Source organism: Musca domestica, unplaced genomic scaffold, assembly GCF_030504385.1.
Source record: "Musca domestica strain aabys unplaced genomic scaffold, Musca_domestica.polishedcontigs.V.1.1 30, whole genome shotgun sequence".
Taxonomy (NCBI): domain Eukaryota; kingdom Metazoa; phylum Arthropoda; class Insecta; order Diptera; family Muscidae; genus Musca; species Musca domestica.
Window position 1 is genome coordinate 8,959,548 of NW_026712300.1, and position 266,571 is coordinate 9,226,118.

General features: G+C 34.8%; 2 protein-coding genes and 1 long non-coding RNA gene across 11 annotated transcripts; 1 reads left to right on the plus strand and 2 right to left on the minus strand.

Annotated features, from left to right (window-relative positions):
• Positions 1-114,893: 114,893 nt before the first annotated feature.
• Positions 114,894-121,868, minus strand: LOC131803510 (uncharacterized). 2 transcript variants are annotated; one of them, XR_009342621.1, is made up of 4 exons: positions 120,821-121,868; positions 119,876-120,197; positions 119,622-119,726; positions 114,894-115,412 (listed from the first exon to the last, which is right to left on the minus strand). XR_009342621.1 is itself a non-coding variant. In XM_059124860.1 (2 exons), the coding sequence occupies exon 1, from the start codon at positions 117,683-117,685 to the stop codon at positions 116,690-116,692; it is 996 nt and encodes a 331-aa protein (XP_058980843.1). In that variant the 5' UTR covers positions 117,686-118,127; the 3' UTR covers positions 114,894-115,412; positions 116,252-116,689. The 2 variants fall into 2 exon arrangements, 1 of the variants encoding a protein (XP_058980843.1); XM_059124860.1 differs by lacking the exons at positions 119,622-119,726; positions 119,876-120,197; positions 120,821-121,868 and adding an exon at positions 116,252-118,127.
• Positions 121,869-126,989: 5,121 nt separating this feature from the next.
• LOC131803465 (uncharacterized) lies at positions 126,990-243,430 on the minus strand. Of its 8 annotated transcripts, none has more exons than XR_009342604.1 (5): positions 242,752-243,422; positions 132,572-132,716; positions 131,625-131,946; positions 131,370-131,474; positions 126,990-127,165 (listed from the first exon to the last, which is right to left on the minus strand). XR_009342604.1 is itself a non-coding variant. In XM_059124826.1 (2 exons), the coding sequence occupies exon 1, from the start codon at positions 130,785-130,787 to the stop codon at positions 129,582-129,584; it is 1,206 nt and encodes a 401-aa protein (XP_058980809.1). In that variant the 5' UTR covers positions 130,788-131,356; the 3' UTR covers positions 126,990-127,165; positions 128,005-129,581. The 8 variants fall into 8 exon arrangements, 1 of the variants encoding a protein (XP_058980809.1); XR_009342601.1 differs by having other exon boundaries at positions 132,572-132,727; positions 242,752-243,418; XR_009342605.1 differs by lacking the exon at positions 242,752-243,422 and adding an exon at positions 148,042-148,366.
• LOC131803466 (uncharacterized) lies at positions 145,999-146,669 on the plus strand. The gene is made up of 2 exons (XR_009342608.1): positions 145,999-146,300; positions 146,354-146,669. It is a non-coding gene; the product is annotated as an uncharacterized LOC131803466 (long non-coding RNA).
• Positions 243,431-266,571: the final 23,141 nt, after the last annotated feature.

A 266,571-nucleotide genomic window follows, 5' to 3' on the forward strand; every position in this document is an offset into this window, starting at 1 on the left:
AATACATAATACAGTTAACAGTCTATCTCGATGTTTCAATACAAAGGGGATCATATTTACAAAGCGTCGATTGAGTTGACTTCATACGATTTTTGTAAATATATCCTGTCTTCTAAAAATATTTAAATGCAACAACAATTGGGAAAATAAATAACGTTCCTTTTAAATTTTTCTCTTAACATAAACACTCCAATCTTTATTCTCTAATTGATACTGAAAAGATAATATAGATAGTGCAGCTGAAGAGATAATAAAGCGGAAAATATTAGACAATCACATCCTATTAGGAAACAGCTAGAGGTAAAATATGGCTTACAACTTTTAATGGTTCTGTAATGATGGTTCAACCGCATTTGTTGGGGACCTAACAAAATAATTTCATCTACATTTTTTATAACTTGTTGATAATATGTGCCACAATTGTCACAAGTGAGGGTTGTCTCAAGGAAACCCAAACAAAAAATTTGGCAATTCTCAAAATCTAAAATATACGGAATGCAGCTGTAACATAAGGGGTATGGGCTATACGAAGACGTGAACCTGCACATACAATTTTCTGTCATAGGCTGTAGTATCCATTACGAACTTCAAATACTAAGTTTGAAATAATTCCGGTGAATAATGTCGCCGTTATATGGGGGCTATACGAAGACGTGGACCTGCACAGACAATTTTCTCTCACAGGGTATTGTTTCAAAATCTAAATACCAAATTTGAAACAATTCCGATGAATATTGTAGCAAAAATCATCAAAATACCGAATTTCGGTAGGTATGGTTATGTGGGGGCTGTATATCGTTATGTGTGGGGCATTTTCAATTCCTAAAGACCTGCTGACATAATATACATTTGAGTAAAATTTTATCGATCTATTTCAATTCGTTCGGAAGCTAGAGTGATTTCCACAGATGGATAGACGGACGTACATCGCCCCCCCCCAGGTCCTATTAATGCTATTCGGGACTACGGAGGGTCCAAAACAACCGATCTCTCTGACAACGATTTTTTTTCAAATTTAATACCTCTCAATCAAGTAAAATTTTTCTTTTAAAATAAATACGCCTAACAATGGGAGAGTGGTAATTGTCTCTCAATCAAGGAAAAGATTGATTCGAATCTACATTTCAAAAGTTGAAAGAAATCTTGCCTCCGAAGATGTCTTACTATTATAATCTGACTTCAACAAGACATTTGATCTAACAGCAGCATTCTGGCATACTTACGGTGATTGGTACTGTGCAAGCCTATATAATGATACCCACGACAAAGAATTTTCATCTAATGAATTCAAATTACAATAATTTGGGCTTTAAAAAATTAATTTATGATCATTATGAATAAACTGGAACATTGTTACAAATCACCAGTCTCGGATAAAACCCCAAATGCTAAAATCAAATATTCGTTAGCAGCTTGTGTTAGTCAACTAGGTGGAGCAATAAACGGCTAGGGAATAAACTAACCCCCAATATTCTGAGAAAAAATGAAGAAGCTTTGAGAAAAACAGTTCTTATAAGGACAAGCCAGAATACGTGAAGCATGATCAACATTGAAAATAGAGTGATGCGGTCTCGCAACAGTTTTAAGGAATTGATTAGTGTAAGTGTATAGTTGAGCTTAAATAAAGTGCTGTAATGACACCAACTAAAAACCAAGCCACATAAGTGTATACAAATATCCTCCACAGAATCTTAAATCCGATATGCTTTGAAAAGTTTAACACGAGTTTTCACATGAGTTACAAGCGGAATGACAAAGTTAATATACACTCTATAGTATGGTTGAGGGTATAAAAAGACAGTACAATCTATAGTTTGGACAAAAAAACGAGGGAGGAGATTATGTTAATCGATAAGGTGTTCCATAAAATGACGATCTAGCTGTTTTCGACAAAGTCCTTACGTCATGATCATGAAGACAAAGATATAGAAGAGAGTGCATGGAAAATACATATTTTTACAGTGCATAACTTTGCTTAAAAATTAACAATTCTTTTTTAAATTTGGCAGTATTACAATCCAAACTAATTAGCTTACATTGAAAAATATAAATCACATTAGACAATGTTTCGTATATTATTATTAATTGCTGTATAGAATCCCCCAAATATTTTTTTCTGTTTAAACATTGATTCCACTATTATTATTTTGACGTTTCAAAAACAGTTGATTACATGTTTGTAATTAATGTTGTAAATGCTACGATTATAAAAGATACTTTATACATTTGGTGGGAATCAATCTAAATGGTTTTGTTCGGGAAATAGGCACACGTGCGAGATAATTAAAAAAAATAAAATAAGGAAGAAGTTTCGTTGTCTTTCGACCATCACTGATTTTAGTTTAGTTGTAGTCGATTTTATCTGCTACGACATAATTCTTAAATATTCTGATCTGTGTATGTATTAAACTTTGTTGCTAGTATTCTCTTTGCCCTAATAAGGGCCTTATAACTCAATAACTTAAAAGTCTCTTTCCCCTTTCTGGAGATTATATTCAATAAAGTATTGAATAATTCCAAAGGTCATTTCCAATCCATCTACTAGTGTGGTAAATGATACACAGTTAAATGCAACAGTTGCTCTAATGAGGATCGATCGCTTTCTAGCCAGCCAATTGTTGTTAGGCTTCGCAATACTGTATTTTTACTTCGACTACACCCGAATACTGCAACTAATGCTATTCGTGACTACGAAGAGTAAAAAGTAACAGATCTCTCTTCTTAGTGTATAGCGGATTTGGACAAATTACCCCGTTGTATTCGATGCTTTATGACATATGATTTATACCAAGTAAATTTTATACTAAATAATACGGAACGCCTCATAGGTTTAATTTTCTCATCTTCATTTAACCATGAATAAAGGAACACTCTGTTCAAACTTACCATTGTTAAAACTTCACTTAGTAGACTTAACATTATGTGGTGCATTAACGGGTGTTTCTAAATTTTATGAATAGCTCAATTTCGCCTTAAAATCGAGATGTAGAAAGATTGGTGGACCAAGTCCCTGTCTGGTTTACAAATGCATTAAGTCGTTTATGTAATGCTGAAAGAAGCCTTTTTTTATTTTTCAAGAAATCTTACGGTGTCTAAAAATATTCAAAATATCCCATGGAAAAATATTGATATTAATAGTAAAATTCCAAATGTTTTTCTCTTTATTTTTTCAAATGAGACATAATCGTTTACACGATCCTAAGACCTTCATCAAATTTAGTATGGTTGAGGGTATATAACACAATACCTTCTATAATTTGGACAAAAAAAAACAAATCGATGTTCCACAAATGACGATTCTAGCTGTATTCGACAAAGTCCTTTCATCATGATCATGAAGGCAAAGATATATGAGAGTGTGCATGGACAAAAATATATTTTTTTACAGTGCATGACTTTGCTATAAAATTAGCAATTTGCATTAAAATTTTGACAGTTTTAGCATTCAAACTTCTTCACTTACATGGAGAAATATAAATTGCTGTATAGAATCCCCCATAATATTTTTTCGGTTTAAACATTTATTCAACAAATATTATTTTACGTAACAGAAACCGTTAATTCCATGTTTGTAATTAATGATGTAAATGTCATGATTTACAAAGATATTTTATACATTTGGTGCCAGATAAATAAAAAAAGAAAATACGGAAGAAGTTTCGTTGTCTTTCGATGATAAATGATGTTAGTTTACGACTACAAACATTTAATTTAATTCTGGAAGTAGTACATCTAAAGTTTTAGACTCAGTGGGAATATTGTTTGTAACATATCTTCTTATTAAAGGACAGCTGTATGAATTTCTCAAATGTTCAGATACCGGGCAATCGGTCTGTTTTAAATTAAATAACACATTTTTTATTCTGGCGTTTCTCTCACACAACAATAACTGTTTCGTTTTATATTAAAATATAATATCTTATATTATACTATTCCCACCACGGATTATTTTCATCTAAATCCCAAAATGACTGTCCTTCAGTTTTGGTACACAATCATCTTTATAGCTTCATTCCTTGTGAGTAAATGATTTTCATTCCTTATGGGTGTTTGATTTCTAAAGAATTCCTCTACTATTGGCATCACCAAACTATAAAAACGCCTCCAATTGAAGAGCCTTCATCATTGGATATACATTAAATTCTGGATCATCCCATTCTTCATCATTTTCCAGCATTTGATTTGATCCCCACCTTTTTTGATGCCATATTCTTCGCGCTTGTTCTTTCCGCGACTGAATAACTTTCTACAATAATATTTACTTTTATATCCTATAGATGCCAACATTAAAATTTCCATTGAGAAAAATAAAACAAACATTTCATTTAAAATATTAATTTGTTTTTCTTGAAATATATTTTTGTTGTATTTATTAAGCCAAATATGAGTAATAAAAGAAATTCGATTTTTTTGCTTCAATTCTAATTTCTAACTCTCTCGCCTCCCATTGTTGATTTTGATATCGTATATTCACCGCACTCGCACCACCGCATTCCTTGACGTCTTCTTCCCGTAGTGCTAGGAACCTAAATGACAGGTAAAGTATAGCATTATCCAGTTTAAGCACTATTATTTCACCATATTTGGTTTGGGTCCTATATGCTCCACTGATAACACAATCCCTGTTTTCATCTATCTCATTTTCATCTATCTTCCTTCACACTATTTTCTTCAACAACATTGCCCTCCTTTTTGTATGAGCAATTTAGTTTTTGCTTCACCCCACACACTCCTACCAATTGAAGAACACAATGTATTTTTTTTTTTTGTATATTTATTTTTGTCGAATTCATTGAAAGTTTCTCTTAGGTCTTTATAATGTTCATTATTTTGTACAATGTAATTTAAATGTAAAACAGTCTTATTAATGTAATCCTCAAAATCGTACAAAAATATTGTTTTGATGTGAGCGTAATATTATTGATGATGTAGCCACTGCTCGTTCATTTACATACTTTTTTCGTGGTGAAATGTTAATGCGTCACCTTCTATATCCACATAGAATATATTAATTTCCACAAATTCTGAAAAAATTTTTTTGGTTAAATGCGAAATAAGTTTTTAATCTACGTCTACGATTTCTTAAAACTGAGCATATTTCACAAAATTTACTCCGCTTTAAATATCAATATACTGTTTAAATATAAAATCTTTTCGACTAAAGAATACATAATATAGTTTAAAGTCTATCCTGAAAATATTTTCAAGAACATTTTTTATAACTTGTTGATAATATGTTCCAAAATTCTCACAGATGGTATGATAACAAGTGAGGGTTGGCTCAAGAAAACCCAAACAACGAATTTGGCAATTCTCAAAAATAATAAAATCCGTTAAAAATACTCCTAAAATCTTAAATATACCGAATTCAGCTGAAACATTAGGGTCTATATGACGACATGGACCTGCATAGGTAACTTCTGTCATAAGCCATTACAATATTAAAATACGAAACTTAAAAAAATCGGTAAATAATGTACGTAAAATCAACAAAGTACCGAATATCGGGAGGTACCCTTATATGGTGGCAATACGAAGACGTGGGCCTGCACAGACAATTTTCGGTCTTAGGCTTTAGTATCCATTACGAACTTCAAATACCAAAATTGAAACAATTCCGTTGAATAGTGTCGCTAAAATCAACAACGTACCGAATATCGGGAGGTACCGTTATATGGGGAATGTATGAAGACGTGGACCTGAAGCACCCATTACGAACATCAAATACCAAATATGAAACAATTCCGATAAATATTGTAGCAAAAATCATCAAAATACCGAACAACGTTAGGTAACGTTATATATAGGCTATACCAAAACGTGGAACTATATGGCCCATTTTAATACCAAAAGTCCTGCAGACATAATATACATTTGAGTAAAATTTGATCGATCTACTTCAATATGTTCGGAAGCTAGAGTGATTTCCACAAGCGGGTAGACGGACGGACAACGCTAAATCGACATATAATTTTGTGCTGATCAAGAATATATATACTTTGTGGAGTCTAAAATTTATATTTCGGGGTGTTACAAACGGGATGATAAACTTATTGCAGACATAATATACATTTGAGTAAAATTTGATAGATCTAGTTCAATATGTTCGGAAGCTAGAGTGATTTCCACAAGCGGATAGACGGACGGACATCGCTAAATCGACATATAATTTTGTGCTGATTAAGAATATATATACTTTGTGGAGTCTAAAATTTATATTTCGGGGTGACGGGATGACAAACTTAATATACCCTCCATACTATGGTAGAGGCTATAAAAACAACAACTCGAAACATATTTCTTTCTAAGGACGCAATTGTTCATACTCAACAACAACAATGCCATGCCTTAATATGGGCAACAGCATATGTGTAAATGCGCCGAATTTGCGCTCCGATAAAAAAGAAGAAATAAATAAAAAAAAAGTTTTAGATTTTCGTTCAAATAAAAGCAGTTGCTTTATTGATAAAAAATTAATAATGAGGAAAAAAAGAGAAAATGGGAAAACAGATTACCTGTGTTTCGATGATCGAAACGAAGATTAATAATGCCGAAACACGCACGGCTAGTAAATGACTTGATCTCAAATGGATCAGCGAAGTCGATCCCAGTTGTTGTGAACGCCCGCGTTTGGATAATTAAATGTACCTCTATACCGCGAATGGATCTGGCGAATGAATATTAAAACATACGTCATTGTGCGCAGTCCCTTTTGAAATGAGGAATAGATTTCTCGAATAAACCAATCCCCTTTTTTTCTAAGCCATTGAGGCCCTTGCTACCAAAGAGAGCTCACTGCTAAATCTGCAGGCGATAAACCACAACTTCCCGGGTCTGCTGGATTATCCTCCGACTTAAAGCTACGAATGTAATCCAAGTGGAAGGAGTTTTTCTTAGCCACGACAACACAATAGTGGAATCCGCCCAACAATAAACTTGACGAAATTCTAAATCGATCTCTTTGACAATGGCTAGTTTCCTCAAACGACCAAACTTTAGCATCAACCAAATGCTCTGGAGGAAAACAATCCAAAATGAATTTATCATTGGCCATCCATTTCCTCAATTCAATCTTAGCCGAACAAAGTGCACCGATTAACTAGCCCCTAGCAATAAAAGGGGTCTTCAGGTCATGTGTTCAGGGAAAAACGTCATCTACGTACATAGATGATCGCAATATTTTGGCTACGAGCGGATATTCAGACTCAGTCTCGTCAGCGAGTTGTAGAATCGTCCGGATTGCTGAATAAGGCGCACAATTAAGGCATGGGTTTGGTTGGCGAGTCCCGATAAAGAATTCTTTGAATCGGTGTATGTTTAGGGTCTACACATATTTGTCTATACATCTGAGTAATATCTGAATTGAACACGAACCTATACACTCGCCAACGAAGTAATGAAAATACTAGGTGGAGTTGCAGAGAGAGTCTTACATATAACATATCGTTCAGACTAATACCGGTCGATGTTTTATTGGAGGCATTAAAAACAACTAGCAATTTTGTAGTTTGTTTTTCCAGATTAATTATTACAGGTTGGAATGGTTGTTGGCTTCATGTGGCCATGTTCCAAATACTCGATCAAATCCTTATCATATATAGCTTTCACATCGGGTTTTTTAGATAACGACGATTCATTACGAAAACATTGTTTGAAGACGCTTGGGCGAGATTCTGCGGAGTACTAAGAGGGCGAGAAGAATTCGTATTAGTCATATGACTTCGAAGTTTTTAACATTAGACTTTGTGGGCTGATCATTTCCTCTCATACCATGTCGACACATGAGTGTCTGAATTCGTTCCGACAAAAAGCTATCTAGGTCTTTCCACAACGAAATAGAGGATTTGTCTTTAATACTCTGCTCCCATAAGATTTGTGTAATTTTAGGGAACCTTAGCAAACAGATAAAGGATCCCACTTATCCGTTCGAACGTCGTAAATTGACATTGACAAACAAACAGCCGTTAATAACACGCTGAATTTCTTTGAGGCCCGAACAGTCTCAGTTTCAAGTACCGGTAGAGAAAACAATGTCTTGAACTGACTATGAATCAACAAACGAGGATTATCGTAAGTAGATTCCGACGCGTCCTAAGCTAGGCCAAAACTGCGGTTAGTTAAGGGGAATTTAGCAACAATTTCACGAGCCCATTCTCGCTCAATCGGGAATTATTAATATAAACCGTTGCGCGCCACACTCCATATATAAGTCGTGAACAACCATATATTTTTCATCGACCACCACAATGTCTTCAGCAGTAGTATCCTCAGCAGTTGATAAATAGTCAAGACATTTTCAAAGAGGAATTTCTAAATCGATCCATTTTTTATTCAACTCCGTACTTTTTACTTCTAAAATGAAAACATCTAAATCTTCTTCTTTTGCGCCTTTAAGTTTAGCACAAAACTTGACCATATTATCCGATGCTCTAGTGAACTTATTAAGAAGATTTGGAGCCATGATGCTGCGACTAATATAAATTCACACGAAACCCAAATAAACTAAAGAAAATATCCAAAAATGCTTTTGAAATAACAAAAAATTGAAAAAAAAAAAAAAAAATATTCCAAAGAACGAAACGATAAATCCTTTTAAGCCTTGCAATAAGATAACAGATCTGCCAAAGAAGTTCAAAAAATCCAACAATTCGATTAGAGAAGAGTAAAAATCTGCATACAATTGAAATCAACCAGGAAAAATTTCAAAAAAAAAAATCCGAAAATTCGATTGGAAAATTGAAAAAGTCAGTCAATAATTACAAAGAAATATTCCAAAAAGTTTGAAAATTCGATAAGAAAATAGAACAGTCAAACAAATAATTCCGAAACACCAGCAAAAAATTCAAAAAAAAACAAAAATTTAGGAAACACGAAAAAGGACCTCCAAATTAGACGAAACGTTTCTATAACTTGCTCAAACATTTTATTCCGCTTAAAAAAAACGACAAAAATCCACAAATATATTTATTAGAACCAAAAAAATTTATTTTATTTTATTTTTTTATATTTAAAACAATATTATATAAACAAGTAATAATCACAAGAATATTTAATAAAATATTTAGAAATAATTATTTTTGCAACTTTTTTTATCAAAAACGGCAAAAAATTATTATTTTTATGTCGAAATTCAATAAAAGTAATAATTTTCACAAACCCAACAAAAATGCTATAAATGCGGACTGTAGAGTACACGACAACTTATAATTTCCAAAATTACCTTTGAATGTAATTACACACACGACCCAATTCAATTAGCAAAAAATATTTTTCTTTGTTACCAACATGTTGACTAGTCGCTATCGACCAATGTGTTGACTAGCACTATCGACCAACCCGATACACGCAAACAAAAGAAAACCGAAAAGTAACGATTTAAAAAGCTGCCCATCCGAACTTTGAATACCCTCCAACATTTGGAACGAATTTGGAAATTTTCAAAAAATAAAATCCTTAAAAATTCTGTTCAAATTATAAAAGTACCGAATATAGTCGTACTGATATATGGGGCCTATACGAAGACCTAGAGCAGCATAGTTCAATGATGAAAATAAGTAGTAGGCAGTTTTCTAACGAGTATGCAAAATTAAAAACACAATGAAAGTATATTGACAACAAGAATCTTTCTTGCGTAAACAATATGACTAGCTAAACAAAGTGCACCGGGGTCATTCAATCCTGAGGAACAACACAAGTGCGAAGAATGAACTAATCGAGAATTAACAAAACTATGGAAAGGGTAACATTACCGCACATACAAACAACAATCAATATCTTGAGGAAAACACAAGTGTCAGGAATGAGGGTTAGACACACATTAAACCAAAATGAAAACATCTAAATCTTCTTCTTTCACGCTTTTAAGTTTAGCACAAAACTTGACCATATTATCCGATACTCTAGTGAAATTATTAAGAGGATTTAGAGGCATGATATAAATTCACACGAAACCTAAATAAAATATCCAAAAATGCTTTCTAAATAACAAAAAATTTGAAAAAGTGAATTTTCCAAAGAACGAAACGATAAATCCCTTTAAGTCTTGCAATAAGATAACTTTCTTTACAAAAAATCCGATTAGAAAATCGAACAGATCTGCCACAGAAGTTCAAAAAATGCAAAAATTCGATTAGGAAACTGGAAAATTCTGCAAACAATTGAAATCAACCAGGAAAAATTTAAAAAAAATCCGAAAATTCGATTAGAAAATTGAAAAAGTCAGCCAAATAATTACATAATGACATAGAAAAATTCAAAAAAGTTCGATAATTCGACAAGAAAATAGAAAAGTCAAACAAATAATTCCGAAAAACCAGCAAAAAATTCTAAAAAAATCTAAATTAGATGAAAATTTTCTAAAACTTGCGCAACAAAGTTAATTTCCCTTTAAAAAAGCGACAAAAGTCCACAAATATATATATTATAACCAAAAAAAATTACGAAATATTTAAAATAATATTATATAAACAAGGTAATAATTGCAAAAATATTTGATAAAATATCTAGAAATAAATATTTTTGCAACTATTTTTATTAAAAACAGCAAAAAATTATTATTTTTATGTCGAAGTTCAATAAAAATAATAGTTTTTACAAACCGAATAAAAATGCTATAAACGAAAGTAAAGTAAAGTAATTACACACACGACCCAAAAATTTTTTTTCTTTGTGTTGACTAGTCACTATCGACCAACCCGATACACGCAAACAAAAGAAAACCGAAAAGAAAAAATATCAATTTCGAAAATATGCATGTGAGGCGCATGTGTGCATGATGTGTGATGACGAGACGATTGACCGCTCAACGTAAATATAACACACGCGTATGTATGTAAATATAATTATGTATTATTGAACAGCGAAATAGAAGGAATATTGCAAGCAATGATTTTAGCAATTTGGTGTTTTTTTTTTTTCTTATTGTTATGCATTTTACACAGCGGTAACTGAAAAAGAATAATAAATATTTTAATATTGTTTATTAAATAGAATTTCTATTAATAAAATTATCCAAATTTAACACAAATAGGTAATTAAATTTTATTAATAGTTTTACCAGTGTTTACAAATAGAAAAAATTCAATTTTTAAACAAATTTCCACCACTTATTCCACAGTTTATTTTTTTGCAATAAATATCTATTTTCACTTGTTTTTACTGTTCAATAATAACTTCTTAAGCCGAAAAAAATATATGTTATAAAACAAAAGGAATACGCGGTGCGTTGTAAAGCGGCCGTTTGTTGTTGTAAAATGAAATTAATTTTTGAACTTTGGACACTTTTGATTTTTGTTATTAATATTTTTTTCTGTCTTCGAAACAAGAGCTCACAAAATTAAAAACACTACACCTACCAGATGTTTGTTTATGTTTATAGATGATGATTATCATGGTAATGAGGTAGATTATGATGTTGTTGATGGCTGCGAAAATAAAAAACGAAATCAAATTAGCAAAGTTTTCCAAAGGCTCGCGTCCGGTTCGAATGGACCAAAATGTAAAAATGTGCCGAAATTGCGCTCCGATAAATAAAAAGAATAAATAAATAAAAACAAAAAGTTTTAGATTTTCATTCAAATAAAAGCAGTCGCTTTATTGATACATAATTAATATTAGGAAATAAAGAGAAGACGGAAAAAGATATTTCCTGTGTTACGATGATCGAAACGAAGATTAATAATGCCGAAAGGTGGCGTCGTGCGCAATCCAATACTCGTTAGAAAACAGGTAGTTGACATTTCAATGATGTAACAATAAGTAGTAGGCAGTTTTGTAACTAGTATGCAACATTAAACACAATGAAAGTATATTGACAACAAGAAGGAGAGACAATGCAACTTAATAAAATTAATCTTTCTTGAATAAACAATATGACTAGCTAAACAAAGTGCACCGGGGTCATTCAATCCTGAGAAACAAACACAAGTACGAAGAATGAACTAAACGAGAATTAACAAAACTATGGAAAGGGTAACATTACCGCACATACAAACAACAATCAATATCTTGAGGAAAAAAGCAAGTGTCAGGAATGAGGGTTAGACATCACACAGGCAGACAACAATCAATGCAAAATAGGAGACTAAACAATGGAAAGGGTGACACACTTCGCCAGTCAAAATCAGTAAAAATCAAACCAAATTTATGATGGCAATAAAACTTCAAGTACATGGTTTCCTGGGAGGATATTTGTTGCATCTTATAGCCAATGCTATTTTTGACTACGAAGGGTCCGAAATAACCGGTCTCTCTGATAACGATTTTTTATTCAAATTTGATACCTCCAATCAAGTAAAATTTTTCTTTTAAAATAAATATGCATAACAATGGGAGAATGGTAATCGCATCTCAATCAATGAAAATATTGATTTGAGTGTTAGATTTTAATTCAAATAAAAGCAGTAGCTTTATTGATACATAATTAATATTGGGAAATAAAGAGAAAACGGAAAAACAGATTACCTGTGTTACTATGATCGAAACGAAGAATAATAATGACGAAAGGTGGCGTCGGGCGCAAACCAATACTCGTTAGAAAACTGCTAGTTGACACTTCAATGATGTAACAATAAGTAGTAAGCAGTTTTCTAACGAGTATGCAAAATCAAACACAATGAAAGCATATTGACAACAAGAAGGAGAGACAATGCAACTTAATTAAATTAATCTTTCTTGCGTAAACAATATGACTAGCTAAACAAAGTGCACCGGGGTCATTCAATCCTGAGGATCAACACAAGTGCGAAGAATGAACTAAACGAAAATTAACAAAACTATGGAAAGGTAATATTACCCCACATACAAACAACAATCAATATCTTAAGGAAAAACACAAGTGTCAGGAATGAGGGTTAGACACACATTTAACTCAAATGAACACACACATGATTACACAGGCATACAACAATCAATGCAAAATAGGAGACTAAACAATGGAAAGGATGACACACTTCGCCAGTCAAAATCAATAAAAATCAAACCTAATTTATGATGGCAATAAAACTTCAAGTACACGGTTTCCTGGGAGGATATTTGTTGCATCTTATAAAAGGAAGTCTAGGGTTGTGAAAATTTTATAACCAATGCTGTTTTTGACTACGAAGGGTCCGAAATAACCGATCTCTCTTACGACGATTTTTTATTCAAATTTAAAACCTCTCAATCAAGTAAAATTTTTCTTTGAAAATAAATATGCATAACATGGAATGGTAATCGCATCTCAATCAAGGAAAATATTGATTTGAATCAACATTTCAAAGAAATTCTTGCCTGACTTCAACAAATCATTTGATTTAACAACAGCATTTCGGCATACGTACGAGGATTAGTACTGTCGCACGGTTGCAAGCCTATAACAATGATCTCCAGGACATAGAATAGTGCGACTAATGAATCCAAATAACAATCATTTTAGCTTAAAAATTAAGGAATGATCTTTATGAATAAACTGGAACATTTCTATGAAGCAATACATTCTATAGTTTGGACGAAAAGGCAATACATTCTATAGTTTGGACAAAAACGAGAGAGGAGATTATATTAATCGATAAGATGTTCCATAAAATGACGATCTAGCTGTTTTCGGCAAAGTCCTTACATCTTGACAAAGTTATAAGAGGTGCATGAACAAAAACATATTTTTTACAGTGCATAGCATTACTTTAAAATTAACAATTTATTTTTAAAATTTGTCAGTATTAGCATCCAAACTAATTCGCTTACATGGAAAAATAAAAATCACTTAAGACAGTGTTTCGGATATTATTATTAAATGCTGTATAGAATTCGTTCCGACAAAAAGCTACCTAGGTTTTTCCACACCGAAATAGAGGATGTATATTTTATACTCTACTCCCATAAGGTTTGCCTAATTTTAGGAAGCCTTTCAAAACAGATGGAATGGTTGTTGGCTTCATGTGGCCATGTTCCAAATACTCGATCAAAACTTTATCATACATAGCACATCGGGGGTTTAGATGACAACGATTCATTACGAATAAATAGTTTGAGGGCGCTTGGGCGAGATTCTCCCAAATTTATGTCTTCGCCGATCTCAGATCGCAAAGGTAGTGTCACCACATTTCGAACACCGATGCTGACTAACACATTTTTTTACGTCATGTTCCTTACACAAGCAATTCGCACATAACTTACGACGTTTCACAATAGAAAACCTAGCCGAGGGGGACATATTTTAGAATCAAGGGCATTGAGATAGCAAGTGGGAGAGTTGGGGACAAAGGTGGGAAGAATTCGTATTAGTCATACGACTTCGAAGTTTTTAACATTAGACTTTGTGGGCTGATCATTTCCTCTCATACCATGTCGACACATGAGTGTCTGAATTCGTTCCGACAAAAAGCTATCTAGGCCTTTCCACAACGAAATAGAGGATTTATCTTTAATACTCTGCTCCCATAAGGTTTGTGTAATTTTAGGGAACCTTTGCAAACAGATAAAGATTAAAAACGGATCCCAATTATACGTACGAACGTCGTAAATGGACATTGACAAACAAACAGCCGTTAATAACACGCTGAATTTCTTTGAGGCCCGAACAGTCTCAGTTTCAAGTAGCGGTAGGGAAAATAATGTCTTGAACTGACTATGAATCAACAAACGAGGATTATCGTAAGTAGATTCCAACGCGTCCTAAGCTAGGCCAAAACTGCGGTTAGTTAAGGGGAATTTAGCAACAACTTCACGAGCTCTCCCACTAGTTTTTCGCGTTAAGTGACAAAGACGCCCATCGGGAATTATTAATATAAACCGTTGCGCGCCACACTCCATATATAAGTCGTGAACAACCATATATTTTTCATCGACCACCACAATGTCTTCAGCAGTAGTATCCTCAGCAGTTGATAAATAGTCAAGACATTTTCAAAAAGGAATTTCTAAATCGATCCATTTTTTATTCAACTCCGTACTTTTTACTTCTAAAATGAAAACATCTAAATCTTCTTCTTTTGCGCCTTTAAGTTTAGCACAAAACTTGACCATATTATCCGATGCTCTAGTGAACTTATTAAGAGGATTTGGAGCCATGATGCTGCGACTAATATAAATTCACACGAAACCCAAATAAACTAAAGAAAATATCCAAAAATGCTTCTGAAATAACAAAAAAATGAAAAAAAAAATATTCCAAAGAACGAAACGATAAATCCTTTTAAGTCTTGCAATAAGATAACAGATCTGCCAAAGAAATTCAAAAAATCCAAAAAATCGATTAGAGAAGTGTAAAAATCTGCATACAATTGAAATCAACCAGGAAAAATTTCAAAAAAAAAAAAAAAATCCGAAAATTCGATTGGAAAATTGAAAAAGTCAGCCAATAATTACAAAGAAATATTCAAAAAAGTTTGAAAATTCGACAAGAAAATAGAACAGTCAAACAAATAATTCCGAAACACCAGCAAAAAATTAAAAAAAAAAAAAACAAAAATTTAGGAAACACGAAAAAGGACCACCAAATTAGACGAAAAGTTTCTATAACTTGCTCAAAAAATTTAATTCCGCTTTAAAAAAGCGACAAAAATCCACAAATATATTTATTAGAACCAAAAAAAATTATTTTATTTTATTTTTTTATATTTAAAACAATATTATATAAACAAGTAATAATCACAAAAATATTTAGAAATAATTATTTTTGCATCTTTTTTTATCAAAAACGGCAAAAAATTATTATTTTTATGTCGAAATTCAATAAAAGTAATAATTTTCACAAACCGAACAAAAATGCTATAAATGCGGACTGTGGAGTACACGACAACTTATAATTTCCAAAATTACCTTTGAATGTAATTACACACACGACCCAATTCAATTAGCAAAAATTATTTTTCTTTGTTACCAACATGTTGACTAGTCGCTATCGACCAATGTGTTGACTAGCACTATCGACAAACCCCATACACACAAACAAAAGAAAACCGAAAAGTAACGATTTAAAAAGCGGCCCGGCCGAACTTTGAATACCCTCCAACATTTGGAACGAATTTGAAAATTTTCAAGAAATAAAATCCTTAAAAATTCTGTTCAAATTTTAAAAGTACCGAATATAGTCGTTATATTGGGGTCTATACGACGTGGACCTACATAGGCATTGTTTGCCATTAGCCATTGCCACTTTCAAATTCGAAACTTGAAATAAACGGTGAATAATATAGCTAAAATCATCAAAATATCGTATATAGGGATTTATTGTTATATCGGAGCTGTGCGAAGACCTGGGCCAGTATAGACAATTTCCTGTCACAGGCTATAGCATCCATTACTAACGTCAAATACGACGCCAACGAAGTAATAAAAATACTAGGTGGAGTTGCAGAGAGAGTCTTACATATAACATATCGTTCAGACTAATACCGGTCGATGTTTTATTGGAGGCATTAAAAACAACTCGCAATTTTGTAGTTTGTTTTTCAAGATTAATTATTACAGGTTGGAATGGTTGTTGGCTTCATGTGGCCATGTTCCAAATACTCGATAAAATCCTTATCATACATAGCTTTCACATCGGGTTTTTTAGATAACGACGATTCATTACGAAAACATTGTTTGAAGACGCTTGGGCGAGATTCTGCGGAGTACTAAGAGGGCGAGAAGAATTCGTATTAGTCATATGACTTCGAAGTTTTTAACATTAGACTTTGTGGGCTGATCATTTCCTCTCATACCATGTCGACACATGAGTGTCTGAATTCGTTCCGACAAAAAGCTATCTAGGTCTTTCCACAACGAAATAGAGGATTTGTCTTTAATACTCTGCTCCCATAAGATTTGTATAATTTTAGGGAACCTTAGCAAACAGATAAAGGATCCCACTTATACGTTCGAACGTCGTAAATGGACATTGACAAACAAACGGCCGTTAATAACACGCTGAATTTCCTTGAGGCCCGAACAGTCTCAGTTTCAAGTACCGGTAGAGAAAACAATGTCTTGAACTGACTATGAATCAACAAACGAGAATTATCGTAGGTAGATTCCAACGCGTCCTAAGCTAGGCCAAAACTGCGGTTAGTTAAGGGGAATTTAGCAACAATTTCACGAGCTTCCCCACTAGTTTTTCGCGTTAAGTGACAAAGACGCATGGAGACGCATGATTTAAAGAAACCACTAAAGTAAACAAAAGATCTCAATGACGATTTTCGAGATCGCCAGAATTTATGCTCAATTTTATTAATGAGCGCGCCACACTCCATATGTAAGTCGTGAACTACCTCATATTTTCCATCGACCACCACAATGTCTTCAGCAGTAGTATCCTCAGCAGTTGATAAATAGTCAAAATATTATCAAAAAGGAATTTCTATCCGATACTCTAGTGAAATTATTAAGAGGATTTAGAGCGATGATGATGCGAATAATATAAATTCACACGAAACCCAAATAAACAAAAGAAAATATCCAAAAATGCTTTTGAAATAACAAAAAATTTAAAAGAGTGAATTTTCCAAAGAACGAAACGATAAATCCTTTTAAGTCTTGCAATAAGATAACTTTCTTTACAAAAAATCCGAAAATTCGATTGGAAAATCGAACAGATATGCCAAAGAAGTTCAAAAAATCCAAAAATTCGATTAGAAAACTGGAAAATTCTGCAAACAATTGAAATCAACCAGGAAAAATTTCAAAAAAAAAATTCCGAAAATTCGATTAGAAAATTGAAAAAGTCAGCCAAATAATTACATAATTAAAAGAAAGAAAAATTCAAAAAAGTTGGAAAATTCGACCAGAAAATAGAAAAGTCAAACAAATAATTCCGCAAAACCAGCAAAAAATTCTAAAAAAAATCGAAATTAGTCGAAAAGTTTATAAAATGTGCGCAACAAAGTTAATTTCCCTTTAAAAAAGTGACAAAAGTATTGTTTAACTTCAATTTAATTTAATTTCTTTAAAAATGCAACCCTCTGCTCTTTTTCTTCAATTTGTCAAATACCATTTTATTCAACTTTGAACTTTCGTTCAAAGTTAGTGATGACAAATTGTAACGAGCAAAGATGATCAATTCGCGCCTCTCTTGTGACATCTAGGCTTGCTCGCTACTTTTTAACTTACTCGTTTTTCGGATTTTCGTCCAACAACATCTACACAACACCCATTGTTAAAAAAGGTAAATAATATTAGTTCTTCGACTAATATTCAAAAAAACCGCCAATTTTTATAATTAAAAATTCTAATATCTTGTGTTTTATTTCCTTTTTTATTCATTTTCGCTGCTCCGCAACATTTTTGGTCTCTTCGAGCCGAGATACATGCTTCCAGCAACAAAAAAAAAAAAACTAATCTGCTTCTTCTTTCCCTTTTTAAAAAAGGTTTGACTTCGTCAAAAAACAGCAGTTACCAGTGCCTACCATCCTATACTCGCAGCCTATCCATTAATTTATTTACATATATTCATCACTACATCACTAAAAAGGTACGTTCCGTCTATTTAGTAAGCATAAACCGCGAGTGTTTCGTTCTGAAATAAAAATAATATTACAAAAACAACGAACAAAGTGCTTAACTACGTTTTTACAAGTGTCCGTCCGTTGGTAATTCGTTTTGTATAATTTCCAACAGTGCCCGTTTCTCATTGTGTGTAATATTCTCTTCAAGAATATTACACTCATAATACATTTACATACTTTCGCTCTTCTTTACGATATACGCCTAAACTGTCGAAAGTGTGGTGCAAATAAAAAAACAGTGATCCGTGATTTTCATTGTTGTTGTGATTTGTGCTTTTTTGTTTATTACCACAAAACAGAAAAGAAATAACAACAACAACAATACGATCACATATTAGAGCTGTATGCTTGTGGTTGAGTGACTTTGCAATAGGTAGTCAGTAACCACCCACACAGTGTAATAGGTCCGTTCGCTCAAAAAAGTGAAAATTGTTTATTAGGTCTGTTCGAGTCGAAATTATAAAATATTTTACTTCACAAAATTTTCAATTTTCTTAAACGTTTGAACTATACTGTTGGAAATTAACTGTGTTGCGGAGCAGTGTAAATAAAATAAAAAGGGAAATAAAACAGAAGTAATTAATATTTTTGAAATTGAAAAATTGGCGGTTTTATTGATGACTTATATTAGTCGGAAAACTGATATATAATTTACCTTTGTTGTACAATGGTGTTGCAGAGATGTTTATTGGACGAAGATCCGTGAAACAAGTAAAAAGAAAAAGCAACGAGAAAGCCAAGATGTCTCAAGAGCCGCGTAAATTGACAGATAATACTCGTTAGAATTTGCCATCGCTAACTTTGAACGAAAGTTCAAAGTTGAATAAAATGGTATGGTGGCAAATAATTAGAAATAATGACGAGTTGCATTTTAGGTTTATAATTTAATTGTAAATTAAACATTACCGCCGCCCTTGAAACATCTAGGTATGTTACAACAATTATGCTTATATCTATAGGTTTAAAACTACAAATAAATAGAAGGTGTAACCGTCAATTTTTTGAGCATTTTTTTTTTATTCAATTGTTTTTTTTTTCATTTTTTCAAAAAACATGTGATGGTCGATGAACCATCCAGGCAATAGAAGATTGCCTTCAACAAATTTTAGACCATTGGTCTCGATCTAGGCCGATCATCTCGGGCAACTTCACAGTGGGCAACGACCGGAAACCATCCAACCAAAGATAGTAAGTTGAGCCCAAGGGAACCCTGGGCTCGAATGAGTTTGTGATTTTATCACCTTCGGGTACACATCTGGACCAAGAATTAGTGCGATGTGAGCGGACTTGTAGAATTCGGGCTCTGCTAGTTGCATCCCAGCATAGTGGTCCTTTATTAGGTCTGGAGCAGATTGCCCAGGAGTGACCACATGTCTCAAGGGCATGCCTAGTGCGGAAAGCAGCTGCGTCTGGTCGTGAAAAGACTGTAAAGTCAGTTGGCAGAACAAATCCTGGCCAACGTTTAAGGAGCTGAGCTGGAGTTTACTAGTCAGCGTGGAGCAAATTCGACTATGTCCAGCACAAGGATCCAATAGCGCTCGAACTGGTACTTTTCGGTCCGGAAGAACAATTTGTACCACCATTGTTGGCCCCAGAGTCACAATGGGCTGTATGGACTGAACTATCGGACGGACGGCGCCCGAAGGGGCGGACAATATCGGATGAGAGTGGACAGACGGACGTTTAGCAGAGGTCTTTCTTTTAGCGGACGAAATAGAATTGGACGAGGGCGACGAATGTAGCGAACGAGCCGTATAGCCTCTACTACCCGAAGGGCGGACTTTTTCATGTAGCATTTGGTTGGAGTGCGGAAGTGTGTAGTGGTTTCTGTCACACTTCTTGCATCGTCGTGGACTGAAACAGTCTCTTAGAATGTGGGACCGAGTCCAACAATTCGAACAGAAATTATTCTGGACCACAAATCGAATCTTTTTCTCACAAGGAAGCTTGTGAAAATCAGGACAATCTTTTAAGAAATGCCTCTGCATGCACATTAGGCATTTTGGACCCTGATGACGATTAGGTCCTGCCACTGGTCGATTACCACAAGGAATTGTGGCCGTATTGCTTGTTGTTTTTTCATCATTGGCGTGTGCAAGCTTCCGATGGGGAGACGCCGTAGGGATGGTCCATGTTGAAGCAGAACGCGCCCGTGCAAACTCCCGATGAGGAGAGGCGGGTCCTACTTCTACATTATTGGGCAGAAGTATCGGAAGGATGTCAACCGCCATTTGGGACGAAAATCCCGGATTGGTCACAACAGTTGCCGTGCAATTCTCCTGATGGGGAGAGACAACCGATGCGGTGCTGGGGATAGCCACAGTTGCTGTGCTATTCTCCCGATGAGGAGAAGCAACCATCTTCTTGTCAGCCGATGAGCTGGTTTGGCAGGCTTGAAGACCCGGAGCAGACTCCTGATTAGGAGCTTCGATAATATCTTTAAAAGCCGAGTTTTGTGATCCTAAGGGAGCCACATTGTTGTCTTCAAACTCTCTCTCTCTCTTCATCCGACATTGGGATGTTGTCATCCACAATTGGGAGGGAAGCGGCCATCTTACTCAAGTTTTCCATATCTGCGAAAAAATGGAGATGGCGCAGTGAAGAGAGAACAACTATCTATTCTTGGTCGGTCAGAATGACAAGCTTAACTACGGGTCGTTTTACAATACCGTTTTCCGTCTTCACGTCCGCGACTCTAACATGACCGTCGATTCCCGGATAGACTTTTACGACGCGACCGAGTTTCCACGAAGCGGGAGGTTCGTGTTGTTCATGTCGAAGAACTACTAAATCATCCGTTTGAATATCGCGTTGCGGAAATTTCCACTTATAGCGATGGTGGAGGCTCTTTAAATATTCATCTTTCCACCGAAGGCAGAATTGTTGAGAGAGCGCTTTAAGTTTTCGATACCGGTTCACGATATCCAAAGGATATTCGTTTATGATGGGCTCTGGGGGAGCAAGGATTGGAGACCCGACAAGAAAATGTCCAGGCGTAAGCGCCACCGTATCATCAAGACTATCATTCATAGGACAGAGAGGACGAGAATTTAAACAAGCTTCTATTCTTGTTAGTATTGTTGAAAATTCTTCAAATGTAAATTTTAGATGTTTAGCCATTTTGCGAAAGTGATTTTTGAAGCTTTTAACAGCAGCTTCCCAGAGTCCACCCATATGTGGAGCTCCAGCTGGAATAAACTTCCATGCAAGTTCTTGGTATTGAAACTTGGATCGGAGCTTATCACGAATTGCATTTAATGTCAGTTTAAATTCTCGTTCTAACTCTCGAGATGCAGCAACGAAATTGGTTCCATTATCCGAGAAGATAGTCTTGGGACATCCACGGCGTGAAATAAACCTATAAAAGGCTGCTAAAAATGTTTCCGTGGATAAATCGGAAGATGGTTCTAAATGAATTGCTTTCGTAGAAAAGCACACAAAAACGCAAACATAACCTTTTGTAATTTTGCAGTATCTTCCTGTAAAGGATTTGATATCAAATAGTCCAGCGAAATCGATACCTGTAGTAGAGAAAGGTCTGGACAAAATAGTTCTCTCCGGAGGAATAGATGCCATGATTTGTGTACATGTGCGTTTTTTCGCTAAAATGCATATTTTACAATGTCTTATTGTTTTTCGAATCAACGAAGTAGCACGAGGAATCCAATATTCCAGACGAAGAATGCGAAGCATTAATTGGTTTCCTTCGTGCATAGACTCTATGTGAATTTGTTCCAACAAAAGCTTTGCGAACCTACTATGGTATGGTAACAAAATTGGATGACGTTCAGAAGTGGAAAGAGTTGGACACTGTGCAAGGCGTCCATTTAAGCGCATTACCCCTGTTTCATCCAGAAATGGATTTAAGGATAAGATTGAACTCTTTGAATTGATTGGCTTTTTATGTAGTAACGCATAGTATTCCTCAGAATAAAATGATTTTTGAGCTAAAGCAGCCAGACGGAATTTGACTGCTTGGATTTCAGAATAAGTGGGGGTGGAACCTTCAAACTGATATTTGCCACGCTGAGCAGAATGGGTATTATAGAAAAACCTTAGAATACATGCAATGCCGCGGAGCGTCGTAGCTATGGAAGAGAATCGGTTTAAGATATCTTCATAGTTTTGTATAAAAGTTACATGACTTTTAACTGGGCGAAGTTCGACAACAGTATCAAGCGAAACGTTTTGAATATTCCAATTTGAACTATCAAGACCTAGCCATTGTGGCCCATGCCACCAAATTTGTGATGAAGCCAACTCCGAAGGAGAAAGCCCCCGACTGCCTAAGTCTGCAGGATTGTCCTCAGACCGAACGTGGAACCACTTATTTTGCCCAACATTCTCCTGAATACGACAGACCCTATTTGCTACGAAAGTAGACCATTTTGATGGCGTTTTTTAAAGCCAAGAAAGCACAATTGTTGAATCTGTCCAGCAATAAATTTTGTTAAAAGAAATATCAATCTCGTTTAGAATGCCTTTTAGAAGTTCGGATGCCAGCACTGCACCGCATAATTCTAAACGAGGTAAAGAAATATATTTGAGAGGAGCTACTTTTGTTTTGCATGAGAGCCGATTTGTGAAGATGGTGCCATTTGAATCTATAACACGAATGTAAGCTACCCCCGCGTATGCCTTTTCTGAGGCATCAGAAAAGACATGAAGTTCGTCTTGGGAATTCGGAGAATATTGGACCCAACGAGGAATAGAAATCGAATTGACGTCAAGATATGATTCAACGAATTTCCGCCATTCACGTTCCGTCGAAGACGGAAGCGAATAATCCCACCCAATGTTGTCGAGCCAAATACGTTGCATGATTATTTTTGCGACCACTATAACTGGTCCTAGCCATCCAACTGGATCAAATAATTTAGCGATAGTTGACAAAACTTCCCGTTTGGACCGATGTTCCAGCGCGTTTACACTGAAATAAAAATGGTCCAGCTGTGCATTCCAACGAATACCCAGCGGTTTTGAACTGCTAGCCTCTACGAAAGTTAGAAGCTGAGCGTCGTAAAGATGATCTGAAGGAAGTGGTTGTAAAATACTGCGATCATTGGCTGTCCATTTAAGGATATGTGCAGCTAATGGAAATTCATTTTCTGTGTCATCGGCCAATTGTAGTAAAGTCCGAATGGCAAGATATGGAGCACAATTTACTCCGAATGTTACTGTTTGAAGTCCAAAGTCTTGAACCGGCTTGTTGGGAGAATCCCAAAAAAACAATTCTTTGGAGGGGGGTCTGAGCAGGATCTACTCTAATTTGTCGGTACACTTGTGTTATGTCGCAGTTAAAAACAAATTTGAAAAGTTTCCATCTTAGAATAAGGAGGACTAAATCCAACTGAAGAGTTGGGCCGACATAAAGAATATCATTTAGACTATTCCCATTAGAAGTCTTGTTTGATGCATTGAAAACCACACGCAATTTAGTTGTTTGTTTATCCGGATTAATAACCGGATGGTGAGGAAGGTAGCAAACCGTAGAGCTTGCTGACGAAGTCGAAACCAGTCTCATGTGGTCTAATTCTAAATATTCCGGGACAACCCCATCGTAAATGGTTTTAATTTGTGGTTTTCTAATGAGGGAAGCCTCATTACGGAAAAATTGACGTAAACAGTTGGTCCTGGAATGACCAAGCTGACCTGAGAATTCTGGTATAATGGGAAGTTTGACAATATATCTGCCATCTGAGTCCCGACGCGTTGTACTTTTGTAATTTTCCTCACAAAACTTGTCCGAAGGAGACAGAATTGCGCGCTTTGGAGGTTCTTCCAATTCCCAGAATCGAAGAAGTGTCTTGTTAAGATTATCTTCGGAATAATTTAATGTGGTAGTTAATACCGTTATGTTGGAAGAGGGAATTGGACCAGTAATGATCCAGCCAAAAACAGTATTTTGAGCCATTAATGACCCTAAAATGTTGGATTGAATTCCTCGAAGAAGAATTCTAGGATATAAATCAGCGCCTAGGAGTAGATCAACTGATCTAGATTCATAGAAATATCTATCAGCCAAACGAATATTTGGCAAACGGGAAATTAAGTCACCACCAAGTGAAAAAGATGGTAAATTGCCAGAAATAGCGGGAACCACTAATGCTGACAATTCCATGAATATTGATGTATCGATAGGAGAACCTATACATAACGAACACAATTTGCTTGATGTAGTGGATAAGGTTTGGTTAATGCCAGAAATAGTAGCTTGTGTCGACGTAGTAGAAATACCAAGACAACGTTGTAAAGTTTCAGTAATGAAGGAAGCTTCAGAAGCTGGGTCAATTAAGGCACGAGCAGGGTATGTTACACCTTGATGAATTAAATGAACCATGGCTGTACCTAATATAACATTTTTGTTGTGCGAAATATGATACACTTGCCTATTGGCAGAGTGCGATACACCTGACGAAGTCGAGGGAAGATTTGGATTCGCATTGCTAGATTGGGAAGAAGGTTGGTTTGAAATCGACCTCGGAGAAGTCGTTGATGAACGGGAACTGCAGAATTGGACATCGCACGATGTAAAAGAGTGTGATGTCGCTTGTTGCATTTGCCGCAGTTATGTTTACTTACACATTTTTTGACCTCATGATCAATCGTAAGACAATTAATACAACAATTGAACCGTTTGAGTACTGAAAAGCGACCTTCTACTGATAATTTGTTGAATTCTGGACACAAACGCAAAGGATGAACAGATTTCGGACAAAGAACGCAAACTCTACCTGAAGGATCATGAGAAGAATTAATAGAAGGAGCTGTCTTTGTAAAATGAGCTCGCCCCTTCTTTTCAGATTTTCTAAAGGAATCTATGCCACGAATATCTCGAAGGCACGTAAGGGTTTGAATCCGTTCCGTAAGGAAATGATCCAAATCCTTCCAAGATGACAATGCCGATTTGTTTTTGACCGTTCCCACAATGAGACGGTGTTTTTAGGTAATCTTTGTATGCATAAAAAGACTAATATGGGATCCTAATCGTTCGTAGAAACGTCGTAGATCGCCATAGCCGATATGCATCCATTGATTGCCCGCTGAAGATTTTTTAAACCCGAAGATGACTCATTGTCAAGAACTGGAAGATCAAAAAGTAATTTAAGTTGATTGTTAACCAATATACGGACATTATCATATGCCTCCTTCAATGCTTGCCACGCTAAATCAAAACTTCTATGCGTCAAAGGGAACTTTGAAATAACATCTTTTGCTTCACCACTAGTTTTTTTCAGCAAGTAACATAGTTTTCCAACGTTACTAAGGCGGCTGTTGTTGATATAAACCCCCGAAAAAAGATCCCTGAATGTAGGCCACGAAAGAAAATCACCATTAAAAACATCAATATCGCAAGGCGGAAGATTTAAACTATGCATAACATTGTCATTTGAAGCGAAAACTTCAAATGACCTTCCCGTTTGGTGTGAAACACCAGACAACGAGAGAATATTATCAGGATGGTTGGAATCTCTTCTAGGAGTACTAGAAAATTTAGAATTCAAATTCGATGGAGGATTTGTCTGGGATAATTGATCCGAGTTCGAACTAACCGATTGAATTGAAGAAGAATTGGAGGGCTTTTGCGAAGGACGAAGCTGATCCAATTTTCTATTGGTTGATGCAATTATGTTGACATATGCCTTAAATGCAGCATTATATTTACTTTGTGCTGATTCGAGGTCCGTTTCTTGGTTCTCGCCAGCAAGTTTGATAGACGTAAGGCATTTGTCATATGTATCTTTATCCCAAAGCGACTTAGCTTCAGAAGATTGAACTTCAAGAATGTAAATGTCTGAATCTTCATCTCGAAGCGCATTGAAGCTGCTTTCGAATTGAATGATAGCATCAGTTGATATGATAAAATAATCAAGAGTAGTAAGCGACATTTTGAATAATAAGAAAAGTTTACTGGATGGAAATCAAGTAAAACAGAAACAAAATGTTTGTAATTTTTGTAGAAAATTTCTAAATTCAGGAAAATTATTTTATTTGTTAGCGAATACTAACAAATGCAACACCAAAACAAAGTATTTTACTTTTTAAGCGAAGCTTTAAAAAGAAAACAATTGATATAAATGAGAAAAAATATAAAATACTCTTTCTCGATGTAGTGAAAGTCGTATATATTTTCACTGTGTATCGAATAATACACGTTGTTTTGTTTATATGTATCGAATAATACACGAGAAAATTATTTCCGAAAAGAAATAATTTAAAAAACCAAGAATGAATGACCAAAATTCGCAAAAAATCTGTAAATTTTTGATTTTTTCTTGAATTTATGACCAAATGTAGGGTGCACGAACTGTAAAATGCACGCTACAATTCAAAATCGCAATCAAGAATTAATAAAAAACAGAAATAAATGTCTAAAATATTCAAAAAATTAAATAAAATATCGTTTTAATATATATAATAACGAATATTAGTAGGATTATATGCAAAACGACCGAATGTAGGGTGAATTCAATAACGATATAACTAATTTCCAACAGAGCCGTTAAAACTTTTAAGAAAAATTAAAAGTTTTGAAAAAAAATATTTTTTAATTTTGGCCCGAACAGACCTAATAAACAGTTTTCACTTTTTGCAATGAACACACCTATTACACGGTGTGGTGGCTACTGACTACCTAACACAAGTCAGTCAACCACAAGCATACATCACTGATATGTGATCGTATTGTTGTTGTTATATTAACCACTAGTATGTTGTTATTGTAATTTGAATTCTCTTTTGTGTTGAAAAACACAAAGGCAACAATCACAACAACAATGTAAATCACAGATCACTGGTTCCTTTTTTTATTCAAAAAGGTTTGACATCGTCAACACAACCAACCAAAATCATCAACTCTCGCCAATCATCTCATCATTGCACCACACTTTTTATTTCTTTTTACGCGTATATCGTAAATAAGAGCGAATATGTGTAAATGTGTTATGAGTGTAATATTCTTGAAGAGCATTATTACACACAATGAGAAACCGGCACTGTTGGAAATTACGACAAAACGAATTACCGACGGACGGACACTTAAGCAAACGAAACGAACGACCGTAGTTAAGCGCTGTATTTGTTTTTGTATTGAATTAAATATTTTTTTGAGACTATTTTTAAACGAACACTCGCGTATGCTCACTAAAATGACGGTACGTACCTTTTAGTGATGAGTGGATGAATTTATTTAAATAAATGATGATGAGATGATTGGCGAGAGTTGATGATTTTGGTTGGTTGTGTTGACGATGTCAAACCTTTTTGAATAAAAAAAGGAACCAGATTAATTTTGTTGTTGCTGGAAAGCCCGTATCTCGGTTCGAAGTGACCAAAATGTTGCGGAGCAGTGTAAATAAAATAAAAAGGGAAATAAAACACAAGTAATTAATATTTTTGAAATTAAAAAATTGGCGGTTTTATTGATGATTTATATTAGTCGAAAAACTAATATATAATTTACCTTTGTTGTACAATGGTGTTGCAGAGATGTTTATTGGACGAAGATCCGTGAAACAAGTAAAATGAAAAAGCAACGAGAAAGTCAAGATGTCTCAAGAGCCGCGTAAATTGACAGATAATACTCGTTAGAATTTGCCATCGCTAACTTTGAACGAAAGTTCAAAGTTGAATAAAATGGTATGATGGCAAATAATTAGAAATAATGACGAGTTGCATTTTAGGTTTTTAATTAAAATGTAAATTAAACAAACTGTTTCTGTATAAGATACACCCTATTTTCGGTCGTTTCGATATTTAATAATAATTTTCGATATTATTATATATTATTAATAAATATCTTTAATATTTTTAGTTTTTTAAATATTTCATTAAATTTTGTTCTTCTTTTCGGAAAAAAATTTATTATTTTGAACTGTAGCGTGCATCTTACAGTCCGTGCACCCTACAGTCAGTAATAAATATTAAACAAAATTACTTTTTTATTGACTTTTTTGCAATTTTTTGCGATTTGTTTTGGATTTAAATTATTTCTTTTCGGGAATAATTTTGTTGTGTATATTTCGATACACAAATCAAATTCTCTGTTTTTTTCGATACACTGAGGAAAAAATCGTGTAGTTTTCTACACCTAACGAAACAAAGTTTGTCAAATTTGCAAATACTTCAATTTTTTGGTATTTTTTTTAATACTCATAAAAACAAGAGTGTATTATTCAATACACAGTGAAAATCTTTTCGATTTTCATTACCGAGAAAATTTATTTACATTTTCTCATCACTTTTTTTTTAATTTAAAAAAAGAGTTTTTTTATCTAGTTGGGTGTTGTATTTGTTAGCATTCACTAACAGATAAAAGCATTTTCGTGCTGTTTCAATATAAATTTGAACAATTTCACTCAATTTTCGCTGAGTTTTAACAATTTTAAGTTTGTTTACACTGATATTTTCAGATTTGCGATTTTTAAATTCGTTTCTTGTTCTCTTTGGCCAAATTCATAGAGCTTTCTAATTCACAATGCCACTATCTCCACTTGATTTCTTTATCAGAGCAACTGATGCTCTGGTAAAATTTGAAGCCAACTTTACTTCTCTTCGAGAGGAAGAGTTGGACATATATTCCCTTGATGTCCAGGCCGCTGAGGCAAGGGAATTGTGGAGTAAAGTGAAGGAAATGTTTGACCAAGGTCTTACATATCTCCAAACTTCTGTAGATGCTGAAAGCGAAGACATCACATCTGCAGAAAGTAAATATGATATTGCGTATAGGGCATACGTAAACGTAAATCTTGCGTTCTCTGTCCTAAATTGGTTCATCCATTGCGTTTTTGTCCAGAGTTCAAAAAATTATTCATAGAAGGTCGTTTTTCAGTGCTCAAACGCTTCAATTGTTGTCTGAACTGTCTGACGGTTGGTCATGAAGTTAAAAAATGTGTAAGTAAACACAATTGTGGGAAATGCAATAAGCGACATCACACACTTTTACATCGTGAGATGTCAAATCACGCAAATTCTACACTAGCAGCGACTCCGTCGCCAACATCTTCTAACCAATCCATCAATGCGAATCCAAATATTCCCTCGACTTCGTCAGGTATATCCCACTCTGTCAATCGGCAAGTGTATCATATTTCGCAAAACAAAAATGTTGTTTTGGGTACTGCAATGGTGAATCTAATTCACCAAGGCATCACATACCCTGCTCGTGCCCTAATCGACCCAGCTTCTGAAGCGTCTTTCATCACTGAAAATTTGCAACGTCGGCTTGGTATTTCTACTACGTCGACCCAAGCTACGATTTTTGGCGTTAATCAAAGTGTTTCCACTACATCCAGAAAATTGTGCTCATTATGCACAGGTTCTCCTATCAACTCATCAATTTTCTTTGAAATCCCAGCTCTAGTGATTCCCGCTATTTCTGGTAATTTACCCTCCATTTCAATAGTTGGTGACATAATTTCCCGTTTGCCAAATATTCGTTTGGCAGATAGAAACTTCTGCGGTTCAACACCAGTTGACCTTCTACTAGGCGCTGATTTATATCCTAGAATCCTTTTACAGGGAATTCAATCGAACATCTTTGGTTCTTTAATGGCACAGAGAACTGTTTTCGGCTGGATCATTACTGGTCCCATTCCCAATTCTACAATTACGGTTTTAACAACCACTATCAACTTTCCGGAAGGAGATCTTAACAAGACTCTTCTTCGATTCTGGGAATTGGAAGAACCTCCAAAACGCGCTATATTGTCTCCTTCGGACAAATTCTGTGAGGAACATTTCAAAAAGACGACTCGACGGGACTCAGAAGGCAGATATATTGTCACACTTCCTATGATTCCTGAATTCGCAGGCCAACTTGGTCATTCTAGGACCAATTGCTTACGACAATTCTTTCGAAATGAGGCTTCCCTCATTAGAAAACCACAAATTAAAACCATTTACGATGGGGTGGCCCCGGAATATTTAGAATAGAGACTTGTTTCGACTTCGTCAGCAAGCTCTACGGTTTGCTACCTTCCTCACCATCCGGTTATTAATCCGGATAAACAAACAACAAAATTGCGAGTGGTTTTCAATGCCTCGAACAAGACTTCCAACGGGAATAGTCTTAACGATATTCTCTATGTCGGCCCAACACTTCAGTTGGACTAGTCCTTCTTATTCAAAGATGGAGACTTTTCCAATTTGTATTCAACTGCGACATAACGCAAATGTACAGGCAAATTCGGGTCGATTCTGCTCATACGCCTCTCCAACGAATTTTATTTCGGGATTCTCCCAACAAACCGGTTCAAGACTTTGAACTTCAAACGGTAACCTTCGGAGTAAATTGTGCTCCTTATCTTGCGATTCGGACTTTACTTCAATTGGCCGATGATACAGAAAATGAATTTCCGCTAGCTGCACATATTCTTCGGAAGTGCATGTACGTAGATGACGTCTTGGCCGGTTATCACAATTTGGAGACAGCGCAAAAATCAAGAGACCAACTCATTGGTGCTCTTTCTTCCGCCAAGTTTAAACTTCGTAAATGGACAGCCAATAATCGAGAAATTTTAGATTGTCTTCCCTTAGATCAATTATATGATGCTAAGCTTCTCACTTTCGTGGAAGCTAGTAGTTCAAAACCGCTGGGCATTCGCTGGAATGCACAGTTGGACCATTTCTATTTCAGTGTAAACCCGCTGGAACACCGGTCCAAATATACTAAACGGGAAGTATTGTCAACCATCGCCAAGCTCTTCGATCCAGTAGGATGGTTAGGACGAGTAATTGTTGTAGCAAAAATCATCATGCAGCGTATTTGGCTAGACAACATTGGTTGGGACGATTCACTTCCGTCTTCGACAGAACGCGAATGGGAAAACTTTGTGATGTCCTATCAGGTTGTTAATTCCATATCCATTCCTCGTTGGGTCCAATATTCACCTCTTTGTCATGTCGAACTTCATGTCTTTTCCGATGCCTCGGAAAAGGCATACGCGGGGGTAGCGTACATTCGTGTCGTTGTTTCAAATGGGAAAATTTTCACCAATTTCCAAAGATGTCCAAAGACTATCTTCTCGGACAACGGCACTAACTTCGTTGGTGCATCTCGAGAGTTAGAACGGGAGTTTAAGCAAGCATTAAATGAAATTCGGGATAAACTCCGATCAAAGTTTCCTATCAAGAGCTTTCATGGAGATTTAACCCAGCTGGAGCTCCACATATGGGTGGACTTTGGGAAGCTGCGGTTAAAAGCTTTAAAATTCATTTTAGGAAAATGGCTAAAAATTTCAAATATACGTTTAAAGAATTTTCTACATTGCTCACAAGAATTGAGGCGTGCTTAAATTCTCGTCCACTCTGTCCCATGACAGATAGTCTTGATTCTACGGTAGCCCTTACACCTGGGCATTTCCTATTGGATCTCCGATCCTCGCTCCTCCGGAGCCCATAATAAATGAATCTCCATTGGATATCGTTAATCGATATAGAAAATTAAAAGCGCTCTCACAACAATTCTGCCTTCGATGGAAAGAAGAATACTTAAAGAGCCTCCACCATCGTTATAAGTGGAAATTTCCGCAACGCGATATTCGACCGTATGATTTAGTTGTCCTTCGACAGGAACATTTACCTCCCACAGCGTGGAAATTAGGTCGCGTTGTCCAAGTTTATCCGGGAATTGACGGTCACGTTCGCGTCGCTGATATTAAAACGGAAACCGGTATCGTAAGACGACCTGTAGTTAAGCTGTTCATTTTGACCGACGAAGATTAAAATGTTCACCTCTCTCCCATGCCATCACTTTTTTTACAGATGGAAAATTTGAGTCAGATGGCCGCTTCCCTTCCTTACTACGATGAGGACATCCCAATGTCGGATGAAGAGAGAGGTGTTGAGGATGCCATTATACCCTTGGGCTCCCAGGACTCCGATATACGCGGGGTCAGGCTCCTCTTCGGGAACCTGCAACGGCACTACCAGCCAACTCACCCGGCTCTACGGTCGATCAAACAGCCTCTGCTTCTCCTCTACGGGAGAATTGCACTGCAGAGTCTGCGCCAAATCAGGGATTTTCGTCCCAACCAGCAGGAGTTACCCCTCAGGTGCTCCTAGCCTCAACCAGTGGCCTTTCGACCACAGGCGCAGACACCGCTGCTCCTCTACGGGAGATTGCACCAGCGAGGTCTGCATCTCCTCAAGGCTCTGCCTGGACCGTTGGCACGGCGTCTCCTCTACGGAAGCTTGCACTCGTCGTCCACGAACTTTCAACGACAGATGTGGCTACCAACGGCGGAGTGGTTGCTCCTCTACGGGAGACTAAAACCACCACTTCGCCCGAAACTCCTCAAGGCAAATGCACAGTGGCCAGATCCATTCGACAACAGGGACCTAAATGTGTTTTGTGCACACAGAGGCACGTCCTTCGGGAATGTCCCGAATTTCTTAAATTGACCTGCGAAAAAAGGATTCGATTTGTGGTTCAGGAGCATTTCTGCTCCAATTGTTTAGGCAGGTCACATACCCTCCGAAAATGTTTGATTCCACATCGTTGTCAGAAGTGTAAAGGCGACCACCATCACCTCGGCAAAAAGCCCCTATCCAAGGGAAATGTCCGACCTTCGGGTAAAAAAGATTCCACGTCTCGTCCATCCACCTCGTCGCATATACCCACTTCGAAAAAGTCCGTTCCAAGGAAGTCCTCTAAACCGAGATTGTCCGCTCCTCCTTGTCCAGTCTCGTCCAAGCCGTCGAGATTTGTTGTTCCGACTATACAGTCCATTCAGCCCATTGTTACGCTGGGGCCGACAATGGTGGTTAATATTATCCTTCCGGATAGAAAAGTACCAGTCAGAGTGCTGTTGGACCCCTGTGCTGGACATAGCCGTATGTGCTCAACGTTGGCTAGTAAGCTTCATCTCAATTCTCTAAACGTTGGCCAAGAGCTTGATTGCCAACTTACTTTGCAATCATTTCATGATTCGTCCCAACTTCTGCGCGTTTCCGCCAGAAGTATGTCCTTGAGGCATGTGGTCACGCCGTCGCAATCAGCCCCCGACTATTGCAAGGACCATTATGCCGGGATCTAATTGGCAGATCCCGAATTCCAGGGTTCCCCTGGACTCAATTAACCATTTTTGGTTGGGTGATATCGGGTCCTTGTCCACTGTAGGATCGCCAGAGATGATCAGCCAACATTTGTACCTATGGTCAAGCTGATTTTTGGAGGCAATCTTCTATTGTCTCGATGGTTATACGACCATCAATTGTTTTTTGAAAAAATTAAAAAAAAAAAATAAATAATAATATATATATATATATATATATATATATATATATATATATATATATATATATATATATATATATATATATATATATATATATATATATATATATATATATAACGGGGGTGTTACCGTTATATGGGGCTATATGATAACTTGGACCTACATGGCCCATTTTCTGCTTTATGCTGCAGCATCTATTACGAGCTTCAAATACCAAATTTGGAAAGATTGCCTTAAATAATGTCGCTAAAAACATCAAAATACCGAATATGGGGGGTACCATTATATGGGGGCTATACGAAGACGTGGACCTGCTCAGATAATTTTCTGTCTTATCCTGTAGTATCCATTACGAAATTTAAATGCCAAATTTGAAACAATTCCGGTGAATAATATCGCGAAAATCATCAAAATACCGAATATCAGGAGGTACCGTTATATGGCGCTATTTGATAGCTTGGACCTACATGGCCCATTTATTTAACCTACTGGCAAAATATACATGTCTGCAAAAATTTAGCCTTCTATCTCAATATGGTCGAAAGATAGCGTGATTACAACAGACAGACAGACAGACGGACATGGCTAAATTGTCTTAGAATTTTACGCTGATCAAGAATATATATACTTTGTTGGGTCTGACATGAGTATTTCGAGGAGTTACAAACGGAATGACAAAATTAATATACCCTCCACAGTATGGTGGAGGGAATAAAAATATCAATTTCGAAAATATGCATGTGAAGCGCATGTGTGTATGATGTGTGATGACGAGACGAGACGATTGACCACTCAACGTAAATATGATACACGCGTATGTATGTAAATATAATTATGCATTATAGAACAGCGAAATAGAAGGAATATTGCAAGCAATGATTATAGCTATTGTGTGGTGTTTTTTCTCTCTCTTATTGTTATGCACTTTTACACAATGGTAACTGAAAAAGAATAATAATAAAAATAATACAATAAATAATAATATTTTAATATTGTTTATTAAATAGAATTTCTATTAATAAAACTATCCAAATTTAACACAAATAGGTAATTAAATTTTATTAATAAATTTACCACTGTTTACAAATAGAAAAAAATCACTTTTTAAACAAATTTCCACCACTTATTCCACAGATTAATTTTTGCAATAAATATCTATATTCACTGTTCAATAATAACTACCTGTTCCGAAATAAATATATGTGATGAAACAAAAGGAATACGCGGTGCGTTGTAAAGCGGCCGTTTGTTGTAAAACGAAATTAATTTTTGAACTTTGGACACTTTCGATTTTTGTTATTATTATTTTTTTCCGTTTTCGAAACGAGAGGTCACAAAATTAAAAACACTTCACCTACCTGATGCTTTGTTTACGTTTATAGATTATGATTATGATGTTGTTGATGGCTGCGAAAATAATAAACGAAATCAAATTAGCAACAATTTCCAAAGGCTCGCGTCCGGTTCGAATGGACCAAAATTTAAAAATGTGCCGAAATTGCGCTCCGATAAATAAAGAGAATAAATAAATAAAGACAAAAAGTTTTAGATTTTCATTCAAATAAAAGTCGCTTTATTGATACATAATTTATATTTTTCCCAATATTAATTATGTATCAATAAAGTGACTGCTTTTATTTGAATGAAAATCTAAAACTTTTTGTTTTTATTTAGGGAAAACGGAAAACCGATTACCTGTGTTACCATGATCGAAACGAAGATTAATAATGCCGAAAGGTGGCGTCGGGCGCAAACCAATTCTCGTTAGAAAACTGCTAGTTGACACTTCAATGATGTAACAATATGTAGTAGGCAGTTTTCTAACGAGTGTGCAAAATCAAACACAATGAAAGTATATTGACAACAAGAAGGAAAGACAATGTAACTTAATTAAATTAATCTTTCTTGCGAAAACAATATGACTAGCTAAACAAAGTGCACCGGGTCATTCAATCCTGAGGAACAACACAAGTGCGAAGAATGAACTAAACGAGACGTAACAAAACTATGGAAAGGGTATCATTACCGCACATACAAACAACAATCAATATCTTGAGGAAAAACACAAGTGTCAGGAATGAGGGTTAGACACACATTAAACTTAAATGAACGCACACACATGATCACACAGGCAGACAACAATCAATACAAAATAGGAGACTAAACAATGGAAAGGGTGACATACTTCGCCAGTCAAAATCAATAAATATCAAACCTAATTTATGATGGCAATTAAACTTCAAGTACCTGGGAGGATATTTGTTGCATCTTGTAAAAGGAAGTCTAAGGTTGTAAAAATTTTATAGCCAATGCTATTTTTGACTACGAAGGGTCCAAAATAGCCGATCTCTGACAACGATATTTTTTATTCAAATTTAATACCTCGCAATCAAGTAAAATTTTTCTTTTAAAATAAATACGCATAACAATGGGAGAATGGGAATCGCATCTCAATCAAGGAAAATATTGACTCGAATCAACATTTCAAAGAAATTCTTGCCTGACTTCAACAAATCATTTGATTTAACAACAGCATTTCGGCATACGTACGAGGATTAGTACTATCGCACGGTTGCAGGCCTATAATAATGATCTCCAGGACATAGAATAGTGCGACTAATGAATCCAAATTACAATCATTTGGGCTTAAACAAATTAAGGAATGATCTTAATGAATAAACTGGAACATTTTTATGAGGCAATACATTCTATAGTTTGGACAAAAACGAGGGAGGAGATTATATTATTCGATAAGATGTTCCATAAAATGACGATCGAGCTGTTTTCGGCAAAGTCCTTACATCATGATCGTGAAGACAAAGTTATATAAGACGGTGCATGAACAAAAACATATTTTTTACAGTGCATAACATTACTTTAAAATTAGCATTTTATGAGTTTTGCCTTGTTAAGGCGAAGATCATATGTTTTTATGATTTATGTGTTTGTTTTCTCTTTCGAGACGAGCTTAATGATCTGAAATTTGCAGTGAAAAGGAAGCCAGATAGACACTATCACACACTCACCACTATGCGACGCGTTTCGCCGTTGGTTAAGCGGCTCATCAGGCATATTTGGTGTGGATGATGGCTTACAAGGGTCGTTCTCTGGAAAGTAGTATATATTTCCAACTTATTGCAAATTAGCATATGCGAATTATACACTAGAAACTCTCCAGGTTCGACTCAAGTTCTATTGGAAGATCTTTTTCACAGCATAGTTTTGTTTTTGTAGTGATGGATTTTTTTGTCCACAACAACTACATTGCTTCCAATGCATACACTTGTTTTAGTGCTGCTTTAGGAAGACGGGTTAATGGCTCTGAACGTAGAGACGGCAAGTTCTAGTTGGCTGCACACCGAGGTCCGCGGTTCAAATCCCACAGCCAGGCTCGGCTGAGTTTTTGAGTTTTGCCTTGTTAAGGCGAAGATCATATGTTTTTATGATTTATGTGTTTGTTTTCTCTTTCGAGACGAGCTTAATGATCTGAAATTTGCAGTGAAAAGGAAGCCAGATAGACACTATCACACACTCACCACTATGCGACGCGTTGCGCCGTTGGTTAAGCGGCTAATCAGGCATATTTGGTGTGGATGATGGCTTACAAGGGCCGTTCTCTGGAAAGTAGTATATATTTCGAACTTATTGCAAATTAGCATATGCGAATTATACACTAGAAACTCTCCAGGTTCGACTCAAGTTCTATTGGCAGATCTTTTTCACAGCAAAGTTTTGTTTTTGTAGTGATGGATTTTTTTGTACACAACAACTACATTGCTTCCAATGCATACACTTGTCTTAGTGCTGCTTTAGGAAGACGGGTTAATGGCTCTGAACGTAGAGACGGCAAGTTCTAGTTGGCTGCACACCGAGGTCCGCGGTTCAAATCCCACAGCCAGGCTCGGCTGAATTTTTGAGTTTTGCCTTGTTAAGGCGAAGATCATATGTTTTTATGATTTATGTGTTTGTTTTCTCTTTCGAGACGAGCTTAATGATCTGAAATTTGCAGTGAAAAAGATCAATCAATCCTTGATTGATGTGAAAAAGATCAATCAAGGAAAATATTGACTCGAATCAACATTTCAAAGAAATTCTTGCCTGACTTCAACAAATCATTTGATTTAACAACAGCATTTCGGCATACGTACGAGGATTAGTACTATCGCACGGTTGCAGGCCTATAACAATGATCTCCAGGACATAGAATAGTGCGACTAATGAATCCAAATTACAATCATTTGGGCTTAAACTAATTAAGGAATGATCTTAATGAACAAACTGGAACATTTTTATGAGGCAATACATTCTATAGTTTGGACAAAAACGAGGGAGGAGATTATATTATTCGATAAGATGTTCCATAAAATGACGATCGAGCTGTTTTCGGCAAAGTCCTTACATCATGATCGTGAAGACAAAGTTATATAAGACGGTGCATGAACAAAAACATATTTTTTACAGTGCATAACATTACTTTAAAATTAGCATTTTATGAGTTTTGCCTTGTTAAGGCGAAGATCATATGTTTTTATGATTTATGTGTTTGTTTTCTCTTTCGAGACGAGCTTAATGATCTGAAATTTGCAGTGAAAAGGAAGCCAGATAGACACTATCACACACTCACCACTATGCGACGCGTTGCGCCGTTGGTTAAGCGGCTAATCAGGCATATTTGGTGTGGATGATGGCTTACAAGGGCCGTTCTCTGGAAAGTAGTATATATTTCCAACTTATTGCAAATTAGCATATGCGAATTATACACTAGAAACTCTCCAGATTCGACTCAAGTTCTATTGGAAGATCTTTTTCACAGCATAGTTTTGTTTTTGTAGTGATGGATTTTTTTGTCCACAACAACTACATTGCTTCCAATGCATACACTTGTTTTAGTGCTGCTTTAGGAAGACGGGTTAATGGCTCTGAACGTAGAGACGGCAACTTCTAGTTGGCTGCACACCGAGGTCCGCGGTTCAAATTCCACAGCCAGGCTCGGCTGAGTTTTTGAGTTTTGCCTTGTTAAGGCGAAGATCATATGTTTTTATGATTTATGTGTTTGTTTTCTCTTTCGAGACGAGCTTAATGATCTAAAATTTGCAGTGAAAAGGAAGCCAGCCTCAAAAATTCAGCCGAGCCTGGCTGTGGGATTTGAGCCGCGGACCTCGCGGACGTTCAGAGCCATTAACCCGTCTTCCTAAAGCAGCATTAAAACAAGTGTATGCATTGGAAGCAATGTAGTTGTTGTGGACAAAAAATCCATCACTACAAAAACAAAACTTTGCTGTGAAAAAGATCTGCCAATAGAACTTGAGTCGAACCTGGAGAGTTTCTAGTGTATAATTCGCATATGCTAATTTGCAATAAGTTCGAAATATATACTACTTTCCAGAGAACGGCCCTTGTAAGCCATCATCCACACCAAATATGCCTGATGAGCCGCTTAACCAACGGCGAAACGCGTCGCATAGTGGTGAGTGTGTGATAGTGTCTATCTGGCTTCCTTTTCACTGCAAATTTCAGATCATTAAGCTCGTCTCGAAAGAGAAAACAAACACATAAATCATTAGCATTTTATTTTTAAAATTTGTCAGTATTAGCATCCAAACTAATTCGCTTACATGGAAAAATATAAATCACTTAAAACAATGTTTCGGATATTATTATTAATTGCTGTATAGAATTCGCTCCGACTAAAAGCTACCTAGGTCTTTCCACAACGAAATAGAGGATTTATCTTTTATACTCTATTCCCATAAGGTTTGTCTAATTTTAGGGAGCCTTTGCAAACAGATGGCTTCGAGTGGCCATGTTCCAAATACTCGATCAAAACCTTATCATACATAGCTTTCACATATTTTCCCAAATTTAAGTCTTCACCGATCTCAGATCGCAAAGGTAGTGTCACCACATTTCGAACACCGATGCTGACTAATACCATTTTTTACGCCATGTCCTTTACACAAGCAATTCGCACATAACCTACGACGTTCAACAATAGAAAACCTAGCCGAGCGGGAAATATTTTTGAATCAAGGACATTCAGATAGCCAGTGGGAGAGTTGGGGACACAGGCGAGAAGAATTCGTATTAGTCATACGACTTCGAAGTTTTTTAACATTAGACTTTGTGGGCTGATCATTTCCTCTCATACCATGTAGACACATGAGTGTCTGAATTCGTTCCGACAAAAAGCTATCTAGGTCTTTCCGCAACGAAATAGAGGATTTATCTTTAATACTCTGCTTCCATAAGGTTTGTTTAATTTTAGGGAAACTTTGCAAACAGATGAAGATTAAAAACGGATCCCAATTATCCGTACGAACGTCGTAAATGGATATTGACAAACAAACAGCCAGTAATACCACGCTGGATTTTTTTGAGGCCCGAACAGTCTCAGTTTCAAGTACCGGTAGAGAAAACAATGTCTTAAACTGACTATGAATCAACAAACGAGGATTATCGTAAGTAGATTCCAACGCGTCCTAAGCTAGGACATAACTGCGGTTAGTTAAGGGGAATTTAGCAACTATTTCAAGAGCTTCCCCACTAGTTTTTCGCGTTAAGTGACAAAGACGCCCATTCTCACTCAGGCCAGGAGAGAAAATCACCTTCGAAGACATCCGTATCGCATGGAGGCAACGCAAGATTGTGGACTATATCGAAATTCGGCAGATCAATAGCAAAAATCGAGCTATCCCTAAGATTCCCAATAGCAGTGTGGGTAGACGAATTCATTTTATTTAAAAGAGAATCTCTGCCCTGGGCTTCCTTTGAAATTCCTGACGGGGTCTGGTCACCCTTAGGAATATCAGGGGGATCTTGATTAAACGAAACCACTAAACTAAAAAAAAATCTCAATGACGATTTTCGAGATCGCCAGAATTTATGCTAAATTTTATTAATGTAAGTCGTGAACAACCTCATATTTTCCATCGACCACCACAATGTCTTCAGCAGTAGTATCCTCAGCAGTTGATAAATAGTCAAGACATTTTCAAAAAGAAATTTCTAAATCGACCCATTTTTTACTCAACTCCGTAATTTTTACTTCTAAAATGAAAACATCTAAATCTTCTTCTTTCGCGCCTTAAGTTTAGCACAAAACTTGACCATATTATCCGATACTCTAGTGAAATTATTAAGAGGATTTAGAGCCATGATGATGCGAATAATATGAATTCACACGAAACCCAAATAAACCAATGAAAATATCCAAAAATGTTTTTTTAATAACAAAAAATTTGAAAAAGTGAATTTTCCAAAGAACGAAACGATAAATCCTTTTAAGTCTTGCAATAAGATAACTTTCTTTACAAAAAATCCGGAAATTCGTTTAGAAAATCGAACAGATCTGCCAAAGAAGTTCAAAAAATACAAAAATTCGATTAGAAAACTGGAAAATTCTGCAAACAATTGAAATCAACCAGGAAAAATTTAAACAAATTCCGAAAATTCGATTAGAAAATTGAAAAGTCAGCCAAATAATTACATAATGACATAGAAAAATTCAAAAAAGTTCGATAATTCGACAAGAAAATAGAAAAGTCAAACAAATAATTCCGAAAAACCAGCAAAAATTCCAAAAAAAAAAAAAATAAATAAATAAATCGAAAATTTTAAGAAACCCGAAAAAGACCACCAAATCGGACAAAAAGTTTCTAGAACTTGCGCAACAAATTTAATTTCCCTTTAAAAAAGCGACAAAAATCCACACATATATATATTAGAACCGAAATAATTAAAATAATATTAAATAAACAAGGTAATAATTGCAAATATATACGATAAAATATTTAGAAATAATTATTTTTGCAACTACGAAAAATTATTATTTTTATGTCGAAATTCAATAAAAATAATAATATTTACAAACCGAATAAAAATGCTATAAATGCGGGCTACACGATAAATTAAAATGTCCAAAATTACCTTTGAAAGTAATTACACACACGACCCAATTCAATTAGCAACAAATATTTTTCTTTGTTACCAACGTGTTGACTAGTCGCTATCGACCAACGTGTTGACTAGTCACTGTCGGCCAACCCGATACACGCAAACAAAAGAAAACCGAAAAGTAAAAATATCAATTTCGAAAGTATGCATGTGAGGCGCATGTGTGTATGATGTGCGATGACGAGACGAGACGATTGACCGCTCAACGTAAATATGACACACTCGTATGTATGTAAATATAATTATGTATTATTGAACAGCGAAATAGAAGGAATATTGCAAGCAATGATGTTAGCAATTTGGAGGGTATATTAAGTTCGTCATTCCGTTTGTAACTCATCGAAATAATCATTTTAGACCCAACAAAGTATATATATTCTTGATCAGCGTAAAATTCTAAGACGATTTAGCACTGTCCGTCCGTCTGTCCGTCTGTTGTAATCACGCTACAGTCTAAACAAATTAAGATAGGAAGTTAAAATTTTGCACAGATCTCTCTTTTGTCTGCAGGCAGGTCAAGTTCGAAGATGGGCTATATCGGTCCACGATATCGTATAGCCCCTATATAACGGTACCCCCGATATTCGGTATTTTGATGATTTTACCCACATTTTTCAACGGAATTATCTGAAAATCCACACAAGGAGTTCCTTGTGGGTACTTTATACCTCGGCAGAGAATTGTCCATATAGGTCCACGATATCGTATAGCCCCCATGTAACGGTACCCCCCGATATTCGGTATTTTGATGATTTTACCCACATTTTTTCTACGGAATTGTCTGAAAATCCACACAAGGAGTTCCTTGTGGGTACTTTATACCTCGGCAGAGAATTGTCCATATAGGTCCACGATATCGTATAGCCCCCATATAACGGTACCCCCGATATTTGGTATTTTGATGATTTTAGCCACATTTTTCAACGGCATTGTCTGAAAATCCACACAAGGAGTTCCTTGTGGGTACTTTATACCTCGGCAGAGAATTGTCCATATAGGTCTACGATATCGTATAGCCCCCATATAACGGTACCCCCGATATTTGGTATTTTGATGATTTTAGCCACATTTTTCAATGGAATTATCTGAAATTCCACAAAAGGAGTCCCTTGTGGGCATTTTACCTCCTCTAAAAGAATTGTCTATATAGGTCCACGATATCGTATATCCCCCATATAACTGTATCCCCCGATATTCGGTATTTTGATGATGTTAGCCACGCTTTTCAATGGAATTGTCTTAAAATCAACACAAGTAGTTCCTTGTGAGTACTTCACCCCCTGAGAGAGAATTGTCTATACAGGTCCACGATATCGTATATCCCCCATGTAACGGTACCCCCGATATTCGGTATTTTGATGTTTTTAGCCATACTTTTCAACGGAATGATCACAAAGGGTTCTTTTTACACAAGGGGTTCTTTGTGAGCACTTTACCCCCCGACAGAGAATTCTCTATATAGGTTAACGATAACGTATAGCTCCCATATAACGGTACCCCGCGATATTCGGTATTTTGATGATTTTAGCCATATTTTCCAATCGTATTGTCTGAAATCCACACACGGAGTTCCTTGTGAGTATTTTACACGCAGACATAGATTTGTCTTTATAGGTCCACAATATCGTATATCCCCCCATATATCGGCACCTTCCTATATTAGATATTTTGAAAATTTTAAAACATTTTTTATTGGATTTTATTTTTTTGAAAATTTTCTAATTCGTTCCAAATGGTGGAGGGTATTCAAAGTTCGGCCCGGCCGAACTTACTGCTTTTTTACTTGTTTTTTTCTCTCTTATTGTTACGCACTTTTACACAGTGGTAACCGAAAAAGAATAATGAATATTTTAATATTGTTTATTTTAACACAAATAGGTAATTAAATTTTATTAGTAATTTTACCACTGTTAACAAATAGAAAAAATGCAATTTTTAAACAAATTTCCACCACTTATTCCACAGTTTATTTTTTTGCAATAAATATCTATTTTCACTTGTTTTCGCTGTTCAATAATAACTTCTTGAACCGAAAAAAATATATGTGACGAAACAAAAGGAATACGCGGTGCATTGTAAAGCGGCCGTTTGTTGTTGTAAAATGAAATTAATTTTTGAACTATGGACACTTTTGATTTTTGTTATTATTTTTTGTTTTTGCTCATTTCGAAACGCGAGCTCAAAAATTTAAAACACTGCACCTACCTGATGCTTTGTTTGTGTTTATAGATGATGATTATGATGTTAATGAGGATGATTATGATGTTGTTGATGGCTGGAGCAAAATGTAAAAATGTGCCGAAATTGCGCTCCGTTAAATAAAAAGAATAAAAAACAAAAAGTTTTAGATTTTCATTAAAATGAAAGCAGTCGCTTTATTGATACATAATTAATATTAGTTCCCAATATTAATTATGTATCAATAAAGCGACAGCTTTTATTTGAACGAAAATCTAAAACTTTTTGTTTTTATTTAGGGAAATCGGAAAAACAGATTACCTGTGTTACGATGATCGAAACGAAGATTAATAATGCCGAAAGGTGGCGTCGGGCGCAAACCAATACTCGTTAGAAAACTGCTAGTTGACACTTCAATGATGTAACAATAAGTAGAAGGCAGTTTTCTAACGAGTATGCAAAATCAAACACAATGAAAGTATATTGACAACAAGAAGGAAAGACAATGCAACTTAATTAAATTAATCTTTCTTGCGAAAATAATATGACTAGCTAAACAAAGTGCACCGGGGTCATTCAATCCTGAGGAACAACACATGTGCGAAGAATGAACTAAACGAGAATTAACAAAACTATGGAAAGTGTAACATTACCGCACATACAAACAACAATCAATATCTTAAGGAAAAACACAAGTGTCAGGAATGAGGGTTAGACACACATTTAACTTAAATGAACACACACATGATTACACAGGCAGACAACAATCAATTCAAAATAGGAGACTAAACAATGGAAAGGGTGACACACTTCACCAGTCAAAATCAATAAAAATCAAACCTAATTTATGATGGCAATAAAACTTCAAGTACATGGTTTCCTGGGAGGATATTTGTTGCATTTTGTAAAAGGAAGTCTAAGGTTGTAAAAATTTTATAGCCAATGCTATTTTCGACTGCGAAGGGTTCAAAATAACCGGTCTCTCTGACAACGATTTTTTTATTCAAATTTAATACCTCTCAATGAAGTAAAATTTTTCTTTTAAAATAAATATGCATAACAATGGAAGAATGGTAATCGCATCTTAATCAAGGAAAATATTGATTCGAATCAACATTTCAAAGAAATTCTAGCCTGACTTCAACAATTATTTGATTTAACAACAGCATTTCGGCATACGTACGAGGATTAGTACTGTCGCCCATAACAATGATCTCCAAGACATAGAATTTTGCGACTAATGAATCAAAATTACAATCATTTGGGCTTAAAAAATTAAGGAATGATCTTTATGAATAAACTGGAACATTTTTACAAATCACCAGTCTCGGATAAAACCCCAAACGCTAAAATCAAACGTTCGTTAGATCGTTGATTAGGTTAGGTGTATAACAGAGCATAAAAAATGTGCTGTAATGACACCAACTTAAAACCAAACCACAAAAATTTATACAATTATCCACCACAGGATCTAATATCCGATATGCATTGAAAAACTTAATATGAGTTTTTCTATGAATTACATCGGAATGACAAAGTTAATATGAACTAATATGGTTGAGGGTATAAAAAGGCAATACATTCTATAGTTTGGACAAAAACGTAAATATTAATCGATAAGATGTTCCATAAAACGACGATCTAGCTGTTTTCGACTAAGTCTTACATCATGATCATAAGACGGTGCACGAACAAAAACATGTGTTAATTAAATGTTTCCTCTACGGCTAACCTCCTTTCTGGAGATTATGTTCAATAAAGTATCGAATACTGTTGAGGTAAATGATACACATTTAAATCCAACAGTTTCTCTAAGTGAGGACTTTGATGAATCGCTTTCTAGATAGCTTATTGTTGTAATGCTTCGCAAAACTGTATTTTTATTTCGACAACACCCGAATACTTCAACTGATGCTATTCGTCAGTACGTTACGATAAATTCCAAATTTAACTAGAGCCACGAGTTTAACAGAGAAAATAACATAGCTATGTTAGCTTAACAGAGCTACATAAAAATTGTTTTTTCCTTAATATTTTTGATTTTTAATTACTTATCGTATAAAAACGCTAACAAAATGCATTATATAATCATAATTAAATTACATTCCAAAGATTGTAAGGCAACATACACCCATTAACTCGTAGCACATTACTATGTGCCACGACAAGTTTACACAAAACTGCGCTTTCCAGGACAATTCTGCCGGCACAATATGGGTACCTACAGAAAGCATATGAGGTCTATTATCCATTGGCATTAAGAAAATTATGGGAAGGTCCGGCCAGTTCCGAGGAATTTGGTCATTTCTGGATAACTCCATTGGCAAATATGCCTTCCAGGACAATTCTGCCGGTACAATATGGATACCTACGGAAAGCTTATGAAGTCTACTATCCATTGTTATTAACAAAATTATAGGAAGGTCCGGCCAGTTCCGAGGTATATGGTCATTTCTGGAGGTATCCTTGGAACGGGATAACTCCATTGGCCAATATGCCTCCAGGACAATTCTGCCGGCACAATATGGGTACCTACGGAAAGCTTATGAAGTCTACTATCCATTGCTATTAACAAAATCATAGGAAGGTCCGCCCAGTTCCGAGGTATATGGTCATTTCTGGAGGTATCCTTGGAACGGGATAACTCCATTGGCCAATATGCCTTCCAGGACAATTCTGCCGGTACAATATGGATATCTACGGAAAGCTTTTGAAGCGTACTACTCATTGTCATGTTAAGCAGTGTAAGAGGGCGTGAGAGATTTCAAAGTATTTGGCCATGTCTTTTAATTTTTCTTTTAAAAAGAGTAGTTCCAATACAAAATGTAAATTCAGTTAGATTTTGTCCGAAAAATTGCTGTCAGCAAAGTGAGTTACTGCCAAACCCGTACGACGGTTAGGCTTCGACATCACACACACACACAGATTCTAAGGTATTTGGGCATTTCGGACGGATTTTTTTAAAAAGTATAAATTCAATACAAAATGTACGTACAGTCAGTTAGATTTTGACGGAACATTTAGGTCATTAGAGAAAAGTGATGCAAACAGCATTAAAAAGAATTAAATGCCTCTGTCCCGACCCGGAATCGAAGGCGGGCCGCAATAAATAAGGAAAGCAACCAATGCTGCTAAACAGTTACGCTACGGCGGGATTTGCACGCTCGGTGACTTAATGTCTACAACTATACAATTTAATGGATTCTCTGATGCGAGTTGTAAACATATATACATACATATTCAAACTTTGTTGAAATACCTAAAACAATATAATTTACAGTAACTGAGTATTTGTTAATGAAAAAATTAAAAGGTTTATTGTGGGCAATCTAACAAATCGCTCAAAATTCACATAAAATATCAACAATGTTTTAAAAAAACCAGGTCAGAAAAAAGTTCACGTCGTCTCCGGGATTCGAACCCGAACCACCAGATCCGAAAACACACCGCTTAGCCCACCGCGCTACTTACTGTGGTGAAAAGGGAGTGACAAATGTATGTTCTGAACTACATTATCAACAATCCATTGAAGATTCTCCTCTCACAATTGCAAATATTATGCAAACCTCTTAGAATCAGGAAAAACACATTTTTTTTTGCAAATAAGTTTATACATCTGACTCTTTCTCTTTGTTGGGACGTTAAGATAGATCAATGCAGAAAAGCTGTTATATAACTAACTTAAATGGAAATCGTGGTGAAAATGTAAGTTTTTCAACACTATCTATAAAAAACGTATTTGTTGATCTTAATAGACTATTGAAATAACTTCAAATTTGAACAGTGGTTAATAACATCAACGGAGAAGTTACTTCGTTTCAAAGCTCCATTGAGTGAAACATTAGGTCTGTCTGGCTTTTTTGACATATTATTTATAAAAAAGGCAGTAAGAATTATTATATGATAATAAAAAACAAAACGATTACTTACGTAAGAGTGTTTTAAAAATAGCTTTTAAAAGTTAATTTCAATAATTGCTTTCAATTTCTTTTTTAGTGAAGTAGAGCTAATATATAAAGAATAGTGTTGTGCATTCGTAATTTAAAAAATAATTGTTTAAAAACGTAAATTGCAGTGGAACCCATTTCACCAATATATTTTGAAGTGATAACACATTTTAAGGCATTGTATTATAAAACTATTTTATTAGATTACAAGCTACAATTACAAAATATATATCTACATCTAAAAAAAAAAAAATATATATATATATATATATATATATATATATATATATATATATATATATATATATATATATATATATATATTATATATATATATATATATATATATATATATATATATATATATATATATATATATATATATATATATATATATATATATATATATATAATAATATTATTAAATAATGCGTCCTTGATTGTACCTCAGTATGCAATGGGTTTTGAATTGTTATTAAATCTTTATTTATTATTATATTTTCTATATGTTGACAGACATATACCCCACAATTTACGGAATCTTCAAGTGTTTGTTGCCTGTGCTGTACTATGAGCGGTCTATATTGTTGTTGACTGGTGGCATTCACAAATGTAGTAATAAATGAATTCACGATATATGCGTTTTCCCGTAATGGGTTTACATACGAAAATGTATATATATATATATATATATATATATATTATATATATATATATATATATATATATATATATATATATATATATATACATATATATATATATATATATATATATATATATATATATATATATAAATAATATTATTAAATAATGCGTCCTTGATTGTACCTCAGTATGCAATGGGGTTTTGAATTGTTATTAAATCTTTATTTATTATTATATTTTCTATATGTTGACAGACATATACCCCACAATTTACGGAATCTTCAAGTGTTTGTTGCCTGTGCTGTACTATGAGCGGTCTATATTGTTGTTGACTGGTGGCATTCACAAATGTAGTAATAAATGAATTCACGATATATGCGTTTTCCCGTAATGGGTTTACATACGAAAATGTTTTTTGCTCTTCTTTTTTAATAAAGTGAAATGCCCAGGTTCGAAAACCGGTATGAATATATATTTAAATTTTTTTAGAACAAACTTAAGTTTCTCATCCAAATGTTTTTGCATAAAAATGCTTGCCTCTTCTTCACAAGTAAAACTGTAGCATAGTTTGTCCGAATGGGATATTAGGATTTCTACGTATATGTCTATGATATTCTCGTATAATTGGAAATTTTCAATTAGGTGCTTATACTCATGGAGATCTATTGTGGGTGGCAATCGACGTTTGACATTAATTTGTTTTCGTAGATTTTTGAACCTCAACACCACGTACCTTTTTGTGCAATCGTCACTTTTAAGACGAGCCAAAGCCGATACCTTTTGCATATAGATATCTTTTTTCAGATTTTGATTAGTTTTTTTCTGCGAAGCGTTGTCATTATCTTTTTTCGGATTGCAGATCTGTACATGTTTTTGTCACGATCATATCTTTGGTCACAGATTTTTTAGACCTTTTTGGTGAATGCCCCCATTTTTCTTCGCACATTTTTACTTTTTTATACACCGGTTCGTCAGATTTATTTTGATCTTGTTCTAAGACCTGTTCCGCTTCTATTAATCTTGCCTCAACGAAAGTTCTCGAGATTCTAACATACTCCGTAGGCCTTAGATTCCTATTAAAATTCAATGTAATATTTTTATTTAGATTGAAATAAGACTCTACAGAGCTGTTAGAAACTCGAGTGTTTTTCTTGTCGATAAAAGCACCCATTATATTGGACCATTAGGGAAGGTACGGAAAATATTTTTTTATTAAAATACCTACAAAAACTTCGGAAAAATATTCATTTTCAATTCCCTTATAGTTATAATCTACATTTATTTTTTCGAAAATATTCATTGAGTCCTTGTAAAAGGGGCTCTTTTTATACGCTGAATTAAGCGAAGGATCGTCTCCTAACATGGCTTCATACATGGATTTTGCTTCCAATTGCATCTCAAACTGTGAATCGAGTTTGATGTCTAAAACGATTCCGCTGTCAAATTTCTTTAAAAATTCCATAGACTTTTCTACATATTCTGTTCTTTTTGGATTTGATAAAACAATTAGAAAATGTTCGACCCAGTGCAGGAAAGTATTGTATGTGCTTATATTCAAGCATTTCCAAACTTGCAACTTTATAAATTTGCATATATCCGTAGACTTGAATACGGATTTGAGATCTTTTTCACACATTCGAATAAAGTGCGCGCAACAAATTTGTAAAATTACAATTTTTTGTTTTTCATTGTTTGTACAACAATGATAAAATTGCGTTATATAACTTTCTAAAGTGCTGCTATTTACTGCCTTAGTGACTGCATTCATCAGTACAATGCTCCAGTCTGTACAAATGCGCTTCGCAATTGGCCACCGAATGCCCTCAACGTTGCAAAATGTTTCAATAGCCAAAAGAAAATTTGTCACGTTATTGGCGTAGTAACTCGTTAAAAAAAGCTTCGGAGACTGGTAGAATTGCGCCTTGTTCCTCTTGTTCGCTATAGAAACGAACTACCAATGTATATAAAAATACTCTTTTTGAGTTTGGGTCATATTTTTTACAACACTACCAGTGCTGTCAAAGAATAGAGTGTCATGACTCATATTTAAAGTTAAATTTTTATTCATATGATTCCAGTTCTTATCTGCGTACATTTTACACAAATCAATGTATGTGTCTGCATCCCTATCTAATGCGCATCTCCTCATGCTTAATTTTCCTCGCAACATTTCTGGATGGAACATCCTGATCATTGCCTAAGACCCTCAATTCTTTTGACTGCTCAACAAGTTTCTTATCCCTAAAGCTTGCGGGCTTAATATGTTTTATTTCCAGTTTCGCTATCTTTCTTCTAATTGCCCGTATTTGGTGGCGTTTTTAATTCCTCTGGGACGAAATACTTCAGAAGAAGTACTATACGCATATACTGACATCTTATTTGATTGTAAAAATACACGAAATTTGTAGCTACCACAACCATACTCATAGAATTTTCACCTCGCATATAGAATTAAAATATTTTCTTTCTTTTAAATTTATGAGAACAAAAATTAATTTGACATATATTATTCACATATTCAAATTTTACTATAATAATGTCTTCAAACATTTTCAACGGAAATGAAACCGTTTTTTTATATTTTTAAAAAATACATCTTCTTCTTCGCTAAATATGATATTGACATCTTGTTTTATATAAACATTCCGAACTTTTTTTTATCTTCATTGCTGGTACAAACTTTACATATTTATTTGGTTTTTTGCTCATTCTAATTTTGTTCTTGTTTACAATCATATATATATGGAAAATATAATAATAAATAAAGATTTAATAACAATTGAAAACCCCATTGCATACTGAGGTACCATCAAGGACGCATTATTTAATAATTCAGATGACATGCCTAACGTTTGCTTTCACTGCGGAATGGACCACTACCATATATATGTATATATATATATATATATATATATATATATATATATATATATATATATATATATATATATATATATATATATATATATATATATATATATATATATATATATATATATATATATATATATATATATATATATATATATATATATATATATATCTACAAATAAGCAAAGGCTACAGTCCTGCGGGGCCGACCATGTTATACCCTACAACACTTCAATATGTTAGAAGCTCCCTTATGCCCAAATCCATTTTGGAAGGTTTTGCTTTTGAATTTATGTCACGGAGCACTGCCCAGATATTACACTTAGCATTTTGACCTGGGACATTTTCCCAATATTTACACACTCCGTCGTGGTGTTCGTTTTTGTGGTCATCCAAAATGCCAGAATTCTACCCTGTGCCTAACTATGTTCTCAGGCGTGTAGATTGGCTTCAATTGTGCCATCAGGACATTTTTTCTGTTTCTGGTTCATTGGAACCACTAAATATTTTTCAATCATCTCCAAAAGCAAGACGCCCATCTGTATCTCTAACTTTAGACTCATGTATATGATTTGCTTATCTACGATATTTGGCAATATTCGTCAACGAAATCAGCATAAACAAGTAAGCAAAGGCTATAGTCGTGCGGGGCCGACCATGAGATACCCTACAACACTACAATATGTTAGAAGCCCCCTTATGTCCGAATCTCTTTTGGAATATTTCGCTTTTGAAATTATGTCATGGAGCACTGCCCAGATATTACCCTTAGCGTTTTGACCAGGCATATTTGCCTAATATTTATGCACTCCATCGTACTGTTGTTTGTTATGGTCCATTTTACAGCTACATATACCAATGGTTATCCAAAATGCTAGAATTCTTCCCTGTACTTAACTCTCTTCAATTGTGTGAGCAGGAAATTTGTTCTGTTTTTTATTTTTTTTTATTTGAACTCCTAAATATTTTGCGATCAACTCCAAAAAAAAGAGGCTGTATATACCAAATTTAAACTCATCTATATGATTTGCTTGTCTACGATATTTGGCTTTATTCATCAACGAAATCAGCATAAAAAAGCCAGAAGTTCACATTTTGTATATTACGGATATCGCGTGTAAGTAATGTTGGTATGTCCTGAACTCCAACTTCATGCGAGATTTCCCTTGGATCCAATTTGTTAATTTTTTAACGGCTGCAAAATAAGGAAAAAAATTAGTTGTTGGTCCATTTCAACCTCTAAATATATTACGGACATCTTTGAAAACAATATTCCTAGCCATTCTGAGCCTAACCCTACCCTCTTTCGTGAGGATAATTGCAATCTGTATATAATAGCCCCAACCTGTGTTATAAAATGAGAAAAATATTACAAAATATACACTTCAATATTTTAAGTCAAAATGAAAAAATCGCATACGATAAAAAATATGAAAAAGTAAAAAAGCTGTAAGTTAGGCCGGGTCGAACTTTTAATACCCTCCACCATTTGGTACAAATTTGACAATTTCCAAAAAAAAGTGGACCTGCATAGGCAACTTTTGCCATAAGTTATTACAATATTTAAATGAGAAACTTGAAGAAAAATCTGTTTATAATGTAGCTCAAATCATCAAAACACCGAATATACGGGGTACCGTTATATGGGGGCTATATGAAGACGTGGACCTGCACAGACAATTTTCTGGCATGGGCTGAAGTATCCATTACGAACTTCACATGCGAAATTTGAAACAATCCCGGTAAATAATGTCGCTAAAATCATCAAAATACCAAATATCGGGGGTACGGTATATGGGGGCTATACGAAGATGTGGACCTACATGGCCCATTTTCTGTTTTATGCTGCAGCATCTATTACGAACTTCAAATGCCAACTTTGAAACGATTCCGGTAAATAATGTCGCTAAAATCATCAAAATACCGAATATCGGGGGTATGGTATATGGGGGCTATACGAAGATGTGGACCTACATGGCCCATTTTCTGTTTTATGCTGCAGTATCTATTACGAACTTCACAGACCAAATTTGGAACGATTCCGTTAAATAATGTCGCTAAAATCATCAAAATACCGAATATCGGGGGGTACCGTTATATGGGGGCTACACGAAGACGTGGACCTACACAGATTATTTTCTATCTTAGGCTGTAGTATCTATTACGAACTTCAAATGCCAATTTGAAACAATTCCGGTGAATAATGTCGCTAAAATCATCAAAATACCGAATATCGCGTATACCGTTATATGGGGGCTATATGATAACTACAGGGCCCATTTACTTAACATGCCTACTGGCAAAATATACATGTGTGCAAAATTTTAGCCTTCTATCTCAATTTGTTCGAAAGATAGCGTGATTACAACAGACAGACAGAAAGACGGACATTGCTAAATCGTCTTAGAATTTTACGCTGATCAAGAATATATATACTTTGTTGGATCTAACATGAGTATTTCGAGGATTTACAGATGGAATGACAAAATTAATATACCCTCCATAGTATGGTGGATTGTATAAAAAATAAAAAATGTCATAAAATACTACAAAATCTATATTAACATAAACGCGGCATTGATGCATGCATATCTAAATTTTTATGAAAAGCTCAATTTGGCCTTAAAAACGAAATGTAAAAAGATTGGTGGATCAAGGACCTGTCTGGTTTACACATGCAATACGTAATGCTAAAAGAACGCTTTTTAAATCTTCAAGGAATCTAACGGTGTTGTAAATTATTCAAAATATTCCATGGCAATATATTGACATTAACGTAAAATTCCACATGTTTTTCTCAGCATTTTTTTCCAAATAAGACATATTTTTTAGACGATCTTAAGAACAATGTCAAATTTATAAGCTACAAAAGGGATTTCAAAAATGTCCCTCCAGCATAAAACTCGGTAGTAGAGTCTTCTGACAATCTTGAAATTGTAATTTTATTTGCCGACTTTCTTCAGTCATGACACATCTATTTCTCCTTGCGATATTCATACAACAAAATTAAATCACTTTTGCTGAAGATGTCTTAACGAGTTTAAGGACATTACGATCCTAACTTGTCCCAGGCTCTGACGGTGTTTTAAACAACATTTTAAAATCTGTGCTAGAGAACTATACCAACTTTTGACAAAAATATTTAATGTTTACATGAATATAGCTGTTTTCCAAGCTTTTGGGGATCGAGTTTGGATATTTTTTACATAAATCGGGCAAAAGAATTTTCATTGATATTTATGGATGTGATGCTAAGCTAGCACCATTCCTAAACTTTTCGAAATTTTATTTTCAGGGCGGTAAAATAAAGCCCTTATTTTTGATGCGGCAATAAAACGAAACCTTTTCCGGAAATAAAGTTCCAAACAAAGCATATTACGTGGGTCTTAATTGGAACGGTTTAAGACAACATTAGCGTTTCTCGGGAATAAAAACCCTCTTTTATTAAATGTGCGGAATATCTTTGCTTTATCTTATCTAGGGTGGCAACAGAAGGTGCACCGAAAAATTTTAGTCGATTTGCAAGTACAAGGAGCCCCCCAATTCGACAATGTCAGCACACTTTTAGGCATGACTTGTCATTACAGATGCTTCATCAGAGACACTGCTTTAATGGCAAAACCTCTGACTTAAATTTTAAAAGAGGAGAATAATAAGTGCCTCTCAATTAAGGAAAACAAGGAAGAGATTGAGTCGAATTAACATTTCGAAAGTTGAAGTAAATTCTTACCTCCGAAGATGTCTTACTATTGTACTAGGCATACGGACCAGGAGCAGTATTGTCCCAGGGTGGTAAGCCCATAACAATGATCTCTAGGACATACAATTTTGGGACTAATTAATCCGAATTAGAATCATTGGGACTTAAAGAAAATTGAGGAATGATCTTTACGAACAAACTGGAACATATTTACAAATCAGCAAAATATAGTAATTAGGTCTCGCAATAGTTTTAAGGAATTGATTAGGTTAGGTAGATAACAGAGCCTTAATGAAGTGGTTTAATGACACCAAAACCAAAACACATAAATCTATAAAATTATCCTCCACAGGAGCTAAAACCTGTTGTGATTTGTAAAGTTTAACATGAGTTTTTCAATGGGTTGCAAACGGGATGGCAGAGATAATAAACACTCTATAGCATGGTGGATGGTATAAAAAAGCAAAACAAATTATAATTTAGACCAACAAACTAGAGAGACAGAGTCGATTTGTTCTAATACCCTGTTCACACAGAAGTTGCGTTTCCATAGACAAATATTGTAGACAAGGAAAACAAGTATATAATCCCATTGATCTGTGGGAACGTTACAGGAGTACATTGATAAAATGCACCTATTAATTCTCCGCCAGATCTCTTTAAGACAAATGCAGTTTCTTTTACAAGAATAAGAAGACTGCACAACGACTATAGTTCATGATGAACCAATATTCGAATATTGTGGTATTCATTATTTTATGATTTTCAGGAGACAACGAATACACAGTTAGTTAAAGGAAACTGTGAAACGATTTTCCTAGCTTGTCCAGCACTTTTATTCAGCAAATAGAGCAGTCATTTAATATCACTTAACCGAGTATTATTTATGTGTGTACCGCTAAAGAAGTTGGGAAAGCAAGGCCAAGAAGAAAAATCTACCCCAAAATCATTAACATCAAAAGAGACTGAACCGATTGGTCATTCATCCACATTTTTATTAAATTTTTTTGTTATGCGCCAATTTCGTGGACATTGTACTGGACTGGATGTTAAAAGAAGCAGTAAATATATTCTTTTTTAACATTTTCCAAATTTTCTAAGTTTAAAGATTGCCATAGTTGCATCAAATTCTATCAGAGGTTTTAAATGAAAGTTTTTAGTAGAAAAATAAAAAATATCAATTTAATTTTTATTTATTTAACTGGACAAACTATATATATGGGGGGCAAACCAAATGCAACAAATAGAAAAATTATTACACAACAGGGGTTTGGAATTAAATATAAAAAGCAGAACCATGCTTTGTTAATAAACAGTAAATGGGGCCAACATGAAGTAAGGCGTCGCTGGCACTATTCGCCAGTCGTTGAATTCGGTCGATATTGAAAATTTCAACGATGTTAATCATTTACATGTAATTAGGCGTTAAGCCAATAATTTGCATTACAAATTAAACAGTTAATATAATCGCTGATGAGAATCAGCGTTAAATCTGATCGATCTTAAGAGTTCTACTATCGCGCTGATACAGCTCTGCTATGATCGGGAACCCGATTTCACATAAGAAAACAATGTACTCCGTTGATGGTATACCGACATTTCAATATGGATGAGTTTCCTAAGGACTTTAGATACGAACGGTTTTATAACAATGTTTAGAAAATCGATGTTTCATTTCTGGACTGTAACAACTTTTGAGTGTTGAGAGTTGAAGTAGGTGGGTAAAATAAGATAGCGGAAATGGAAGTAAAAAACGCACTAAATTTGGGTCAAAAAAAATAGCAAAAATACCTGAAAACACTTAAATCAATTTGAATAATTAAAAATGTTTATAAACAAGTTATAAAAGCATTCATTTCGGCCGGGCCAAACTTTTAATACTCTCCACCTAAGGCCAAAGAAACATTAGAACCCATTGTGTCTCACAAATTCCAATGTTTAGACATATTCGTGGAAAAATGTCGCAAAATCATCAAAATATTGATGACCAACAAATACCAATTTTTATACATATTCGTGGCAAAAATGGGGCAAAAATCATCAAAGTACCGAATATGTGGAGGTACCGTTATATGGGAGCTATACCACACCGTGGACCTATACATACAATGTTTCGCCACCGCAGACAGAACTCATTATGACCAATAAATATAAATTTTTAGATAAATTCGTGAAAAAATGTGACAAACACCATCAAAATACCGCATATCGGGAGTTACCGTTATATGGGGGCTATACCAAATCGTAGATCTTTACATGCAATGTTTTGCCACCGGAGCTAGAACCCATTATGACCACCAAGTACCAATTTTTAGACAAATCCGTGGAAAAATGTGGCAAAAATCATCAAAATACCGAATATGTGGAGGTACCGTTATATGGGAGCTATACCAAACCGCGGACCTATACAAACAATGTTTCGCCACCGCAGCTAGAAACCATTATGTTCAACAAATACCAATTTTTGGATAAATCCGTGAGAAAATGTGACAAAAATCATCAAAATACCGCATATCGGGAGGTACCGTTGTATTGGGGCTATACCAAATCGTACACCCATACATGCAATGGTTATGGGGCCTATATTATATGCTATACTTATTCTGCTAAATTTTGACGCTCTACGTCAAATAATGTGATAATGTCGTGATTTCAACAGACAGACGGAGATCATTACATCGGCTTAGAATTTTATGCTGATTATGAATATATAAACATACTTTATGGGGTCTTCGACGAATATTTAAGGATATTGCAAACGGAATGACAAAGTTAATATACCCTCCTTTCCAAGATGGAGGGTATGGTATAACAATAACAATAGTGAGGAAAAAAAACAATAACATAATCAGCATAAAATTCTAAGTCGATTTAACGATGTCCGTCTGTCTGTCTGTTGAAATCACGATACAGCCTACATTATTTTACGTAGAGCGCCAAAATTTAGCAGAGCAATTTGTATTTTGTCTAGGATGGTTGATATTGAACCCGATATTCGGCATTTTAATGGTTCTTGCCACATTTCTTCTAATGTTTCTGTTTTTAGGCTTGCCTTTTTTGCCTGTTTAAATTATAAGATATATATTTTTTGTTTCAGTTTGAGTTCTGTCTTTTATTTAGATTTTTGGGGTAGTGCAATTTAGTTTAAGTAGTATTATTTTGTATAATTTATATTTGGGTTTTAATTCACAAAGTTTTATTTTAATAGATTTTAAGTTTTAAATTAAATAGTTTTAATTCATTAGTTTGTAAATTTCAGCATATAAGTTATATAGTTTCACAATTTATTTTTCACTTTTTAATATTAACAATGTTCTTGGTTTTTTTGTAGTGTTGATTAAATGTTCACTGTTTTTTTGTAAAATTACAAGATTATTAGGTTTTGTTTTGTTCACTAACACTTGTCACACGGGCGGGAACTTGTCTTCGCGATGGTAATTACATGAGAACTAATTATTGTCCAATTTGCATCGTCACATCAAACCTGTTTTGGCTGTTGACGATGCTTAGTTATTGAAATTCAGCATTGGAATTTACCGGTGGCTGCATAAATGTATGTGTGTATGTGTATGTGTTTACATTATTTACATCATTTCGTTATGATGCCATTTATGCGGCCGCCGGTAAATATCCAGCCAACAGTGTTGGACAAAATTATAGCAATTTTATGAACATTTTCTGGGCCCCGAATGACAAGTGTAAGTATTAATTTCTAATATACCATAAGGATCCTCGGTTGTCAGTTCCTCGGCATGTTCTTGATTGGCCCAGCAAACACGTAGCCCAGTTCTGTGTTGTTGGCCAGGACATCTCCAATTCCAGCTGCTGTACACCCATCTTTCCTTATGGCGGAGTACGTGTCCGCTCCCAGTTCCACATCGATCGGACTATTTCCTCTGGGATCCGGGTCAGCAAGAGCATAGTTCGTAAAACATCTCGTGGGGTCTTCTAATATCGGGTCTGAGTAAATCCGTCTGGGGAGGTCTTCAATTATTAAAGCATTTACCTTCAGACTCCAATCAGAGTTTGTGCGGCGGGGCGAAACGGTGGAGGTGGTGAATCGCTCCCCTTTGTAGCTCCGCGACTGCAGACCCAAGCGACGGAACGCGGCATACGAAATCTTAGACATCGTCGCCGATTGGCTAATAATGGCTCGCAGCATACTAAACCCCTCCATGCCCTCGGCCGTTATGCGTACCATCGCTGTTGGTACAAAAACCAAATCCCATGCGAAGGCTGGGGTGGTGACGGATTCTATGTTGAGGGATACGTCGTCCAATTGAGACGCCCCGTGCAAAAGTGTATGGTACCGGTCGTTGCATCTCCGGCAACCAGTTAAAGACGGGCAGTCGGGGGCCAAATGACTTCTCGCCAGGCAATTTCGGCAATACCCCCGACGCTCCACGGTCTCATACCGCTGGAAGGGCGTCTGTCTGCGGAACCTCTCACAGGCACTGAGGGCATGGTCATCTTGGCAGAGCCCACATGAATATTGCCAGTAGCTTGGTCTTTCTTGGCGTTGGCGGGGTCTTGCATCGGATCGACTTCGTTGACGTCTTTCAGGGGATGTGGAACTGGGACGATGGATTGGCCGTATGGGTCGATTGGCGCTTCTTGCTGTGGGACGGGCAGGTGAATCTGGGCTACGGTTGCGATCGTCCAGACGGTAGTCCTGGTTGGGCAAGTAAGCGGCCATATCTGAAAAGAAATTAAGGCGAGTACTAAATTCTTTTTTGAGTGAGAATCCGACTGGTCAGTCGGAAAACAATTTGACAATTTTTGTAATGGGTCTGCTAATGTTGCCACTTGATGTCCGTATGTCTACAACCCTTGTATTTTGATCACTACCTGGATACGTTTTTTCGATACGACCTAACTTCCATTCATGCGGAGCCAATCTATCATCTTTTACGACAACTAAATCTCTTTCTTTGATATTCTCTTTTTCATATTTCCATTTAGTTCTTCTGTGAAGTTCGTGAAGATATTCTAACTTCCATCTGTTACAAAAATATTGCGAAATAACTTTAAGTTTTTTCCAACGATTGACTAAGCTTAAATCTGTATCTGAAATGTCTGGTTCAGCTGGGGTAAGAATAGGTGTTCCTATTAAGAAATGACCAGGTGTCAACGGGGAAAGGTCGTTTGGGTCGTCGCTAGCAGGACTTAAGGGTCGTGAGTTGAGACAGCCTTCAATTCCTGATAAAATTGTTGTAAATTCTTCAAAGGTAAAATTCATTTTTGGGATACTTTTTCTCAAATGAATTTTAAATGATTTGACGCCAGCTTCTCACAAGCCGCCCATGTGCGGAGCACCAGGAGGAATAAATTTCCAAGTAAGATTTTGAGTGAAATTATTTTGAATTGTGCTATTTTGAATACTTTTCATGAAAGCTAATCTATCTCGCTTTAATAGATCAACCGCTCCTACAAAATTGGTTCCGTTGTCGGAAAATATACAAGACAGACAACCTCGCCGACTTATGAATCTGGAGAAAGCGGCGAGAAAGGCATATGTAGATAAATCGCTAGCTGGTTCTAAATGTATAGCCTTGGTGGCGAAGCAGACGAACAGGCAAACATAGCCTTTTGTAATAAAGCAAGCCCTTCCTGAATAACTTTTAATGTTAAAGGGTCCTGCAAAATCTACCCCTGTGTTTGTAAAGGGTCGAGAAAGAAAAGTGCGTTCGGGTGGTAGCGAAGCCATTATTTGAGTTTGGGTTTGTTTTTTTGTGAATTAAGCAGATTCGACATTTTCGTATGGTTTGTTTGATAAGCGACTTGAGTCCAAATATCCAGAATTCGGACCTTAATAACGGGTCATTAATTGATTACCCCCGTGTAAAGTAACCTTATGAGTGAATTCGACTAATAATTTGCTAAGTTTTGCGCCATGTGGTAATATTATTGGGTGACGTTCGCTATAGGTAAGGGCTGACGATTGTACCAATCGGCCATTTGCTCTAATAATACCCTTTGAGTCTGTAAACGGGTTGAGTGTCAACAGAGGACTTGAAGGAGAAATTTGAGTCTTTTTCATAAGTGAGTTGTATTCGTCTGCATATACGAATTTCTGGGTACGAATTATGCAAGATCGTTTTCCATCTTGGATTTCATCTGAAGTAAGGTCTTTTGATGAGGCGCGAAGGTGTTGCCTATTTGTTCCAGTATTTTTCCAGAGTCTTAGGGCATATGCGTATGATCGATAAATTTTAGATAAAGAGGAGAAATTTTTTAAAGGGTCTTCCTTTTCCGCGAAAAGGGTCATGACTTTTGCCGTTTTGGCTTCCAAATTTGTGTCATTTGGGATTTCATATGATGGCCAACGGTCTTTTGGCATTCTGAGCCATTGAGGACCCTGCCACCAGAGATCACTAGTCTTTAGCTCTGCAGGCGAACATCCACGGCTCGCAATATCAGCTGGATTATTTTCCGAATCAACATGTCTCCAATTTTTTTGTCCAACATTATCAGCAATTTCCGAGACTCTATTTCCAACAAATGTGTTGCAATGACAAGGAGTATTTTTTAACCATGCTAAGACGATGGTAGGGTCTGTCCAAAATTGTGTCGAATATTTTGATATTTGTAGACTATTTACAATGGATTTAGCTAATTTTGATAGTAATACTGCCCCCATAACTCGAGTCTGGGTATTGATAATTTTTTAATTGGAGCGACACGAGTCTTTGCTGCTAGCAAGAATGTATGTGTGGTATGGTCAGTATTTTCCACCCGAATATAAAGAGTGGCTCCATAAGCGCTTTCTGATGCGTCACAAAATCCATGAATCTCTTCTTCTAGCGTGTATTGAATCCATCGAGGAACTCTGAGATATTCAATATCTTTGCTATTTTTGACAAAATTGTTCCAGTTCATTTGTGTTATTGGCTTTAATTGATCATCCCAGGCAATTTTGTCTAGCCAGATTTGTTGCATTATTAACTTCGCTACTTCGACCACCGGTGCCAGCCATCCACATGGGTCAAACAATTTGGCTATCGTTGATAAAACTTCTCGTTTTGAAGATACATTTTTATTTTCCATTGAGGGTCGTGTGAAAGAAAAATAATCGCCTGAGATATTCCATCGAATTCCAAGGGTCTTAGTTGAAGCATCTTCGGAAATATCTAGCCAATTGAGTGGTAGCAAATGTTCATGTGGAATATCTTGTATTATTTTGCGATCATTTGATGCCCATTTCATTAGTGTAAAACCGGCAGAGTCTAAAGCGGCAGTTAATTCCTTTCGGGCTTTTATTGATTCATCTTCAGTGTGACCGCCAGCTAATACATCATCAACATACAAATTGTTCAAAATTATATTTGCGGCTCTAGGGTATGATTCTTTTACATCTTCTGCTAGTTTAAGAAGAGTTCTCAATGCTAAATATGGTGCGCAGTTAACTCCAAATGTAACTGTTAGCAGCTCATAATCTTCTACTAGGTTTTCCGGAGACTTTCTAAAGAGAATTTTTTGATATTTTGTTTGATTCGAATCCAAAAGTATTTGGCGATACATCTTTGTAATATCGGCGTTAAAAGCATACTTAAAAAATCTCCATTTTAGAATTTGTAGTACCAAATCTTGTTGTAAAATGGGTCCCGGAAACAATATGTCATTGAGACTTGTTTTGTTTGATGATGGGCAAGAAGCATTGAAGACGACTATTAACTTTGTCGTTAATCGATCTGGCTTAATTACTGCATGATGTGGTAGATAATAATTTGGCATTTTATTGATTGCATTCGGATTGACTTTCCACATATGACCAAGTTCTAAGTATTCAAGTATTGAAGCATCATATTGTTCTTTGATCTCTGGTGTTTTCATAAGTTTTTTCTCCATTCTGTAGAATTGAGCTAGGGCGATGTTTCGGGAATTCCCCAATTCTTCGCATTTTTTGAATGGGAGAGTCACCACATATCTTCCATCCTTGTTCCGTATTGTTGTTTCAATGAAGTTTTGTTCACAAAATTGGTCTTCTTCTGACCGTAAAACTTTTTTAGGGGTCTCTTCCAGCTCCCAAAAACGTGTAAGTACTTTCTCTATTGAAGTTGTATTTAGAAGTGATATTTGTTTTCGTTGAAGGATGCTTCCTGGTATGGGTCCTCCAACTAACCATCCTGATTTGGTTTTTTGTGTTAAAGTTGATCCAAATGTTTTCATTGGAGTTCCAATTGTGAATATTAATGGTCCTATGTCCATCAGCCAGTTCTAATGCTGTTACATCTCGAAGTTGTGATTCATCTAAGTTTTGTGGTGGTAGATTTGAAGGTAAGTTCTTTAAAACTGGAGCCCAGACTTCCAGTTCCAAGCTAGGGTCGTATTTGGATCTCATAGTGAACAAGCAAGATTTCGTGGAAGTCTCAGAAACAAATTGACTTAAGCCAGTGACATGAACTAAGTTGTTCCGTGTAGGTAACTTCAAAAAGTTTTTCATCTTTTCCGAAATAAAGGTGGATTGTGATCCAGAGTCTATTAGAGCTCGGGCATCGTAAAGTTGTCCTTTGGTTTCAATTTGTACTATTGCTGTGAAGAGTAGTGTTCCTCCAGATTGTCGCTCACAAATTTGCTTATCTTGGAGGGTCAAAGTAGTAATAGTAGTTTGTTCTAGGTTTGAAGTGGACTGTATTTGATTTGTAAGAGCAGCAGCACTAGTACTAGGTCGTGCTTCCACTCGAGCTAGGTATGAGTTGGTTGTTTGGGTTTCCGTTCCCTTGTTTAACAAAGTATTGTGTTTCATAGTACAAATACGGCAGCCAAAGCGACTTTTGCAATCCTTTACTCCGTGATTTGATGACAAGCAATTGTAGCATAAGTGTGAAGTTTTCACGATGTGAATTCTGTCATTCACACTCTTTTTCAAAAATTCGCTGCAATCTCTTATGAAATGATTTGATTTGCAGACTTGATAAGTTTGAGTATTTTTCGGCTTATTTTGTTGAGGCAATATTGCATTAGTAGGTCTTCCTCCAAAGTTGTTTGTATTTTTTGAGACATTTGTTTGAAATGTTTTCAAAAGTCTAGGCGTGTGATTGCTATTTGGTTTTTGTTGAGCAAATTTCGATGTAGAGGGCTTTATATTTCCAACTGATTCCAAAGTTATGAATTTGTTTGTTAAGAAAGCGTCAAACTGTTTCCATTTTGGAATTTGTTTGCAATCGCTTAATGAGTTCTCGAATTCTTCTAAAAAGCCTCTAGGTAATTTTGTTGAACAAATGTATATTAAAATCGGATCCCATCCTTTAACATCGAGATCAAGCATCCCCAGTATCTGAATGCTGCTATTAACAGTGCGTTGTAGTTTTTGTATAGTGTGACTTGATTCAGTAGAAACTCCAGGTAGATTAAAAAGTGTCTTGATTTCTTCATTAATTTGCATCCGTTTATTCTCGTAACGATCTGTTAGATTTTTCCATGCTAATGTAAATCCGTCATTAGTTAGTGGGACATGTGAAATAATTTCTCTAGCTTCTCCTGCTGTCTTTTGCGTTAAATGGAATAATTTTTCGACATTGCTTAATTTTGAGTTATTTATATAAATTGCTGAAAATAGATCTCTGAAGGTAGGCCATTCCCTATAACCACCTTTAAATGTGTCTGTATCGCATGGAGGTAGCCGCGATACGTTAGTAAAATCCATTTCCCTTCCTTGTTGTGACATCTCTGACTCTCTTTTCATTTTTTCTTGTGTCTTTTCATCCAAAAGGTTTTGAATTTGTCCATTTATTGAACTCAGCGCTTTCTTGTACGACCCCATGGTATCCATATAGTGCTTCCTCAGTTTATTTTTTATCGATCGGCTTTCCTTCCTCTTCTGGAACATAATCCCGGCAGTCTATGTATGCTCTTTTGACCTGGTCCCATGCAGAGTCCAACTCCATTCGTGTTGTTTCCAATGAATGTACCGTGTCATCAGGTTTGGTTATTGAAAAAATTGAAATATAATCCAGAAGATCGTTGACGCAATTTGTAAATTTATCGCTTAAAGTTTTATCCATTTTGAAAGCTGAGCGTTAACCTTTACGAAATTTTTGTTTTGTTACAAAAAGAAAAGTTGCCCAACGAAAAGGACTAACTTGGTTTAGAATTTAAACTTTTATCCACATTTTTATTTTTAAAATGAGGATAAGTTTCTCTCTCCAATTTTTGTCGACGAAAACGATCTTATCTTATTGGTTTGAGTCAAATAATATTTCGTTTCCTTTCAAGAATTTCAAATTTTTTGAAAAATTTCAAAAATTTGCTTTTTATTTGTCGCCGGACTGATTTGATTAAAAATGTTTGTTGGGTTGCCAGAAGGAGTCAACTTTTAGCCAAAATGAGCAAAAAGGAAAATAAAATCTTTTAAAGTCCACTTACAGGAGGATTTTATTTTTGCAAATCGACAAATAATCAAAGGTTTTAAAACAAAAGTGTGTAAACGAGAATTGCAAAGGCAGAAATTACCAGAGATGTTCTGCTGCCATAAACTATTTTTTCCAAAAAAAAAACGAGAGTCTAGATTGATAGTCAAAGAGAAGTTTTATGTTCCAAAAAGTTTCAGAAAATCCAAAAAAAAAAAAAATTTCAACGAAAGAAAAAAGGTGTGTTGGGTTGTCGAACAAAAGTTTCAAAATTTTTACTTAAAATCGCTTAATATCCTATGACAGGAGGATTTTATTTTATAAAAGCCAATAACTTTGATTATTGCTGTGAAAATTTGTCTGATTCAACAAATTTTCTAAATTCGCCAAATTTTTCGATAAAATTTGCAACGAGAATTAGAGAAAATTATGTATGTATAAATCCAAATATTTCAGCAGAAATATTTCAAACGAATAATTTGGGTCAAAAATCCAAAAATTTGAGCAAAAATATTTGATTTGGGTCAAGGTCCAAATATTTCAGCAGAAAATTTTATGTCCCAGCTTAATATTTCAAAAGAAAATAATTTGGGTCAAAATCCAAATATTTTCAGCAAAGAATTCAAGAAAGTGTAAAAAAATGTCAATGAAGAAATTTTTTTCCCAAAAAGTAGTCTTGTTATGTGTCACAAAATCAAAAGACATATACCAGCAAAATATTTCTGCGAAAAATGCAAGAAATTAATTTTGGGTCACAGCTCCTTTAAGCTCCTTAGAGCAATAGATATTGTGCTAAATGGGAAAAAGGTTAAAATTAGCATAAAAATAAAAATTGTAAATATATGGGATCGATTTTATGTCTGTCCACCAGACTCCGATATAAAATTTGTTCTCCAAATTTTCAAAAAAATTTGTAGTTTAAGTTTCAAATGTATGTCTGTCCACCAGACGCTTGCTTGTTTGCCAATTTTTTCTCCAAGAATTTCAAAAAAATTTAGGTTATTTTTCGTCTGTCCACCAGACGCTTGCTTGATTTCCAAATTTTTAACAAAAATTCTAGGTTATTTTTCGTCGGTCCACCAGACACTATTTTTTTTAACAGGTTTTATTTACTGGTTTATGTATTCGGGTGACGCCAAATTTTTCCAAAAAATATGGCGACTATATATTGCAAGTGACGCTTTGTTTCCAAAAAATTGCATATAGTTTTTGCAATATGGCGTTTATATGTTTGCCAAGTTTAGTGACGCCAATTTTCCAAAATTAAAAGCTTATGTATTTGTGTCAATATGTCGCTAATGTATTCACCTGAACTCCACGTTCAGAAAATTCCAAAATTTTTAGTATATATATATTTGTATATGGCTGAAAATTCCCGCTATTTTCGAAAAAATATGTGTCTGTCTGTTTTTTCTCGGGTCAAAAGCCAAATGTCCGTCCACAAAAATGGCTCCAAATGGAAAATTTTCCTTCACAGTGTCTGAGTGGGCAACTAGCAGCTTTGAATATGGGTCAAAGTGTTATTGCAAATTATGGGAATATGCGGGTCAATGCAAATATTGAAGATTTGCCTGCTCCCGAAATGGCCTTTTGTGTCAAGAAAGAAATTTCAACGAGTACTCACTTTGGGTTTTTTCCGGGTCTCGATGTTGTACCTTGTTTGTTGTTGTTGTGCTGCGTGTGTCCGTCCTACTGCTGGCTCCAAAATTCTCCGTGTTGTGGTTGTTTTTGTGTCACTGTAAATTGTCTCTTGGATATCACTATTTAACGTCTCTTCTGTAACACTGTGTATTGTCTTTTTTTTTTTTTTTTTGTATAAAAAACTTTTTCAACTTTTTATTAATTTTTTAAATTTTATATTTTTTAAAATTGAAGAAAAAACTTAATTTTTCTAAAACTTTAAAAATTTTATTTTTTTGTAGCACTGTGTAACTTCACTTTTTGTTGCATTGTGTACTGTCTATTTTTTTGTAAATTTTTGTAATTTTTTTTCCAATTTTTTTTTTCAATACTTTTTTAACTTTGCACTTATTTTTGAACCCCACTGTATTTTTTTTTTCTATTTCACTGTTCTTGTGTCTGTCCGTCCACTCACAAATTGTTCTTTGTTGTTTTTAATAATTTAAAAAACTTTCACTTTTTTATCCGGCACTGAAGGATCAAATGTTTTTAGGCTTACCTTTTTTGCCTGTTTAAATTATAAGAGATAAATTTTTTGTTTCAGTTTTAGTTCAGTCTTTTATTTAGATTTTTGGGGTAGTGCAATTTAGTTTAAGTAGTATTATTTTGTATAATTTAAATTTGGGTTTTAATTCACAAAGTTTTATTTTAATAGATGTTAAGTTTTAAATTAAATAGTTTTAATTCATTAGTTTGTAAGTTTTAGCATATAAGTTATATAGTTTCACAATTTATTTTTCACTTTTTAATATTAACAATGTTCTTGGTTTTTTTTGTAGTGTTGATTAAATGTTCACTGTTTTTTTTTTTTTTTTTTTTTTTTTTTTGTAAAATTACAAGATTATTAGGTTTTGTTTTGTTCACTAACACTTGTCACACGGGGGGGAACTTGTCTTCGCGACGGTAATTACATGAGAACTAATTATTGTCCAATTTGCATCATCACATCAAACCTGTTTTGGCTGTTGACGATGCTTAGTTATTGAAATTCAGCATTGGAATTTACCGGTGGCTGCATAAATGTATGTGTATGTGTTTACATTATTTACATCATTTCGTTATGATGCCATTTATGCGGCCGCCGGTAAATATCCAACCAACAGTGTTGGGCAAAATTATAGCAATTTTATGAACAGTTTCCTTTACCCTAAAGTGGGGGGTATTAAAAGTTTGACCCGGCCGAACTTAATGTTTTTTACTTGTTTTTTTCTCACGATGTCGACGACAAACGTAAAAAGTGTATGTAAACTTTTAGGGATAAATGAAAGCGATGATATGTTAATATTAGAAGAAATCAAAACAGCATATCTTCGATGTTTGTAAATAATGCGCGAATGTATTAAAATAAATAAATAAGCAATGGTGGAATAAGTATTTAGTTTAATAAGATTATTTAGCAAAATTAACGACTATAACTGGACTGTACACTGAATATTGTTGAAGAACACACGCGTTAAGGCAAATGTAGCCGACGGTGGGAACAAACTTATAAAACTTATAGTTTCTAGAAAGGAAATATGCCAAAATAACAACACTCGCGGTTTACTCAATTTAATGAGATGATTTGGTGATGTTGACGACTAGATGATCTGACTGATGAGGTGTTGGCGGAATTGTGGTGTGGATGTTGTTTCGTTTATAATAGGAAAAAGCAACTATCATCGTTATCGTGATACCGGGACAAATTAACCCAAAAATAAAAGAAATTTAAAAAGGGATTGTGCAGTTTTGGTGAATAGAATTTTCATTGGTATAATTGATAACTTTCTAAGAAACGAGACTTTGCCTTTGCGCAAGCGTAAACAACAATGACGACCGAAACAATGGAAAGTGCCTTTAAGCATCAGAACTAAACGAATATGGTTTTTAATAGAAAGAGCAGAACAAATCGTAAACTTTTCGCAACAACTCGCACTAGACGAATGTGACTCCTAAAAAAGAGGCAGAGAAGACTTCCCAATTGAGATCTAGCGAGAGGCCAACTAATGTTATTAATTGAAATACTGGGGAAGATGGGAAAATGTATCAAACATATTCTTCGTAAAAAATATCAAATTATAAATACAATAAAGCTGTTTCAATAGTATTGGAAAGTCTTAACTTTGTAAAAAATTTGTGCTAGTACTCTATTTTTGCACTAATTGTAGTCCTAATAACTTAAGAAGTTTAAATTCTCCTACTGCTGCTAACTTACCTCCTGGGGATTATATTCAATAAAGTATCGAATCACATCCAAATTTTTCGGCATCGGATCAACATTATTTGATGATTATTTATTTATTTATTTAAGTTTGTCATTCCTCGAAATATACATTTTAGACCTCACAAAGTATATATATTCTTGATCAGCATAAAATTCTATGTCGATATAGATATGTCCGTCTGTCTGCGGGAATCATTCTGGCTTCCGAATGAATTGAAGTAGATTGATAAAATTTAACTAAATGTATACTATGTCTGCAGGACAGGGTTTTAAAACAAAAGTATGTAAATGAGAATTGCAAAGGCAGAAATTACCAGAGATGTTCTGCTGCCATAAACTATTTTTTCCAAAAAAAAAAAAGCGAGAGTCTAGATTGATAGTCAAAGAGAAGTTTTATGTTCCAAAAAGTTTCAGAAAATCTAAAAAAAAAAAATTTCAACGAAAGAAAAAAGGTGTGTTGGGTTGTCGAACAAAAGTTTCAAAATTTTTACTTAAAATCGCTTAATATCCTATGACAGGAGGATTTTATTTTATAAAAGCCAATAACTTTGATTATTGCTGTGAAAATTTGTCTGATTCAACAAATTTTCTAAATTCGCCAAATTTTTCGATAAAATTTGCAACGAGAATTAGAGAAAATTATGTATGTATAAATCCAAATATTTCAGCAGAAATATTTCAAACAAATAATTTGGGTCAAAAATCCAAAAATTTGAGCAAAAATTTCCAAAAAATTTGATTTGGGTCAAGGTCCAAATATTTCAGCAGAAAATTTTATGTCCGAGCTTAATATTTCAAAAGAAAATAATTTGGGTCAAAATCCAAATATTTTCAGCAAAGAATTCAAGAAAGTGTAAAAAAATGTCAATGAAGAAATTTTTTCCCAAAAAGTTGTCGTGTTATGTGTCACAAAATCAAAAGAAATATACCAGCAAAATATTTCTGCGAAAAATGCAAGAAATTAATTTTGGGTCACAGAAAAATTTTTAAGCTCCTTAGAGCAATAGATATTGTGCTAAATGGGAAAAAAGGTTAAAATTAGCATAAAAATAAAAATTGTAAATATATGGGATCGATTTTATGTCTGTCCACCAGACTCCGATATAAAATTTGTTCTCCAAATTTTCAAAAAAATTTGTAGTTTAAGTTTCAAATGTATGTCTGTCCAGAATTATGGGAATATGCGGGTCAATGCAAATATTGAAGATTTGCCTGCTCCCGAAATGGCCTTTTGTGTCAAGAAAGAAATTTCAACGAGTACTCACTTTGGGTTTTTTCCGGGTCTCGATGTTGTACCTTGTTTGTTGTTGTTGTGCTGCGTGTGTCCGTCCTACTGCTGGATCCAAAATTCTCCGTGTTGTGGTTGTTTTTGTGTCACTGTAAATTGTCTCTTGGATATCACTATTTAACGTCTCTTCTGTAACACTGTGTATTGTATTTTTTTTTTTGTATAAAAAACTTTTTCAAATTTTTATTAATTTTTTAAATTTTATATTTTTTAAAATTGAAGAAAAAACTTATTTTTTCTAAAATTTTAAAAATTTTATTTTTTTTGTAGCACTGTGTAACTTCACTTTTTGTTGCATTGTGTACTGTCTATTTTTTTGTAAATTTTTGTAATTTTTTTTCAATTTTTTTTTTTCAATACTTTTTTAACTTTGCACTTATTTTTGAACCCCACTGTATTTTTTTTTTTCTATTTCACTGTTCTTGTGTCTGTCCGTCCACTCACAAATTGTTCTTTGTTGTTTTTAATAATTTAAAAAACTTTCACTTTTTTATCCGGCACTGAAGGATCAAATGCTTTTAGGCTTACCTTTTTTGCCTGTTTAAATTATAAGAGATAAATTTTTTGTTTCAGTTTTAGTTCAGTAGATTAGATTTTTGGGGTAGTGCAATTTAGTTTAAGTAGTATTATTTTGTATAATTTAAATTTGGGTTTTAATTCACAAAGTTTTATTTTAATAGATGTTAAGTTTTAAATTAAATAGTTTTAATTCATTAGTTTGTAAGTTTTAGCATATAAGTTATATAGTTTCACAATTTATTTTTCACTTTTTAATATTAACAATGTTCTTGGTTTTTTTTGTAGTGTTGATTAAATGTTCACTGTTTTTTTGTAAAATTACAAGATTATTAGGTTTTGTTTTGTTCACTAACACTTGTCACACGGGGGGAACTTGTCTTCGCGACGGTAATTACATGAGAACTAATTATTGTCCAATTTGCATCATCACATCAAACCTGTTTTGGCTGTTGACGATGCTTAGTTATTGAAATTCAGCATTGGAATTTACCGGTGGCTGCATAAATGTATGTGTGTATGTGTATGTGTTTACATTATTTACATCATTTCGTTATGATGCCATTTATGCGGCCGCCGGTAAATATCCAACCAACAGTGTTGGGCAAAATTATAGCAATTTTATGAACAGTTTCCTTTACCCTAAAGTGGAGGGTATTAAAAGTTTGACCCGGCCGAACTTAATGTTTTTTACTTGTTTTTTTCTCACGATGTCGACGACAAACGTAAAAAGTGTATGTAAACTTTTAGGGATAAATGAAAGCGATGATATGTTAATATTAGAAGAAATCAAAACAGCATATCTTCGATGTTTGTAAATAATGCGCGAATGTATTAAAATAAATAAATAAGCAATGGTGGAATAAGTATTTAGTTTAATAAGATTATTTAGCAAAATTAACGACTATAACTGGACTGTACACTGAATATTGTTGAAGAACACACGCGTTATGGCAAATGTAGCCGACGGTGGGAACAAACTTATAAAACTTATAGTTTCTAGAAAGGAAATATGCCAAAATAACAACACTCGCGGTTTACTCAATTTAATGAGATGATTTGGTGATGTTGACGACTAGATGATTTGACTGATGAGGTGTTGGCGGAATTGTGGTGTGGATGTTGTTTCGTTTATAATAGGAAAAAGCAACTATCATCGTTATCGTGATACCGGGACAAATTAACCCAAAAATAAAAGAAATTTAAAAAGGGATTGTGCAGTTTTGGTAAATAGAATTTTCATTGGTATAATTGATAACTTTCTAAGAAACGAGACTTTGCCTTTGCGCAAGCGTAAACAACAATGACGACCGAAACAATGGAAAGTACCTCTAAGCATCAGAACTAAACGAATATGGTTTTTAATAGAAAGAGCAGAACAAATCGTAAACTTTTCGGAACAACTCGCACTAGACGAATGTGACTCCTAAAAAAGAGGCAGAGAAGACTTCCCAATTGAGATCTAGCGAGAGGCCAACTAATGTTATTAATTGAAATACTGGGGAAGATGGGAAAATGTATCAAACATATTCTTCGTAAAAAAATATCAAATTATAAATACAATAAAGCTGTTTCAATAGTATTGGAAAGTCTTAACTTTGTAAAAAATTTGTGCTAGTACTCTATTTTTGCACTAATTGTAGTCCTAATAACTTAAGAAGTTTAAATTCTCCTATTGCTGCTAACTTACCTCCTGGGGATTATATTCAATAGAGTATCGAATCACATCCAAATTTTTCGGCATCGGATCAACATTATTTGATGATTATTTATTTATTTATTTAAGTTTGTCATTCCTCGAAATATACATTTTAGACCTCACAAAGTATATTTATTCTTGATCAGCATAAAATTCTATGTCGATATAGATATGTCCGTCTGTCTGCGGGAATCATTCTGGCTTCCGAATGAATTGAAGTAGATTGATAAAATTTAACTAAATGTATACTATGTCTGCAGGACTTTTGGTATTGAAAATGGGCCATGTAGGTCCACGTTTTGGTATAGGCCCCACCTAACGATATTTTGATGATTTTAGCGACAATATTCACCGGATTTGTTTCGAATTTGGTATTTGAAGTTCGTAAAGGATACTACAACTTAAGACAGAAAACTGTCTGTGCAGGTCCACGTCTTCGTATGGCCCCCGTATAACCCGATTTTAGCGACATTATTCACCGGAATGGTTTCGAATTTGGTATTTGAAGTTCGTAATGGATACTACAACTTAAGACAGTAAATTGCCTGTGCAGGTCCACGCCTTCGTATAGCCCTTATAACTGTACCTCTCGATATTCGCGAATTTGATTACTTTAGCTACATTATTAACCGTGTTTTTTCTAAAATTCGTATTTGAATATTGTAATGGCTTATCCCAAAAGTTACCTATGCAGTTCCATGTCCCTAATATTGACCCTAATATAATGGGCACATTCGGTATTTCTACAATTTTAACAGAATTAATGTTAGGTTGTTTCACAAATATAACCAAGTATCAAGAACAAGTGCTGATCAGAGATCAACGACAAAGCAAGCAGCAAAGCAAAGCAATGTTGTCGTTTTGCACTTATTGTGGCCCTGAGAACTTAATAAGTTTAAATTTTCCTACTGCTATTTATGTCACTTCTGGGGATTATATTCAATAAAGTATCGAATCAATTCAAAACTTTTCTGCATAAACTCATCATCATTATTTGCAAAGGTTATTACCAATCCACCTACTATTGTGGTAAATGATACACATTTAAATCCCATAGTTGTTCTAAATGAGTTGCTACGCTTAGAAGAATTTTGTTTTTACCCAGAATACTTCAACTGGTGCTATTCGTGATTACGAAGTGTCCAAAATAACCGATCTCTCTGACAACGATTGTATTCAAATTTAATACCTGTCAATCAATTAAAATTTTAAAAACAAAAATGTCCCTAACAAATTGTTCATCACTATTTCCAGACCAAGGCCCTGCCTGTCTTACCCCTGCATTCAGCCGTTTACGTAATTCTACAACTAGACTATTTGAAATCTTCAAGGAATGTAATGCAAAAAATAGATATTATTCGTAAAACTGCAAATGTTAGTCTCAGCATTTATTCCAAAAGAGACTTAATTTCTACACAATCCTAAGAATTTCTTTAAATTTGTAAACTACTAAATTAAATTTCAGAAATTTCCCTCCAGCATGAAGCTCGGTAGTAAAAATAATTTAGACAATATTGAAATATCAAAATAAATGAAGTTACTAATACCGAATGTAAGGTGCTTTAGCTGAGAATCAGTCAATAGAAATAGCATATCCACTAGACGTTAAATGCAACAAAAATCTCGAAATTATTTTTAATTACAAATTATTAAAACAAATTGCACTTTTTTACTAGTAGACCCACTGTCAATGCGAGGGACAACAATGAATACAGCACAAAAAAAAACAAAAGCATCGTCGGCATGGCGATCAACGCATGTAAGTAGTTATCCACTGCTGGTATATTTTAAATTGAAACCAGAAAAAAGCAACAATGTAGAATATTAGAGTTGTTATTGTTTTTTTCTCACTCTTGGCTAACGATGTCGACAACAAACGTAAGGAGTGTATGTAAGCCTTTAGGGATAAATGAAAGCTATGATATGTGAACATTAGAAGAAATCAAAGTAGCATGTATTCAATGTTTGTAAATAATGTGCGAGTGTATTAAAAAGATAAATAAACAATAGTGGGACAATTATTCAGTTTAACACGATTATTTAGCAAAATTAACGACTATAACTGGACTGTACACTGAATATTACTGAAGAACACACGCGTTAAGGCAACTGTAGGCGACCAGTACGCGACGTTGGGATTAAACTTATAAAACCTTATGGTTTGTAGAAAAGAAAAATGTCAAAATAACAACACTCGCGGTATGCTGAATTTAATGGCATGATTTGATGATGTTGATGACTAGATGATTTGAATGATGGGGTGTTGGTGGAATGTTGATGTGGATGTTTTTTCATTTGTAATAGGAAAAAGCAACTATTAGGAAAACTGCAACAACTTCGGTATGTGATCCGTTTTGAATGGCTTTCAACATTTTCGTGATACGGGGACAAATAAAACCAAAAAGGAAAGAAAATAAAAACAGGGATTATGTAGATTTGGTTAATAGTTTTCAAAAGTATATTTGATAAGTTTCTAACAAAGGAGGCTTTACCTTTGCGTGTCATATCAACGAACGAGCGGAACAAAGTCGTGATAAACAATGACGACCGAAACAATGGAAAGTGCCCTTATGCATCCGAACTATACGAATATGACTTTTAGGAGAAAGAGCAGAAAAAATAGTAGACATTCCTCAGCAACTCGCTCTAGACGAATGTTACTCCTAAAGAAGAGGTAGCGACTATAGTTTATGATGAACCAATATTCGAATATTGTGGTATTCATTATTCAATAATTTCCAGGCGACAGCCAATCCACAGTTAGTTAGAGGAAACTGCGAAACGATTTTCCGAGCTTGTCCAGCAGTTTTATTCAGACACGACAGCATAAGAAGAAATATTATTTTGCCGTTTTAAGTGATTTAAAACAAAAAGAAAATTAGAAAACGAGTTTTGCAACAAGCATCCAAATTAGAAGCCAAAGAAACGAGGTGACATTGCAAAACTACCCGTGCCCGGACCCAGGGTTTGTTAATAAAGAGTAAATCCGGTTGGTAAACTCGCGGTATGCTCATATAATAAGATGATGTTGATGACTATATGAATTTTCATAGATATTTATGGATGTGATGCTAAGTTAGCACCATACCTATACTTTTCGAAATTTTATTTTCAGGGCGGTAAAATAAAGCCCTTTTTTTGATGCGGCAATAAAACGAAACCTTTTCCGGAAATTAAAAGTTCCAAACAAAGCATATTACGTGGGTCTTAATTAAAACGGTTTAAGACAACATTAGCGTTTCTCGGGAATAAAAACCCTCTTTTATTAAATGTGCGGAATATCTTTGCTTTATCTTATCTAGGGTGGCAACAGAAGGTGCACAGAAAAAGTTGAGTCGATTTGCAAGTACAAGGAGCCCCCCAATTCGACAATGTCAGCACACTTTTAGGCATGACTTGTTATTACACATGCTCCATCAGAGACACTGCTTTAATGGCAAAACCTCTGACTGAAATTTTAAAAGAGGAGAATAATAAGTGTCTCTCAATTAAGGAAAACAAGGAAGAGATTGAGTCGAATTAACATTTCGAAAGTTGAAGTAAATTCTTACCTCCGAAGATGTCTTACTATTGTACTAGGCATACGGACCAGGAGCAGTATTGTCCCAGGGTGGTAAGCCTATAACAATGATCTCTAGGACATACAATTTTGGGACTAATTAATCCGAATTAGAATCATTGGGACTTAAAGAAAATTGAGGAATGATCTTTACGAACAAACTGGAACATATTTACAAATCAGCAAAATATAGTAATTAGGTCTCGCAATAGTTTTAAGGGATTGATTAGGTTAGGTAGATAACAGAGCCTTAATGAAGTGGTGTAATGACACCAAAACCAAAACACATAAATTTATAAAATTATCCTCCACAGGAGCTAAAACCTGTTGTGATTTGTAAAGTTTAACATGAGTTTTTTAATTGGTTGCAAACGGGATGGCAGAGATAATAAACACTCTATAGCATGGTGGATAGTATAAAAAAGCAAAACAAATTATAATTTGGACCAACAAACTAGAGAGACAGAGTCGATTTTTTCTAATACCCTGTTCACACAGAAGTTGCGTTTCCATAGACAAATATTGTACGCAAAGAAGACAAGTATATAATCCCATTGATCTGTGGGAACGTTACAGGAGTACATTGATAAAATGCAACTATTAATTCTCCGCCAGATCTCTTTTAGACAAAATGCTGGACTGGATGTTAAAAGAAACAGTAAATATATTCTTTTGTAACATTTTCCAAATTTTCTAAGTTTTAAGATTGCCATAGTTGCATCAAATTCTATCAGAGGTTTTAAATGAAAGTTTTTAGAAGGGAAGTAGAAAAATAAAAAAATATCAATTTAATTTTTATTTATTTAACTGGACAAACTATATATATGGGGGGCAAACCAAATGCAACAAATAGAAAAATTATTACACAACAGGGGTTTGGAATTAAATATAAAAAGCAGAACCATGCTTTGTTAATAAACAGTAAATGGGGCCAACATGAAGTAAGGCGTCGCTGGCACTATTCGCCAGTCGTTGAATTCGGTCGATATTGAAAATTTCAACGATGTTAATCATTTACATGTAATTAGGCGTTAAGCCAATAATTTGCATTACAAATTAAACAGTTAATATAATCGCTGATGAGAATCAGCGTTAAATCTGATCGATCTTAAGAGTTCTACTATCGCGCTGATACAGCTCTGCTATGATCGGGAACCCGATTTCACATAAGAAAACAATGTACTCCGTTGATGGTATACCGACATTTCAATATGGATGAGTTTCCTAAGGACTTTAGATACGAACGGTTTTATAACAATGTTTAGAAAATCGATGTTTCATTTCTGGACTGTAACAACTTTTGAGTGTTGAGAGTTGAAGTAGGTGGGTAAAATAAGATAGCGGAAATGGAAGTAAAAAACGCACTAAATTTGGGTCAAAAAAAATAGTAAAAATACCTGAAAACACTTAAATCAATTTGAATAATTAAAAATGTTTATAAACAGGTTATAAAAGCATTCATTTCGGCCGGGCCAAACTTTTAATACTATCCACCTAAGGCCAAAGAAACATTAGAACCCATTGTGTCTCACAAATTCCAATGTTTAGACATATTCGTGGAAAAATGTCGCAAAATCATCAAAATATTGAATATCGGTAATACAATATTTCGGCAACGAAGCCAGAACACATTGGGACACAAAAATACTAGTTTTTAGACAAATCGGCAAAGAAATGTGGCAAAACTCATCAAAATACCGAATATTTGGAGGTACCGTTATATAGGGACTATACCAATCCGTGGACCTTTACATGCATTGTTTTGCCACCGGAGCTAGAACCCATTATGACCAACAAATACCAATTTTTATACATATTCGTGGAAAAAATGGGGCAAAAATCATCAAAGTACCGAATATGTGGAGGTACCGTTATATGGGAGCTATACCACACCGTGGACCTATACATACAATGTTTCGCCACCGCAGCCAGAAATCATTATGACCAATAAATATAAATTTCTAGATAAATTCGTAAAAAAATGTGACAAACACTGTTCACCTTTATTTTAAGGAAATTATTATACTTTTTAATTATAAAATTAATTTATTTATAATTTTTAAATATTGTTATTTTTTATGGACGGCGAGAAGAAAGACGCGTATCGTTGGCGGTATAATTCACAACAATGACTTTATTATTATTCTTTCTCATTATCCTATTCTTCTACATCTAACTTAATTGTAAATTTACATACTATTTAAATACAAAATTTTACAACTAAGGAATTCATATTATTAATTAATTCAAATTCAAAAATAAATAAAATAAAAAGTCCTAAAAAAAAAAAATAAATTGAAATAACAATTACAATTAACAAAATTTAATTTGAATCAATAAAACTGCTCCAACATTCTGCCCTCATTGAATGGCTGCAGGACATCAACAAATCGGGATTGGAGCGAGCTTCCTTATTGGCCTCTTAAATGTGCCCGTCCTTGTTCTTACTTCCGCCACCCTGACCTTTCCGTCTTGGCCCTCGGTGACGTTGACGATTCGGCCGGTTACCCACTCTTGAGGTGGCAGATCCCTCAGCTCTCTGCTGGCTCCCACGAAATTCGTCGCGTTGTCGCAGTATATCCTCTTGGGGAGCCCACGCCTCGCGGCAAACCCTTTAAAAGAAAGAATAAAAGCATCAGAAGATAAATCAGATACTAATTCTAAGTGAACCGCTTTGGATGTGAAGCAAACGAAGACGGCTATATACATTTTGGTAGGTGGTCTTCCGCGAATTTTTAAAGTTATATTTACGGGACCACAGAAGTCTAGGCCTATTATTAAAAATGGACGTAAAGCTCTCACTCTATCAGTGGGAATATTGCCCATTATTTGGGTCATCAGCTTTGGCTTGTAGCGAAAACAATGAATACAATTCCGAACTATTCGATTACATTCTTCTCTGGCATTGATAAGCCAAATTTGCTCTCGAGACAATGCAACTAAGACTTTTGTACTAGCATGGCAATTATTAAAATGTAAATTATTTAAATATATTGACAAAAAATGATGTTTTTTAGGAAGTAAAAGTGGAAACTTTGTATCATGGGGCAATTGTGCATTTAACAGTCTTCCACCTACTCTAAGCAGAGAAAATGTCCGCTTACATTCAGTAAAATCGTGGATAAATGGTGTCAACTTCTGGATATTGGATTTTAAGCATATTGACCTTTTTTATTTGAGAAATCTCTTCTGAGAAACTCTCTTTTTGAACTGCCTCTACTAATTTAAGAAAAGACCAATTCAATTCTTGAGCTGTAAGACAGATAGATTTGGATATTTTTCGTTTCTTAGCTCGATCGACAAACCGGAAAACATATGAAACCACTCTGAGAAGTTTTTTATATGAAGAATGGTCATTTATTAATTTTAAAAGAGTGTTCCCATAACATTCCTTATCTGTCTTACTATTTAAGGTCAGTAATACTTTGGATTTTCTTGTTTCCAATAATTTTTCCTCCTCAGTCAACTCGAAATGCTTGTTGACTGGCCATTTAGACATATCGTCTAACAAAAAATTGGGTCCTTCAAACCATATCGATGATATAATTTCATCTACACTGCATCCTCTCGACACAATGTCGGCTGGATTCTGTTTAGTTGGCACATGACGCCAAATACATTTTTCTGACCATTCTTGAATTTCTGCGACTCGATTTGAGACAAATGTGGCCAGAGAAGAAGGATGGGTTTTTAACCAGTATAGTGTAATTTCAGAATCAGACCAAAAGTATATTTTTTCAACATCAAAGTTCATCATTGGTTTAATTCGTAACCACATATTTACCATGAGATGTGCTGCTGAGAGCTCCAACCTCGGAAGAGATATAGTTTTGAGGGGAGCTACTTTAGATTTAGCTGTTAGCAGCCTGCAAGATACTCCATTAGAGTCCTCCGAACGAATATAGAAACAACATCCATAGGCACGCATCGATGCATCTGAGAACCCATGAATTTGAATTCTAGATGAAATATTGGTGTTAACGAATCTTGGGATTTTAATCGTATCCAACTTCGAAAGATTGAATTTGAAATCTTCCCAGACTGAACTCAAACGCATGGGAATCGATTCATCCCAGTCTAATTTATTAATCCAAAGTTCTTGCAATAACATTTTGGCTTTGGTTATTATTGGACACAAAAGGCCGAGGGGATCAAACAAACGTGAAGATATTGACAAAATGTGTCTTTTAGTAGCTTTCAGATCTTGGAAGCCTCCCTCTATGTAAAATTTGAAAACATCATTTCTTGGAGCCCAATGAATTCCCAATGCCCTTGCAGTCTCGGAATCCGAGTGTAACAACTTTTCACCACAAGTTGTCTCATTAAAATCTGGATGATTAGAAAACCATTTTGTGAGATTTAATCCCGCTGAACTGAGAATATTAGTGACTTCATCTCGAATTGTGAGAAGACTATTCAAATCAGCAGAACCAGTCAACAAATCATCCACATAGAAGTCGTTGCTTATAACTTTGGCACCAATAGGCCAAGTCTCTTTGGACAAATCGCTCAAATGGTTTAAGCAACGAATTTCTAGAAATTGAGCGGACGAAGTACCATAAGTGACCGTATTCAATCTGAAAATTTGCAGCGGATCATTTTCGTTTTGTCTCCAAAGGATCAAATGAAAATCTCTATCTTTTGCTTCGATTAAAACTTGACGATACATTTTCTCAATATCTGCAGTAATTACGTATTTGTGTAAGCGGAATCGAAGTAACGTTGAGTACAACACTTCTTGAATAGTTGGACCTACCATCAAGAAATCATTGAGTGAAACATGTGAAGATGTTTTACTCGATGCATCAAACACGACGCGATGTTTCGTAGTTGTACTTTGAGGTCGGAAAACACATTGATGAGGAATGAAATAATGTGGGTTATTAGGAATTTTATTGTTCGTTTCTTCCATGTGACCTAAGTCAAGATACTCTTTCATGAAATAATTATACATTCCTTTAGATGTGTCGTCATGAGAAAGTTTTCTTTCCAATGCCAGAAACCGCCTTTTGGCTGTTTCAAATGACGAACCCAAAAGTTTCACATCTTCTTTAAAAGGTAAAGACACTTGAAAGCGTCCTGACGATAAACGTCGAACATATTTTTGGAAATGTTCCTCACATTTTTGATGTTCCTCAGACCAAATTTTTGCACTATTATTTGGAATTTCTTCTAACTCCCAGAATTTCTTTACAATTGCATCAATAGTTTCTTCAGTGTCTATGGCAACATTCAAGTGACATACACCTGAATTTGACCCCTTTGACTCATCGTATTTGCCAACTACGATCCAGCCAAGAGAAGTTTTTTGCAGAACCGGATAACTTGGATTCGATTTGATTTGGCCTACACAAAGAAGTTCGAAGAAAACTTCAGCACCAAGTAATAAATCCACTTTACGAGGTTCATTGAAATTAGGGTCTGCCAGCTCTATATTTTTAGGAATATTCCAATTAGCAGTGGAAATTCTCTGATCAGGTTGAAGACGATGAATAGTTGACCGAAGCGCTAGACGTAGAAGGCTGCTCTTGATCAGAAGCGTATCGATGCAGTAAGAAATGGTGTGATCCACCGCATACTCTACACTTCACTCCTGAATTGCATTTGGCAACAGTATGGCCTTTTTTGAGGCAATTGATGCAAGCAGGGACATCTTTAATGAATTCAAATCTTTGCAGAACTGGTACAGCAGTGAAGGAAGTACAATTATTTATATTATGCTGAAAAGATCTACAGAACACGCACTTTTCAGAAGATGGTTTATGTTTAGAAACTGAAAGTAACGTTTTAAAGTTCCGAATACAAGTAGTCAATTACTCACGAAGTGTTTGGCACTAGTAGAAGCTAATCAAAACAAAGAAAATGAAGTGAAAAAAGGCAAAATTAAACAAATAAATTTAATAAAATAAAAAATATATGTAAATTTGCCGAATTGTAATATTTGTTTACAATTAGTTTCACTCGCGAATGTATAATAAAATTTGTTTTCGCGGATAAGTGTGGTTAGGATTCACACAAATTATGTCCAACGCTGTTACCTGTGAATCAGAATCACTCTCCTGATTGTTGTGTTTGCTCCTGCATAGACGGCAATCGCAGCGACGGGGCATCTGGATTTGATGACAGCAGCAGGTTTTTTGATGGGGAGTGTTTATTTTATTTATTTAATTTAATTGTTTTTTAATATTGTCTTCTTCTTCTTCCTTGTAGTATTTTAACAAGGCTGTTTTGCACAAAATTAACAAAACACACCGACACTTTATATTCCCGGTTTATGTTTAGAAACTGAAAGTGACGTTTTAAAGTTCCGAATACAAGTAGTCAATTACTCACGAAGTGTTTGGCACTAGTAGAAGCTAATCAAAACAAAGAAAATGAAGTGAAAAAAGGCAAAATTAAACAAATAAATTTAATAAAATAAAAAATATATGTAAATTTGCCGAATTGTAATATTTGTTTACAATTAGTTTCACTCGCGAATGTATAATAAAATTTGTTTTCGCGGATAAGTGTGGTGCTATGAATATACAATAACAACAAGTGAAATGGCTGACAAAGCAAAATCGGAATAAGAAAAGGCAAACTTAATTTATATGTAATAATTAAGTTTGAGTTATCTTGCCGCGAAATCAAGCCAAAACGATTCACAAAATATATATAAATTGAAATATCAAGCGTATATGGATAATTTGTGTGAATTTTGATAAAATAAAATTTGTTTAACAAATTCTCTAACACTGAGTAATTTACAGGTTAGGATTCACACAAATTATGTCCAACGCTGTTACCTGTGAATCAGAATCACTCTCCTGATTGTTGTGTTTGCTCCTGCATAGACGGCAATCGCAGCGACGGGGCATCTGGATTTGATGACAGCAGCAGGTTTTTTGATGGGGAGTGTATATTTTATTTATTTAATTTAATTATTTTTTAATATTGTCTTCTTCTTCTTCCTTGTAGTATTTTAACAAGGCTGTTTTGCACAAAATTAACAAAACACACCGACACTTTATATTCCCGGGTTTCGGCACCAAAATGTTCACCTTTATTTTAAGGAAATTATTATACATTTTAATTATAAAATTAATTTATTTATAATTTTTAAATATTGTTATTTTTTATGGACGGCGAGAAGAAAGACGCGTATCGTTGGCGGTATAATTCACAACAATGACTTTATTATTATTCTTTCTCATTATCCTATTCTTCTACATCTAACTTAATTGTAAATTTACATACTATTTAAAAACTAATTTTTACAACAAAGGAATTCATATTATTAATTAATGCAAATTCAAAAATTAATAAAATAAATAATCATAAAAAAACAAATAAATTGAAATAACAATTACAATTAACAAAATTGAATTTGAATCAATAAAACTGCTCCAACAAACACCATCAAAATACCGCATATCGGGAGTTACCGTTATATGGGGGCTATACCAAATCGTAGATCTTTACATGCAATGTTTTGCCACCGGAGCTAGAACCCATTATGACCACCAAATACCAATTTTTAGACAAATCCGTTGAAAAAATGTGGCAAAAATCATCAAAATACCGAATATGTGGAGGTACTGTTATATGGGAGCTATACCAAACCGCGGACCTATGCAAACAATGTTTCGCCACCGCAGCTACAAACCATTATGTTCAACAAATACCAATTTTTGGATAAATCCGTGAGAAAATGTGACAAAAACCATCAAAATACCGCATATCGGGAGGTACCGTTGTATTGGGGCTATACCAAATCGTACACCCATAAATGCAATTTTTATGGGGCCTATATTATATGCTATGCCTATTCTGCTAAATTTTGACGCTCTACGTCAAATAACGGACATCATTACATCGACTTAGAATTTTATGCTGATTATGAATATATATACATACTTTATGGGGTCTTCGACGAATATTTAAGGATATTGCAAACGGAATGACAAAGTTAATATGCCCTGCTTTCCAAGATGGAGGGTATAACAATAACAATAGTGAGGAAAAAAAACAATAACATAATCAGCATAAAATTCTAAGTCGATTTAACGATGTCCGTCTGTCTGTCTATTGAAATCACGATACAGAATACATTATTTTACGTAGAGCGCCAAAATTTAGCATAGCAATTTGTATTTTGTCTAGGATGGTTGATATTGAACCCGATATTCGGCATTTGAATGGTTCTTGCCACATTTCTTCTAATGTTTCCTTTACCCTAAAGTGGAGGGTATTAAAAGTTTGACCCTGCCGAACTTAATGTTTTTTACTTGTTTTTTTTTTCTCACGATGTCGACGACAAACGTAAAAAGTGTATGTAAACCTTTAGGGATAAATGAAAGCGATGATATGTAAATATTAGAAGAAATCAAAACAGCATATCTTCGATGTTTGTAAATAATGCTCGAAAGTATTAAAATCAATAAATAAGCAACGGTGGAATAAGTATTTAGTTTAATACGATTATTTAGCAAAATTAACGACTATAACTGGACTGTACACTGAATATTGTTGAAGAACACACGCGTTAAGGCAATTGTAGCCGACGGTGGGAACAAACTTATAAAACTTATAGTTTTTAGAAAGGAAATATGCCAAAATAACAACACTCGCGGTATACTCAATTTAATGAGATGATTTGGTGATGTTGACGACTAGATGATTTGACTGATGAGGTGTTGGCGGAATGGTGGTGTGGATGTTGTTTCGTTTATAATAGGAAAAAGCAACTATCATCGTTATCGTGATACCGGAACAAACTAACCCAAAAATAAAAGATAATTAAAAAAGGGATTGTGCAGTTTTGGTAAATATAATTTTCATTGGTATAATTGATAACTTTCTAAGAAACGAGACTTTGCCTTTGCGCAAGCGTAAACAACAATGACGACCGAAACAATGGAAAGTGCCTCTAAGCATCAGAACTAAACGAATATGGTTTTTAATAGAAAGAGCAGAACCAATCGTAAACTTTTCGCAACAACTCGCACTAGACGAATGTGACTCCTAAAAAAGAGGCAGAGAAGATTTCCCAATTGAGATCTAGCGAGAGGCCAACTAATGTTATTAATTGAAATACTGGGGAAGATGGGAAAATGTATCGTGAAAAATATCAAATTATTAATACAATAAAGCTGTTTCAATACTATTGGAAAGTCTTAATTTTGTAAAAAATTTGTGCTAGTACTCTATTTTTGCACTAATTGTAGTCCTAATAACTTAAGAAGTTTAAATTCTCCTACTGCTGCTAACTTGCCTCCTGGGGATTATATTCAATAAAGTATCGAATTACATCCAAATTTTTCGGCGTCGGATGTTAGTTCTCGCACTAAACTGAATACAAACTCATCAACATTATTTGATGATTATTTATTTATTTATTTGAATAGCCCCCATATAAAGATACCTACCTAAATTCGGTTTTAGCTTATTTTAGCAACATTATTCACCGGATTTGTTTCGAATTTGGTATTTGAAGTTCGTAAAAGATACTACAACTTAAGACAGAAAACTGTCTGTGCAGGTCCACGTCTTCGTATGGCCCCCGTATAACCCGAGTTTAGCGACATTATTCACCGGAATGGTTTCGAATTTGGTATTTGAAGTTCGTAATGGATACTACAACTTAAGACAGAAAATTGCCTGTGCAGGCCCACGCCTTCGTATGGCCCTTATAACTGTACCTCTCGATATTCGCGAATTTGATTACTTTAGCTTAACTGTGTTTTTTTTCTAATTTTCGTATTTGAATATTGTAATGGCTTATCACAAAAGTTACCTATGCAGGTCCATGTCCCTAATATTGACACTAATATTATGGGCTCATTCGGTATTTCTAGAACTTTTTCAGAATTAACGGATTTTATTGTTTTCGGTCCAGGCCAGAATAAGAAGGAATATTCTCTCTTCTTTTGTTAGGTTGTTTCACAAATATAACCAAGTACCAAGAACAAGTGCTGATCAGAGATCAACGACAAAGCAAGCAGTGATGGTGGATCATCAAGCAATGTTGTCGTTTTGCACTAATTGTGGCCCTGAGAACTTAATAAGTTTAAATTTTCCTACTGCTATTTATGTCACTTCTGGGGATTATATTCAATAAAGTATCGAATCAATTCCAAACTTTTCTGCATAAACTCATCATCATTATTTGCAAAGGTTATTACCAATCCACCTACTATTGTGGTAAATGATACACATTTAAATCCCATAGTTGTTCTAAATGAGTTGCTACGCTTAGAAGAATTTTGTTTTTACCTCCGCTACACCAGAATACTTCAACTGGTGATATTCGTGACTACGAAGTGTCCAAAATAACCGATCTCTCTGGCAACGATTGTATTCAAATTTAATACCTGTCAATCAATTAAAATTTTAAAAACAAAAATGTCCCTAACAAATTGTTCATCACTATTTCCAGACCAAGGTCCTGCCTGGCTTACGCCTCCATTAAGCCGTTTACGTAATTCTACAACTTAACTATTTGAAGTCTTCAAGGAATGTAATGCAAAAAATAGATATTATTCGTAAAACTGCAAATGTTATTCTCAGCATTTATTCCAAAAGAGACTTAACTTCTACACAATCCTAAGAATTTCTTTAAATTTGTAAACTACTAAATTAAATTTCAGAAACTTCCCTCCAGCATGAAGCTCGGTAGTAAGAATAATTTAGACAATATTGAAATATCAAAATAAATGAAGTTACTAATACCGACTGTAAGGTGCTTTAGCTGAGAAACAGTCAATAGAAATAGCATATCCACTAGACGTTAAATGCAACAAACATCTCGAAATTATTTTTAATTACAAATTATTAAAACAAATTTCACTTTTTTACTAGTAGACCCACTGTCAATGCGAGGGACAACAATGAATACAGCACAAAAAAAAAAAAACAAAGGCACGTCGGCATGGCGATCAACGCATGAAAGTAGTTATCTACTGCTGGTATATTTTAAATTGAAACCAAAAAAAGCACACAAAGTAGAATATTAGAGTTGTTATTGTTTTTTTCTCATTCTTGGTTAACGATGTCGACAACAAACGTAAGGAGTGTATGTAAGCCTTTAGGGATAAATGAAAGCTATGATATGTGAACATTAGAAGAAATCAAAGTAGCATGTATTCGATGTTTGTAAATAATGCGCGAGTGTATTAAAAAGATAAATAAACAATAGTGGGACAATTATTCAGTTTAACACGATTATTTAGCAAAATTAAGAAAATAAAGAAAATAAAAACAGGGATTGTTTAACTCAGGGGAGTGGAGGAGGGGCAGACAGCGGCAACAACAACGAGAACTCCCCAGAGTTATTATGTGATGGTGAGAGGTGCGGGTGATTCGCGTGTGTGGTGATGGTGAAAAGAAGAAATTGCAAAGAAATGAAACAAAAGATTATTAATGATAAGTCTATATGGATTTCATCCTTTATTTGTGTATTTCTCTTTTCTATAACAACAAAATTACCTTAAGTAATTTGGGGTGGCGTCCGAGGCCTGGTTAGTATAACCGTGGTACGAGGAGTTAGAGCGCGAGAAGTGTACACTTCAACAACTAAACGACAAGTGAACGCTGAGGTTCTTGCAATCGCAGATGATCGCCGAGGATCATTGCCGATTACTACTACTACATCTACAATTATTTCCAATGAGAGCAGAGTCTCGTATGTATCACAGTGAGCTAACCAACAACAACCACCGCCCGGTGGCATCTGCGCTCTACGGTCTCCGCCGAGGGAAGTATGCCGAAGATATGCCCGTTGTGTCAATCAGCATCCGTGATTGACTGGACTCGGGAAGTTGAAGGCCAACTTAAACATTGCCGCCCACCTTGATACATTTCAATGTATTAACAAAAGCAAGTGGATATCAGTGATATCCCAACAATTAAATTTTAGCTGTAATAGAGTATAGGAAAGAACGTAGATTCAGATTCCTTGTGAGCGATAGTGCTTTGCAAATTAGCAATTTTTTATAATCATAGCGATGTGTTTTGTACTCAGGCGAAATAAGGTAGATTTCAATTTACAATTTCAATACTCAGCGCAAGTGATTATTTCAACGAATTTCGATACGATTGGTCGATATCAATTTTTGGTGCGAGATTAGGTGGGAGGAACCGAACCTGTGAGAATATACCCGAAAATAGACTTTTGGGCCAGCAACGAATCTAAAATGATTTTGGGTGGTTCAGCTTCTAGAATCCGAGGATACAGATCAGCGCCAAGTAGCAAGTCTATGGGGCTGTTATCAAAAGAATCCGCTAATTCTAAATTAGAAACCCGAGTTTTGAAGTTAGACATGGGTGGAGGCAAGAATAAGTTCCCTTTGACCTTACGTAAAACTACTGCCGATGTTTCAACAACTCTCGACGTGTTTTTAGGAGACGATAACTTTAGAGAACAAACCTCTCTTGGTGTAGTAGATTTAGATTTGCTATTCTCAGAGCGAGTCGAAATACCAAGTGAATTCTTAAGTCTTTTTGTTACAACTGAAACTTTAGAGGAGGGGTCAATAATTGCACGAGCAGAATATGATTTGTTATTATGGACAATGTTGACGACAGCTGTTCCTAAAAGCACATTCTTATCTGTAACGGTATTAGGAGACATAGAATCTAAAGATCTATTCTTTGCAAATGGTGGGTGCGGTTCAGAGGTCTTGGAGACTCGACTTTTGACCTTCATAAAAGCCGAAGGGGATTCCAAAGATGGTGATTTGACAAATTTACTAATTTTTGGCCGATGGAGAAGACTGTGATGCCTTTGCTTGCACAAATTGCAAAAATGTTTACTATTACAATTTTTAACAGCATGACAGGTAGATAAACAATTAATACAACGACTATTCTTTTTTACTATAGAAAATTTTTCCTCAAACGAAAGTTTGACAAAACGAGGGCAGAGACGTAGTATATGACTTTTGTTAGTACAGATGGGACAAGAGGTGTTCGACTTTGAATTATTAGACTGAGATCTCGGCTTACATTTTGATTGTGGTGTCAATAACAATCTGTTAGCGGTGCGAGATGTATCAACATGATCAGATATCAACGATTTTGGAGGAGGAACACTTTTTGGCAACAAAGACTCTGACAACGAGTTAGGAGAAGTGTCAAGATTTGACAACAACTTTTCTGTGGGCGGATTTCTACGTATACTCTGAATACATTGCAGAGTTTGTATTCTTTCTGTGAGGAAAGAATTTAAGTCGTTCCAAGAAGACAAAGACGACTTGCTTTTAACACTTTGTTCCCACAGACGTAAAGTTAGTTCTGGCAACCGATGCAAACAAATATACACGACAATAGGATCCCAATGATCCGTGATCACGTCAAAGACGGTCATTGCAGCTAGGCAACTATGAATGCCGCGTTGGATAGTTTTCAGACCGACAACACTTTCCTTATCTAAAGAGGGGAGATTGAACAAATTCTTTAGGTGGCTGTTCACAAGAATACGCTTGTTGTCATAAGCATCCAACAATGTTTTCCACGCTAAAGGGAAACTACGGCTGGTGAGCGGAAATCTCGAAACAATTTCCCTAGCTTCGCCGGTGGTCTTCTGCATAAGATGACAGAGACGTTCAATATCTGAAAGACGCGAGTTATTGACAAATAGGGTGGTAAAAAGATCCCAAAACGTAGGCCAAGATACAAAATCGCCAGCAAAGACTTCGATATTAATAGGTTGCAAAGGAAGACTATGTTTATCGAAGGGAGGATTCAAACAACTATTAGTGGCGAGAGATTCTGGGGAAGCATTAACGATTGGATCAGTAGACTGCACAGCAACCGAGTGGACTGAATTGTCCGAAAGAACCCCAGATGATGGCGTAGGCGTATTAAAAGGTACTCTAGGTGAGATTGGACTACTAGAATGTAGAAGAGTCGGTGTAATTGGAGAATCTAAAGACACAAGCGAATTTTCAGAAACGGACGATTTTAGCCGATCTAGATGCCGATGGACGGTGGTCAAATACCAATGGTATGCAATAAAGGAATTATTGTAGTTGTCCTCAACAACATCAAATTTATCAAGCTGTGAGATTCATTCAACTGTTCGAATGATTCAACTGATTTGAGAACAAGACTAGCAGCTCTAACAAACCGAGTTACTGGAGTTATCGACATTATTTAACCAATTTATCTAAAAATCCTCTGAGACTCTGTTATAGGACAATACAATCAATAGGGAGGTTGAGATTCTAAAACGAACAAGTAATTTGTGGCAATAAATAATAGGAATTGTTAAGAAGTACAGCCAAATTAAGTTATTTCTCCAAAATTTTATGATTAAGGTGAGAAATATTTTGTGGTATATGTCGAATGTAGGGCGTATTCTTCCAAAAAAAATACCCAAACCCTACGGAAACTCACAAACAGTACAACAAATTATCAATTAATTGCCCAACAATTGAGAAATAGTCACAAAAAACGAACAGTTTAAACTAGTAGGTGCTTTAAGAATATGTGCAAAGAATGCCAAATGTAGGATGAATCTGTCTAAAAATTCCAAAAACCCTACTGCCAATTATTAATCTTTCAAAAAATTATCGAAAATTAATTTCTTCAACCAATTACAAACATTCACAATTTATGCTGTTTTACCCCACTGTGCCGTAACCAACAACGGATATCGCACAAAGAGGAATAAAACACAAGCGACGTCGGCAGAGAAATGACTATGCGTAAGCAGCTACGCACCCACACAACAAGCGACGCCACAAACGATCCAACAGTGTTGGGAATAGACCCAACCCCATAGACGATGATATCGATATGGACCTTATCGATCTCGATAATTAAAACTATCGATGAGGTTACATCGTCAAGGAGTTTTGGTTGGCACTCTTCTTCTTGAAGTTTAAAAAAGTGGATCGCCAGATCAAACAAAATTGTGAATTTTTATAAATAAAAAAGTTGACCGACAAAGTCATTTTAACTTTGAAGTAAAAATTATTAAAGTGCTTTTTCTTTTGTGCAGACAACAAACGTAAGTATCGCCAGAATACTTTTGTGTTTGTTGTAGGTTGCTAAATAATATTGTTGTTCGTCTTTGTGCAACAATAAATTTCGGCTCAAAATCTACTCAGTAGAATTTGAACCACAACAAGTCCATACGACGGTATTGGAACTTGTACATGGTCCTTCGAGTCCAAAAAATAAAGAATCGGCTTATATGCCAAAAATATTTTCCAAAAAAGCACTAATTTTAATTTAAAATTAATTTGAAAGTAGTAAGAAGTGTTGTTGTGTTTTCATCTGTGTTCGAATGTGGCGGCTTTTGTGTTGTTTGTCGTAGACACACATACATACAACAAAATCAGCACTGCCATTTCCAAAAGAAATTGTTTGTGTGAAGTTAGAAGAAAAAGAGATATTTGTTTGTATTCATTGTTTATTAACACTATCAAAAACACATACACTAACACCATTATCGGCATTTATTTCATTTTGTTTTGTGTTACATTTGTCGCATTCGTCATTTGTGCCATTTGTAATAAACAATCTTTTTGACATATGTTTATTGTGCCAGATCGATCCGTCTGTTGTGCTTACCATATCGACTATCGATCAGCTGCTGGGTTAGAAAAGTTGTGCATTTACTCGCTAACGTAACGCAAGTTTCTGGCGTAACGTATAAAACTTTGCATAAATTATTGAATCAATAAAATATAATAATACACATAAATAATTTTGAATAAAAATAAATAATAAGATAATAAAAGTTAAAAAAAATAATAATAATAATAATAATTAAATAAACAAATCATAAAAAATATATTAAAAACATTTTTTCAATAAGTTTAAAAACAAATTAAACTTTTGCTGAGAAAAATAATATTATACGGCAAATCAAAAACATTTACGGAAATAATTTAATTTTATTTATTAAAAATAAATAAAGTGATAGTTATAATTTGTTTGTATAATAAATAATAATAATAATAATAAAAAAATAATAAAAAAATAATAATAAAAAAAAGTAAATAAAATATAATAAATAACAATAAATAAACCTCATATAAATATAAAAAATAAATAGAAAAACGAAATGGATTCAACAATTTGTGCTAAGTTTGAATACGAAACCGACAGCCTTATGAATATGTGCATTCAATTGGAGAATACTCCCGACGAACTATTTTCGGAGTCTTTAATAGAAACCAAACTAGAATCCATTGATGAAGATTGGCACAATGCACGCAGTGCATTTGAATGTGCATATTTAGCAGAGATAGAGGAAGAAGAAGAAAAGGCTTATAAATTAGAAGCCAGAAAAATATCTGAGTCCCTCAGGGACAAATACCAAACTACAAAAGCTAAATTATTAGAGATTTTGAAGAAAAGAAAACAAAATCAAAATAATACCGCTAGAGGCGATGTTTCAAATCCGTCACTGTTTTACAGCTCAGCTGTGTATCTTCCGGGTACAACCTTTGACGTGTCGGAAATTTGTATTAAAGTGCCACCTTGTGACAGTCAAGACTTCTACGGAAGTCATGAACAATGGCCAACTTTTAGAGACATGTTTACGGCCATATATGGAAGTCATCCCAGACTCACACCTGCGCAAAAACTCTATCATTTGCGTAACAAAACAAAGGGTGAGGCTGGTAGAATTGTTGATCGGTACCCGTTATCTGATCAGAATTTTTCTTTGGCATGGGAAGCATTATCAGTGCGATACGAAAATGTGAGGGTACTGGTAGATAATCAATTAAAGATTTTATTCAATCTTTCGGCAGCAAAGACTGAATCTAGCAGAGATATAAAAAGAATTCAATCAACAGTTAGCGACTGTCTAGCTATATTAAAAGCACATAAGGTGCAAGTAGATCAATGGGATCCTATTTTGATATATTTGTGTTCAACTAAGCTTCCGGTTGAAACTCTGACTCTTTGGGAACAATCGCTCGAATCACATTCAGAGCTACCCAAATGGTCACAAATGGAAGATTTTCTAAAAAACAGACATAGAGTCCTAGAGAGAATAGACAGTCTAAGAAATATAGCAGCTTCAACTGCCTTTAATGATGAATTTCAAGCGCATCAAAATGCGCAATCGACACAATCGAATAGATGTGTCATGTGTAATAGAAATCATATTTTGAAGAGTTGTTCAAGATTTAATAGTATGAGTGAGAATTTGCAAGACAAAAAAGATTGTGTAACAACTGTCTTATATATGGACACATTTCTCAGGAATGCGTTAGTGTGCATAGGTGTATGTTTTGCAAAAAGAAACACCACACTAAACTGCATTTACCAAATAACGTTCAAGAGAGATCTACACGGCCAAGATTGGTCGCAAGAGAAAGTCAAAACACTTATCGTTCTGAAAATGGACGCCAAACAAATGCTTTAGTTACCACAGAGAATATTGTAGAAGAAATTGCCATGTTCGTCCAATTCTGTAGCTCAAACTTCTAATGTGGAAACACATGTGTCAGTAAGTCATGATGACGTTATGCTGCCTACAGCTCTAGTAAAAGTGAAATATTCTGGGGAAATATTTACGGTTAGAGCTCTCATTGACTCAGCTTCGAAACGAACATTCGTTACTCAAAAAATAATTAAACGAATTGGCATATTAACTGAAAAAGCTAGTTTCAAGATTAGTGGACTGAGTGGAACAGTCGTGGCTAATTCAAATAAAAAATGTGTTCTGACGCTGTGTTCAGAAATAAATGAAACTGAATTTGAAGCAGAAGCATTAGTTGTGCAAAATTTGACAAGTTTATTGCCGACGCAGACTATTAAAATTTCAGATTTGGGAAGTATTGAAGTTAGCAGATCCAGGATTTATGATTTCTGCTCAAATTGATATGCTTATAGGTAGCGACGTTATCCCATGTATAATCCTAGAGGGAGTTAAAAAGAACATATTGGGCAACATAATAGCCCAAAATTCGATATACGGTTGGTATATCTATGGGCCAACATCAGCCAATGAAATTTGTTTAGCGTCTATAGAAATAAAAAATAATTCTGAAGATGACGTTAGTCAATTATTGAGAAAGTTTTGGGAAAAGAAGAAATAAGAGAAGTGTCCATTTCCACGAAATCAGACGAATATTGCGAGAAATTTTACGCCAACACGACATACCGTCGATCAGATGGAAGATTCGTTGTAAAATTACCTTTCAAAGAAGAATTTCCTCAAAAAATGTACCTAAATTCGTCCAGATTCAAAGCAAAGAAACAATATGAACATATGGAAGTAAAGTTAAGCAAGAATGTAGACCTCGAGGAGTCATATAATGAAGTATTAAATGAATATTTGTCATTGAGTCATATGAAACCCACAGAATCAAGAGAAATATGTACTGGTGGGAAATATTTTTCATATTATTTACCGCATCATGCAGTCTTTAGGCCAGAAAGTTCTAGTACTAAAGTGAGAGTGGTGTTTAATGGATCGAGTAAGACAAAAAGCTCTTATTCTTTAAACGATGTTTTACATACAGGGCCAATATTACAAAATGATTTAGTGTCTGTAATTTTGAATTGGCGCCTGTATAAGTATGTGTTTAACGGTGACATTGAGAAAATGTACCGACAGATATGTGTTCATGATTCTGATCGGCAATACCAGAGAATTTTATTTAGAAAAGAAGGTCAGAGTGATATTAAAGATTATGAATTGTGTACTATTACCTTTGGTATAAACTGTGCACCTTATTTGGCGATTCGCACATTGTTGCAATTGGCAGAAGAGTCAAGAGATAAATGCCCAATTGCATCGAAAATAATTAAAAATGAGATATATGTTGATGATGTATTGACTGGAGGCCATACTCTTGCCTCAGCTTTGGAGGCGGAAAAACAATTAATTTGTGTTTTGAATTCGGCTGGATTTCCGTTAAAGAAGATAACGGCAAATCATCCGACCCTTCTTTCTAATGTCCGATCAGAAGATTTGTTAAATGAAGAATTTTTAAGAATTATAGATATGAGTTCAACAAAGACATTAGGTATTCGTTGGAATGCCTTAACTGACTCATTTTCTTATAGTATGAAGTCACTAGAGGTGACTACCCCGATAACTAAAAGGAAAATCTTGTCAACCATTTCGAAATTATTTGACCCAGCAGGGTGGTTAACGCCTTTAATTATACAGGCAAACATTTTGTTGCAAGACCTTTGGTTAGAAGGTGTTAATTGGGATGAAAGAGTAAGTTCATCCACGTATACTAAATGGAAAACATTTTTGGATCAATTTTCAAGTGTTGATTCTATTCAAATACCAAGATGGATTAATTATTGCCTAGAGGGCAATATACAATTTCATGGATTTTGTGACGCTTCTGAGAAAGCGTATTGTGCCGCAGTATACGTTCGAATGGACACAGAATCAAAGTCATCAGTAAACTTGTTAATAGCGAAAAGTAAAGTTGCTCCATTAAAAAGTGTAAGCTTGCCAAGATTAGAGCTTTGTGGTGCCGTATTGCTCTCATCTTTAATGAAGTATGTTGTCTCCAAATTAGATGTGAAAAATTATTCTGTCCACATGTGGACAGATTCAACAATTGTATTGGCATGGTTGCAAAAACATCCATCCACATGGAATACTTATGTTGCAAATAGAACCGCAACTATATTCAAAAATATCGAAAATGCAACTTGGAGACATGTTTCTTCGAAATGCAATCCTGCAGACCTTGGAACAAGAGGTTGTTATTCTGTAGAGTTAAGTAAATGTTCGCTATGGTGGAATGGCCCAATGTGGTTTTTAAGTCCTGGTAATAATTGGCCAGAATCTATTATGGTATCAAAAGTCGTATGTATGTATATTTGTATGTTTTTCGACAAAAGCCATACATCTGGAAGCGTGTTCGTCACTATCCACAGAAGCGTTTCTTGCAACATTTACACGATTCATAGGTAGAAGAGGTTTGCCTAGATGTTTAATGTCAGATAATGGAACCAATTTTGTGGGTGCCAGTCATGTTCTCTCGAGGGAATATCATGAATTTATAACAAAATCCTCCAAAGAAATTTCAGAGAAGTATATTGTAAATGGCTTCGAATGGAAGTTTATTCCACCTAGCGCTCCACACATTGGCGGATTATGGGAAGCAGGAGTTAAAAGTTTTAAGACACATTTCAAAAAGGTAATGTCTGAAAGAAAGTTCAATTTTGAGGAATTTGCCACTGTTTTAGTGAGAATAGAGAGTGTATTAAACTCTAGGCCTTTAACACCATTGTCAGAGGATCCGGAAGATTTAGAGGCTTTAACTCCAGCACATTTCCTAAGAGGTGGACAATTATTATTCGCTCCGGAAATGCCTATTGACTATTTATCGTTAATAAATCGTTGAGAAAAAATAAAAGCCCTACATCATACCTTTACTAAGAGATGGAAAACAGAATATATCCAGGAACTCCATAAAAGATACAAATGGCAATATCCTAAACGAAATATTCAAGAGAATGACTTGGTACTAGTAAAAGATGAACTGCTACCTCCGAATGACTGGAAAATGGGACGTGTGGTAAAAGTGCATGAAGGGCACGATCAACACGTAAGAGTAGTTGATCTAAAACAGGTATCATATCTCGTCCTATTGTGAAGTTATGTGTACTCCCAGTCAGTGGTTGTCAGTAGAATGTAATATATGTGTATGCGTGCCCCAATCATGGTTAAATATCTAACAGACAATGCATCTAATCTAACAGACAATGGCACCCTTTTTTCTCTTGGATATTTTTTCTTTCAATATATTTCTTGCAGTTACATAATAATGAATATGAGCCAAGGTGAAGTCTGTCAGGTTTGCTACGGTATTCATCACCTGAGGAACTGTCCCGCTTTTCAAGTGATGACGGTGGAGCAAAGAGAGAGTGTGGTATTGGCCCGCAGATACTGCAAGAACTGCCTCGGACGGAACCAAGTAGCGAGATTTTGTTCCTGGCCAGGGACATGTCGTATGTGTGGTTCTCGGCACAATACGATGCTAAATAATATTGTTGTTCGTCTTTGTGCAACAATAAATTTCGGCTCAAAATCTACTCAGTAGAATTTGAACCACAACATGTCCATACGACGGTATTGGAACTTGTACAAACATTGAGTGTTGGAGATCAAAATATTTTGTTGTTATTTTACTAAAAATCAAACCGACGCTTAAAAGGGGGCGCGGAATGATGTGGTAGTGTTGTTGTAATATTTGGTAATGCAAATTCTCAAGTGAGAGTAGATCAACGTAGAGAAATAAATGAGGAAGAATTACAACAACAGCGAATTAGACTTTGTTAGTGAGGACGACAAAATAACCAAACGGCGAATAGACGGACTGTCAAGTGTGTTGTTTTTGCAAAAATGAGAATGGGGAATAACAACACCGAGTATGTTTGGTTGGCGAGAATTAGAAAAGAAAAAACAGTACAAAGCACAAAATATGTTTATATGATCAACGCAACGTAGGGTGATCAGTACAACGAATAAATTAATGCACAACAAGAGTGGACTGTATGTAAGTATAGGCAAGAACACACGCGAAGGGTGATTGAAGATCGACCAGTGCTGTTACTTGGACAAAATTTAAAACTCGTATACACTAACAACCACGGGTAGCTCACTTGAACAAGAATCTGAATTTACGTACCTGATTGTTAGTTGGTGATCATGATGATGAGAGATGATCCAAGTAATCTCCATGCAACAGGCTTCTATCCGGCTCGATGCGACCAAATGTTTAACTCAGGGGAGTGGAGGAGGAGCAGACAGCGGCAACAACAACGAGAACTTTTTTTTTGCTAGTATCCTATTTTTGCACTAATTGCAGCACTGATAACTTAATAAATTTAACTTCTCCTAGTGGTGGTAACTTGACTTCTGGGGATTATATTCAATACAGTATCGAATCACATCCAAATTTTTCTGCATTGGACACTAGTTCTCGTACTAAAGTGAATACAAACTCATCAACATTATTTGCAAAGGTAATTTCCAATCCCCCTATAATTCTTGTAAATGATACGCATTTAACTCTAACAGTTGTTCTAAATGAGTTGCTACGCTTTGAAAAGCATTATTTTTACCTCGTCTACACCAGAATACTTCAACTGATGCTATTCGTAACTACGAAGTGTTCCAAATAACAGATCTCTCTGACAACGATTGTATTCAAATTTAATACCTCTCAATCAAGTAAAATTAAAAAAATGTCCCTAACAAACTGTTCATCACTATTGCCAGACCAAAGCCCTACCTGGCTTACGCCGGCATTAAGCCGTTTACGTAACTCTAAAAGTACACGTTTTGAAATCTTCAAGGAATGTAACAGTGCAGTAAATTATTCAAAGTATCCCATGGCAAAAATAGATTTTATTCGTAAAACTGCAAATGTTATTCTCAGCATTTATTCCAAAAGAGACTTAATTTTTAAACAATCATAAGAATTTCCTTAAATTTGTAAACTATTATAAATGAAGTCACTAATACCGACGGTGAGGTGCTTTAGTCGAGCAACAGACAACCGAAATAGCATAACGACTAGACGTTAAATGCAAATCTCGAAATTATTTTCAATTGTAAATTATTAAAACTAATTTCACTTTTTTACTAGTAGACCCACTGTTAATGCGTGTGACAACAAGGTATACCGCACAAAAAAAAAAAAACAAAGGCATCGTCGGCATGGCGATCAACGCATGTAAGTAGTTATCTACTGTTGGTATATTTTAAATTGCAACCACAAAAAAGCACACGATGTAGAATATTAGAGTTGTTACTGTTTTCTCTCACGCTTGACTGACCATGTCAACAACAAACGTAAGGAGTGTATATAAGCCTTTTGGGATAAATGAAAGCTATGATATGTGAACATTAGAAGAAATCAAAGTAGTATATCTTCGATGTCTGTAAACAACGCGCGAATGTATTGAGAAAATAAATAACCAATAGTGGGATAATTATTCAGTTTAACACGATTATTTAGCAAAATTAACGACTATAACTGGACTGTACACTGAATATTACTGAAGAACACACGCGTTAAGGCAACTGTAGGCGACCAGTACGCGTCGTTGGGAACAAACTTATAAAACCTTATGGTTTGTAGAAAAGAAAAATGCCAAAATAACAACACTCGCGGAATGCTGAATTTAATCACATGATTTGATGATGTTGATGACTAGATGATTTGACTGATGGGTGTTGGTGGAATGTTGGTGTGGATGTTTTTTCATTTGTAATAGGAAAAAGCAATACTATTAGGAAAACTACAACAACTTCGGTATGTGATCCGTCTCGAATGGCTTTCAACGTTTTCGTGATACGGGGACAAATAAACCCAAAAAGTAAAGGAAATAAAAACAGGAATTATGTAGTTATGGTTAATAGTTTTCAAAAGTATATTTGATAAGTTTCTAACAAAGGAGGCTTTACCTTTGCGTGTGATATCAACGAACGAGCGGAACAAAGTCGTGATAAACAATGACGACCGAAACAATGGAAATGCCCTTATGCATCCGAACTATACGAATATGACTTTAGGAAAAAAATAGTAGACATTCCTCAACAACTCGCTCTAGACGAATGTTACTCCTAAAGAAGAGGCAGCGACCATAATTTATTATGAGCCAATATTCGAATATTGTGGTATTTATTATTTTATGATTTCCAGGCTACAGCGAATACACAGTTAGTTAGAGGAAACTGTGAAACGATTTTCCTAGCTTGTCCAGCAGTTTTATTCAGCAAATAGAGCAATCGTTTAATATTACTTAACCGAGTATTATTTATGTGTGTGCCGCTAAAGAATTCCCGACTTCAAGAAGAAAAATCTCCCCCAAAATCATCAACATCAAAAGAGGCTGAGCCGATTGGTCATTCATCTGCTCGTGGTCATTGTACTGAACTGGATGTTAAAAGAAACAAAGTTAATATATTCTTTTGTAACATTTTCCAAATTTTCTAAGTTTTAAGATTGCCATAGTTGTTTAACTTGCTCTTCCTTTTTTCTTACCTTATGCACCAAATTCTATCAGAGCGTCAGAGGTTTTAAATGAATGTTTTTAGAGGGGAAAATAGAAAAATAAATAAAATATCAATTTAATTTTTATTTATTTAACTGGCCAAAATTGCCGCCTATGGGGTATTTTAGTTCTTAACAGATCGAAAACTACAATCAATAGTGTAATACACTATGGTACTTATTATATTTTAACTTTAATAATAATAATATTCATAACCCTATACCAAGGAAGAAAACTAACCAAAGTTACCGAGCAACGTAGTGTAGCTATTCAACCTAAACGGACACGACAGAATAAGAAGAAATATTATTTTATCGTTTTAAGTGAATTAAAACAAAAAGAAAATTAGAAAACGAGTTTTGCAACAAACATCCAAATTTGAAGCCAACGATTGGCGGGAAACGAAACAAGGGGGAAGAGGTGACATTGCAACTCGACCTTTATACCTAACAAAGTACGCCAAACTAAGAATTAAAAACGAAGATGACTGAAGAATGTTTTGTAGCGGCAGCGTTGGCACCATTTTTAATGTTAGACCCACAATTCGAGTGACAACGAGGAATTCCGCATAAAACAAAATGAAACACAAGCAGCATCGGCAAAGCCATCAACGCACATAAGTAGTTGATATATTTTAAATTGCAACCACAAATAAGTGCACGATGTAGAATATTAGAGTTGTTATTGTTTTTTTTCTCACTCTTGGCTGACGATGTCGATAAAAAATAAACAATATTGGGATAATTAATTAGTTTAACACGATTATTTAACAAAATTAACGACTGTTACTGGACACAACCTATCTCACGGCAACGGGTTCTACGACACCGGATTAAGCCGAAACAAAAACACTCCAATTTCTTTTGGTCCGTGCCGGCATTGAGGAAACCCCCGGACCACGGTTCTGTATGGTTTGCCAAAATATCATCTACCACAGATCAGTCTCGGTGCGATGTAATGGATGCGGAATATGGGTACATTTTAGGAATTGTTCCGGTTTAACCCGGTTGCGAAACTATAGCGACTATGTTGCATCGTGCTGTACCAACATAGTTCCTAGTGAGTCCACGAACTTGTCGTCGACACCGCAGTACCTATGTTGCTGTTGTAATTCCGGGCAGTGCGTCATTCTTGCAATTCAATTGCAACGGACACCGAGGTAACTTAATCAATTTTGGATTTTATGATACGGAGGAATATTAAGATCGCAGCGGTGCAGGAAACCAAGTTCAATGAAAATTGTAGCTTACAACGTTGCAATGGTTACAACGTATTGAGGAAAGATCGCAACAGAAGTGAAGGTGGGGGATTAGCGTTCCGGTTACACCATTCTGTTCAATACAGGCCTTTTTCGCTTGAGGTAGTCTCTAGTGACCCATTCATGGAATGAATGGGGGTAGCAGTCAGGTGTGGAACAGCCGCGATAGAGGTGCTTAATGTGTATATACAGCCGGTTAATATCCGTGAACCGCGTTACTTGCGTAATATAAGCCCACTTTTGGAACGTAATAACCGCCTGTTACTAGTGGATTTCAATGCCCACTATGAGTTGTGACATTCTGCCCTGGGTAATGATCGGAGAGGATCAGCGTTGGTAGAACAGATTGACTACTCCGCATTTTGCACGGTAAACGAGGATGCCCCACCCGAATAAGAGGGGAGTATCACAGTGCGCCTGGTCTGATAAATGGCGTGACTTGGCAACCCGTCATTTCTCTTGGCTCAGCCCATTTACCGATAATCGTCTCCATTTTCAGATTGCCCGATTTCATAACTTCTAAACGCCATACTTTCTTCAACCATGGGAAAGCCCACTGGCCTCAGTTTAGAGAGTTCAACAACCTTGGCTTCAGAGTACTACCCAACCCTCCTGATGTTCGGGTAGCAGAAAGGTTTTTTCGGGACATCATCAAAGCTGCAGCCGCTAACGTAACGTAACGTTAAAGTCACTCTCAAAGCCTGTGAAAAAGAATGATAGGACAGCAGTCACATTTAACGAAGTAACGGGGACTGATCCGGAGTAGTGCGTTGGCCATTTTAAGCGCCAATTATCGAGCACAGCGAAAGTGATAGGGCGAGGCGAAGAGTACTACGTATAAGATCTCTTCCCTCCGAGGATGTACTTCCACAGTTTACGATGGATGATGTTGCGAATGTGATCCCGAATGCTAAGTCTTCTAAAACGCTGGGCCCGGACGAGCCGAACCAAAGTCTATAACTTGTCGTTAGCCACCCACATAGTTCCTGAAGGATACCAGCAAAGGCGAATCATACAGGACAATTTCGCTTGTAGCAAAGACTCTCGAGGCCTTACTTCTCCCCAGTATTAGAGGAAGATATTCAGTTGCTAACCATGAACACGGTGTGCATCCACTACATAGTTCCACAACAGCATTGCATGCCATATCCACACATATCAGTCGAGGATTCAACCAGAACAGGTCATGCCATAGAACAGTAGTGGTGGCTCTAGATCTATCAAAGGTCTTTGATAAGTTCAACCATGCCACGCTGTTCAAGGACGCCAAAAATACTACCTTCCGGCCAAGTCTGAAACATTGGGGTCACATTAGATAGCATGTTCAAGTCTCTGCCCAAGCCACAGCTATCTGCGGTAAACTGAAAAGTAGAGACAATGTCCTCAAGCAGCACTTGGGGTGCAGATAAGAAGACCTTGTTGACCGCTTATAAAGTGATAGGTCGGTCAGTGGTTAGCTATGCGGCTCCAGTGTGGTCTGCGAATACAAGTGCCACGAAGTGGCAAATTATTCAGACCTGACAGGATGCAGCCCTGAGAACTGCAAAAGGGTTTATGTTTTCATGACCCCAGTGGACCATTCACATGAGGAAACGAAGGTTCTTCGCTTACGTCAGCATAATCATTTGCTTTCGTTGCAGTACCTGCTTGGTGGTGTTATCGTGGGAGTCATCCTAACTACCATATGGTGGACAGAACCCCCCACCCAGACGTGTCAGCAAGGACCTGCATGATCTAGAGAGAGACGTCCAGCGATATAAGAGAGAGGCCCTAGATCATGAAGCCTATAAAGCGGGTCTGAATAGCATTCATACTGATGCAGTCGCAGATGCGTTCAGGATGGTGCCGCTGTCTCAATTCATATTGGGCACGAATTGACGAAGATGTGCGGAACGCCTGCCCAGCGTGCGACACAGGCCCGCACAATACGCTACACCTAATTAATTGTCCAGCCAAGCCTACCCAACTCCGTCCAGAGGATCTTTGGCTACTTTCCATAAAGGCAGCAGAATTCTTTAACCTGGACTTCAAGGAAGAATCAGATTAATTTAGTAAATAAACAGTGACTAATGAGGTGTTGGTGCAATGTTGGTACGAATGTTTTTTTTTTCGTTTATAATAGCAACATGTAAACTTTAAATACCCTCCATAAAATAAATATAAAATCCGTTAAAAATTCTTTTAAAATCTTAAAAATACCGAATGTAGCCGTTATATTAGGGTCTATACGACGTGAAAAAATCATCAAAATACCGAATATCGGGAGGTACCGTTATATGGGGGCTTTTCCAAATACCAACGGTCCTGCAGATATAATATACATTTCAGTAAAATTGTATCAACCTACTTCATTTCATTCGGAAGCTAGATTAATTTCCACAGACGGACAGACACCGCTAAATCGACACAGAATTTTATGCTGATCAAGGATATATATACTTTGTAGGGTCTAAAATGCATATTTCGAGCTTTTACAAACCGAATGACAAACTTAACATACCCTCCATACCATGGTGGAAGGTATAAAAAGCAACTATTAGGAAAACTACGACAACTTCGGTAAATGATCAGTCTCGAATGGCGTAAAACATTGCCGTGATACCGGAACAGGAAAATAAAGAAAATAAAAACAAGGATTATGTAATTCTGTTTAATAGAATTTTCAATGGTATATTTGATAAGTTTCTAAGAAACGACTAACGAGCGGAAGAAGGTCGTGAGCAACAATGACGACCCAAACAATGGAAAGTGCCTCTATGCATCCGAAATAAACGGATATCACTTTAAGGAGAAAGAGCAGAACAAATCGTAAACATGCCCCAGCAACTCGCACCATAGACAAATAAAGGTATAGACTAAAAAGTTGTCTCATCTGTTATCTTCGAAAAAAGTGCTTCAATAGATGTCGTACATGCTGTAAGAGAGGTTCAGTAGACTCACTCAATTCTCTCAAAATACAAAATATTGAATATTATTATGATTCATTATTATTTATCAATTAAAAACGAACAGTCCAAAATAACCGATCTCTCTGACAACGATTGTATTCCAATTTAATAACTCTCAATCAAGTAAATTTTTTCTTTAAAAAATGTGCCTAACCAACTGTTCATCACTATTGTCATAACAAGGCCCAAGGACACATCTATTGCTCTTTGTGAAATTAATACATCTAAAATAAATCACTTAAGGGTTTTAAGGACTTTACGCTCCTCATTTATCCCTGGCCATACTATATTTTAAAATCTGTGCTATAGAACTATTCTAACATTTGACAAAAAAAATATTTAATGTCTCCTTGAATATAGCTGTTTTCCAAGCTTTTGAAGATCGAGTTTCGTTATTCCAATTCATAAATTGGACAAAAAAGATTTCATAGACATTTAAGTATGTGATGCTACTTAAAATAAAATCTTTTCCTAAAACTAAAAAGTCCACTTTTTGAGGAAACTGCGAAACGATTCACCGTGCTTGTCCAGCAGTTTTATCCACCAAATAGAGCATTCGTTTGACTTCACTTAACCGAGTATTATTTATATATGTGCCGCTAAAGAATTCGGGAAACTAAGGCCAAGAAGAAAAATCCCCCCCCCCAAAAACATCAACATCAATTGGGGGCAATGTCATATTTTGAACGATATCACAGCCGGAAGAATTATTTGTCACATTCTTTTCCTGTGCTTCCGGACTAAAAGAGGCTGAGCCGATTGGTCATTCATCCACATTTTTATTAACATTTTTTGTTACGCACAAATTTTTTTATAATTTTTCTCTTTATTGTGATCATTGTACTGGACTAAATGTTAAAAGAAACATAGTAAATATACTGCAAAATGCAGATATTCTTTTGTAACTTTTCCGAATTTTCTAAGTTTTATGATTGTTTTTTAACTTGCTCTTCCTTTCCTCTAACCTACTAATATCGAAATCACCAACTTTTATTGCACCAAATTCTATCAGAGCGTCAGAAGTTTCTTATCGAAAACGACAATCAAAAGTGTAATACACTACAGTACTTATTATATTTTAAATTTAATAAGAATAATATTTATAAACCTACACCAAGGAATAAAATTAATCAAAGTGGACGAACAACGTAGTGTAGGTATTCAACCTAAACGGAGAGGACAGAAATATTATTCCTTCGTTTGTTATATTGTTTCACTGATCAAACAAAGAATAAAAACTGCAAGTGCTGATCAGAGAAGCAGTAATGGTGGATGATCAAACAATTTTGTTTTTGTCGTATATATATGTATATATGTATATATATATATATATATATATATATATATACATATATATATATTTATATATATATATATATATATATATATATATATATATATATATATATATATATATACTATGATATACTACTAATGTGTTACAACATTAATTTGTGTTTTTGGTACAGGGTTGGGTTAAGTACCATCAGTGGAAAAGAATTCTGATTTGTCCAGTTGTATCTTAATATTGCCTGAACGTAATTTACCGAGTACTTTTCTCAAGTGTTGTATGTTCTCGTCTAAGGAAGTTGCATATATAACTATGTCATGTAAATGTACAAGGCAGACTGTCCCGATGAAGTCAGTTAATACATTGTCCATTACCCTTTGGAAAGCGAATATAACATTTTTTAATCCAAAAGGCATCCTTACGAATTCATAGTGACCTCTATCGGTACAAAATGCTGTTTTACCAATATATTTTGGGTGCTTTTAGATCTGGTGAAAAGCGCTAGCTAAATCTAAAGTTGTGAAGTAGAGACATCTCCCCAATTTATCTAATATGTCAGTTATATTTGGTATGGGATATATATCAGAAACAGTTTTCCCGTTTAATTTGCGATAATCTAGAACTAGTCTTCATTTCTGTATATTGCTCGAATCCAACTTTTTGGGAACGATCCATATAGGAGCACTCCATGGTGAAAAGTTTGTCCTAATTATACCTTGTTGCAACATTTTATCAATTTGTTTGCTTATTTCTTTTTGTGTATGTAAAGGTCCATGTATGATTTGGTAAAAATGGGTTTGTCATCAGTTGTCTTTATTTGGTGTTTAATTTGATTCGAGAATGTCAATTGTTCCCCCTTCTTGAAAAACACAGTTTTTGCAAACTTCCAGCAAGCTTGCTTTTCCTCTTTATTAAGATGAACGGTCAGTATCGAATCTAACATGTCATGATTAACATTAACTTCGATGTAATTCTGGTCGTTGTATGTTGTCGTGTTTATTGGGTGTTCAATGTATGCAATTTTATCATGTTCAGAAGTATTAACTATTTCCACAAGGCTGTACCACTTTTTAGAATGATACAGTCCCTCCGAAACAAAGAGGTCAGAACCCAAAAAAGTCCTTGGGAGAAAAAAATTACCATTTTGTGTGTCTACTGGAACATTGATAACCACTCTGGAAAAACCTGGAATAATTAATTTCTCAGAAGTGAAATTGGGTTTGAGATGAATAGGTATGATGGCTTGACTTGTTACTAGAGTTTTATTACCTAGGTCTATTTTAGCTTTGAGAAAATCTAATATGTCCAATCCTATCAGTCCATCGAAATAGTTGTGAAATTTGAAACAAAAAATTCTGCATTTCCTTTTTGTTTCATTTCCGTAAATAAGGGTAGTTTAATTTTTTTGTCCAATGAGTGTTTAGTTAAAATTTTTGTGATTGTAATTGGTTTGCAAGTCATACACTCTTCATAATTTACAAACTCTGGATTTATAAATAATGACGATGCTTGAGTATCTGTTAAAAGTTTCAGGGGTCTTCCAAATGGGGAGGATATGTTAATATAGGGTAATGTGTGTCCATGTTTGTTAATGTCTATATATCCCATTGGTATGGGTAGGCATTCATATGAAAAATTTCATTATCAACTATTTTCGTATTCCGTTTCAATATCATTATTTTGTTGGTCTGTTGGATCGTAGATGTCATTATCATCATTTCGGTAATAAGTATAGTTTTGTTCGAAGTCATTGTCATGTGTTTGTCTGTGGTAGTATTCGTCCAGATCATTAAGGTAAGCTTGAGACACATTGACGTTGTTTAGGTACGATGTCTGTCTCGTTTGTGTAGTCATAGGTTTTCTTAAATGAGTATAGCTAGAACCATGGTACAATAAAAAGGTAAGGTAGAGCTCCCAGCTGATTACAATTTTGTTCTAAGTGTGCCCGACTTCTGTCTATTTTGTGTATGTATTTGTTGTTTTGCAAAATAAATACAAATTATTTTCAAAATCAATGATTGGAAGAAATGTAAATTACGGGGCTCGCATTAATAATATTAAGCGGATTTGCCATGGAATTGAAACATTGAACACTTAGGATCATATTCTTGAGAGAACATGCAGGCATTTTGTTCACTTTTCGCGCTATTTGACTCATTTTACAAATTAACAAAAAATATCAAATAAATGAAAAAAACTTGTTGTCCATAATTTTGAATAATTCTGACTGGTGGCGGGCATAGCCTCAGGGCTGTATTTCTGTAGTTTCATGAAGCTGCTCTACCTCCTTATTGAACCATGGCTAGAACTAACTTGCAATGGTTCTGGTGGTGGTAAGGGTTTGGTTTTAAACTGTTGCTGCCTGAAGTGGTTGAATTTGCTCTGTCCGGACCCATTGTGAGAAAAAGGTATTTTCATAAGTTCATATTTGGTTGGTAATTACGAGCAGGGGCATTATTCCGCGTATTCTATCTATACCCTGGTTGGTGATATGGTGACGGAGGCATATAAAGAATGCATCTAAGCACATTTTAGCGTTATAATCGCGCCTCGAGCTTATGAAATGTTGATATAATATTATTGATTGCTGCCTGTAGCTCAATAATTGAACCGTAAAGCTCTTGTACAGTCTGATTATTTTGTCGTAAACTATGGAGTTCACGCACAAGGGAGGTTTCACTCCTTTTATCGGAATATTTAAGTATTACTCGCCTTAATTACCTCCCAAATTAAATTTAAATTAAGTACTTCATTAGCTTCCCGCACTATTTTGTTTCTGATGGCTCTAAGCACCACTGTTGCTTGGTTAGAACCATCGATATTCGCTAATATTCTTCAAAACATTTTATATACAATAATTTAGTTGCCGTGGATTTCCATTAAATGTTGATAAATATTTTACGGCGTCTGGAATTTTCAACGCTTCGTATGTTTAAGGGAGGATTGTGATGGTTGTTTAGATTGAATTATCTGAGGGGCACTAATGTCGTTAACGGTAGTCATTTCTTGGTGTTCCGGCATTGCAATTAAATATCGAATAGGATATGGTCTTGGTCTAAGTCTTCGCATTCAATATAATTATCCATTTTATTGGTTAAGCAGAGGCTAATAATTGAAATATTTCTTTACTTATCTCTGTTTTATATTTTATAAAGTACTACAATGATGATAAATATAATAATTTTCTTAAAGTAATTACCCTAGTATTATTGTTATTATAAGTAATTTCATTTGCTGCTTGCCAAGGTTTTTATATCTACTTCTTTCCTTTGATGAGGCCAGTATAAGTTGCTTGTAGATATGGACTGCTTCAGGACTGTTCTGGTTCTTCACTTGTAGTTGTTGTTTGTTTTTGTTGTTTAGATATTGTTTTTATACCCTCCACCATACTATGGAGGGTATATTAACTTTGTCATTCCGTTTGTAACTCCTCGAAATACTCATATCAGACCCAACAAAGTATATATATTCTTGATCAGCGTAAAATTCTAAGTCGATTTAGCGATGTCCGTCTGTCTGTCTGTCTGTCCGTCTGTCTGTCTGTCTGTCCGTCTGTCTGTTGTAATCACTCTATCTTTCGAATGAATAGAGATATGTGGCTAAAATTTTGCACACATGTTTATTTTTCCAGTAGGCAGGTTAAGTTCGTAAGTCCATGTAGGTCCACGTTTTCATATAGCCCCCATATAACGGTACCTCCCTATTTTCGGTATTTTGATGATTTTAGCGAAATTATTCACGGGAATTGTTTCAAATTTGGTATTTGAAGTTCAAAATGGATACTACACCCTAAGACAGAAAATTGTCTGTGCAGGTCCACGTCTTCATATAGCCCCCATATAACGGTACCTCCCTATATTCGGTATTTTGATGATTTTAGCGACATTATTCACCGGAATTGTTTTAAAATTGGTATTTGAAGTTCGTTATGGGAACTACAGTCTGTGACAGAAAATTGTCTGTGCGGGTCCAGGTCTTCGTATAGCCCCCATATAACGGTACCTCCCTATATTCGGTATTTTGATGATTTTAGCTACATTATTCACCGTTTATTTCAAGTTTCGAATTTGAATATGGTAATGGCTTATGACAAACAATGACTATGTATGTCCACGTCGTATAGACCCCAAAATAACGGCTATATTCAGTATTTTTAATATTTTAACAGAATTTTTTAAGGATTTTATTTTTTGAAAATTTCCAAATTCGTTGCAAATGGTGGAGGGTATTAAAAGTTCGGCCCGGCCGAACTTACTGCTTTTTAACTTGTTTTAGTTCGTTTTTGTTACGATTGTTGTCAATGTTTTTAACTTTTTAGTTGTTATTCTTTAGTTGATTTTCCTTCTTTGATCTTCTTGCACTGTATTGTTATTTGTTATTGTTCTTTTTGTTGTCTTTTTTTAATCTAATCCGAAAAACATAAAAATTTCAAGACAGCGTATTTTTCAAATATGAAGGATATGGGTTTGACCTAAAAGGATCGTTGATATATATATATATATATATATATATATATATATATATATATATATATATATATATATATATATATATATATATATATATATATATATATATATATATATATATATATATATATATATATATATATATATATATATATATATATGTCAGATGCTTTGTTTGGGGACAGCAATTTTTTTAACTTTTGAACCCATTTTTAGTATAATTAGGGCCTTCCTCAGCTACATTTAATAATTATTAGGTAATTTTCCCGAAAACTTTTGATTTCCAACATATTTTTTACATAACGACTACTTTGAGGTCATCGTATATATTTTGTAGCTCCTTTCAGACACTGTCCCCAAAATGCACACGGCGTATATTTATATATATATATATATATATATATATATATATATATATATATATATATATATATATATATATATATATGTCAAATGCTTTGTTTGGGGACAGCAATTTTTTTTAACTTTTGAACCCATTTTTAGTATAATTAGGGCCTTCCTCAGCTACATTTAATAATTATTAGGTAATTTTCCCGAAAACTTTTGATTTGCAACATATTTTTTACATAACGACTACTTTGAGGTCATCGTATATATTTTGTAGCTCCTTTCAGACACTGTCCCCAAAATGCACACGGCGTATATTTTGTTGTGGGTTGCCACCACGTTGTCAAATATATTCAACACAACTTAACGCCGTTGCATGATAACCGGACGTCCTTTGGGAAAACTGCAAATATAAAATGAGCACATACACATATATTCCTAAAAAAACTGAGTTTAAAACATTTTTTTATCTTAAAAAAGTTCGCTTCAGGAAAAAATTTTTTCAGGAGTTCAAAAATTTCGCTTGAGAGCAACATCTTCTTATAAAATTGAAGTTTGAGGACAAAATATACATAAACAAGTTAAAAAGCATCAGTCGGGTTTGCCGACATATTAATACCCTCAGCCTAAGTCTACATTATTAAAATATGTTAAGACTTGTGTTCTGTGGTTTTTCAATATATCGAACCATTATAGAGGGAAATCCAGAAGATCAATATTGTTCATTTCGCATGTGACCTAATATAAAGGAATTCCAACATTTAATATGTTAAATATGGAAAATGTTGAACTTTTGTGGGGAAGGAAGAAATAGCAGACAGCTGTCTCTAAGAAAATTGTAGACTTCTTTCGCATGCGAGTTATATATATTCAGAATGTTCATACTTTATGAGGGAAGTACCAGAAGGAGTAAGCAGACGTTTTGCATTTAATGAGACTCAGAAGGAGTGGGCTCAGATATATTGAAACATAATATGTTTGAAGAGCATCGCTGACTCGTTGCGCATGTTTAAGAGGTTATATTTATTAAATATTTTGAACTTATGTGAGGAAGGTACTAGAAAGAGTAGTCCCCTATTTTCGATATTCCCATCAGGTATTTTGTGTAAATGTATAGAAAAAAATCGTATTATTATATATTATTCAAAATGTTTGCCTTTGTGGGGGAGGTACCAGAAGGAGTGGTCTGCTATATTCCATTTTTACACAAGATGTTACAATGGTAAAACTATTTGTATGTGCGAAGTTTGAAAATAATCGGATGATTAAATTTTGATCATTTTTTGTGGAGGGGAGGTGCTTACCAAAAGAAGTGGTTCGCCATAGTCCACTAGATTTTATAATGGTAAAAATATTGGTATGTGTGATATTTGATGAAAATGAAAATTAGTTATTCCAAATTTTGACCCTTTGTGGGGGAGGTACCAGAAGGAGTGACTCGCTATACTCCATCTTTACACCAGATAAATATATGGTACAAATATTGATACGTGTGAAATTTGATGAGAATCCGATGTATAGTTTGCATTCTATGAGCGTTAGTTATTCCAAACTTTGACCCTTGTGGGGGAGGTACAAAAGGAGTGGAGAAGGAGTGCTCCGCTATAATATTTACCCCAGACTTTGTAATCGGAAAAAAATTGGTATGTGTGAAATTTGATGAGAATCCGATGTATATTTCGCATTTTTGAACGTCTTAGTTATTCCAAATTTTGACCCTTTGTGGGGGAGGTACTAGAAGGAGTGGCTCGCGGTACTCCATCTTTATACCAGACTTTGTAATGGTAAAAATATTGATATGTGTGAAATTTGATCAGAAAAATGACTAATATAACGACCATAAGCAAAAAAGTTAAAATACTCATAAAAAGCGGTCCCGTTAAAGGATCAAATACTAAAATATGGACCTACGTCCATAATATTTTAATGACATTTTTGTTGACTCCTTAGTAAGTCGAAAAGCGTTGGTTAACACTTGAAAATACTTAAAATAGGGAGGTATCTTAAATTGGGAGCTTTACAAAAATCAAGGCCTATATGAACAATTTTTTCTAGAGATGTTTATTGTCCTCTAAAAACCTAGGATGTATATTTACTTGTTACTAGGACAGCAAAATGTAGCAAAAACTTCTAAATATATAAAATAGGGCGATACCTAAAATGGGGGCCAATTCAATTATGGACCTAAGTCCATACTTTTTAACGGAAGCGTGTTTAGTCCATTGGGAACCCTAATGGTCAAAATAGAACAGTTTTCGTTGACATATGAATCAAAAATCCTAAAAATCGGGCAGTATCATTGTGTGGGGTCAAAATAGAACTGTTTTCATCGAAAAATGAAGCTAAAATCTCTAAAATACTGAAAATAGGGCAGTATTGTTGTGTGGAGGATATGTCAAAACGTGGACCGATATTGGGCATTTTCAAACTTAAACTAAGTTTGAACAAAAAACTACCGTGCACCAAATTCGGGCCAGATCGGGCAGACACACGGACGGACATGGCTAAATCGAATCCAAATTGCCTGAAACGGATTTCGTCTTAGCATATGTGGTGTCTAAAACCATTATTTCGAGTAGGCACATTCTCATCGTATCAGGGTTTATACGATATACCTTCTGTAGGCAAAATGATGACCTAGACTTATCTGTAGTTTAGTGAAAGAGTTGCAATGGTAGAAATTGGTGTCCTGATCACAGGAAAGGCTACCCGGGTATTTGACACAAAAGTTCGGGTTAAAAAACCAGTTTTCCGGAACTGATTACTACAATATGGGTATCGTTGGAAAGCTTATGAAAATAACTTTCGAACAAGAAGTAAAATGTGGCTAAAGGTCGACCACCTGAAAAAAGGGTGTTGGGTATAAAAATCAAGTTTGAAGACAACATATTCTTTAAAAATCGATATTTCAGGAAAACATATTCCTCAAATATCCACTCCACTTTAAATGTCAAATTACAGCCCATTCTGTGGTTAAATGTGCTCACAGACTGTAAGATACTTAAGTTTTTTTGGGACTAATAGATTGCAAAATGCAAATTGCAAAATGCAAATATGCACACACACACTGGAAAATACTTTGAAACAATGGTTCAAGTTTTTGGCGCGCTTTCTGGGGTCTATGGCAAATTTTGGACCTATGTCCACAAGTTTTGACTGGAATGTTGTAGACTCATGAAACCTTAACTATTTAACTTACCCATGTCGAATTGTGCTCCCCCCCAAATGTAAAAATTAGCATTTCTAACTTCGTCGCTTTTTAAGACGTATGGGGGGCTACACCAAAATTTGGACATATGTTGCTAAGTAGACCCCTTAAATGCAAAATTAGAGTCCACGCGACAATAATAAACAGGCATGTAGACCCAAGAAACCTTGAATTTCAAATAACAGACAATCTTCTTTAATTAGAAGGCTACTAATACTTTGTTCTTCTGCAAAAAATACGACTTACGTTTTCCTCTATATAATACGATTAAACTTTTTCTTCTGTATATAATATGACTTTTGTTGTCGTCTTCTGTAATGAAGACTGTCTACGTTTTTTCTTCGTTATAGAAGGGGCCTAAGTAAAAATTTTCTAACCTGCCTTGATTTTAGTGTCTACTTTCATATCGTTATGACAAACATCTCCGCCAATGATGTTTTACTCCCTGTCCTTTGATTTACTATGTTTTCTGTGGTAGAAAAATATTAAGCATGAAAATTAGGATCCAAAAAATCATTTTTCTGAAGAACTTAGGAATTACTGTCAATTCAATGTTCTTCAACCTTCTCATGAAATTATTATTAGGATAATAATTTAGGATTAGGATAATCAAATGAATTTTGATTCGCGTGTAGAAAAGTAGTGTAGGTTATCAGTAGACAACGGAATTTTATTTTTATTATGAATTAGGCTCAAGTTTTGGGACGGAGCATTTTTTGATTCTAAGTAAATTGTTATAGAAACTGATTGTACAGTAAGAAATTCCAAACTTTTATATATTTTTTGCTGGGAAAAATACTTAAAAAATCAACACTTAAAGGTAACAAAATAAAAGTTCTCAAATATACAGTAGACTCTCACAATTTCTAATGATGGATTTTGCTCTATTTATCAGTTCCTGAATAATGAAATATGTGAAAATCAACTGTATATATTGTAATTGTCAGTTGTTCATATAAACACTATGTTTATTGCAAACATAAATTTAAACAAATTAATTTAATTTAAAAGAAACGTGTAAAATTTATATGATGATTTATATAAAGTGTTTTCTTTCGATATTATTAAATATTTTATATATTTATAATACAGTTAGAATTATAGTGCAATTTTATTACACTCTTAATTTTAAATAAACATTTGAAGTTTTTATATTCGTGTATATAAATAAAGCGGTTTGTATTAAATTATATGACTTATTTTTTTATATAAGTATACATTTATAATTATATTATAATGTATATAAATTATTACAAGATTTAGTGCACATTGTGCATATATTAATTTAACAGCATTGCATTGTAAAATAACTACCCGAAAAGGGTTGTAATGAATGAAAAATTTCATCATTAATATCTTTATTAAAATCATTAATATCATCATTAATATCAACCTTAATTTTTTTGCCTTTTTTCCTTTTGCTGTCTATAAACGTTTTTACTTGTGCTGGGGTTCTGCAGCATAGCACTTCATTTTCAGACACGACCCTCATGCACTCCTTGAGAGATGGCAACTTTTCCATTGAAAAAATATCCCCAAATTCAGCAGTCAAAGCTTCTTGCTCATCGATTGTCCACCGGCATTTTTTTGTTTTTCCGCAAGAAGTATCTGTAAAAATTACACAATAATCATTTCATAAGCCTAAAACAGATGTAACAAATATCCTATTTAATAATGTCAAATGAAAATGAATGCGAACAAAACATTAAAGTCGTTTAAGAATATAACAGTTTTATCTTTCTTCATTAGCATTCATTTTTTTCGGCATAGCACAGTGAAAAATTGCACACGAAAAACCTGACCAAAACCAAATGCAATATAAATTATGCAAACAAATATGTACTCCAAATTTATTTTTGATTAGAAAATCTAATATATTATATATTGGAAACAACAAACCGATTTAAAATATAATAGAAAAAATAGTTTGTATTGGCTATGTTCCAGAACCTGCAAGAATCTACTAGTTTTGCAATTTTTTCCGATATCGTAAAGAGGAAATCGGTTATCGTAGTAAAAACTTTAACATTCCTGCATTTCTGGAACAGACCAATTATTATTGCATTTGTGATTAATCTGTAAAATGTCAAATCGGCCATGATATCAAATCTTTACTGGATTTTAAATAAGGCAATTTGGGGAGTTTGAAAGTGCCGGTAGCATAATCTAAAAAAATATTTGTACTGTTTAAATAATTTTGTGAGTGGACCAAAAAGGCCACATTAATACTCAGTAGGAGGGTTAAGTGAAATGAAATATAAAATCAGGAATACAAAAAAAATTAAAGCTAGATCATAATGCATTTGATTTTGGTCATGGTTTTCGGTAAATTAACCACTGTGTATTTTGAAACATAAGTCTACGCAAGCTTAGTTATAGTTTCTACTCAATATACTTACTATCAAGTTTCTTATTGTAGGTACTACTAGTCTTCCTATTATACTTACTACCAATTTTCTTTTTTACCAAATTTGCGCCATATGTAATATTGTCTGATTCATCAGATGTTGACTCAGATTCGGAAGTTATGTTTCCACGAAGATTATCAAAACTATTATTTTCGGAGTTTTCCTCATTCCTACAACCAGCAGCTGACAGCAAAATCTTCGACACTGTAGTGATTTCCGCCATTGGTACCGATACTCTATAAATACTTTTGTGTATATCCTTATGGTGACCAAGAAAATTTGCTAGCTTATCCACACAGTGGACCAAAAAGGCCACATTAATACTCAGTAGGAGGGTTAAGTGAAATGAAATATAAAATCAGGAATACAAAAAAAATTAAAGCTAGATCATAATGCATTTGATTTTGGTCATGGTTTTCGGTAAATTAACCACTGTGTATTTTGAAACATAAGTCTACGCAAGCTTAGTTATAGTTTCTACTCAATATACTTACTATCAAGTTTCTTATTGTAGGTACTACTAGTCTTCCTATTATACTTACTACCAATTTTCTTTTTTACCAAATTTGCGCCATATGTAATATTGTCTGATTCATCAGATGATGACTCAGATTCGGAAGTTATGTTTCCACGAAGATTATCAAAACTATTATTTTCGGAGTTTTCCTCATTCCTACAACCAGCAGCTGACAGCAAAATCTTCGACACTGTAGTGATTTCCGCCATTGGTACCGATACTCTATAAATACTTTTGTGTATATCCTTATGGTGACCAAGAAAATTTGCTAGCTTATCCACTGTGGCTTCTTCAACGTTTAGCAAAGCTGTATACGTTGCTATATGCTTCCTTAATTTAGTTCCTCTTAATGTGTGAGGAATAGTAGCCCCACACTCTAAGGCAAACTTGCGTAATAACGGGCAAGCTCTTATATATTTTTTTGATATTCCTGATGATCCGGGAGCCGCGAAAATATAGTGATTTGATTTCGGGATTCCGGCACTATTGCGATGCTTTAATATAAGGTCAACTGCCTTTCTACTTAAAGGATCCGGCAATATGCTGACAGTACGTCCTAATTTGCCTCTTAGGGTAATTCTTACATACTGTTTAGCGAATTCAAAAGATTGGTTAGAAATATTATCAAGAAATCCAGCTTCTATATTGTCAGTAATAGTTTCCTTCTTATTGTAGTTTTCAATAGTTATTCTCTCGATCTCACCGGCTCGTCGTCGATTGAACACTTGTAGACATATTAGAGTAGTATCAAAGATAAATTGTTTAGTTAATGTAGCTATAGAATATACCATTTTGGTTCTTAGAAAATCATAAAGTTGTTTGATATCTTTTTTGTTTGGCAAATCTTCCTTCTTAGATCTTTTTTTGTTTTCTCTATCTTCAATAGCTGTTTTATTTATTTGAGTGGGAGTCTCTTCAACCCACAATGAAACAAAATTGTCCAGAAGGTCTTTCATATCAATATTTTGATTTTTTATGAACTCATTCTTTTGTATGTTCCCACGAACCTGATAAGTTGGTGGCAACTGCTGGAGTAGAAAACCCCCGACCAAACTCCCACTTTGCAGTTTTGCGTAATGCTTCAATTGTCATATCAAACTAATGTGGCTTAAAAATTTCCTTCAACTCCTTTATTTCAGGATGTAATTTTATGCACTCAATTTTGAATCGACCCAAGAGTCTCATGTTCGCTCGGATTTGATCATGGTGGTGAATATCAGGTAACTTTTCGGATAACCTGTTGCCGTATCTAATTATTAGTTCGTCGTACCGAATGGCCTTCGTAATTTCATCGTTTCGTAGAACGGGAAAAATCGCTGTTTTGATTTCTGTGTTTGCCAATTCGTGTACGTATTGAGTGATTTTCCTACCTTCAATGAAATTGTTCCGTTTATTTTTTTATTAGAGCATTTACTAATATGAGTTCTTGCCGAAGTGATGCTATAATACCCTTTACAGTGGACGCAGCATACGTAGTGGTCTGCTTTATGGTATGCTTCTGATTGTTGTCGTCTTGTAACGATGAGTGAACCTGTATTTTTATCATGAGCGGTATTATGTATAAAATCTCCTTTTTTTCGGAGCTTATCAAATATTTCTCTGCGTTTTCGGTTTCCTTTTGGTAAGGCCATTGCCATTTTAACCATATTCTCCTTTTTGTGCCTCAAACAAAAGTGTCGAGCAATCTTACATTGTAAGGTTTTGCAAAACACACAGAAATGTTGCTTTGATTTTTGCTTCGAAAATGGTACTGTCAAAACATCGACTTTTACTGGTTTAGGTATAACCTCTATGAAGGAGCTCACATTTGTGCTATTGTTGTTGTTGCTAGAATCGGGGGGTAGAAACTCTGACGTAGAGTTTCCTGGCAAAGTTTCGATTGTAGAATTTATTGTGCTTATATCCGTAAAACCTACACAGTCACTGGTTTCTTGTGGTTCAATTGCCGTTGAGTTTTTGAAGTGGAATTGATCTGTAGTCCGCATTTCAGGGGACTTTCTATTAGATATTGCTCTCCATGACGATTCTTCTAATCTGTCCAATGACAATAGCGGCGACCTAATTCCGCTAGTTGATCCTGTTTCCTGTAGTTTTTGTGGGTTTTTTACGGATGTGTAACCAGAAACGTTGTGTATTACCATACCATTTGAGTCAGGTGGTAGACAATCGGACGAAAAGTCTTCTGATTGAGTTTCAATTGTAGAATTTATTTTGCTTGCATCCGTGGTATACAAAGTATTATTGGTTACTTTGGGTTCAATTGCGGTCGAGTTTTTTATACAGCTAGGGTTAATATTCTGCATTTTTATATATCCTATTCTATATATTTCTATTAGATATAGTGCACAAAGACGATTCTTTTAATATGTCAGCTGATGACAATGGCTGCGACTTTTTTATTCGTTGTTCATTTCGTGGGGTTTCTTCAGATAACCCCAAAGAATTAATTGCTACAGTTTCCCAAACTTCGTTTTCTGGTTCATCAGTTGTTGACCTCTCCCATTCAGTGCATATTTCCACAGTAAAACCTTGAATATATGCTTTAGATGGACAATTTAAGTCCATTGATTTTTCTAATAGCTCTGTTGATGAACAAATTTCTGATGGATCTGAATTATTTTTTGATTTTTCTTCCGATTTACTATTTTTGATGTCCGGCGGTAAAATTGCATTTTCTTTTATTTGCTTTTGTTTAAAAAGTTGTAATTTGTCATCTACAAAAATATACCATGTTAAAACTTTCCCCAAATATATATTTCTATATTTGAAATCAAATTTGATTCCAAAAAAACAATGCTAGGACTAATTAATAACTGCATCATCACCATGATTTTTCAATAAATAGTAATTATATCTATTATAAAAATTATATAGCTATTTTTGTTAACTTACCGCTAGTCGAAATTAAATTAGCTGCATATTTTCCGCCTTTACATTTCACCACACACGTACCTCCTTGGATTTGTGTTATAGATTTGGAATTTACGACACAAAATTCTGAATCGTCATATGTGATCAAGGAGAATTTAAATAATATATAATAAAAAATATTTAGTGTCAATTATTTTTGATAGATATTTTTAGTTTTATTTTTAAAACGTTTCTTCTCCCATAAACTTATGGTTTTTTGGGCTAAGTATGCTTACCGGGATAAATCAAATTGTCCTCTTGATATAGTTTCAAAAGATGAAAAATCTGTCGTATTATTCTCTTCCGAATCCGATGCGTTATTTTCACCATGTATAGTGACTGAAGACATAGGCTCTTAATCTGATCTGTTTGATCCTAGTGGAGGTAGATTTTTTATATACTCTTTCATGTATAACATTGTCGACGGTAAAATATTTTGATAAGCACGACCACGGCTCGCAGGAATTCTTGGTGCTATTTGTGTTCCTTGATTCTCCGCGTTTATTGTCCCCATTAAATTCTCACTTTGTTTCTTCTCTTCAAGATTTTCTTTATTATCTATGAAAATTAATGTATTAATATTTTAGTCCTGGTAACGTTCTAATATAAAATCTAACTCTATTGTATTCTACGGAACTCTACAAACTCCGACGGATATAATCTTGAGTTTTACTTAATTCGGTTAGTAAGTAAAACATTTTCCTTTGACGCTTTTTAGACTTTTACAGTCATATTGTTTCTTGTGTTTAATTATGAAAAAAATGGCGCCTGTGATGCTTTAAGTTTATTTTTATTTATTTTTTGGACAAAGTAGCACGATCTAAATGATCGTTTTTCTATTTTGTGACCAAATTTGTTCCAGAAATTTCACAAATATTTTTGGAAATAAAATTCGAGCAATATTTATAAAATTCCGACGCGGGTTTGAAAATTATATTATTTCTTATTCACCTGCTGTGATTTTTTTCTTAAAATCATTTTTGCATATTTTAGCAATAATTTTTCATACCCTTTGCATGCTGACAAGGACATGCGATGAAAAAAAGTTATTATCATGATTTCACAATATATAGGCATGTCATGGAAACTAATGTGTCGCATAGACACATAATTTATACTCTTATTTAAAAAACGGTTTAATTATTTGAATATGTTTTGTATATTAAATTGTATTAACTTACCGTCAGCTTTAATGAAATTTGCGGAGTACGAACAGCCTTTATACTTTACAATACAATTGTCGGAATTGTGATGCTTCACGTCTTTTGTTTTGACAACATAGAAGTCACCGTCATTGTCAAACTTTACTAGGGAAAACATGTTGAACTAAAAAAAAACTTTCAACGAAATTTTAAAAAATTAACTAATAAAATAAAAGTGTTAAGTTTTGTTTTATAGAGAGGGTTATTTTACATCTATTGAAGAATACGTAAAATTAAAGTCAAAAAAATTTGGGACTAATAATTATTATAGATGCATTTTCAAATACGCGTCTTCAATCTTTTCTTCCTTTACAAAAAATAATTTAACGATAAAATATGCTAAGCAGAGCTTAAACATACTCTGTGTTTCTTGCACGAATTCGATCGGAAAGCGAAACTGGAGCAATCGCTCTCACTTTTTGATCGCTTCCTCGAGCGAGTAATAATCGCTCACAAGCATTACTCTGAATTAAGCAAAAATAAAAAAATTCCGATTTGAATTCATTTTCACCCAATATGGCTAAGTCCATATACTTTTGGGTCCACTGTTGTCCCATTTGGAGGTGTGAGATTTCTGAATTCGCCATCAAAAATTGGATTAGACCACCCAATCTATTATTCCCTAAATATATTCCAACGTCAGAAAAAAATGCGATTTGTAGTCACCCAATATGGCTAAGTCCATATACTTTCGGATTTTCAACACCACTCCTTCATTTACTATTAAATTATACCTTATATAGTACTTTTCCAACAGTAATGGTACCCTTTTTTCAAAACATTTCCATATATCCATCTAACACAACATTTCGATTTGCATCTCTACCATATTCAGTACTTTTGCAACTCTTATGATATTCCTTTTCCAAAAGATCTCTACCTTTCCACCCTAACACTAAATTACGAATTTCCACTTCTACTCATTATATTTACGTTCGAATTGTACATTATTAAGTACTTTTTTGTCAATTATAGTACTCGTTTTTTAAAACATCTCCATATATCCACCCATCTTCTCTACTCAACAATTATATCCTATTTAGAAGTATTCCAACACTTATTGCTCTCGTTTTCCAAAACTTCTTTATATAACTATAGAGAGCTTACCATTATTGATTCTCATACCAAATTCGACGATTCTAGATCCATTCATTCATAACATACGAATAGTAACATTTAAAGTACATATTAGAAGTTTTCGCACCCTTTTGGTACAAATTTCCCAAAACGATTTGTCACATCTATCCTACACACCATCGGTGACGCTGAATCCAAATTGCAGAGCTGTAGCTCTTCTCGGTTCCTTTTCGTACCCTTCCAAACGTCAAAAAATCCAGCCTTAGCACTCACCTACAGCCCAACATCAACCCGGACGGAGCCGACTATCTGACACCCTACACCACTGCTGTTATGTGCACAAAATTGCATTGGGTTTTTATAGCCTTCACTCGACCATATGTGTCAAATTTCATGCCTTTTGGGCTAATATTGCACATTTGGTGCACAATGCATCAAACCTCGGATGAAGTTATATATGGGAGCAATATCTGAATCAGATCCGATTTTCACCAAATTTCATAGAGTTAATTCTTGGTGTACACTGACTACATGTGCTAAAGTTCATCCCCTTTGGACTGATATTGCACAGGCTGAGCACAATAAACCAAAAATCGGATCAAGATATATGTGGGAGCTATATCTAAATCACATCCGATTTTCACCAAATCCCACAGAGTTAATTCTTGGTGTACATCGGCTACATTTGCCAAATTTCATCCCATTTGGGGTATTATTGCACAGGTTGTGCACAATAAACCAAAAATCGGATGAAGATATATATGGGAGCTATATCTAAATCTGATCCAAACCAAACAAACATTGTTTGCAAAATTACATCTCAATCGGATAATAAATACGACCTGCATTTTGTTCACAAGAATACATGGACGGACATGCATAAATCGATTAAAAAAATGATTCCATGAATATCTTCAAAAGTAACCATGGGTCTATCTCGCTTATTTCTCTCTGTTACAAACAAATTCACAAATACATAATACCCTTACCACTATGTGGTGTAGGGTATAAACACATTCTATTAAAATTTCGGTTTTAACACTTAGGTAGAAAAGGAAACTTGTTGAACTAAATTTTAATAACAGCAGCATTTGGGGTAGTTTGGACCAGGAAAGGCTGAATTTATTTACACAAAACAAGTAAATAAGCAGCTAAGTTCGGCCGGGCCGAACTTTAAATACCCTCCATCATTTAGAAAGAATTTGAAATTTTAAAAAATCCGTCGAAAAATAAAGCTAAAATGAAAAAATACTGAATATCGGGAGATACCGTTATATGGGGGCTAAGCGAAGATGTGGACCTGCATAGATAGGTTGTAGTACCCATTGCGAATATTAAATGCGAAATTTGAAACTATTCCGGTGAAAAATGTCGCTAAAATCACCAAAATACCGAACATCGGGAGGTACCGTTCTGTGTGGGCTATCCGAACATGTGGACCTACATAGGCAATTTTCTGTCATAGGTTGTAGTACCCATTGCGAAAATTAAATATGAAATTTGAAACAATTCCGGTGAAAAATGTCGCTAAAATCATCAAAATACCGAATATCGGGAGGTACCGTTATATGGGGGCTATACGAAGACGTCGACCTATATGGCCCCTTTTCAATACCAAAAGTCCTGCACACATTATATACATTTCGTTCGGTAGCTAGAGTGATTTTCACAGACGGACAGACGGACGGGTCTAAAATGTATATTTCGAGGTGTTACAAACGGAATGAAAAATTTAATATACCCTCCATACTATGTATGGTGGAGGGTATAAAAATACTGAATATCGGGAGATACCGTTATATGGGGGCTAAGCGAAGATGTGGACCTGCATAGATATTTTTCTGTCATAGGTTGTAGTAGCCATTGCGAATATTAAATGCGAAATTTGAAACAATTCTGGCGAAAAATGTCGCTGAAATCATCAAAATACCGAATATCGGGAGGTACCGTTATATGGGGGCTATCCGAAGATGTGGACCTACATAGGCCATTTTCTGTCATAGGTTGTAGTACCCATTGCGAAAATTAAATACGAAATTTGAAACCATTCCGGTGAAAAATGTCGCTAAAATCATCAAAATACCGAATACCGATGAGAATCCGATGTATATTTCGCATTTTTGAACGTCTTAGTTATTCCAAATTTTGACCCTTTGTGGGGGAGGTACTAGAAGGAGTGGCTCGCGGTACTCCATCTTTATACCAGACTTTGTAATGGTAAAAATATTGATATGTGTGAAATTTGATCAGAAAAATGACTAATATAACGACCATAAGCAAAAAAGTTAAAATACTCATAAAAAGCGGTCCCGTTAAAGGATCAAATACTAAAATATGGACCTACGTCCATAATATTTTAATGACATTTTTGTTGACTCCTTAGTAAGTCGAAAAGCGTTGGTTAACACTTGAAAATACTTAAAATAGGGAGGTATCTTAAATTGGGAGCTTTACAAAAATCAAGGCCTATATGAACAATTTTTTCTAGAGATGTTTATTGTCCTCTAAAAACCTAGGATGTATATTTACTTGTTACTAGGACAGCAAAATGTAGCAAAAACTTCTAAATATATAAAATAGGGCGATACCTAAAATGGGGGCCAATTCAATTATGGACCTAAGTCCATACTTTTTAACGGAAGCGTGTTTAGTCCATTGGGAACCCTAATGGTCAAAATAGAACAGTTTTCGTTGACATATGAATCAAAAATCCTAAAAATCGGGCAGTATCATTGTGTGGGGTCAAAATAGAACTGTTTTCATCGAAAAATGAAGCTAAAATCTCTAAAATACTGAAAATAGGGCAGTATTGTTGTGTGGAGGATATGTCAAAACGTGGACCGATATTGGGCATTTTCAAACTTAAACTAAGTTTGAACAAAAAACTACCGTGCACCAAATTCGGGCCAGATCGGGCAGACACACGGACGGACATGGCTAAATCGAATCCAAATTGCCTGAAACGGATTTCGTCTTAGCATATGTGGTGTCTAAAACCATTATTTCGAGTAGGCACATTCTCATCGTATCAGGGTTTATACGATATACCTTCTGTAGGCAAAATGATGACCTAGACTTATCTGTAGTTTAGTGAAAGAGTTGCAATGGTAGAAATTGGTGTCCTGATCACAGGAAAGGCTACCCGGGTATTTGACACAAAAGTTCGGGTTAAAAAACCAGTTTTCCGGAACTGATTACTTCAATATGGGTATCGTTGGAAAGCTTATGAAAATAACTTTCGAACAAGAAGTAAAATGTGGCTAAAGGTCGACCACCTGAAAAAAGGGTGTTGGGTATAAAAATCAAGTTTGAAGACAACATATTCTTTAAAAATCGATATTTCAGGAAAACATATTCCTCAAATATCCACTCCACTTTAAATGTCAAATTACAGCCCTGTGGTTAAATGTGCTCACAGACTGTAAGATACTTAAGTTTTTTTGGGACTAATAGATTGCAAAATGCAAATTGCAAAATGCAAATATGCACACACACACTGGAAAATACTTTGAAACAATGGTTCAAGTTTTTGGCGCGCTTTCTGGGGTCTATGGCAAATTTTGGACCTATGTCCACAAGTTTTGACTGGAATGTTGTAGACTCATGAAACCTTAACTATTTAACTTACCCATGTCGAATTGTGCTCCCCCCCAAATGTAAAAATTAGCATTTCTAACTTCGTCGCTTTTTAAGACGTATGGGGGGCTACACCAAAATTTGGACATATGTTGCTAAGTAGACCCCTTAAATGCAAAATTAGAGTCCACGCGACAATAATAAACAGGCATGTAGACCCAAGAAACCTTGAATTTCAAATAACAGACAATCTTCTTTAATTAGAAGGCTACTAATACTTTGTTCTTCTGCAAAAAATACGACTTACGTTTTCCTCTCTATATAATACGATTAAACTTTTTCTTCTGTATATAATATGACTTTTGTTGTCGTCTTCTGTAATGAAGACTGTCTACGTTTTTTCTTCGTTATAGAAGGGGCCTAAGTAAAAATTTTCTAACCTGCCTTGATTTTAGTGTCTACTTTCATATCGTTATGACAAACATCTCCGCCAATGATGTTTTACTCCCTGTCCTTTGATTTACTATGTTTTCTGTGGTAGAAAAATATTAAGCATGAAAATTAGGATCCAAAAAATCATTTTTCTGAAGAACTTAGGAATTACTGTCAATTCAATGTTCTTCAACCTTCTCATGAAATTATTATTAGGATAATAATTTAGGATTAGGATAATCAAATGAATTTTGATTCGCGTGTAGAAAAGTAGTGTAGGTTATCAGTAGACAACGGAATTTTATTTTTATTATGAATTAGGCTCAAGTTTTGGGACGGAGCATTTTTTGATTCTAAGTAAATTGTTATAGAAACTGATTGTACAGTAAGAAATTCCAAACTTTTATATATTTTTTGCTGGGAAAAATACTTAAAAAATCAACACTTAAAGGTAACAAAATAAAAGTTCTCAAATATACAGTAGACTCTCACAATTTCTAATGATGGATTTTGCTCTATTTATCAGTTCCTGAATAATGAAATATGTGAAAATCAACTGTATATATTGTAATTGTCAGTTGTTCATATAAACACTATGTTTATTGCAAACATAAATTTAAACAAATTAATTTAATTTAAAAGAAACGTGTAAAATTTATATGATGATTTATATAAAGTGTTTTCTTTCGATATTATTAAATATTTTATATATTTATAATACAGTTAGAATTATAGTGCAATTTTATTACACTCTTAATTTTAAATAAACATTTGAAGTTTTTATATTCGTGTATATAAATAAAGCGGTTTGTATTAAATTATATGACTTATTTTTTTATATAAGTATACATTTATAATTATATTATAATGTATATAAATTATTACAAGATTTAGTGCACATTGTGCATATATTAATTTAACAGCATTGCATTGTAAAATAACTACCCGAAAAGGGTTGTAATGAATGAAAAATTTCATCATTAATATCTTTATTAAAATCATTAATATCATCATTAATATCAACCTTAATTTTTTTGCCTTTTTTCCTTTTGCTGTCTATAAACGTTTTTACTTGTGCTGGGGTTCTGCAGCATAGCACTTCATTTTCAGACACGACCCTCATGCACTCCTTGAGAGATGGCAACTTTTCCATTGAAAAAATATCCCCAAATTCAGCAGTCAAAGCTTCTTGCTCATCGATTGTCCACCGGCATTTTTTTGTTTTTCCGCAAGAAGTATCTGTAAAAATTACACAATAATCATTTCATAAGCCTAAAACAGATGTAACAAATATCCTATTTAATAATGTCAAATGAAAATGAATGCGAACAAAACATTAAAGTCGTTTAAGAATATAACAGTTTTATCTTTCTTCATTAGCATTCATTTTTTTCGGCATAGCACAGTGAAAAATTGCACACGAAAAACCTGACCAAAACCAAATGCAATATAAATTATGCAAACAAATATGTACTCCAAATTTATTTTTGATTAGAAAATCTAATATATTATATATTGGAAACAACAAACCGATTTAAAATATAATAGAAAAAATAGTTTGTATTGGCTATGTTCCAGAACCTGCAAGAATCTACTAGTTTTGCAATTTTTTCCGATATCGTAAAGAGGAAATCGGTTATCGTAGTAAAAACTTTAACATTCCTGCATTTCTGGAACAGACCAATTATTATTGCATTTGTGATTAATCTGTAAAATGTCAAATCGGCCATGATATCAAATCTTTACTGGATTTTAAATAAGGCAATTTGGGGAGTTTGAAAGTGCCGGTAGCATAATCTAAAAAAATATTTGTACTGTTTAAATAATTTTGTGAGTGGACCAAAAAGGCCACATTAATACTCAGTAGGAGGGTTAAGTGAAATGAAATATAAAATCAGGAATACAAAAAAAATTAAAGCTAGATCATAATGCATTTGATTTTGGTCATGGTTTTCGGTAAATTAACCACTGTGTATTTTGAAACATAAGTCTACGCAAGCTTAGTTATAGTTTCTACTCAATATACTTACTATCAAGTTTCTTATTGTAGGTACTACTAGTCTTCCTATTATACTTACTACCAATTTTCTTTTTTACCAAATTTGCGCCATATGTAATATTGTCTGATTCATCAGATGATGACTCAGATTCGGAAGTTATGTTTCCACGAAGATTATCAAAACTATTATTTTCGGAGTTTTCCTCATTCCTACAACCAGCAGCTGACAGCAAAATCTTCGACACTGTAGTGATTTCCGCCATTGGTACCGATACTCTATAAATACTTTTGTGTATATCCTTATGGTGACCAAGAAAATTTGCTAGCTTATCCACACAGTGGACCAAAAAGGCCACATTAATACTCAGTAGGAGGGTTAAGTGAAATGAAATATAAAATCAGGAATACAAAAAAAAATTAAAGCTAGATCATAATGCATTTGATTTTGGTCATGGTTTTCGGTAAATTAACCACTGTGTATTTTGAAACATAAGTCTACGCAAGCTTAGTTATAGTTTCTACTCAATATACTTACTATCAAGTTTCTTATTGTAGGTACTACTAGTCTTCCTATTATACTTACTACCAATTTTCTTTTTTACCAAATTTGCGCCATATGTAATATTGTCTGATTCATCAGATGATGACTCAGATTCGGAAGTTATGTTTCCACGAAGATTATCAAAACTATTATTTTCGGAGTTTTCCTCATTCCTACAACCAGCAGCTGACAGCAAAATCTTCGACACTGTAGTGATTTCCGCCATTGGTACCGATACTCTATAAATACTTTTGTGTATATCCTTATGGTGACCAAGAAAATTTGCTAGCTTATCCACTGTGGCTTCTTCAACGTTTAGCAAAGCTGTATACGTTGCTATATGCTTCCTTAATTTAGTTCCTCTTAATGTGTGAGGAATAGTAGCCCCACACTCTAAGGCAAACTTGCGTAATAACGGGCAAGCTCTTATATATTTTTTTGATATTCCTGATGATCCGGGAGCCGCGAAAATATAGTGATTTGATTTCGGGATTCCGGCACTATTGCGATGCTTTAATATAAGGTCAACTGCCTTTCTACTTAAAGGATCCAGCAATATGCTGACACTACGTCCTAATTTGCCTCTTAGGGTAATTCTTACATACTGTTTAGCGAATTCAAAAGATTGGTTAGAAATATTATCAAGAAATCCAGCTTCTATATTGTCAGTAATAGTTTCCTTCTTATTGTAGTTTTCAATAGTTATTCTCTCGATCTCACCGGCTCGTCGTCGATTGAACACTTGTAGACATATTAGAGTAGTATCAAAGATAAATTGTTTAGTTAATGTAGCTATAGAATATACCATTTTGGTTCTTAGAAAATCATAAAGTTGTTTGATATCTTTTTTGTTTGGCAAATCTTCCTTCTTAGATCTTTTTTTGTTTTCTCTATCTTCAATAGCTGTTTTATTTATTTGAGTGGGAGTCTCTTCAACCCACAATGAAACAAAATTGTCCAGAAGGTCTTTCATATCAATATTTTGATTTTTTATGAACTCATTCTTTTGTATGTTCCCACGAACCTGATAAGTTGGTGGCAACTGCTGGAGTAGAAAACCCCCGACCAAACTCCCACTTTGCAGTTTTGCGTAATGCTTCAATTGTCATATCAAACTAATGTGGCTTAAAAATTTCCTTCAACTCCTTTATTTCAGGATGTAATTTTATGCACTCAATTTTGAATCGACCCAAGAGTCTCATGTTCGCTCGGATTTGATCATGGTGGTGAATATCAGGTAACTTTTCGGATAACCTGTTGCCGTATCTAATTATTAGTTCGTCGTACCGAATGGCCTTCGTAATTTCATCGTTTCGTAGAACGGGAAAAATCGCTGTTTTGATTTCTGTGTTTGCCAATTCGTGTACGTATTGAGTGATTTTCCTACCTTCAATGAAATTGTTCCGTTTATTTTTTTTATTAGAGCATTTACTAATATGAGTTCTTGCCGAAGTGATGCTATAATACCCTTTACAGTGGACGCAGCATACGTAGTGGTCTGCTTTATGGTATGCTTCTGATTGTTGTCGTCTTGTAACGATAAGTGAACCTGTATTTTTATCATGAGCGGTATTATGTATAAAATCTCCTTTTTTTCGGAGCTTATCAAATATTTCTCTGCGTTTTCGGTTTCCTTTTGGTAAGGCCATTGCCATTTTAACCATATTCTCCTTTTTGTGCCTCAAACAAAAGTGTCGAGCAATCTTACATTGTAAGGTTTTGCAAAACACACAGAAATGTTGCTTTGATTTTTGCTTCGAAAATGGTACTGTCAAAACATCGACTTTTACTGGTTTAGGTATAACCTCTATGAAGGAGCTCACATTTGTGCTATTGTTGTTGTTGCTAGAATCGGGGGGTAGAAACTCTGACGTAGAGTTTCCTGGCAAAGTTTCGATTGTAGAATTTATTGTGCTTATATCCGTAAAACCTACACAGTCACTGGTTTCTTGTGGTTCAATTGCCGTTGAGTTTTTGAAGTGGAATTGATCTGTAGTCCGCATTTCAGGGGACTTTCTATTAGATATTGCTCTCCATGACGATTCTTCTAATCTGTCCAATGACAATAGCGGCGACCTAATTCCGCTAGTTGATCCTGTTTCCTGTAGTTTTTGTGGGTTTTTTACGGATGTGTAACCAGAAACGTTGTGTATTACCATACCATTTGAGTCAGGTGGTAGACAATCGGACGAAAAGTCTTCTGATTGAGTTTCAATTGTAGAATTTATTTTGCTTGCATCCGTGGTATACAAAGTATTATTGGTTACTTTGGGTTCAATTGCGGTCGAGTTTTTTATACAGCTAGGGTTAATATTCTGCATTTTTATATATCCTATTCTATATATTTCTATTAGATATAGTGCACAAAGACGATTCTTTTAATATGTCAGCTGATGACAATGGCTGCGACTTTTTTATTCGTTGTTCATTTCGTGGGGTTTCTTCAGATAACCCCAAAGAATTAATTGCTACAGTTTCCCAAACTTCGTTTTCTGGTTTGTTGACCTCTCCCATTCAGTGCATATTTCCACAGTAAAACCTTGAATATATGCTTTAGATGGACAATTTAAGTCCATTGATTTTTCTAATAGCTCTGTTGATGAACAAATTTCTGATGGATCTGAATTATTTTTTGATTTTTCTTCCGATTTACTATTTTTGATGTCCGGCGGTAAAATTGCATTTTCTTTTATTTGCTTTTGTTTAAAAAGTTGTAATTTGTCATCTACAAAAATATACCATGTTAAAACTTTCCCCAAATATATATTTCTATATTTGAAATCAAATTTGATTCCAAAAAAACAATGCTAGGACTAATTAATAACTGCATCATCACCATGATTTTTCAATAAATAGTAATTATATCTATTATAAAAATTATATAGCTATTTTTGTTAACTTACCGCTAGTCGAAATTAAATTAGCTGCATATTTTCCGCCTTTACATTTCACCACACACGTACCTCCTTGGATTTGTGTTATAGATTTGGAATTTACGACACAAAATTCTGAATCGTCATATGTGATCAAGGAGAATTTAAATAATATATAATAAAAAAATATTTAGTGTCAATTATTTTTGATAGATATTTTTAGTTTTATTTTTAAAACGTTTCTTCTCCCATAAACTTATGGTTTTTTGGGCTAAGTATGCTTACCGGGATAAATCAAATTGTCCTCTTGATATAGTTTCAAAAGATGAAAAATCTGTCGTATTATTCTCTTCCGAATCCGATGCGTTATTTTCACCATGTATAGTGACTGAAGACATAGGCTCTTAATCTGATCTGTTTGATCCTAGTGGAGGTAGATTTTTTATATACTCTTTCATGTATAACATTGTCGACGGTAAAATATTTTGATAAGCACGACCACGGCTCGCAGGAATTCTTGGTGCTATTTGTGTTCCTTGATTCTCCGCGTTTATTGTCCCCATTAAATTCTCACTTTGTTTCTTCTCTTCAAGATTTTCTTTATTATCTATGAAAATTAATGTATTAATATTTTAGTCCTGGTAACGTTCTAATATAAAATCTAACTCTATTGTATTCTACGGAACTCTACAAAACTCCGACGGATATAATCTTGAGTTTTACTTAATTCGGTTAGTAAGTAAAACATTTTCCTTTGACGCTTTTTAGACTTTTACAGTCATATTGTTTCTTGTGTTTAATTATGAAAAAAATGGCGCCTGTGATGCTTTAAGTTTATTTTTATTTATTTTTTGGACAAAGTAGCACGATCTAAATGATCGTTTTTCTATTTTGTGACCAAATTTGTTCCAGAAATTTCACAAATATTTTTGGAAATAAAATTCGAGCAATATTTATAAAATTCCGACGCGGGTTTGAAAATTATATTATTTCTTATTCACCTGCTGTGATTTTTTTCTTAAAAATCATTTTTGCATATTTTAGCAATAATTTTTCATACCCTTTGCATGCTGACAAGGACATGCGATGAAAAAAAGTTATTATCATGATTTCACAATATATAGGCATGTCATGGAAACTAATGTGTCGCATAGACACATAATTTATACTCTTATTTAAAAAACGGTTTAATTATTTGAATATGTTTTGTATATTAAATTGTATTAACTTACCGTCAGCTTTAATGAAATTTGCGGAGTACGAACAGCCTTTATACTTTACAATACAATTGTCGGAATTGTGATGCTTCACGTCTTTTGTTTTGACAACATAGAAGTCACCGTCATTGTCAAACTTTACTAGGGAAAACATGTTGAACTAAAAAAAAACTTTCAACGAAATTTTAAAAAATTAACTAATAAAATAAAAGTGTTAAGTTTTGTTTTATAGAGAGGGTTATTTTACATCTATTGAAGAATACGTAAAATTAAAGTCAAAAAAATTTGGGACTAATAATTATTATAGATGCATTTTCAAATACGCGTCTTCAATCTTTTCTTCCTTTACAAAAAATAATTTAACGATAAAATATGCTAAGCAGAGCTTAAACATACTCTGTGTTTCTTGCACGAATTCGATCGGAAAGCGAAACTGGAGCAATCGCTCTCACTTTTTGATCGCTTCCTCGAGCGAGTAATAATCGCTCACAAGCATTACTCTGAATTAAGCAAAAATAAAAAAATTCCGATTTGAATTCATTTTCACCCAATATGGCTAAGTCCATATACTTTTGGGTCCACTGTTGTCCCATTTGGAGGTGTGAGATTTCTGAATTCGCCATCAAAAATTGGATTAGACCACCCAATCTATTATTCCCTAAATATATTCCAACGTCAGAAAAAAATGCGATTTGTAGTCACCCAATATGGCTAAGTCCATATACTTTCGGATTTTCAACACCACTCCTTCATTTACTATTAAATTATACCTTATATAGTACTTTTCCAACAGTAATGGTACCCTTTTTTCAAAACATTTCCATATATCCATCTAACACAACATTTCGATTTGCATCTCTACCATATTCAGTACTTTTGCAACTCTTATGATATTCCTTTTCCAAAAGATCTCTACCTTTCCACCCTAACACTAAATTACGAATTTCCACTTCTACTCATTATATTTACGTTCGAATTGTACATTATTAAGTACTTTTTTGTCAATTATAGTACTCGTTTTTTAAAACATCTCCATATATCCACCCACCTTTCTCTACTCAACAATTATATCCTATTTAGAAGTATTCCAACACTTATTGCTCTCGTTTTCCAAAACTTCTTTATATAACTATAGAGAGCTTACCATTATTGATTCTCATACCAAATTCGACGATTCTAGATCCATTCATTCATAACATACGAATAGTAACATTTAAAGTACATATTAGAAGTTTTCGCACCCTTTTGGTACAAATTTCCCAAAACGATTTGTCACATCTATCCTACACACCATCGGTGACGCTGAATCCAAATTGCAGAGCTGTAGCTCTTCTCGGTTCCTTTTCGTACCCTTCCAAACGTCAAAAAATCCAGCCTTAGCACTCACCTACAGCCCAACATCAACCCGGACGGAGCCGACTATCTGACACCCTACACCACTGCTGTTATGTGCACAAAATTGCATTGGGTTTTTATAGCCTTCACTCGACCATATGTGTCAAATTTCATGCCTTTTGGGCTAATATTGCACATTTGGTGCACAATGCATCAAACCTCGGATGAAGTTATATATGGGAGCAATATCTGAATCAGATCCGATTTTCACCAAATTTCATAGAGTTAATTCTTGGTGTACACTGACTACATGTGCTAAAGTTCATCCCCTTTGGACTGATATTGCACAGGCTGAGCACAATAAACCAAAAATCGGATCAAGATATATGTGGGAGCTATATCTAAATCACATCCGATTTTCACCAAATCCCACAGAGTTAATTCTTGGTGTACATCGGCTACATTTGCCAAATTTCATCCCATTTGGGGTATTATTGCACAGGTTGTGCACAATAAACCAAAAATCGGATGAAGATATATATGGGAGCTATATCTAAATCTGATCCAAACCAAACAAACATTGTTTGCAAAATTACATCTCAATCGGATAATAAATACGACCTGCATTTTGTTCACAAGAATACATGGACGGACATGCATAAATCGATTAAAAAAATGATTCCATGAATATCTTCAAAAGTAACCATGGGTCTATCTCGCTTATTTCTCTCTGTTACAAACAAATTCACAAATACATAATACCCTTACCACTATGTGGTGTAGGGTATAAACACATTCTATTAAAATTTCGGTTTTAACACTTAGGTAGAAAAGGAAACTTGTTGAACTAAATTTTAATAACAGCAGCATTTGGGGTAGTTTGGACCAGGAAAGGCTGAATTTATTTACACAAAACAAGTAAATAAGAAGCTAAGTTCGGCCGGGCCGAACTTTAAATACCCTCCATCATTTAGAAAGAATTTGAAATTTTAAAAAATCCGTCGAAAAATAAAGCTAAAATGAAAAAATACTGAATATCGGGAGATACCGTTATATGGGGGCTAAGCGAAGATGTGGACCTGCATAGATAGGTTGTAGTACCCATTGCGAATATTAAATGCGAAATTTGAAACTATTCCGGTGAAAAATGTCGCTAAAATCACCAAAATACCGAACATCGGGAGGTACCGTTCTGTGTGGGCTATCCGAACATGTGGACCTACATAGGCAATTTTCTGTCATAGGTTGTAGTACCCATTGCGAAAATTAAATATGAAATTTGAAACAATTCCGGTGAAAAATGTCGCTAAAATCATCAAAATACCGAATATCGGGAGGTACCGTTATATGGGGGCTATACGAAGACGTCGACCTATATGGCCCCTTTTCAATACCAAAAGTCCTGCACACATTATATACATTTCGTTCGGTAGCTAGAGTGATTTTCACAGACGGACAGACGGACGGGTCTAAAATGTATATTTCGAGGTGTTACAAACGGAATGAAAAATTTAATATACCCTCCATACTATGTATGGTGGAGGGTATAAAAATACTGAATATCGGGAGATACCGTTATATGGGGGCTAAGCGAAGATGTGGACCTGCATAGATATTTTTCTGTCATAGGTTGTAGTAGCCATTGCGAATATTAAATGCGAAATTTGAAACAATTCTGGCGAAAAATGTCGCTGAAATCATCAAAATACCGAATATCGGGAGGTACCGTTATATGGGGGCTATCCGAAGATGTGGACCTACATAGGCCATTTTCTGTCATAGGTTGTAGTACCCATTGCGAAAATTAAATACGAAATTTGAAACCATTCCGGTGAAAAATGTCGCTAAAATCATCAAAATACCGAATATCGGGAGGTACCGTTATATAGGGGCTATCCGAAGATGTGGATCTGCGTAGATATTTTACTGGCATAGGTTGTAGTACCCATTGCGAATATTAAATGCGAAATTTGAAACAATTCCGGAGAAAAATGTCACTAAAATCATCAAAATACCGAATATCGGGAGGTACCGTTATATGGGGGCTATACGAAGACGTCGACCTATATGGCCCCTTTTCAATACCAAAAGTCCTGCACACATTATATACATCTGAGCAAAATTTCATCAACCTATGTCATTTCGTTCGGAAGCTAGAGTGATTTCCACAGACGGACGGACATCGATAAATCGACATAGAATTTTACGCTGATCAAGAATATATATACTTTGTGAGGTCTAAAATGTATATTTCGAGGTGTTACAAACGGAATGAAAAACTTAATATACCCTCCTTACTATGTTTGTTGGATGGTATAATAATGCATATATAAGTGCATGGACTCCCGCAAACACAAAGACATAAAAGAGACTTATGAGCAGGGCACCCGGTTTGTGATATTCTGGTCAGGAATTTAAATAAAGATTTTTTGGGTGTTAGACAGGTGGGTTTCCACTATTCAAGTGTAGCTCCAAACAATTTACATTTATTTTTGTCCTATATGGGGTCGCAACTTTTCAGCCGATGTACTCTATTTTCAACCAAAATTATTGGTCACCGAAAGTATATGGGAAATAACCATATGCATTTTTAAGAACAACACAACAGTTTTTTGTTTCTTTTAAGAACAATAATGCAAAATTTTTTATCACGGTTTTATAACATAATTTGGATGTTATTGATAAATTGGTCAAAACACACATTAATACGCAAAAAGCAAAAAAGTTTGTACTCTAATCATGAATTTCAATAAACTATTGAAGACAAGCAGCATATGGGCACTCGTCATTTCCATGATTTTCTTCTTTTGATCCAACGATTTCAGGTACTCCAAGCGAAGTGTTTCTTAAATTCCGCACAATTGTAGGTAGTTTTTAAAACATGAAAAAATCTGCAAACGTAAAATGTTTAATAATTGCAAACGATGATCTACGAACATGTACTTATACTTTCCATTGAATTTTGATGAACTGAGCTTCCTGGCATTTGCTTTCATTTTACTACTCAGGTAAGCAAAATTTTCATTGTGAGAAACACTGCAAATGGTCAATATTTTCCAAACATTATCCATTTACGTTGATTTTGTTCTAATGTTAAAATAAAATTATTGTATAGGGAACACGAAATTGATTTTGTTCTTTGTTTTGCTATTTAATTCGATTTTGAGTAACAGGGATATGTAAATATATTTTCGACATAATGTAGCACGACCAATGACATCAACGATCACCGTTTGTATGTTTGATGCAGGGCCGCGGTTACATAATGTTGTGTCGAAAGTCGATACAATCTCAAAATCGATAAATCGAATCGATAAATAGCAAAAGAAGAGAACAAAATCAATTTATTGCTCCCTATACAATAATTTTATTTGAAAGGGCGCGAAGTAATAAACAAAACATTGGAACAAAATATACGTAAATGGATAACGTTTGAAAAATATTGACCATTTACAGTGTTTTTCACAATGAAAATCTTGCTTACCTGAGGAGTAAAATAAAATCAAATTCCAGGAGGCCCAGTTCATCGAAATTCAAATGGAAAGTTTAAGTGCATGTTCGTAGATCATCGTTTGCAAATATTAAACATTTTTCAGGTTTTTTATGTTTGTTAAAAACTACCTACACCTTGTGCGGAATTTAAGGAACACTTCGCTTGGTGTACCTGAAAGCATTGAATCAAAGAAAGAAGAAAATCATGGAAATGACGAGTGCACATATGCTGATTGTCTTCAAGAGTTCATTGAATTGAATTCTTTAAAAACATTAGGTGCAAATTCATGATTTCTGTACAAACTTTTGTGTTTTTGGCGCATTAATGTGTGTTTTGATCAATTTTTCAATAACATCCAAATTATGTTTTAAAAACAGTAATAATATTTTATGAATATTTATTAGTAAAATAAAACCAAAAATTTTTGTGTTGATTTTAAAAATGTATGTGGTTATTTCATCTATTCTTACGGTGACCAACATTTTTGGTTGAAAATAGAGTACATTTAGACATCGACTGAAAAGTTGTGACCCCATGTAGGACAAAAATAAATGTAAATTATTTGGAATAGTGGAAAGCCTACCTGTCTGGCACGGATTTAAATTCCTGACCAGAATATCACAAACCTCTCTCTATGAGGTTTTGAATGTCGCGTCGTACGAACTCCGCGATAAGAGTCGGCCTATATATGGATCGTGTGCACTGATCATAAGAGTGCATGCACTTATATGTGCATTATTTTGTTTGATTGAATTTAGCCTTGCCTGGTTCCAATTACCCCAAATGCTGATGTTATTAAAACTTAGTTCAACAAGTTTCCTTTTCTGCCTAAGTGTTAAAATCGAAACTTTAATAGAAAGTGTTTTTATACCCTCCGCCATACTATGGAGGGTATATTAAGTTTGTCATTCCGTTTGTAACTCCTCGAAATTCTCATGTTAGACCCCACAAAGTATTGGATCAGCGTAAAATTCTAAGTCGATTTATCGATGTCCGTCTGTCTGTCTGTTGTAATTACGCTATCATTCGAACGAAATGAGATAGAAGGCTAAAATTTTGCACACATGTTTATTTTGTCAGTAGGCATGTTAAGTTCGTAAATGGGCCATGTCGGCCCACGTTTTCGTATAGCTCCCATATAACTGTACCTTCCAATATTCGGTATTTCGATGATTTAAGCTACATATTAACCGGAACTGTTCCAAATTTCGTATATGAAGTTCGGAATAGGTTCTACAGCATATGACACAAAATTGCACATTCAGGTCCACGGCTTCGTATAGCACCCATATAACGGTACATTCCGATATTCGGTATTTTGATGATTTTAGCGACATTATTAACCGGAACTGTTCCAAATTTCGTGTTTGAAGTTCGAAATGGGTATTACAGCCTATGATAGAAAATTGCCTATGCTGGTCCCCGTTTCCGTATAGCCCCCTTACATCGGTACCTCCCGAATTTCGGTATTTTGAAGGTTTCTGCCACAATCAACATTGATAAACATAGTGGTTAAGGGTATAAATAGTTCGGCACGGCCGAAATTACTACTTACTGTCTTAACGATTTTCTTCATTTAAAAACTCACCTGCGCTTCTATGACTTTAAACAAATCAACATAGTGGACAACGAGAACCATCAATAAAAAAGAGGACACATAAAGTACGTTAATAAAATATGGAACGCAAATCAAAAAAAGTACTGTTCACTATAATAGAGTAAACTTATGATGCAAGTAGGCTTTAATAATCCAAAATGTTTAATAAAAAAGATACATAACTATTTGTCAATAATAAAAACGCTAACACTGCAATAAATGACCTTCACCACATAGTGTTAGTTTGTGACTTCGGAGAAGATACATAGGACTGTCCTTAAATGTCAGACTGTCTTTAAATACCAGAATTGCAGGCTAAATTTTGAGTTTTTTTCTAAAATGTTCAAGCTGTCCCCCCTCTTCAACATTAACCGCCTGGGCCGCCCTTGTGTATAGAACTAAAATCATTTCAATCCAATGAATTGTATTAATTTTCAAATCTTTTAATAATCAATTTATGAAAATAAAAAGTCCGAACACCAAAAATTGAAACAAAATCTAATTATTTTGAATTGAAGGAGCGCCAGACATTATTTAATCACACACGCACACAAAGGGTTCATCGACAGCAGCAGTTTGGCAGTAAATGTATGGGCCGCTTACAAAGCATACAAATATTGAAAACAAAAAAAAAAACATGACAAAAAAGGGTTAATCATGGCAAATGATTCATAAACACTATCTATTACCCCACCTTGAATATTCATCTACCAATGATTTCAGGTACTCCAAGCGAAGTGTTTCTTAAATTCCGCACAATTGTAGGTAGTTTTTAAAACATGAAAAAATCTGCAAACGTAAAATGTTTAATAATTGCAAACGATGATCTACGAACATGTACTTATACTTTCCATTGAATTTTGATGAACTGAGCTTCCTGGCATTTGATTTCATTTTACTACTCAGGTAAGCAAGATTTTCATTGTGAGAAACACTGCAAATGGTCAATATTTTCCAAACATTATCCATTTACGTTGATTTTGTTCTAATGTTAAAATAAAATTATTGTATAGGGAAAACGAAATTGATTTTGTTCTTTGTTTTGCTATTTAATTCGATTTTGAGTAACAGGGATATGTAAATATATTTTCGACATAATGTAGCACGACCAATGACATCAACGATCACCGTTTGTATGTTTGATGCAGGGCCGCGGTTACATAATGTTGTGTCGAAAGTCGATACAATCTCAAAATCGATAAATCGAATCGATAAATAGCAAAAGAAGAGAACAAAATCAATTTATTGCTCCCTATACAATAATTTTATTTGAAAGGGCGCGAAGTAATAAACAAAACATTGGAACAAAATATACGTAAATGGATAACGTTTGAAAAATATTGACCATTTACAGTGTTTTTCACAATGAAAATCTTACTTACCTGAGGAGTAAAATAAAATCAAATTCCAGGAGGCCCAGTTCATCGAAATTCAAATGGAAAGTTTAAGTGCATGTTCGTAGATCATCGTTTGCAAATATTAAACATTTTTCTTTTGCAGGTTTTTTATGTTTGTTAAAAACTACCTACACCTTGTGCGGAATCTAAGGAACACTTCGCTTGGTGTACCTGAAAGCATTGAATCAAAGAAAAAAGAAAATCATGGAAATGACGAGTGCACATATGCTGATTGTCTTCAAGAGTTCATTGAATTGAATTCTTTAAAGACATTAGGTGCAAATTCATGATTTCTGTACAAACTTTTGTGTTTTTGGCGCATTAATGTGTGTTTTGATCAATTTTTCAATAACATCCAAATTATGTTTTAAAAACAGTAATAATATTTTATGAATATTTATTAGTAAAATAAAACCAAAAATTTTTGTGTTGATTTTAAAAATGTATATGGTTATTTCATCTATTCTTACGGTGACCAACATTTTTGGTTGAAAATAGAGTACATTTAGACATCGATTGAAAAGTTGTGACCCCATGTAGGACAAAAATAAATGTAAATTATTTGGAATAGTGGAAAGCCTACCTGTCTGGCACGGATTTAAATTCCTGACCAGAATATCACAAACCTCTCTCTATGAGGTTTTGAATGTCGCGCCGTACGAACTCCGCGATAAGAGTCGGCCTATATATGGATCGTGTGCACTGATCATAAGAGTGCATGCACTTATATGTGCATTATTTTGTTTGATTGAATTTAGCCTTTCCTGGTCCCAATTACCCCAAATGCTGATGTTATTAAAACTTAGTTCAACAAGTTTCCTTTTCTGCCTAAGTGTTAAAATCGAAACTTCAATAGAAAGTGTTTTTATACCCTCCGCCATACTATGGAGGGTATATTAAGTTTGTCATTCCGTTTGTAACTCCTCGAAATTCTCATGTTAGACCCCACAAAGTATTGGATCAGCGTAAAATTCTAAGTCGATTTATCGATGTCCGTCTGTCTGTCTGTTGTAATTACGCTATCATTCGAACGAAATGAGATAGAAGGCTAAAATTTTGCACACATGTTTATTTTGTCAGTAGGCATGTTAAGTTCGTAAATGCGCCATGTCGGCCCACGTTTTCGTATAGCTCCCATATAACTGTACCTTCCAATATTCGGTATTTCGATGATTTAAGCTACATATTAACCGGAACTGTTCCAAATTTCGTATATGAAGTTCGGAATAGGTTCTACAGCATATGACACAAAATTGCACATTCAGGTCCACGGCTTCGTATAGCACCCATATAACGGTACATTCCGATATTCGGTATTTTGATGATTTTAGCGACATTATTAACCGGAACTGTTCCAAATTTCGTGTTTGAAGTTCGAAATGGGTATTACAGCCTATGATAGAAAATTGCCTATGCTGGTCCCCGTTTCCGTATAGCCCCCTTACATCGGTACCTCCCGAATTTCGGTATTTTGAAGGTTTCTGCCACAATCAACATTGATAAACATAGTGGTTAAGGGTATAAATAGTTCGGCACGGCCGAAATTACTACTTACTGTCTTAACGATTTTCTTCATTTAAAAACTCACCTGCGCTTCTATGACTTTAAACAAATCAACATAGTGGACAACGAGAACCATCAATAAAAAAGAGGACACATAAAGTACGTTAATAAAATATGGAACGCAAATCAAAAAAAGTACTGTTCACTATAATAGAGTAAACTTATGATGCAAGTAGGCTTTAATAATCCAAAATGTTTAATAAAAAAAGATACATAACTATTTGTCAATAATAAAAACGCTAACACTGCAATAAATGAAAAATTTTACCTATTTTTATCGTGTCATGTGATGTGTGCCGCTTTATATCTACTTAAACTATTTATACCCTTCACCACATAGTGTTAGTTTGTGACTTCGGAGAAGATACATAGGACTGTCCTTAAATGTCAGACTGTCTTTAAATACCAGAATTGCAGGCTAAATTTTGAGTTTTTTTCTAAAATGTTCAAGCTGTCCCCCCTCTTCAACATTAACCGCCTGGGCCGCCCTTGTGTATAGAACTAAAATCATTTCAATCCAATGAATTGTATTAATTTTCAAATCTTTTAATAATCAATTTATGAAAATAAAAAGTCCGAACACCAAAAATTGAAACAAAATCTAATTATTTTGAATTGAAGGAGCGCCAGACATTATTTAATCACACACGCACACAAAGGGTTCATCGACAGCAGCAGTTTGGCAGTAAATGTATGGGCCGCTTACAAAGCATACAAATATTGAAAACAAAAAAAAACATGACAAAAAAGGGTTAATCATGGCAAATGATTCATAAACACTATCTATTACCCCACCTTGAATATTCATCTACCAATGATTTCAGGTACTCCAAGCGAAGTGTTTCTTAAATTCCGCACAATTGTAGGTAGTTTTTAAAACATGAAAAAATCTGCAAACGTAAAATGTTTAATAATTGCAAACGATGATCTACGAACATGTACTTATACTTTCCATTGAATTTTGATGAACTGAGCTTCCTGGCATTTGATTTCATTTTACTACTCAGGTAAGCAAGATTTTCATTGTGAGAAACACTGCAAATGGTCAATATTTTCCAAACATTATCCATTTACGTTGATTTTGTTCTAATGTTAAAATAAAATTATTGTATAGGGAAAACGAAATTGATTTTGTTCTTTGTTTTGCTATTTAATTCGATTTTGAGTAACAGGGATATGTAAATATATTTTCGACATAATGTAGCACGACCAATGACATCAACGATCACCGTTTGTATGTTTGATGCAGGGCCGCGGTTACATAATGTTGTGTCGAAAGTCGATACAATCTCAAAATCGATAAATCGAATCGATAAATAGCAAAAGAAGAGAACAAAATCAATTTATTGCTCCCTATACAATAATTTTATTTGAAAGGGCGCGAAGTAATAAACAAAACATTGGAACAAAATATACGTAAATGGATAACGTTTGAAAAATATTGACCATTTACAGTGTTTTTCACAATGAAAATCTTACTTACCTGAGGAGTAAAATAAAATCAAATTCCAGGAGGCCCAGTTCATCGAAATTCAAATGGAAAGTTTAAGTGCATGTTCGTAGATCATCGTTTGCAAATATTAAACATTTTTCTTTTGCAGGTTTTTTATGTTTGTTAAAAACTACCTACACCTTGTGCGGAATCTAAGGAACACTTCGCTTGGTGTACCTGAAAGCATTGAATCAAAGAAAAAAGAAAATCATGGAAATGACGAGTGCACATATGCTGATTGTCTTCAAGAGTTCATTGAATTGAATTCTTTAAAGACATTAGGTGCAAATTCATGATTTCTGTACAAACTTTTGTGTTTTTGGCGCATTAATGTGTGTTTTGATCAATTTTTCAATAACATCCAAATTATGTTTTAAAAACAGTAATAATATTTTATGAATATTTATTAGTAAAATAAAACCAAAAATTTTTGTGTTGATTTTAAAAATGTATATGGTTATTTCATCTATTCTTACGGTGACCAACATTTTTGGTTGAAAATAGAGTACATTTAGACATCGATTGAAAAGTTGTGACCCCATGTAGGACAAAAATAAATGTAAATTATTTGGAATAGTGGAAAGCCTACCTGTCTGGCACGGATTTAAATTCCTGACCAGAATATCACAAACCTCTCTCTATGAGGTTTTGAATGTCGCGCCGTACGAACTCCGCGATAAGAGTCGGCCTATATATGGATCGTGTGCACTGATCATAAGAGTGCATGCACTTATATGTGCATTATTTTGTTTGATTGAATTTAGCCTTTCCTGGTCCCAATTACCCCAAATGCTGATGTTATTAAAACTTAGTTCAACAAGTTTCCTTTTCTGCCTAAGTGTTAAAATCGAAACTTCAATAGAAAGTGTTTTTATACCCTCCGCCATACTATGGAGGGTATATTAAGTTTGTCATTCCGTTTGTAACTCCTCGAAATTCTCATGTTAGACCCCACAAAGTATTGGATCAGCGTAAAATTCTAAGTCGATTTATCGATGTCCGTCTGTCTGTCTGTTGTAATTACGCTATCATTCGAACGAAATGAGATAGAAGGCTAAAATTTTGCACACATGTTTATTTTGTCAGTAGGCATGTTAAGTTCGTAAATGCGCCATGTCGGCCCACGTTTTCGTATAGCTCCCATATAACTGTACCTTCCAATATTCGGTATTTCGATGATTTAAGCTACATATTAACCGGAACTGTTCAAATTTCGTATATGAAGTTCGGAATAGGTTCTACAGCATATGACACAAAATTGCACATTCAGGTCCACGGCTTCGTATAGCACCCATATAACGGTACATTCCGATATTCGGTATTTTGATGATTTTAGCGACATTATTAACCGGAACTGTTCCAAATTTCGTGTTTGAAGTTCGAAATGGGTATTACAGCCTATGATAGAAAATTGCCTATGCTGGTCCCCGTTTCCGTATAGCCCCCATACATCGGTACCTCCCGAATTTCGGTATTTTGAAGGTTTCTGCCACAATCAACATTGATAAACATAGTGGTTAAGGGTATAAATAGTTCGGCACGGCCGAAATTACTACTTACTGTCTTAACGATTTTCTTCATTTAAAAACTCACCTGCGCTTCTATGACTTTAAACAAATCAACATAGTGGACAACGAGAACCATCAATAAAAAGAGGACACATAAAGTACGTTAATAAAATATGGAACGCAAATCAAAAAAAGTACTGTTCACTATAATAGAGTAAACTTATGATGCAAGTAGGCTTTAATAATCCAAAATGTTTAATAAAAAAAGATACATAACTATTTTTCAATAATAAAAACGCTAACACTGCAATAAATGAAAAATTTTACCTATTTTCATCGTGTCATGTGATGTGTGCCGCTTTATATCTACTTAAACTATTTATACCCTTCACCACATAGTGTTAGTTTGTGACTTCGGAGAAGATACATAGGACTGTCCTTAAATGTCAGACTGTCTTTAAATACCAGAATTGCAGGCTACATTTTGAGTTTTTTTTCTAAAATTTTCAAGCTGTCCCCCCTCTTCAACATTAACCGCCTGGGCCGCCCTTGTGTATAGAACTAAAATCATTTCAATCCAATGAATTGTATTAATTTTCAAATCTTTTAATAATCAATTTATGAAAATAAAAAGTCCGAACACCAAAAATTGAAACAAACTCTAATTATTTTGAATTGAAGGAGCGCCAGACATTATTTAATCACACACGAACACAAAGGGTTCATCGACAGCAGCAGTTTGGCAGTAAATGTATGGGCCGCTTACAAAGCATACAAATATTGAAAACAAAAAAAAAACATGACAAAAAAGGGTTAATCATGGCAAATGATTCATAAACACTCACACACTTTTCATTACAATTTTTATCAATTGTCCATCCAGGCATGTATTTTCCCTTTACACAGCAGGTAAGGAAGGTTTGCACGCTGAAATAAATTTTTAGATCAACAATATTTCATAATAATTATCTATTACCTCACAATATTTTATTTACATTGCGCTCTCTTCTTTCAAGTGTATTGTTCGGAAAACTAAAAATTGATTTTGATGAATTGATCATGTAACATCGGCTCTGTTGTCCAACAAAGAATAGCGCTTATCGCTGTCGATAATCGACTTGAATATCCCTAAACGCGAATAAAGTAACAAAAGCAATGATCGAAATAAAATTTTAGTTCCCTGAACAATACTTTCGAAAAAGGAGAACGCAAAGTAAACAAAATATTGTACGTGAATAGTTAAAGTGAGTTAGCGGATAATTATTAGAAAATATTGTTGATCAAAAATGTATTTCAACGCGTAAACCTTCCTAAACTACTGGGTGAAGGGAAATATCTGCATAGATGGATATAAAAAGTGTATGTTAATGTTTATAAATTGTTTGCATTGAATTCCCTTTTTCTTTTGCCAGATTTTTTGGTTTTTTTTAAATTTGTCATGCGGCTCATACATTTTACTGCCAAACTGCTGCTGCCGCTGAACATTTCGTGTGCGTGTATGATTAAATAATGTCTAGCGCTTCTTCAATCCAAAAATAATTAGATTTTGTTGGAAATGTTGATGTTCGGAATTTTTTCCAAACATAAAATTTGAAAATAAATACAATTCATTGGATTGGAGGGAATTCAGTTTTATAAATTGTTTTGATCTCTATCCTGCTTGAAAACTCACACATTAGTCATGTTTATGTTGGAGAATTTTCAAATAAATAATCATAAAGGAGGTTATTCTGAGGATTTTGGCTTATCTCTATTTTAGTAAAAACTCTAGAATTTTTTTGCAATGGTTGAAATTGTTGTCCTGATCACAGGAAAGTACTTTTTTCGTGGGAAACGGTTGGGCTTTCCAAAACCGATAACTACAATATGGGTATCGTTGGAAAGCTTATTTTAAACAAGTAGTAACATGGCGGTATTACTTCTATCGCTTTAGGAGACATTTCCAAAATACCTGTTTTCAAAATCGGTTTTTTGTAAAACACTACCCATTATGGGGTTTCGCAATATTGGTACCAAATTAAATCGTACCTTTTGACCTTTCCAAAATGGTATAACATAAAAATATGGCCAAAGGTCGGCCAACTTAAAAATGTAATGAATATAGATATACTTTGGATCCCGTAGCCTGTTTTGAAAATACCCCAGAGGAGAAAATCTCAAGTCACGGCCGAAGGCCTGCCACGTAAAAAGATATTGAATAGGACTGTTTCTGTCGAAAAATGAAGCTGAAATCTTTAAAATACCAACAATCGGGTGGTATTGTTGTGTGGGGGATATATCAAAGAGTGGACCGATATAAGCCATTTTCGAACTAAAACTAAGTTTGGTCAAAAAACTACTGTGAGCCGAATTTGGGCCAGATCTGGGGCTCCGTTTGAGAGTTGTCGAGCTCACCAGCCAGCCAGACAGACGGACGGACATTGCTAAAGCGACCCCAAATTGTCTGAAACGGGTTTACTCTTAACACGTGTGGGGTCTAACACTATTATTTCGAATTGGCAAATTTTCATCGTATGAGGGGATAAAAACCAAAAGAGTTAAATGTCTCTTGGGAGCTCCAGCTTTGATCGGGCTGAAATTTTTGCCATAGTTAGACCTCAGCTTCCTGACCACAACGACATACATATTTTCGAGGGGAAGTCCATACTTCCCGAGAAATGGGCCGTGACTTTTCGGAAAATCACCATTATTACTGCTATAACAATATCCGTATCATTTTAAAGCTCACGAAGAGTACTTTATAATGCGGACAATATAGAAGAGTTAATAATGGTGATATATATCAAAAAGTCAGGACACATATCTCGGGAAGTATGGACTTCCCCCAGAAATATCAATATCGTTGTGATCAGGAAGCCAAGGACTTACTATGGTAAAAATATCAGCCTGATCCGAGAGGAGCCCATTATGAACCCAAAGGTACTATTGTAGGAAATTTCCTAAAAGTCAAGACCCATATCCCGGGAAGTATAGACTTCCCCCGGGAAACCTATATATTGTGGTGATCATGGTCCCGGAGACTACCCCACCTCCAATCTTACTCCATCTTTTATAATAAATAATTTGTTTCTTATGCTTAATTAACTGTGCAGTTACTTACATTTTAATACTTCTTCAGCAGACGCACCGATTTCTTTAAAACCTCCTGGTTTTTCTTCTTTTTATAAGAGAGGGAAGACACACTTGCTCTTCAAAACGTCTTTTTTTAATTCTGCAGCAACTTTATTTTAAAATTTTTCTTTTATTTTTATAATTGGAAATTGCGCTATAAACTGTAAAAACCACTCCGATTTATTTCACACAGTAACAACGAATGACGCGCTTTTGAAAAACTTGCATAATATGGCGTCACGCAACATTAAACTACAACACTGTTGCCTATGAAAAATATCAACAGAGATGTATTTTTCATGCCGAAACCTTCGGTCCAAAATCGACTCGATTTAAAGAAATCATGATATAAGACCCAATGTTTTCTCCTTTAACAGAAGGAACCAAGTAAAATGAATCTCATGTCAACTTTGAAAAGATAAAAATCTTAAGATATGTGAAAATCTAACAACATTAAAAAAATTTAAAGATGTATGCATATTTCCTGTGTGGATCTATAAATATTTTGTAGCTTTGTTCCAGTACTGCAAGAAGTTACTAATTTTTTTATTTTTCTCGATAACATAAAGGATTGTATCTTAGTAAAAAATTTTAGATTCTTGCAAACAAAAATTAAGAGAGAATGAACTAGGTGACTATGAATTACATATAGCGTCGTATGAATGGGTTTATTCGTGTACCCGCTTTACTTTTTTTGTTCTATGAGTTCGTAAAATCGAGTCGATTTTGCTCCGCAAGTATAAACGCGCCTAATTTACTTTCTTTTGTTTCTGGATTTTTACGCAAATTTCAGCAAATTGACAACATAAGAAAATAGTGTATACTAAAGACGTGCACAGTTCCATCTTAACATACCTGTTTCTGTGCGATAACAGAATTGAGTATGTACAGTTAAATACATTCGTGTTTCTGTTATAAGTTGATAATGTTATTCTCTTTAACTGAATGGTGGTGAGTAGATAAAAAGAGAATGAGAGCAACATATCTGTTTGCCTCTGATTTATTCAAATAGATCAAACAGTTACTGGTGGGAATACCATAAGTACTTATGGTATTATGTCGAACATTTGTAAAGAAATGTATTGCAAAGCAAACAAAGACAGGCAGAGATATTTGTTCTGTTTTGAATGCAATTTGCGTGCAAATAAAAAAATACATATGTAATAGTTTTATGTTGTGCAACAACACCTTTTATTAATTCATATAAATAACATTAATCAAAAACAAATAATTCAGTTCTTTGAAAATAAACAATAAGGTAAAAAATAATGCTTATAATAAAATAATTAATATATTAAAAGTGTTTAATTTGAGTAAAATTATAAACTTCAGGTAACAAAAATAATTCAGTCTTTTCATATATAACATATAACATAAAACATAAAAAACAAAAATGCAATCCGTATGATGTGAAAATGTAAATTTTAGTTTTCGAATTAAAATTCAAACAAGTATGTTATTATTCTTTAGAATTAATATTAACAAATAAAATTTCATTAAACGACTTTTTATTAGCTCCTAGTTTTGATCTTTTATCCGTTATTAATGTTCGCGCAATCGAGAATATTCTCTCTGACGGTGCACTAGATGCCGGTATTGCAAATATCCGGCAGCACAGTTTATATAATAATGGGAACTCGTTCTTTCTATCGTTCCACCATTTCAAAACATTAAAATCATTTTCAAGACCCACTACTGTGTTTTTATATTTAGTTATTTCATTTTCAATAATGAATTGATTAGAAGTAGCACGTTGTATGGGTTGCACATACTTTTCAAATAGAGAATATATTTTCGATGAGTTTGGTTCAATATCTGCAATATCATTTATTACTTCATTTGCGAAAGGAAGCAACAAAGATTTGCACTTGCTAATTATTTCATCTTGCTCTTCATTACTAAACTGTGTAAGCTTATTTGCCGGTGGAAATAAAAATATAGCTAACTTATGATAAATTGTTATGTTTTTGTCTACTAAGGATGTTAAAGTGTCATAAATATCTTTTTTAAACTGTGTAATAAAAGTGGGTTCTTCATTACTAGAGGCACTGACTATTGCTTTTAAATTATTAACGTGAGGGTGAACTAAATGTAGGGTAACATAGGAACTACCCTCAAGAGCTTGCGAGGCTTCCATGAATGGCTGTAAAATTGATATTATTTGGTCCAGATTATATTCTTTTATAATACAATATTTCTCAGAAAGATTTTTCTCGTAAAGAATTTTTTGAATATTAGCAAAATTAGTTTTAATTGATAGTAATGTCAAATAAACAGTGTTCCACCTTGTTGGTGTATAGCTTTTTAATGAAGTATTTAAATCACAATTCAAACCTGATTTTTTAAAAAATTTGACTAGTTTAGATGACATTGTAACAATTTCATCTATTTGTGGAGATGTTTTATGCATTTTTCTATTGTGTTGTGAAGCAGGTGGTTGATGCAATGAATATTTTCATGTTCTTTTAATGCCGCTTTTATATTGCTTCCTCTATCGGTAACTATAACTGTTCTGTCATTTAAGGAACAATCAAACTCAGCAAGCAAATTATCCAACTTACGTTTTATATTGGTGCCTATATAAAGGAAATAACGGACATCTTTAGTAATAAAACTTATAAAATTTTTCTCTACTATTTTCAACGAATTTTCAAATTACCAATAACTTACCCGTGTTTAGAATACCTTTCATTGACTTTACTCCAAGCAGCTTACTTTTATAATCTCCATCCACAATAAAATGGACCGTTAATGCGAGGTAAGTAGTAGTTTTCTGACCATAGGTCACACGTAAGAGCATATCCAACGTTTCTTATTGCCGAAATATCACATTTAAGCTTCGCAAAGTGCGTAGCATAACTATTTTCAACGTTTCTATATAATGTTGTTGGATGAGGAAGTAAAGAATCAACATTAAGATTGGCACCAAACTTACTTCCGAGGGATAACAACATTTTTGAGTAGGATTTTAACCCCCTGTCCTTTACTAATGAGTAAGGTCGAATATCTCCGACTACCCATTCTGTCATAATTTCTGTGCAGGCTTTTTTAGCGTCGTTGTTGGGCTCAATTAATTGACTATCTTTTTCATTTTGCAGTATAGAATAACATTTATGTTTGTTTAAGTTCGATAGGGAATTTTTATTATATTTATATACATTATTACAGGATTTGCAGACAACAAAATTTTCTATTTCAATATCATTTTCATTTTTTATAATGCTAAAACAGTCCCATACTTTGCTTCGTCCTCTTTTGTCACTTATTTTGTATTCATCTGACACAATTTTTTCTTTTATATCCAAATTATTCATTTTAAATATTGTTTTCACGTTAATATAGTTTTATTTAATTCGCACGTGCCAATCTTAATGCACTTGATTTGCCGCTTGTCTAACTTGATCTTCCACCACCAACATTGTTCGTATTCTCAAATATTTGTTGTACTCTCAAATATTTGTTGTACAACAAATATTTGTGAATACAAACAAATAAATCTAAGCAAAACGAAAAATAACTGTTTGGAACTGTTTCTCTTTTGAAGGGTGGAGTGAGTGTGTTTAAGCAGAGCATAACTGAACTGTTAAACTCATTCTCTCATGTATACCAGTAACAGCTGATAAGTATTTGGTGTATTTGTTTTTGCAATACTTTCAGCTATACCTTTGCACGCCTTTAGTGTATACTTTCATTTTCAGGCATACCAAATACTTTAAATCATAAATAAAATGAAATCGTTTGGTATGCAAATATAATAGTCCATTTATATTGAAGTTCTTTATCAGGACATTATCGGGTTTTATTTTCTTAATTTGATCAAAATCAGCCAGATTTGTCATACAAAATGAATCTTTACTTATTTTAAAACCGGGACAAATCCTCAAATGCAACACTGTTTTTTAAACATAAATCTGAACACTTCCAAAAAATCAAAAAGTAACACTTCATATGAGTCAACGTTATATTTTGCATTTTGAGTTATCACAAAGAAAATACTAATTTTGCAGTAATAGTACGTTAACACTAACTGGGTCAAGGTTAAACTTGTCACATCATTTGCATACACGTCAAATAAACCGACATGAAGAAAGTTAAACTGCAAAACCTCATGTGAAAAAATAAGCAAAATAAAGGAAATAAAGTAGCAATGATTCCTACAGAAATCAAGTTTAATTGAAATTGCTTTTTTTAAATATTAAATACAAATAATGCGTATTCAAATGTTGAGATATGCTCTGTCTTAAAACTACAGGGTAGTAGACCGTATTGTAGACCTATTTTTGCCGATAACATAAAGAAAAAAATGTTATTTTCAGATTCTGGAACATATCAAAAATTTAAGGATTTGTTGCTTAAACATCATAAACGTTTATCTAAATTCTGCGATATTTGTACGGGATTTTTTAAAATCTAGTAGAGATTTTATTCCTTATAACTGAGCTATAAATCCTAAAAAAGATCCAAAGTTTGGTTTTGTCTTCCGCAAAAAGAAATACAACACTGTTGACACTTTTGCATGCAGTGTTGTAAAACCTTTAGCATATTTTGATGTCATAAGTGACAACAGTGTTGTATTTCCAGCAATTGCAAGTCCAAATCTACATTAGTTTATCGGTGAGAGAGTTTATAGTACGTTTACAACTGACTGGGTTAAGCCACTGAATTAAGGTTTAAAAAATAAACCCAATTGACAATTGGAGTAAAAAAACTTGTTTGAGTTATTAGTCTAATCTTCACAAATTTTCCACAGTCGCACTTTGGTTGGCTTTCGCTTTGTTTTTTTTGATTAAATTAGTCCGAAGCTTATTCCGTAATATTTAAACGACTACACTCAATATGTATATTTCATAAATTTCATGTGATTTTTCTGTGATTATTGCAAAAACAAAATAAAACTAGTAAGCAAAGGATACAGTCGGGCGGGGCCGACCGTATAATACCCTACAACACTATAATAAGCCATACAGTTTATATAGGAATGATACTCGAACGCATTCTTCAAGATAGAGTGATAAATAATTTTTCGTGTAGTATGGCTTTAATCTATTTTTTTATATCCAATTTAAAAATTGATGTTGGACTCAAATGCTGCTCGTTTCGAATTATCCTATATCTAGAAAATGGCAAAAGTAAAACATTATTGTTCTTTTTAACCGAAACCATGTGGACATGCTGATTTTCGTAGCATTTAACCCATATTTACCCCCTCTGTATCTCCAAATATAGACTCTTCTACATGATTTACTTTTCTTTCAACGAAATCTGCATAAAAATGCCAGAAGTTCGTCTTTTGTATATTTGTAATTCCGCCTGGAAGTTATTTTCAGGATTTCGGTAAAATGAAAATGTTCGTATTTTTCGCACAAAAATAGTCGTCCATTCTACCCGCTGTCCTGAACTCTAACCTGATGCGATATTTCGTGTTCTTTGGTCTCTTATTGTGCCCTTTTTAACGGCTGCAAAATCAGCAAAATTTTTAGTTGCTGGTCCATTTCAGCCACTAAATATATTGCGGAAATCTTCAATAACAATAGGCCTAATATTTTTGAGCCTAACCCTACCCTCGTGAAAATTTTCGTGAAGATCGGACGATAATTGCAATCTGTATATTATAATCCCAATCTGTGTTGTAAGGTAAAAAAAATATTAGTAAATGTATATTCAATATTCGTGAAGATCGGACGATAATTACAATCTGTATATTATAATCCCAACCTGTGTTGCAAGGTAAAAAAATAGTAGAAAAAGTATACTTCAATATTGTAAGTCAAAATGAGAAAATCACATGCGATAAAAAATATGAAAAAAATAAAAAACATCACAAAATATTACAAAATGCATATTATCGTCATTATTGACATCTTTTTATGCGAAACAAAAAAAAAACATTCTGAATTGACAAGATTTGTCAAAATCTGTCCAGCCATTCTTGAGATATAAGCGCTCAAACTAATTTCCATTTTATATATAAATTCTACATATTTCGCTATATATACCTGATATCATTACTATCAACATCTATGTAACGGTCAGAATTGACCTTCTCGTCTATTTGTGATTTTGCCGGGACTAAAAATATTCGCGGTTTATTGAAAAATTTGATTTTTTCAACACAAAATTCGGGGTCTATTTTACCCGCTAAATATTATCCGATGTCCACCAAAATTAAAAGACTTCTGGCCAATGCTAAGCTCTAGCCCCATGCTACATTTCGCTTGGTCTATAATAGCGACCTGTATAGCCACTTCAAAATCAGACATTTTCTCAGTATTTGGTCCATTTCAACCCCTAAACATGTGGCGATCATCTCCAAAAGCTTCCATTCTGACCCTAACCTCACCTTCGTGCAAAATTTCGTGAGGATCGGACCATAATTGCAACCTGTAGCGTGAATACAAATTAATATGGACAGACGGACATACATAGCTAGATCGACTCAGCTCGGCGAGCTAGGAAGATCCATATAACCCATAGTGTTGTAGGGTATAAATATGCAGCATTCTGTTACAGATTTTATGTTTTCTTTGTCAGAATTGAAATAATTTTCCATTAATTTGCCAACGTTCGTGTTAGGATGTTTATGCGTTAAAGAAAACATGCAGGCAGTCCAAAGTTGTCACTTCCAGTAATAGCGAACGGCGTCAAATATTGTAGAAAATTGGTTGAAACTCGGCAATCCTACCGGAGTAAACATACATTTTTTTGTCAATAAAATGAATATATATAATGTTTGCAGGCTAAACATTAAAATTTTTTTTTTTTTTTAGAATGAGAAATAGTTAAAATACCATAGGAGCATAAAAAATACATTTGTATATTTTGTGTCCCCAAAGAGATCATGTCACCAAAGAGTTCACAGCATATAAAAAAATTTGGGGACTGCCCCCAATATGGCCAACTGTCCTCATATATATATATATATATGGAAATATATATATATATATATACATATATATATTCTATATATATATATATAGAAATATGTATATATATATATACATATATATATACATATATAAATATATATATATATATATATATATACATATATATATATATATATATATATATATATATATATATATATATATATATATATATATATATATATATATATATATATATATATATATATATATATATATATATATATATATATATATATATATATATATATATATATATATATATATATATATATATATATATATATATATATATATATATATATAATATTATATATATATATATATATATAAATAGATTGGGGGCAGTCCCCAAATTTTTCTATATGCTGTGAACTCTTTGGGGACACAAAATATATAAATATATTTTGTATTCATTAAAATTAATACCAGAGGAAGAATAGACTGGTAGAGTCTTAGTTACGTTGTTACATACTGCGGTTATGTTAAGCACCAAGTAATTTGGTTCTGGATATATTATGTCCGAAGTTAATCCTATATCTCTAAGGTGAAATGGAACCATTTCTTTCCTAAATAGAATTGATTTCAGACAATCTTTATTACTTTCGTATTGAGTTTCATAGTTGCAGTAACATTTTTGTTCTATTCGTTTGCATCGGTTATCGAAAAGATAAAGGTTAGCATTGTTTATTAAAGCGTATTCGCCAGTTATTATTTCTAAGTTGTTATTTATGCGGGTTTTCATTATGTGTAATAATTTAAAGAGTTCATTACAAATTATAGGAATTTTTATGTCAAATATTATGTTTGTGTCGTTATAATATGATGTCAGTTGCAGTAATTCATACATATGTTCTTGGTATGTAATGTGCGTTGCATTGTTAAGTATGTTGTGTATTTCATTCAGTTAGTCAGTAGTTAATATTAATTTTGGGACGGTGTTAAGCCTCACTAATACTACTGATTCTGCAATATCATTAAATGGTCAGTAAGTATATCTATGTTAAAACTGATTTGAAGTTAATTTTGCATTAGGATTATTGCATTAACCGAGTGGCTTATGGAATTTCTTGTCTGATTTTGAATCATCATTATAGAACGTTCTATTAGGTTTTGTTTTTCATTTATGTTATTGGTAATGTTTTCGAATCTAGTTATCACTTTGTTATTTAACATCAATTGGTGTTTTAGCGTTGGTTTTATTTGTATAAATTGTCAATGTTTTTATTTAGTTCTTCTGCATCTTTGTAGTCCATATTTCCCGTTATGAATTTGATTGCTGATCCTAAGGCGTTAAGAAATCCTCGTTTTTTCCTATAAATTGGGGTCAACATATCCAATTTGGCTGAGAGGCTATTCAGTTTCAGTTTCGTAGTTCTATGTTGTGATGTTGTAAATCTTTTCTCCTCTATTCGGACCAATGTTTACTTTATAGTGTTAATACTGTCGTTATATGTTTTAAGGTTAATAACATGGATTAGATGTTGAAAGTCTGTGATTAATTTAGCGTCAACTAGTGTTAGTGGTATAAGTCCCTGAGTCTGCGTTATGTTTGTTATTGTGACGTCGGATTGTACACGTACGAACCTAAAAGACAAATAGAAGTCAGTTTATGTAAGACGATTTCTTTTCATTTTGGCTTCATGTAGTTTTTGGTCATTTGACGTTATCAGCGTCACTTTTTTGTTTTCTTTGACTATCCTCTTTGAGAAGCGAGGGGTTATTTTGTTCCTCCCTGATTCCCTTCTCTATATGCGTTTAGTTTTTCTATACGTTTGTCAGTGCCCATGGATAATTTATCTTTATCTAATTTATCTTCAGAGTTATAGCTTAATGTCTTCTCGAAGAGTTCAAATGGGGTTACTTTTGTAGCACTATGGATAACCCATAGATAATTTATCTTTAATAACATTGTGTAAGTCATTTTGAAATTCTTGGAGTCTACTTAAATAGTCGTATTCAGAGTTATAGCTTAATGTCTTCTCAAAGAGTGCGTTGTTATAGCTAAAAATGATTTCTGATAGTATTTCGTCGTAATACTTTTCGTAAACTATTCTGTAGGTTTTGGTAATGGTTGAATTTAATCTTTCTACGGGAGAGTTTCCTGCACTTTGATGAAATTATGTATAATGCAAGGTTATCTGATGCATTTTAGAAAAATCTCTTATAATGGATGCATTAAATTCAGCGCCCTGATCCCAAACAATTTTCTTGGGTATGCCGTGTAGGCTTATGAAATGTTTGAAACTTTTCAGAATTGATAGACTATTCTCAGAGTCTAAAGAGTAAGCGGCTGCAAATCTACATAATTTGTCCATGATGGTAGGTATATTACGCTTGTTTATACAATAGATGTCCGTGTGAATAATATCCAATGGTTTTTCGTGAATTCCAGGTTCTTTAAATTTGGGTATAGGTGGTTTCCTGTCATATTTTAAAGTTTGCCATGAATGACAATGATTAATACAATATTGTATTTTGTTTTTCATGAAAGGGAAGTAGTATTCTCGTTTTAAGTGTGCATATGTTTCTTGCCATTGATGAGCAAGACAAAATTATTAGTGAATACAATATGAACCATGATCATAGAGGTAGATTATGGTTCATATTGTATTCATTAATAATTTTGTCTTGCTCATCAATGGTTCTAATGTCTTGATGAATATGCATGCACCGTACTAACTTAAATAGTTTGCTGTTTGCAAAGACTTTATTTGGTGCTATATAAATTTGGAAAAGGTTAGTCAATGTCTGTTCGTCGAATTTTTCTATACGTCTTGCGTATTTTATTTCTAAATATTGTTTCTAAATTATTGGTTCCTTGGTTTGGGATATTTTCAACTGAATTAGTGCTTACATCGACATGTTCTTTTACAGATAGATTGTCTAGTTTAATACGACTTAGTGCGTCTTCGTTAGTATTTAATTTTCCTTTTTTGTAGATAATTTTATAGTAATTTCGGATTCTGTTCTTTTAGACCCATGATCCATGAGTCCTATGGTCGGTAATTATTATAAATTTCCTTCCAAAAAGGTATGGCCTGAAATATTTTGTCGCCCATACGATAGCAAGTAATTCTTTTTCTATAATTTATTTCGCTATTCGGTAATGTACGACTTGCGTTATATATAGGCTTGTCACTACCTATTGGTCCATGGGAAAGTATTGCTCCTAAAGCAAAGTCGCTAGCGTCGGTATTTAAAATAAATGGTTTTGAAAAGTCAGGATATTGGAGCAGTGGGTCGTTTATTAAAAGATTTTTATAAGTAGCAAATGTATTCAAATATCTCTTATTTAATATTATTTTTCTCCCTTTCTTAAGACATTCTGTGAGAGGTTTCGTTAATTGCGAGAAATCTTGAATAAATTTCCTATAATAACCGAGTAGTCCTAAAAATGATTTTATTTGTTTTTGTGTTTTTGGTACAGGGAAAGCTTTTGTGGCATCAATTTTATCAGGGTTGGGTTAAGTACTATCAGTGGAAAAGAACATTCTTTCTTTACGAATTCTGATTTGTCCATTTGTATCTTAATATTGGCTGAACGTAATTTACCGAGTACTTTTTTCACGTGTTGTATGTTCTCCTCTAAGGAAGTTGCATATATATGTCATGTAATATGTATATATGTCTAAGTGTGCCCGACTTCTGCCAATTTGGTGTATGTATTTGTTGTTTTGAAAAATAAATACAAAATATTTTCAAAATCAATGATTAGAAGAAATGTAGATTACGGGGCTCGCATTAATAATATTAAGCGGATTTGCCATGGAATTGAAAGATTGAACACTTAGGATCATATTCTTAAGAGAACATCCAGGCATTTTGTTCACTTTTCGCGCTATTTGACTCATTTTACAAATTAACAAAAAAAATATCAAATAAATGAAAAAAACTTGTTGTCCATAATTTTGAATAATTCTGACGGGAGGCGGGCATTTCCTCAGGGCTGTATTTCTGTAGTTTCATGAAGCTGCTCTACCTCCTTATTGTACCATGTCTAACTAACTTGCAATGGTTCTGGTGGTGGTAAGGGTTTGGTTGTAAACTGTTGCTGCCGTAAGTGGTTGAATTTGCTCTGTCCGGACCCATTGTGAGAAAAAGGTATTTTCATTAGGTGCCTGAGGTACCTTTTGTGAAAATGCATTAGTTGTTGGAGTATATTCATTTCTTCCCTGAGTATTAACGGTATTTTGAATCTATTTATATTGTTCTATGCGTAAGGGTGAATTTGTCCGTGTGTAAATCTATGTGTGTTATTCATATTTGGTTGGTAGTTACGAGCAGGGGCATTAATTGAACCGTAAAATTCTTGTACAGTCTGATTATTTTGTCGTAAACTATGGAATTCACGTACAAGGGAGGTTTCAGTCCTTTTATCCGAATATTTAAGTATTAGACTCGCCTTAATTACCTCCCAAATTAAATTTAAATTAAGTACTTCATTAGCTTCCCGCACTATATTGTTTCTTATGGCTCTAAGCACCACTGTTGCTTGGTTAAAACCATCGATATTCGCTAATATTCTTAAAAAAAGTTTATATACAATAATTTAGTTGCCGTGGATTTTCATTAAATGTTGATAAATATTTTACGGCGTCTGGAATTTTCAACGCTTCGTATGCTTAAGGGAGGATTGTGATGGTTGTTGAGATTGAAGTGTCTGAGGGGCACTAATGTCGTTAACGGTAGTCATTTCTTGGTGTTCCGGTATTGCAATTAAATATCGAATAGGATATGGTCTTGGTCTAAGTCTTCGCATTCAATATAATTATCCATTTTATTGGTTAAGCAGAGTCTAATAATTGAAATATTTCTTTACTTATCTCTATTTTATATTTTATAAAGTACTACAATGATGATAAATATAATAATTTTCTTAAAGTAATTACCCTAGTATTATTGTTATTATAAGTAATTTCATTGCTGCTTTCCAAGGTTTTTATATCTACTTCTTTTCTTTGATGAGGCCCGTATAAGTTGTTTATAGAAATGGACTGCTTCAGGACTGTTCTGGTTCTTCACTTGTAGTTGTTGTTTTTTTAATTCGTTTTTGTTACGATTGTTGTCAATGTTTTTAACTTTTTAGTTGTTATTCTTTAGTTGATTTTCCTTCTTTGATCTTCTTGCACTGTATTGTTATTTGTTTTTGTTATTGTTCTTTTTGTTGTCTTTTTTAGTCTAATCCTAAAAACATAAAAATTTGAAGACAGCGTATTTTTCAAATATAAAGGATGGGGGTTTGACCGTAAAAATATAACGAATGTTTCCTTTTACGCGATAAAAGAGAAATTCCTTCTCTTTGGACCGTATTATTTGCTGATATTCCCTCAACGATTTTCCTTAAATATTTATTCCAACCAAAAAGATATTCATCCTCTCCGGATGGTAATTTTTTGATGGATTTTTTGATAGTCCGTCAACTATATATATATATATATAATTATATATATATATATATATATATATATATATATATATATATATATATATATATATATATATATATATATATATATATATATATATATAATTATATAATTATATATATAATTATATATGTATATGTCTGTATATATAATTATATATACATATATAAAATTATATATACATATATAATATGAATAAAACACATAGATTTACACACGGACAAATTCACCCTTACGCATAGAACAATATAAATAGATTCAAAATACCGTTAATACTCAGGGAAGAAATGAATATACTCCAACAACTAATGCATTTTCACAAAAGGTACCTCAGGCACCTAATGAAAATACCTTTTTCTCACAATGGGTCCGGACAGAGCAAATTCAACCACTTCCGGCAGCAACAGTTTACAACCAAACCCTTACCACCACCAGAACCATTGCAAGTTAGTTCTAGCCATGGTACAATAAGGAGGTAGAGCAGCTTCATGAAACTACAGAAATACAGCCCTGAGGCTATGCCCACCTCCTGTCAGAATTATTCAAAATTATGGACAACAAGTTTTTTTCATTTATTTGATATTTTTTTGTTAATTTGTAAAATGAGTCAAATAGCGCGAAAAGTGAACAAAATGCCTGGATTTTCTCTTAAGAATATGATCCTAAGTGTTCAATCTTTCAATTCCATGGCAAATCCGCTTAATATTATTAATGCGAGCCCCGTAATCTACATTTCTTCTAATCATTGATTTTGAAAATATTTTGTATTTATTTTTCAAAACAACAAATACATACACCAAATTGGCAGAAGTCGGGCACACTTAGACATATATACATATTACATGACATATATATGCAACTTCCTTAGAGGAGAACATACAACACGTGAAAAAAGTACTCGGTAAATTACGTTCAGCCAATATTAAGATACAAATGGACAAATCAGAATTCGTAAAGTAAGAATGTTCTTTTCCACTGATGGTACTTAACCCAACCCTGATAAAATTGATGCCACAAAAGCTTTCCCTGTACCAAAAACACAAAAACAAATAAAATCATTTTTAGGACTACTCGGTTATTATAGGAAATTTATTCAAGATTTCTCGCAATTAACGAAACCTCTCACAGAATGTCTTAAGAAAGGGAGAAAAATAATATTAAATAAGAGATATTTGAATACATTTGCTACTTATAAAAATCTTTTAATAAACGACCCACTGCTCCAATATCCTGACTTTTCAAAACCATTTATTTTAAATACCGACGCTAGCGACTTTGCTTTAGGAGCAATACTTTCCCATGGACCAATAGGTAGTGACAAGCCTATATATAACGCAAGTCGTACATTACCGAATAGCGAAATAAATTATAGAAAAAGAATTGCGTACTATCGTACGGGCGACAAAATATTTCAGGCCATACCTTTTTGGAAGGAAATTTATAATAATTACCGACCATAGGACTCATGGATCCTGGGTTTAAAAGAACGAAATCCGAAATTACTATAAAATTATCTACAAACCAAACCATGGTACACAAGGAACCAATAACTTTAGAAACAATATTTAAAAATAAAATACGCAAGACGTATAGAAAAATTCGACGAACAGACATTGACTAACCTTTTCCAAAATTATATAGCACCAAATAAAGTCTTTGCAAACAGCAAACTATTTAAGTTAGTACGGTGCATGCATATTCATCAAGACATTAGAACCATTGACGAGCAAGACAAAATTATTAATGAATACAATATGAACCATAATCTACCTCTATGATCATGGTTCATATTGTATTCACTAATAATTTTGTCTTGCTCATCAATGGCAAGAAACATATGCACACTTAAAACGAGAATACTACTTCCCTTTCATGAAAAACAAAATACAATATTGTATTAATCATTGTCATTCATGGCAAACTTTAAAATATGACAGGAAACCACCTATACCCAAATTTAAAGAACCTGGAATTCACGAAAAACCATTGGATATTATTCACACGGACATCTATTGTATAAACAAGCGTAATATACTTACCATCATGGACAAATTATGTAGATTTGCAGCCGCTTACTCTTTAGACTCTGAAAATAGTCTATCAATTCTGAAAAGTTTCAAACATTTCATAAGCCTACACGGCATACCCAAGAAAATTGTTTGGGATCAGGGCGCTGAATTTAATGCATCCATTATAAGAGATTTTTCTAAAATGCATCAGATAACCTTGCATTATACATAATTTCATCAAAGTGCAGGAAACTCTCCCGTAGAAAGATTACATTCAACCATTACCAAAACCTACAGAATAGTTTACGAAAAGTATTACGACGAAATACTATCAGAAATCATTTTTAGCTATAACAACGCACTCTTTGAGAAGACATTAAGCTATAACTCTGAATACGACTATTTAAATAGACTCCAAGAATTTCAAAATGACTTACACAATGTTATTAAAGATAAATTATCTATGGGTTATCCATAGTACTACAAAATTAATCCCATTTGACCTCTTTGAGAAGACATTAAGCTATAACTCTGAATACGAATTTCAAAATGACTTACACAATGTTATTAAAGATAAATTATCCATGGGTTATCCATAGTGCTACAAAATTAACCCCATTTGAACTCTTCGAGAAGACATTAAGCTATAACTCTGAATACGACTATTTAAATACACTCCAAGAATTTCAAAATGACTTACACAAAGTTATTAAAGATAAATTATCCATGGGCACTGATAAACGTATAGAGAAACTAAACGCATATAGAGAAGGGAATCGGAGAGGAACAAAATGACCCCTCGCTTCTCAAAGAGGATAGTCACAGAAAACAAAAAAGTTACGCTGATAACGTCAAATGACCAAAAACTACATGAAGCCAAAATGAACAGATAACGTCTTACATAAACTGACTTCTATTTGTCTTTTAGGTTCGTACGTGTACAATCCGACGTCACAATAACAAACATAACGCAGACTCAGGGACTTATACCCTTATAAAACAATTTCTTATTCCGCATTTGGTAAAATTAGTTCTGTAATCATAATTTTATCAATAATATTTGTAATAAGAGAATCCATAAAATTAATCTACTCCATAACCCACAACAATAATGAAGTTCTGGCTACAAATGATCCGAAGCCCCTTTAGCCCCCACTTTATTTTGGAGAGGGAAGAGTTACCTAAAGCCACCAATAAAGAACATTGTTATTAAGATCATTATTACCAACTACAATATTAACATCATTATTATTAAGTTCATTATTCCCAACTTCAATATTAGCATCATTATTATGGAGTTCGTTATTTTCAACCACAACGTCATTTATTAATAACATCATTATTACTTACAACATTTTCATAAACACTTAAGAGCTAAAATCAATATCGTTATTATTTCATCAGCAATAATTTTCCACTTCAACATCACAACAACAACATTAGTAATAAAACTGTAACGGAAATGAGAGAACCCAAAAAGAAATGTTCACTTTTACTGTTTACAATACATATTTTTAGCTTAAGTATTTTTCTTGATAGCTCTAGATTTTGTGTTTCTTTGTTCTTTGCCAGAATCAATAATTATAAAACCACTCAAATATAAGAATTTTTTGAATAAATAATCAGTTTGGCGTTTGGCATCTTTATTTTCGGTTATGCGGCTATAAAATTGGCAGTGGACAAATCCAACACTGCCTCTAAATAGCTTTGGCCGAGAAGCAAACGAATACACAAACATATCCTTTTGCAATTTTGGAAGCCCGACCCGAAAACGATTTTAACTCCAAAGGACCAGCGAAGTCCACACCAGTTGTAGTAAATGCCCTACCGCTAATTGTTCTTTACGATGGAAGAGCAGCCATAATTTTACTACAATGTTTCTTTTTATCTAAAATACATACCCTACAATGACGAATGATAGAGCGAATAAAATTTTTTACTCTGGGAATCCAATATTCCATTCTTAAGGTATGAAGCATCAACCGTGTTCCTCCGTGAACACTCTTGACGTGAACCACGTGAACACCATTTCAACGAGCATTTGGTTATATGGAACTAAATGACTCGAGTGTGACACGGGTTTTTTATCCATCAAATCCTTATACCTTAGCGAAGTGGACCTTTTGAGTGATGACTATCAAACGTAAGCGAACCTCATTAAATTCCGAAGTTGTAATCTTTTTCTGAGAGTAATAATATTTACCTCGAAGCGAGAATGTGTTTGACACAAAAATCTAAACATGAAAGCGACAGCCCGAATACCATTAACAAATGACGAATATCTCTCCAAAATATCTGTAAAGGTTGACGGTACTTGACGGATATATACTACCCCCGTGTATGGCTTAATCGAGGCATCAGAAAATACGTGTAGCTCCGCCGAACATTGGGGGGTATATTGGACCCAACGAGGAATTTGTAATCGATTGACTTCATGGTAGGATTCAACAAATTTACGCCACTCCGTATAAGTAGTTTCTACATGGGGGTCGTCCCAACCGTTTTGATCTAACCAGACCTTTTGCATAATGATTTTTGCCGTGACAATAACTGGCCCTAGCCAGCCAACAGGATCAAACAACTTGCTAAGCTATTGCCGAAAGCACTTCCCTTTCTTTATAACTCGACTTTTTCTCTATAGGCTTGACATCACAATAAAACGAACCTAACTTAGCATTCCACCTTATACCAAGAAGTTTAGAACTACCAGCTGCTACAAATGACAACAATTGCGCATCTACTGGGGTTTCTGGGGGAAACAGTTCAAAATATTTTTATCACTTCGCCGAAGACAGTGCCAAAATAAGTTGGTTCCTAACAGTCACCGCGGTCTCAAGGTCATGGGCTCCTGCCAATACATTATTTACATACATTGATTTCCGCAATATGTGCGCAGCTAGAGGCAACTCCTTTTCTGTTCCGTCCGCGAGTTGGAAAAGAGTTCTAATAGCTAAGTAGGGAGCACAGTTCAATCCGAAAGTCACGGTTTGCAATTAAAACTTTTGAATTAGCTTCGTTGGCGAGTCCTTATAGATAATTTTTTGAAGAGGAGTGTACCGAGTGTCTACTCGTATCTGCCGATACATTTGGGTAATGTCCGAGTTAAACACGAATTCGAATACTCGCCAACAAAGTATCAGAAGAACAAGATCGAGTTGTAAAGTGGGTCCAACATGTAAAATCTCGTTTAAACTATTCCCATTAGATGTTTTATTTAAAGTGTTTAATTTAGAATTGCATTAAAATTAGTTTTTTTGACTCTTGGTTTGGTCCTTAATTAGTCTTTAAAATATACGCACTACGGTTTAATGCAACTATTGCTAGCGCATTTGACATTTTAACTACTAATTAGTTGTCACTTGTTTTACGCCTCCTTTAGTCATCGAGTGGTAATGTAATTCGGACAGACAACACCCGCAATATCGTTTGCAAAGCACATATCGTTGTGCATAGAAAGGCATATTGTTGCCACAGGTAATATCGTTACCACCATCCAAACTAGTAATAAATAGTTACATATATTAGGAAAACCCCTTGTGTTTTATTTCTTTTTATATTTCCACCCTACGGTCCACTGCTCGACGCATTCGGCGTATTACTCCCATCGGTGGAGCCCCTCTGAGCTAAACATTTGATATAATCGAACCGGATATTCCAACCCTCTTGAACGCATTTGGAACCCAAAATATACAGTCCATTAATCCTGCATTATAAGGTACGTATAGTGCAGTTTTTTAAAGTGAGCTCGCGTTAGTCAATTGCCGCGACAATAACAAACAATCGGTTTGTTTAGGTACAAAGGTCGTTTTACAACGTCACCTCTTTCCTTCTTGTTTTGTTTCTCGCCAATCGTTGGCTTCTAATTCGGATGCTTGCAATCGGCAGCATCACAATCAAAACAAAACTCTAAAATTAAATTGGAATTTAATCGTTGTATCTCCTCCATGTCGACTGATAACGTAACCCACAGATCAATTGGATCCGAAACTTGTTTTTCTTTGCCTACAACGTTAACCTAAAGAAACTCAACTGCTGTGAGAACGAGGTGTCCAAAAACAAATCGACTCTGTCTTCATGGAAAGATTTATAAACTTTTCATTCAGAAAGAGTAACACGCTTGTGTGTTTCGAAAATTAAAGCGACAAATCGATTCCTGTGCGTAATTCAAATTCGTTTAACACCCTTTCAGTTGGAAAAACGTGTTCTCTTTGTAGTGAGAAAATCCATCGACTTCATATGTGTTCAAAATTTAAGAATTTATCCCCCGCAAATAGATTTGCATTCGTAAAGCGCAACGACCATTGCATAAATTGTTTAGTGAAGAGACATAAAGTAGTAAATTGTACTAGTCGGAATAGTTGTTTGAAATGTGGTCAACGTCATCACACGTTATTACATCGCGGGACATTAAAACTGAATAGTTCGACTCCGGTTCTGACTCCCAAGGCTTCGTGAAGCTCACCAAAATCGTTGTTGTCAGCTTCAGCCCCCGTTTTTCGTCCGTCGAAATCGGTTGGAGGCCAAAATAATAAAAAAAGGAGATGGATCGCGAATCTCTTACTGCAGAATCATCTGCGTTTCCATTCCCTACATTTTGTTTGAACAAAAAGCTCACACTGCACTATGCATCCTGTACCTACTATTGGAATTAAATTAGAGTAAGTTTAATTGTGTTGAAACATGCTTTGATGTTTCAAGGGGGTCGGCATGTTTAATTTAGAATTGCATTAAAAATTAGGTTTTATTGACCCCTGGTTTGGTCCTTAATTAGTGTTTAAAATGGACGCACTACGGTTAATTGCAACTATTGCTAGAGCATTTGACATTTTAACTACTAATTAGTTGTCACTTGTTTTACGCCTCCTTTAGACATTGAGTAGTATTTCGCTGTCATTCGGACAGACAACACCCGCAATATCGTTTGTAAAGCACATATCGTTGTGCATAGAAAGACATATTATTGCCACAGGTAATATCGTAAGCACCAACCAAACTAGTAATAAATAGTTACATATATTAAGAAAACCCCTTGTGTATTATTTCTTTTTATATTTCCACCCTACGGTCCACTGCTCGACGCATTCGGCGCATTACTCCTATCGGTGGAGCCCCTCTGAGCTAAACATAAAACATTAAAGACAACACGAAGTTTAATTGTCTGCTTTTCGGGGTTAATTACCGGATGATAAGGCAAATAACAAGAGAGGCTGACAGCAGAAACTGACTTCATTTGATCGAGTTCTAAATATTCAGTCAGAACTTAATCATACGTAATTTTAACTTCCGGTTTTTTTTCGAAAGAGATGCTACATTGTAAATTAACTGCTGAAGGACATTACCCCGAGATTTCCCTATATACCTATCTGCATTTAAGTCAGTTCATATGGGCAAGGTTACCATGTATCTATCGTCAGATAATCGATGGGTAGTTCTGACATAATTTTCCTCACAAAGACGATCAGAGGGGGAAAGCGTTTTCCGATTAGGAAGCTCTTCCAACTCCCAGAACCGGAGCAAAGCTTTGTTCAAATAATCCTATTCTTCAACATTTATCGTGGTAGCAAATGTTTAAATTACCGACGACGGAATCGGCCCAGTGACAAGCCGTAAACAGTATTCTGTGCTAACAATGGAACATTTTAGGATATATATCGTCAACAAGCAGCAGATCGACGGGAAAAATTGAATTAACGTCCGCGAAACGAATGTTGGGTATGTGCGACCTAAAATCGGACGACATGGCGAGCATTAGTTTCCAACGAGTCCGATGAATAACAAGGACTTCCAATCGAACAAACTTTGCGTGAATTTGCCAATATTGGACAATTAACGCCCGATTCTGTAGCCGCTCAGATAAAAAGGACGATTCAGAAGCGGGGTCTATTAAAGCCCTAGCTGGGTAAGAAATACCACACCATCGCGGTTTCTAAAAACGATGTCGATGTTGAAGGAACTGATGAATCGAACAAAGAAATTTGAGGACGACTTCCGACATTATTACTATTTCTATTAAGAGAGATTGGTGCCGAAGAATGCACAGATAATTTTCTGTCATGGACTGTAGTAACCGTAACGAACTTCAAATACCAAATTTGAAACAATTCCGGTGAATTATTTCGCCAAATTTATCAAAATGCCGAATATCGGGAGATACCGTTATATAAGGGCTTTATGAAAACGTGGACCTACATGGCCCATTTACGAACTTAACCAGGAAAAATAAACATGGGTGCAAAATTTTAGCCTTCTGTCTCAATTCGTTTGAAAGATGGCGTGATTACAACAGACAGATCGTCTAAGAATTTTACGCTGATCAAGATATATATATATAAATATATATATAAGTTAACGTAAGTTAACGTACGCTAATAATTATTAACTTTAATTATTTAGCCCTACCTCGTATTAATAACACGCGCAGACATTTCGCGCATCATATTTCATGACGCCACCAACTAGTCGTTGAAATGCTGATGCGCTTATTAGTGGTGCGGGTATTCGACCAGTAAATATTGATGTTTGCTGGAAGAATGCAAAGTAAGCATTCTCTTACACTTCTGTCAAACTATATTAAGCCACAAAATGAAATAAAAAATCAGATTGTTTTTACACGTCAACATAAGTGGACATCAATCCCAAAAAATCGTTGTTTTAATAATTCAAAATATCATATATATATATATATATATATATATATATATATATATATATATATATATATATATATATGACAAACAATTGTTTTAAATAAAAGCTGTTAGGTGTACCTCACTTATTAGCCAGTATAGTAATATTCTATTTGGTAACCCTGCGGCTATTATGAACATTTATTGTAGTGTGTCACCATCACATTATGTTGCCATGCATTTTGATATTCAGTATTTTGGTTTATTGAGTTGGTCAGTGCCACAACGAGTTCATTGCTTTATGCTTACTCATATGTTGGGCGACAGTTTAGAGTTTCCAATTGGAAACTCAAATACTATTGTAATGAATCAGAGTTCGGCCAATGGGAATGAAGAATATCCCAATAGTAAATTTGATTGAGTGAAATTCCAAAATATGAATATGAATGAAAATATGAAATGCATGACAACATATGTAAAAACATCACATACACACATACAAATATACTTCATTGTAAAATAGTTTTGTAAGAACTCTTTTCTGATTGGTTAACAGAAAAGAGTATTGAGTGATATCTAGATTTAAGAATTTTTGTTAGAATTAAGAATTTTATTATAAATACGAAAAGGCAAAATAAAGAAGGGCAGACTTGTGCTGACAACCATCAAGCTTGCTCTATTAGCAAAGCCAACAAAACATAAAGTCTCAATTTATTACATGGCGATCCTGCCAAATCTTGCTCTTTAGTCAGCAAGTATCCTGCGTTCCATCCGCAGTTCCTGCGTTCTATCCGCAGTTGAAAAAAAAAAAAAAAAAAAAAAAAAAAAAAAAAATTTTTTATTTTTTTTGAAGACACTGCCATACTGTCCGGGCAGTCCGATCCAAGCCGTGGATCGTGGATTTGAAAACACTTAATGTCGGGACCGCAGCCACTAACCATAGATGAATACAGGAAGAGAAACAGACTGATTAGGACAGAGGATGAAATAAAGATCCCGAAGGTGAGCAGACCAAGGACGAGAGGAGGCTACACGTGGAGACTAAAAAAAGAAAGAGCTCTCCTGATACGGGAGATAAATGCTGATCCGCCACCTCCCTGGGAACGTGCTTCCAGGCTCTGGGCACGCATCGATGAGATAGATTTCCTCTTAAGGAACTATCTCAGCACCAGAAATCAGAAGAATAAATAAAACGCTGCATCAATTTGCAGACGTTAGGACCAGTAAGCGCGTTGCGCTCGTGGTCAACAGACTATAATTTAAAAAAAAAAAAAAAAAAAAAACCCAATAACAAAAAAAAATATAATATGACTTCATTAAAAATTAAATAAAATATTATGAGTTTATGAAAACAAAAATATATTTTGATAATCATGGGAAGTACCCAAACAAAAATAAGCGAGGTGATACAGGCTACGGCCAATGCACCAACAGCCGTTAGTATTAGCATTGAGGTACTAATATTAGTTTGCATTATAATAACCTTGGTGGTTATTGTTAAGTACTTAAAAAAATATGTAAAGAAGCAAGCACGTAAGCAACAAGCTCGAGTAAGCGCGTTGCAATAATTTCAAAAAAAAAATGATTAATATTGTAAAATAGTAATAGCAATAAGTCCACTCACACATCACTGATTTGGTACCATGGATAAGGTTTTACAATCGTTAGAAATTTTGTTGTCGAATGCTAAAAAATCATTAGGCAAGCCTTATACGAGGGAAACAATAGAGAAAAAAAATTAGAAATTGTGAACCTACAGACGGATTTCAACGAGTTAGTAGAAAAGGAAAAATTGGGAGACTCAGTTAAATATAAGACAAGATTTAGCGAGTTAAAAGCAGAAGTTTTAAGTTTGTTGTTAGAACACTCCGAGTTAACTCAACAGGTTAAAGAAAAGGATACATTAAAACAAGAAAACAAAATGGAGACTAATGATTTAAAGACTATCGTTGCTCTAGTACCGGTTTTTACAGGCAAAAAAGAAGACTTGGAAAGTTTCACTGCTAACCTAGAGTTAGTATACGAAACAATTCCTAATGACAAGAAAGAATTCTTCTTTAAATATGTTTTTTGCTCAAGGTTAGATAGTCGGGTCCAGAATAGAATTAAACAGAAAGGAATACCAAAGAATATTAATGATTTAATATCTGCCTTGAAGACGGCCTATAAGCCCGTAAAGTCATCCAATGCTGTTTTGAATGAGTTGTCCGGTTTAACTCAAAGAAACAACAATTTGCAAGGTTTCGCTAATAAAATAGAAAGTCTTGTTTCTGAGCTCAACGAGATTCAAATTTCTGATTTAGGTGAGCAATGTAGGGATGCAATAATAGCTACTAATAACCTGACAGCATTCAATACGTTCTTGAATGGACTTCAGGATCAACAGATTGTTTCAACTATTGAGGCTAGTCGTGTATCGACATTTGCCGATGCTTTGCGAATTGCAGAAAGATACGTATCTCGTACAAAACAGAGAGATGTGATGTACCATAATGCACAAGCTATTAGGGATAATAAACATGGTAAAAAGAAATATTACAATAACGGCAATAATAATAACAAACGATACAACTACAATAACGGTAACAATAACGATAATAATGGCTACAACCGAAATAAAGGGTATAAAAACAACAAAAATTATAACAAGAATGGACGTAATAACAACAATAATAATAAGAATTGGAGGAATAATAATAATAATGGCAACAAGTACAGAAACAACAAAAACTACAATAGTAGGGATTATAATGTAAACCAGGTACAAGATCAGGGAAACTTTCAAGTTCCGGAGACCCTAAGACCTTCGTCTTCGGAGAACACACAATAAAAAACAGAGACATCTTCAGTATATCATCTAACCTCAAAAATTACGTGAGATTGAATATAATAGATGTAGATTATCCACTCACTTTCTTGATAGATACAGGTGCAGATATTTCTTTATGTAAGGAAAAATTTTTGTACCGATATGAGGAAAATCCAGATGAATACTGCAATCTAACAGGCATTTCGAGAGAAGTTATTAAATCTTTTGGGTCAACTAAAGTTAAAATAGATATAAATGGTATGGTTATTGAACATAGTATCCAGCTAGTATCAAATGATATTCCACTTAGTACAGATGGGATTTTAGGTAGAGATTTTCTATCAAAGTATAAATGTAATGTTGATTATGACAGGTATATCCTAACCTTTAATTTAAATAGTGAAAGCATCACAATTCCTATACATGATAGTTCTTTCAAAATTAATCAGGTAGTTGTGCCAAAGAGGAGTGAAATCATTCTACCTTTTACCATCAATTTGGTAGAAGACGCAGTAGTATTAAATAGGGAAATTACGAAAGGTGTGTTTTTAGCTAACTCTATAATTCCGAAAAATGGAAATAAGCATATCAAATTACTGAACGTTACTGACCAAGACATGACGATAGATCATATGAAATTAGAAACAGTTCCTTTGAGCAATTATGATATACTTACAGTCAACCATTGTTACTTACACGGTAGTTATACTGACGAACGTTTTGAGAGGTTAATAAACAAAATTAATTTGGATGATTTAAGCGAAAGTCATAAGAAAGAAATTGTAACTATATTGAAGAAATATCAGTCGACATTCCATCTTGAAGATGAAGATATAACGACGAACAATTTTTATAAGCAGAAAATTAACCTAGAAGACAAAAGTCCTGTTTATGTAAAGAATTATAGATTACCACAAGCGCATAAAGAAGAAATAAATGCCCAAGTACAAGATCTTTTGAAGAGTAGAGTAATTGAACCGTCAGTTAGTCCTTATAATGCACCATTGCTATTAGTTCCAAAGAAAGGGCAAACAGATTTGAAGAAATGGAGATTAGTTGTTGATTTTAGGAAACTTAATGATATGATTGTTAATGACAAGTTTCCATTAACTCGTTTGGACGATATTTTGGATAGATTAGGTAGAGCGAAATATTTTTCAACGTTAGATATGACTAGTTCTTTTCATCAGATTGAACTTGATTGTAAATCGAGGCCACTAACAGCATTTTCAACACCTAATGGTCATTATCAATATACAAGATTACCCTTTGGTCTCAAAATATCATCTAACAGTTTTCAACGCATGTTGACTATAGCTTTATCTGGTTTAGAGTCTGAAGCATTTCTTTATGTTGATGACATAATAGTTTTTGGATGTAGTTTCAAACACCACAATGAGAATCTCATTAAGGTACTTGATAGGCTGAATAGATACAATTTGAAACTAAACCCTAATAAGTGTTGCTTTCTGAAATCAGAAGTAGTTTATTTAGGTCACTTGATAACGCCTAATGGAATTAGACCAGATCCTTCAAAATATGACGCGATAACAAAATATCCGGTTCCGAAGAACGCGGATGATGTTAGAAGATTCGTTGCATTTTGTAATTACTATAGACGTTTCATTAAAAATTTTGCAGAAATAACTACATGTTTGAATTCATTATCTAAGAAAAATACTAAATTTGAATGGACTGAAGAATGTCAAAAAGCATTTGAGACACTTAAAAATAAGTTGATAACACCACCAATTTTACAGTATCCAGATTTCGATAAACCTTTTATTTTAACTACTGATGCTTCTGATTTCGCTTTGGGTGCAATACTATCGCAAGGTGAGATAGGAAACGATAGACCAATAACTTATGCGAGTCGTTCTTTGGACAAGCATGAGAAAAATAAGCCGGTTATTGAAAAGGAATTATTAGGTATACATTGGGGAATTCAATTTTTCCATCCCTATCTTTACGGTAGGAAATTTATAGTGGTTACAGATCATCGTCCACTAGTCTCATTGTTTTCTCATAAGAATCCAAGTTCCAAATTGACAAGAATTAGATTAGAACTATCAGACTATGATTTTGAAATTGTGTATAAAAAAGGAATTAATAATACTAATGCTGATGCACTTTCACGTATAAAAATAGACTCCGATTTATTAAAAACAATGATACCTCAGAATATTGATGAAAAAATTAAGAAATCGCTGGTGATAACACGAGGAATGAAAAATAAATTGCGCAATATTATAAATAAAGAAAATGAGATGACATATCCTGATGAGCCTGATCAACTCAAAGTATTGGAATGTACATCCATTAAAGATATAAAGCTGGCTAAAAAATTAAAATTTATAATTAATGAGTCGACAAAAGAATTCACTTTTCTTGATAATCATTCTGTGAACGAATTGGCCATAAGATGTAGCGATAATCCTTATTATCTAGATAATATTTTGGAGAAACTATCATCTGAGTTAAGCAGATTGAGTATTAAGAATTTCGCACTTAGTAAAAGTGACGAAATATTTGAAATAATAACCCATGGGAAATTTAAAGAAAAAATGAATAAATATTTGAAAAATAGTGACGTCAGAATTCTTTTATATGAAAATCCTCGAAAAATCTTTAATGAAAAAGAAAAATATGAATTGATAAAATTATATCATGATACACCATGCGGAGGTCATTTTGGAGTAAGAAAAACATTATTAAAACTTAAACAAAAATATATATGGAAAAATATGTGCAAAATGGTAAAGAAATACGTATCTTCATGCGATTTGTGCCAAAGAAATAAACAGATTAGACATACCAAAGAACCATTAATGAAAACTGATACGCCATTAAGCAGTTTTGATACAGTGGTAATTGACACTGTAGGACCGTTGAGACCCTCAGATAATTATAGATATATTTTAACTATGCAATGTGAATTAACGAAATATATAATAGCAGTACCAATGCAGACAAAAGAAGCTAAATCAATAGCTAGAAGTTTAAATGAACATTTAATATTAAAGTACGGAATATTTAAGACTCTAAAATCTGACAGAGGCTCAGAATTTGTTAATGAACTGATGGATGAGATGTGTAAACTGTTGAATATTGAACAGAAATTTTCCACACCTTACCATCATGAGACAGTAGGTTCAGTAGAAAGAAATCATAGAGTCCTAAATGAATATTTTCTTACTTTTGTTAATAATGATAATTGGAGTGAATGGATACCGTATTATGCTTTTGCATACAACATAACGCCACATGTTGACACAGGGTATTCACCATTTGAATTAATTTTCGGAAAATTACCAACAATGCCAGGCGAAAAAGTAATGAATAATGAACAAACATATGATACAGAAAATTATGCTAAGGAAATGAAGCTTAGGTTAAGAATTTCATTAAAGAATGCTAGGAATATAATTGAACAGACTAAAATTAAGAGAAGTTTAAATTCATTAAGTAATACAAATATAATAGATATTAAAATAGGAGATTTAGTTTTAGTTAAAAAGGAGAATAGAAGAAAAAATGAATCACCTTATCATGGTCCATATGAAGTAATCAATATTGAAAATTTAAATGTAACTATAAGAATTAATAACAAAGAGAAAATATTTCATAAGAATTTGTTAAAGAAATATCAAAACTAATCTTAAGCCAAAATATTTTTAAACAAAACACTTAATATGTATGAATGTAACAAAAAAAATATTTTATTATCAGATACAAAAAAAAAAAAAGGAACAAAGAAAAAATACTTAGCCCACTTAAGATCATATTCAATGAAAATAATTATGTAACTACTTATAAAAAAAAAGGAGAAAAAGAAACAAAAATTATGTGTTATTTGAAACCTGAACAATTTGTCTAAATGTACACAATTTGTTTATGCACACAAAAAAAAATTGTATACATTTCTTTTAAGGGTGAGGGTGTAGTGTGTCACCATCACATTATGTTGCCATGCATTTTGATATTCAGTATTTTGTTTTATTGAGTTGGTCAGTGCCACAACGAGTTCATTGCTTTCATTGTTTCTTTGTTTTTCAGAGCGCTGCTCATATGAAGTTCATTGCTTTATGCTTACTCATATGTTGGGCGACAGTTTAGAGTTTCCAATTGGAAACTCAAATACTATTGTAATGAATCAGAGTTCGGCCAATGGGAATGAAGAATATCCCAATAGTAAATTTGATTGAGTGAAATTCCAAAATATGAATATGAATGAAAATATGAAATGCATGACAACATATGTAAAAACATCACATACACACATACAAATATACTTCATTGTAAAATAGTTTTGTAAGAACTCTTTTCTGATTGGTTAACAGAAAAGAGTATTGAGTGATATCTAGATTTAAGAATTTTTGTTAGAATTAAGAATTTTATTATAAATACGAAAAGGCAAAATAAAGAAGGGCAGACTTGTGCTGACAACCATCAAGCTTGCTCTATTAGCAAAGCCAACAAAACATAAAGTCTCAATTTATTACATTATTTAGCAACTCTAGAATTTACACCAAAAAAGTCTCCGTACAGTGTGTGTTTTTTTGGTAAAATAAAGGTCCTTTAAATATTGAAAAACAGGTTTAAATAGAAATGAAAGCAAAAATAAACAAATGTCTATGGACACTAAAAAAATTATCATTAACTTGAAAAAATATGGTGAAAGTTTAGCCGAAATCGCGAAAGTTGTTAGAAGACCTTGCTCGTCTGTTCAATATGTTATTTAACAGTTCGAAAAAACAATTGCAAATAAACCAAGATCGGGTCGCCCAAGGAAGATTGACCAACGTTTGGAGTACGAACAGTGAACAAAAATCCTAAAGTTAGTGCATGTGTTATTGCTGGAAATCTAAAATCTTCTGATGGAATAACTGTTGACCCACAAACGGTCAGAAATTGTCTTCACAGAAATGGTTATCATGATCGAGTGAGCCGCAGGAAGCCGTATGTTAAAAAAGCGAATATGGAAAAGAAATTGGCGTACGCTTTGGACCACATTGATAAGGACCTTTCGTTTTGGGATCAAGTTATTTTTAGCGATTAAAGTGAATGTAATCTTTTTGGATCAGATGGACGGAAAATGGTTTGGAAGAAGCATAATACGGAAATGGATCCTAAAAATTTGACTCCAACGATAAAGCATGGAGGCGGAATGTAATGGTATGGGGTTGTATGGCATCGGCTGGTGTTGGAAATCTAGTGTTCATTGAAAATACAATGGACAAACTAAAACATTTGAATATTCAAAAAAAAATCTTAGAGAAAGTGCATATAAATTGGGTATGGCGTGTTTATACTATTTCCAACGGGATAACAACCCTAAACAGACCTCTCGTGTGGATAAAGAATGGCTTCTTTATAATGTTCCAAGACTACTAAATCATCCGGCCCAATCTCCAGATCTCAACCCAATAGAGCACTTATGGGATCACTTAGAAAAAAAAGTCCGGCTACACACTATTACCAACCAAAATCAATGAAAAGCTGTAATAAGAGAGGAGTGGGAAAAGATAGACCAACAAACTACAACTAAGCTTCTTCATTCCATGAAAAATAGATTAAATTAAGTTATTATTAATAAAGGTAGACCAGCAAAATACTGAAATAACATTAACATCAACAAACACTTAATAAGCCCAAATTTTCAATAATAATTTTTGGGCAGCTGTTGTATGTTCTTTCCCTTAAATGAAATGACTTTTTGATTCATATATATATATATATATATATATATATATATATATATATATATATATATATATATATATATATATATATATATATATATATATATATATATATTTATATATATATATATATATATATATATATATATATATATGAAAAATAGATTAAATTAAGTTATTATTAATAAAGGTAGACCAAAAAATACTGAAATAACATTAACATCAGCAAACACTTAATAAGCCCAAATTTTCAATAATAATTTTTGGGCAGCTGTTGTATGTTCTTTCCCTTAAATGAAATGACTTTTTGATTCATATATATATATATATATATATATATATATATATATATATATATATATATATATATATATATATATATATATATATATATATATATATATATATATATATATATATATATATATATATATATGTTATTTCAGTATTTTTTGGTCTACCTTTATTAATAATAACTTAATTTAATCTATTTTTCATATATATATATATATATATATATATATATATATATATATATATATATATATATACATATGAATCAAAAAGTCATTTCATTTAAGGGAAAGAACATACAACAGCTGCCCAAAAATTATTATTGAAAATTTGGGCTTATTAAGTGTTTGTTGATGTTAATGTTATTTCAGTATTTTGCTGGTCTACCTTTATTAATAATAACTTAATTTAATCTATTTTTCATGGAATGAAGAAGCTTAGTTGTAGTTTGTTGGTCTATCTTTTCCCACTCCTCTCTTATTACAGCTTTTCATTGATTTTGGTTGGTAATAGTGTGTAACCGGACTTTTTTTTTTCTAAGTGATCCCATAAGTGCTCTATTGGGTTGAGATCTGGAGATTGGGCCGGATGATTTAGTAGTCTTGCAACATTATAAAGAAGTCATTCTTTATCCACACGAGAGGTCTGTTTAGGGTTGTTATCCCGTTGGAAATAGTATAAACACGCCATACCCAATTTATATGCACTTTCTCTAAGATTTTTTTAGAATATTCAAATGTTTTAGTTTGTCCATTGTATTTTCAATGAACACTAGATTTCCAACACCAGCCGATGCCATACAACCCCATACCATTACATTCCGCCTCCATGCTTTATCGTTGGGGTCAAATTTTTAGGATCCATTTCCGTATTATGCTTCTTCCAAACCATTTTCCGTCCATCTGATCCAAAAAGATTACATTCACTTTAATCGCTAAAAATAACTTGATCCCAAAACGAAAGGTCCTTATCAATGTGGTCCAAAGCGTACGCCAATTTCTTTTCCATATTCGCTTTTTTAACATACGGCTTCCTGCGGCTCACTCGATCATGATAACCATTTCTGTGAAGACAATTTCTGACCGTTTGTGGGTCAACAGTTATTCCATCAGAAGATTTTAGATTTCCAGCAATAACACATGCACTAACTTTAGGATTTTTGTTCACTGTTCGTACTCCAAACGTTGGTCAATCTTCCTTGGGCGACCCGATCTTGGTTTATTTGCAATTGTTTTTGTTTTTTCGAACTGTTGAATAACATATTGAACAGACGAGCGAGGTCTTCTAACAACTTTCGCGATTTCGGCTAAACTTTCACCATATTTTTTCAAGTTAATGATAATTTTTTTAGTGTCCATAGACATTTGTTTATTTTTGCTTTCATTTCTATTTAAACCTGTTTTTCAATATTTAAAGGACCTTTATTTTACAAAAAAACACACACTGTACGGAGACTTTTTTGGTGTAAATTCTAGAGTTGCTAAATAAATGTTCATAATAGCCGCAGGGTTACCAAATAGAATATTATTATACTGGCTAATAAGTGAGGTACACCTAACAGCTTTTATTGAAAACAATTGTTTGTCATATATATATATATATATATATATATATATATATATATATATATATATATATATATATATATATATATATATGATATTTTGAATTATTAAAACAACGATTTTTTGGGATTGATGTCCACTTATGTGGACGTGTAAAAACAATCTGATTTATTAAACATCAATATTTACTGGTCGAATGCCCGCACCACTAATAAGCGCATCAGCATTTCAACGACTAGTTGGTGGCGTGATGAAATATGATGCGCGAAATGTCTGCGCGTGTTATTAATACGAGGTAGGGCTAAATAATTAAAGTTAATAATTATTAGCGTACGTTAACTTACGTTAACTTATATATATATTTATATATATATATCTTGATCAGCGTAAAATTCTTAGACGATCTGTCTGTTGTAATCACGCCATCTTTCAAACGAATTGAGACAGAAGGCTAAAATTTTGCACCCATGTTTATTTTTCCTGGTTAAGTTCGTAAATGGGCCATGTAGGTCCACGTTTTCATAAAGCCCTTATATAACGGTATCTCCCGATATTCGGCATTTTGATAAATTTGGCGATATAATTCACCGGAATTGTTTCAAATTTGGTATTTGAAGTTCGTTACGGTTACTACAGTCCATGACAGAAAATTATCTGTGCAGGTCCTCGTCTAGCCCCCATATGACAGTACCTCCCAATACTCGGTATTTTGATGATTTTAGCGACATCATTAAACGGTATTGTTTAAAATTTGGTATTCGAAGTTCATAATGGATAATACAGCCTAAGACAGAAAATTTTCTGTGCAGGTCCACGTCTTCGTTTAGCCCCCATATAACGGTACTTCCCTATATTATTTTTTTTAAATTACGTATTTAGAGTTCGTAATGGGAACTACTGTCTGTGACAGGAAATTGTCTATATAATCATTTTCTTTTTGAATGAGATTCTCTATCGTTAAGCGTTGTCCCCTATGTGTGAATTGTCTGAGAAATGGTCACGAGATTAGAAATTTTATTAGCAAGCATAGGTGTTCTAAATGTTGTAGAACACATCACCCATTGTTGCACAGAACTGATTCTTCGGCACCAATCTCTCTTAATAGAAATAGTAATAATGTCGGAAGTCGTCCTCAAATTTCTTTGTTCGATTCATCAGTTCCTTCAACATCGACATCGTTTTTAGAAACCACGATGGTGTGGTATTTCTTACCCAGCTAGGGCTTTAATAGATCCCGCTTCTGAATCGTCCTTTTTATCTGAGCGGCTACAGAATCGGGCGTTAATTGTCCAATATTGGCAAATTCACGCAAAGTTTGTTCGATTAAAATTGGAAGTCCTTGTTATTCATCGGTCTCGTTGGAAACTAATGCTTTAGTATTGCAACTTATTTCTGGAAATTTACCTTCGTTCACCATGTCGTCCGATTTTAGGTCGCACATACCCAACATTCGTTTCGCGGACGTTAATTCAATTTTTTCCCGTCGATCTGCTGCTTGTTGACGATATATATCCTAAAATCTTCCATTGTTAGCACAGAATACTGTTTACGGCTTGTCACTGGGCCGATTCCGTCGTCGGTAATTTAAACATTTGCTACCACGATAAATGTTGAAGAATAGGATTATTTGAACAAAGCTTTGCTCCGGTTCTGGGAGTTGGAAGAGCTTCCTAATCGGAAAACGCTTTCCCCCTCTGATCGTCTTTGTGAGGAAAATTATGTCAGAACTACCCATCGATTATCTGACGATAGATACATGGTAACCTTGCCCATATGAACTGACTTAAATGCAGATAGGTATATAGGGAAATCTCGGGGTAATGTCCTTAAGCAGTTAATTTAGAATGAAGCATCTCTTTCGAAAAAAAAACCGGAAGTTAAAATTACGTATGATTAAGTTCTGACTGAATATTTAGAACTCGATCAAATGAAGTCAGTTTCTGCTGTCAGCCTCTCTTGTTATTTGCCTTATCATCCGGTAATTAACCCCGAAAAGCAGACAATTAAACTTCGTGTTGTCTTTAATGTTTTATGTTTAGCTCAGAGGGGCTCCACCGATGGGAGTAATGCGCCGAATGCGTCGAGCAGTGGACCGTAGGGTGGAAATATAAAAAGAAATAATACACAAGGGGTTTTCTTAATATATGTAACTATTTATTACTAGTTTGGTTGGTGCTTACGATATTACCTGTGGCAACAATATGTCTTTCTATGCACAACGATATGTGCTTTACAAACGATATTGCGGGTGTTGTCTGTCCGAATGACAGCGAAATACTACTCGATGTCTAAAGGAGGCGTAAAACAAGTGACAACTAATTAGTAGTTAAAATGTCAAATGCTCTAGCAATAGTTGCAATTAACCGTAGTGCGTCCATTTTAAACACTAATTAAGGACCAAACCAGGGGTCAGTAAAAACTAATTTTTAATGCAATTCTAAATTAAACATGCCGACCCCCTTGAAACATCAAAGCATGTTTCAACACAATTAAACTTACTCTAATTTAATTCCAATAGTAGGTACAGGATGCATAGTGCAGTGTGAGCTTTTTGTTCAAATAAAATGTAGGGAATGGAAACGCAGATGATTCTGCAGTAAGAGATTCGCGATCCATCTCCTTTTTTTATTGTTTTGGCCTCCAACCGATTTCGACGGACGAAAAACGGGGGCTGAAGCTGACAACAACGATTTTGGTGAGCTTGACGAAGCCTTGGGAGTCAGAACCGGAATCGAACTATTCGGTTTTAATGTCCCGCGATGTAATAACGTGTGATGACGTTGACCACATTTCAAACAACTATTCCGACTAGTACAATTTACTACTTTATGTCTCTTCACTAAACAATTTATGCAATGGTCGTTGCGCTTTAAGAATGCAAATCTATTTGCGGGGGATAAATTCTTAAATTTTGAACACATATGAAGCCCATGGATTTTCTCACTACAAAGAGAACACGTTTTTCCAACTGAAAGGGTGTCAAACGAATTTGAATTACGCACAGGAATCGATTTGTCGCTTTAATTTTCGAAACACACAAGCGTGTTACTCTTTCTGAATGAAAAGTTTCTAAATCTTTCCATGAAGACAGAGTCGATTTGTTTTTGGACACCTCGTTCTCACAGCAGTTGAGTTTCTTTAGGTTAACGTTGTAGTCAAAGAAAAACAAGTTTCGGATCCCATTGATCTGTGGGTTACGTTATCAGTCGACATGGAGGAGATACAACGATTAAATTCCAAATCTAATGTATTTCAAACCACAGATTGTTTCCTGCGAAACGATTTCTCTTGCATCAGCAGCAGTCTTTTGCAGCAAGTAATACAGGCGCTGCACATAGGCATAAGTAGGCTAAAAAGAAAAATCTCCCTCAAAAATATCAATAACAATAGGGGGCAGTGCCAGAAGAATTATTTGCGGCCATATTATCCAGCGATTCAGGAGCCAAAAATAATTGAGCCGATTGCTCTTGATTTTTATTCGCAATTTTAATCGAATTTCTTGGTACGCAACGATATTTTGTAATTGTTCTAATAATTATTGACATTGTACTTGAGTAAATATTGAAAGAAACTTTATAGTTATTTTCCGCCAAATGCAGATATTCCTTAATGACATTTTCCAATTTACTAAGTTTCGCAACGATTTATTTACCGATTGCCTTTTTTTCCTGCTTCCTCTTCATTTCCTCTAGCATATTAATATCTAAATCGTCATTTGTTATTGCCCCGAGTTGTGCACCAAATTCTATCAGAGCGTCTGAGTCTCTTATGAAATTTTGTAGAGGAGCGAAGGCTATAATTATAGCAAGAAGCACCGAACCAATTTGGGGAAAAGTAGAAAAATAAATTAAATAATAATTTTAATTTTATTTATTTAATTATTCATTTTAATTTTAGAGTTTTGTTTTGATTATGATGCTGCCGATTGCAAGCATCCGAATTAGAAGCCAACGATTGGCGAGAAACAAAACAAGAGGGAAAGAGGTGACGTTGAGTAAATATTGAAAGAAACTTTATAGTTATTTTCCGCCAAATGCAGATATTCCTTAATGACATATTCCAATTTACTAAGTTTCGCAACGATTTATTTACCGATTGCCTTTTTTTCCTGCTTCCTCTTCATTTCCTCTAGCATATTAATATCTAAATCGTCATTTGTTATTGCCCCGAGTTGTGCACCAAATTCTATCAGAGCGTCTGAGTCTCTTATGAAATTTTGTAGAGGAGCGAAGGCTATAATTATAGCAAGAAGCACCGAACCAATTTGGGGAAAAGTAGAAAAATAAATTAAATAAAAATTTTAATTTTATTTATTTAATTATTCATTTTAATTTTAGAGTTTTGTTTTGATTATGATGCTGCCGATTGCAAGCATCCGAATTAGAAGCCAACGATTGGCGAGAAACAAAACAAGAGGGAAAGAGGTGACGTTGTATATATATATATATATATATGATATTTTGAATTATTAAAACAACGATTTTTTGGGATTGATGTCCACTTATGTGGACGTGTAAAAACAATCTGATTTATTAAACATCAATATTTACTGGTCGAATGCCCGCACCACTAATAAGCGCATCAGCATTTCAACGACTAGTTGGTGGCGTGATGAAATATTATGCGCGAAATGTCTGCGCGTGTTATTAATACGAGGTAGGGCTAAATAATTAAAGTTAATAATTATTAGCGTACGTTAACTTACGTTAACTTATATATATATTTATATATATATATCTTGATCAGCGTAAAATTCTTAGACGATCTGTCTGTTGTAATCACGCCATCTTTCAAACGAATTGAGACAGAAGGCTAAAATTTTGCACCCATGTTTATTTTTCCTGGTTAAGTTCGTAAATGGGCCATGTAGGTCCACATTTTCATAAAGCCCTTATATAACGGTATCTCCCGATATTTGGCATTTTGATAAATTTGGCGAAATAATTCACCGGAATTGTTTCAAATTTGGTATTTGAAGTTCGTTACGGTTACTACAGTCCATGACAGAAAATTATCTGTGCAGGACCTCGTCTAGCCCCCATATGACAGTACCTCCCAATACTCGGTATTTTGATGATTTTAGCGACATCATTAAACGGTATTGTTTAAAATTTGGTATTCGAAGTTCATAATGGATAATACAGCCTAAGACAGAAAATTTTCTGTGCAGGTCCACGTCTTCGTTTAGCCCCCATATAACGGTACTTCCCTACATTATTTTTTTTTAAATTACGTATTTAGAGTTCGTAATGGGAACTACTGTCTGTGACAGGAAATTGTCTATATAATCATTTTCTTTTTGAATGAGATTCTCTATCGTTAAGCGTTGTCCCCTATGTGTGAATTGTCTGAGAAATGGTCACGAGATTAGAAATTTTATTAGCAAACATAGGTGTTCTAAATGTTGTAGAACACATCACCCATTGTTGCACAGAACTGATTCTTCGGCACCAATCTCTCTTAATAGAAATAGTAATAATGTCGGAAGTCGTCCTCAAATTTCTTTGTTCGATTCATCAGTTCCTTCAACATCGACATCGTTTTTAGAAACCACGATGGTGTGGTATTTCTTACCCAGCTAGGGCTTTAATAGATCCCGCTTCTGAATCGTCCTTTTTATCTGAGCGGCTACAGAATCGGGCGTTAATTGTCCAATATTGGCAAATTCACGCAAAGTTTGTTCGATTAAAATTGGAAGTCCTTGTTATTCATCGGTCTCGTTGGAAACTAATGCTTTAGTATTGCAACTTATTTCTGGAAATTTACCTTCTTTCACCATGTCGTCCGATTTTAGGTCGCACATACCCAACATTCGTTTCGCGGACGTTAATTCAATTTTTTCCCGTCGATCTGCTGCTTGTTGACGATATATATCCTAAAATCTTCCATTGTTAGCACAGAATACTGTTTACGGCTTGTCACTGGGCCGATTCCGTCGTCGGTAATTTAAACATTTGCTACCACGATAAATGTTGAAGAATAGGATTATTTGAACAAAGCTTTGCTCCGGTTCTGGGAGTTGGAAGAGCTTCCTAATCGGAAAACGCTTTCCCCCTCTGATCGTCTTTGTGAGGAAAATTATGTCAGAACTACCCATCGATTATCTGACGATAGATACATGGTAACCTTGCCCATATGAACTGACTTAAATGCAGATAGGTATATAGGGAAATCTCGGGGTAATGTCCTTAAGCAGTTAATTTAGAATGAAGCATCTCTTTCGAAAAAAAAACCGGAAGTTAAAATTACGTATGATTAAGTTCTGACTGAATATTTAGAACTCGATCAAATGAAGTCAGTTTCTGCTGTCAGCCTCTCTTGTTATTTGCCTTATCATCCGGTAATTAACCCCGAAAAGCAGACAATTAAACTTCGTGTTGTCTTTAATGTTTTATGTTTAGCTCAGAGGGGCTCCACCGATGGGAGTAATGCGCCGAATGCGTCGAGCAGTGGACCGTATGGTGGAAATATAAAAAGAAATAATACACAAGGGGTTTTCTTAATATATGTAACTATTTATTACTAGTTTGGTTGGTGCTTACGATATTACCTGTGGCAACAATATGTCTTTCTATGCACAACGATATGTGCTTTACAAACGATATTGCGGGTGTTGTCTGTCCGAATGACAGCGAAATACTACTCGATGTCTAAAGGAGGCGTAAAACAAGTGACAACTAATTAGTAGTTAAAATGTCAAATGCTCTAGCAATAGTTGCAATTAACCGTAGTGCGTCCATTTTAAACACTAATTAAGGACCAAACCAGGGGTCAGTAAAAACTAATTTTTAATGCAATTCTAAATTAAACATGCCGACCCCCTTGAAACATCAAAGCATGTTTCAACACAATTAAACTTACTCTAATTTAATAGTAGGTACAGGATGCATAGTGCAGTGTGAGCTTTTTGTTCAAACAAAATGTAGGGAATGGAAACGCAGATGATTCTGCAGTAAGAGATTCGCGATCCATCTCCTTTTTTTATTGTTTTGGCCTCCAACCGATTTCGACGGACGAAAAACGGGGGCTGAAGCTGACAACAACGATTTTGGTGAGCTTGACGAAGCCTTGGGAGTCAGAACCGGAATCGAACTATTCGGTTTTAATGTCCCGCGATGTAATAACGTGTGATGACGTTGACCACATTTCAAACAACTATTCCGACTAGTACAATTTACTACTTTATGTCTCTTCACTAAACAATTTATGCAATGGTCGTTGCGCTTTAAGAATGCAAATCTATTTGCGGGGGATAAATTCTTAAATTTTGAACACATATGAAGCCCATGGATTTTCTCACTACAAAGAGAACACGTTTTTCCAACTGAAAGGGTGTCAAACGAATTTGAATTACGCACAGGAATCGATTTGTCGCTTTAATTTTCGAAACACACAAGCGTGTTACTCTTTCTGAATGAAAAGTTTCTAAATCTTTCCATGAAGACAGAGTCGATTTGTTTTTGGACACCTCGTTCTCACAGCAGTTGAGTTTCTTTAGGTTAACGTTGTAGTCAAAGAAAAACAAGTTTCGGATCCCATTGATCTGTGGGTTACGTTATCAGTCGACATGGAGGAGATACAACGATTAAATTCCAAATCTAATGTATTTCAAACCACAGATTGTTTCCTGCGAAACGATTTCTCTTGCATCAGCAGCAGTCTTTTGCAGCAAGTAATACAGGCGCTGCACATAGGCATAAGTAGGCTAAAAAGAAAAATCTCCCTCAAAAATATCAATAACAATAGGGGGCAGTGCCAGAAGAATTATTTGCGGCCATATTATCCAGCGATTCAGGAGCCAAAAATAATTGAGCCGATTGCTCTTGATTTTTATTCGCAATTTTAATCGAATTTCTTGGTACGCAACGATATTTTGTAATTGTTCTAATAATTATTGACATTGTACTTGAGTAAATATTGAAAGAAACTTTATAGTTATTTTCCGCCAAATGCAGATATTCCTTAATGACATTTTCCAATTTACTAAGTTTCGCAACGATTTATTTACCGATTGCCTTTTTTTCCTGCTTCCTCTTCATTTCCTCTAGCATATTAATATCTAAATCGTCATTTGTTATTGCCCCGAGTTGTGCACCAAATTCTATCAGAGCGTCTGAGTCTCTTATGAAATTTTGTAGAGGAGCGAAGGCTATAATTATAGCAAGAAGCACCGAACCAATTTGGGGAAAAGTAGAAAAATAAATTAAATAAAAATTTTAATTTTATTTATTTAATTATTCATTTTAATTTTAGAGTTTTGTTTTGATTATGATGCTGCCGATTGCAAGCATCCGAATTAGAAGCCAACGATTGGCGAGAAACAAAACAAGAGGGAAAGAGGTGACGTTGAGTAAATATTGAAAGAAACTTTATAGTTATTTTCCGCCAAATGCAGATATTCCTTAATGACATATTCCAATTTACTAAGTTTCGCAACGATTTATTTACCGATTGCCTTTTTTTTCCTGCTTCCTCTTCATTTCCTCTAGCATATTAATATCTAAATCGTCATTTGTTATTGCCCCGAGTTGTGCACCAAATTCTATCAGAGCGTCTGAGTCTCTTATGAAATTTTGTAGAGGAGCGAAGGCTATAATTATAGCAAGAAGCACCGAACCAATTTGGGGAAAAGTAGAAAAATAAATTAAATAAAAATTTTAATTTTATTTATTTAATTATTCATTTTAATTTTAGAGTTTTGTTTTGATTATGATGCTGCCGATTGCAAGCATCCGAATTAGAAGCCAACGATTGGCGAGAAACAAAACAAGAGGGAAAGAGGTGACGTTGTATATATATATATATATATGATATTTTGAATTATTAAAACAACGATTTTTTGGGATTGATGTCCACTTATGTGGACGTGTAAAAACAATCTGATTTATTAAACATCAATATTTACTGGTCGAATGCCCGCACCACTAATAAGCGCATCAGCATTTCAACGACTAGTTGGTGGCGTGATGAAATATGATGCGCGAAATGTCTGCGCGTGTTATTAATACGAGGTAGGGCTAAATAATTAAAGTTAATAATTATTAGCGTACGTTAACTTACGTTAACTTATATATATATTTATATATATATATCTTGATCAGCGTAAAATTCTTAGACGATCTGTCTGTTGTAATCACGCCATCTTTCAAACGAATTGAGACAGAAGGCTAAAATTTTGCACCCATGTTTATTTTTCCTGGTTAAGTTCGTAAATGGGCCATGTAGGTCCACGTTTTCATAAAGCCCTTATATAACGGTATCTCCCGATATTCGGCATTTTGATAAATTTGGCGATATAATTCACCGGAATTGTTTCAAATTTGGTATTTGAAGTTCGTTACGGTTACTACAGTCCATGACAGAAAATTATCTGTGCAGGTCCTCGTCTAGCCCCCATATGACAGTACCTCCCAATACTCGGTATTTTGATGATTTTAGCGACATCATTAAACGGTATTGTTTAAAATTTGGTATTCGAAGTTCATAATGGATAATACAGCCTAAGACAGAAAATTTTCTGTGCAGGTCCACGTCTTCGTTTAGCCCCCATATAACGGTACTTCCCTATATTATTTTTTTTAAATTACGTATTTAGAGTTCGTAATGGGAACTACTGTCTGTGACAGGAAATTGTCTATATAATCATTTTCTTTTTGAATGAGATTCTCTATCGTTAAGCGTTGTCCCCTATGTGTGAATTGTCTGAGAAATGGTCACGAGATTAGAAATTTTATTAGCAAGCATAGGTGTTCTAAATGTTGTAGAACACATCACCCATTGTTGCACAGAACTGATTCTTCGGCACCAATCTCTCTTAATAGAAATAGTAATAATGTCGGAAGTCGTCCTCAAATTTCTTTGTTCGATTCATCAGTTCCTTCAACATCGACATCGTTTTTAGAAACCACGATGGTGTGGTATTTCTTACCCAGCTAGGGCTTTAATAGATCCCGCTTCTGAATCGTCCTTTTTATCTGAGCGGCTACAGAATCGGGCGTTAATTGTCCAATATTGGCAAATTCACGCAAAGTTTGTTCGATTAAAATTGGAAGTTCTTGTTATTCATCGGTCTCGTTGGAAACTAATGCTTTAGTATTGCAACTTATTTCTGGAAATTTACCTTCGTTCACCATGTCGTCCGATTTTAGGTCGCACATACCCAAAATTCGTTTCGCGGACGTTAATTCAATTTTTTCCCGTCGATCTGCTGCTTGTTGACGATATATATCCTAAAATCTTCCATTGTTAGCACAGAATACTGTTTACGGCTTGTCACTGGGCCGATTCCGTCGTCGGTATATATATATCATTTAAGGGAAAGAACATACAACAGCTGCCCAAAAATTATTATTGAAAATTTGGGCTTATTAAGTATTTTCGGTATTTTGATGATTTCAGCAACATTATTCACCGGAATCGTTTCTAATGCTAATGGGTACTACATCCTAAGACAGAAAATTGTTTGTGCAGGTCCACCTCATCGTATAGCCCTCATATAACGGTACCTCCCAATATTCGGCATTTTGATGATTTAAGCAACATTGTTCACCGTGAATGTGAATAGATAAAGAAGATGTAAATGAAGTAGATAGGGGACAATCATATTGTTGCCGTTGGGAAGAACCAAAAAAGTCCAATTAGACAACGATACCAAGTAGCTCGTATCCGGCTCACTTGGACCAAATAATGTTACCTCCAACATTGCGTGTAAATAAATAAAAATAAAACACGAACGTTTAAGATTTAAATTCAAATGATATCGTTGGTTTATTGGGATATATTGCAAGTTTTGAGGATGGATAAATTACCTTTTGTTTGTTTTTCAGCGATAAAACGAATGTCTGTTAATAACGTCAAAAGGGGGCGTTGGCGGTAAATTGATACTCATTATAATCTGCATTTGACAGTTCTCAAACACAATGAATGTGAAGACGACAGAGAAAATTAATGTACTTATGATTCTAAATTAACATTAAAGCTGTTTAAATACTAACGGAAAGTTTGCTAGTACCCTATTTTTGCACTAATTGTGGCACTGATAATTTAATAAGTTTAAATTCTCCTACTGCTGCTGATCTGTCTTCTGGAGATTATAAGCAATAATGTATCGAATCACATCCAAATTTTTCTGCATCGACTGTTACTTCTCGTACTGAAGTGAATACAAACTTATCAACATTATTTGCAAAGGTTATTTCCAATCCACCTACTATTGTGTTAATGATACACATTTAAATCCCACAGTGGTTCTAAATGAGTTGCTACGCTTCGAAAAAATTTATTTTTGCCTCGGATAAACCAGAATACTTCAACTGAACCTATTCGTGACTACGAAGTGTTCACAATAACGGATCTCTCTGACAACGATTGCATTCATTAATACTTTTCAATCAAGTAACTTTTTCCTTTAAAAAAAAGTATCTAAAAAACTTTTAATCACTATTGTCAGACCAAGGCCCTGTCTGGCTTACGCCTGCAATATGTCGTCTACGTAATTCTAGAAGTATACTTTTTAAAAAATTATCAAGGAATCTGACAGTGTAGCAAATATTAAAAATATTCCATGACAAAAAATATATATTATTTGTAAAACTCCAAATATTATTCTTAGCATTAATTCCAAATGAGACATAATTTTTTACACAATCCTTAAAATTTCGTCAAATTTGTAAACTACAAAAAGAAATTTAGACAATCTTGATATTTAAAATGCATCATTCATAAAATAAGGTAGAGGAAAAGAAAATGATAAACCAACAAACTTACAAGAAGTATTTATAAACAATTATAAAAAATAAATGCAGTCACTAATACCAATTGTAGGGTGCTTTAAACGAGAAACAGTCAATCGAAATTGGAAATTATATTCAATTATAAATTATTAAAAACAAAATTCACTTTTTTGCTATTGAGCCAACTGTGCGAGTGACAACAAGAAATGCCTTACAAAACAAAACAAAAAAAATAATAAAGGAGACACCATCGGCAGGGCGATCAAAGCATGTAAGTAGTTGGTATAGAAATAATTAAATAATCAATCTTCGATGTTTGTAAATAATGCGCGAATGAATTAAAAAAACAAGTACAAATAATAAGTTTGACCGGGCCCATTTTTTAATACCCTCCACCTTAGGGTTATGGAATTATATTTATATAAAAGTATCTGAATTGAAGCTTATTCCACTTTAAACTACAAATACCAGTAAGAAGATTCGCCACCGTCGCTAGAACCCATCGTGGCCAACAAGCTCCAATTTTTAGACAAATTAGTGCGAAATGTGACAATTAGCATTAAAATACCGAATATAGAGGTACCGTTATATGAGGCTAAACAAAAATGTGAACCTATACATGCAATGTTTCGCCACCGGAGCTAGAACCCATTATGATCCACAAAACCGAGTTTTAGACAAATGAGCGAAAAAAATGTGGCAAAAATCAAGAAAATACCGGAATAAGTTCCAATTTTGGACAAATTCGTGGGAAAATGTGGCTAAACTCATCAATTTACTGGATTTTGGAAGGTACCATTATATGAGGGCTATACCAAAACGTGGGCCTTTACATACAATGTTTCGCCACCAGTGCTAGAATCCATCATGACCAACAAATAACAATTTTTAGAAAAATCCGTGAAGAAATGTTGCAAAGATCATCAAAATACCAAATATCGGGAGGAGCCATTATATGGGTGCTATGGGGACAGACAGACAGACGGACATCGTTAAATCGACTTAGAATGACAAAGTTAATATACTCTCTATACTTTGGTGGAGGGTATAGTTTAGTCACAATTGACGTAACCTAACGTACATATGCACCAGAGTGCAAAAATTTTCATACAAATTTCTGGAAAATCATACGTAAGCTGAAAACTATAAGCGCAAATTTTTGTTTACTTATTTGCCATATATAAAACACATAATAAGTATAAATACGAGCTGCTTGCTAAAATGCGTCTGGTGGACAATTTGTTATAAATTTTAAGTTCCCAACACAACAAGTATCCCGTGGACAAACACACATGTACGCCATTTATACTGAGGAAACAAATTTATTTAAATTTTAAGGGAGAGCCGAAAAAAGGATTTTATGCATATACAATAAAATAAATTTGTATTATGTCTAGAAGCATATTTACAATTCCGCCCACCACCAGATATATTATTGAAACTTAACTTTAAATGGACCCCAAATAAATTTTTGGCACTCTTCCCTGAATTGTCTTTGCTGCTAACTACTTTGATTTTGTGCCATTATATTTACTTTAAAAGTATTTTGATGCGTCATTACCATTTTTACAAAATTATTGCTAGCATATTTTTTTAAATTATTTTCCCCGTTTAATATTGAGATTTCGATACAAATAATTTACAATATCGACAAATATCGAAATCATGACATTCCCAAAACATTTCCACAGGCAGCAAGCGAATAGCGAAATAAAAAGTATGAGTCATTGTATTTATATGTATGTTTGCATTTATATATCGAACGCCGGCGAAAAGCATAGTAAAGGAAAAACAAAAGTTCCTGCTTATGTACACTGTATCCTCTCATGGAACAACTAGGAAAGTTCCAACGGAACTCTCGTTCAAACACGTAATTCGGTACAAAATACTACCTACATTTGATGCCGGCAAAAACATTTTAGATGCGGAAGCTAGAGACGCCATCAATAAAGAGGGGCTATAGGAAGACGTGGACCTGCACAGACAATTTTCTGTCTTAGGCTGTAGTAACCATTACGAACATAAAATACCAAATTTGAAAGAAATCCGGTGAATATTGTCGCTAAAATAAAGAAAATACCGAATATCGGGAGTTACAGTTATATGGGGGCTATACGAAGACGTGGACCTGCACAGACAATTTTCAGTCTTAGGGTGTAGTAACCATTACGAACTTCAAATACCAAATTTGAAACATTTCCGAGGAATACCGAAAATAGGGAGGTACCATTATATGGGGGCTATACCAAAACGTGCACGTACATGAACCATTTTCAATTCCTAAAGTTCTGCAGACATAATAAACATTTCAGTGAAATTTTATTAACCTACTTCATTTCATTCGAAAGCTAGAGTGATTTCCACAGATGGACGGACATCGCTAAATCGACATAATTTTATGTTGATCCAGAATATATATAAATTAACGAAAGTGCGTTTGGTTGATTCTAGCGTATTTGTAAAACTGAATAACTTAATCTAAGAAGACATTTAAATAACACTGAATTTATTACACAACCGCTGACACTGCGCCTCGTTTGTGGTGTTGAGTTTCATTATGTAGGAACTCAGATTGCTGATGTTGCTACTCGTGTGAAGTATTGCATTGCGTAAACCACCATTCCGTCTGGGATAGTAGGGTGAGACGACAGAGACTGTGTTAGCTCCACCCACAGTAAAGTGAGGGCCGTCCTCGGACCACTTGTAGCTCACGATGACAGCTTCAAGATCGATGTTCTGTACCACTCATTTCTGGCGCAATTTTAGAAAAATGAAAAGACCAAAAAGTAAGATTGGAGTTGCTAGCCCCGAAATTGCAGGATCTATCAGTGTCTATGCCTTTACGTCGTTGATATGCTGTTGATTTTGTAGATGGGCTTGGACGCTTGAATAAAGCTGTCGTGCTCATGTTGTTTCCGAAAGCTCTTGACAAAATTATGATGTTAGAGTAGCGCTACAATTTTCAGTTGCCAACGTTTTTGTTCCGCAATCTGCAACATTGCTGTCAATGAGGTGTAGTGTTGTTCCATTCCGTTGAACAGGAAAAATAATGATTTTCTTACATTCTAAACTAGGCATATGTTACTTTATAATAAAATGTAATAGCTAACTGTCTAAAAGCACTTTAACAATAGATACTTCCAACAAATATGTAATAGTTACATTTATATTATCTGTTTCCATAAAAGTTTTCAACTCTTCAGTGTCTAAAAGCATGGGGTTAAATATTCCTATCTTTGCCAAGGCGACTGACAATATTAATGACTCGATTTCGCTAATAATTATTCGATTTCTGGGAAGTAGGGTTTCATACTGGTTTGGTTAGGATTTTTTATGAAATAATTTTGTTGACTGTTTCTGTCAATTTGTTGATTTGTTCGTAATTTTTTTGTGTTTATTGATATTTGTCTGTTCATAGCGTTTGTGATTTCTTGTTGTTTAAATTTTAGTCCCTAAAAGTCATTAAGTCAGGCGTTGATGCGCCTTGCATGTCTTTGGTGAACTTCTAAAGTGGTTAAAAGGTCTCTTAACCGCATTGTATCGGAATTTAGTAGTTTAACCATGTGTGATAAAGAATAGTTTTTGGTAAGTCTTTCAGTTTATTCAAATTTATTCAAAAAAGGTAGTAAAGGCGTCACTGAGTGTATGGTTCGGTTATATTTCACTGTTGCAAGTAGGATAAGATCAACCGTACTCTCAATCTTTTTTTCTAATATGAGGCATCTTGAGATCTCTGAAAGGGTACTGTGGAAGCGTTCAACTTGCCCGTTGGAAGTACTATGAAGTGGGGTGCGCAGGAAATATTGGCACCAAATTGCTCCCGTTATAGGGATCCTATTGTCTCGGACTTTAATAAAGGTTCATTGTCGCAGTAGACATTCTGCGGATGAGGAAATAAACTCATCAATTGTAATATTGGACCTTTTAGGTCAGCTATGGTTCGTGAAGATATCGTCTGTACTATAGCGAAATTTGAAAATTTATCAACACAGGTTAGAAAGTATTTTCTACGTGTGGAAAATATATCGATATGCAGCATCTCACCAACATAGGAGGGTAACGGTGTTGAACCCATCTCCTGTTTCGCGGGAAGCCTAATGTATTTGGCTTTGTGCATACAGTTTGCCACAACTTCGTTTGCTATCCTAACAATGTTTAGGAAGTAATAGTCTGAGATAATTTGATTAACGTTTTCCTGTGCTGCACTATGAGCACGGTTATGTCCAGTAACAACTATCTCTCTTTGTTCATTTTTATCAAAGATATCTTGAACCATATTCTTGCAATGCCAAAATTTTTTTCCTGGAAAAAGACTTACCAATTCGTGCTGGATGCACGCAAGAGTATGTAGATCGCAACATTTGGGCTGACTACTAACTTCACATCATTGACTGGACTTCACATCATTGTTGTCAGTGAAGTCAATCATATGACGGACTTTCTCCGAATAAATGATGAACTTTCTGGTTTGAGGAAAGTATAATCTCGTGGAGTATAATCTGGTCTTTAAAACAGTTGACGGGTATGTCAGTTGCGTCAATCGTATGTGTCAATGATATATCACTGTGAAATGTCGCTACATCTGACGAGATATCATCTTCCAAAGCATATAAGATCTGAAAATCTGGGTTCACGGCGTCGTGTAAATTTACATCCAAACTATGTATGGCATGTCTTGAGAGGGCGTCTGCCACATAATTTTTTTTTCCAGGGTTGTGGACAATTTTGGCGTTATGTTTATCAACAAAGGGCATCTGAAATCATTGTTATAGGTCTACTACCTTGAAACAACACTGCCCCTAGTCCTAATGCCGAAACGTCTGTTGTCAAATTAAAGTCAGGGTATAACAGTAAGACATCTTCGGAGGCAAGGACTTCTTTCAACTTTTGGAAAGCTTGGAGTTGATTTTCATCCAAATTAATCATAATTTACCTTGATTGAGAGGCACTAACATTCCTATTCCCCCCTTTTAAGATGTCACACAGAGGTTTTGCGATTGCAGCAAAGTCCTTAATAAAACATATGTTATAACCTGTCAGGCCTAGAACTGACCTGATATTATAAAGTGTTGTGGGTTGCTCGTAATTCTAATCGCCTCCACTTTTTCTGGACACGTCCCTAGATACGATGAAGACACGAAATGTCTTTTATGCGGTCTTCCTCATTTTCGCAAAAAATTATAACATCGTCCACATAAATATAACATGGCTTTCCGATTTGTTCTCTCAAAACATCATCAATGGCTCTTTGAGAAATGCTAGGAACATTTTTCAGGACAAAGGGAAGTCTACAAAATTCATATTTCCTGTGTGCCAATGAAAATGAAGTTCCCTTTCTACCTTGTTCTAAGAGAGTAATCTGATGAAATCCTGATTTGAGGTCGAGAGATGTAAAGTACCTTGCTTTGCCAAGGTTTGCTAGTATTACTCTCACCTTTTGAATCGGATATTTAAAATCGACTGTTATACTATTCTGTTTTCTGAAGCCAATGACGAGACCCTTTTTAATGTTTCCTTGCTCATCTTTTCCCTTCTTATCAACAAAACAGATAGGATTATTGTATGGGGACCTAGAAGGCTTTATTATTCCATTTTTTAACAATTCCTTTATTTCAGAATTTACAAAATTCGCCACACCCATTGGGTATGGGAGAGCTTTGAATACGTGGGATCGTAGTAGTACGAATTGTGGCCACGATACTCGTATTGTATGGAAGCGCCTCGTTGGGGTTTGCAAAAACTCCCGACCAATTTTGCATCGTTTCAATAAATTTCTTCGATATCCCTTGAGATACGTGAATGTCCTGAATTTTTGTGAATTTTACATTTGCACATCTTAGGAATTGAAGTTTTTCTTTTCCGGAATTAGTTTTTATTTCTTTATTGCGTGAGCAGATCCAGGCCAATTATCCCATGGAATGTTGACGGTGATGGAAGAATTAAGAAAATTCTATTGGTGTGGAATACGTTAACGACACATTTTTTGTCAATCGTATTGAAACGGTTAATTGATTTCAGTACGAACTGATTATCTACGGGAAACACAGCCGCCGTGTCTATTAAGAATTTTATTCTCTTCCCCTCTGCAGTCCTTTCTATGAACGGTAGCAGGGAACTACCTCTAAAAAATTTATCTGATCAAATTCGTCTGCTTCGACAACATCAATGCTACTTGTTTTATTGTCTGCAAGAGTTTGATAGTCTTGGTCTCACTTTTGATCATTGTTGGTCCGAAGATTGAATCTCTGGTGCTTCATCCCAGTAAATCTTGCTGTACCACTATTTGGTCTCTTTGATCCTTGACCACTTGGAGATGGAACGGCACTGTAATGATTCCTAAATTTTGTCGATTGTCTAAAACCTCTCCCTATCAACGTCCATAGGTTCAACTGGGCTCTGTGAATGTGACATTTTGTTGTCAGACCTAGGCCCTTTCATGAAATGAGGATTTTTCTTCATATAAGGTTCAGCCGACGAAGATCCAGTTGCCACTTGATCACTCCTTAAGTTTCCCTTATCGTCGTGAGATCTGGCGAAATTTAGATTCCACTTCCTGAGCTAATGCTAATGCGGCCGAACCGAGAACAGTATATTACATGATTCCTTCTTCATACCTGATATGAATACTCGAAGTGCATCCATTCTATATTTTTCATTTAGTGAAGCGACAATTGTTTTGTCATAGGTCATCAATGTCTTGTTAGTCAATAATGTAAGTTTCTTCTCAACTTTATCATAATATTCCAGAAGTGTAAGATTTCCTTGCCGAAGGGATGCTAATTATTGCTCAATGAAGTAAATGGAACGTTTGTCAGAGTATGTAAAATCGAGACGGCAATAATTGCCTTGAAGTTAAGAAGTGTATTGAAGTAAGACGAGATCATATCTGCTGGTCCCTTTATTTTATGTCGTATGATAGCTACGAGCTGCCATCATATTTCTCAGAAAGTTTGTAGGCTGTGTGAGCCGCCAGACACTTTGAAACGTAAGTTTCATGCTTGCCCTCAAAGTCCGGGAATGATGTTGCAATGTCTAATGATTCATCGCATTGTACTCCCGGTATGGACATTTTTATTTCTTTATAACATCTGGGGTTGAAACTACGATTTCATTAAACCTGTTTTCAAGCAGTTTCGATTGGTTCTCAAAAGTCTGTCTTTGGACAGCTAAAGCTGCCTAAATGGCAGAGTCCACCGGAGTCCATATTTGTTCTGCTGTCGACATTTTTACAGATTCCCTGACCACTGAAATATTTTTTATACCTTCGATCAATATGTCCACTTCTTTGTTCACAATACTCATTAATTTTCGGAAAAAAGAAATCTTCAGTCAACTTTGCACTAAATTTTTAGTCAAAATAAAATGAAATTTACATTTAACTTATCACTCTACTTACAACGTAATATTTTAAATACATTTTAAAGCTGAGTATTTGACTAGATGCGTTGTCAAGCTGGCAGTTCGGCTGATAGACTTGCTGGTTTCCTTGGTTTCTTCTTCTCGCTGCCCAGGATATTTCGAAGCTCTGGTGACTATTCTTTTCCATTTGTTTGTCCTTTTATTTCGCTGCCAATGCTATATCGAAGCTTGTCATTGTAACGCGACAAATATTTTTTTATTAATAATTTGTCCTTTTTTGCTCTGCACTTTTTACAGTGAGTGTCAAAAATACTCGGTTCTCGTATGTTTCTTTTTGTCCCGTAAGGCGACAAAAATGTTGTTTTTATGTACGGTGGCAGCAATATTTTATGATATCTTGTCTTTTTGCGCTTTTTATTACTTTGTCCCGTAAGAGGACAATAATACTTTTTGTTAATACACTTTCATTTTTCCCGTAAGGCAACAAGAATTTCTTAACTTGATGGATGCCAATTCACGAAAGTACATTTGATTGATTCTAGTTTATTTTATTATTCTAAGAAGACATATAACGGCACCTTCCGGTATTCGTAGTTTTGATGGTTTTAGCGATATTATTCACCAGAATTGCTTAAAATTTGGCAATTAATAATACTGCCTTCGACAAAAATTTTCTATGTATGTCCACGTCATCGTATAGCTCCCATATAACGGCATCAAACGATATTTTTCAGCGGAATTGTTTCAAATTGGTATTTAAAATTCGTAATGGATAATACAGCCTATGACAGAAAATTGTCTGTGCAGGTCAACAGCTTCGTATAGCCCCCATATAACGGCACCACCCGATATTCGTTATTTTGATTATCTTAGCGACATTATTCACCGGAATTGTTTCAGCCTAAGACAGAAAATTGTCTCTGCAGGTCCTCGTCTTCGTAAAGCCCCCGCATAACGGTACCTCCTTATTTTTGGTATCATGATTATTTGAGAGACATTATTCACAGGAGTTGGTTTAAATTTGGTATTTTAAGTTCGTAATGGATACTACAGCCTATGACACAAAATTGTCTATGCAGGTCCACGTCTTCGTATAGTTCCCATATAACGGAACCTCCCAATATTCGGTATTTTGATGATTTCAGCGACATTACTCAAATTTGGCACCACCAAAGAACAAAACCACCCGATATTTAGTACTTGAAGTTCGTAATCGATACTACATCCTAAGACTATACTACATCCATATGACGTTACCTCCCGATATTCAATATTTAGATGATTTTGGCGACACTACTCACCCGAATTGTTTCAAATTTGGTATTTGAAGTTCGTAATGGATACTACAGCCTAAAACAGAAATTTTAATTATTGTTTCAAGTTTGAAATTTCGGCCGGGCTGAACTTGTAATACCCTACACTATTTGCAACGAATATGGGAATTTAGAAAATAAGATCCGTTGAAAATTCTGGTAAAATCTTACAGACACCGAATGTAACCATTATATTAGAGTCTATACAACGTGGACCTGCACAGATAATTTTTGGCTGTAGTATCAACTACGAATATAAAATAACAAATTTGAAAGAAATCCGGTGAATAATGTCGCTAAAATCAACAAAGTACCGAATATCGGGACGCACCGTTATATGGGGGCTATACCAAGACGTGAACCTGCACAGACAATTTTCTGTATTAGATTGTATTAACCATTACGATCTTCATATACCTAATTTGAAACAATTCCGGCGAATAATATGGCTAATATCATTAAAATACCGGATATCCGTAGGTACCGTTATACGGAGGCTATACGAAGACGTGGTCCTACACAGAAAATTTTCTCTCATATTCTGTAGCATCCATTTCGAACTTCAAGTACTAATTTTGAAACAATTCCGATGAATATTGTCGCAAAAATCATCATAAGACCGAATATCGGGAGGTAGTGTAAGAGGACTGTATACGGAATATTATCGAAGAACACACGCGTTAAGGCAACTGTAGGCGACCAGTACGCGTCGTTGGGAACAAATTTTTAAAACCTTTTGTTTTCTAGAAAGGAAAAATGCCAAAATAACAACACTCGCGGTATGCTCAATATAATGAGATGATTTGATGATGTTGATAGCATGATGATTTAACTGATGAGGTGTTGGTGGATGTATTCTTCTGTGTGGATTTTTTTCGTTTATGTGTATATGTATTTTTCTGTGTGGATTTTTTTTCGTTTATAAGAGGAAAAATCAACTATTAGGATAACTGCAATAATTTCGGTAAATGATCCGTCTCGAATGCCTTAAAACATTGTCAACATACTGGGACAAATATACCCAAAAAGTAAAAAAAATAGAAACAGTGTTGGGAATAGACCCAACCCGATGGATGACGACATCGACATGGATCTAATCGGTCTCGATAAATAAAACTATCGATGTCGTCACAAAACTAAAAACGGCACTCTTCTTCTTGAAGTTTAGAAAAGTGGATCGCCAGATCTAAAATTGTGAATTTTTAAAAAAAAATATATGACCGACAGAGTCATGTTTATTTTGAAATCATAATTTAAGTGCTTTTCCTTTTGTACAGACAACAAACGCAAGTATCGCCAGAATACTTTTGTGTTTGTTTGTTGTTCGTTGTTCGTCTTTGTGCAACAATAAATTCCGGCTCAAAATCTACTCTGTAGAATTTGAACCACAACAAGTCCATACGACGTATTTGGAACTTGTACGTGGTCCTTCGAGTCCAAACAATTAAGAATCGGCTTATTTGCAAAAAAATATTTTCCAAAAAAAGCACTAATTTCAATTTAAAATTAATTTGAAAGTTTTTGTGTTACATTTGTCGCATTCGTCATTTGTGCCATTTGTAATAAACAATCTTTTTGACATATGTTTATTGTGCCAGATCGATCCGTCTGTTGTGCTTACCATATCGACTATCGATCAGCTGCTGGGTTAGAAAAGTTGTGCAGTTACTCGCTAACGTAACGCAAGTTTCTGACGTAACGTATAAAACTTTGCATAAATTATTGAATCAATAAAAAATAATAATACACATAAATACTTTTGAATAAAAACAAATAGTAAGATAATAAAAGTTAAATTAAATAAAAAAAATAATTAAATAAACAAATCATAAAAATATATTAAAAACACTTTTTCAATAAGTTTAAAAACAAATTAAACTTTTGCTGAAAAAAATAATATTATACGGCAAATCAAAATCATTAACGAAATAATTTCATTTTATTTATTAACAATTAATAAAGTGATAATTCTAATCTGTTTGAATAATAATAAAAATAAAAAAAAAATAATAAAAAAAGTAAATAAAAAATGATAATAAATAATAATAAATAAACCTCATATAAATATACATAAAAATAAATAGGACAAGTTAAAAAGCAGTAAGTTCGGCCGGGCCGAACTTTTAATACCCTCCACCATTTGCAACGAATTTGGAAATTTTCAAAAAATAAAATCCTTAAAAAATTCTGTTAAAATTTTAAAAATACCGAATATAGCCGTTATATTGGGGTCTATACGACGTGGACCATATTCAAATTCGAAACTGGACCCGCACCGACAATTTTCTGTCACAGACTGTAGTTCCCATAACGAACTTCAAATACCAAATTTTAAACAATTCCGGTTAATAATGTCGCTAAAATCATCAAAATACCGAACATAGCGAGGTGCCGTTATATGGGGCTATACGAAGACGTGGACCTGCACAGACAATTTTCAGTCTTAGGGTGTAGTATCCATTTGGAACTTCAAATACCAGATTTGAAACAATTCCCGTGAATAATGTCGCTAAAATCATCAAAATACCGAATATCGGGAGGTACCGTCATATGGGGGCTATACGAAGACATAGACTTGCACAGACAATTTTCTATCTTAGGGTGTAGTATCGATTTGGAACTTTAAATACCAAATTTGAAACAATTCCGGTGAATAACGTCGCTAAAATCATCAAAATACCGAATATAGGGGGGTTACCGTTATATCGGAGCTATATGAAAACGTGGACCTACATGGCCCATTTACGAACTTAACCTGCCTACTGGAAAAATAAACATGTGTGCAAAATTTTAGCCATCTATCTCAATCCATTCGAAAGATAGCGTGATTACAACAGACAGACGGACGGAATTACAACAGACAGAACGGACTTAGAATTTTACGCTGATCAAGAATATATATACTTTGTTGGGTCTGACATGAGTATTTCGAGGAGTTACAAACGGATTGACAAAGTTAATATACCCTCCATAGTATGGTGGAGGGTATAAAAACAGAGTGGATTCAACAATTTGTACTAAGTTTGAATACGAAACCGACAGCCTTATGAATATGTGCATTCAATTGGGGAATACTCCCGAGGAACTATTTTCGGATTCTTTAATAGAAACCAAATTAGAATCCATTGATGAAGATTGGTACAATGCACGCAGTGCATTTGAATGTGTATATTTAGCAGAAATAGAGGAAGAAGAAGAAAAGGCTTATAAATTAGAAGCCAGAAAAATATTTGGGTCCCTCAGGGACAAATTCCAAACTACAAAAGCTAAATTATTAGAGATTTTAAAGAAAAGAAAACAAAATCAAAACAATACCACTAGAGGCGATGTTTTAAATCCGTCACTGTTTTACAGCTCAGCTGTGTATCTTCCGGGTACAACCTTTGACGTGTCGGAAATTTGTATTAAAGTGCCACCTTGTGACAGTCAAGACTTCTACGGAAGTCATGAACAATGGCCAACTTTTAGAGACATGTTTACGGCCATATATGGAAGTCATCCCAGACTCACACCTGCGCAAAAACTCTTTCATTTGCGAAACAAAACAAAGGGTGAGGCTGGTAGAATTCTTGATCGGTACCCGTTATCTGATCAGAATTTTTCTTTGGCATGGGAAGCATTATCAGTGCGATACGAAAATGTGAGGTTACTAGTAGATAACCAATTAAAGATTTTATTCAAAGGCAGCAAAGACTGAATCTAGCAGAGATATAAAAATAATTTAATCAACAGTTAGCAATTGTCTAGCTATATTAAAAGCACATAAGGTGCAAGTAGATCAATGGGATCCTATTTTGATATATTTGTGTTCAACTATGCTTCCGGTTGAAACTCTGACTCTTTGGGAACAATCGCTCGAATCATATTCAGAGCTACCCAAATGGTCACAGATGGAAGATTTTCTAAAAAACAGGCATAGACAGTCTAAGAAATATAGCAGCTTCAACTGCCTTCAATGATGAATTGCAAGCGCATCAAAATACGCAATCGACACAATAACATAGATGTGTCATGTGTAATAGAAATCATATTTTAAAGAATTGTTCAAGATTTAATAGTATGAGTGTAAATCAGAGAATTGAATTTGCAAGAGAAAAAAGGTTGTGTAACAATTGTCTTATATATGGACACATTTCTCAGGAATGCGTTAGTGTACATAGGTGTATGTTTTGAAAAAAAAAAAAAAAAAAACACCACACTAATAACGTTCAAGAGAGATCTACACAGCCAAGATTGGTAGCAAGAGAAAGTCAAAACACTTACCGTTCTGAAAATGGACGCCAAACAAATGCTCTAGTTACCACAGAGAATATTGTAGAAGAAATGCCATGTTCGTCCAATTCTGTAGGTCAAACTTCTAATGTGGAAAGACATGCGTCAGTGAGTCATGATGACGTTATGCTGCCTACAGCTCTAGTAAAAGTAAAATATTCTGGGGAAATATTTACAGTTAGAGCTCTCATTGACTCTGCTTCGAAACCAACATTCGTTACTCGAAAAATAATTAAACGAATTGGCATATTAACTGAAAAATCTAGTTTCAAGATTAGTGGACTGAGTGGAACAGTCGTGGCTAATTCAAATAAAAAATGTGTTCTGACGCTGTGTTCAGAAATAAATGAAACTGAATTTGAAGCCGACGCAGACTATTAAAATTTCAGATTTGGGAAGTATTAAAGATTTGAAGTTGGCAGATCCAGTCTTTATGATTTCTGCTCAAATTGATATGCTTATAGGTAGCGAACATAAACATATACGGTTGGTATATCTATGGGCCAATATCAGCCAATGAAATTAGTTTAGCGTCTATAGAAATAAAAAATAATTCTGAAGATGACGTTAGTGAATTATTGAGAAAGTTTTGGGAGCAAGAAAAAATAAGTGAAGTGCCCATTTCCACGAAATCTGACGAATATTGCGAGCAATTTTGCGCCAACACGACATACTGTCGATCAGATAGAAGATTCGTTGTAAAATTACCTTTCAAAGAAGAATTTCCCCAAAAAAATATACCTAGATTCGTCCAAATTCAAGGCAAAGAAACAATTTGAACACATGGAAATAAAGTTAAGCAAGAATGTAGACCTCGAGGAGTCATATAATGAAGTATTAAATGAATATTTGTCAATGGATCATATTAAACCAACAGAATCAAGATGAATATGTACTGGTGGGAAATATTTTTCATATTATTCACCGCATCATGCAGTCCAGATAGTCGTGATAGTGGTGTTTAATGGATCGAATAAGACAAAAAGCTCTTATTCTTTAAACGATGTTTTACATACATGGCCAATATTACAAAATGATTTAGTGTCTGTAATTTTGAATTGGCGCCTGTATAAGTATGTGTTTCACTGTGACATTGAGAAAATGTACCGACAGATATGTGTTCATGATTCTGATCGGCAATACCACAGAATTTTATTTAGAAAAGAAGGTCAGAGTGATATTAAAGATTATGAATTGTGTACTATTACCTTTGGTATAAACTGTGCACCTTATTTGGCGATTCACACATTGTTGCAATTGGCGGAAGAGTCAAGAGATAAATGCCCAATTGCATCGAAAATAATTAAAAATGAGATATATGTTGAAGATTTATTGACTGGAGGTCATACTCTTGTTTCAGCATTGGAGGAAAAAAAACTATTAATTTGTGTGTTGAATTCGGCTGGATTTCCGTTAAAGAAGATAACGGCAAATCTTCCGACCCTTCTTTCTAACGTCCGATCAGAAGATTTGTTAAATGAAGAATTTTTAAGAATTAAAGATATGAGTTCAACAAAGACATAAGGTATTCCTTGGAATGCCTTAACTGACTCATTTTCATATAGTATGAAGTCACTAGAGGTGACTTGCCCGATAATTAAAAGAAAAATCTTGTCAACAATTTAGAAATTATTTGACCCAGCAAGGTGGTTAACGCCTTTAATTATACAGGCAAAAATTTTGTTGCAAGACCTTTGGTTAGAAGGTGTTAATTGGGATGAAAGAGTAAGTTCATCCACGTATGCTAAATGGAAAAAAATTTTGGATCAATTTTCAAATGTTGATTCTATTCAAATACTAAGATGGATTAATTATTGCTTCTGAGAAAGCATATTGTGCCGCAGTATACGTTCGAATGGACACAGAATCAAAATCATCAGTAAATTTGTTAATAGCGAAAAGTGATGTTGCTCCATTAAAAAGAGTAAACTTGCTAAGATTAGAGCTTTGTGGTGCCGTATTGCTCTCATCTTTGGAGAAGTATGTTGTCTCCAAATTAGATGTGAAAAATTATTCTGTCCACATGTGGACAGATTCATCAATTGTATTGGCATGGTTGCAAAAACATCCATCCACATGGAATACTTATGTTGCGAATAGAACCGCAACTATAAAAACTGGAAAACTTCTATCTCCAGATGAGTTAAATCACGCTAAGATGGTTCTAGAACGTTTCAATGGGTTCATTATCCAAAAGAATATAATGATTTAAATAATTCGAAAGTTATATCACGAAAAACTCCGTTACGTGCTTTGAATCCATTTTTGGGTGAGAAGGGGGTAAGAGTTCATATACGTCTAGCTAATGCAAATGTTTCTAATGATGAATGATTTCCAATAATAATGCCAAGTTCATCTCATTTATGTAATATATTCTTGGAATTTATCCACAAAACATATATGCATGCTGATGTAAGACTTATGATGTCCATGGTTCAGCGGCAATTTTACATCCCTAGGCTAAGAAGATCCGTTAAAAAATGGTGCATAATTGTGTAATTTGTGCAAGATACAAACAAAATGTTAAATCACAGATAATGGCTGCCTTGCCTTTAGAGAGAACCTCTTTTTCACTTCCCTTTACCTATGTTGGAACAGACTTTGCAGGTCCATTTCAGATTAAAAGTGGGAATTTGAGAAATTCACCGCATCAAAAGTCATATGTATGTATATTTGTATGTTTTTCGACAAAAGCCATACATCTTGAAACGTGTTCGGCACTATCCGCAGAAGCGTTTCTTGCAACATTTACACGATTCATAGGTAGAAGAGGTTTGCCTAGATGTTTAATGTCAGATAATGGAACCAATTTTGTGGGTGCCAGTCATGTTCTCTCGAGGGAATATCATGAATTTATAACAAAATCCTCCAAAGAAATTTCAGAGAAGTATATTGTAAATGGTTTCGAGTGCAACATTTCCTAAGAGGTGGACAATTATTATTCTCTCCGGAAATGCCTATTGACGGTTTATCGTTAATAAATAGTTGGGAAAAATAAAAGCCCTACATCATACCTTTACTAAGAGATGGAAAACAGAATATATCAAGGAACTCCATAAAAAGGTTATTTTTAAAAGATCAGATACTACGATCGGTCAATACGACTTTTTTTAAATATAAAGTGTTAAAATTGATATTATTCGTGTGGAATTTCAAAATATTAATTACTTTTGGAGATTTTGATTAAAATTTTTATTTTTAAAAATTTATTTTTGGAGAATACGCTACATTTGGTTGTTCGATTGCCTAAATAGTAGGTAAACTGTGGAAATAAAAATAATAAAATTTCAATATTTTCGGCAGAAAAAAATAAAAATTTGAATATTTTGAATTGTTTGTGCGCGAAAATATGTTTTTCGACAAAAGCCATACATCTTGAAGTGTGTTCGTCACTATCCACAGAAGCGTTTCTTGCAACATTTACACGATTCATAAATAGAAGAGGTTTGCCTAGATGTTTAATGTCAGATAATGGAACCAATTTTGTGGGTGCCAGTCATGTTTTCTCGAGGGAATATCATGAATTTATAAAAAAAAATTCTCCAATGAAATTTCAGAGAAGTATATTGTTAATGGCTTCGGGTGCCACATTTCCTAAGAGGTGGACAGTTATTATGCGCTCCGGAAATGCCTATTGACGATTTATCGCTAATAAATTGTTGGGAAAAAATAAAAGCCCTACATCATACCTTTACTAAGAGATGGAAAACAGAATATATCCAGGAACTTCATAAAAGATATAAATGGCAATGTCCTAAACGAAATATTCAAGAGAACGACTTGGTACTAGTAAAGGATGACCTGCTACCTCCGAATGACTGGAAAATGGGACGTGTGGTAAAAGTGCATGAAGGGCACGATCAACACGTTAGAGTAGTTGATGTAAAAACTACAACAGGTATCATATCTCGTCCTACTGTGAAGTTATGTGTACTCCCAGTCAGCAGTTGTCAGTAGAATGTAATATATGTATATGCATGCCCCAATCATGGTTAAATATCTAACAGGCAATGCCTTTAATGTCACCCTTTTCTCTCTTGGATATTTTTTCTTTCAATATATTTCTTGCAGTTACATAATAATGAATATGGGCCAAGGTGAAGTCTGTCAGGTTTGCTACGGTATTCATCACCTGAGGAACTGTCCCGCTTTTCAAGTGATGACGGTGGAGCAAAGAGAGAGTGTGGTATTGGCCCGCAAATACTGCAAGAACTGCCTCGGACGAAACCATGTAGCGAGATTTTGTTCCTGGCCAGGGACATGTCGTATGTGTGGTTCTCGGCACAATACGATGCTGCATCGTTCTGCAGTGGCAAGTCTAATTGACAGTAGCATAGGGTTTGGTAAATATCACCCGTTTGCCAATCAATGAGCGCAGCAAACCCAACAGCAACAATAAATTCTTGCTCAACTGCAGACACGGCACGCGCTCCCTGTCACTGAGACTAAACCAAGGCAAAAAAAGCGGAAGCAACATCAGAATAAACAACAAATCGGTGTGCAAAAACACAAGCAAACAATATACAAAAGACAAACAAAAAACCAAATAAACAACAAAGTCAACATGCCGCACAACAGCCCGAAGTAAAACCCGAAGAAAAGTCCTTAATGCAGCAGCCAAAGATGATGGACAGGTTCCTGAGCGTGCTTGAAAAAATAGCAACGGCATTAAGTGTTGCACCAGTGCAAGGGGCCCGGCATGTTGGGAATAGACCCAACCCGATGGATGACGACATCGACATGGATCTAATCGATCTCGATAAATGAAACTATCGATGTCGTCACAAAACTAAAAGCGGCGGATCCCCAGATCAAAAATTGTGAATTTTTTATAAATAAAAAAGTTGACCGACAGAGTCATTTTTTATTTTGAAATCATAATTAAAGTGCTTTTCCTTTTGTACAGACAACAAACGTAAGAGTCGCCAGAATACTTTTGTGTTTGTTTGTAGTTTGCTAAATAATATTGTTGTTCGTCTTTGTGCAACAATAAATTCCGGCTCAAAATCTACTCAGTATAATTTTAACCACAACAAGTCCATACGACGGTATTGGAACTTGTACAAACAGGGATTGTGTAGTTTTGGTAAAAAGTATTCTCAATGGTATATTCGATAAGTTTCTAAGAAACAAGACTTTACCGTTGTGTGTGACATCAACTAACGAGCGGAACAAGGTCGTGACCAATAATGACGATCGAAGCAGTGGTCGTCATTATCCGAAATAAACGGATATCATTTTTAGGAGAAAATCTGAACAAATCGTAAGCATTCCCCGACAACTCGCACTAGACCAATATGAATCTTAAAAAGAGGCAGAGAAGATTTCCCCATTGAGATCTACCTGACGGCCAATTAATATTTTTAATTGGAATGCTGGGGAAGGTGGGACAATGTATCGAACATATATTACGTAACCAAAATATTAAATTATACATACACTAAAGCTGTTTTAATACTAAAGAAAAGTTTTAATTGTGTGTTCAATGTTGTTTCTAGTACTATATTTGTGTACTAATTGTGGCCCTGATAACTTAGTAAGTTTAAATTCTCCTACTGCTGCTAAACTGCCTTCTGGGGATTATATTCAATAAAGTATCGAATCACATTCAAATTTTTCTGCATCGAATGTTAGTTCTGGTACTAAAGTGAAGTCAGCAACAAAAACGTGGAAGATGTAGAATATTGAAGTTGTGATAATTTTTTCTTACCCTTGTCTGACGATCTCGACGACAAACTTAAGGAGTGTATTTAAGCCTTTGGGTATACATGAAAGCGATGATATGTGAATATTAAAAGAAATTAAAGTAGAATATCTTAGACGTTTGTAAATACTGCACGAATGTATTAGAAAAAAAAAAAACAATTAAAAAACATTAAGTATCTGAATTAAAGCGTGCTCCACTTTAAACCACAAATACAAGTAAGACCTTTTGAATAATGTAGTTAAACTTATCAAAAAACCATAAAGTGGGTGAGGCCGATATATAGGGCCATACCCAAACGGGAATCCCTACAGACAATTTTATACTTCAAGGATTGTCATCTATCAAATCTCCTTAAATACCAAAGTTGAAACAATTTCATGGGTAAAGGTGACTAGGGTTATAAAAATCCGAATATCGGTGAGTATCGGTTCATGTGCGCTATAGGAAAACATGGACCTAAATATTCAATGCTTCGCCACCGGAGATAAAACTCGTTATGTCCCACAAATACCAAACTTTAGACAAATCCTTGAAAAAATGTGGCGAAAATCATCAAAATACCGAATATCGGAAGGTTTCATTTTATGGGGGCTATACAAAACGTGGGCCTATACTACAATGTTTCGCTACCGGAGCAAGAACCCATTATGATCCACAAAACCGAGTTTTAAACAAATTCGTGAAAAAATGTGGCAAAAATCAAGAAAATACCGGAACAATTTCCAATTTTAGACAAAAAATGTGGCAAAGCATTGAATGTGGCAAAATGTGGCTAAAATCATCAATTTACCGAATGTTGGGAGGTACCATTATATTAGGGCTACACCAAAACGTGGGCCTAAACATACAAATTTCGCCACCGGTACTAGAACCCATCATGACCAACAAATGAAAATTTTTTGACAAATCCGTGAAAAATGTTGCAAATCATCAAAATACCGAATATCGGGAGGAGCCATTATATGGGGGACGGAGAGACAGATGGACATCGTTAAATCAACTTAGAATTTTATGCTGATTATGAATATGTATACTTTATGGTGTCTACGATGAATAATTAGGGGTGTTACGAACAAATGACAAAAGTTAATATACCCTCCATACTTTGGTGGAGGGTATAACAATAGTTTAGTACATATGCACCAGAGTGCAAAAATTTTCATACATATTTCTGGAAAATCTTGCGTAACCTGAAAACAATAAGCGCAAAATTTTGTTCACTTATTTGCCATATTTTAAAAACCTAATATGTATAAATACGAGCTGCTTGCTAAAATGCATCTGGTGGACAATTTGTTATAAATTTTAAATTCCCAACACAACGAGTATCCCGTGGACAAACACACATGTACGGCATTTATACTGAGCAAACAAATTTATTTGAATTTTAAAGAAGAGCTAGAAATGGATTTTATACATATACAATAAAATATTTGTAATATGTCTAGAAACATACTTACAATTCCGCTCATCACCAGACTTATTATAGAACCTTAACATTAAATGGACCCCAAATAAGTTTTTGGCAGTCCTCCTCTTAATTGTTTTTGCTGTCAAAATAGTTAGATTTTGTGCCATAATATTTACTCAAAAATCATTTTGCTGCTTCATTACCACTTTTGCAAAATTATTTTTAACACATTTTTTCAAATTATTTTCCCGTTTAATATTGGAATTTCGATACAAATAATTTACAATATCGAAAAATATCGAAATCATCACATCCCCACCACATTTCCCCAGGCTGCAAGCGAATAACGAAATAGAAAATATAGGGTCGGTCCGGCCGATCTTTGAATACACTCTACTCCAAAATCAGCTGAAAAAAGTAATTTATTCAAAAAAGGTAGTAACTGTGTGTTTGTTTCATCTGAAATTGTCCTTGTGGACTACCCTCCCTTTTATAAGAACAGTTGTTCCTAGATCTGCTTCAACAATTTCCTCAGAATATAGGGGGGTTAGTTTATTACCTAACCGTTTATTGTTCATTACCATCACTCTGTCTCCAACGATAAATGATTTGTTCTGTCGGGAGGTGTTGTTTCTTTCTAACGATGTCAGCTGAGCGTTAGTTAATCTTTATTTTACCTTCTCTTTACCATCTTCCGATGAAAAGTGAATTATGTCTATTGGTCTATGTTTTGTCACTGAGTGTATGGTTCAGTTATAATTCACTGTTGCAAGTAGGATAAGATCAACCGTACTCTCAATCTTTTTTCTAATTTGATGCATCTTGAGATCTCTGAAAGGGTACTGTGAAAGCGTTCAACTTGCCCATTGGAAGTACTATGAAGTGGGGTGCGCAGGAAATATTGGCACCAAATTGCTCTCGTTATAGGTAGTAGACATTCTGCGTATGAGGAAAGAAATTCATCAATTGAAATATTGGATCTGTTAGGTCAGCTATGGTTCGTTAAGGTATCGTCTGTACTATAGCGAAATTTGAAAATTTATCAACACAGGTTAGAAAGTATTTTCTATCTGTGGAAAATATATCGATATCCAGCATCTCACCAGCATAGGAGGGTAACGGTATTGAACCCATCTCCCGTTTCGCGGGAAGCCTAATGTATTTGGCTTTGGTGCATACTCTACAGTTTGCCACAACTTCGTTTGCTATCCTAACCATGTTTGGAAGTAATAGTCTGAGAGAATTTGATTAACGTTTTCCTGTGCTGCAATATGAGCACGATTATATTCATTTTTATCAAAAATATCTTGAACCATATTCTTGCAATGCCAAAATTGTGTTCTTGGAAAAAGACTTACCAATTCGTTCTGGATGCCCCCGAGATTAGGTAGATCGCAATGAATGGCGTTTACAACATTTGGGCTTACTACTAACTTCACATCATTGTCTGGATTGTTCTTGTCAGTGAAGTCAATCATATGACAGACTTTCTCCGAATAAATGATGAACTTTCTGGTTTGAGGAAAGTTCGCCTCGTGGAGTATAATCTGGTTTTTAAAACAGTTGACGGGTATGTCAGTTGCGTCATACGATTGACGTGTCAAAGTTATCTCACTGTATACTGTCGCTATATCTGAGGAGATATCACCTCCCAATGCATTGCAATGCATCTGAGAGTCTGGGTTCACGACGTCGTGTGAATTTACTTCCAAACTGTGTATGGCATGCCTTGAGAGGGCGTCTGCCACATAATTTTCCTTTTCAGGTTTGTGGACAATTTTGGCGTTATGTTCATCAACAAAGGCCATCCAACGTTTGATCTTGGCGTTTGGGTTTTTGTCTGAGTACGCAAACGTAAGGGATTAGTGGTCCGTAAAGATGTTCAAGTTTCTAACACCATAAAGGTAATTTCTCAATTTTCCTAGAGCCCAAACAATAGCTAATAATTCACGCTCATTAGTCGCACAATTTAGCTCCCTTTTGGTCGATAAACTGGAAATCATTGTTATAGGCCTACCACCTTGAGACAACACTGCCGCTAGTCCTAATGTCGAAGCGTCTGTTGTCAAATCAAATGGCTTTTTAAAGTCAGGGTACAACAGTAAGACATCTTCGGAGGCAAATTAATCATAATTTTTCTTGATTGAGAGGCGCTAATCTTCCCATTCCCCCTTTTAAAATGAGAGGTTTTGCTATTGAAGCAAAGTCCTTAATAAAACATCTGTAATAATCTGTCAGGCCTAGAAATGACCGGATAGTATAAAGTGTAGTAGGCTGCTCGTAATTGCGAATCGCCTCCACTTTTTCTGGACACGTTCCTAGATACGATGGAGCCAAGATATTCAACACTTTCCTAAAAAAGTGAGATTTTTCACGAGAAACTCTCATGTTGGATTCAAGCAATCCAGTCAAGACCCACGAAATGTGTCTAATGTGGTCTTCCTCGTTTTTGCAAGAAATTATAACATCGTCCACATAAACATAACATGTCTTTCCGATTTGTTCTCTCAAAACATCGTCAATGGCTCTTTGAAAAATGTTAGGAACATTTTTCAGTCCAAAGAAAAGTCTACAAAATTCGTATTTCCCGTTTGCCACCGAAAATGAAGTTTTCTCTCTATCTTGTTCTGAGAGTGTAATCTGATGATATCCTGATCTGAGGTCGATAGTTATAAATTGCCTTGCGTTGCCAAGGTTTGCTTGTATTACTCTCACCTCTGGAATCGGATATTTATGACAAGACGTTTTTTAATGTATTCTTGCTCATCTTTTCCCTTCTTATCAACAACCCAGTTAGGATTATTGTATGGAGACCTAGAAGACCTTATTATTCAATTTTTTATCAATTCCTTTATTTCAGAATTTACAAAATCCACCACACCCATTGGGTATGGGAGAGCTTTGAATACGTGGGATCGTAGTAGTACGAATTGTGGCTACGATATTCGTATTGTATGGGAGTGCCTCGTCGGGGTTTGCAAAGAGACCCGACAAAATTTGCATCGTTTCCTTAAATTTCTTCGATATCCCTTGAGGTACGTGAATGTCCTGAATTTTCTTTCCCGGAATGAGTTTTTATTTATTTATTGTTAAAGTCCCATGTAGCACTAGTCTGCGTGAGCACATCCAGGCCAATTATTCCATCGCATGTTGACGGTGAGGGCCGTCCTCGGACCTCTTGTAGCTCACGATGACAACTCCAAGATCGATGTTCTGTACCACTAGTTTCTGGCGCAATTTTAGAATAATGAAATTGCAGGGCCTATCAGTGTCCATGCCTTTACGTCGTTGATATGCTGTAGATTTTCTATGCTTAATCTTTGCAGATAAGGAACTAAGTCTTGATGACCCGTGATATTGAGAATCGCTATTGACGCTGTCGCAGGATTTTTCATTAATGGTAACTTCATCCTCAAAGGTAATTAGAAATGTGCCGCAAACTGTGGTTGTAGAACCTTGGGTGTTGTTGATTACCAAGGTTCTGTTCATAGCGTTTGTGATTTCTTGTTGTTTAAATTTTAGTCCCTCAAAGTCAGGCGTTCCAGCAATTATTTTAAGAGTTGTTCCTATCACATTGATGCTCCTTGCATGTCTGTGGTGAACTTCTAACGTGGTTAAAAGGTCTCTTAACCGCATTGTATAGGAATTTAGTAGTTTAACCATGTGTGATAAAGAAAAGCTTTTTAGTGAGTCTTTCAGTTTCATCTGCGATCTCAGAATACAATGTTAAGTTTGTTGGATGTAAGTAGTCCATATCTCTCCAAATAATCACGTTGCCGTCTGTAATCGTAATGCATTTACTGTTGGAATAGTCCCTTAGAGTTACTGTCGTTGGCCGGATGGATAGTATCATTGTCAAAATCAGCTGAAAGAAGTAATCTATCCAAAAAATGTAGTAAGGGCGTATTCGTTTCATCTTAAATTGTCCTTGTGGACTACCCTCCCTTTTATGAGAACAGTTATTCCTAGATCTGCTTCAACAATTTTCTCAGAATATAGGGGGTTAGTTTATTACCTAACCGTTTATTGTTCATTGCCATCACTCTGTTTCCAACTTTAAATGATCTGTTCTGTCGGGAGGTGTTGTTTCTTTCTAACGATGTCAGTTCAGCGTAAGTTAATCTTTATTTTACCTTCTCTTTACCATCTTCCGATGAAAAGTGAATTATGTCTATCGGTCTTTGTTTTGTCACTTAGTGTATGGTTCAGTTATAATTCACTGTTGCAAGTAGGATAAGATCAACCGTACTCTCAATCTTTTTTCTAATTTGAGGCATCTTGAGATCTCTGAAAGGGTGCTGTGAAAGCGTTCAACTTTCCCATTGGAAGTACTATGAAGTGGGTGCGCAGGAAATATTGGCACCAAATTGCTCTCGTTATAGGGATCCTATTGTCTCGGACTTTAATAAAGGTTCATTGTCGCAGTAGACATTCTGCGAATGAGGAAAGAAACTCATCAATTGTAATATTGGACTTTTTAGGTCAGCTATGGTTCGTGAAGATATCGTCTGTACTATAGCGAACTTTGAAAATTTATCCACACAGGTTAGAAAGTATTTTCTATCTATGGAAAATATATCGATATGCAGCATCTCATCAACATAGGTGGGTAACGGTGTTGAACCCATCTCCTGTTTCGCGGGAAGCCTAATGTATTTGGCTTTAGTGCATACTCTACAGTTTGCCACAACTTTGTTTGCTATGCTAACAATGTTCGGGACGTAATAGTCTAAGATAATTTGATTAACGTTTTCCTGTGCTGCACTATGAGCACGATTATGTCCTGTAACAACTATATCTCTTTGTTCATTTTTATATAAAATACCTTGAACCATATTTTTGCAATGCCAAAATTGTGTTCCTGGAAAAAGACTTACCAATTCGTTCTGGATGCACGCAAGAGTAGGTTTATCCCTATGAATGGCGTTTACAACATTTGGGCTGACTACTAACTTCACATCATTGACTGGAGTATTCTTGTCAGTGAAGTCAATCATATGACGGACTTTCTCCGAATAAATGATGACCTTCTGGTTTGAGGAAAGTATAATCTCGTAGAGTATAATCTGGTTTTTGAAACAGTTGACGGTCAGTTGCGTCAATCGTATGTGTCAAAGATATCTCACTGTGTACTGTCGCTACATCTGACGAGATATCATCTTCCAAAGCATATAAGATCTGAAAGTCTGGGTTCACGGCGTCGTGTAAATTTACATCCAAACTATGTATGACATGTCTTGAGAGGGCGTCTGCCACATAATTTTCTTTTCCAGGTTTGTGGACAATTTTGGCGTTCTGTTCACCAACAAAGGCCATCCAACGTTCGATCTTGGCGTTTGGATTTTGTTTGAGACCGCAAACGTAAGAGGTTGGTGATCCGTAAAGATGTTCAAGTTTCTAACACCCAAGCAATGGCTAATAATTCACGCTCATTAGTCGCACAATTTAGCTCCCTTTTGGTCAATGATGTGGAAATCATTGTTATAGGCCTACCACCTTGAGACAACACTGCCGCTAGTCCTAATGCCGAAGCGTCTGTTGTCAAATCAAATGGCTTTTTAAAGTCAGGGTACAACAGTAAGACATCTTCGGAGGCAAGGGTTTCTTTCAACCTTTGGAAAGCTTGGAGTTGATTTTCATCCAAATTAATCATAATTTTTCTTGATTGAGTGGCGCTAACCTTCCCATTCCCCCCTTTTAAAATGAGAGGTTTTGCTATTGAAGCAAAGTCCTTAATAAAACATCTGTAATAACCTGTCAGGCCTAGAAATGACCGGATATTATAAAGTGTAGTAAGCTGCTCGTAATTGCGAATACGTGGGATCCGTCGTAGTAGTACGAATTATGGCCACGATATTCGTATTGTATGGAAGTGCTTCGTCGGGGTTCGCAAAAAAAAAAACCGACAAAATTTGCATCATTTCCTTAAATTTCGTCGATATCCCTTGAGGTACGTGAATGTCCTGAATTTTTGTGAAATTTACATATGCACATCTTAGGAATTGAAGTTTTTCTTTTCCAGAATTAGTTTTTATTTATTTATTGTTAAAGTCCTAAGCAGCACTACTCTGCGTGAGCAGATCCAGGCCCATTATCCCATCGCATGTTGACGGTGAGGGTCGTCCTCGGACCTCTTGTAGCTCACGATGACAACTTCAAGATCGATGTTGTGTACCACTAGTTTCTGGCGCAATTTTAGAACAATGAAATTGCAGGGCCTATCAGTGTCTATTCCTTTACGTCGTTGATATGCTGTAGACTTTCTATGCTTAATCTTTGCAGATAAGGAACTAAGTCTTGATGACCCGTGATATTGAGAATCGCTATTGACGCTGTCGCAGGTTTTTTCATTATAATACCTATCTGATTTCAGTAAATGGATCCATTAATGGTAACTTCCTCCTCAAAGGTAATTAGAAATGTGCCGCAAACTGTAGTTGTAGAAAGTTGGGTGTTGTTGTTTACCGCTGTGTTTTCGTTAAGAATAATGTCACCGTCATCAATAATTACCAAAGGTTCAAAGTGACTGGGTCGTGGCTGCAATGGGTTTGAATGCCTGTATAAAGCTGTCGAGCGCAATCTACAATCCGCAATCTACAATATTATTGTCAAAGAGGTGTAGTGTTGTTTAATTGCATTGAACAGGGAAAATAATGATTTTCTTACATTCTAAACTAGGCTTAGGTTACTTTATAATGAAATGTAATAGCTTACTGTCTAAAAGGACTTTTACGATAGATACTTCCAACAATCTGTAATAGTTACATTTATATTATCTATTTCCATAAAATTTTTCAATTCTTCAGTGTCTAAAAACATGGGGTTAATTATTCCTATATTTGCCAAGGTGACCGACAAAATTAATGGCTCGATTTAATTAATGGCCCTTAATTGTTTTTGCTGCTAACTATTTTGATTTTGTGCCATAATATTTACTTAAAAAGCACTTTGCTGCTTCTTTACCACTTTTGCAAAATTATTTTGTGAAATATTTTTTCAAATTATTTTACCCGTTTAATATTGGGATTTCGATACAAATAATTTACAATATCGAAAAATATCGAAATCATGACATCCCCACTACATTTCCCCAGACTGCAAGTGAATAGCGAAATAGAAAATATGAATCATTGTATCTTCGAACGCCTGCGAAAGCATAGTAAAAAACAAAAGTTCCTGCTTATGTACACTGTATCCTCTCGTAGAAAAACTAGGACACGTAATTCTGTATAAAATACTACCCGCATTTGATGTCGGCAAAAACATTTTAGATGCGGAAGCTAGGGACGCCATCAATAAAGAGCAACTAAAAAAGGTTCAAGTTCGGCCTGGCCTATCTTTGAATACCCTCCACCATTTAGAACGAATTTGGGAATTTTCAAAAAATTAAATCCGTTAAAAATTCTGTTAAAATCTTAAAAATACCGAATGTAGCCGTTATATTATGTTCTAAACGACGACGTGGACCTGCATAGGTAATTTTCGTCATAAGCCATTAAAATATTCAAATGCGAAACTTAAAAAAATCGGTGAATAATGTCTCTAAAATCATCAAAACACCGAATATTGGGAGGTACTGTTATATAGGGGCTATAGGAAGATGTGAAAGTGCACAGACAATATTCTGTCTTAGGCAGTAGTATCCATTACGAACATCAAACACCAAATTTGAAAGCAATCAGGTGAATAATGTCGCTAAAATAAACAAAACACCGAATATCGGGAGGTAAAATGATATGGGGGCTATACGAATACGTGCACCTACATGACCCATTTTCAATACCTAAAGTTCTGCAGACATAATAAACATTTGAGTAAACTTTTATCATCCTACTTCATTTCATTCGTGTTCTCTCAAAACATCGTCAATGGCTCTTTGAAATATGCTAGGAACATTTTTCAGTCCAAAGTGAAGTCTATAAAATTCGTATTTCCTATTTGCCACCGAAAATGAAGTTTTCTCTCTATCTTGTTCTGAGAGAGTAATCTGATGAAATCCTGATTTATTTCAGAATTTACAAAATCCGCCACATCCATTGGGTATGGTAGAGCTTTGAATACGTGGGATCAGTCGTAGTAGTACGAATTGTAGTTGTAGAAAGTTGGGTGTTGTTGTTTACCGCTGTGTTTTCGTTAAGAATAATGTCACCGTCATCAATAATTACCAAAGGTTCAAAGTGACTGGGTCGTGGCTGCAATATGTTTGAATGCCGAGCGCAATCTACAATATTATTGTCAAAGATGTGTAGTGTTGTTTAATTGCATTGAACAGGGAAAATAATGATTTTCTTACATTCTAAACTAGGCTTAGGTTACTTTATAATGAAATGTAATAGCTTACTGTCTAAAAGGACTTTTACGATAGATACTTCCAACAATCTGTAATAGTTACATTTATATTATCTATTTCCATAAAATTTTTCAATTCTTCAGTGTCTAAAAACATGGGGTTAATTATTCCTATATTTGCCAAGGTGACCGACAAAATTAATGGCTCGATTTAGCTAATTATTATTCGATTTCTGGAAAGTAAGGTCTCATACAAGTGATCCGTGGTGGTTTGTTTAGGATTTGTCATTGGAATAACTTTGATGACTGTTTCTCCTCCCCTTAATTGTTTTTGCTGCTAACTATTTTGATTTTGTGCCATAATATTTACTTAAAAAGCACTTTGCTGCTTCTTTACCACTTTTGCAAAATTATTTTTGAAATATTTTTTCAAATTATTTTACCCGTTTAATATTGGGATTTCGATACAAATAATTTACAATATCGAAAAATATCGAAATCATGACATCCCCACTACATTTCCCCAGACTGCAAGTGAATAGCGAAATAGAAAATATGAATCATTGTATCTTCGAACGCCTGCGAAAGCATAGTAAAAAACAAAAGTTCCTGCTTATGTACACTGTATCCTCTCGTAGAACAACTAGGACACGTAATTCTGTACAAAATACTACCCGCATTTGATGTCGGCAAAAACATTTTAGATGCGGAAGCTAGGGACGACATCAATAAAGAGCAACTAAAAAAGGTTTAAGTTCGGCCTGGCCTATCTTTGAATACCCTCCACCATTTAGAACGAATTTGGGAATTTTCAAAAAATTAAATCCGTTAAAAATTCTGTTAAAATCTTAAAAATACCGAATGTAGCCGTTATATTATGTTTTAAACGACGACGTGGACCTGCATAGGTAATTTTCGTCATAAGCCATTAAAATATTCAAATGCGAAACTTAAAAAAAAAAATCGGTGAATAGTGTCTCTAAAATCATCAAAATACCGAATATTGGGAGGTACTGTTATATAGGGGCTATAGGAAGATGTGAACGTGCACAGACAATATTCTGTCTTAGGCAGTAGTATCCATTACGAACATCAAACACCAAATTTGAAAACAATCCGGTGAATAATGTCGCCAAAATAAACAAAACACCGAATATCGGGAGGTAAAATGATATGGGGGCTATACGAATACGTGCACCTACATGACCCATTTTCAATACCTAAAGTTCTGCAGACATAATAAACATTTGAGTAAACTTTTATCATCCTACTTCATTTCATTCGTGTTCTCTCAAAACATCGTCAATGGCTCTTTGAAATATGCTAGGAACATTTTTCAGTCCAAAGTGAAGTCTATAAAATTCGTATTTCCTATTTGCCACCGAAAATGAAGTTTTCTCTCTATCTTGTTCTGAGAGAGTAATCTGATGAAATCCTGATTTATTTCAGAATTTACAAAATCCGCCACATCCATTGGGTATGGTAGAGCTTTGAATACGTGGGATCAGTCGTAGTAGTACGAATTGTGGCCACTATATTCGTATTGTATGGAAGTGCCTCGTCGGGGTTTGCAAAAACTCCCGACAAATTTTGCATCATTTCCTTAAATTTCTTCGATATCCGTTGAGATACGTGAATGTCCTGAATTTTTGTGAAATTTACATTTGCACATCTTAGGAATTGAAGTTTTTCTTTTCCGGAATTAGTTCTTTTTTCTTTATTGTTAAAGTCTAATGTAGCATTAGTCTGCGTGAACAGATCCAGGCCAATTATCTTATCGAATGTTGACGGTGATGGAAGAATAAAGAAAATGCTATTGGTGTCAAATAACGACACATTTTTTTTTCAATCGTACTGAAACGGTTAATTGATTTCACTGCGAACTGATTATCTACGTGAACAACATGTTTTACACCTTTTATATGTTTAATGTAATTTTAAGAAGCCGTGGTGTCTATTAAAAATTTTTTTCCCTCCCCGCTACAGTCCTTTCTATGAACGGTAGCAGGGAACTACCTCTAAAAAATTTATCTGATCAAATTTGTCCGCTTCGTCAACATCAATGTCGCTTGCTTTATTGTCTGCAAGAGTTTCATAGTCTTGGTCTGACATTTGATCTTTGTTGGTCAGAAGATTGCCTCACTGGTACTTCATCCCATTAAGTCTTCAGTCACTTGGAGATGGAACGTCAATGTAATGAGTCCTAAATTTTGTCGATTGTCTAAAACGAGCTAAATCATCAACGTCCACAAATTAAACTGGACTCTGTGAATGTGACTTTCTGTTATCAGACCTACGCCCTTTCGTGAAATGAGGATTTTTCATCGCATAAAGTTCAGACGAGGAAGATCCAGTTGTCACTTGATCATTCCTTAAATTTCCCTTATCGTCGCGAGATCTGGCGAAATTAGACGCAAACAGATACCACTGCTATTAGATTAGATTGCACATCCTGAGCTAATGCTAATGCGGAAGGTAGATCAGTCGGCCGAGCCGAGAACAGTACATTACATGAATCCTTCTTCATACTTGATATGACTACTCGAAGTGCATCCATTCTATATTGTTCATTTAGTGAAGCGGCAATTGTTTTGTCATAGGTCATCAATGTCTTGTTAGTCAATAATGTAAGTTTCTTCTCAACTTTATCATAATATTCCAGAAGTGTAAGATTTTCTTGTCGAAGGGTTGATAATTCTGGTTCAAAATGGGACGTTTGTCCTAGTATGTAAAATCGAGATGGGCATTCATTGCCTTGAAGTTAAGAAGTGTATTGAAGGAAGACAAGATCATATCTGCTGGTCCCTTTATTTTATTTCGTATGATAGCTACGGCCTGATAGTGCCTCGAGCTGCCATCATATTTCTCAAAAAGTTTGTAGGCTGTGTGAGCCGCAAGACGCCATGAAACGTAAGTTTCATGCTTGCCCTCAAAGTCCAGTAACGATGTTACATTTTCTAATGATTCATCGCATTGTACTCCCGGTATGGATATTTTTTATTTCTTTATAAGTTTCAACCTCTGGTGTTGAAACTACGATTTCATTAAACCTGTTTTCAAGCAGTTTCAGTTGATTCTCAAAAGTCTGTCTTTGGCAACTAAAGCTGCCTGAATGGCAGAGTCCACCAGAGTCCATATTTGTTCTGCTGTCGACATTCTTACAGATTCCCTGATCATTAAAATGTTTTTTTTTTATAAATTCGATCAATAAGTCCACTTCTTTGTCCACAAGACTCATTAATTTTCGGAAAAAAGAAATCTTCAGTCAAATTTACAATCACACACTTAGTTTCTAGTCAATTTTTAAATTTTTGTAATTGTAATGCGACAAATATTTATTTTATTAATAATTTGTCGTTTTTTGCTCTGCACTTTTTACAGTGAGTTTCAAAAATACTCAGTTCTTGTATGTTTTTTGTCATGTCCCGTACGGTGGCAGCAATATTTTATGCTAACTTGTCTTTTTGCGCTTTGCACTATTAATTGTTTGTTTTTGCTTGCAATTATTACTTTGTTTCGTAAGATGACAAAAGTATTTTTTAGATTGTATTTATTTTTTCCTCGTAAGGTTACAAAAATATAATGTTATTAATCTGTTTGCAATGTTTAGTTTGTCCCGTAACGCGACAAAAATACTTTGTGTTAACACACTTAGCACTTTGGTTTTTAATTTTTCCCGTAAGGCACCAAGAATTTCTTAATTCATTTGTTTTCCCTTGATGGATGCTAATTAACGAAAGTACGTTTGGTTGATTCGAGTTTATTTGTAAAACTGAACAAATTAATCTAAGACGACGTTTAATAAACACTAAATTTAGTATAGCAACCGCTGACACTGCGTCTCGTGTGTGGTGTTGAGTTTCATTATATTGGAAGTCAGATTGCTGATGTTGCTACTCGTGTGGAGTATTGTATTGCATTCTGTTGGATATTCATAAACAACTATTTTGTCTGAGATATTTGGGTGAGACGACGGAGACATCATGTCCATGTCTTCGTTTAGCCCCCATATAACAGCACCTTTCGGTATTCGTTATTTCAATGGTTTTAGCGACATTATTCACCGGAAGTGTTTCAAATTTGGTATTTGACGTACTACAGCCTATGACAGAAAATTGTCAGTGCAGGTCCTCGTCTTCGTAGAGCCCCCACATAACGGCACCTCCCTATTTTCGGTATCATGATTATTTTAGCGATATTATTCACTGGAGTTGTTTCAAATTTGGTATTTGAAGTTCGTAATGGATACTACAGAATGCTGCAGAAATTTGTTATTGCAAGTCCAAGTTTTAATATAGTCCGCAAATAATGGTACCTCCCGATATTCGGTATTTTGATGATTTTAGCGACATTATTAAATTTAGTACTTAAAGTTCGCAATGGTTACTACATCCTACTACCGAAAATTTTCTTTGACGGTCCACGTCTTCGTATAGCCGCCATATGACGGTATCTCCCCATATTTGATATTTTGATGATTTTAGCGACATTATTTGGAGTTGTTTTAAATTTGGTATATGACGTTCGTAATGGATGCTACAGCCTATGACAGGAAATTGTCTATGCAGGTCCACGTCTTCGTATAGTTCCCATATAACGCTAACTCCCGATATTCGTATTTTAATGATTTTAGCGACATTACTCACAGGAATGGTTTTAAATTTGGTATTTGAAGTTCGTAGCAGATACTTCGCCTAAGACAGAAAAGTTCAGCCCGGCCGAACTTTCAGTTTTTTTTTTGTTATACCCTCTGCCATAGTATGGAGGGTAAATTAAATTTGTCATTCTGTTAGTTACACCTCGAAATATACGTTTTAGACCCCACAAGTATATATATATATATGGTAAAATCTTACAGACACCGAACGTAAACATTATATTAGGGTCTATACGACAACGTGAACCTGCAGAGACAACTTTTGTCAAAAGCCATTACAATATTCAAATTCGAAAAAATAATGCAGCTAAAATCATATGGGGAGGAACTTTTATGTGGGGGATACACCAAAACGTGGACCTGCGCAGACAATTTTCTATCTTACACTTACTTACTTACCATTACGATCTTCAAATACCAAATTTGTAAGAAATCCGGTGAACAATGTCGCTAAAATCAACAAAGTACCGAATATCTTGAGGCACCGTTATCTGGGGCTATACGAAGACGTGGACCTGCACAGACAATTTTCTCTCATAGGCTTTAGCATCCATTTCAAACTTCAAGTATCAATTGACCAATAATGACGACCGAAGGAATGCAAAGTGCATCTATGCACCCGAAATAAACGGATATCACTTTTAGGAGTAAAAGCTGAACAAATCGTAAGCATTCCCCGACAACTCACACTAGACGAATGTGAATCTTAAAAAGAGGCAGAGAAGATTTCCCCATTGAGATCTACTGGACGGCCAATTAATGTTTTTAATTGGAATACTGGGGAAGGTGGGACAATGTATCGAACATATATTTCGTATCCAAAATATCAATTTATACATACACTAAAGCTTTTTTAATACTAAAAGAAAGTGTTAATAGTGTGTTCAATTTTCTTGCTAGTACTATATTTGTGTGCTAATTGTGGCCCTGATAACTTAATAAGTTTAAATTTTCCCACTGCTGCTAACCTGCCTTCTGGGGATTATATTCAATAAGGTATCGAATCACATTCAAATTTTTCCGCATCGAATGTTAATTCTGGTGAAGTGAATTGAATTTTTTATTATTTAAACAAATTTCACTGTTTTGCTATTAAACCCACTGTGCGAGTGACAACAAGAAATACCGCACAAAACAAAAAAACAGTGGCCTCATCGGCAGAGCCATCAACGCATGTAAGTAGTTGGTATATTTTAAATTGCAGCCACAAAAACGTGGAAGATGTAGAATATTAGAGTTGTTATTATTTTTTCTTACTCTTGGCTGATATATGAAAGCAAGGATATGTGAATATTAGAAGAAATCAAAGTAGAATATCTTAGATGTTTGTAAATAGTGCACGAATGTATTAGAACCAAAAAAAAAAAAAACACAATTAAAAAACATTAAGTTCGACCGGGCCGAACTTTTAATAAAGGAATCATGTTATATAAAAGTATCTGAATTAAAGCGTGCTCCACTTTAAACCACAAATACCAGAAGACCTTTTGAATAATGCAGTTAAACTTATCAAAAGACCATAAAGTGGGTGAGGCCGATATATGGGCCATACCCAAACGGGAACCCCACAGACAATTTTATACTTCAAGGAATGTCATCTATTAAATCTCCTTAAATACCAAAGTTGAAACAATTTCATGGGTAAAGGTGACAAGTGTTATAAAAATCCCAATATCGGTGGGTATCGGTTCATGTGCGCTACAGGAAAACATGGACCTAAATATTCAATGCTTCGCCACCGCAGATAAAACCCGTTATGACCCACAAATACCACTTTTTAGACAAATCCGTGAAAAAATGTGGCAAAAATCATCGAAATACTGAATATCGGAGGTTTCATTTTATGGGGGCTATACAAAAACGTGTGCCTATACATACAATGTTTCGCTACCGGTGCTAGAACCCATCATGACCAACAAATGACAATTTTTAGACAAATCCGTGAAAGAATTTAGCAGAGATCATCAAAACACCGAATATCGGAAGGAACCATATGACAAAAATCATCAAAATGCCGAATATCGGTAGGTTTCATTTTATGGGGGCTATACAAAAACGTGGGCCTATACATACAATGTTTCGCTACCGGAGGAAGAACCCAACATGACTCACAAATACCGATTTTTTGACAAATTAGTGCGAAATGTGACAATTAGCATTAAAATACCGAATATAGAGAGGTACTGTTATATGGCGCTAAACAAAAATGTGAACCTATACATGCAATGTTTCGCTACCGGAGCTAGAACCTATTATGATCCACAAGACCGAGTTATAGACAAATGTGGAAAAAATCAAGAAAATACCGGTTCCAATTTACCGGAAAATACAAGTTCCAATTCTAGACAAATTCGTGGGAAAATGTGGCTAAACTCATCAATTTACTGGATGTTGGGAGGTACCATTATATGAGGACTATACCAAAACGTAGAGCTTTACATACAATGTTTTGCCACCAGTGCTAGAACCCATCATGACCAACAAATAACAATTTTTAGAAAAATCCGTGATGAAATGTTGCAAAGTTCATCATAATACCAAATATCGGGAGGAGCCATTATATGGGGGAGGGACAGACAGACGGACATCGTTAAATCGACTTTGAATTTTATGCTGATTATAAATATATATACGAACAAATGACAAAGTAAATTTATCCTCCATACTTTGATGGAGGGTATAACAATAGTTTAGTCACAATTGACGTCGCCAAACGTAAATATGCACCAGAGTGCAAAAACTTTTCATACATATTTCTGGAAAATCTTGCGTAACCTGAAAACTATAAGCGCAAAATTTTGTTCACTTATTTGCCATATTTTAAATACCTAATATGTATAAATACGAGCTGCTTGCTAAAATGCGTCTGGTGGAAAATTTTATAAATTTTAAATTCCCAACACAACAAGTATCCCGTGGACAAACACAACGAACAAATTCATTTAAATTTTAAGGAAGAGCTAAAAAAAGGATTGTATACATATACAATAAAATATTTGTATTATGTTTAGAAACATATTTACAATTCCGCTCATCACCAGACTTATTATAGAACCTTAACATTAAATGGAAGAAAAACTTATTTTTGACAGTCCCCCTCTTAATTGTTTTTGCTGTTAACTATTTTGATTTTGTGCCATAATATTTACTCAAAAATCATTTTGCTGCTTCATTACCACTTTTGCAAAATTATTTTTGACATATTTTTTCAAATTATTTTCCCCGTTTAATATTGGGATTTCGATACAAATAATTTACAATATCGAAAAATATCGAAATCATGACATCCCCACCACATTTCCCCAGGCTGCAAGCGAATAGCGAAAGAAAAAATATGAATCATTGAATTTTCGAACGCCTGCGAAAGCATAGTAAAAAACAAAAGTTCCTGCTTATGTACACTGTATCCTCTCGTAGAACAACTAGGAAAGTTCCAACGGATCTCTTGTTCAAACACGTAATTCGGTACAAAATACTACCCACATTTGATGTCGGTAAAAACATTTTAGATGCTAGAGACGCCATCAATAAAGAGCAAGTAAAAAAGGTTTAAGTTCGGCCCGGCCGATCTTTGAATACCCTCCACCATTTAGAACGCATTTGGGAATTTTCAAAAAATTAAATCCGTTAAAAATTCTGTTAAAATCTTAAAAATACCGAATGTAGTCGTTATATTACATTCTAAACGACGACGTGGACCTGCATGGACAGACAATTTTCTGTCTCAGGCTGTAGTATCCACTACGAACATCAAACACCAAATTTGAAAGAAATCCGGTGAATAATGTCGCTAAAATAAACAAAATGCCGAATATCGGGAGGTACAATTATATGGGGGCTATACGAAGACGTGAACCTGCACCAGACAATTTTCTGTCATAGGCTGTAGTAGCCATTACGAACTTCAAATACCAAATTTGAAACAATTCCGATGAATACCGAAAATAAGGAGGTACCATTATATGGGGGCTACACCAAAACGTACACCTACATGACCCTTTTTCAATACCTAAAGTTCTGCAGACATAATAAACATTTGAGTAAAATTTTATCAACCTACTTCATTTCATTCGTGTTCTCTCAAAACATCGTCAATGGCTCTTTGAAAAATCCTAGGAACATTTTTCAGTCCAAAGGGAAGTCTATAAAATTCGTATTTCCCATTTGTCACTGAAAATTAAGTTTTCTCTCTATCTTGTTCTGAGAGAGTTATCTGATGAAATCCTGATTTATTTCAGAATTTAGAGCTTTGAATAAGTGGGATTAGTCGTAGCAGTACGAATTGTGGCCACTATATTCGTATTGTATGGAAGTGCCTCGTCGGGGTTTGCAAAAACTCCCGACAAATTTTGCATCATTTCCTTAAATTTCTTCGATATCCCTTGAGGTACGTGAATGTCCTGAATTTTTGTGAAATTTACCTTTGCTTATTTTTTTTTTCTTATTTCTTTATTGTTACAGTCCAATATAGCACTAGTCTGCGTGACCAGATCCAGGCCAATTATCCATCGAATGTAGACGGTGATGGAAAATAAAGAAAATGCTTTTGGTGTGGAATAACGACACATTTTTTGTCAATCGTACTGAAACGGTTAATTGATTTCACTACGAACTGATTATCTACGTGAACAACATGTTTTACACCTTTTATAGGTTTAATGAAATTTTAAGAAGCCGTGGTGTCTATTAAAATTTTTTTTCCCTCCCCGCTACAGTCCTTTCTATGAACGGTAGCAGGGAACTACCTCTAAAAAATGTATCTGATCAAATTCGTCCGCTTCGTCAACATCAATGTCGCTTGCTTTATTGTCTGCAAGAGTTTCATAGTCTTGGTCTGACATTTGATCTTTGTTGGTCAGAAGATTGCCTCACTGGTACTTCATCCCATTAAGTCTTCAGTCACTTGGAGATGGAACGTCAATGTAATGAGTCCTAAATTTTGTCGATTGTCTAAAACGAGCTAAATCATCAAAGTCCACAGGTTAAACTGGACTCTGTGAATGTGACTTTCTGTTATCAGACCTACGCCCTTTCGTGAAATGAGGATTTTTCATCGCATAAAGTTCAGACGAGGAAGATCCAGTTGTCACTTGATCATTCCTTAAATTTCTCTTATCGTCGCGAGATCTGGCGAAATTAGACGCAAACTGCCACTGCTATTAGATTAGATTACACTTCCTGAGCTAATGCTAATGCGGAAGGTAGATCAGTCGGCCGAGCCGAGAACAGTACATTACATGAATCCTTCTTCGTACTTGATATGACTACTCGAAGTGCATCCATTCTATATTGTTCATTTAGTGAAGCGGCAATTGTTTTGTCATAGGTCATCAATGTCTTGTTAGTCAATAATGTAAGTTTCTTCTCAACTTTATCATAATATTCCAGAAGTGTAAGATTTTCTTGTCGAAGGGTTGATAATTCTGGTTCAAAATGGGACGTTTGTCCTAGTATGTAAAATCGAGATGGGCATTCATTGCCTTGAAGTTAAGAAGTGTATTGAAGGAAGACAAGATCATATCTGCTGGTCCCTTTATTTTATTTCGTATGATAGTGCCTCGAGCTGCCATCATATTTCTCAAAAAGTTTGTAGGCTGTGTGAGCCGCAAGACGCCATGAAACGTAAGTTTCATGCTTGCCCTCAAAGTCCAGTAACGATGTTACATTTTCTAATGATTCATCGCATTGTACTCCCGGTATGGATATTTTTTATTTCTTTATAAGTTTCAACCTCTGGTGTTGAAACTACGATTTCATTAAACCTGTTTTCAAGCAGTTTCAGTTGATTCTCAAAAGTCTGTCTTTGGCAACTAAAGCTGCCTGAATGGCAGAGTCCACCAGAGTCCATATTTGTTCTGCTGTCGACATTCTTACAGATTCCCTGATCATTAAAATGTTTTTTTTTTTATAAATTCGATCAATAAGTCCACTTCTTTGTCCACAAGACTCATTAATTTTCGGAAAAAAGAAATCTTCAGTCAAATTTACAAGCACACACTTAGTTTCTAGTCAATTTTTAAATTTTTGTAATTGTAATGCGACAAATATTTATTTTATTAATAATTTGTCGTTTTTTGCTCTGCACTTTTTACAGTGAGTGTCAAAAATACTCAGTTCTTGTATTTTTTTTGTCATGTCCCGTACGGTGGCAGCAATATTTTATGCTAACTTGTCTTTTTGCGCTTTGCACTATTAATTGTTTGTTTTTGCTTGCAATTATTACTTTGTCCCGTAAGATGACAAAAGTATTTTTTAGATTGTATTTATTTTTTCCTCGTAAGGTTACAAAAATATAATGTTATTAATCTGTTTGCAATGTTTAGTTTGTCCCGTAACGCGACAAAAATACTTTGTGTTAACACACTTAGCACTTTGGTTTTTAATTTTTCCCGTAAGGCACCAAGAATTTCTTAATTCATTTGTTTTCCCTTGATGGATGCTAATTAACGAAAGTACGTTTGGTTGATTCGAGTTTATTTGTAAAACTGAACAAATTAATCTAAGACGACGTTTAATAAACACTAAATTTAGTATAGCAACCGCTGACACTGCGTCTCGTGTGTGGTGTTGAGTTTCATTATATTGGAAGTCAGATTGCTGATGTTGCTACTCGTGTGGAGTATTGTATTGCATTCTGTTGGATATTCATAAACAACTATTTTGTCTGAGATATTTGGGTGAGACGACGGAGACAGAGTTAACTTCATGTCCATGTCTTCGTATAGCCCCCATATAACAGCACCTTTCGGTATTCGTTATTTCAATGGTTTTAGCGACATTATTCACCGGAAGTGTTTCAAATTTGGTATTTGACGTACTACAGCCTATGACAGAAAATTGTCAGTGCAGGTCCTCGTCTTCGTAGAGCCCCCACATAACGGCACCTCCCTATTTTCGGTATCATGATTATTTTAGCGACATTATTCACTGGAGTTGTTTCAAATTTGGTATTTGAAGTTCGTAATGGATACTACAGAATGCTGCAGAAAATTGTTATTGCAAGTCCAAGTTTTAATATAGTCCGCAAATAATGGTACCTCCCGATATTCGGTATTTTGATGATTTTAGCGACATTATTAAATTTAGTACTTAAAGTTCGCAATGGTTACTACAGCCTACTACCGAAAATTTTCTTTGACGGTCCACGTCTTCGTATAGCCGCCATATGACGGTATCTCCCCATATTTGATATTTTGATGATTTTAGCGACATTATTCATTGGAGTTGTTTTAAATTTGGTATATGACGTTCGTAATGGATGCTACAGCCTATGACAGGAAATTGTCTATGCAGGTCCACGTCTTCGTATAGTTCCCATATAACGCTAACTCCCGATATTCGTATTTTAATGATTTTAGCGACATTACTCACAGGAATGGTTTTAAATTTGGTATTTGAAGTTCGTATATATATATATATATATATATATATATATATATATATATATATATATATATATATATATATATATATATATATATATATATATATATATATATATATATATATATATATATATATATATATATATATATATATATATATATATATGGTAAAATCTTACAGACACCGAACGTAAACATTATATTAGGGTCTATACGACAACGTGAACCTGCAGAGACAACTTTTGTCAAAAACCATTACAATATTCAAATTCGAAAATATAATGCAGCTAAAATCATATGGGGGGGAACTTTTATGTGGGGGATACACCAAAACGTGGACCTGCGCAGACAATTTTCTATCTTACACTTACTTACTTACCATTACGATCTTCAAATACCAAATTTGAAAGAAATCCGGTGAACAATGTCGCTATAATCAACAAAGTACCGAATATCTTGAGGCACCGTTATATGGGGCTATACGAAGACGTGGACCTGCACAGACAATTTTCTCTCATAGGCTTTAGCATCCATTTCAAACTTCAAGTACCAATTTTGGAACAATTCCGATGAATATTGTCGCAAAAATCATCAAAATACTGAAAATCGGGAGGTGGTGTAAGAGGACTGTATGCTGAATATTATCGAAGAACACACGCGTTAAGGCAGCTGTGGGCGACCAGTACGCATCGTTGGGAACAAATTTTGAAAACTGTTTGCTTTCGAGAAAGGAAAAATGCCAAAATAACAATGGATGTATTCTTCTGTGTGAATTTTTTTTTTTTTTTTTTTTGTTTATGTGTGGATGTATTCTTCTGTGTGGATTTTTTCGTTTTTAAGAGGAAAATCAACTATTAGGATAAGTGCAATAATTTCGGTAAATGATCCGTCTCGAATGCCTTAAAACGTTGTCGAGAACCGGGACAAATATACCCAAAAAGTAAAGAAAATAGAAACAGTGATTGGGTAGTTTTGGTGAAAAGGTTCTCAATGGTGTATTTGATAAGTTTCTAAGAAACAAGACTTAACCGTTGTGTGTAATATCAACTAACGAGAGGAACAAGGTCGTGACCAATAATGACGACCGAAAGAATGGAAAGTGCCTCTATGCACCCGAAATAAACGGATATCACTTTTAGGAGAAAAAGCTGAACAAATCGTAAGCATTCCCCGACAACTCACACTAGACGAATGTGAATCTTAAAAAGAGGCAGAGAAGATTTCCCCATTGAGATCTACTGGACGGCCAATTAATGTTTTTAATTGGAATACTGGGGAAGGTGGGACAATGTATCGAACATATATTTCGTATCCAAAATATCAATTTATACCTACACTAAAGCTGTTTTAATACTAAACATTACTTTAATAAGTTTCTAAGAAACAAGACTTTACCGTTGTGTGTAATATCAACTAACGAGCGGAAAAAGGTCGTGACCAATAATGACGACCGAAAGAATGGAAAGTGCCTCTATGCACCCGAAATAAACGGATATCACTTTTACGAGAAAAAACTGAAAAAATCGTAAGCATTCCCCGACAACTCACACTAGACGAATGTGAATCTTAAAAAGAGGCAGAGAAGATTCCCCCATTGAGATCTACTGGACGGCCAATTAATGTTTTTAATTGGAACAATGTATCGAACATATATTTCGTATCCAAAATATCAATTTATACATACACTAAAGCAGTTTTAATACTAAAAGGAATTTTCTTGCTAGTACTATATTTGTGTGCTAATTGTGGCCCTGATAACATAATAAGTTTAAATTCTCCCACCGCAGCTAACCTGCCTACTGGGGATTATATTCAATAAAGTATCGAATCACTACAAGTATCCCTTGGACAAACACACATGTACGGCATTAATACTGAGGAAACAAATTTATTTAAATTGTAAGGAAGAGCTAAAAAAAGGTTTTTATACATATACAATAAAATATTTGTGTTATGTCTAGAAACATATTTACGATTCCGCTCATCACCAGACTTATTATAGGACCTTAACATTAAATGGACTCCAAATAAGTTTTTGGCAGTCCTCCCCTTAATTGTTTTTGCTGTTAACTATTTTGATTTTGTGCCATAATATTTATTCAAAAATCATTTTGCTGCTTCATTACCACTTTTGCAAAATTATTTTTGACACATTTTTTCAAATTATTTTCCCCGTTTAATATTGGGATTTCGATACAAATAATTTACAATATCGAAAAATATCGAAATCATGACATCCCCACCACATTTCCCCAGGCTGCAAGCGAATAGCGAAATAGAAAATATGAATCATTGAATTTTCGAACGCCTGCGAAAGCATAGTAAAAAACAAAAGTTCCTGCTTATCTACACTGTATCCTCTCGTAGAATAACTAGGAAAGTTCCAACGGAACTCTTGTTCAAACACGTAAATCGGTGCAAAATACTACCCGCAGTTGATGTCGGCAAAAACATTTTAGATGCGGAAGCTAGGGACGCAATCAATAAAGAGCAAATAAAAAAGGTTTAAGTTCGGCCCGACCGATCTTTGAATACCCTCCACCATTTAGAACGAATTTGGGAATTTTCAAAAAATTAAATCCGTTAAAAATTCTGTTAGAATCTTAAAAATACCGAATGTAGCCGTTATATTATATTCTAAACGACGACGTGGACCTGCATGGGTTTTTTTGTCCTGGACCTGCATCAATTTTTGTCATAAGCCATAAAATATTCAAATGCGAAACTTAAAAAAAATCGGTGAATAATGTCGCTAAAATCATCAAAATACCGAATATCGGGAGGTACCGTTATATAGGGGCTATAGGAAGACGTGGACCTGGAGAGACAACTTTCTGTCTCAGGCTGTAGTATACATTACGAACATAAAACAACAAATTTGAAAGAAATCCGGTGAATAATGTCGCTAAAATCAACAAAGTACCGAATATCGGGAGGCACCGTTATATGGGGCTATACGAAGACGTGGACCTGCACAGACAATTTTCTGTCATAGACTGTAGTAACCATTACGATCTTCAAATACCAAATTTGAAAGAAGTACGGTGAATAATATCGCTAAAATCAACAAAGTACCGAATATCGGGAGGCACCGTTATATGGGGCTATACGAAGACGTGGACCTGCACAGACAATTTTCTCTTATAGGCTTTAGCATACATTTCGAACTTCAAGTACCAATTTTGGAACAATTCCGATGAATATTGTCGCAAAAATCATCAAAATACTGAAAACCGGGAGGTAGTATAAGAGGACTGTTTGCTGAATATTATCATGTGGGCGACCAGTACGCGTCGTTGGGAACAAATTTTTAAAACTTTTGTTTTCTAGAAAGGAAAAATGCCAAAATAACAATGGATGTATTCTTCTGTGTGGATTTTTCGTTTATAAGAGGAAAACCAACTATTAGGATAACTGCAATAATTTCGGTAAATGATCCCTCTCGAATGCCTTAAAACGTTGTCGAGATACCGGGACATATATACCCAAAAAGTAAAGAAAATAGAAGCAGGGATTGTGTAGTTTTGGTGAAAAGGTTCTCAATGGTGTATTTGATAAGTTTCTAAGAAAAAAAGACTTTACCGTTGTGTGTAATATCAACTAACGAGCGGAACAAAGTCGTGACCAATAATGACGACCGAAAGAATGGAAAGTGCCTCTATGCACCCGAAATAAACGGATATCACTTTTAGGAGAAAAAGCTGAACAAATCGTAAGCATTCCCCGACAACTCACACTAGACGAATGTGAATCTTAAAAAGAGGCAGAGAAGATTTCCCCATTGAGATCTACTGGACGGCCAATTAATGTTTTTAATTGGAATACTGGGGAAGGTGGGACAATGTATCGAACATATATTTCGTATCCAAAATATCAATTTATACATACACTAAAGCTTTTTTAATACTAAAAGAAAGTTTTAATAGTGTGTTCAATTTTCTTGCTAGTACTCTATTTGTGTGCTAATTGTGGCCCTGATAACTTAATAAGTTTAAATTTTCCCACTGCTGCTAACCTGCCTTCTGGGGATTATATTCAATAAAGTATCGAATCACATTCAAATTTTTCTGCATCGAATGTTAATTCTGGTGAAGTGAATTGAATTTTTAATTATTAATTATTTAAACAAATTTCACTGTTTTGCTATTAAACCCACTGTGCGAGTGACAACAAGAAATACCGCACAAAACAAAAAAACAGTGGCCTCATCGGCAGAGCCATCAACGCATGTAAGTAGTTGGTATATTTTAAATTGCAGCCACAAAAACGTGGAAGATGTAGAATATTAGAGTTGTTATTATTTTTTCTTACTCTTGGCTGATATATGAAAGCAAGGATATGTGAATATTAGAAGAAATCAAAGTAGAATATCTTAGATGTTTGTAAATAGTGCACGAATGTATTAGAACAAAAAAAACAAATAAAAAACATTAAGTTCGACCGGGCCGAACTTTTAATATAGGAATCATGTTATATAAAAGTATCTGAATTAAAGCGTGCTCCACTTTAAACCACAAATACCAGTAAGACCTTTTGAATAATGCAGTTAAACTTATCAAAAAACCATAAAGTGGGTGAGGCCGATATATGGGCCATACCCAAACGGGAACCCCACAGACAATTTTATACTTCAAGCAATGTCATCTATAAAATCTCCTTAAATACCAAAGTTGAAACAATTTCATGGGTAAAGGTGACTAGTGTTATAAAAATCCGAATATCGGTGGGTATCGGTTCATGTGCGCTATAGGAAAATATGGACCTAAATATTCAATGCTTCGCCACCGCAGATAAAACCCGTTATGACCCACAAATACCACTTTTTAGACAAATCTGTGAAAAAATGTGGCAAAAATCATCGAAATACTGAATATCGGAGGTTTCATTTTATGGGGGCTATACAAAAACGTGTGCCTATACATACAATGTTTCGCTACCGGTGCTAGAACCCATCATGACCAACAAATGACAATTTTTAGACAAATCCGTGAAAGAATTTAGCAGAGATCATCAAAATACCGAATATCGGAAGGAACCATATGACAAAAATCATCAAAATACCGAATATCGGGAGGTTTCATTTTATGGGGGCTATACAAAAACGTGGGCCTATACAATGTTTCGCCTATACAATGTTTCGCTACCGGAGGAAGAACCCAACATGACCCACAAATACCGATTTTTTGACAAATTAGTGCGAAATGTGACAATTAGCATTAAAATACGGAATATAGAGAGGTACTGTTATATGGCGCTAAACAAAAATGTGAACCTATACATGTAATGTTTCGCCACCGGAGCAAGGTTCATCATAATACCAAATATCGGGAGGAGCCATTATATGGGGGAGGGACAGACAGACGGACATCGTTAAATCGACTTTGAATTTTATGCTGATTATAAATATATATACTTTATGGTGTATACGATGAATATTTAGGGATTTTACGAACAAATTACAAAGTAAATTTATCGTCCATACTTTGATGGAGGGTATAACAATAGTTTAGTCACAATTGACGTCGCCAAACGTAAATATGCACCAGAGTGCAAAAACTTTTCATACATATTTCTGGAAAATCTTGCGTAACCTGAAAACTATAAGCGCAAAATTTTGTTCACTTATTTGCCATATTTTAAAAACCTAATATGTATAAATACGAGCTGCTTGCTAAAATGCGTCTGGTGGACAATTTTATAAATTTTAAATTCCCAACACAACAAGTATCCCGTGGACAAACACAACGAACAAATTCATTTTAATTTTAAGGAAAAGCTAAAAAAAAGGATCTTATACATATACAATAAAATATTTGTATTATGTTTAGAAACATATTTACAATTCCGCTCATCACCAGACTTATTATAGAACCTTAACATTAAATGGACCCCAAATAAGTTTTTGACAGTCCTCCTCTTAATTGTTTTTGCTGTTAACTATTTTGATTTTGTGCCATAATATTTACTCAAAAATCATTTTGCTGCTTCATTACCACTTTTGCAGAATTATTTTTGACATATTTTTTCAAATTATTTTCCCCGTTTAATACAAATAATTTACAATATCGAAAAATATCGAAATCATGACATCCCCACCACATTTCCCCAGGCTGCAAGCGAATAGCGAAAGAAAAAATATGAATCATTGAATTTTCGAACGCCTGCGAAGGCATAGTAAAAAACAAAAGTTCCTGCTTATGTACACTGTATCCTCTCGTAGAACAACTAGGAAAGTTCCAACGGATCTCTTGTTCAAACACGTAATTCGGTACAAAATACTACCCACATTTGATGTCGGCAAAAACATTTTAGATGCTAGAGACGCCATCAATAAAGAGCAAGTAAAAAAGGTTTAAGTTCGGCCCGGCCGATCTTTGAATTACCTCCACCATTTAGAACGCATTTGGGAATTTTCAAAAAATTAAATCCGTTAAAAATTCTGTTAAAATCTTAAAAATACCGAATGTAGTCGTTATATTACATTCTAAACGACGACGTGGACCTGCATGGACAGACAATTTTCTGTCTCAGGCTGTAGTATCCACTACGAACATCAAACACCAAATTTGAAAGAAATCCGGTGAATAATGTCGCTAAAATAAACAAAATGCCGAATATCGGGAGGTACAATTATATGGGGTCTATACGAAGACGTGAACCTGCACCAGACAATTTTCTGTCATAGGCTGTAGTAGCCATTACGAACTTCAAATACCAAATTTGAAACAATTCCGATGAATACCGAAAATAAGGAGGTACCATTATATGGGGGCTACACCAAAACGTGCACCTACATGACCCTTTTTCAATACCTAAAGTTCTGCAGACATAATAAACATTTGAGTAAAATTTTATCAACCTACTTCATTTCATTCGTGTTCTCTCAAAACATCGTCAATGGGTCTTTGAAAAATCCTAGGAACATTTTTCAGTCCAAAGGGAAGTCTATAAAATTCGTATTTCCCATTTGTCACTGAAAATTAAGTTTTCTCTCTATCTTGTTCTGAGAGAGTTATCTGATGAAATCCTGATTTATTTCAGAATTTAGAGCTTTGAATAAGTGGGATTAGTCGTAGCAGTACGAATTGTGGCCACTATATTCGTATTGTATGGAAGTGCCTCGTCGGGGTTTGCAAAAACTCCCGACAAATTTTGCATCATTTCCTTAAATTTCTTCGATATCCCTTGAGGTACGTGAATGTCCTGAATTTTTGTGAAATTTACCTTTGCTTATTTTTTTTTCTTATTTCTTTATTGTTACAGTCCAATGTAGCACTAGTCTGCGTGAGCAGATCCAGGCCAATTATCCATCGAATGTAGACGGTGATGGAAAATAAAGAAAATGCTTTTGGTGTGGAATAACGACACATTTTTTGTCAATCGTACTGAAACGGCTAATTGATTTCACTACGAACTGATTATCTACGGGAACCACATGTTTTGAACCTTTTATGGGTTTAATGTAATTTTTAGAAGCCCCTGTGTCTATTAAGAGTTTTATTCTCTTCTCCGCTGCAGTCCTTTCTATGGACAGTAGCAGGGAACTACCTCTAAAAAATGTATCTGATCAAATTCGTCCGCTTCGTCAACATCAATGTCACTTGCTTCATTGTCTGCAAGAGTTTGATAGTCTTGGTCTGACTTCTGATCATTGTTGGTCAGAAGATTGCCTCTCTGGTGCAACATCCCAGTAAATCTTGCTGTACCACTATTCGGTCTCTTTGATCCTTGATCACTTGGAGATGGAACGTCACTGTAATGATTCCTATATTTTGTCGATTGTCTAAAACGAGCTGAATCATCAACGTCCATAGGTTCAACTGGGCTCTGTGAATGTGACATTTTGTTGTCAGACCTACGCCCTTTCGTGAAATGAGGATTTTTCTTCACATAAGGTTCAGCCGAGGAAGATCCAATTGCCGCTTGATCATTCCTTAAGTTTCCCTTATCGTCGTGAGATCTGGCGAAATTAGACGCAAACAGATACCTCTCCCTAGTAGATTCCACTTCCTGAGCTAATGCTAATGCGGAAGGTAGATCAGTCGGCTGAATGGAGAGCAGTACATTACATTATTCCTTCTTCATACCTGATATGAATACTCGAAGAACATCCATTCTACATTTTTCATTTAGTGAAGCGGCAATTGTTTTGTCGTAGGTCATCAATGTCTACATAATATTCCAGAAGTGTAAGACTTCTTGCCGAAGGGTTGATAATTCTTGTTCAATGAGGTAAATGGGACGTTTGTCCGAGTATGTAAAATCGAGACGAGGCAATAATTACGCCTTGAAGTTAAGAAGGGTATTGAAAGAAGACAGGATCATATCTGCTGGTCCCTTTATTTTATTTCGTATGATAGCTACGGCCTGATAGTGCCTCGAGCAGCCATTATATTTCTCAAAAAGTTTGTGGGCTGTGTGAGCCGCCTGACGCCATTAAACGTAAGCATAGTAAAAAGCAAAAGTTCACTCAAGCGAGAGTTACTAATAAAAATAGCACTAAACAAATCCCGAAAGGAAGGCCAAGAAGCAAAATCTCCCTCAATATCAATATCAAGGGGGCAATGTCATATTGTGAACGATATCACAACCAGAAGAAATACTTGCGGCAATATTTTCCTGCGATTCAGGAACCGAAAGAGATTGAGCCGATTGCCCATGAGATTTATCCGCAATTTTTTTTTTTTTGAATTTTTTGTTAAGCAACAACATTTTATAATTTTACCATTAATTGTTGCCATTGTACTTGAATAAATGTGAAAAGAAGCATTTTCTGCCAAATGCAGATGTTCCTTAGTGACATTTTCCGAATTTTCTAGATTTCGCAACCATTTATTTACCAAATGCCATAATTTTTCTATCTTGGCCTTCCTTTCCTCTAACATATTGATATCTAAATCATCATTTTTTACTGCACCAAATTCTATTAGAGCGTCAGATGCTCTTTATACCCTCCACCATACTATGGAGGGTATATTAACTTTGTCATTCCGTTTGAAACTCCTCGAAATACTCATGTCAGACCCAACAATGTATATATATGTATATATATATATATATATATATATATATATATATATATATATATATATATATATATATATATATATATATATATATATATATTTGATCAGCGTAAAATTCTAAGTCGATTTAGCGATGTCCGTCCGTCTGACCGTCTGTCTGTCTGTCCGTCTGTCTGTCTGTCCGTCTGTCTGTCTGTTGTAATCACGCTATCATTCGAATGAATTGAGATAGATGGCTAAAATTTTGCACACATGTTTATTTTTCCAGCAGGCAGGTTAAGTTCGTAAGTCCATGTAAGTCCACGTTTTCATATAGCCCCCATATAACGGCACCTCCCTATATTCGGTATTTTGATGATTTTAGCGACATTATTCACCGGAATTGTTTCAAAATTGGTATTTGAAGTTCGTAATGAATACTACAGTCTAAAATAGAAAATTGTCTGTGTAAGTCCATGTCTTCGTATAGCCCCCATATAACGGTACCTCCCGATATTCGGTATTTTGATGATTTTAACGACATTATTCACGGGAATTGTTTCAAATTTGGTATTTGAAGTTCGTTATAGGAACTACAGTCTGCGACAGAAAATTGTCTGTGCAGGTCCAGGTCTTCGTATAAGTCCCGTATATCAGTACCTCCCTATATTCGGTATTTTGATTATTTTAGCGACATTATTCACCGGAATTGTTTCAAAATTGGTATTTGAAGTTCGTAATGAATACTACAGTCTAAGATAGAAAATTGTCTGTGCAAGCCCATGTCTTCGTATAGCCCCCATATAACGGTACCTCCCGATATTCGGTATTTTGATGATTTTAACGACATTATTCACGGGAATTGTTTCAAAATTGGTATTTGAAGTTCGTAATGAATACTACAGTCTGTGACAGAAAATTGTCTGTTCGGGTCCAAGTCTTCGTATAGGCCCATATATCAGTACCTCCCCATATTCGGTATTTTGACGATTTTAGGTACAATACCCACCGAAATTGTTTGAAATGTGGTATTTGAAGTTCGTAATGGATGCTACAGCCTATGACAGAAAATTGTCTATACTGGTCCAGGTCTTTGCACAGCTCCAATTTAACGGCACCTCCTTGTTTACGATATTTCGATGATTTTAGCTACATTATTCACCGTTTATTTCAAGTTTCCAATTTGAATATGGTAATGGCTTATGACAAACAATGCCTATGTATGTTCACGTCGTATAGACCCCAATATAACGGCTATATTCTGTATTTTTAAAATTGTAACAAAATTTTTAAGGATTTTATTTTTTAAAAATTTCCAAATTCGTTGCAAAAGGTGGAGGGTATTAAAAGTTCGGCCCGGCCGAACTTAGGGCTTTTTAACTTGTTATTTATTTAATTAGCAAAAATTACCGTCTTTAGGGTGTACTCATTTTTAAAAGATCGAAAACCACAACAAAAAATAAATACACTATAGTATTTATATTATTTTAGCTTTAATAATAACAATAATCTTACGCCCAATACCAACTAATATAACAAACAGAGGTGCCCGACCGACGTAGTGTAGCTATTCAACTTAAACGGACACGACAGAAAGAGGAATAAACAAAAATATTCTTCCTTCGTTTGTTATGTTCGTTCACTGATCTAACAAAACACAAACAACTAGTGCTGATCAGAGAGCAACGACAAAGCAAGCAGTGATGTTGGTGGATGATCAAACAGTGTTTTTGTTGTTTGTGACAAAACAAAACAGAAAATTAATTTGACTGTTGTTACAACGAGAAAAAAGAATAAATGTAAGAGCAACAATTTGCAATATTAAAGCGGACAGACCAAACAAAAATAATAATATTGCGGTCTTTGCTTTAAGTAGTAAAGCACACCAAACTAAGAACTAACAACGACGACGTTTTTGTTGGTATCAACGAAAAAAGATGTTTAATGTTTTGTTGTTTTACATGAACCAAAACAAAATGAATATTAGCAAACGATTTTTGCAAAAATTTTTTTACGAGTTTTGTTTTGATTATGATGCTGCCGAATGCAAGCATCCAAATTAGAAGCCAATGATTGGCGGGAAACAAAACAAGAGGGAAAGAGGTGACGTTGTAAAACGACCTTTGTACCTAAACAAAACCGATTGTTTTGTTGGTGTCGCGGTAATTTAATTACGCGAGCTCACTTGAAAACACTGCACTATACGTACCTTGTAATGCAGGAGTAATGGACTGTATATTTATGAAGGATCCAAGTATCCATATACAAACGATGATCCAAATCTGGCTCGAATTGACCAATGTTTAGCTCAGAGGGGCTCCGCCGATGGGAGTAAAACGCCGAATGCGTCGAGCAGTGGACCGTAGGGTGATATGTAAAAAAGAATAAAACACAAGAGTTTTTCTTAATATGAGTCCACTATTTATTGCTAGTTTGGTGGTTGGTAACAATATAACCTGTGGCAACAATATGCCTCTCTGTGCACAACGATATGTGCTTGCAAACGATATTGCGGGTGTAGTCCGTCCGAATGACAGCGAAATACTACTTGATGTCTAAAGGAGGCGGCAAAACAAGTGACAACTAATTACTCGTTAAAATGTCAAAGGCGCTAGCACAAAGTTGCAATAAACCGTAGCGCGTACATTTTAACGAATAATTAAGGACCAAACCAATAAAAAAACAATATTTAATACAATTCTAAATTAAACAGTGGGTATTAATGGATTCTAATGATTCCTTTCCCCTAAGGTGGATGGTATTAAAAGATCGGCCCGGCTGAACTTAATATATTTTTACTTGGTGTCCAATTAACTTGTGTCTGTCTGTCCAATCACATTTTTTTAATAATTTAAAAACTGCACTTTTTGATCCGGCTGGAAGGACCAAATGTTTTCAGTTTTTTTTTTTTTGCCAATTTACATTATAACAAATATAGCGATTTTTGATTTTAATTGTGTTTTTATTATTCATTACATTTTAATTTATATCTACGTTTTCGTTTCAGAAAAATTTTAATATGGCTGAACTTCAAACACTTTTTTTCAATTTTAAATTTTTTATTTTCTGTAGCCCTTCGGTATGTCACTTTTTGTTGCATTTGTATAGTATTCTGTTCAACATTTTATTTATTATTTATTAAGAAATCTTTCCAATTTATTTTTAATTTTTGCACTTATATTCATTCTTTATTTTTTAAACCTCCACTATAGTATGATGATAGTCTAAGATAGAAAATTGTCTGTGCAAGTGCATGTCTTCGTATATCCCCCATATAACGGTACCTCCTGATATTCGGTATTTTGGTGATTTTAACGACATTATTCACCGGAATTGTTTCAAATTTGGTACTTGAAGCTCAAAATTTATACTACACCCTAAGACAGAAAATTGTCTGTGCAGGTTCACGTCTTCGTATAGCCCCCATATAACGGTACCTCCCTATATTCGGTATTTTGATGATTTTAGCGACATTATTCACCGGAATTGTTTCAAAATTGGTATTTGAAGTTCGTAATGAATACTACAGTCTGTGACAGAAAATTGTCTGTTCGGGTCCAAGTCTTCGAATAGGCCCATATATCAGTACCTCCCCCATATTCGGTATTTTGACGATTTTAGGTACAATACCCATCGAAATTGTTTGAAATGTGGTATTTGAAGTTCGTAATGGATGCTACAGCCTATGACAGAAAATTGTCTATACTGGTCCAGGTCTTTGCACAGCTCCAATTTAACGGCACCTCCTTATTTACGATATTTCGATGATTTTAGCTACATTATTCACCGTTTATTTCAAGTTTCCAATTTGAATATGGTAATGGCTTATGACAAACAATGCCTATGTATGTTCACGTCGTATAGACCCCAATATAACGGCTATATTCTGTATTTTTAAAATTGTAACAAAATTTTTAAGGATTTTATTTTTTAAAAATTTCCAAATTCGTTGCAAAAGGTGGAGGGTATTAAAAGTTCGGCCCGGCCGAACTTAGGGCTTTTTAACTTGTTATTTATTTAATTAGCAAAAATGACCGTCTTTAGGGTGTACTCATTTTTAAAAGATCGAAAACCACAACAAAAAATAAATACACTATAGTATTTATATTATTTTAGCTTTAATAATAACAATAATTTTACGCCCAATACCAACTAATATAACAAACAGAGGTGCCCGACCGACGTAGTGTAGCTATTCAACTTAAACGGACACGACAGAAAGAGGAATAAACAAAAATATTCTTCCTTCGTTTGTTATGTTCGTTCACTGATCTAACAAAACACAAACAACTAGTGCTGATCAGAGAGCAACGACAAAGCAAGCAGTGATGTTGGTGGATGATCAAACAGTGTTTTTGTTGTTTGTGACAAAACAAAACAGAAAATTAATTTGACTGTTGTTACAACGAGAAAAAAGAATAAATGTAAGAGCAACAATTTGCAATATTAAAGCGGACAGACCAAACAAAAATAATAATATTGCGGTCTTTGCTTTAAGTAGTAAAGCACACCAAACTAAGAACTAACAACGACGACGTTTTTGTTGGTATCAACGAAACAAGATATTTAATGTTTTGTTGTTTTACATGAACCAAAACAAAATGAATATTAGCAAACGATTTTTGCAAAAAAATTTTTAAGAGTTTTGTTTTGATTATGATGCTGCCGAATGCAAGCATCCAAATTAGAAGCCAATGATTGGCGGGAAACAAAACAAGAGGGAAAGAGGTGACGTTGTAAAACGACCTTTGTACCTAAACAAAACCGATTGTTTTGTTGGTGTCGCGAGCTCACTTGAAAACACTGCACTATACGAACCTTGTAATGCAGGAGTAATGGACTGTATATTTATGAAGGATCCAAGTATCCATATACAAACGATGATCCAAATCTGGCTCGAATTGTCCAATGTTTAGCTCAGAGGGGCTCCGCCGATGGGAGTAAAACGCCGAATGCGTCGAGCAGTGGACCGTAGGGTGATATGTAAAAAAGAATAAAACACAAGAGTTTTTCTTAATATGAGTCCACTATTTATTGCTAGTTTGGTGGTTGGTAACAATATAACCTGTGGCAACAATATGCCTCTCTGTGCACAACGATATGTGCTTGCAAACGATATTGCGGGTGTAGTCCGTCCGAATGACAGCGAAATACTACTTGATGTCTAAAGGAGGCGGCAAAACAAGTGACAACTAATTACTCGTTAAAATGTCAAAGGCGCTAGCACAAAGTTGCAATAAACCGTAGCGCGTACATTTTAACGAATAATTAAGGACCAAACCAATAAAAAAACAATATTTAATACAATTCTAAATTAAACAGTGGGTATTAATGGATTCTAATGATTCCTTTCCCCTAAGGTGGATGGTGTTAAAAGATCGGCCCGGCTGAACTTAATATATTTTTACTTGGTGTCCAATTAACTTGTGTCTGTCTGTCCAATCACATTTTTTTTTTTTTAATAATTTAAAAACTGCACTTTTTGATCCGGCTGGAAGGACCAAATGTTTTCAGTTTTTTTTTTTTTTTTGCCAATTTGCATTATAACAAATATAGCGATTTTTGATTTTAATTGTGTTTTTATTATTCATTACATTTTAATTTATATCTACGTTTTCGTTTCAGAAAAATTTTAATATGGCTGAACTTCAAAAACTTTTCTTCAATTTTAAATTTTTTATTTTCTGTAGCCCTTCGGTATGTCACTTTTTGTTGCATTTGTATAGTATTCTGTTCAACATTTTATTTATTATTTATTAAGAAATCTTTCCAATTTATTTTTAATTTTTGCACTTATATTCATTCTTTATTTTTTAAACCTCCACTATAGTATGATGATAGTCTAAGATAGAAAATTGTCTGTGCAAGTGCATGTCTTCGTATATCCCCCATATAACGGTACCTCCTGATATTCGGTATTTTGGTGATTTTAACGACATTATTCACCGGAATTGTTTCAAATTTGGTACTTGAAGCTCAAAATTTATACTACACCCTAAGACTTTTATTCTCTTCTCCGCTGCAGTCCTTTCTATGGACAGTAGCAGGGAACTACCTCTAAAAAATGTATCTGATCAAATTCGTCCGCTTCGTCAACATCAATGTCACTTGCTTCATTGTCTGCAAGAGTTCGAACCTTGTAATGCAGGAGTAATGGACTGTATATTTATGAAGGATCCAAGTATCCATATACAAACGATGATCCAAATCTGGCTCGAATTGTCCAATGTTTAGCTCAGAGGGGCTCCGCCGATGGGAGTAAAACGCCGAATGCGTCGAGCAGTGGACCGTAGGGTGATATGTAAAAAAGAATAAAACACAAGAGTTTTTCTTAATATGAGTCCACTATTTATTGCTAGTTTGGTGGTTGGTAACAATATAACCTGTGGCAACAATATGCCTCTCTGTGCACAACGATATGTGCTTGCAAACGATATTGCGGGTGTAGTCCGTCCGAATGACAGCGAAATACTACTTGATGTCTAAAGGAGGCGGCAAAACAAGTGACAACTAATTACTCGTTAAAATGTCAAAGGCGCTAGCACAAAGTTGCAATAAACCGTAGCGCGTACATTTTAACGAATAATTAAGGACCAAACCAATAAAAAAACAATATTTAATACAATTCTAAATTAAACAGTGGGTATTAATGGATTCTAATGATTCCTTTCCCCTAAGGTGGATGGTGTTAAAAGATCGGCCCGGCTGAACTTAATATATTTTTACTTGGTGTCCAATTAACTTGTGTCTGTCTGTCCAATCACATTTTTTTTTTTTAATAATTTAAAAACTGCACTTTTTGATCCGGCTGGAAGGACCAAATGTTTTCAGTTTTTTTTTTTTTTTGCCAATTTGCATTATAACAAATATAGCGATTTTTGATTTTAATTGTGTTTTTATTATTCATTACATTTTAATTTATATCTACGTTTTCGTTTCAGAAAAATTTTAATATGGCTGAACTTCAAAAACTTTTCTTCAATTTTAAATTTTTATTTTCTGTAGCCCTTCGGTATGTCACTTTTTGTTGCATTTGTATAGTATTCTGTTCAACATTTTATTTATTATTTATTAAGAAATCTTTCCAATTTATTTTTAATTTTTGCACTTATATTCATTCTTTATTTTTTAAACCTCCACTATAGTATGATGATAGTCTAAGATAGAAAATTGTCTGTGCAAGTGCATGTCTTCGTATATCCCCCATATAACGGTACCTCCTGATATTCGGTATTTTGGTGATTTTAACGACATTATTCACCGGAATTGTTTCAAATTTGGTACTTGAAGCTCAAAATTTATACTACACCCTAAGACTTTTATTCTCTTCTCCGCTGCAGTCCTTTCTATGGACAGTAGCAGGGAACTACCTCTAAAAAATGTATCTGATCAAATTCGTCCGCTTCGTCAACATCAATGTCACTTGCTTCATTGTCTGCAAGAGTTTGATAGTCTTGGTCTGACTTCTGATCATTGTTGGTCAGAAGATTGCCTCTCTGGTGCAACATCCCAGTAAATCTTGCTGTACCACTATTCGGTCTCTTTGATCCTTGATCACTTGGAGATGGAACGTCACTGTAATGATTCCTATATTTTGTCGATTGTCTAAAACGAGCTGAATCATCAACGTCCATAGGTTCAACTGGGCTCTGTGAATGTGACATTTTGTTGTCAGACCTACGCCCTTTCGTGAAATGAGGATTTTTCTTCACATAAGGTTCAGCCGAGGAAGATCCAATTGCCGCTTGATCATTCCTTAAGTTTCCCTTATCGTCGTGAGATCTGGCGAAATTAGACGCAAACAGATACCTCTCCCTAGTAGATTCCACTTCCTGAGCTAATGCTAATGCGGAAGGTAGATCAGTCGGCTGAATGGAGAGCAGTACATTACATTATTCCTTCTTCATACCTGATATGAATACTCGAAGAACATCCATTCTACATTTTCATTTAGTGAAGCGGCAATTGTTTTGTCGTAGGTCATCAATGTCTACATAATATTCCAGAAGTGTAAGACTTCTTGCCGAAGGGTTGATAATTCTTGTTCAATGAGGTAAATGGGACGTTTGTCCGAGTATGTAAAATCGAGACGAGGCAATAATTACGCCTTGAAGTTAAGAAGGGTATTGAAAGAAGACAATATCATATCTGCTGGTCCCTTTATTTTATTTCGTATGATAGCTACGGCCTGATAGTGCCTCGAGCTGCCATTATATTTCTCAAAAAGTTTGTGGGCTGTGTGAGCCGCCTGACGCCATTAAACGTAAGCATAGAAAAAGGCAAAAGTTCACTCAAGCGAGAGTTACTAATAAAAATAGCACTAAACAAATCCCGAAAGGAAGGCCAAGAAGAAAAATCTCCCTCAATATCAATATCAAGGGGGCAATGCCATATTGTGAACGATATCACAACCAGAAGAAATACTTGCGGCAATATTTTCCTGCGATTCAGGAACCGAAAGAGATTGAGCCGATTGCCCATGAGATTTATCCGCAATTTTTTTTGAATTTTTTGTTAAGCAACAACATTTTATAATTTTACCATTAATTGTTGCCATTGTACTTGAATAAATGTGAAAAGAAGCATTTTCTGCCAAATGCAGATGTTCCTTAGTGACATTTTCCGAATTTTCTAGATTTCGCAACCATTTATTTACCAAATGCCATAATTTTTCTATCTTAGTCTTCCTTTCCTCTAACATATTGATATGTAAATCATCATTTTTTACTGCACCAAATTGCGTACCAAATTCTATTATAGCGTCAGATGTTCTTTATACCCTCCACCATACTATATATATATACATATATCGACTTAGAATTTTACGCTGATCAAATATATATATATATATATATATATATATATATATATATATATATATATATATATATATATATATATATATATATATATATAGATATATATAAATATATATATATATATATATATATATACATATATATATATATATATATATACATATATATAGATATATATATATATTTGATCAGCGTAAAATTCTAAGTCGATTTAGCGATGTCCGTCCGTCTGACCGTCTGTCCGTCTGTCTGTCTGTTGTAATCACGCTATCTTTCGAATGAATTGAGATAGATGGCTAAAATTTTGCACACATGTTTATTTTTCCAGCAGGCAGGTTAAGTTCGTAAGTCCATGTAAGTCCACGTTTTCATATAGCCCCCATATAACGGCACCTCCCTATATTCAGTATTTTGATGATTTTAGGAACATTTTTCACCGGCATTGTTTCAAATTTGGTATTTGAAGTTCGTAATGAATACTACAGTCTAAAATAGAAAATTGTCTGTGTAAGTCCATGTCTTCGTATAGCCCCCATATAACGGTACCTCCCGATATTCGGTATTTTGATGATTTTAACGACATTATTCACGGGAATTGTTTCAAATTTGGTATTTGAAGTTCGTTATAGAAACTACAGTCTGCGACAGAAAATTGTCTGTGCGGGTCCAGGTCTTCGTATAGGTCCCGTATATCAGTACCTCCCTATATTCGGTATTTTGATTATTTTAGCGACATTATTCACCGGAATTGTTTCAAAATTGGTATTTGAAGTTCGTAATGAATACTACAGTCTAAGATAGAAAATTGTCTGTGCAAGCCCATGTCTTCGTATAGCCCCCATATAACGGTACCTCCCGATATTCGGTATTTTGATGATTTTAACGACATTATTCACGGGAATTGTTTCAAATTTGGTATTTGAAGTTCGTTATAGAAACTACAGTCTGTGACAGAAAATTGTCTGTACGGTTCCAGGTCTTCGCATAGGCCCCATATATCAGTACCTCCCTATATTCGATATTTTCATGATTTTAGCGACATTATTCACCCGAATTGTTTGAAAATTGGTATTTGAAGTTCGTAATGAATACTACAGTCTAAGATAGAAAATTGTCTGTGCAAGTGCATGTCTTCGTATATCCCCCATATAACGGTACCTCCTGATATTCGGTATTTTGGTGATTTTAACGACATTATTCACCGGAATTGTTTCAAATTTAGTACTTGAAGCTCAAAATTTATACTACACCCTAAGACAGAAAATTGTCTGTGCAGGTTCACGTCTTCGTATAGCCCCCATATAACGGTACCTCCCTATATTCGGTATTTTGATGATTTTAGCGACATTATTCACCGGAATTGTTTCAAAATTGGTATTTGAAGTTCGTAATGAATACTACAGTCTGTGACAGAAAATTGTCTGTTCGGGTCCAAGTCTTCGTATAGGCCCATATATCAGTACCTCCCCATATTCGGTATTTTGACGATTTTAGGTACAATACCCACCGAAATTGTTTGAAATGTGGTATTTGAAGTTCGTAATGGATGCTACAGTCTATGACAGAAAATTGTCTATACTGGTCCAGGTCTTTGCACAGCTCCAATTTAACGGCACCTCCTTATTTACGATATTTCGATGATTTTAGCTACATTATTCACCGTTTATTTCAAGTTTCCAATTTGAATATGGTAATGGCTTATGACAAACAATGCCTATGTATGTTCACGTCGTATAGACCCCAATATAACGGCTATATTCTGTATTTTTAAAATTGTAACAAAATTTTTAAGGATTTTATTTTTTAAAAATTTCCAAATTCGTTGCAAAAGGTGGAGGGTATTAAAAGTTCGGCCCGGCCGAACATAGGGCTTTTTAACTTGTTATTTATTTAATTAGCAAAAATGACCGTCTTTAGGGTGCACTCATTTTTAAAAGATCGAAAACCACAACAAAAAATAAATACACTATAGTATTTATATTATTTTAGCTTTAATAATAACAATAATTTTACGCCCAATACCAACTAATATAACAAACAGAGGTGCCCGACCGACGTAGTGTAGCTATTCAACTTAAACGGACACGACAGAAAGAGGAATAAACAAAAATATTCTTCCTTCGTTTGTTATGTTCGTTCACTGATCTAACAAAACACAAACAACTAGTGCTGATCAGAGAGCAACGACAAAGCAAGCAGTGATGTTGGTGGATGATCAAACAGTGTTTTTGTTGTTTGTGACAAAACAAAACAGAAAATAAATTTGACTGTTGTTACAACGAGAAAAAAGAATAAATGTAAGAGCAACAATTTGCAATATTAAAGCGGACAGACCAAACAAAAATAATAATATTGCGGTCTTTGCTTTAAGTAGTAAAGCACACCAAACTAAGAACTAACAACGACGACGTTTTTGTTGGTATCAACGAAACAAGATGTTTAATGTTTTGTTGTTTTACATGAACCAAAACAAAATGAATATTAGCAAACGATTTTTGCAAAAAATTTTTTACGAGTTTTGTTTTGATTATGATGCTGCCGAATGCAAGCATCCAAATTAGAAGCCAATGATTGGCGAGAAACAAAACAAGAGGGAAAGAGGTGACGTTGTAAAACGACCTTTGTACCTAAACAAAACCGATTGTTTTGTTGGTGTCGCGGTAATTTAATTACGCGAGCTCACTTGAAAACACTGCACTATACGTACCTTGTAATGCAGGAGTAATGGGCTGTATATTTATGAAGGATCCAAGTATCCATATACAAACGATGATCCAAATCTGGCTCGAATTGACCAATGTTTAGCTCAGAGGGGCTCCGCCGATGGGAGTAAAACGCCGAATACGTCGAGCAGTGGACCGTAGGGTGATATGTAAAAAAGAATAAAACACAAGAGTTTTTCTTCATATGAGTCCACTATTTATTGCTAGTTTGGTGGTTGGTAACAATATAACCTGTGGCAACAATATGCCTCTCTGTGCACAACGATATGTGCTTGCAAACGATATTGCGGGTGTAGTCCGTCCGAATGACAGCGAAATACTACTTGATGTCTAAAGGAGGCGGCAAAACAAGTGACAACTAATTACTCGTTAAAATGTCAAAGGCGCTAGCACAAAGTTGCAATAAACCGTAGCGCGTACATTTTAACGAATAATTAAGGACCAAACCAATAAAAAAACAATATTTAATACAATTCTAAATTAAACAGTGGGTATTAATGGATTCTAATGATTCCTTTCCCCTAAGGTGGATGGTATTAAAAGATCGGCCCGGCTGAACTTAATATATTTTTACTTGGTGTCCAATTAACTTGTGTCTGTCACATTTTTTTTTTTTTTTTAATAATTTAAAAACTGCACTTTTTGATCCGGCTGGAAGGACCAAATGTTTTCAGTTTTTTTTTTTGCCAATTTACATTATAACAAATATAGCGATTTTTGATTTTAATTGTGTTTTTATTATTCATTACATTTTAATTTATATCTACGTTTTCGTTTCAGAAAAATGTTAATATGGCTGAACTTCAAAAACTTTTCTTCAATTTTAAATTTTTTATTTTCTGTAGCCCTTCGGAATGTCACTTTTTGTTGCATTTGTATAGTATTCTGTTCAACATTTTATTTATTATTTATTAAGAAATCTTTCCAATTTATTTTTTAATTTTGCACTTATATTCATTCTTTATTTTTTAAACCTCCAATATAGTATGGAGGGTATATTATGTTTGCCATTCCGTTTGTTACACCTCGCAATATACACTTTATACCCCACAAAATGTATATATTCTTGGTCAGCAAAAAATTCTATTTCGATTTAGCGATGTCCGATGGGTGTGAAGATAAATTGGAAAGTTAAATTGGATGTTAACAGACACAGTTACTTAACAGAGCTCTGTTAAGGACTTAACAGAGCTTTGTTAAAGACTGAGTAAAAAAGAAAATTTTGAAAAATATTATTATTTGTTAATTATTATATTAAAATTTATTACTTCGGTAATAAAAATAGCTTGAATACAGATAAAATAAATAATATGCAGCACCAACTATAGAACAAACCGTTTCAGACACCCGAATTGGCTCATATCTTTATTATGATGTAAAAAACGGAATGGACCACTGTGCAAAGCCTATAAAACCTGCGCGGATCAAACTAGGCTTAAATGAAAGGTCTCTCCGAGCACTTTCAGCCTATATATAGGTTATAGTCCAAAACCGTTTCAGAGACCCAAATTGGACCCATCCTTATTAATAATAAGGTCCTAACAGATTGAACCACTGTGCAAAGCCTATAAAACCTGCGCGGATCAAACTAGGCTTAAATAAAAGGTCTCTCCGAGCACTTTCAGTCCATATATAGGTTATAGTCCAAAACCGTTTCAGAGACCCAAATTGGACCCATCCTTAATAATAATAAGGTCCTAACAGATTGAACCACTGTGCAAAGCCTATAAAACCTGCGCGGATCAAACTAGGCTTAAATGAAAGGTCTCTCCGAGCACTTTCAGCCCATATATAGGTTATAGTCCAAAACCGTTTCAGAGACCCAAATTGGACCCATCCAGATAATAAGAAGGTCCTAACAGATTGAACCACTGTGCAAAGCCTATAAGACCTGCGCGGATCAAACTAGGCTTAAATGAAAGGTCTCTCCGAGCACTTTCAGCCCATATATAGGTTATAGTCCAAAACCGTTTCAGAGACCCAAATTGGACCCATCCAGATAATAAGAAGGTCCTAACAGATTGAACCACTGTGCAAAGCCTATAAAACCTGCGCGGATCAAACTAGGCTTAAATGAAAGGTCTCTCCGAGCACTTTCAGCCCATATATAGGTTATAGTCCAAAACCGTTTCAGAGACCCAAATTGGACCCATCCTTATTAATAATAAGGTCCTAACAGATTGAACCACTGTGCAAAGCCTATAAAACCTGCGCGGATCAAACTAAGCTTAAATAAAAGGTCTCTCCGAGCACTTTCAGTCCATATATAGGTTATAGTCCAAAACCGTTTCAGAGACCCAAATTGGACCCATCCTTAATAATAATAAGGTCCTAACAGATTGAACCACTGTGCAAAGCCTATAAAACCTGCGCGGGTCAAACTAGGCTTAAATGAAAGGTCTCTCCGAGCACTTTCAGCCCATATATAGGTTATAGTCCAAAACCGTTTCAGAGACCCAAATTGGACCCATCCTTAATAATAATAAGGTCCTAACAGATTGAACCACTGTGCAAAGCCTATAAAACCTGCGCGGATCAAACTAGGCTTAAATGAAAGGTCTCTCCGAGCACTTTCAGCCCATATATAGGTTATAGTCCAAAACCGTTTCAGAGACCCAAATTGGACCCATCCTTAATAATAATAAGGTCCTAACAGATTGAACCACTGTGCAAAGCCTATAAAACCTGCGCGGATCAAACTAGGCTTAAATGAAAGGTCTCTCCGAGCACTTTCAGCCCATATATAGGTTATAGTCCAAAACCGTTTCAGAGACCCAAATTGGACCCATCCTTATTAATAATAAGGTCCTAACAGATTGAACCACTGTGCAAAGCCTATAAAACCTGCGCGGATCAAACTAGGCTTAAATAAAAGGTCTCTCCGAGCACTTTCAGTCCATATATAGGTTATAGTCCAAAACCGTTTCAGAGACCCAAATTGGACCCATCCTTAATAATAATAAGGTCCTAACAGATTGAACCACTGTGCAAAGCCTATAAAACCTGCGCGGATCAAACTAGGCTTAAATGAAAGGTCTCTCCGAGCACTTTCTGCCCATATATAGGTTATAGTCCAAAACCGTTTCAGAGACCCAAATTGGACCCATCCAGATAATAAGAAGGTCCTAACAGATTGAACCACTGTGCAAAGCCTATAAAACCTGCGCGGATCAAACTAGGCTTAAATGAAAGGTCTCTCCGAGCACTTTCAGCCCATATATAGGTTATAGTCCAAAACCGTTTCAGAGACCCAAATTGGACCCATCCTTAATAATAATAAGGTCCTAACAGATTGAACCACTGTGCAAAGCCTATAAAACCTGCGCGGATCAAACTAGGCTTAAATGAAAGGTCTCTCCGAGCACTTTCAGCCCATATATAGGTTATAGTCCAAAACCGTTTCAGAGACCCAAATTGGACCCATCCAGATAATAAGAAGGTCCTAACAGATTGAACCACTGTGCAAAGCCTATAAGACCTGCGCGGATCAAACTAGGCTTAAATGAAAGGTCTCTCCGAGCACTTTCAGCCCATATATAGGTTATAGTCCAAAACCGTTTCAGAGACCCAAATTGGACCCATCCTTAATAATAATAAGGTCCTAACAGATTGAACCACTGTGCAAAGCCTATAAAACCTGCGCGGATCAAACTAGGCTTAAATGAAAGGTCTCTCCGAGCACTTTCAGCCCATATATAGGTTATAGTCCAAAACCGTTTCAGAGACCCAAATTGGACCCATCCAGATAATAAGAAGGTCCTAACAGATTGAACCACTGTGCAAAGCCTATAAGACCTGCGCGGATCAAACTAGGCTTAAATGAAAGGTCTCTCCGAGCACTTTCAGCCCATATATAGGTTATAGTCCAAAACCGTTTCAGAGACCCAAATTGGACCCATCCTTAATAATAATAAGGTCCTAACAGATTGAACCACTGTGCAAAGCCTATAAAACCTGCGCGGATCAAACTAGGCTTAAATAAAAGGTCTCTCCGAGCACTTTCAGTCCACATATAGGTTATAGTCCAAAACCGTTTCAGAGACCCAAATTGGACCCATCCTTAATAATAATAAGGTCCTAACAGATTGAACCACTGTGCAAAGCCTATAAAACCTGCGCGGATCAAACTAGGCTTAAATGAAAGGTCTCTCCGAGCACTTTCTGCCCATATATAGGTTATAGTCCAAAACCGTTTCAGAGACCCAAATTGGACCCATCCAGATAATAAGAAGGTCCTAACAGATTGAACCACTGTGCAAAGCCTATAAGACCTGCGCGGATCAAACTAGGCTTAAATGAAAGGTCTCTCCGAGCACTTTCAGCCCATATATAGGTTATAGTCCAAAACCGTTTCGGAGACCCAAATTGGACCCATCCTTAATAATAATAAGGTCCTAACAGATTGAACCACTGTGCAAAGCCTATAAAACCTGCGCGGATCAAACTAGGCTTAAATGAAAGGTCTCTCCGAGCACTTTCAGCCCATATATAGGTTATAGTCCAAAACCGTTTCAGAGACCCAAATTGGACCCATCCTTAATAATAATAAGGTCCTAACAGATTGAACCACTGTGCAAAGCCTATAAAACCTGCGCGGATCAAACTAGGCTTAAATGAAAGGTCTCTCCGAGCACTTTCAGCCCATATATAGGTTATAGTCCAAAACCGTTTCAGAGACCCAAATTGGACCCATCCTTATTAATAATAAGGTCCTAACAGATTGAACCACTGTGCAAAGCCTATAAAACCTGCGCGGATCAAACTAGGCTTAAATAAAAGGTCTCTCCGAGCACTTTCAGTCCATATATAGGTTATAGTCCAAAACCGTTTCAGAGACCCAAATTGGACCCATCCTTAATAATAATAAGGTCCTAACAGATTGAACCACTGTGCAAAGCCTATAAAACCTGCGCGGATCAAACTAGGCTTAAATGAAAGGTCTCTCCGAGCACTTTCTGCCCATATATAGGTTATAGTCCAAAACCGTTTCAGAGACCCAAATTGGACCCATCCAGATAATAAGAAGGTCCTAACAGATTGAACCACTGTGCAAAGCCTATAAAACCTGCGCGGATCAAACTAGGCTTAAATGAAAGGTCTCTCCGAGCACTTTCAGCCCATATATAGGTTATAGTCCAAAACCGTTTCAGAGACCCAAATTGGACCCATCCTTAATAATAATAAGGTCCTAACAGATTGAACCACTGTGCAAAGCCTATAAAACCTGCGCGGATCAAACTAGGCTTAAATGAAAGGTCTCTCCGAGCACTTTCAGCCCATATATAGGTTATAGTCCAAAACCGTTTCAGAGACCCAAATTGGACCCATCCAGATAATAAGAAGGTCCTAACAGATTGAACCACTGTGCAAAGCCTATAAGACCTGCGCGGATCAAACTAGGCTTAAATGAAAGGTCTCTCCGAGCACTTTCAGCCCATATATAGGTTATAGTCCAAAACCGTTTCAGAGACCCAAATTGGACCCATCCTTAATAATAATAAGGTCCTAACAGATTGAACCACTGTGCAAAGCCTATAAAACCTGCGCGGATCAAACTAGGCTTAAATGAAAGGTCTCTCCGAGCACTTTCAGCCCATATATAGGTTATAGTCCAAAACCGTTTCAGAGACCCAAATTGGACCCATCCAGATAATAAGAAGGTCCTAACAGATTGAACCACTGTGCAAAGCCTATAAGACCTGCGCGGATCAAACTAGGCTTAAATGAAAGGTCTCTCCGAGCACTTTCAGCCCATATATAGGTTATAGTCCAAAACCGTTTCAGAGACCCAAATTGGACCCATCCTTAATAATAATAAGGTCCTAACAGATTGAACCACTGTGCAAAGCCTATAAAACCTGCGCGGATCAAACTAGGCTTAAATAAAAGGTCTCTCCGAGCACTTTCAGTCCACATATAGGTTATAGTCCAAAACCGTTTCAGAGACCCAAATTGGACCCATCCTTAATAATAATAAGGTCCTAACAGATTGAACCACTGTGCAAAGCCTATAAAACCTGCGCGGATCAAACTAGGCTTAAATGAAAGGTCTCTCCGAGCACTTTCTGCCCATATATAGGTTATAGTCCAAAACCGTTTCAGAGACCCAAATTGGACCCATCCAGATAATAAGAAGGTCCTAACAGATTGAACCACTGTGCAAAGCCTATAAGACCTGCGCGGATCAAACTAGGCTTAAATGAAAGGTCTCTCCGAGCACTTTCAGCCCATATATAGGTTATAGTCCAAAACCGTTTCGGAGACCCAAATTGGACCCATCCTTAATAATAATAAGGTCCTAACAGATTGAACCACTGTGCAAAGCCTATAAAACCTGCGCGGATCAAACTAGGCTTAAATGAAAGGTCTCTCCGAGCACTTTCAGCCCATATATAGGTTACAGTCCAAAACCGTTTCAGAGACCCAAATTGGACCCATCCAGATAATAAGAAGGTCCTAACAGATTGAACCACTGTGCAAAGCCTATAAGACCTGCGCGGATCAAACTAGGCTTAAATGAAAGGTCTCTCCAAGCACTTTCAGCCCATATATAGGTTATAGTCCAAAACCGTTTCAGAGACCCAAATTGGACCCATCCTTAATAATAATAAGGTCCTAACAGATTGAACCACTGTGCAAAGCCTATAAAACCTGCGCGGATCAAGCTAGGCTTAAATGAAAGGTCTCTCCGAGCACTTTCAGCCCATATATAGGTTATACTCCAAAACCGTTTCAGAGACCCAAATTGGACCCATCCTTAATAATAATAAGGTCCTAACAGATTGAACCACTGTGCAAAGCCTATAAAACCTGCGCGGATCAAACTAGGCTTAAATAAAAGGTCTCTCCGAGCACTTTCAGCCCATATATAGGTTATAGTCCAAAACCGTTTCAGAGACCCAAATTGGACCCATCCTTAATAATAATAAGGTCCTAACAGATTGAACCACTGTGCAAAGCCTATAAAACCTGCGCGGATCAAACTAGGCTTAAATGAAAGGTCTCTCCGAGCACTTTCAGCCCATATATAGGTTATAGTCCAAAACCGTTTCAGAGACCCAAATTGGACCCATCCTTATTAATAATAAGGTCCTAACAGATTGAACCACTGTGCAAAGCCTATAAAACCTGCGCGGATCAAACTAGGCTTAAATAAAAGGTCTCTCCGAGCACTTTCAGTCCATATATAGGTTATAGTCCAAAACCGTTTCAGAGACCCAAATTGGACCCATCCTTAATAATAATAAGGTCCTAACAGATTGAACCACTGTGCAAAGCCTATAAAACCTGCGCGGATCAAACTAGGCTTAAATGAAAGGTCTCTCCGAGCACTTTCTGCCCATATATAGGTTATAGTCCAAAACCGTTTCAGAGACCCAAATTGGACCCATCCAGATAATAAGAAGGTCCTAACAGATTGAACCACTGTGCAAAGCCTATAAGACCTGCGCGGATCAAACTAGGCTTAAATGAAAGGTCTCTCCGAGCACTTTCAGCCCATATATAGGTTATAGTCCAAAACCGTTTCAGAGACCAAAATTGGACCCATCCTTAATAATAATAAGGTCCTAACAGATTGAACCACTGTGCAAAGCCTATAAAACCTGCGCGGATCAAACTAGGCTTAAATGAAAGGTCTCTCCGAGCACTTTCAGCCCATATATAGGTTATAGTCCAAAACCGTTTCAGAGACCCAAATTGGACCCATCCAGATAATAAGAAGGTCCTAACAGATTGAACCACTGTGCAAAGCCTATAAAACCTGCGCGGATCAAACTAGGCTTAAATAAAAGGTCTCTCCGAGCACTTTCAGCCCATATATAGGTTATAGTCCAAAACCGTTTCAGAGACCCAAATTGGACCCATCCTTAATAATAATAAGGTCCTAACAGATTGAACCACTGTGCAAAGCCTATAAAACCTGCGCGGATCAAACTAGGCTTAAATGAAAGGTCTCTCCGAGCACTTTCAGCCCATATATAGGTTACAGTCCAAAACCGTTTCAGAGACCCAAATTGGACCCATCCAGATAATAAGAAGGTCCTAACAGATTGAACCACTGTGCAAAGCCTATAAAACCTGCGCGGATCAAACTAGGCTTAAATAAAAGGTCTCTCCGAGCACTTTCAGCCCATATATAGGTTATAGTCCAAAACCGTTTCAGAGACCCAAATTGGACCCATCCTTAATAATAATAAGGTCCTAACAGATTGAACCACTGTGCAAAGCCTATAAAACCTGCGCGGATCAAACTAGGCTTAAATGAAAGGTCTCTCCGAGCACTTTCTGCCCATATATAGGTTATAGTCCAAAACCGTTTCAGAGACCCAAATTGGACCCATCCAGATAATAAGAAGGTCCTAACAGATTGAACCACTGTGCAAAGCCTATAAGACCTGCGCGGATCAAACTAGGCTTAAATGAAAGGTCTCTCCGAGCACTTTCAGCCCATATATAGGTTATAGTCCAAAACCGTTTCAGAGACCAAAATTGGACCCATCCTTAATAATAATAAGGTCCTAACAGATTGAACCACTGTGCAAAGCCTATAAAACCTGCGCGGATCAAACTAGGCTTAAATGAAAGGTCTCTCCGAGCACTTTCAGCCCATATATAGGTTATAGTCCAAAACCGTTTCAGAGACCCAAATTGGACCCATCCAGATAATAAGAAGGTCCTAACAGATTGAACCACTGTGCAAAGCCTATAAGACCTGCGCGGATCAAACTAGGCTTAAATGAAAGGTCTCTCCGAGCACTTTCAGCCCATATATAGGTTATAGTCCAAAACCGTTTCGGAGACCCAAATTGGACCCATCCTTAATAATAATAAGGTCCTAACAGATTGAACCACTGTGCAAAGCCTATAAAACCTGCGCGGATCAAACTAGGCTTAAATGAAAGGTCTCTCCGAGCACTTTCAGCCCATATATAGGTTACAGTCCAAAACCGTTTCAGAGACCCAAATTGGACCCATCCAGATAATAAGAAGGTCCTAACAGATTGAACCACTGTGCAAAGCCTATAAAACCTGCGCGGATCAAACTAGGCTTAAATAAAAGGTCTCTCCGAGCACTTTCAGCCCATATATAGGTTATAGTCCAAAACCGTTTCAGAGACCCAAATTGGACCCATCCTTAATAATAATAAGGTCCTAACAGATTGAACCACTGTGCAAAGCCTATAAAACCTGCGCGGATCAAACTAGGCTTAAATGAAAGGTCTCTCCGAGCACTTTCAGCCCATATATAGGTTATAGTCCAAAACCGTTTCAGAGACCCAAATTGGACCCATCCTTATTAATAATAAGGTCCTAACAGATTGAACCACTGTGCAAAGCCTATAAAACCTGCGCGGATCAAACTAGGCTTAAATAAAAGGTCTCTCCGAGCACTTTCAGTCCATATATAGGTTATAGTCCAAAACCGTTTCAGAGACCCAAATTGGACCCATCCTTAATAATAATAAGGTCCTAACAGATTGAACCACTGTGCAAAGCCTATAAACCTGCGCGGATCAAACTAGGCTTAAATGAAAGGTCTCTCCGAGCACTTTCTGCCCATATATAGGTTATAGTCCAAAACCGTTTCAGAGACCCAAATTGGACCCATCCAGATAATAAGAAGGTCCTAACAGATTGAACCACTGTGCAAAGCCTATAAGACCTGCGCGGATCAAACTAGGCTTAAATGAAAGGTCTCTCCGAGCACTTTCAGCCCATATATAGGTTATAGTCCAAAACCGTTTCAGAGACCAAAATTGGACCCATCCTTAATAATAATAAGGTCCTAACAGATTGAACCACTGTGCAAAGCCTATAAAACCTGCGCGGATCAAACTAGGCTTAAATGAAAGGTCTCTCCGAGCACTTTCAGCCCATATATAGGTTATAGTCCAAAACCGTTTCAGAGACCCAAATTGGACCCATCCAGATAATAAGAAGGTCCTAACAGATTGAACCACTGTGCAAAGCCTATAAGACCTGCGCGGATCAAACTAGGCTTAAATGAAAGGTCTCTCCGAGCACTTTCAGCCCATATATAGGTTATAGTCCAAAACCGTTTCGGAGACCCAAATTGGACCCATCCTTAATAATAATAAGGTCCTAACAGATTGAACCACTGTGCAAAGCCTATAAAACCTGCGCGGATCAAACTAGGCTTAAATGAAAGGTCTCTCCGAGCACTTTCAGCCCATATATAGGTTACAGTCCAAAACCGTTTCAGAGACCCAAATTGGACCCATCCAGATAATAAGAAGGTCCTAACAGATTGAACCACTGTGCAAAGCCTATAAGACCTGCGCGGATCAAACTAGGCTTAAATGAAAGGTCTCTCCAAGCACTTTCAGCCCATATATAGGTTATAGTCCAAAACCGTTTCAGAGACCCAAATTGGACCCATCCTTAATAATAATAAGGTCCTAACAGATTGAACCACTGTGCAAAGCCTATAAAACCTGCGCGGATCAAACTAGGCTTAAATGAAAGGTCTCTCCGAGCACTTTCAGCCCATATATAGGTTATACTCCAAAACCGTTTCAGAGACCCAAATTGGACCCATCCTTAATAATAATAAGGTCCTAACAGATTGAACCACTGTGCAAAGCCTATAAAACCTGCGCGGATCAAACTAGGCTTAAATAAAAGGTCTCTCCGAGCACTTTCAGCCCATATATAGGTTATAGTCCAAAACCGTTTCAGAGACCCAAATTGGACCCATCCTTAATAATAATAAGGTCCTAACAGATTGAACCACTGTGCAAAGCCTATAAAACCTGCGCGGATCAAACTAGGCTTAAATGAAAGGTCTCTCCGAGCACTTTCAGCCCATATATAGGTTATAGTCCAAAACCGTTTCAGAGACCCAAATTGGACCCATCCTTATTAATAATAAGGTCCTAACAGATTGAACCACTGTGCAAAGCCTATAAAACCTGCGCGGATCAAACTAGGCTTAAATAAAAGGTCTCTCCGAGCACTTTCAGTCCATATATAGGTTATAGTCCAAAACCGTTTCAGAGACCCAAATTGGACCCATCCTTAATAATAATAAGGTCCTAACAGATTGAACCACTGTGCAAAGCCTATAAAACCTGCGCGGATCAAACTAGGCTTAATGAAAGGTCTCTCCGAGCACTTTCTGCCCATATATAGGTTATAGTCCAAAACCGTTTCAGAGACCCAAATTGGACCCATCCAGATAATAAGAAGGTCCTAACAGATTGAACCACTGTGCAAAGCCTATAAGACCTGCGCGGATCAAACTAGGCTTAAATGAAAGGTCTCTCCGAGCACTTTCAGCCCATATATAGGTTATAGTCCAAAACCGTTTCAGAGACCAAAATTGGACCCATCCTTAATAATAATAAGGTCCTAACAGATTGAACCACTGTGCAAAGCCTATAAAACCTGCGCGGATCAAACTAGGCTTAAATGAAAGGTCTCTCCGAGCACTTTCAGCCCATATATAGGTTATAGTCCAAAACCGTTTCAGAGACCCAAATTGGACCCATCCAGATAATAAGAAGGTCCTAACAGATTGAACCACTGTGCAAAGCCTATAAGACCTGCGCGGATCAAACTAGGCTTAAATGAAAGGTCTCTCCGAGCACTTTCAGCCCATATATAGGTTATAGTCCAAAACCGTTTCAGAGACCCAAATTGGACCCATCCTTAATAATAATAAGGTCCTAACAGATTGAACCACTGTGCAAAGCCTATAAAACCTGCGCGGATCGACCTTAAAAAAATCCATGGGACATACACATGCATGCTTCACCAATATTTTTCTTCAACATTTCCTCTTTTATGTTTTATCGCTAAAGTTCTTATTTTATTTTTAATTTCTTTAAATGTTCTACGTCTAAAAAAGTAATAAAACTAAATTCCCGTGCCGGGATTCGAACCTACGACCCAACAGATTTCTGCGGAGCCACTCAACCGACTCGGCCACTGCACCAGTGTGCAGGCGTTGGCTTAAAGTTCTTAACAGTGCCGAACAGTATGAGATCATTTTTGCTGTTGTCAACGTTGATAATCAAAATAAAATTGGTAACGGACATTTTATTGATTAAAGAACCTCTCATGCAGTGGGTTGCATATTAGCGTAGGTAGGAGGTAGATTATTTTTACTATACTTATTTATACTAACAAATGTACGTTAATTTTTTTATTTGTATATATTCAAAAATTTTTATTTATATTTATTTTTTCCATTATAGTTATATATTTTTATTTTCATAATTCCGTATTTATATTTATTATATATATCTTTATTCCAAAAAATATTTTATTTATTATATTTTATTATAAATATGTTAAAATGTTATATTAAAACTAATTCCTTTTTATACTTATTTATATTGTTGTTAAATAGAAACATTTTTTTATTTTGAAATACCCACATCACGATATTTCACACATTCACATCAGTTCATATTTTTTCTTCAATTGCATTTATGTGAAGTAACCTATCTGAAAAGCAAAATTCCAAAGAATGTGAACCGTTACATTTCGCACGTACCATTGTTGTTGTTTGTCTTAATGTACGTTTTTTTTCTGACGAATAACTCTTGTTTATGTTTTCACAAAAAATACTACACAACTTAAGTTCACCATCGTCGTGATCTTGTGGTAGCTTAAGTGATAAAGATGTTTTGTTTCATGCCTTGCGTCGCAAGTTCAAATCCCGCGGAAGGCGTGTTTTTCTATTTTTAAAAAATATGTTTTTTTTTGCATTTAATTTTTATTAAGATTTTTTTTTACAGAATAAATGTAATTTATGTAAGTATCTGTTATTAAAGTTTATATGTTGGAGCCATAAGTAATTGATTTTAAATTAAAAATTTCAGGAAGACTTCAAATATTTATATATATAATAAACAACCACCAAATTATACAAGCAGCAATCGAACACCAAGAGTGGACAAATAATTTTTAAAAATTGTAAACATATTTAAGGCAATCATTAAGTCTAATATTCTGTAAGGCCATATTATACATTTATACATATCTATTATAAATTGGCTTACAGTTATATTGATCATTTTACAATTTGTAGGTGTTCTATATTATATTAATGTAATTTTTGATGTAGAAAAACATTTTTGGGGTAAAAAGTATAAAATTTTCCTTCAACAGGATTTGAACCCAGGCCGAATGTTTCGTACGCCAGCGCGCTAACTGCTGAGCCACTCGACATACATAGCAGGTTGCGACTATGGCAAAAACGAATAATGAAAATCTCACTAAGCATTGATGTGCAAAACTGTCCTACTGAGATACAAACACTGCCTCTCTTCTTCCATCTCGCCCTCTCGAGCAAACTTTACCCGAAGAACAACAATCAATCAGAAAAAGGCATTTGTGTGGGTAGCACAGTCCTGCGTTGCTTTTATACTATTAGGCGCCCTTTAATGTTTTCCCTATGTTATTCACATTCCGATGTGTTTCATTCCTCTATTCCAAATGTTTTTGTGTTATTAATAAGTTATGGAACACTACATTCTTGTTTTCGGGGGAAAATGAGATTATGCAATTGTTGTCATCGCAAATTGTAAAGTGTGCTCGAGAGAGCGAGATGGAAGAAGAGAGGCAGTGTTTGTATCTCAGTAGGCGTACAAAAAACGTCGTAGAATTTACTTAGAAACAATGAAATGAAGAAGTCGCTGACGAAAAGAGAGAGAAGAGAATACGCATTTAACAAGTGCCGCCAAACGCAATTTTTGGACAGTTTTTGCACATCAATGCTTAGTGAGATTTTCATTATTCGTTTTTGCCATAGTCGCAACCTGCTATGTATGTCGAGTGGCTCAGCAGTTAGCGCGCTGGCGTACGAAACATTCGGCCTGGGTTCAAATCCTGTTTGAAGGAAAATTTTATACTTTTTACCCCAAAAATGTTTTTCTACATCAAAATTACATTAATATAATATAGAACACCTACAAATTGTAAAATGATCAATATAGCTGTAAGCCAATTTATAATAGATATGTATAAATGTATAATATGGCCTTACAGAATATTAGACTTAATGATTGCCTTAAATATGTTTACAATTTTTAAAAATTATTTGTCCACTCTTGGTGTTCGATTGCTGCTTGTATAATTTGGTGGTTGTTTATTATATATAAAATATTTGAAGTCTTCCTGAAATTTTGAATTTAAAATCAATTACTTATGGCTCCAACATATAACTTTAATAACAGATACTTACATAAATTACATTATTCTGTAAAAAAAAATCTTAATAAAATTAAATGCAAAAAAAAAAACATATTTTTTAAAAATAGAAAAACACGCCTTCCGCGGGATTTGAACTCGCGACGCAAGGCATGAAACAAAACATCTTTATCACTTAAGCTACCACAAGATCACGACGATGGTGAACTTAAGTTGTGTAGTATTTTTTTGTGAAAACATAAACAAGAGTTATTCGTCAGAAAAAAAACGTACATTAAGACAAACAACAACAATGGTACGTGCGAA

Coding starts and splice junctions, on each gene's coding strand:
- LOC131803510 (XM_059124860.1), bottom strand. CDS start 117,685: ATGAAAGACCTTCTGGACAATTTTGTTTCATTGTGGGTTGAAGAGACT.
- LOC131803465 (XM_059124826.1), bottom strand. CDS start 130,787: ATGCAGAATATTAACCCTAGCTGTATAAAAAACTCGACCGCAATTGAA.